The 202,613-nt window shown below is 42.9% G+C and overlaps 7 protein-coding genes and 1 pseudogene across 19 annotated transcripts; 7 read left to right on the forward strand and 1 right to left on the reverse strand.

Annotated features, from left to right (window-relative positions):
- Positions 1-8,100: 8,100 nt before the first annotated feature.
- Positions 8,101-21,640, forward strand: LOC111980036 (WD repeat-containing protein 36-like; annotated as a pseudogene).
- A 332-nt stretch (positions 21,641-21,972) lies between these two features.
- On the forward strand, positions 21,973-56,850 carry LOC111981716 (calcium/calmodulin-dependent protein kinase type IV-like). Its single transcript, XM_024013117.2, has 11 exons — positions 21,973-22,343; positions 45,948-46,026; positions 46,132-46,194; positions 46,301-46,383; positions 46,485-46,557; positions 49,872-49,962; positions 50,236-50,310; positions 50,677-50,752; positions 51,601-51,727; positions 53,169-53,321; positions 55,044-56,850. The coding sequence occupies exons 1-11, from the start codon at positions 22,222-22,224 to the stop codon at positions 55,212-55,214; spliced, it is 1,113 nt and encodes a 370-aa protein (XP_023868885.1). The 5' UTR covers positions 21,973-22,221; the 3' UTR covers positions 55,215-56,850.
- A 3,953-nt stretch (positions 56,851-60,803) lies between these two features.
- LOC111981175 (E3 ubiquitin-protein ligase KCMF1) lies at positions 60,804-71,241 on the forward strand. 3 transcript variants are annotated; one of them, XM_024012340.2, is made up of 7 exons: positions 60,804-61,032; positions 63,586-63,753; positions 64,192-64,331; positions 64,641-64,742; positions 65,113-65,290; positions 65,650-65,938; positions 69,593-71,241. In XM_024012340.2, exons 1-7 carry the CDS (start codon positions 61,017-61,019, stop codon positions 69,870-69,872), a joined length of 1,173 nt encoding a protein of 390 aa, XP_023868108.1. In that variant the 5' UTR covers positions 60,804-61,016; the 3' UTR covers positions 69,873-71,241. The 3 variants fall into 3 exon arrangements, with proteins under 3 accessions (XP_023868108.1, XP_070305645.1, XP_070305646.1); XM_070449544.1 differs by lacking the exon at positions 60,804-61,032 and adding an exon at positions 61,108-61,249; XM_070449545.1 differs by lacking the exon at positions 60,804-61,032 and adding an exon at positions 61,273-62,881.
- A 3,513-nt stretch (positions 71,242-74,754) lies between these two features.
- On the reverse strand, positions 74,755-119,487 carry LOC111981917 (BDNF/NT-3 growth factors receptor). Its single transcript, XM_024013406.1, has 19 exons — positions 119,239-119,487; positions 116,096-116,170; positions 114,324-114,395; positions 111,472-111,540; positions 111,181-111,341; positions 105,836-105,972; positions 105,297-105,429; positions 104,583-104,897; positions 104,175-104,192; positions 103,946-103,954; positions 103,710-103,744; positions 103,497-103,596; positions 103,064-103,255; positions 102,061-102,191; positions 101,604-101,776; positions 86,236-86,476; positions 84,419-84,577; positions 82,328-82,513; positions 74,755-75,217 (listed from the first exon to the last, which is right to left on the reverse strand). Exons 1-18 carry the CDS (start codon positions 119,442-119,444, stop codon positions 82,328-82,330), a joined length of 2,412 nt encoding a protein of 803 aa, XP_023869174.1. The 5' UTR covers positions 119,445-119,487; the 3' UTR covers positions 74,755-75,217.
- Positions 119,488-126,240: 6,753 nt separating this feature from the next.
- LOC111980754 (heterogeneous nuclear ribonucleoprotein K) lies at positions 126,241-143,283 on the forward strand. 7 transcript variants are annotated; one of them, XM_024011700.2, is made up of 16 exons: positions 126,241-126,463; positions 127,831-127,940; positions 128,652-128,749; positions 128,990-129,046; positions 130,412-130,455; positions 131,580-131,652; positions 131,771-131,884; positions 132,164-132,292; positions 133,821-134,125; positions 134,328-134,381; positions 134,832-134,874; positions 141,805-141,820; positions 142,015-142,047; positions 142,162-142,229; positions 142,374-142,543; positions 142,738-143,283. In XM_024011700.2, exons 2-16 carry the CDS (start codon positions 127,880-127,882, stop codon positions 142,766-142,768), a joined length of 1,296 nt encoding a protein of 431 aa, XP_023867468.1. In that variant the 5' UTR covers positions 126,241-126,463; positions 127,831-127,879; the 3' UTR covers positions 142,769-143,283. The 7 variants fall into 7 exon arrangements, with proteins under 7 accessions (XP_023867468.1, XP_023867473.1, XP_023867467.1 ...); XM_024011705.2 differs by having other exon boundaries at positions 134,835-134,874; positions 142,738-143,210; XM_024011699.2 differs by having other exon boundaries at positions 142,374-142,621; positions 142,738-143,158.
- Positions 143,284-145,757: 2,474 nt separating this feature from the next.
- LOC111980819 (guanine nucleotide-binding protein G(q) subunit alpha) lies at positions 145,758-168,788 on the forward strand. 3 transcript variants are annotated; one of them, XM_024011823.2, is made up of 8 exons: positions 145,758-146,231; positions 146,582-146,760; positions 147,748-147,932; positions 148,662-148,816; positions 149,140-149,268; positions 149,521-149,650; positions 162,373-162,526; positions 166,746-168,788. In XM_024011823.2, the coding sequence occupies exons 2-8, from the start codon at positions 146,625-146,627 to the stop codon at positions 166,931-166,933; spliced, it is 1,077 nt and encodes a 358-aa protein (XP_023867591.1). In that variant the 5' UTR covers positions 145,758-146,231; positions 146,582-146,624; the 3' UTR covers positions 166,934-168,788. The 3 variants fall into 3 exon arrangements, with proteins under 3 accessions (XP_023867591.1, XP_070305649.1, XP_070305648.1); XM_070449548.1 differs by lacking the exons at positions 162,373-162,526; positions 166,746-168,788 and adding exons at positions 161,951-162,002; positions 162,157-162,360; XM_070449547.1 differs by lacking the exons at positions 162,373-162,526; positions 166,746-168,788 and adding an exon at positions 161,951-162,362.
- Positions 168,789-170,191: 1,403 nt separating this feature from the next.
- LOC111981837 (guanine nucleotide-binding protein subunit alpha-14) lies at positions 170,192-183,686 on the forward strand. The gene is made up of 7 exons (XM_024013299.3): positions 170,192-170,433; positions 179,756-179,940; positions 180,079-180,233; positions 180,453-180,581; positions 180,940-181,069; positions 181,324-181,477; positions 181,805-183,686. The coding sequence occupies exons 1-7, from the start codon at positions 170,313-170,315 to the stop codon at positions 181,996-181,998; spliced, it is 1,068 nt and encodes a 355-aa protein (XP_023869067.1). The 5' UTR covers positions 170,192-170,312; the 3' UTR covers positions 181,999-183,686.
- Positions 183,687-184,398: 712 nt separating this feature from the next.
- LOC111981363 (protein prune homolog 2) lies at positions 184,399-200,458 on the forward strand. Of its 3 annotated transcripts, none has more exons than XM_024012592.1 (11): positions 184,399-184,500; positions 187,629-187,704; positions 188,047-188,256; positions 188,497-188,673; positions 189,050-189,152; positions 189,827-189,958; positions 191,356-191,442; positions 197,959-198,057; positions 198,152-198,190; positions 198,669-198,720; positions 198,945-200,458. In XM_024012592.1, exons 2-11 carry the CDS (start codon positions 187,650-187,652, stop codon positions 198,951-198,953), a joined length of 963 nt encoding a protein of 320 aa, XP_023868360.1. In that variant the 5' UTR covers positions 184,399-184,500; positions 187,629-187,649; the 3' UTR covers positions 198,954-200,458. The 3 variants fall into 3 exon arrangements, with proteins under 3 accessions (XP_023868360.1, XP_023868357.1, XP_023868359.1); XM_024012589.1 differs by having other exon boundaries at positions 198,669-198,716; XM_024012591.2 differs by lacking the exon at positions 184,399-184,500 and adding an exon at positions 185,208-185,502 and having other exon boundaries at positions 198,669-198,716.
- Positions 200,459-202,613: the final 2,155 nt, after the last annotated feature.

Raw genomic sequence — 202,613 nt, forward strand, 5'->3', positions numbered from 1 at the left:
AAACAGCTTGGGAAATTCCAGAAAATGATGTCATGGCTTTAGAAGCTTCTGATTTGAGTCAATGGAGGTGTACCTGTGGATGTATTTCAAGGCCTACCTTCAAACTCAGTGCCTCTTTGCTTGACATCATGGGAAAATCAAAAGAAATCAGCCAAGACTTCAGAAAAAAATGTTAGACCTCCACAAGTCTGGTTCATCCTTGGGAGCAATTTCCTAACGCCTGCAGATACCGCGTTCGTCTGTACAAACAATAGTACACAAGTATAAACACCATGGGACCACGCAGCCGTCATACCGCTCAGGAAAAAGATACATTCTGTCAGTGTACGAGTACAACACTGAAACAGGAGCAGCTGAACAGCAAAGATATGCCTTCATTCAGATTACTTGTTTGTTGTTTAGAAAAGCTTGAAGGTTTATTTGAGTTTCATTCAATCGGTATAACTTCTACAGTTGTAGTTACATAGTCATATGTTGAGTAGCATTAATAATATTAATCTCTTTTGGGGGTTTAGGCCCTGTTTGCTGTAATGCACTTTACGACAAATTAGTTTGTTCAAGCTCTACATGAGTTAAATTCAAATAAATATGATTGAAAAAGAACCAGTCGTTTTTTAAATTGACGTTAATTTGTTATTTCATTCATGCTGTGTAAAGCCACATGACAGGCACTAATCCTGTACATTCCTGGTGAGGACGACAACCATCAGTTGTGTAAAAGATTAATGAGACATTTATTTGAAACAATGGGCATCTGAAATAAGGTTGTCGATATCTTAAGTTGTGAGTGACATTTGCAGTCATCATATTCCACTTGTCCGACATTTGTCTCACTTCATAATGGTGATATAAATGGAGTGGATTCTGCATGTCACTTATTAATTGAAGAGGGTGAGGTCAGTGTGGTTTCAGGGGGATCGTATTATGCCATTCAGATTGCAGATGCTTTATTATTATATCCTAATGCGTAGGTAACTAAAGTTAAATAAAATAAATAAATAACAATCCTCTTGTCTGTGTCATCCTCTTCATAGACAGTTCTTATCTTAACTCATATAATTTGTACCATATTAAGATTTTTGTAGAGAATTAATGAAGATGCCTTAAAATAAAGGAGTATGACAAACGTTCACATTTCAAACAATTGTGCCCACTTTATTTTAGTCTCCCTGGCATACTTGTTGCCTCCACAATGTATCAATGTCACTGCTTTTGCTAGGGTCAGGTTTCTTTTATTCACTCCTAAATGCAATATGTCCACCTAAAGTACTGTTGCATTTTGAGTTCATGGGATAGCAATTGAAGCTTGTTGATGGGATTAGCTATATAAACTTGTTATGGGATTAGCTATATGACTTTGTTTATGGGATTAGCTATATGACTTTGTTTATGGATTAGCTATTTGAGCTTTTTATGGATTTGCTATATACATTTGTTTATGGGATTAGCATTTGAGCTTGTTTATGGGATTTGCTATATAAATTTGTTGATGGGATTAGCTATTTGAGCTTGTTTATGGGATATGCTATATACATTTGTTTATGGGATTAGGTATTTGAGCTTGTTTCGGAGATGTACCACGTACATCTGTACAAACTATAGTACGCAAGTGTAAACACCATGGGACCACGCAGCCGTTATACCGCTCAGGAAGGAGACGCGTTCTGTCTCCTAGATATGAACGTACTTTGGTGCGAAAAGTGCAAATCAATCCCAGAACAACAGCAAAGGACCTTGTGAAGATGCTGGAGGAAACAGGTACAAAAGTATCTATATCCACAGTAAAACGAGTCCTATATCGTCATAACCTGAAAGGCCGCTCAGCAAGAAAGAAGCCACTGCTCCAAAACCGGCATAAAAAAAGCCAGACTACGGTTTGCAACTGCACATGGGGACAAAGATCGCACTTTTTGGAGAAATGTCCTCTAGTCTGATGAAACAAAAATAGAACTGTTTGGCCATAATGACCATCGTCATGTTTGGAGGAAAAAGGTGGAGGCTTGCAAGCCGAAGAACACCATCCCAACTGTGAAGCACGGGGGGGGGGGCAGCATCATGTTGTGGGGGTGCTTTGCTGCAGGAGGGACTGGTGCACGTCACAAAATAGATGGCATCATGAGGGAGGAAAATTATGTAGACATATTGGAGCAACATCTCAAGGCATCAGTGAGGAAGTTAAAGCTTGGTTGCAAATGGGTTTTCCAAAGTTGTGGCAAAATGGCTTAAGGACGACAAAGACAAGGTATTGGAGTGGCCATCACAAGGCCCTGACCTCAATCCTGTAGAAAATGTGTGGGCAGAACTGAAAAGGCGTGTGCGAGCAAGGAGGCCTACAAACCTGACTCAGTTACACCAGCTCTGTCAGGGGGAATGGGCCAACATTCACCCAACTTATTGTGGGAAGCTTGTGGAAGGCTACCCAAAATGTTTGACCCAAGTTAAACAATTTAAAGGCAATGCTACCAAATACTAATTGAGTGTATGTAAACTTCTAACCCACTGGGAATGTGATGAAATAAATACAAGCTGAAATAAATCATTCTCTCTACTATTATTCTGACATTTTACATTCTTAAAATAAAGTGGTGATCCTAACTGACTTAAGACAGGGAATTTTTACTAGGATTAAATGTCAGGAATTGTGAAAACTGAGTTTAAATGTATTTGGCTATGGTGTATGTAAACTTCCGACTTGAACTGTAATTAGGACACACACATGACTAGATGCAGTCTGACCGCAATTGATTTGATTGTGGCAGCCTCAGACTTGCTGTGTTTAAAATGAAATAAAATAATAATAATTGACAGTGAGTCACTCTGACTAGCACCCGTTGTCTTTCTCTCCTCCGTGCTGCAGCGACCACCACAGAACATTAAGTGTTTTATGCGCTGTCCGTGATGCTGATGCTGCAACATAAAATATATAAAAAAGTGGTCAGATGGTCAGTTGAAGCAGATGCTAAACTACAGGACTGTTTTGCTATCACAGACTTGAACATGTTCCGGGATTCTTCCGATGGCATTGAGGAGTACACCACATCAGTCACTGGCTTTATCAATAAGTGCATCGAGGATGTCATCCCCACAGTGACTGTACGTACATACCCCAACCAGAAGCCATGGATTACAGGCAACATTTGCACTGAGCTAAATGGCAGAGCTGCCGCTTTCAAGGTGCGGGACTCTAACCCGGAAGCTTCCAAGAAATCCTGCTATACCCTGCGATGAACCATCAAACAGGCAAAGCGCCAATACAGGGCTAAGATTCAATCATACTACACTGGCTCCGACACTCGTCTTATGTGGCAGGGCTTGCAAACTATTACAGACTACAAAGGGAAGCACAGCCACGAGGTGCCCAGTGACACAAGCCTACCAGACGAGCTAAATCACTTCTATGCTCGCTTTGAGGCAAGCAACACTGAGGCATGCATGAGAGCATCAGCTGTTCCGGATGACTGTGTGATCACGCTCTCCGTAGCCGACGTGAGTAAGACCTTTAAACAGGTCAACATACACAAGGCTGCAGGGCCAGACAGATTACCAGGACATGTGCTCCGGGCATGTGATGACCAACTGTCAGGTGTCTTCACTGACATTTTCAACATGTCCCTAATTGAGTCTGTAATACCAACATGTTTCAAGCAGACCACCATAGTCCCTGTGCCCAAGAACACAAAGGCAACCTGCCTAAATGACTACAGACCCGTAGCACTCACGTCCGTAGCCATGAAGTGCATTGAAAGGCTGGTAATGGCTCACATCAACACCATTATCCCAGAAACCCTAGACCCACTCCAATTTGCATACCGCCCAAACAGATCCACAGATGATGCAATCTCTATTGCGCTCCACACTGCCCTTTCCCACCTGGACAAAAGGAAGACTTATGTGAGAATGCTGTTCATTGACTACAGCTCAGCGTTCAGACACCATAGAACCCTCAAAGCTCATCACTAAGCTAAGGATCCTGGGACTAAACACCTCCCTCCACAACTGGATGCTGGACTTCTTGACGGGCCGCCCCCAGGTGGTGAGGGTAGGTAGCAACACATCTGCCACGCTGATCCTCAACACTGGAGCCCCCCAGGGGTGCGTGCTCAGTCCCCTCCTGTACTCCCTGTTCACCTACAACTGCATGGCCAGGCACGACTCCAACACCATCATTAAGTTTGCAGACGACACAACAGTGGTAGGCCTGATCACAGACAACGACGAGACAGCCTATAGGGAGGAGGTCAGAGAGCTGGCCGGGTGGTGCCAGAACAACAACCTATCCCCCAACGTAACCAAGATTAAGCAGATGATTGTGGACTACAGGAAAAGGAGGACCGAGCACGCCCCCATTCTCATCGACGGGGCTGTAGTAGAGCAGGTTGAGAGCTTCAAGTTACTTGGTGTCCACATCACCAACAAACTAGAATGGTCCAAACACACCAAGACAGTTGTGAAGAGGGCACGACAAAGCCTATTCCCCCTCAGGAAACTAAAAATATTTGGCATGGGTCTTGAGATCCTCAAACGGTTCTACAGCTGCAACATCGAGAACATCCTGACTGGTTGCATCCCTGCCTGGTACGGCAATTGCTCGTCCTCCGACCACAAGGCACTACAGAGGGTAGTGCGTACGGCCCAGTACATCACTGGGGCTAAGCTGCCTGCCATCCAGGACCTCTACACCATGAGGTGTCAGAGGAAGGCACTAAAAATTGTCAAAGACCCCAGCCACCCCAGTCATAGACTGTTCTCTCTACTACCACATGGCAAGCGGTACCGGAGATCCAAGTTTAGGACAAAAAGGCTTCTCAACAGTTTTTATCCCCAAGCCATAAGACTCCTGAACAGGTAATCAAATGGCTACCCGGGCTATTTGCATTCTGTGCCTCCCCCAACTCCTCTTTTTACGCTGCTGCTACTCTCTGTGTATCATATATGCACAGTCACTTTAACTATTGATTTGACATAATTACAGCCATTTCTGTCTGAAAAGTTCTGTTTCCGAAATCCCTCATTTGTTTAGGGACAATATTCCCTCAACCCTTGCTCTCTTTACGTGACACATGTATGCATTGCATGCGCGTGACCAATAGGGCCAGACCTATATCATATCATAATGTTTACTGGATGCTCAGGAGGTGAAGGGGCAATTTTGAATAAATTTGACAAGTTGTGGAAAATACTGGAGATCCAGAAAAAGAAGGTAAGGAGCAATGCATGCATATTATGTGTGCCAAACAGGTACTGTTAGATTACAACAGGGGTGCAACTTTGGTTTTAGAAGTGGGGGACAATTATTATTATTTTTAATATTCAGTTGGATAACAGCCTACCCGATAGCTCGGAGGCGTCCGCATGGTCCTAAAGCACACCTCTGACAAGCCAAATTTGTGAAATTGTTTATCCGACATGTTGTGGTTGTGTGAGGCTTGGTGCTCACGGAATCAGTAGGCTATTAAACAAACACTCAAACAGACATCAGAAGCAGGATCTGAATTGCAATTTGTACAATATGTTACAAATTGCAATTAGTACAATATGTTACAAATTGCAATTAGTACAATATGTTACAAATTACAATTTGTTGTAGCTAATGTTAGGAACTAAGGGGTTAGGGATTAAGGTTAGGGGATGGGAATGGGTTTGCTAACGTGCTAAGTAGTTGCAAAGTAGCTAAAAAGTACTAAGTAGTTGCTATAATGCTAAAGTTGTATGTAATGAGATTTGAAAATGCATCCTTTGGGTTGCTAGAAGTTTTTTTTGTATTTTGCCTTATTATATGTAACCATACCAAACTTAACATATCATATTAATTTGAGTGTCCCGGATTTACTTTTACTATGTCAGGTCTGAGACCAGTCTGCTAATTCTAATCTCTAAATAAAAGTGGTTATTTAGTGGTCCTAGTGGTGATCATCATTGTGCCTTGTTATCAGTAACCATAGCAATGACTAAAAAGAGTAAGTTATCAGTTCACCTTTTTGCACAATACATTGGCCATTGTTTTGTTTGGTGACGTCCATTGTTTTGTTTGGTGATGTCCATTCAATTGTTTTGTTTAGTGATGTTGTCAACTATTTGTCATATTGCAAGTCAAGAAACTTGGAATCGTTGCTGTCAGTAAGTAGGACACACGCACATTTCGTGATTTGACATTACCATTCACAGCAGGACTTCCTGCCTACAGAAATCTACAACATAATACATAGCTATCTCTCAAATCTGCCACTGTTTGCTCTTCCCAATGTGGACATGTGTCAAGGAAGGGCATACATCAGAAAGATTTGATTCGGTTGATGTATGTCAGAAGGTTTCCCCACTGTGTATGATGTCATGTCACTGAGTCAAGCTACCTTTTTATTAATTTCTAATATATAGCTATCAATGTTACCATTTGACAATAGATTTACGGAATGTGTGATATTTTCTAAAGGTAATGCACTTCCAGAGGACATATCATACCTAGCAGCTGATCGCATACTGGTCTATGTTGCAAATGGGAGAAAAGTAACAGCATTTGCTAGGAACAATGAGATAAAGTAGCCATTCCTTCACTTATGATGAATAAACACTACATGTCCAAAAGTTTGTGGACACCTGCTCGTCAAACATCTCATTACAAAATCATGGGCATTAATATGGACGGTGCCATGTTGAAAGTCACTGAGCTCTTTAGTAAGGCCATTCTACTGCCAATGTTTGTCTATGGAGATTGCATGGCGGTGTGCTCGACATTATACACCTTTCAGCAACGGGTGTGGCTGAAATAGCCGAATCCACTAATTTGAGGGGGTGTTCACATACCTTTGTGTGTATAAATATTATATTGAATAGTTTATTTTACTGAAAATGATATTTGAAACTGGTCACTTTTTGCCCTGCTGGAGGTCATTTTGCAGGGCTCTGGCAGTGCTACTCCTTGCACAAAGGCGGAGGTAGCGGTCCTGCTGCTGGGTTGTTGCCCTCCTACGGCCTCCTCCACGTCTCCTGATGTACTGGCCTGTCTCCTGGTAGCGCCTCCATGCTCTGGACACTACGCTGACAGACACAGCAAACCTTCTTGCCACAGCTTGCATTGATGTGCCATCCTGGATGAGCTGCACTACCTGAGCCACTTGTGTGGGTTGTAGACTCCGTCTCATGCTACCACTAGNCATGCTCTGGACACTACGCTGACAGACACAGCAAACCTTCTTGCCACAGCTCGCATTGATGTGCCATCCTGGATGAGCTTCCATTGTATATCTAAGGGGGGCATACAGTGCATTCAGACCCCTTCACTTTTTCCACATTTTGTTACGTTTCAGCCTTATTCTAAAATGGATTAAAAAAAATAAAAATCTTGTCAATCTACACACAATACCCCATAATGACAAAGTAAAAGCAGTTTAAAAATGTTTTTTTTGCAAATGTATAAAATTTAAAAAAAGGAAATATCACATTTACGTAAGTATTCAGACCCTTTAATCAGTACTTTGTTGAAGCACCTTTGGCAGCGATTACAGCCTCGAGTCTTCTTTGGTATGACGCTTTATTTAATTTAAACTTTATTTAACTAGGCAAGTCAGTTAAGAACAAATTCTTATTTACAATGACGGCCTAGGAACAGTGGGTTAACTGCCTTGTTCAGGGGCAGAACAACAGATGTTTACCTTGTCAGCTAGGGGATTCGATCTAGCAAACTTTTGGTTACTGGTCCAACGCTCTAACCACTAGGCTACCTGCCGCCCCAAAAGTGCTAAGCTTGGCACACCTGTATATGGGGAGTTTCTCCCATTCTTTGCAGATCCTCTCAAGCTCTGTCAGGTTGGATGGTGAGCGTCGCTGCACAGCTATTTTCAGGTCTCTTCCGAGATGTTTGATCAGGTTCAAGTCCGGGCTCTGGCTGGGCCAATCAAGGACATTCAGAGACTTGTCCCGAAGCCACCCCTGCATTGTCTTGGCTGTGTGCTTAGGGTTGTTGTCCTGTTGGAAGGTGAACCTTTGCCCCAGTCTGAGGTCCTAAGGTTTTCATCAAGGATCTCTCTGTACTTTGCGCCCTTCATCTTTCCCTCGATCCTGACTAGTCTCCCTGTCCCTGCCGCTGAAAAACATCCCCACAGCATGATGCTGCCACCACCATGCTTCGCTGTAGGTATGGTATTGGCCTGGTGATGAGCGGAGCCTGGTTTCTTCCCTACCTGACGCGTGGCATTCAGGCCAAAGAGTTCGATCTTTGTTTCATCCTACAAGAGAATCTTGTTTCTCATGGTCTTTGAGTCCTTTAGGTGCCTTTTGACAAGCTCCAAGTGGCCTGTTATGGGCATTTTACTGAGGAGTGGCTTCCGTCTGGCCACTCTACCATATAGGCCTTATTGGTGGTGCTGCAGAGATGGTTTCCTTCTGGAAGGTTCTCCCATCTCCACGGAGGAACTCTGGAGTTCAGTCAGTGGCCATCGGGTTCTTGGTCACCTCCCTGACCAAGGCCCAATTGCTCCAAACTTCTTCCATTTAAGAGTGATGTGTTGTTGGGACCTTCAATGCTGCAGAAAGTTTTTGGTACCCTTCGGCAGATCTGTGCCTCAACACAATCTTGTCTCGGAGCTCTACGGACAATTCCTGCAACTCCAATATTAGGAAGGTGTTCATAATGTTTTGTACACAGTGTAATATTTATGTTCAATCAGAAATGCCCAGCTCATCTCTCTTTAGCGGTCACAACTAGTTACCACAGCCACAAAGTCATATACCCCGAATATTTCCCCAAATTCTCTTCTTAAAATCTGATTTTAACCCTAACCACACTGCTAACCTTATGCCTAACCGTAACCATAAATTAAGACAAAAAAGCAAATGTAGTTTTTTAAATGCGTTTTTTTATGATATAGCCAATTTCTACTTTGTGTTTGTGGTAACTAGTGGAAACCCTTTACCACTCTTTTCCTCAAACTTTCTCGTCAGACCCCAGCTGTGGATGTTGTGGGCATTGGCCTATCATCGGGTCAGATCATCATCCACAACATCAAGTTTGATGAGTCACTGATGAAGTTCCAGCAAGACTGGGGCCCAGTCACTTCATTGTCCTTCAGAACAGGTGACATTACCAGGTGAACGTAGTGTTGTATTTATTATGGTTATAATGATGTGATAACTAGATTGTGTGGCCTCATTTGTGTAAGTGATGTGTAACTGCTTTGCGTCAAATTATTTAAAAAATCGGTCTTGATATGCTTTAAAAAATGTTTACTTACCTTGTCACACTGATGTGATTATTTTATAGATGGCCATCTGGTAATGGCGGCTGGTAGTCCTGTCGGACATATTGGACTGTGGGATCTAGAGGAGAAAAAGCTTGTGTGTCAGATGAGAGATGCCCACAACACAGCTATCGCTGGACTAACATTCCTCCATGGCGAGCCTCTTCTCATCACCAATGGGGCTGATAACGGCATTTGGGTTAGTGGTACTTAGAGGGCATCAGTGTTAAATTGCTGTAAACAATTGTCCTTTTTTCAGTCATGTCTCAATACACAGTTTTTACCTACATAGCTTAAAGCTTTTATTAGGACATCACTAGTTGCAAATTCAGCACTGCTAACACAATCCAGTACCAACATACCATAGGGTTATGAAGAATTAATATATTTGACCGTTGAGTTTTGAATGATCAAAGTCCAATTCCGCAGGTGTGGATCTTTGACACGGCGGGCGGAGGAGGCCGTCTACTCAGGAGTTGTCTGGGACACAGCGCCCCGCACCACGGCCTGAACYGACATCACATTCTCAGTGCTGGTATGTGTGACTTGCTGTCTCATGTTGGTAGAGCATGGTGCTTGCAACGTCAGGGTTGTGGGTTTGATTTCCACTGGGGACCAGTACAGAAAAAAGTATGAAAATATGTGCACTCGCTACTTACTGTAAGTCGCTCTGGATAAGAGCGTCTGCTAAATGACTAAAATGTAAATGTATCAGGCATCTATGAGTTTCTAGTAAAATTATTAGATTTCTCCCTAATCCGCTGTACTCTTTCTTTTTCTAAGGTCAAGATGGTACTCTGTAGTCGTTCTCCACTGTTCATGAGAGATTCAACAGGAGTTTAGGACATGGTACGATTTATTTTCTCTTTCGCGGAAAGATGGCTGTTATGGACAACGAGATGTTAATTTCAATACTGTTTGTTTACATGCATAAATCCTTGTTTCTTGTATTCTTCATGAAAATAAACCAATTGGTAACTAGGTTCCATCAACAAGAAGAAATCCAAAAAGAAAAGCTTGGACGAACTGAAGCTTCCCCCCATCACCATTTTCGCCTCAGGTATGTTAAGCAACAACAACAAAAAAGTTTAGCAACTTGAATATTTCAAAACTGCGATTACCTTCATGAGATAAAAATACTCAACTAGTCTGTATTTATGTGGAACCTTTTATCATTGAATGTGGTTAATTCTTTGAAAACGTTGACATTTTCTCTGATTCTATGTGTGATGTAGAGTGTGCCCGTCAGAGTGATTGGGACAGTATAGTAGCATGTCACAGAGGGTACCTCATGACGACCACCTGGAACTATCAGAAGGGCAGCATGGGAGCACACAGGCTGGAACCCCAACGCTTCAATAAGAACCGTGCTCTCAACGTCCACGCTACGGTAGCTAAATACATTACTGGTCATGTACAGTTTGTTTTGGTGTAAAATGAACCCAAATCATTTGGTAAAGATCGTTTGTTACACAGAAACAAACATAATATACATGCTAGTTATGTTGTTAAAAGCTGTGTTTTCTCCCCTCAGGCAGTAGGTATCACATCATATGGTAACTTTGTAGTGGTAGGACTCTCATCTGGACACATTGACATTTACAACATGCAGTCCGGCATGCATAGAGGTCAATATGGAGAGGACAAGGGTAAGTACCCCCGTAAAGACAATTGCTTGTGTATATTTAGCTCATGATTTCTGATATAGATTCAGCTTAATTTGTCCTATCTCTGACTCTGTAGCTCACAAGGGGCCGGTGCGCGGCGTTTCCGTGGATGGACTTAATCAGCTGATCATCAGTGCCGGAGCTGACAAACTGGTCAAGATCTGGAAGTTCAAATCTAGGAAGCTGGTCCACTCCATTGACCTTGGCACCTCGCCCGCCTCCACACACCTGCACCGGGACAGGTAATGGTCAGATAACACCACAGGAGAAAAATAGCACTTATTTGACTGCATTGCTTCCAACTTCAAGGGATAGTGTAGGATTTGGCAGTCAAGCCCATTTTCTAATTTCCCAGAGTCATATGAACCCATGGAGACCTTCTTTAACCTGGTAACCTACCTAAATGATTACCGCCCCGTGGCACTCACGTCGGTAGCCATGAAGTGCTTTGAAATGCTGCTCATGGCTCACATCAACAGCATCCTCCCGGACACCCTAGATCCACTCCAATTCGCATACTGCCCCAACAGATTCACAGATGACGCCATCTCAATCGCACTCCACACTGCCCTTTCTCACCTGGACAAAAGGAACACCTTTGTGAGAATACAGCTCAGCGTTCAACACCATAGCTTAGTGATGAGCTTCGAGGACACTAAGGACTCTGGGACTAAACACCTCCCTCTGCAACTGGATCCTGGACCTTCTGACGGGCTGCCCCCAGGTGGTAAGAGAAGGCAACAACACGTCTGCCACGCTGATCCTTAACACTGGGGCCCCTCAGGGGTGTGTACTTAAGTCCCCTCCTGTACTCCCTGTTCACCCACGACTGAGTGGCCAAACACGACTCCAACACAATCATTAAGTTTGCTGACGACACAACAGTGGTAGGCCTGATCACTGACAACGATGAGACGGCCTATAGGGAGGAGGTCAGAGAACTGTCAGTGTGGTGCCAGGACAACAACCTCTCCCTCAATGTGAGCAAGACTAAGGAACTGATCGTGGACTACAGGAAAAGGTGGGCCGAACAGGCCCCCATTAACATCTACGGGGCTGTAGTGGAGCGTGTCGAGAGTTTCAAGTTCCTTGGTGTCCACATCACCAACGAACTATCATGGTCCAAACATACCAAGACAGTCGTGAAGAGGGCACGACAAAACCTTTTCCCCCTCAGGAGACTGAAAAGATTTGGCATGGCGCATGTGACATTTTTTATTTGATTTATGTCTGTGTGTCCAGTATGAAGGAAGCTAGCGGTAGTTTTGCAAGCCTTTGCTAACTAGTGTTAGCGCATGACTTCTGGTTAGCGTTGGCTCACGAAACTACATCGAACTTCCTTCATAATGGACTCAGAGACAGAAAAATGGTATTAATCTGTTGCTGGGGAAGGAGATAAAGGGATTAATTGACAGCACTATTCCTTTAACTTTATACACTGATTTGTTTCACTTGGTTATCACATAGCAGTAGACTAGTGTCTGATTGCAGTCTTTCCTTGCCCTGGTATAGTGGTATGCTGGCCATCGCTCTGGATGACTTCACGCTGAATGTTCTGGACGTGGAGACCAAGAGGATTGTTCGCAAGCACCCTGGCCATCGAGGACAGGTCAATGACATGGTGAGTCCTTATCTCCATCTCTTTCCCTCTCCCTTTCTCTGTTTAGCACATCTCTCTCGATTTGATCTCGCACTCACTCTTTCCCTCAAATATTTGTTATTCTTGTCTGATGATACTCCTCAGACTTTCAGCCCAGACGGGTGCTGGTTGATAACGGCAGCCATGGACTGTACCATCAGGACATGGGATCTCCCCTCCGGCTGGTAAGACCATCCCTGTCACTTCTGGAGTAGTTTAGCATGTCCCTAACTGGGGGTAGGGGGTTGAGGGTAGCGGGTTAAGGGTAGGGAATAGGGTTTGTTTCTGGACCGGGCCCTTACACTTTACTGATGTAAAGTGATGTCACCAGCCCTGCTTTGTCATTTCCTCTCCCCACAAACTGAGATCGATGAGATGACCTTTGTCCAAAGATTTCTCAGGCCATCTTTGTTTCACTTTATCATAAATTGAGTGTATCAATTAATGTAATCGCTTTCAAGTGCTTTCCAGTGGAAACTCCCTCTCAGCCTTCAGTCATTGACTTGATTTCTCTTCTTTTTCTTAGCCTGGTGGACTGCTTCTTGGTAGACTCGGCTGCAGTCAGTCTCACCATGTCACCAACTGGGGACTTTCTGGCCTCCTCCCATGTCGACAGCTTGGGGATATACTTATGGTAAGAGTCACCACCACATCAAGGAAAGATGGGGTGTGGGAGTCAAAATCATTCTCAGGTTATGTCATTATTAGGGAACCGGCAGATTTAATGTTCACACTCATATAGGCACTCATCTTATCACATCTCGACTTATTTAAACTGCAAACAAGAATTAGCTGATAAAGGAAACATCTTGATTAGCAAAGTCTTTTGAACAAATGTGACTCAGCAAATTAGTGTTAATATTGTCAATTTGATATCTCAAAAGATATGTGTTGGAGTATGAGAAGTATGAGAAGTTATTGGTAGTATTCGGTAGTACAATTCAGTGTTATTAAAATCAAGTAGGTTAGTAATATTTACTATTATTCTTGAGTATTCTATGTTGTGTGTTTCCAGGTCCAACAACACGCTGTGCAGTATGGTATCACTGCGCCCTCTGCCTTCAGACTGCGAGCCCACTGTGATCATGCTGCCAGGAACCTGTCCCAACCAAGGTAACTACTGAACAGCCACAGTGAGCCCATGGAGCACTTACTCTGTACCCAGCACAGGGGCCAGAAAGCCCCCACACCATCTGGACTGGCACATGTAACAGTGGTATCAGCCAATTATTCAAGCATTGATAATGAAAGATATTCAATATGGAGGAAGTGTGTCCTTGATTTTATAGGTACTTGTAACGGTCCTTTTGACTAGATATTGTGGTAGCAGTATTACAAGAGGATGTTATATTTACGCACCAAATGGTTGTTTTATTTAATAGAGTAAGGATCTTAGGACTCTCTTCTTTCTGAGCTAACTGAGAGAAGTCTTTATGGAGCTTGGGTTGGCAACTGATTAAGCGATGGCTTGGTGATAAAAAAAAACTACAGCTGGCGTTCCATAGATCAGATGTGGTGGGTGTCACCGAGATAGCATGGAGGAACAGAACAAAGGCCACAGTATTCCTAATTATCCTGTCATCTGGGAGACAACAGCAGAGGCAGATGACCAGAGGATGAACCCAAAGTGGCTTATTGTGCCCCCAATCTATATGGGTCGGGGGGTTGAACCAGCTATGACTGAGCAATCTTGGTATCAGGTATATAAGGAACAGTATGGTCTGTAAAAGGGTAGGCTCTCGGCCCAACAGTCAAGACAGTTGAATCGATATTGAATAAAGATGATTGTTTGAAGAAATGACCAAGTCTCTCTCACTTGAATAGAATGTTCCACCACAATATTTATGGAGGAAAACAATACTGTGCCATAATCAGTGTGCCAAAGTACATTCAAACACAATTTTTGAAATGAATTATCATAGGTACACTTCAACTGTGAGAGACGGAATCTAAAACAAAAATCCAGAAAATCAAATTGTATGATTTTTAAGTAATTAATTTGCATTTTATTGCATGACATAAGTATTTGATACATCCGAAAAGCAGAACTTAATATTTGGTACAGAAACCTTTGTTTGCAATTACAGAGATCATACGTTTCCTGTAGTTTTTGACCAGGTTTGCACACACTGCAGCAGGGATTTTGGCCCACTCCTCCATACAGACCTTCTCCAGATCCTTCAGGTTTCGGGGCTGTCGCTGGGTAATACGGACTTTCAGCTCCCTCCAAAGATTTTCTATTGGGTTCAGGTCTGGAGACTGGCTAGGCCACTCCAGGACCTTGACATGCTTCTTACGGAGCCACTCCTTAGTTGCCCTGGCTGTGTGTGGTTTCGGGTCGTTGTCATGCTGGAAGACCCAGCCACGACCATCTTCAATGCTCTTACTGAGGGAAGGAGGTTGTTGGCCAAGATCTCGCGATACATGCCCCATCCATCCTCCCCTCAATACGGTGCAGTCGTCCTGTCCCCTTTGCAGAAAAGCATCCCCAAGAGATTGTTTCCACCTCCATGCTTCACGGTTGGGATGGTGTTCTTGGGGTTGTACTCATCCTCTTCTTCCTCCAAACACGGCGAGTGGAGTTTAGACCAAAAAGCTCTATTTTTGTCTCATCAGACCACATGACCTTCTCCCATTCCTCCTCTGGATCATCCAGATGGTCATTGGCAAACTTCAGACAGGCCTGGTCATGCGCTGGCTTGAGCAGGGGACCTTGCGTGCGCTGCAGGATTTTAATCCATTGACGGCGTGTAGTGTGTTACTAATGGTTTTCTTTGAGAGTGTGGTCCCAGCTCTCTTCAGGTCATTGACCAGGTCCTCTCCGTGTAGTTCTGGGCTGATCCCTCACCTTCCTCATGATCATTTATGCCCACGAGGTGAGATCTTGCATGGAGCCCCAGACGAGGGTGATTGACCGTCATCTTGAACTTCTTCCATTTTCTAATAATTGCGCCAACAGTTGTTGCCTTCTCACCAAGCTGCTTGCCTATTGTCCTGTAGCCCATCCCAGCCTGTGCAGGTCTACAATTTTATCTGATGTCCTTACACAGCTCTCTGGTCTTGGCCATTGTGGAGAGGTTGGAGTCTGTTTGATTGAGTGTGTGGACAGTGTCTTTTATACAGGTAACGAGTTCAAACAGGTGCAGTTAATACAGGTAATGAGTGGAGAACAGGAGGGCTTCTAAAAGAAAAACTAACAGGTCTGTGGAGAGCCGGAATTCTTACTGGTTGGTAGGTGATCAAATACTTATGTCATGCAATAAAATGCTAATTAATTACTTAAAAATTATACAATGTGATTTTCTGGATTTTTAGATTCCGTCTCTCACAGTTGAAGTGTACCTATGATAAAAATTACAGACCTCGACATGCTTTGTAAGTAGGAAAACCTGCAAAATCGGCAGTGTATCAAATACTTGTTCTCCCCACTGTACCTCTACTGGTATGCCATCAAACCTTGGGGTTTTTCCAGACTGAAAGGATTTAATAGCCTTAAAAAGTTCTTCCTCTGTAATTTAGCCTTCGCACTGATCTTTCTGTACATTTGTTAATTTTACATTTTTTTTTATATTATTTGGAAAGAATTCCTTATCATAATCTTCATTCAGTGGGAATGAATGAGACGGAAAAGAGAACAACTGCCTAAAATAATTAGCTTCCTCTTTTAAAATATAATTTGGAGAATCATAGATGACTCCGTCTTCAGTAACGAGTTTCTGCAAATTATTTTTGTTAGCGTTCCTATATTGGAGATTCAGGAAGAATTTTTGTGCATTTTTCTCCATATTCCATCCAGTTTGCTTTATTTTTGTAATAGATTACATTAGATTGTTCTTGAATAAGTTCCTCAAGTTCTTTTTGTTTTTCCTCTAACTTATTTTGTATCTCTGTAGTATCGATTTTATTGCTATCTACCTGTACTATTAGTTCATGGATTTCCCTTGTTAGTCTTCTCTTTAGCCAGAAACTGCTTTTTWATTATTGATGAATATTGAATTGAATGACCACTGAAGGTACATTTAAAGGTATCCCAAACAGTAAGGGGATTTGCTGAACCTATATTATACTGGAAAAATTCAGTTATAAATTATTTTGTCTTAGTTAAAAAATAAGTTGTCCTCCAGTAAACTTTGATTAAATTTCCAATATCCCCGTCCACGTGGAAAATCTATAAAAGAGTTATGTGAAAGCCAATTAGATGATGATCCGATCGCATTCTGTCTCCTATTAAAACTTTTTTAACCTTTGATGCAAGAGAGAAGGAGACAAGAAAGTAGTCAAGATGACTAGCTTGATTAAGTCTCCATGTATATCTCACTAGGTGCTTCTACACCTGCATTGCTTGCTGTTTGGGGTTTTAGGCTGGGTTTCTGTACAGCACTTCGAGATATTAGCTGATGTACGAAGGGCTATATAAAATAAACTTGATTTGATTTAGGTTGGGGTATTTTGGTCTCGAAATATCCACTATTTCTAATGTGTCCATAATATTTGTGATTTCCTTAAGGGCATGGTGATGATAGTTTGTAGAGTGATTACCTTTATGGCCCATTGAGGTACTTAACACTGTGTTGTAGTCTCCTACCATAGTGATTAGATCATGTGTTGCCTGTAAGTTCAATAAATTGGTATAAATGTTTTCGAAGAAGTGTGGATCAGCCTGATTTGGACCATATGGATTAATGAGCCAAATCTCTTTTTCGTCCGCTTTCATATTCAAAAAGATCCACCTTCCTTGCGAATCATTCCTGACTATTTGCACATTCAGATTGACATTTTTGTTAATTAATATCATCACACCTTTTGAGTTCCTTTGTCCATGACAGAATATTATTTCACCACCCCATTCCTTTTTCCACACAACTTCCTCTAAGGATGTAGAGTGAGATTCCTGTAAACAGTATATGTTATTCCTTTTCTTTTAGCCATGTTAAGACTGGTCTTCTTTTTTTATAATCTGCTAAACCGTTACAATTATAAGTGGCTGTACTTATTTCACCCCTTACCATAACTAGATACTATTCTCAGTCTAAATTGACCATAATTAGTGCTTGTAAAGTTACTGACATCAGAGCTATTATGACGGTCAAAATTAGAGCTTTCAAATGTCTGATATTTAGAATTCAAGAAATAGGTTCTAGCGATATTTGTTTTATTCCCTTGCCTGTTTGCCTGTGAGCCAATGTCACAGATGTTAGAAAATTGAGACAAGATATTATGTGTGTAGCAAATCTGAGTACTGTATGTTATTTGGGTTCAATAATGTGTATTTTGTTTACTTTTTCCACAGTCAAAGATTGTGAATTTTGGAGTCCTGGCACAGAAGTCCGCTTTCTACCAACAGCTAGAATCTGCCACACTCTGCAACAAATGTATGTTTGAATCTCACTTAGCTAGCAATTACTCACAGTAGTTGTATATGTATTTATGTAAAAAAAAAAATAGGGACCACAATGGAAATAAGTCCCCGACTTTATTGTGCAATCCTGGTCACGTTTTAGAAAATCTTTATTCAGTGTCTATATATGTATTTATTTATTTTGTGATGACAAAATCAATCAAACGTCTTGCAAGTCTGAATATCACTTTGCGATCAATTATTCACAGCACCTCTTGCAAGCATAGAAATTCCTCTCACCCCAAATCACTTCTAAGGCCATAAAAACTGAAGAATGTCTTTTAGAATCTCAATACTTGAACCTACTGCTAAATCCGATGTCAAGTTATTAGCATGTGTAGTAACTAGAGGATGTTTTGGCACACTTTTACTCTGCTGATACCTCAGGTCAATACAAATACAACGAGTCATAATCCATCCTCATTGTTTCGTCCAGATGATGGCCCTGTGGGGATGCTGAAAGAGATGGGTCCGTCTGGTATTGATGCTGAGCTCCGAGGTCTGGACCCTGATGAAGTCGGATGTCTCCAACTTTCTGAAGATGGTGGCCAGCATGCTGAACTCCAAGAGGGACTTTGATCTGGCACAGGCCTACCTGGCACTCTTCCTGAAGGTAACCATATCAATATTCTAGTCACCAACACTGTAGCTATGTTAATAAGCTGCTGTTATCTGTGTTATAACACTGTTATTATTGATTTAATTGACATGTTGAGCTTTTATTGTTACACATGAGTTCAATGATGTTATTACTCCAGTAAGTATAGCGTCACTACACAGGAATAATAGCAGCTTAATGTTAAATGATATCAACGATGTCAGGAAGAGGAAGAGGGAAATCTATTTTCTGTTGCATTGACTGTCACCCACTTACATCTGCAACCAGCAGATGGAGTCAGAACATTGGAAATAAATTAAATAAAAAAATTGTGATACACAATTCAATCAAAACCAATGACCACATTTCTAGAAGTCAAATAAAAAGTAAATGTTTTATTAAGAAAACATGTTTGACTTGATATGTAGTTCTGTTGTTTCACTCTTAAACTAAGCTCAGTTTTGTTGAGTACCTGAATTCAAATTGTATCTTTACAGAACATGAACAATGTGTTTTTGACTTCACAGCACCACAGACACACTTTGTTTCAAAGGTTCATAACGTGTGTATTTCCTGTATGGTTTGTCTTACTTCTGACTCTCGCTCTCTCTCTAGCTGCATCTCAGACTGATCACCCAGGAACCAGAGCTCATGGAGGAGGCATCTAGAGTATCTGAGAAACTGGAGGAGATGTGGACATCCATGCAGACACTTTTCAATCAGAGCCTGTGTTTGCTGTCATACACCAAGAGTGCACTGCTTTGAAGTGTGCCTCTCCCAACCAACCCTCTTTCATTTTTCTTTTATTTATGTAGTTTTTCACACCGATCTATGTATACATCTCTATACAGCATTGTGGACTATAGTTTCACTCTTGATGCAAGAGAAGTTGGCCACATTTTATATGATATATTATGTGCTCTAATGCTTTTGTAATGGTCTAAAATATGATGTTCAATGAAATCGTGATTGACCAAAACCTGATGTAACTACCTTTTTTAAAATAGACATGATTGTTATCATTGTATTACTCCAGATTGTTTTCACTTTACGTTATTACCCTAATACAATTTGATGTTCATTGGTTCAGCATGAGTTACCACATTTTAAGATGTCCCCTGCTGTCTCGATGGTACACAGCATAGTAATGAGGATTATACAGAGGACAAAATAGATGTGTACATGTACTGTACTCCATAGACAAATCGGATACATCAATATATTTTCACAGTCCTGTTGGGGATTATAGTTTTTATCTCACAACGACAGAGCAGGTAGTGGATCAGATGGTGTCTGCGAGTCCCCCTCTGTAGCTAGGCTTTGCTGGAGTCCTAGAGGATGACCAGCTATGCCGGGTTTGGGCTTGGGACAGAGGGTTAGACAAGCCCTTCATTTGAATGTGTTTCGATGGTAAGGAAGATAAAACAGTTAACTATTTTATGTATTACATTACATTTTCCACATTTTGTTTTGTTACAGCCTGAACATTGTGTCACTGCCCTACACACAATACCCCATAATGTGGAATTATGTTTTTAGACATTTTTACAAATTAATAAAAAAATGAAAAGCTGAAATGTCTTGAGTCAATAAGTGTTCAACCCCTTTGTTATGGCAAGCCTAAATATGTTCAGGAGTAAAAATGTGATTAACAAGTCACAAGTTGCATGGATTTCTCTGTGTGCAATAATGGTACTTTTTGAATCACTACCTAATTTCTATACCACACACACAATTATCTGAAAGGTCCCTCAGTTGAGCAGTGAATTTTAAACACCGGTTCAACCACAAAGACCAGCAAGGTTTTCCAATGCTTTGCAAGGAAGGGCACCTATTGGCAGATGGGTAAAAATGAAGAAAGCATTCATTAATAATGGCCGGAACAGAGCAAATGGAATGTCATCAAACACCTGGGAACTGTGTTTGATGTATTTGATACCATTCCGCTCCACTCATTACCACGAGCCCATTCTCCCCAATTAAGGTACCACCAACCTCCTGTGGTATCAATACACCCATTCACTACAAAGATGGGTGTCCTTCCTAACTCAGTTCCCGAAGAGGAAGGAAACAGCTCAGAAATTTCACGAAGACGCCAATGATGACTTTAAAACAGTTAGAGTTGAATTGCTGTGATATGAGAAAACAGGATGGATCAGCAACTTTGTAGTTACTCCACAATACTAACCAAAATGACAGAGTGAAAATAAGTAAGCCTGTACAAAATATCAATATTCCAAAACATGCATCCTGTTTGCAGTTAGGCACTAAGTAAAACTGCAAAGAAATTGGCAAAGAAATGTACTTTATGTCCTTGAATACAAAACCTTCTATTTGTGGCAAATCCAACATCACTGATTACCAGTCTTAATTTTTTTCAAGTGTGGTGGTGGCTGCATCATGTTATGGGTATGCTTGCTATCGGCAAGGACTACAGAGTTTTTTTAGGATAAAAATAAACAATGGAGCTAAGCACAGGCAAAATCCTAGAAAACTTGGTTCTGTTTGCTTTCCAAAAGACAGACAAATTCACCTTTCAGCAGGACAATAACCTAAAACACAAGGCGAAATAGTAGCTTGCCAAGACTACATTAAATGTTCCTGAGTGGCCTAGTTACAGTTTGGACTTAAATCAGCTTGAAAATCTATGGCAAGACTCGAAAATGGCTATCTAGCAACGATCAACAACCAACTTGACAGAGATTGAAGAATTGTAGAAGAATAATGTGAACATGTTGTACAAACCAGATGTGCAAAGCTCTTAGAGACTTACCCAGAAAGACTCACAGTTGTAGGTGATTCTAACATGTATTGACTCGGGTGTGAATACTTATGTAAATTAGATATATTTAATTTTCAATAAATGTGCAAACATTTCAAAAACATGTTTTCACTTTGCCATTATGGGGTATTGTGTGTAGATGGGTGAGATGTTTTTATTTGTATTAATCTATTTTAAATTCAGGCTGTAACATGTGGAATAAGTCTAGGTGTATGAATACTTTCTGAAGGCACTGTACCTACATCTTACTCAGATGTCTTGCATCTTCGGCAAATATGAAAGTGTTATCATTGAAAGATAAGATTACTGAGCATCAATTGCATTCCTGTTATTTGTCAGTATTAATTCTTTTAAAAAGACAAATGAAAATATTTCCTGTTTATTGTAGGGCTGGAAAATCTGTATTTGATTTTTTTATTTGGCCCTCAATATACACATTTTTGTGGAAATAATTACGCTATAATTACATAGTTCAAATGGTATTTATGTGTCATAAAAAGCACCACAATGATTATGGTAACAAACATTACGTACTTGATTGTGACCTCAGGTAAAGATAACTACAATGCTTTCGGATGTTAACACTGCGGCAGTAAGACCCGGTGGAAACTTCAAACGCAGACTCCTCTGTATACTTGCCTTTCCAGTACACTTGCATTATGGTAGCGAAGCGGGCTGGCGGCTGTGAATAATATGCATTTAGGACCAATTTCATTCACTACGTTACCCAGTCCTTCAAATAGTATTGTAACTGATGTTTATATTCTTCCATGTTTATATTCTTCCGTTCGTTTGGAAGGTTTCAAACTCGCTTTTCTTCACACCACTGTAACTGAGTCAAGCCTTGAATCGCAGCAGGGGAGAAGAGCTGTCAAGATACTTGAATCCGTCTGGCTAGCTGGTGATGCGTAAAGTCACTATACCCTCGTCCAGAGCAGGGGCATCCCCAGCTCCAGACTACTGGATAGATGGATCGAAGAAGGAGACCCTGGCTGACTACTATGAGTTGGAGTCCGAATTGGGACGGTGAGCATATCTCTGAACGGGTACTGTACTCAGGGTTCTCATGTTTTGACTGCTAGTGTTTTATGGTCTAATCTATAGTTCTAAAAATGTATTTAGCTACTTAGTAAACGTGATGGAAGGATACAGTAAATGGTATTGCATCGAATGAATTACCTCTATTTTGTTGTTTTCAATGGAAATATCATCTACACACTGACTCTCTCTCCCTCTCTCTCACACACACACACACACATAGACATACGCACCGGAGAACGAGAGTGCAGTGGGTTACCACAATTTCCTGCTTATCCCCTGATGCTTTGGCTAAATGAAACTATTATTCTACAGCAACAATCTAGCAATGCATGCAATTGTCATCTAAATAACGGATTGACAAATAGTTGTCAAAGTTATTAAAGGTACAGTTGAAGTTGGAAGTTTACATACACCTTAGCCAAATACATTTAAACTCAGTTTTTCACAATTTCTGGCATTTAATCCTAGTAAAAATTCTGTCTTAGGTCAGTTAGGATCACCACTTTATTTTAAGAATGTGAAATGTCAGAATAATAGTAGATAGAATGATTTATTTCAGCTTTGATTTCTTTCATCACTTTCCCAGTGGGTCAGAAGTTTACATACACTCAATTAGTATTTGGTAGCATTGCCTTTAAATTGTTTAACTTGGGTCAAACGTTTCGGGTAGCTCTCCACAAGCTTCCCACAATAAGTTGGGTGAATTTTGGCCCATTCCTCCTGACAGCTGGTGTAACTGAGTCAGGTTTGTAGGCCTCCTTGCTCACACAGGCTTTTTCAGTTCGGCCCACACATTTTCTACAGGATTGAGGTCAGGACCTTGTGATGGCCACTCCAATACCTTGACTTTGTTGTCCTTAAGCCATTTTGCCACAACTTTGGAAGACCCATTTGCGACCAAGCTTTAACTTCCTGACTGATGTCTTGAGATGTTGCTTCAATATATCTACATCATTTTCCATCCTCATGATGCCATCTATTTTGTGAAGTGCACCAGTCCCTCCTGCAGCAAAGCACCCCCACAACATGATGCTTCCACCCCCGTGCTTCACGGTTGGGATGATGTTCTTAGGCTTGCAAGCCTCCACCCTTTTCCTCCAAACATAACGATGGTCATTATGGCATAACAGTTATATTTTTGTTTCATTAGACCAGAGGACATTTCTCCAGAAAGTACGATCTTTGTCCCCATGTGCAGTTGCAAACCGTAGTCTGGCTTTTTTATGGTGTTTTGGAGCAGTGTCTTCTTCCATGCTGAGCGGCCTTTCAGGTTCTGTCGATATTGGACGTTTTACTGTGGATATAGATACTTTTGTACCTGTTTCCTCCAGCATCTTCACAAGGTCCTTTGCTGTTGTTGTGGGATTGATTTGCACTTTTCGCACCAAAGTACGTTAATCTCTAGGAGACAGAACGCGTCTCCTTCCTGAGCAGTATGACGGCTGCGTGGTCCCATGGTGTTTATACTTGCATACTTTTGTTTGTACAGATGAACGTGGTTTCTTCAGGCATTTGGAAATTGCTCCCAATGATGAACCAACTTGTGGAGGTCTGCAATTTTTTTCTGAGGTCTTGGCTGATTTGTTTAGATTTTCCCATGATGTCAAGCAAAGAGGCACTGAGTTTGAAGGTAGGCCTTGAAATACATCCACAGGTACACCTCCAATTGACTCAAATGATGTCAATTAGCCTATCAGAAGCTTCTAAAGCCATGCCATTATTTTCTGGAATTTTCCAAGCTGTTTAAAGCCACACTCAACTTAATGTATGTACACCTCTGACCCACTGGAATTGTGATACAGTGAATTATAAGTGAAATAATCTGTCTGTAAACAACAGTTGAAAAAAGTACTTGTGTCATGCCAAAACTAGACTTGCCAAAACTATAACAAGAAATTTGTGGAGTGGTTGAAGAACTAGTTTTAATGACTCCAACCTAAGTGTATGTAAACTTCCGACTTCAACTGTATGTAATGTTTATACAGTGTCTTCAGAAAGTATGCACACCCCTTGACTTTTTCCAGATGTTATTGTGTTAGTGGGAATTTAAAATGTATTACCCCATAATGTCAACGTGGAATTATGATTTTAGACATTTGTACAAATTAATAAAAAATTAGAAGAGAGTGAATAAGTATTCAACCCCTTTGTTATAGCAAGCCTAAATCCGTTCAGGAGTAAAAATGTGCTTAACAAGTCATATAAGTTGCATGGACTCACTCTGTGTGCAATAATAGTGTTTAAATATATTTTTTAATGACCACCTCGTCTCTGTACACCACACATACAATGATCTGTAAGGTCCCTCAGTCGAGCAGTGAATTTCAAACACAGATTTAACCACAATGACATGGGAGGTTTTCCAATGCCTCACAAAGAAGGGCACCTACTGGTAGATGATTTTAAAAAGCAGACATTGACTATCCCTTTGAGCTTGGTAAAGTTATTAATTACACTATGGATGGTGTATCAATACACCCAGTCACTACAAAGACACAGGCGTCCTTCCTATCTCCGTTGCCAGAGAGGAAGGAAACCGGTCAGGGATTTCACCATTAGGCCGCTGGTGACAGAGTGAAAAGAATGAAGCCTGTACAGAATAACAATATTCCAAAACTTGCATCCTGTTTGCAATAAGGCACTAAAGTAAAAATATGCAAAATATGGCAAAGAAATTTACTTTATGTCCTGATTACAAATAGTTATGTTTGAGGCAAATCCAACACATCAGTAAGTACCACTCTTCATATTTTCAAGCATAGTGGTGGCTGCATCATGTTATGGGTATTATTGTCATTTGCGGGGACTCGGGTGTTCTTTAGGATAAAAATAAATGGAAAAGAGCTATGCACAGGCAAAATCCTAGAGGAAAATTTGGTTCTGTCTGCTTTCCAACAGACACTGTGAGACAATAACCAAATTCACCTTTCAGCAGGATGAGGGAGAGCTCGGTTTGTTGTTTTGAAAGTTTCTTGAAAAGTTTCTTAGTTGCTAGTTACCTTTTGAGTTTGGATCCCGCGATGCGCTTGGCATCAGTTTCTGGGACTGCTACTATCTGTCCAGTGATCCTGCCAACCAAGGCCGGGTCTGAGGAGTTGTTTGGCGTAGCAGCTAGCCTAGCTGCTAGCTAGCAGCCTATCAAGCTAGCAGGGTTTTCTTCAGGGCTTGAACGCAGCCTGCGAACAGGTTAGCCTTTMTAGCTGGGACCGCGGATTGTCCCGGGCTTGTGGCTGTCTCGACCCCTGCTGTTTGTTGTTGTATGGAACTGCGAAGGGTAACAGAGTAACCTACATTGCTAACATGACAAAGACAAAAGCCGGTGGGAGTACCGTTGAGGACAGTGTTGTCTGTTGTCGTGTCTTTGGCTATGCCGGATTAAGTGATATGACATGCTATTCTATAAAATCCTTTCTCTGTAATTAATATTACCTGATTGAGCTAATCATGTAAATGTAATTAACTAGGAAGTCGGGGCACCACAAAATAATATTTATAGAGCAGTTATCTTCCGAATAAACTCTTAAAGACCTAGTAATATTTTACATCAATAGCAGTCAATATTAATCGTCACCTTATTTCAGTCTCATCTGAAAGTTGTAAATTCTTGGTTATCTTCACGAACCCTGGTTAACAAGTATTATCAGCAATACAAAATTGGGTTTAATTATTTATTTACTAAGTACCTAACTAATCACACAGAATTACATATACACAGAATGAATCATACCTTGATTACAAATTATGGCATAAAGGAAAACGTCCCTAGAGGACGGAACAGATATGACAGCTGGTTACACAAAGAAAAGGGGTTGGGTTTGAGTGAAAGAGCGGGAAGACTGAAGAACAAAGGGAGAAGCTATGTCTCTTTCGGGCTGTAGGCAGCTACTCTATCGTAAATACAGAATCTTATGCATTCTAAATTACCGCCCATTTGGAAAAGGAAAATGCAATAAATATTTACTCTGAGCTGCGCTTCAATAGGTTGGTGGTAGATGGAAGGCCGTGTTGCCCAACAGAGTCCTTTGTCCTTTGAAGAGTGTCTCTGGTGGTGAACGGGAAACATTGTAGTGTCGTCGTTGTGTGGTAGAGTCTCCACATGAGACCTGGATGGAGTCTGAGGACAAAGTGAGGGAAATGATCTCGGAGAAACTGAAGATGGACCACAGGAAGATTGGTATGGAGTGTGCCCTCAGAACTGGAAAACCCACCACCGGCCCAGGTGACAGGCCCAGGTGACAGGCCCAGGTGACAGGCCCAGGTGACAGGCCCAGGTGATAGGCCCAGGTGACAGGCCCAGGCCGATAGTGGTCAAGTTCCTGAAGTTCAAGGACAAGGTAGCTGTTCTGGAAAGAGCAAAGAACTGGAGAGGAATGTATATCTTCCTCAACGAGGACTATCCTGAAGCTGTGCGCCAGAACAGGAAATAACTTATCCCAGCCATGAACGCTGCCAGAGCGTGTTGGGACATTGCTTACATCCACTATGACAGGCTCATTGTCCACCCTCCCTCCCAAAAGCCTGGAAGGGATGAGAGAGCCAAGCTTATGGGTTTGTAGCTTCAACCCCGCAGCACACACACACACCAACTGATTAATGGACTTCTGAATGTATATATTTTTTTCTTGCTTTGTTTTCTCTTTCCCATATTATGTCTATCTCTGATAAGCCACCCAGGAACGGGTAGCCCATATTAATATATGTAGCCTTAAAAATAAGGTTCACACAGTCAATAACTTACTAACATCAGATAACATTCATGTATGATCAATTTCTGAGACTCACTTAAATAATTCATTTGATCTGACTGGCTGACTTACTGCAAATGGAGAAATGATGTGATTAAACTCAACAAAAAGAAGAATAAACTGTATTATGAAGCCAAGATCAATGATATTTCTGTGCAGTCTTTGATATTATTGACCATAACCTGTTGTTGAGAAAACGTATGTGTTATAGCTTTTCAACCTCTGCCATATTGTGGATTCAGGCTATCTATCTAATAGAACGTAGAGGGTTTTCTTTAATGGAAGCTTCTCTAATGTCAAACATGTAAATTGTGGTGTACCGCAGGGCAGCTCTCTAGGCCCACTACTCTTGTCTATTTTTACCAATGACCTGCCATTGGCATTAAACAAAGCATGTGTGTCCATGTATGCTAATGATTCAACCATATACACATCAGCAACCACAGCTAATGAAGTCACTGAAACCCTTAACAAAGAGTAGCAGTCTGTTTTGGAATGGGTGGCCAGTAATAAACTAAAACTAAGAGCATTGTATTTGGTACAAACCATTCCCTAAGTTCTAGACCTCAGATGAATCTGGTAATGAATGGTGTTGCTGTTGAACAAGTTGAGGAGACTAAATTACTTGGTGTTACCTTAGATTGTAAATTGTCATGGTCGAAACATATAGATTCAATGGTTTTAAAGATAGGGAGAGGTCTGTCCGTAATAAAGAGATGCTCTGCTTTTTTGACATCACATTCCAAAAAGCAAGTCCTGCAGGCTATAGTTTTGTCTTATCTTGATTATTGTCCAGTCGTGTGGTCGAGTGCTGCAAGGAAAGACCTAGTTAAGCTGCAGCTGGCCCAGAACAGAGCGACACGTCTTGCTCTTCATTGTAATTAGAGGGCTGATATAAATACTATGCATGGCAGTCTCTCTTGGCTAAGAGGTGAGGAGAGACTGACTGCATCACTTCTTTTTATAAGAAACATTAATGTGTTGAAAATCCCAATTTCTTTGCATAGTCAACTTACACACAGCTCTGACACACACACCCACCAGACATGCCACCAGGGGTCTTTTCACAGTCCCCAAATCCAGAACAAATTCAAGAAAGTGTACAGTATTATATAGAGCCATTATTGCATGAAACTCCCTTCCATCTCATATTGCTCAAATTAACAGCAAAGCTGGTTAAAAAAAAGCACATAAAGCAACACCTCACGGCACAACGCCTCTCCCCTATTTGACCAAGATAGTTTGTGTGTATGCATTGATATGTAGGCTACGTGTGCCTTTTTTAAATTGACGTAGAGCTGTCCTTGAGCTGTTCTTGTCTATACATGTTCTGTATTATGTCATATTTAATGTTTTGTGTGGAGCCCAAGAAGAGTAGCTTCTGCTTTCGCAACAGCTAATGGGGATCCTAATAAAATACCAAATACCAAACCTAAAACACAAGGCCAAATACACACTGGAGTTGCTTACCAAGACGACATTAAATGTTCCTGGGCCTAGTGTCAGCTTTGACTTAAATCGGCTTGGCAAACGATGGAAAGACTTGCAAATGGCTGTCTAGCAATGATCAATAACTGACAGAGCTTGAAGAATTTTTWAAAGAATAATGTGGAAATATTGTACAATCCAGGTGTGTAAAACGCTTTGAGATTTACCCTGAAAGACTCCCAGCTGTAATAGCTGCCAAAGGTGATTCTAACACATATTGACTCAGGGGGTTGAATACTTATGTAATCAAGATATGTTTTATTTTTCTTAAATGTTTTACAAATGTTATAATTTTCCTTCCACTTTGACATTAGAGTATTTTGTGTAGATCGTTGACAAAAAAATGTATTTTTATCCCACTTTGTAATGTAGAAAAAGTCAAGGTGTGTGAAGGCACTGTATATATACTGTCCATTTCCATTTTTATTATACCGATAATTGTTATTTATGACCGTGGTCCATTTGGAAAATGTTTAACTTCATAGCACTTTGCTGTAGAACTGTCAACACTTTCAAAGCAATAGAACAATAGATACAAATAATTCCCTCATCACTTTTGCTCGTGAGTCATAGCGGCAAAATTAACATATTGTCCTCATTTGAGATACTCTGTGGATTTCATAAGAGCAATGTGGATGTCACCTACTACCGAAACAGTCTCTAGACTATGACACTGTGAGACACCAGCAGCAGCACATGTTTATGTTTTCTTAGCAGATTATAACAGATACATTTTGGTGGTCTGGTGACAGCATATATTGAGAGTATGTGGATTGGTGCATGTGTTATTTTATAGGCTGTGTTTCAATGAAGTATATTCAATATTATCATATAGTATCGTAATATGAGGTGTGCTGCTTGAGGTTTAGGACTACAGTCTAAACCAAAGGTGCATTATTGATCGTTCACTTGCACTGCATTATATGTCTCAGTCTCTGCTGCAGGATCTATAAGAGCCCCATTCCGTATTCATAATGAATTGTAATATACAAGGCAGTCTGATAGCATCGGGATAACAGCTGTGCTTAAGGATCTGCCACTGAGCCCTAATCAGGGATTTGGAATAGAGAGAGAGGGAATCTAATGCATAGGATCAGGGGAAATTAGAGCCATCTACAGAAGACCCATATGGAGCTGCTGCTGCTTCCCATGCTGTCGAAATGGGATGAAGCCGTCTGCTGTCTGTTGTGAGCAGAGAGATGGTGCCCTGTGGAGTTAGAATTCATTAAAGTTGGTAATTAATTTAGCTGACAGGAAATAMGGGATATAGGGCTATATTTTAACAAAACTAACGCAATGGTAAATTTAAGAGCTGGCAGTAGCGCTATAGATTCGGGGAGTGTCAGAAATATTTTTTGCTATTTTCACAATCAGAATTATCGGCGCAGTTGCTGGCAGCGCGAAAGGGCTGAGCTTTGACGAATAAACAAGTTGTAGGTGTGTTGAGGCTTGGCCCCTCACTGGCCAATCAGAAAGTGCTCCATGGCTAAATATGTGGTTCCTTTACGGTCTTTTATGTATGGCCTTGGAATCAACTCCATTTCCAATGTTAGTCCTTTATAGTTTGTTAAACAGCTTACAGAAACAAAATAACACAATGTAGACTATCTTTGCTAAATATGTTAATTTGAACCATCTGCAGTCCACATTGTGGCTTCAATAGCATTCACACTGATATAGGGGCTAGGTCTACTGTAAATTACATTATGGCTGAGCATGGACATGACAAACGTTGTCAATAAGCAAGATTTCATTCATTATTGATAAGGCCTAAAAAGAGAGCAAATAATTTGAATCAAATTCTTAACAAAACAACTTATTTTAAATAGGCTGTCTAAATACACTTTCAGGCACCATCATTTCTCCCTGTGGGCATATACAATTAAATATGTTTTACAGACATCCAAACTTTTCACAGTAGCTGAACAAAGATCCAATATAAAGAGAAAGGGAGAATGTCCACTCACCGTTATACTCAAATATGAATATATGTGGAACCGTCTTACAGATCGTATTCACACTTCTCCAGAAGTTGCATTGCATGCGTGCCACAGACATTCTCACCATAAAACCAGGACAATGAAAGATTATAATAAGTTTGGTTTTAATCAAATTAAACAAAAAACAAGCTGTTTGTTTTTTCAACAACAATAAATACATGTAAAAGGTAATGACAAAATCGGCAGCATAAAAAAAGACACATGCATTGCTGTTGAACCAGCCTTCGGTATTGTAGGCCTAGGGTAAGGGTAGCCTACGGAGGGCTTGGTTTAAAAAAATATGGAAAACTGTTACAGGAAAATAACTTCTAAATACAAGGTTAACCAATATTCACCGAGGTTCTCATCTTTCCTTTCATGGTGGCATTAACACATGTAGGGGGTTTTAAGCACCTCCAACGCATTGTAATGAACACCAGGGGAGACAGAGAGCTGGTTTCAAGCGCAGGGTGCAGCAGGTGTTTAATTGCAAAGGACCACAGGGGCAGGCAGAAGGTCATACACAGGGGTCCAAAAGGGCAACAGTACAGGCAGGGAAAAGGCTAGTAACGTAGTCCGGGAGAACAGGCAATAGTTAGAAAACAGGAAACCGATAGGCCAAAGTACAGGCAGGGAATAGACAAAAGGCGTCGTTAGTGAGGCAAGCAAAAACTATCATACACGGGAGGAGTAATTCACGGGAAACCCAGCGCTCTGAAAGCCATGTGTCACAAAACAAACAATACCTCACAGTGATGGGGTGCAAAAAACTCAAAAAACCCTCTACGTGATAATGACATACAGGTGTGTGAACAGGTGATTAGAATTCAGATGATTGGGATCTGGAGAGTGAGCTGCATTCAGTGGATCTACATGTTTGAGGGTGTGAGTTGGAAGCAGATGTTACAAGCATMGCTAAAATAGTGTAGGCCTGCCTACAATACATAGAGTAGWTAAAAATGGAATGTCAGCTCACGATTTTAATCCTCTCAAATTTGATATTTTAATAATGCTTTGGTGATTAAGATTTATTTCCAAGTGGTCTCAGGAGCCAAACCCTTTATTGACGGTCTTGACTAGCCTACTTGATTATATTGGGCAGGACAAAAAGAAAACAGACTTAATTGAGAGTAGGGGAGGCTATGCTTGGTTTTTAATCAAATAAAATGAAATGGGGAAGAAGCATGAGTGTTTGATGTTTATAAATACGAAGTATACAGGCCCCATATCACATATTGTTCCATGCGCATATGGGCAGTGTGCGTCACGGCTGAATAGGCTGTGTTTCCACTGTCAAAATTCATGCCATAACCAACTATGTTACCGCTAAAACTAGCTTTTGGTTGGTCTTAAATATCCCTACAAGCGCTGCCTGAAAATAGCACTTTGGATCATGTTTTTAAGGGCACGCCTCAAATATTTCCACACCCCTGTAAATTGCCAGTTTTTTATTTTAATTTTATTTTATTTAACCTTTATTTAACTAGGTAAGTCAGTTAAGAACAAATTCTTATTTACAATGACGGCCTACCAAAAGGCAAAAGGCCTCCGGCGGGGACAGAGGCTGGGATTAAAAATAAAAATAAATAAAAATATAGGACAAAACACACATCACGACAAGAGAGACAACACTATATAAAGAGAGACCTAAGACCACAACATAGCATGGCAGCAACAACACAGCATGGTAGCAACACAAAATGGCAGCAGCACAACATGGTAGCAGCATAAAACAGGGTGCAAACATTATTGGGCACAGACAACAGCACAAAGGGCAAGAAGGTAGAGACAACAATACATCACGCAAAGCAGCCACAACTGTCACTAACAGTGTTCATGATTGAGTCTTTGAATGAAGAGATTGAGATAAAACTGTCCAGTTTGAATGTTTGTTGCAGCTTGTTCCAGTCGCTAGATGCAGCGAACTGAAAATATGAGCGACCCAGGGATGTGTGTGCTTTGGGGACCTTTAACAGAATGTGACTGGCAGAACGGGTGTTGTATGTGGAGGATGAGGCCTGCAGCTATCTCAGATAGAGGGTAGTGAGGCCTAAGAGGGTTTTATAAATAATCATCAACCAGTGGGTCTTGCAACGGGTATACAGAGATGACCAGTTTACAGCAGAGTATAGAGTGCAGTGATGTGTCCTATAAGGAGCATTGGTGGAAAATCTGATGGCCGAATGGTAAAGAACATCTAGCTGCTCGAGAGCACCCTTACCTGCCGATCTATAAATTACGTCTCCGTAATCTTTCATGGGTAGGATGGTCATCTGAATCAGGGTTAGTTTGGCTGCTGGAGTGAAAGAGGAGCGATTACGATAGAGGAAACCAAGTCTAGATTTAACTTTAGCCTGCAGCTTTGCTATGTGTTGAGAGACGGACGGTGTACCGTCTTGCCATACTCCCAAGTACTTGTATGAGGTGACTACCTCAAGCTCTAAACCATCAGAGGTAGTAATCACACCTGTGGGAAGAGGGGCATTCTTCTTACCAAACCACATGACCTTTGTTTTGGAGGTCAATTGGTTTGGTAGGAAGAATGCCCCTCTCCCCACAGGTGAGACGAAATTTCAAAGTAACGTGCGTGTGACACTAGTGCCTCCTTAACGCCAGCCGAAAAAAGTTGAATATAGGCTATCCATGTTGGCTCAGATGGGTTTAGCCTACAGGAGTTAACAGTACCAAAAACCGGATTGTTACTATAGGGGGTCTTACACTTTGTAAGGTGAGGCCGATGTGTTAATGTCTGGTGTATGATCAGACTAACTATATGCCTGCAAGCTTGACAAGTGACAAAATATCTCTTAGCGCTGGCGAGTTCAATGTTGAACATATACAGTTGAAGTCAGAAGTTTACATACACTTAGGTTGGAGTCATTAAAACTAGTTTTTCAACCACTCCACAAATTTCTTGTTAACAAACTATAGTTTTGGCAAGTCGGTTAGGACATCTACTTTGTGCATGACACAAGTAATTTTCCAACAATTGTTTACAGACAGATTATTTCACTTATAATTCACTGTATCACAATTCCAGTGGGTCAGAAGTTTGCATACACTAAGTTGTCTGTGCCTTTAAACAGCTTGGGAAATTCCAGAAAATGATGTCATGGCTTTAGAAGCTTCTGATAGGCTAATTTACATCCTTTGAGTCAATTGGAGGTGTACCTGTGGATGTATTTCAAGGCCTACCTTCAACTCAGTGCCTCTTTGCTTGACATCATGGGAAAATCAAAAGAAATCAGCCAAGACCTCAGAAAAAAATGTGTAGACCTCCACAAGTCTGGTTTATCCTTGGGAGCAATGCCTGAAGGTACCACGTTCATCTGTACAAACTATAGCACGCAAGCATAAACACCATGGGACCACGCAGCCATCATACTGCTAAGGAAGGAGACGCGTTCTGTCTCCTAGAGATTAATGTACTTTGGTGTGAAAAGTGCAAATTAATCCCAGAACAACAGCAAAGGACCTTGTGAAGCTGTTGGAGGAAACAGGTACGAAAGTATCTATATCAACAGTAAAACGAATCCTATATCGACATAACCTGAAAGGCCGCTCAGCTCCAAAACCGGCATAAAAAAGCCAGACTACGGTTTGTAATTGCATATGGGGACAAAGATCGTACTTTTTGAAGAAATGTCCTCTGGTCTAATGAAACAAAAATAGAACTGTTTGGCCATAATGACCACCGTTATGTTTGGAGGAAAAAGGGGGAGGCTTGCAAGCCTAAGAACATCATCCCAACCGTGAAGCACGGGGGTGGCAGCATCATGTTGTGGGGGTGCTTTGCTGCAGGAGAGACTGGTTCACTTAACAAAATAGATTGCATCATGAGGATGGATTTTTTTTTTAGATATATTGAAGAAACATCTCAAGACATCAGTCAGGAAGTTAAAGCTTGGTGGCAAATGGGTCTTCCAAATGGACAATGACCCCAAGCATACTTCCAAAGTCGTGGCAAAATGGCTTAAGGATAACAAAGTCAAATTATTGGAGTGGCCATTGTATGTAAACTTCCGACTTCAATTGTAGCTTGACATGTCTCTGGGTAGAGCACTTATACCATCACTAGGGCCAGGTGTTTACTCTGATCAGGAATCATTATGGGCTACCTACCTAGGGCTCGAGTTTTTCCATGCGCAAATCACGTGGTCTGGAATAATTCCTAGCCCCAGTTATACCATCACACACAGTTAAAGTTTTGGACTTTGAGCATTCTGAATCGGAGTCCAGAGGGAAGCTATTTGGCTCTGTGTCTGAGCAGACAGGCAGTGGCCCCAGCTGAATGCATGAATGTAGCTCGTCTTGCTCCTGAGAGGAGCAGCAGCATCTCTGCTGGGATTACATAATGCTGTGTGAGTACAACACTGAAACAGGAGCAGCTTGTGTTATTTAAAGGCAGACAGCAATGAGCTGCAACAGCAAAGATATGCCTTCATTCAGATTARTTGTTTTGTTGGTTTAGAAAAGCTTGAGGGTTTATTTGAGTTTCATTCAATCGGTATAACTTCTACAGTTGTAGTTACATAGTCATATTGTTGAGTAGCATTAATAATATAAATCTATTTTTTGGGGGTTTAGGCCCTGTTTGCTGTAATGCACTTTACGACAAATTAATTTTATTAAAGCTCTACATGTGTTAAATTCAAATAACTATGATTGAAAAGAACCAGTCGTTTTTTAAATTGAKGTTAATTTGTTATTTTCATTCATGCTGTGTAAAGCCACATGACAGGCACTAATCCTGTACAMTCCTGGTGAGGACGACAACCATCAGTTGTGTAAAAGATTAATGAGACATTTATTTGGAACAATGGGCATTCTGAAATAAGGTTGTCGATATCTTAAGTTYTGAGTGACATTTGCAGTCATCATATTCCACTTGTCCGACATTTGTCTCACTTCATAATGGTGATATAAATGGGAGTGGATTCTGCATGTCACTTATTAATTGAAGAGGGTGAGGTCAGTGTGGTTTTCAGGGGGATCGTATTATGCCATTCAGATTGCAGATGCTTTATTATTATTATCCTAATGCGTAGGTAACTAAAGGTTAAATAAAATAAATAAATGACAATCCTCTTGTCTGTGTCATCCTCTTCATAGACAMTTCTTATCTTAACTCATATAATTTGTACCATATTAAGATTTTTGTAGAGAATTAAATGAAGATGCRTTAAAATAAAGGAGTATGACAAACATTCACATTTCAAACAATTGTGCCCACTTTTATTTAGTCTCCCTTGGCATACTTGTTGCCTCCCACAATGTATCAATGTCACTGCTTTTGCCTTAGGTCAGGTTTTTCTTTTATTCCCTCCTAAATGCAATATTGTCCCACCTAAAGTACTGTTGCATTTTGAGTTCATGGGATTAGCAATTGGAGCTTGTTGATGGGATTAGCTATATAAACTTGTTTATGGGATTAGCTATATTACTTTTTTTTATGGGATTAGCTTTATGACCTTGTTTATGGGATTTGCTATATAAATTTGTTTATGTGATTAGCTATATGAGTTTGTCTTGTTCATTGCTACTAAATGTTCTACTTTCAGTGTGACTTACTTTTGCAGATTTCCCCCCAATAAACCCATTCTGATGTTATCTTGGTGCTTAGATGGATATGGCCATTCCAGATGATGAATATGATCCATTAGTCGATTACTGGAACTCATCATGATGATCTGGGATGGAGCGCTCTGGCCTTGATGTAGAAGAACAATCTGATAGTTTACAGTTGAAGTCGGAAGTTTACATACACTTAGGTTGGAGTCATTAAAAATTGTTTTTCAACCACTCCACAAATTTCTTGTTAAACAAACTATGTTTGGCAGATCGTTAGGACATCTACTTTGTGCATGACACAAGTAATTTTTCCAACTGTTGTTTACAGACAGATTATTTCACGTATAAGTCACTGTATATCAATTCCAGTGGGTCAGAAGTTATCATACACTGAGTGACTTTGCCTTTAAACAGCTTGGAAATTCCAGAAAATAATGTCATGGCTTTAGAAGCTTTGATAGGCTAATTGACATATTTGAGTCAATTGGAGGTGTACCTGTGGATGTATTTCAAGGCCTACCTTCAAACTCAGTGCCTCTTTGCTTGACATCATGGGAAAATCAAAACAAATCAGCCAAACCTCAGAAAAAAATTGTAGACCTCCACAACTCTGGTTCATCCTTGGGACAATTTCCAAATGCCTGAAGAACCACGTTCATCTGTACAAACAATAGTACACAAGTATAAACACCATGGGACCACGCAGCCGTCATACGCTCAGGAAAAGATACATTCTGTCTCCTAGAGATGAACGTACTTTGGTGCGAAAAGTGCAAATCAATCCAGAACAACAAGCAAAGGACCTTGTGAAGATGCTGGAGGAAACAGGTACAAATGTATCTATATCCACAGTAAAACGAGTCTTATATCGACAAACCTGAGCAAGGAAGAAGCCACCGCTCCAAAACCGCATAAAAAAAACCGACTACGGTTTGCAACTGCACATGGGGACAAAGATCGTCTTTTGAAGAAATGTCCTCTGGTCTAATGAAACAAAAATAGAACTGTCTGGCCATAATGACCACGTTATGTTTGGAGGAAAAAGGGGGATGCTTGCAAGCCGAAGAACACACATCCCAACCGTGAAGCACGGGCGGCAGCATCATGTTGTGGGGGTGCTTTGCTGCAGGAGAGACTGGTCACTTAACTAACAAAATAGTGGCATCATGAGGATGGAAAATTATGTAGATATATTGAAGCAACATCTCAAGACATCAGTCAGGAAGTTAAAGCTTGGTCACAAATGGGTCTTCTAAATGGACAATGACCCCAAGCATACTTCCAAAGTTGTGGAAAATGCTTAAGGACAACAAAGTCAAGGTATTGGAGTGGCCATCACAAAGCCCTGACCTCAATCCCAGTAGAAAACTGCTGGCAGAACTGAAAAAGCATGTGCGAGCAAGGAGGCCTACAAACCTGACTCAGTTACACCAGCTCTGTCAGGAGGAATGGGCTACAATTCACCCAACTTATTGTGGGAAGCTTGTGGAAGGCTAATCAAAACGTTTGACCAAAGTTAAACAATTTAAAAGGCAATGCTACCAAACTAATGAGTGTATGTAAAATTCTGACCCACTTGAATGTGATGAAAGAAATACAAGCTGGAATAATCATTCTCTCTTACTATTAATCTTACATTTCACGTTCTTAAAATAAAGTGGTGATCCTAGCTAAACTAAGAAAGGGAATTTTTACTAGGATTAAATGTCAGGAATTGTGAAAAACTGAGTTTAAATGTATTTGGCTAAGGTGTATGTAAATTCCGACTTCAACTGTATTTTTTTTATTTTTTTATTATTTCACCTTTATTTAACCAGGTAGGCAAATGAGAACACGTTCTTATTACAATTGCGACCTGGCCAATAAAGCAAAGCAGTTCGATACATACAACAACACATAGTTACACATGGAGTGTAAACAAACATACAGTCATATATACAGTGAAAAAATAAGTCTATATACAATGTGAGCAAGTGAGGTGAGATAAGGGAGGTGGAGGCAAACAAATAATATATAAAAATATAAAAATATAAAAAGGCCATGGTGGCGAAGTAAATACAATATCGAAGTAAAAAAAACACTGGAATGGTTGTGTTTGCAGTGGAAGAAAGTGCAAAGTAGAGATAGAGATAATGGGGTGCAAAGGAGCAAAAAATAAATAAATTAATCAGTAGTAAAGATAGTGTTGTTTGGGCTAAATTATAGATGGGCTATGTACAGGTGCAGTAATCTATGAGCTGCTCTGACAGCTGGTGCTTAAAGCTAGTGAGGGAGATAAGTGTTTCCAGTTTCAGAGATTTTTGTAGTTTGTTCCAGTCATTGGCAGCAGAGAACTGGAAGGAGAGGCGACAATTGAATCCCTTATCAGATAAAAGCATTTCTGAATCTGATGATAGCAGAAGCTAATTTCTCTGTGTGAGTGTGCGTGTTCCTGCATGATGTGTAGATCTCTGTTCAGTTTAGTGGATAGTGTAGAACTCTGGTCAGTTTATGTGTTTGTAGATCTCTGTTCAGTTTAGTGGATTGTAGTCTCTGTTCAGTTTAGTGGATATGTAGATCTCTGTTCAGTTAGTGTGATGATATGTAGATTTCGTCCAGTTTAGGTGATATGTAGATCTCTGTTCAGTTTAGTGGATAATGTATGATCTCTGTTCAGTTTAGTGGATATGTAGATCTCTGTTCAGTTTAGTGGATATGATGATCTCTGTTCAGTTTAGTGGATATTAGATCTCTGTCCGTACGATTGGATATGTAGATCTCTGTTCAGTTTAGTGGATATGTAGATCTCTGTTCAGTTTATGGATATGTAGATCTCTGTTCAGTTTAGTGGATATGTAGATCTCTGTCAGGTTTAGTGATTTGTAGATCTCTGTTCAGTTTAGTGGATATGTAGTCTCTGTTCAGTTTAGTGGATATGTAGATCTCTGTCCAGTTTAGTGGATATGTAGATCTCTGTTCAGTTTAGTGGATATGTAGATCTCTGTTCAGTTTAGTGGATATGTAGACTCTGTTTCAGTTTAGTGGGGTATGTAGATCTCGTCCAGTTTAGTGGATATGTAGATCTCTGTTCAGTTTAGTGGATATGTAAGATCTCTGTTCAGTTAGTGGTTATGTAGATGTTCAGTTAGTGGATATGTAGACTCTGTCCAAGTGTATTGATAGAGATCTCTGTTCAGTTTAGTGGATATGTAGATCTCTGTCCAGGTTATTTTATTTTATTTTATTTTTTTTATTTTTTTCACCTTTATTTAACCAGGTAGGCTAGTTGAGAACAAGTTCTCATTTGCAACTGCGACCTGGCCAAGATAAAGCATAGCAGTGTGAACAGACAAAACACAGAGTTACACATGGAGTAAACAATAAACAGTCAATAACATGGTTGAAAAAAAGAGAATCTATATACAATGTGTGCAAACGCATGAGGTAGGCAATAAATCGAATAATTACAATTTAGCAGATAACGCTGGAGTGATAAATCATCAGATGATCATGTGCAAGAAGAAGATACTGGTGTGCAAAAGAGCCGAAAAGTAATAAATTAAAGCAGTATGGGGGTGAGGTAGGTAAATTGGGTGGGGTTTACAGATGGACTATGTACAGCTGCAGCGATCGGTTAGCTGCTCGGATAGCAGATTTTTAAAGTTGTTGGGAGATAAAAGTCTCCAACTTCAGAGATTTTTGCAATTCGTTCCAGTCGCAGGCAGCAGAGAACTGGAAGGAAAGGCGTCAAATGAGGGTTTTGGCTTTAGGGATGATCAGTGAAGATACACTGCTGGAGCGCGTGCTGCGGGGGGGTGTAGCCATCGTGCCAGTGAACTGAGATAAGGCGGCACTTTACCTAGCATAGCCTTGTATGATGACCTGGAGCCAGTGGGTCTGACGACGAACATGTAGCGAGGGCCAGCCGACTAGGGCATACAGGTCGCAGTGTGGGTCGTGTATAAGGTGCTTTAGTTAACAAAACGAATGGACTGTGATAAACTGCATCCAGTTTGCTGAGTAAGGTATGAAGCTATTTTGTTAGATGACATCGCGAAGTCGAGGATCGTAGGTATAGTCAGTTTTTACTAGGTAAGTTTGGCGGCGTGAGTGAAGGAGGCTTTGTTGCGGAATAGAAAGCCGATTCTTGATTGATTTTTGATTGGAGATTTGTATTGTATGAGTCTGGAAGGAGAGTTGCAGTCTAGCCAGACACCTAGTACTTATAGATGTCCACATATTCTAGGTCGGAACCGTCCAGGGGTGATGCTAGTCGGGCGTGCGGGTGCAGGCAGCGAACGGTTGAAAGACGAGCATTTTTTTTACTAGCGTTTAAAGCAGTTGGAGGCCACGGAAGGAGTGTTGTATGGCATTGAAGCTCGTTTGGAGGTTAGATAGGCACAGTGTCCAAGGAGCAGGGCCGGAAGTATATAGAATGGTGTCGTCTGCGTAGAGGTGGATCAGGGAATACGCCCGCAGCAAGAGCAACATCATTGATGTATACAGAAAAAGAGTCGGCCGAGAATTGAACCCTGTGGTACCCCCATAGAGACTGCCAGAGGACCGGACAACATGCCCTCCGATTTGACACACTGAACTCTGTCTGCAAAGTAGTTGGTGAACCAGGCAAGGCAGTCATTAGAAAAACCGAGGCTACTGAGTCTGCCGATAAGAATATGGTGATTGACAGAGTCGAAAGCCTTGGCCAGTCGATGAAGACGGCTGCACAGTAATGTCTTTTATCGATGGCGGTTATGATATCGTTTAGTACCTGAGCGTGGCTGAGGTGCACCCGTGACCGGCTCGGAAACCGGATTGCTCAGCGGAGAAGGTACGGTGGGATTCGAGATGGTCAGTGATCTGTTTGTTGGACTTGGCTTTCGAAGACCTTAGATAGGCAGGGCAGGATGGATATAGGTCTGTAACAGTTTGGGTCCAGGTGTCTCCCCCTTTGAAGAGGGGGATGACCGCGCGCAGCTTTCCAATCCTTGGGGATCTCAGATGATACGAAGAAGAGGTGAACAGGCTGTAGTATGGGTGCGACAATGTGCGGCGGACAGTTTTCAGAAATAGGGGGTCCAGATTGTCAAGCCCAGCTGATTTGTATGGGTCCAGGTTTTCCAGCTCTTTCAGAACATCTGCTATCTGGAATATGGGTAAAGGAGAAGCTGGGGAGGCTTGGTGCGAGTAGCAGCGGGGGGGCGGGGCTGTTGGCCAAGTTGGAGTCGCCAGGAGGAAGGCATGGCCAGCCATTGAGAAATGTTGTTGAAGTTTTCGATTATCACGGACTTATCAGTGGTGACCGTTGTACCTAGCCTTCAGCTGCGAGTGGGCAGCTGTTAGTGGATATGTAGATATCTTGTTCCGAGTTGTGGATATGTGATCCCTGTTCCAGTTAGTGGATATGTAGATCTCTGTTCAGTTTAGTGATATGTAGATCTCTGTTCCGTTTAGTGGATATGTAGATCTTGTCTTCCAGTTTAGTGGATATGTAGATCTCTTGTCCAGTTTTAGTGGATATGTAGATCTGTCTGTTCAGTTTAGTGGATATGTAGATCTCTGTTCAGTTTAGTGGATATGTAGATCTCTGTCCAGTTTAGTGGATATGTAGATCTCTGTCCAGTTTAGTGGATATGTAGATCTCTGTTCAGTTTAGTGGATATGTAGATCTCTGTTCAGTTTAGTGGATATGTAGATCTCTGTTCAGTTTAGTGGATATGTAGATCTCTGTTGCCAGTCTGTACAGCTTAGCACTAGAACTGACAGCAACAATAAGCTTCATTCTCAGGGTGTCATCTTTCCAAGCGAAATGAACCAGCATCTTCACTCATCTGCTGTCTGTACAATGACTTCAGGATGAAATAATGCTTATCTCTGCTAAGGTTGAGAGGTTCAACACAATGTTAAATAATTCATGAAAATCATGGAATAAGGATGACAGAAACAATCCTTGAAGAAGTTGAATTAGGAGGTGGATTTATAAAGTGGATTAAGGCATGCATCGATTAAAACGAATGAGTAAATGAATGGAATATATGGGTTGTTTATTCAAGAACTGACTCAGACATTTAGACATATTTTGTCGGACGATAACATAAGGAAAATGGAGGATATGATAATACAAGACGTCCCTTTGTTCAGGTCAAATCAGCTTTCAATGTTCTTTTTTTTGGAAGGAGTCTGTACACAGGCCTAGACTGCACTAAGTGTTGATTGATATTACCTCTTCACTTCTTCATTGTTTATTTCAAACTCTTACTCCTTTGCCAATGAAGGGTCTTTTCAACGTTGTGCAGTAAAGTGGTCTCATACAAGCAGGGCAAAACCATGAATATAGATCCCTCTGTTCTGTACGACATTAACATTTAATGATTTAACAAAATGAGGCATTGTAGACGTTACAGGGAGGGATCCTAGGAGGGAGGAGGGTGCGCTAGGATGAGGTCATCTAGTCAGCCTGATGACAATTTGATGATATTTTGCAATGATTGTTTATTTGATTTGCGTCATCTGCTCAGACAGGCCTAGCTTTTGCCCCTGAGCTCCATTACACAATGATAGAGTACAGTCCAAGTCTAGCTTTCCTCCTCAGACTCTTGGATGTTGTTGTGCTTGGATTGAAGCTGTGATCTGGCTGTCATGCCTGCCTTATGTCTGTTCACATGGACCAGCCGTGATGGTATTCCCCACTGGCCGAGAGAGAGAAGAGAAGAGAAGAGAAGAGAAGAGAAGAGAAGAGAAGAGAGAGAGCGAGAGAGAGAGAGAGACAGAGAGAGAGAGAAGGTGTGGAACAATACCCCATAATGACAGAGCAAAAGCTGTTTTTTCGAAAATGTAGCAAATTTATTTTAAATTAAAAATATATATATATCACATTTACATAAGTATTCAGATCCTACACTCAGTACTTTGTTGAAGCASCTTTGGCAGCGATTACAGCCTTGAGTCTTCTTGGGTATGACGCTACAAACTTGGCACAACTGTATTTGGGGAGTTTCTGTCACGTTCTGACCATAGTTCTTGTGTGTTTTGCTTGTTTTAGTGTTGGTCAGGACGTGAGCTGGGTGGGCATTCTATGTTGTGTGTCTTGTTTGTCCGTTTCTATGTTTGGCCTAATATGGTTCTCAATCAGAGGCAGATGTTTTGTGTTGTCTCTGATTGGGAATCATATATAGGTGGCTTGTTTTGTGTTGGGGATTGTGGGTGGTTGTTTCCTGTCTCTGTGTTTTCTCTGCACCAGATAGGGCTGTTTCGGTTTGCCACATTTTGTAATTGTTGTAAGTGTTCACAGTTTTGTTTGTAATTAAACATGTTGAACACGAGCTACGCTGCGTCTTGGTCCGATCCCTGTTACACCTCCTCTTCAGACGAAGAGGAGGAAGGCTGCCGTTACAGTTTCTTCCATTCTTCTCTGCAGAGCCTCTCAAGCTCTGTCAGGTGGGATGGGGAGCGTTGCTGCACAGCTATTTTCAGGTCTCTCAGAGATGTTCGATCGGGTTCAAGTCCGAGCTCTGGCTGGGCCACTCAAGGACATTCAGAAACTTGTCGTGAAGCCACTCCTGCGTTGTCTTGGCTGTGTGCTTAGGGTTGTTGTCCTGTTGGAAGGTGAACCTTCACCCCAGTCTGAGGTCCTGAGTGCTATGGAGCAGGTTTTCATAAAGGATCTCTCTGTACTTTGCTCCGTTCATCTTTTCCTCGATCCTGACTCGTCTCCCAGTCCCTGCCACTAAATAACATCCCCACAGCATGATTCTGCCACCACCATGCTTCACTGTAGGGATGGTTGCAGGTTTCCTCCAGATGTGACGCTTGGCATTTAGGCCAAACAGTTCAATCTTGGTTTCATCTGACCAGAGAATCTTGTTTCTCATGGTCTGAGAGTCCTTTAGGTGCCTTTTGGCAAACTCCATGCGGGCTGTCATGTGCCGTTTACTGAGGAGTGCCTTCCGTCTGGCCACACTACCATAAAGGCCTGATTGGTGGAGTGCTGCAGAGATGGTTGTCCTTCTGGAAGGAAGGACAACCATTTAAGAATGATGGAGGCTTCTTCCATTTAAGAATGATGGAGGCCACTGTGTTCTTGGGGACGTTCAATGCTGCAGAAATGTTTTGGTACCCTTTCCCAGATCTGTACCTCGACACAATCCTGTCTCGGGGCTCTACAGACAATTCCTTCGACCTCATGGCTTGGTTTTTGCTCTGACATGCACTGTCAACTGTGGGACCTTATATAGACAGGTGTGTGCCTTTCCAAATCATGTCTAATCAATTGAATTTACTATAGGTGGACACCAATCAAGTTGTAGAAACATCTCAAGGATGATCAATGGAAACAGGATGTATCTGAGCTCAATTTCCATTCTCATAGCAAAGGATCTGAATTCTTATGTAAATAAGGTATTTCAGTTTTTTATTTTGAATACTTTTTAAAACATTTCCAAAAACCTGTTTTCGCTTTGTCATTATGGTGTGTAGATTTTCTTTAATCTATTTTAGAATAAGGCTGTAACGTAACAAAATGTGGAAAAAGGGCAGAGGTCTGAATACTTTCCGAATGCACTGTATATTGAAATAGAGAGAGAATGTGTGGGAGAGAGGAAGGAGAGAGAGTGAATGTGTGGGAGAGGGAGAGAAAGAGGCAGAGTGGAGGTGTGTGGGAGTAAGAGAGGGGGTAGAGAGAAAGAGAGGGGGAGAGAGATAAAGAGAGGGGGAGAGAGAGTGTTCTGTAGTAATGGTGAATATTAGGGTCTGGACACCTGAGAGCCCAGATGCTTTCCTCTGAACACAAAAGCTGCCTATCTCTCACTTTCTCGCTTTCTGCCTCTTCCCTCTCCCTGCTAATTGTAAGCTGTGCAGCCAAATTAGATGTATTTGCACATTGGAATTTAGCCTACCTTTTTATATACATCCATACTGCAGCACAGTGTGTATTCCTCTTGCATTCTTGGACCCATTAAAGGAATCTTCTCTTTAAACTCTCATTATCAACTCCTCTGACACTAGCAGGGTCAGGTTGTACCTGTAAAAGATGATATGTGCAAAGTGGAATTATATTCAGAATTAACAGTACTACTTGTTATGTTTGAATACATTTAAAGTAGATCTTAGTTAGCTTTGTCTTAGGGTAGGAGTGCTGATATAGGATCAAGTCCTCCCTGTCCATATAATCATATTCATTATGATCTAAAAGGCCAAACAGATCCTAGATCAGCACTCCTACTCTGAGAGGCCCAGGGATTTTCATTTCCCAGAGCTAGTGGCTCAGGTGAATGAACTGCTGACTCATTTCAACTGAACACATGGCAATGTTTAAACCTGAAGGAATATAGGCCTAATCTCCATGTCTGCCTACTACTGTTGTACTGCATAGGTCTATGGATTGTGTTGGAATATGCCTAGTTTATTTTGGAGAATTGTACTAACCAGCCATCATGGAAGTACAATTCAAACAACCTAAAAGTTTTTTGGGGCTGTCCATAGGATAACCCTTTGAATAACTCTTTTTGGTTCCAGGTACAACCCTTTTCAGTTCCACGTGGAACCATTTCCACAGAGAGTTCTACATGGAACCCAAAAGGGTTCTACCTTGAACCTAAAAGGGTTCTCCTATGGGGACAGCCAAAGAACCCTTTTGGAACTCTTTTTTTTCTAAGATTGTAGCCACTGTAGGCTACCCAGCCATAATGGAAGTACAGAAGAACTACATCAAAGCCTATTCACCATTTCCCAGGAGTTAGTATCTTGGGTGTTGTGCACAATGTGTTGCTACTCCCTACCCACTTGACAGTTGTTCTTGTAGCTTAACTGTGTATTCCCTCTGCATTTAGGGGAGCGACGTCGGTGGTGTGCAGATGTCGACAGAAGGGAACACTGAAGCCGTACGCAGTGAAAACACTGAAGAAAACAGTGAGTTCTCACTGGATGTTCATCATATTCTTAGTGTAATATTTTTACCCAGAGTACAACAGGTACATGTTTCTTCCTTAACCCAGTTCTGTTTTGTTTCTGCAGGTGGATAAGAAGATAGTAAGGACAGAGATAGGTGTTCTACTTCGACTCTCTCACCCAAACATTGTAAGGGTTCTACACACTTTTGTGCTGTCCTTGCATAGAATTAACGATTGTTATTATGTTTTTTATTGATACTGAATTTATGTTTGTTTTGTTTTATTTKTTTCAGATCAAACTAAAAGAGATCTTCGAGACCCCTTCAGAGATCAGTCTGGTCTTGGAGCTTGTGACTGGAGGAGAGCTATTTGAAAGGTTAGTTAACTGCCTTAATGGTCACACGCACACGCACCCACACACCCACACACACTGTACCATTCCTTTGTTACAACAATCACAACATGTTTTTCTCTCAGGGTTGTGGAGAAGGGCTTCTACACTGAGCGGGATGCTGCTGATGCTGTCATACAAGTATTAGAAGCTGTTGCAGTAAGTTGACTTCCTTCCTCTGACACCTGTCAGAAAGTAGGCTAATAAATGTCTAGCAAACTCTTGACATACTGTAATGCTTTTGACCTGCATAGCTGGGGGACACCATCACACATTCACTCAGCCTGTCCCCTTATCTATACATTGTAAAGAACAAAATGGCACCAATAGAAAACTTTTTCCATAATCAAATCCTAAATGTACTATCATTTGAACCAGCATTGTTGGACCAACAGTGTAAATGGATCAAGTATGCTGGATTTCATTGAGTCATCACATAACCATGTGTCTGTCTCTCACTGAGCTATCTTTGACATCTCATCAACATGGACCAAGGCATATGTCTGTCTTCCTCATGTTAGGAGTCCTGTTGAACAGGCATTCCCATGTTAGTGTATTCCATGATCCTTTGTTAGATTGCTGTTGCTAAGGAGATTAAATAGTTAAACAACGTTTTTTTAACACATAGACCCTTTTCCTTTGGGCGTTAGGTAGACTAGTGGTTAGAGAGTTGGGCTAGTAACCAAAAGGTTGCCAGATTGAATCCCTGAGCTGACAAGGTAAAAATCTGTCGTTCTGCCACTGAACAAGGCAGTTAACCCACTGTTCCCCGGAAGGCTGTCATTGTAAATAAGAATTTGTTCTTAACCTACTTGTCTAGTTAAATAAAGGTACAATTTTCCAGTACACGACACAATGATGTCACGCACACATGCGCGCGGCAGTAAGAAAGCCATCGCCAACTGCGCCCATTCCAACATAGCCTAGATGTATTTTTATTACTTCTAAACAGAATACATGTTTTGGGTTCTCATAGGCTTACAATTATGTTTTGATTCTTGCTTGAACAGTCGCTAAGATTATATTTGGTTGTGATCTTTTCAAAATAACTTTTGGATGCAGCAGTTGTTAGCTAGAATGCTAACGCTCATTGATATAGGCTAGCCAAAGAGCCATTTTACTGGTTGAAGTTGAAGTGTTTTTTAAGTATAATGCAGTTGATTTGCGATGATGACACAAACATTATATTAAGCAGGACATTCATACGAGCCTTAAAATCCAATTATAATCCAAAAGTAGTGTGAAATGCACTTATAAGCAACATGTAAACAAATGATTTCTATAAGAACTCCCCCTTGTTCAGTCACCAACAAAAAAACGGGATTTCTGAAGCCTCCAGATATTTTTTAAGTTTCCTTGTGTTGTCGAGGAAGTCTCTGTTCCATGTTGATTGGGAGTGATGTATTTACAGTGTACACGGCCACTTCGGAAACGGCGGAGAGGTTCTGCAGTCTGTCTGTTACATSATCAAAGCCATCTGGATATCTAGCTAACGTCCCAGTGGAGCATCTTGGTAGCCTCATGTGCGGCCAATCTCACTGGCACGTCTACACTCAAATCCCCACTCTGTTAGTGACAGATTTGAGTCCTTTATTATAGGCATCTCATTTGGTGTTATCTTAGTATCCCAATGTGTTTATTATTTTGGACACGGAGAATCTGGAACCACGTTTTAGATCCGTTAAGTTGTTTACTGTAAAAGGTGATATTAGGCTAGGTAAGGTTCTTGATGTTGAGACTTAAGATTGAGAGGTAATATTTTCCTCATTGGCCAAATACATCGCCTCGCCCACCTCTCATGTACTTTACTTTCTCTGGCAGAAGAGAACTACTGTCAATGAGAACACCGAGCTGTGTCGTTGGCCTATTGACCAGAAAATCTTATTTTGAGTGGTGCTATGGCAGCCGTGGGAGACCTGAGATATCTGTGGTGGTATGTGTGTGTGTGGTGGGGGCTACTGTATTCCCTCCTGCCTTCTCTTCATCCCTCCATCCCACACTATACTTGTCAGATGAGAGAGGACACCTTATCTGTGTCAGCTCCATAGAGCTTTGTGCAGGAGAGGAGAATTCCCCTCTGACATCGCAGAGCCATTACACCGAGGGGTTGTCACAATACATAGTGTGGGGAGAAAATGATGCCTTCATTCACTGTGAACGAGGTCTATTCAACCTAGCCATTCCCAATGAGAAAATATTACTGTTTTGTTGCATAATAAGGATAGCTCATTCAGTACTAACCTTGATGCTTAGCATTTTCATTCCAGTGGAATGGAATGTGGTTCTTTAACAGCTTAATGTTACATAAGAAACTAGGGATTTGCATAACCACTAACCCACCCACAGTGTGCAGAAGATAAGTTATACAATAGGTTGCTTTACAAACAGATGTCATTATCAAGACAGTGAGCTGTAGAGTAGGTCTATACTCTATACCTTATCCATGACACTACAAAGTCTTTGAACATATTGCTTTCCCTCACTTGATTCCCACCTCGTCTTTTCAATGGCCAGCTTATCAAGGTAGCAGRTTATCAAGGTAGCAGCTTATCAAGGTAGCAGCTTATCAAGGTAGCAGCTTATCAAGGTAGCTGCTTATCAAGGTAGKAGCTTATCAAGGTAGAAGCTTATCAAGGTAGAAGCTTATCAAGGTAGCAGCTTATCAAGGTAGCAGCTTATCAAGGTAGCTGCCTTGTGCTGCTGTTTTCTGTAACTGGGTAGACTTCTATGTCCCACATTGCCTTGTTTGATGAGTTACTGTGTTAACACTGGTGAAAGTACTCGCTAAACATAAGAATAGTTTAAAACATACTTTAAATCATGCGTACGTCCAGTACACAGTATCATAGCACAGTGTACAGGAAACTGCCAAAATATAAAGTGTGTTAATAGGGRGTTGAGCTGCCAGAACAGCTTCAATGCCCCTTGGTATAGATTCTACAAGTCTCTGGAACTCTATTGGAGGGATGCGACTTTATTCTTCCACTAAAACAAATTGTTGGTGGTGGAAAACGCTTACTCAGGTGTATCTCCAGCAGTGTTCAATTGGGTTGGCATCTGGTGACTGATACACACACACACACACACACACACACACACACACACACACACACACACACACACACACACACACACACACACACACACACACACACACACACACACACACACACACACACACACAGTGTAATACACAGCTCAGAATAGGCAATGATAAGATAATTCAACTTTGCATTTTGTTTATCCGTAGACCGTTTTCAACAGTGCACTATAAAGCAGGAATGCTATGGTTCTCTGTAGAAAATGAATTGTGGGAGCGGGCACCGATTCATTCGGCGGTGCTGAATCCCAAAATCCCCAAACAGTCCAGCTCCATACACACCAGCAGACAAATCAATAGCACAAGACGTGTGTAGGAGTCATACAGCCACCTGGGTGCTATGGTGTTGCCTTGTGTCTTTGTCTTTATCCAGTACCTGCATGAGAACGGCGTGGTGCACCGGGACCTGAAACCTGAGAACCTCCTATACGCTACCGCAGCACCAGATGCTCCCCTCAAAATAGGTTGGTGGGGTTACTCAATACACTGTGGGATTCACTACGATTATCAAAGACACAAGAACATCCATTGACTGTTGTGCTATCAGAGACAGAACTGACTTGATCAGACATAATTAGGAAATCAATGCCAWCAATTATATTCTATTGGAATGATCTATTACTATTTTCTATTCTACCGGTATTCTATTCTACTATTTTATTCTAAATACCAGATATTAGGACTTCCAGAAAGAGGCATAATTTTTAATATAGCTCTGTCTCTCTTTCATTTTGCAGCTGATTTTGGTTTGTCGAAAGTCATCGATGATCACGTCACAATGAAGACTGTTTGTGGTACACCAGGATACTGTGGTAAGTTGTAACCCATTATTGTGATGCTTTTTCATTCACTTGGAACATAATATTTGCTAGCTACAGGACTAGAGATTGCCATTTCAGACCAAGCAGATTTTTCTTGTTTTGGTTGCATGCTTAACTTGCCAAGATTTGAGGAGAGAAGGTTACCATGAGGACAGGGTGTATATTGTAATGTTTATCCACATACTACATAGTACATTTTTCCTTGGATAAATAATTACTGAGTAAGATTTCCCTACTCTGTTTTCACCACTGTCTCTCTCCTTCCCCCTTGTGCTGCCTCTCCCTCCCGCCCTCCATCCTGCTCTTCTCTTTTTCATCTCCCCCTCCCCCCATCTATCCTTCCTCCCCTCCCTCCAGCCCCAGAGATTCTGCGAGGAAGTGCTTATGGACCTGAGGTTGACGTGTGGTCGGTGGGAGTTATCACGTATATCTTGTAAGGGATACCAGCCCCTCAAAAGTTTACTTGAACCCTGAATCACATCATTCAAAGACATTGGTTATTTTGACACTCAACAGTTTTGTTAATTTGTTAGCAGCAAAACAAAATACATCAAGAATTTGTGTGTTCTTTCTTTGAGGAATTACATTTACATTACATTTAAGTCATTTAGCAGACGCTCTTATCCAGAGCGACTTACAAATTGGTGCATTCACCTTATGATATCCAGTGGAACAACCACTTTACAATAGTGCATCTAACTCTTTTAAGGGGGGGGTTTAGAAGGATTACTTTATCCTATCCTAGGTATTCCTTAAAGAGGTGGGGTTTCAGGTGTCTCCGGAAGGTGGTGATTGACTCCGCTGACCTGGCGTCGTTACAGACCCTTTTTAGTTGTATTTTTCGGCCATTTTGGTTTCTGAACCAAGGGTGTTGGTGCATTCCTGTTGTATACCTTCTGAGTGATTTTGTTTCTTTCACATACTGATTGGTATACATATTTGATTTGATTCAGTATGTGGTTGTGAGTTCCCCATTATACAGCAAGCCAGGAAACAGTAGTGCAACTGCTAGCAACAGCATTCAGAAGAATCGCTGGTATACAGACTCACTACTAGTTAATGAATATTCAACTGTAAAAATAACATATTTTGAAGGCACATCAATCTGGGAGAATAAGAGTGACTAGAAAGCCTTAGTGCAAGGAGGATTGCACCTCTAATAGAGTTGTAGCTTAGGCCCCTGCGGCTATCAGATCCTGTCAGACTGTAGCCAGCTATTGAATCAATAGACAGGAGCTGTCTGTGGTTGATGTATGCCTCGTATTTCATCCTCCCTGAAAGGCTATGTGGCTTTGAACCGTTCTTCGATGAAAGAGGGGACCAGTACATGTTCAAGAGGATCCTCAACTGTGAATATGAGTTTGTCTCCCCCTGGTGGGACAATGTGTCTTTCAATGCCAAGGACCTGGTGAGTTTTATTGACTTTTACCAGGCGTGTATTCATGATGCCAATTCAGTCGCACAACGTTTTGTCTGTTGCATAATGTTATTCAATGAAAACTAGAGTTTCTATTGGACAAATTCAGGCTGGTCCCATCCCGTTTTGTTCCGCTTACTTCCGTTTGTTTCTGTTTGGTTCTTAGTTAAGACACCCCTGGGGTCCTGAGGTTACCCTGGGGTTACCACAGTCACGCTGGCAAAAATGTTCCCCTGGTACTTAGGCGTAATTGATAAATCCGTAATTGGTGGAGAATGAAAACCTAGTTCCGTGGGAGACCTGCTGGCTGCATTGTAGAAGAGAGGAAGTGGCAAGCGAGAGGCATAACTGGACCCACAATCTGTCTTCTCCAGCAAGTGGTGCTTTTCGTCTTTTTTTGCTCACCAAGAGATGAGTTTTGTATGGAGGTTGAATTTAAATGTATTTGTTTTTTAAAATGTTACCTTTATTTAACTAGGCAAGTCAAAGTCTTATTTACAATGACTGCCTAGCCCGGCCAAACCCTAACCCGGACGACCCTGGGCCAATTGTGCGCCACCCTATGGGACTCCCAATCACTGCCGGTTGTGATACAGCCTGGATTCGAACCAGGGTGTCTGTAGTGACGCCTCAAGCACTGAGATGCAGTGCCTTNCTATGGGACTCCCAATCACTGCCGGTTGTGATACAGCCTGGATTCGAACCAGGGTGTCTGTAGTGACGCCTCAAGCACTGAGATGCAGTGCCTTATTTGATTGAATAGAAGTTTCGTAATGCTTAGGTTTTTACGAGTTTACTGATATAAATAGGACATGTGACATCCCGGCAACTTTGGGGGAAAAAAACACTTTTTTGTGCCATTGGCTAGAATGGTCCCACCTGATCTTGCCTCCTCCTGACTGCCTTCCATTTTTGCAGACGTTTCTTTTCATTGTTAGAGCGGTCAATATAATGGATCATCTGTGATTGTACCATTGGGTCAGGTGAAATGTTTCCCAGGTGAAATGTCAGTGTGAGTGTGTCCATGTTGGGGGCGGTAGGTAGACTAGTAGTTAGAGCGTTGGACTAGTAAACGAAAGGTTGCAAGATCGAATCCCCGAGCTGACAAGGTAAAAATATGTCGTTCTGCTCCTGAACAAGGCAGTTAACCCACTGTTCCTAGAATTTGTGCTTAACTGACTTGCCTAGTTAAATAAAATAAATATTGGTGTGTCTGATTATCAAATAATGTAAAAAAGGAGGGTAACTAGAAATGCAGGGCAAACAGACTACATCCATCTCTTACTGTACATTCTGAATTTTATCTCCACATTATGAACTGGGCCGACTTGTTATGTGGACAGAAACCTGCATAAACAGCATCCAAGAAAATAATAAATTCAGTCTCAGTGACCCAGTTACTAACCATATATTATGTACTGCTGTCCTGTAGGTGAGAAAGCTAATTGTCCAGGATCCAAATAAACGGCTGACGACCTTGCAAGCACTGGAACACCCCTGGGTGACTGGGAAGGCAGTTAACTCAGCCCATATGGACACTGCTCAGAAGAAACTGCAGGAGTTCAATGCACGCCGAAAACTCAAGGTAGATGCAAAACAACGTTTCTCAATAGGATTTTGTACAGTGATTGAGGGCAAGTAGTACCTCTAATTTATTGATGTCAGGACATTTTAAAGTCATGATTGTGTAGTTGTGTCAAGATCCTTTGAATGTATTTTGAATGCAAGCATAGACAAACATAAACTCAGCAAAAAAAGAACCGTCCTGTCACTGTCAACTGGGTTTATTTTCAGCAAACTTAACATGTGTAAATATTTGTATGAACATAACATGTTTCAACAACTGAGACATAAACTGAACAAGTCCCACAGATATGTGACTAACAGAAATGGAATAACGCGTCCCTGAACAAAAGGGGGGGGGGGTCAAAATCAAAAGTAACAGTCAGTATCTGGTGTGGCCACCAGCTGCATTAAGTACTGCAGTGCATTTCCTCCTCATGGACTTCACCAGATTTGCCAGTTCTTGCTGTGAGATGTTACCCCACTCTTCCACCAAGGCACCTGCAAGTTCCCGGACATTTCTGGGGGGAATGGCCCTAGCCCTCGCCCTCCGATCCAACAGGTCCCAGACGTGCTCAATGGAATTGAGATCCGGGCTCTTCGTTGGCCATGGCAGAACACTGACATTCCTGTCTTGCAGGAAATCACGCACAGAACGAGCAGTATGGCTGGTGGCATTGTCATGCTGGAGGGTCATGTCAGGATGAGCTTGCAGGAAGGGTACCACATGAGGGAGGAGGATGTCTTCCCTGTAACGCACAGCGTTGAGATTGCCTGCAATGACAACAAGCTCAGTCCGATGATGCTGTGACACACCACCCCAGACCATGACGGACCCTACACCTCCAAATCGATCTTGCTCCAGAGTACCGGCCTCGGTGTAACGCTCACTCCTTCGACGATAAACGCGAATCCAACCATCACCCCTGGTGAGACYAAACCGCYACTCYTCAGTAAAGAGCACTTTTTGCCAGTCTGGTCCAGCGACGGTGGGTTTGTGCCCATAGGCGATGTTGTTGCCGGTGATGTCTGGTGAGGACCTGCCTTACAACAGGCCTAAATTTACAAGCCCTCAGTCCAGCCTCTCTGTGCAGCCTATTGTGGACAGTCTGAGCACTGTTGGAGGGATTGTGCGTTCCTGGTGTAACTCGGGCAGTTGTTGTTGCCATCCTGTATCTATCCCGCAGGTGTGATGTTCGGATGTACCGATCCTGGGCAGGTGTTGTTACACGTGGTCTGCCACTGCGAGGACGATCAGCTGTCCGCTCCCTGTAGCGCTGTCTTAAGCGTCTCACAGTATGGACATTGCAATTTATTGCCCTGGCCACATCTGCAGTCCTCATGCCTCCTTGCAGCATGCCTAAGGCACGTTCACGCAGATGAGCAGGGACCCTGGACATCTTTCTTTTGGTGTTTTCCAGACTCAGTAGAAAGGCCTCATTAGTGTCCTAGGTTTTCATAACTATGACCTTAATTGCCTACAATCAGTAAACTGTTAGTGTCTTAGCGACCGTTCCACAGGTGCAGTGTTTAAACCCTTTACAATGAAGATCTGTGAAGTTATTTGGATTTTTACGAATTATCTTTGAAAGACAGGGTCCTGAAAAAGGGACYTTTCTTTTTTTGCTGAGTTTACATGATCGTTATAATACCTAGATTCATCAGCATAGTCAGAGTGGGCCTACACATGAATCCTAAACTGTGTCAATGAATGATATACTGTGTACTGTGTGTTCGTTGACAGGCTGCAGTAAAGGCCGTGGTGGCTTCGTCACGATTGGGCAGRGCTGGCAGTCACGGCAATGCTGACAACAGCAAGAACAGCAACTGCAACAACTCCGCCAATCAGAAAGAGGCACAAGAGGAGCAGCCACGGAACGACCAATCACAGTCAAAGATCCAGGAAGGATCCTAACTGTGGATCTCCTCTGTCGTTGTGACCCTGTGCAGGCATTCTACCCTCCTGTTGGACTGTGAAATTGCTGAGAGGAGCTATGTGGTCTCACCTTCTGTACTGGAGATACTCTGCCTGGCTTTATTGCATGTGACTGATTTATTAAACGATGTACAACCATATTGACTCGGTACATTGGAACAACATGCCTACAAGTATTTAAAGTACATGTGAAATCAGAGTTTACTACTGCACATTCCCATTTCATAACTCACACAAGTAGCTTCATTGGATGGTTCATCTCTTCCATTATACCATGTTATAACTGCAAAATGGCCTCCAAGTGTTCCCAGTATTAATTTGCCAGTTTGTAAATGAATTCATAACAATTGGCTGATTAAGGATAGTAGGTCATTATGTGTTCTGGTAATCATCATGCTGCTTTGGTGGCAGAATATAGACTGAAGAATTGATCTAGGTTGATTTTCAATACTGGTTGAGTAAGTCTACAGTATCTGGAGAACGGGTTGGACACATTTTCCAGGCGGTCATAAATTTAACCTTTATTATAACTTCTAAGGAGAATGCCTTATTATTGTATCTTATTAACTGGATTTTACACTCCCTTTGTAAGAAATATTTCATATCTTGTTAAGAAATAGATTAGAAACATGTTAAAATCAATCAATTGCACAATGATTGTATTCAAATTGACTTTCAAGGAACATAAGGTTATTTCATAGTGTAGAGTTGTTTTAGCATTAAGAACTTTTCACTTTTGTATACCAAAATATGTTGTGTACAACTGAAAAGGCACCCCAGTTTTTTATTGCCAAATACACCATTTGCAGGGAAATGGATAAGTAGATAACATTTGATTTGATTTGATTTAGCTATTCAGTGCCAAAATTGGTGGAGGCTGTTGCTTTATTTGATAATATCCCACCTCTGTCATATACAATTGAAGAGGCTGTAATCTTAGTGCAAATATTTATCTCTCATTATAAACTGGGTGGTTCGAGCCCTGAATGCTGATTGGCTGACATCAGTGGTATATCAGACCGTATACCACGGGTATGACAAAACATTATTTTTACTGCTCTAATTACATTGGTAACCAGTTTATAACAGCAATAAGGAACATTGGGGGTTTGTGGTATATGGCCAATATACCACGGCTAAGGGCTGTATCCAGGCACTGCGCGTTGTGTCGTCATAAGAACAGCCCTCAGACGTGGTATATTGGCCATATACCACACCCCCTCGTGCCTTATTGCTTAATTAACCCATTAACTGACATGCCGTGTTATGGAATGATTTTTTAAATCTACAAAGAAAAAGCTGTATATTGAATTTTAGCATGCTTTTGCCTTCAGTATAAAGGAAAGATGTGGATAATAATGCATGTAGGAATGTGGAATTGAACTGCTGCGGTTGTCTAGAAATGCACTATAGTTGGCTGACATCACATGACGGACGTAATCTGTGTTAAACAATGAAGTATTAGAGGCCTCTTAAGGCTCTAAGACATTAACTTGATATTCCTTTTATATCCTCAAGGAAACATTAAATAATTCAATGTTGTCTTAAAATGGTTACCATTAACATTGATTTGGTAAGGACTGCAGGATTTAAAAAAATAAACAATATGAAGTTACATATGTTTGGGCAGTTTTGTATATCAGACGGCTTATGTACTTTTTGAACTTGTATACAAATGTTTTTAATTATTTTAGTGACCTACCATTTCCAGTGTTTCCGCTACATTGTAGATGAATTAGGTGGGGTGGTCTCCATCGCACCACGTATATCCCTCTGTGGCGCGACTACCACTTATAGCGGTCACTTAATTGATAACAGGTGTCAGCGTGGAAGAGAGTGTAAATGTAAGGTGCATCTATGGATCCTGTGGTGCAAAGGTGAAGAGCACTACCCTGGGCATAGGCAGTAGTATTCCACATACACTATGTTAAGGAATTACCCCTCTCTCTCAAAACTATATACACTCTCAAAAAAATAAAGGGAACACTTAAACAACACAATGTAACTCCAAGTCAATTCACACTTCTGTCTGTAAATCAAAACTGTCCACTTAGGAAGCCAACACTGATTGACAATACATTTCACCATGCTGTTGTGCAAATGGAATAGACAAAAGGTGGAAATTATAGGCAATTAGCAAGACACCCCCAATAAAGGAGTGGTTCGCAGGGGTGACCACAGACCACTTCTCAGTTCCTATGCTTCCTGGCTGATGTTTTGGTCACTTTTGAATGCTGGCGGTGCTTTCACTCTAGTGGTAGCATGAGGACGGAGTCTACAACCCACACAAGTGGCTCAGGTAGTGCAGCTCATCCAGGATGGCACATCAATGCGAGCTGCGTGGCAAGAAGGTTTGCTGTGTCTGTCAGCGTAGTGTCCAGAGCATGGAGGCGCTACCAGGAGACAGCCAGTACATCAGGAGACGTGGAGGAGGCCGTAGGAGGGCAACAACCCAGCACAGGACCGCTACCTCCCCTTGCAAGGAGGAGCACTGCCAGAGCCCTGCAAAATGACCTCCAGCAGGCCACAAATGTGCATGTGTCTGCTCAAACGGTAGAGAAATTAACATTACATTTTTTGGCAACAACTCTGGTGGATTTTCCTGCTTTCAGCATGCCAATTGCACGCTCCTTCAAAACGTGAAGCATCTGTGGTATTGTGTTGTGTGACAAAACTGTACATTTTAGAGTGGCCTTTTGTTGTCTCCAGCATGAAGTGCACTTGTGTAATGATCATGCTGTTTAATCAACTGTCAGGTGGATGGATTATCTTGGCAAAGGAGAAATGCTCACTAACAGGGATGTCCATGCCTTTGTAAAATATGTTAGTGTAACGGATGTGAAATGGCTAGCTAGTTAGCGGTGGTGCGCGCTAGCAGCCTTTCAGTCGGTTACGTCACTTGCTCTGAAACCTAGAAGTAGTGGTTCCCCTTGCTCTGCAAGGGCCGTGGCTTTTGTGGAGCGATGGGTAACGACGCTTCGTGGGTGACTGTTGTTGATGTGTGCAGAGGGTCCCTGGTTCACTGGTTGCTGCGGAAAAGGAGGAGGTCGAAAGGGGYGTGAGTGTAACGGATGTGAAATGGCTAGCTAGTTAGCGGTGGTGCGCGCTAGAGCCTTTCAGTCGGTTACGTCACTTGCTCTGAAACCTAGAAGTAGTGGTTCCCCTTGCTCTGCAAGAGCCGCGGTCTTTGTGGAGCGATGGGTAACGACGCTTCGTGGGTGACTGTTGTTGATGTGTGCAGAGGGTCCCTGGTTTGCGCCCGAGGTCGGGGCGAGGGGACGGTCTAAAGTTATACTGTTACATTAGGTTACAGCCTTATTCTAAAATTGATTAAATCTTTTTTCCCTCYTCAATCTATACCCAATACCCCATAATGACAAAGCAAAAACAGGTTTTTAGAAAAAACTGAAATATCACATTTACATAAGTATTCAGACCCTGCACTCAGTACTTTGTTGAAGAACATTTTACAGCGATTACAGCCTCGAGTCTTCTTGGGTATGACGCTACAAGCTTGGCACAACTGTATTTGGGGAGTTTCTCCCATTCTTCTCTGCAGATCCTCTCAAGTTCTGTCAGGTTGGATGGGGAGCGTTGCTGCACAGCTATTTTCAGGTCTCTCCAGAGATGTTCGATGGGGTTCAAGTCATGGCTCTGGCTGGGCCACTCAAGGACATTCAGAGACTGYTCCCAAAGCCACTCCTGAGTTGTCTTGGCTGTGTGCTTAGGGTCGTTGTTCTGTTGGAAGGTGAACCTTTGCCCCAGTCAGGTCTACATTGTAGAATAATAGTGAAGACATCAAAACTATGTAATAACACATATGGAATCATGTAGTAGCCAAAAAAGTGTTTATTTGAGATTCTTCAAAGTAGCCACCCTTTGCCTTGATGACAGCTTTGCGCACTCTTGGCATTCTCTCAACCAGATTCATGAGGTTGTCACCTGGAATGCATTTCAATTACCAGGTGTGCCTTGTTAAAAGTTAATTTGTGGAATTTCTTTACTTCTTAATGCGTTTGAGCCAATCAGTTGTGTTGTGACAAAGTAGGGGTGGTATACAGAAGATGGTTCTATTTGGTATAAGGTAGCTGTTGTGAATTTGTTAGAATACTTGTTAGATTTTACTGCAGGAACTAGAAGCACAAGCATTTCGCTACACTCGCATTAACATCTGCTAACCATGCGTATGTGACCATTACAATTTGTTTTGATTTGAAATAAGCAAAGAGAAACGACAGTCTGTCATTACTTTAAGACATGAAGGTCAGTCAATCCGGAACGTTTCAAGAACTTTGAAAGTTTCTTCAAGTGCAGTCGCAAAAACCATCAAGCGCTATGATGAAACTGGCTCCCATGAGGACCGCCACAGGAAAGGAAGACCCAGAGTTACCTCTGCTGCACAGGATAAGTTCATTAGAGTTAACTGCACCTCAGATTCCAGCCRAAATACATTTTTTACAGAGTTCAAGTAACAGACAGATCTCAATATCAACTGTTCAGAGGAGACTGCGTGAATCAGACCTTTTTTTAATTTAACCTTTATTTAACTAGGCAAGTCAGTTAAGAACAAATTCTTATTTACAATAACGGCCTACCCCCCAATTGTGCGCCGCCCTATGGGACTCCCAATCATTTCCTCATGGTCGAATTGCTGCAAAGAACCACTACTAAAGGACACCAATAAGAAGAAGAGACTTGCTTGGGCCAAGAAACACGACCAATGGTCATTAGACCGGTGGAAATCTGTCCTTTGGTCTGATGCGTCCAAATTTGACCGGCGTGTCTTTGTGAGACGCAGAGTAGGAGTAAGGATGATCTACGCACCCGTGGTTCCCACCTTGAACTATGTAGGAGGAGATGTCAGATGTGATGGTGTGGGGATGCTGTGCTCGTGACATTGTCTGTAATTTATTTACAATTCAAGGCACACTTCACCAGTATGGCTACCACAGCATTCTGCAGCGATATGCCATCCCATCTGGTTTGCYCCTAGTGGGACTATCATTTGTTTTTCAACAGGATAATGACCCAAAACACACCTCCAGGCTGTGTAAGGGCTATTTGACCAAGAAGGAGAGTGATGGAGTGCTGCCTCAGATGACCTGGCCTCTACAATCACCTGACCTCAACCCAATTGAGATGGTTTGGGATGAGTTGTACAGCAGATTGAGGGAAAAGCAGCCAACAAGTGCTCAGTATATGTGGGAACTCCTTCAAGACTGTTGGAWAAGCATTCCAGGCGAAGCTGGTTGAGAGAATGCCAAGATTGTGCAATGCTGTCATCAAGGCAAAGGGTGGCTACTTTGATGTCTTCACTATTATTCTACAATGTAGAAAATAGTAAAAATAGAGAAAATCCCTTGAATGAGTAGGTGTGTCCAAACTTTTGACTGGTACTGTATGTATTATTATTTTTTACATCAAACTAGTCAGGGATTGCATCGGGAAAATAGCTTTCTTGTCTCACATTCAGTGGCTGAATCATAAAATGGATTCTATTTCTATAGGCTGATATATATTTTTTACCCTCTTCAGTTGAACAACCACATTATTGTGAAGGGCACCCCCTAGTGTTTCTTCAGCAGACTGCGAATTCTCTGTCTCAGTACTTCTTCGTGACAGCCAGGGAGGGGGAAGCACAGAACTGTAAGCTCAGGATCCATCTTAAAGAGAAAATACGAAATAGAAATCGCGTCCCAGGTTTATCTCTTCAAAGCTGTATATTTTCCGCGTGATCCGTGCTAGGGAGGCCGAGGAGGGGGCTGTGTCATCGTCTGTAGGATGTCCCGACATGAGGGTAAGTGAAAAATAGACGTCCATAGCTAACATTAGCTTCCTGGGGTTGGTCCAGTGGGTTGCCATGTTTTGTATTGCAATGCATTGGACAGGGCTCATGATGGCGGCCACCATGAATTTTCTCAACCTCCTGATTGCTGAGTAGAACCAGGCTGATTCTTGATAACGACAGTCTCCGTATTTATGAACAGTCATGTTTCAAAGAAGTAATACTTCTAGTGAGCGGCCGTTTCTTATTCAAGSGAATTAGCTAATGCTAGGTAGCTTGCTAACTAACGTAGCTAAAGTGATGGTCCGACAGTCAGTTGCTATAGCTAGGACGTTGGCTAGCTAGCTTTCTTCAATGACAACGTCGTTAGCCAAGTAGTTAAGTTTCCAGACTGGCCTTTTTTAGGAAGGGTGAATGCGTGGTGTGTGTTGGTATGGCCACATTGTTTTCGTAGGTAGTTTGACTAAGTGCTGAAATACTCCATGCCACCCAAGAAGGGTTTGGTCACTGAATGCACTGTCATCAAGGTAGTTTGAGGCCTCAATCGCAGTGGCCCAAACCTAACCAGGCAGCTAGCTAGCTGCTACCTAGTTTACAAACTAGTTCGCCTGTCTTCTACCTTCACTTAATTAACGTTATCTAGCTACCGGTGTTATGGTTAAATTCTTTAGCTAATTAGTTAACTTATTGGATCAGTAGAGTATGCTAGCTAACTGCAAACAGAGTGAATAGACTAACTAATATAAGTTAGCTAGCTAAGTTGACCCTGTTAGAGCACGGTTTTGGAGAACACCCGGCCTCAACCTACTTGATAGCTACTTAGACATCTGTCTGGCTTGCTACACTTGTTGGACTACGTCATATTAGGTCTGGATGAATAGCCAGGTCTGGATTTTTTTCTCTCCTATAACGTTAGCCAACTAAGGATCTGTGCACTTATGAAGGAAGGCCTGTCAGTGTATGGTGAAAGTGTTCTCAGTCTCTGTCAGTTCATAGCTATATCAAAATGACATACAGTTCCAAATAGGATGTTTTCCTAAGCAGCACACCTTTATCCAGAGTCCAGACAAGCATTGCATAGACACCCATAGGTGTGACAGACACCAGGCCTCTGAAAACCATTTGAGTAGTGTAGCAAGGGGTGTAACTAATTGATTTGGTGTCATTTTTTTCCATGAGTGCTTTATTGTCATCAAGGATGGGAAGTCAAGGGCTGTTATCATCAGAGCAAGGGCAAATTCTCTATTTGGAGAATCCAGACAATTTAATGATAGATCAGTACAGAAGTTCTCTGAAATGTCTGCGTTCGTTAATTAATTCTGGCTATCTTTTATTTTATTTAACCTTTATTTAACAAGGCAAGTCAGTTAAGAACAAATTCTTAGTTACATTGACGGGAGTCCCAATCACGGCCGGTTGTGATACAACCTGGAATCGAACCAGGGTCTGTAGTAACGCCTCTAGCACTGAGATGCAGTGCCTTAGACCGCTGCGCCACTCGGGATCCCTACTCCGATTTCAGAGCGCTCTCGTCTGGAGGAACCCTTGCTCTAGATGACATGAAAACAGCCTAACTGGGGCGAGTAAAATTGTCAGTGAGGTGTTCTCTCATTTGTGTCTGGAAGTAGCTGGCAAGCTAGCCAACTTTAGCAAGTTAGCTTTGGTGCTTGACTGCCGTTGTTAGGTCAGAACACTCGGATCAACCCTATTCCTCAGCCAGAGCATCCAGTGTGCTCCAAGAGCGACCCGCTCTGAATTTACAAACTGGACAATATGACAACTCTCTGAATTTACGAACGCCCAGAGCGCACTCTGAGTTTACTCTGGCACTCCAGAGTGAATTTACAAACGTACCCTAAATGTGAGCAATGAACAGCAGCATAGCCTAACCTTTTTCAGTTTCAGCACTTTGATTCTTGCTTTGTCAGAAGGAGGGACGTGTCAAATGCCTTGGCTTTATGACAGCGGTGAAATGGTCTCATTTCAGCAGCAGTAACAAAGTGGAGGTGGTGGTTATAGCAGTTTACATAGTGCCTGTTGGAAGGAGGAAACTACAGTATGTGTATCAGTACAGTATCACAGCAATCACCATGGGATATGATAGAGAAAAACCACAAAGGGACAGCTAGATGACAGTTTGGTGTCTTGTGTTTCTTTTAATTTTCACTCTGTCTATACACTCTGTTTCTTTTCTCCTGATCATCTCTTGTCTGTCCATCTGCAGTTTAGGCCTGCTTAATTTACTGCATTGTGATATAAAGGCCTGTTTTGCATTTGCAACAACAAATGCAAAATAATACGTACAAATGCATGAGAACCGGACAAGACGCGTCCCTATTATTCTGTTCTAGCCAGGTACACACACACACTGGCATTCATTAATGACCTGCTATTGATGTTCTGTGGATTAGAAAAATTCCTCTCCATTCACATTTGAGGGTTAGTGCCAGTGCCAATGTCATCCAGCCTCTCTTTCTGACTGTCTGCACACAGTGTCCTACTGCACCACGTTAATGGGCTATTAGCCTGTACATTTTGACATTGAATCCCTCCCTTGTTTTGCAGGTGTGAGCTGTGACGCGTGTTTAAAAGGGAACTTCAGAGGGCGCCGGTACAAGTGTTTAATTTGCTACGACTACGACCTGTGCGCATCGTGCTACGAGAGCGGAGCTACAACAACGAGACACACGTCGGAGCACGCCATGCAGTGTATATTAACCAGGGTAGACTTTGGTAAGGACATCTGCAGTGTAGATTAAACATGTTACATTATGAGAAGGGACAGGAGTTTTTTTTTCTGCCCACGTGACCCAGCAGGACTATCTTGTAGTTCTTCCTGGTCAGGTGGCCCAGCAGGGCTATCTTGTAGTTCTTCCTGGTCAGGTGGCCCAGCAGGGCTATCTTGTAGTTCTTCCTGGTCAGGTCATGTGGTCCGGAAAACTCTTCGCCCTTAATGTTATTATTAATTAGATTTTTGTTGATACTTCTGCTTTCAGTGTATTTGCATGGTGAATTTTAAATGTATTTTTGTCTTTGTTTTCTACCTTATGCGCGTTGAGCATGTGAAATGTGCACAAGAAATTCAATATGATTATTATTTGATATGAGGTTTGTTGTATTATGGTGATTATTATTAATGTGACTCTAAAGATGGATGGTTTTGCTTTTTAGACCTGTATTACGGCGGRGAGGCGTTCTCAGTAGAGCAGCCCCAGAGCTTTTCCTGTCCTTACTGTGGTAAAATGGGCTACACAGAGACATCCCTACAGGAGCATGTCACCTCAGACCATGCAGAGACTTCCACAGAGGTGGTAAGTGGGGGATATCATCCTAGTGTATCATCTAGCATCACTAAGACAGGACAGACTGGTCCCTCAGTCTAGCTCTGTTGCTCTTCTGCCTGAAAAAATGTGGCCTCCATTTCTTTCAATAGAATGTTTTGGTGTTTACCACCTCTAAAAATCTAGGGGACACATTGTATCCAATGACATCTCATACATCCAAATTGGATTCCAGGGCTCATGGAAGCATTAACACAATTCTCAAATAATTATTTGACAACTGATGCTTGTGAATGGTCAGTTGAATATATCCAGAGGGTGCTTAATGCTTCATTTCAGATCTGTCCAATATGTGCTGCGTTGCCGGGCGGGGACCCCAATCACGTGACTGACGACTTTGCTGCTCATCTCACACTTGAACACAGAGCACCTAGAGACTTAATATCCTTTTACGCAGCTCGACTCTGTCTGTGTGTGTCGGTCTGTCTGCACGTGTGTATGTGTGTGTGTGCACGGTCTGCTTGTGTGTGCCTACCTACCTTTATGGATGTGACTACTATACACGTCTGTGGATGTGACTACTATACACGTCTGTGGATGTGACTACTATACACGTCTGTGGATGTGACTACTATACACGTCTGTGGATGTGACTAACTAACACGTTCTGTGGATGTGACTACTATACACGTCTGTGGATGTGACTACTATACACGTCTGTGGATGTGACTACTATACACGTCTGTGGATGTGACTATTCCAGTTACTTGCGAGCCCCTTGTACTGTACTCCTTAACCCACTGTGTTTTACGATGAGTCCAGTGGTGTCCGGCACGTGCGTCGGATGTTCCACCACGGTCGTGGGCTGGGCGGTCCTAGGGCACGCAGGACCAACATGCACTTTACTAGCAGCTCCACTGGAGGGCTCTCTTCCTCACAGAGTTCCTCTTACTCCCCCAGTAACAGGGAAGCCATGGACCCTATAGCAGGTGAGCAGTGCACCTAGTCTGACCAGTCTGTCTGTCAGTATAACTGCAAACAAGGTCTTCCTCATAGAAATGGATAGAGATGCTATAGTTTCTCCCCTCTTGTGGCTCCTATGTACTTGGTTACTCATGGAGTCATTTGACATAAAATAAGTAAAATTATCTTTCCATGAGACTGAATGGCTCCTGTCTCCAATGAAGTATAACCAGTACAACCACAGTGTAATGTCTCTTGTCCAAAGCACTGTGACACCCCTACAGTAGCGTGGTGTCTCCCAACAACGTGTCTATACTGGAGAATGTTCATTTGACTGTCACCAAAATGAACTCAAAATAAATCTCTTCATCTCCTCTCCCCACAGAGCTATTGTCTCAGCTGTCGGGCGTGCGGCGCTCGGCGGGAGGCCAGCTCAACTCGTCGGGCCCATCTGCGTCTCAGCTGCAGCAGCTACAGATGCAGCTGCAGCTGGAGCGCCAGCAGGCCCAGGCGGCCCGCCAGCAGCTGGAGACGGCCAGGAACGCCACACGACGCTCTAACCCCGGCGGCAACATCAGTGCCACCATCCCACCTCCCAGCGCCGTCGCCAACTCGGCCGGGGTGGCCGAGAGCAATCTCATGGCCTCCCACAGCTCCCAGTTCTTGCTCACACGGTGAGTTGTCTACTCGTGGACAGAGCCTTCTACTTAGTGTTTTAAAAACTGGATCAATGCTCTGCAGACTTGACATCTGAGGCCCTTCTGGACTTCTACCACATTGTTACAGCTCCCAGGACCCTAGTTGTTCCTATCAACTCCCTGTGGCATGGTCTCCCTTATCCTCCTGTTTGTCCCCCTACGCAGTGTCGTAGGGGGTCATCCCCCCCTACGCAGTGTCGTAGGGGGTCATCCCCCCCTCGCGGTGTCGTGGGTCGACATCTACGCAGTGTCGTGTCTTTGTTATGCCAGATTAAGTGATAAGTGATATGACATGATATTTTATAAAATAATTTCTCTGTAATTAATATTACCTGATTAAACTAATCATGCAAATGTAATTAACTAGGAAGTCGGGGCACCACGGAATAATGTTTATAGAGCTGTTGTCTTCCGAATAAACTCTTAAAGACCTGATCATCTTTTATATCAATAGCAGTCACATCTGAACGTCGTAAAATTCTTGGTTATCTTCATAAACCCTGGCTAACAAGTTGAATCAGCAGTACAACATTTTGTTTAATTATTTATTTACTAAATACCTAAATAATCACACAGAATTACATATACACAGGATGGATCATACATTGATASCTAATTATGTCATACAAGAAAACGTCCCTGGCGGATGGAACCGATATGACGGCTGGTTACACAAAGAAAAGGGGGTTGGGTTTGAATGAAAGCGCGGGAAGACTGAGGAACCAATGGATTGGGTCTATCGGACCTCATGAAGCTATGCTATCGTAAATACAGAATCTAATGCATTCTAAATATCCGCCCATTTGCAAAAGGAAAATGGAAGAAATATTTACTCTGAGCTGCGCTTCGATAGATTGGTTGTAGTTGGAAGGCTGGGTTGCCCAGCAGAGATCTCGCTTGTCCTTTGAAGAATATSTATTGTGGTAGAACGGATACGTTGTAGTACCCTGTCTTTCTGAAGAGATTGTCTGTCCTTCCCTAGCCCACGTTTACAGCTGCTGCTGCTAACTCAACGTCTAGGATGTATCACGTCTTTAGTGAATAAGAGTTCAAAGTTCAAACCAAGTTGCCATACTATAAGTTCATGCTATATTCTGGCTGGTATAGTCACATTCATCCTTCCAGCGTGTCGATCGTAACCTCCACATCTAAATTCACTCTTCTAAACTTATGGACATCAGTCTTCACGTCATCGGGAACACAATGTTAATTTCGTTAGGTTGTAGTCGTTCAACCATTCGCAACCAGAGCTCACGCTGAGGTTGGCTTAGTTCTGTAGTTGATATTAGCCTTTTTAAATGTATGGACAGCAGTCCTCACGTCATCGGGAACACCAGGTTGACTTTCGTCAATGGGCTTTTGTAGTGGTGGAGAGAAGGGCGTGTTTCATAGTTCACAACCAATGTCTGTTCAATTGGGCGTGGCCACTGAGTGAGCAGAGTTTACTTATGAAAACAATTCTCTAATTTAGAAGCTAAGATTGCATTTAATATTTTCACAAATAGTTTCATATTTAAACATTTAAATTGCACAACAATTCCATGTGACTCCGATAACTAGAATGTGTAGACTTTCCAAGATACAGTTTATGTCGTCCTATKATCAGTAATAATGTCTCAGACAACAACTGATCTGACATCATATTCTTTGGATTACTGAAATATGGTTCCGTTCACAATCTTTTGATGTTACCAGACTTTCTCTCTATGTTAACAAAGGGCTTTCCAAGAGTCAAATCTGTGGAGAGAGAAAAGGGGGAAAGGTATTTATGGGGGTCATAAACCTCACCAACAGGACGTCATGACAGCGGTGTCGTCTCCCAACCCCCTTACCTCAACTAGAGGTCGACTGATTATGATTTTTCAATGCCGATCCTGATTTATTAGAGGACCAAAAATACCAATTAATCGGACTGTGTGTGTGTGTGTGTGTGTGTGTAATAATGACAATTACAACAATACATCAATGAACACTTATTTTAACTTAATATAATACATAAATAAAATCTATTTAGTCTCAAATAAATAATAAAACATGCTCAATTTGGTTTAAATAATGCAAAAACACAATGTTGGAGAAGAAAGTAGAAGTGCAATATGTGCCATGTAAAAAAGCTAACGTTTAAGTTCCTTGCTCAGAACATGAGAACATATGAAAGCTGGTGGTTCAATATTCCCAGTTAAGAAGTTTTAGGTTGTAGTTATTATGACGCGTCGACTATTTCTCTCTATACCATTTGTATTTCATATACCTTTGACTTTTGGATGTTCTAATAGGCACTTTAGTATTGCCAGCCTAATCTCAGGAGTTGATAGACTTGAAGTCATAAACAGCGCTGTGAAGCAAGCATTGCTAAGAGCTGCTGGCAAATGCAGTAAAGTTTGAATGAATGCTTACGAGCCTGCTGCCGCCTACCACCACAGTCAGACTGCTCTATCAAATCATAGACTTAATTATAATAACCACAGAAATACGAGCCGTTGGTCATTAATATAGTCAAATCCGGAAACTATCATTTAGAAAACAAAACGTTTATTCTTTCAGTGAAATACGGAAACGTTACGTATTTTATCGAACGGGCTGCAACCCTAAGTCGAAATTATTGCTGTTATATTGCACAACCTTTAATGTTATGTCATAATTATGTAAAATTCTGGCAAATTAGTTCCAATGAGCCAGGCGGCCCAAACTGTTGCATATACCCTGACTCTGCGTGCAATGAACGCAAGAGAAGTGACACAATTCCCCTAGTTAATATTGCCTGCTAACATGAATTTCTTTTAACTAAATATGCAGGTTAAAAAAAATATACTTGTGTGTATTGATTTTAAGGAAGGCGTTGATGTTTATGGTTAGGTACATTTGTGCAACGATAGTGATTTTTTTTCTCGAATGCGCTTTCGTTAAATCATCCCCCGTTTGGCAAAATGGGCTGTGATTCGATAATAAAGTAACAGGCACCGCATTGATTATATGCAACGCAGGACAAGCTAGTTAACCTGGTAATATCATCAACCATGTGTAGTTAACTAYTGATTATGTGAAGATTGATTGTTTTTTATAAGATAAGTTTAATGCTAGCTAGCAACTTACCATGGCTCATTGCTGCACTCGCGTAACAGGTGGTCAGCCTGCCATGCAGTTTCCTCGTGGAATGCAATGTAATCGGCATCCAAAAATACCGATTACCGATTTATGAAAACTTGATATCGCCTCTACTCCCAACCCCCTTACATGGTGTCTCCCACAACCCCTTTACATGGTGTCTCCCACAACCCCTTTACATGGTGTCTCCCACAACCCCTTTACATGGTGTCTCCCACAACCCCTTTACATGGTGTCTCCCACACCCCTTACATGGGTGTCTTCCACAACCCTTACATGGTGTCTCACCCACAACCCCATTACATGGTGTCTCCCACAACCCCTTTACATGGTGTCTCCCACAACCCCTTTACATGGTGTCTCCCACAACCCCTTTACATGGTGTCTCCCACCTCAGTCTGTTCTCAGCATCCACAGGCCTACCCAGGTCTTTTCTCCCACTACCTTGAACCGTCTCTCCCATTTCCTTCACGTAGTCCCTTTGGTTTGTGTTAACCAGGTATCCTCCTCTCTGTCCTCCTACAGTTTGAATGAGCCCAAGATGTCGGAGGCGGAGCGGCAGGCGCTGGAGGGTGAGCGCGCCGACCGCAGCCTGTTTGTCCAGGAGCTGCTGTTGAGCACGCTGATGCGCGAGGAGAGCTCCTCTTCGGACGAGGACGAGCGGCGAGACTTTGCCAGCTTTGGGGCCATGGGCTGCGTGGATATCATGCCTTTAGACGTGGCCCTGGAGAACCTCAACCTCAGGGAGAGCGGTTACAACAGCAGCTCTAGGAGCTCTAAGGAACCTCCACCGCCTCCTCTTTGATGATATCCCAGCACCACGCAGACTTTGTCCTCTGTGCTGCCACTGCCAGTGACGGGCATGCAGCAGGATCTTTTGGGGTTTGTTTTTTGGTGATTGTAATTTCAGGTCTGTCACCTTTGTTACATTTGTGTACAACCATAAAAAAGGAGAGCGGGAGCGATTGGGGAAAGTGCAAGTGGATGAGTGCGCAGGGCTGAGCGAGCGAGAGATTGAGAGAATATATATATATATCTCAAATGTTGATAATCAGTTCTACACAACTAATTTTTTCCTTTAGCAGGTAAGCATTAGGTAGATGTGGCCGATCTCTCTTCCTGTTCTCATGCAAAATGATCTCCTTATAAATACTCCACATTCAGAACCTGAAGAGGAACCAGACACCCTATGGTGAAGCTGCTGTGTATTTATGACTTAACAAATAAAAAGTGCTTGGATGGTTAACCATAAACTACTGCATGAGGTTCTTTGCATCGTGCATGACTTTTAATGACCTCATCATTAAAAAGGGAGAGAGAAAATATTCCGACGCTTTCTCTTGCCAACCATTTTAAACGGTTACTTGAAACATGATTGAGTTTTTCCGCAAAATGTGATATCGCAAAAAAAACTGACATGCTGAATAATTTAGGAACTTTTTCAAACTTTTTTGTTTGAAATAGAAAAACACAACATATTGGAATCTGCAGTAGCTTTAAAAAGAAAACAATGCAATGTGTTTATCTCTCAGCTCCGGTTGGTCCTTCCCTCCTTTGTGACATCTTCTGAATATAACAACAACTTGCTGCACTAACAGCAAAACTCAAGAGAAACTCGAGACGTCTGCATTCACTTAGCAGATAAAATAATACAATACTAGGAGCAGAAGAACAGATCTTGTCTCTGACATTTTTCCTAGCTGTTGATTGTTTTAGTGATAAGCTGTGTGTAACCACCAGATGTAGTTTCTAATTTATGCACCTGTACAGAAGAACTAGTCTCACATTCTTATCGATCGCACTCTACTCTTCTCCATCTCTCTGCTTCTGTAGGCCCAGACTCCCTAAGTTAATTTGTATTACTTTCTTTGAGGAAGGGGAGTGCGAGACTTTCCACATTGCAGGCATTGTTTTTGTTCGACTGAAGACTTTTATTTTTTTCTCAGCTAAGGATAGCACCTTCTATTTATTATTTTAGTTTCTCTGATTCTGTTAAGCCTTGTAATGAATCATACCACCTCCATGCCTATACTCTTATCCTCTGTAAAATACAATGAGATGTATATTGAATTTGTGCGTTAACTTTCATAATGGTTCTAGGATATGGGCAGACTTTTTTTTTTAAATGTAAATTTAGAATACAATAAACTGCGCACAGCTTTTGATGAAACCAAGCCCCTCCCTCTTGATCTTTGTGGTGTCTTATTCGGCTACTGTTATAGGGCTCTTCACACTACTGAGCTGAGCTGGCCTGGTTACTCATCCACCATAGTTGCTGGACAGGACAATGTGAGAAGAAAATATACAACCCTTATCCAGTACAGTTTTGGTTTGGATCTGCTAGTGTGAAAAGGGTATATGTGTCACCATGTGCTAGGCTATAAAGGGATACTGTGAGATTCTGGGAATAAAGCCATTTTCTAGTTCCCCCGTGTCAGGTGAACTTGTGGATACCATTTTTGTCTTTGCGTACAGTATGAAGAAAGTTAGAGGTAGTTTTGTGAGCCAATGCTAACTAGAGTTAAGCAATGACGATGTCTTCAGGTACAGTAGCATACTCAACAGGCCCTACGATTGTATTTACGATTTCATCTGACTCTGGGTAAGTAGAACAATTTCTTAATTGCCAGAATCTCGCAGTATCCCTTTAAGGAGTTATTCTATTTAACTGGGTGTGTACCAAACAAGGTTACAAAAGCAAGGCTCAACAAAATACTATTGTGCAGCACCAACTTCCCTGGTTGTAAAGACCAATGGACCCTGTGTACTTTGACCTCTCACTACCTATGCACATCAATGCCTGCACCTTTTTACTACTAGTATGACTAGGCAGTGAGCAACACACTGCACTCACTATGGAAACAAGTAGGACCTAGTGCCTATAAACACAGCCTCACCCTTGTCCTACCTTGTCCTACAAACAATGCTGTGCCTGTAGACAGCCGTTTCCCTGGACCTGCAAACTACACTGAGATTTTTTTCAAACACAGTAGCTAGCTACATACTAACCATACTCAACTCTACCTGCATGACAGAGTGGATTTGGAAAGTATTCAGACCTCTTGACTTTTCCCACATTTTGTTACGTTAGTCTTATTCTAAAATTGATGAAATAAAAACTCATCAATCTACACAAAATACCCCATAATGACAAAGCAAAAACTTTTTTTGGGGGGGGGTGCAAATTTATTAAACAGAAATACCTTATTTACATAAGTATTCAGACACTTTGCTATGAGAATTGAAATTGAGCTCAGGTGCATCCTGTTTCCATTGATCACCCGTGAGACGTTTCTACAACTTGATTGGAGTCCACCTGTGGTAAATTCAATCGTTTGGACATGATTTGGAAAGGCACACACCTGTCTATATAAAGGTGCCACAGTTGACAGTGCATGTCAGAGCAAAAACCAAGCCATGAGGTCGAAGGAATTAGCTGTAGAACACCAAGACAGGATTGTGCACAGTTCTGGGGAAGGGTACCAAAACATGTCTGCAGCATTGAAGGTCCCCAAGAACACAGTGGCCTCCATCCTTATGGAATGAAGTTTGGAACCACCAATAAGCTTTTTCTGCGGGGTTGTGTTGGTGGTGTAACCGTGTTAGAGCTGTCAAATCTGTGAGCTCTTGTGGTCATTGTCACAAACCACAGAAGTTCAGAACGAGAAATTGTAAGCTATATGGAAATGACACATTGTAATTCATTTTAAAGAAATAATAGGTTAAAATCAGTGTACGAACTTGTCACACAGCTGCATGGGATTTCTACTCGTGCATCCAATGCAGGAGCCGCTTGTTGATTTGACAGCTCTATCACAGTTCACCCTCCTACACGCTTTAAACATTTTTTWAAAAAGCAATGAAAAACTATTTGTCAGCTTATGCAGGTTACCGCTGATCTGATTGAATCCTGGCCTAAATAACTGCAACAAAGGTTATGCTCATTAGGGCACACTGTAGCAAAATGTTTTGCAACGGAAAATGAGTTTCAKATTTTTTAATTGGGTAAGTTCAGATAGAGAACCACTCCGTTTTGTGCCTAATGAAATCGACCAAGCACTAGGAGAAGAATTTGCTGTCCCCAAATCTTAACCTAGTTAAGCTGCAGCTGGCCCAGAACAAAGCGGCACGTCTTGCTCTTCATTGTAATCAGAGGGCTGATATAAATACTATGCATGGCAGTCTCTCTTGGCTAAGAGTTGAGGAGAGACTGACTGCATCACTTCTTCTTTTTATAAGAAACAATGTGTTGAAAATCCCAAATTGTTTACATAGTCAATTTACACACAGCTCTGACACACACACTTATGCCACCAGGGGTCTTTTCATAGTCCCCAAATTCAGAACAAATTCAAGAAAATGTACAGTATTATATAGAGCCCTTATTGCATGGCGCTTCCTTCCATCTCATATTGCTCAAATGATAAAGCAAACCGGCACAACGACGCTCCCCTATTTGACCTAGATAGTTTGTGTGTATGCATTGATATGTAGGCTACATGTGCCTTTTTTTAAATGTATGTAGTTCTATTCTTGTCTAATGATGTTCTGTATTATGTCATTCTGTATTATGTTTCATGTTTTGTGTGGACCCCAGGAATCCTAATAAAATACCAAATAACCAGTTGGGGAGGAAATGTAAGAACTGTCCTAGGGACCACTTCATCCTGCGCAGCGAACACTGCTAGTTTTGATTTGACTGTGTATCAGGACCTTTGCTACGGGCCAGCTGCCGTTGTCACTTAACTGGGTTTGTTAGATCCCAACTTTGACCTTGGAATTCCTTTCATAAAACTGCGAGGGCTGGTTCTTTTAAAATAGCCACCAGATGCAATGGCGGGTGCACGTATCAAGTATCAATCAACACTGCTTAGATACTCTGCCTGTCTATCAGACAGAATAGAGAGTTGGGTCGTATTCAGTAGGCACAAAATGTAAGAAAGTACCTCCCTGGAAAGAACAGCTATCTGAACAAGTAACTCCTTTTCGTTTTCTGTTGCTATGGTGTGCCCTGATGGTGGAGCAGGAGCAGTAAATCAATGTGATTTATGAGATGCATGGATCTGGTGAGGCTACTGGGGTACAATGACTGAAATGACCTCTGCCAGCAATTCCATGATAGATTGGGAGCGTGCTATGGAATTCTGCTGCAGGTCGGTAGCCTACTTGCAATATATCATGTGAATTGATTTGATGAGTTATTATTGGCATATCCGGTTTACAATTTCACATAACTTGCTAACAATTGAACAGTTGCACAAAGATACCCATATCTCAGATAATTCAATCAGCTTTGTGTTCTATAAATTATTTAGATGTACACAACCTCACAGAACATAATGCATGAGATTGGTATTGTAAATTATAACTGACATTCTGAAAGGAGACAACTTATTGTAAGACATACCACCTTTATTAAATGCACAGTGTTACAAGGAACAATTCCATTAACTGCAGAGAAGTTACTCGCATGATGCACAAAGATTTGATTGATAGAATTGAATGTTACGTAAGCAGTGACACTGAATCTGCTGGGGAAAAACACACACACCGCAGCTCAGGGGCATCGTACTCACAAACGTATGAACGCATACACTGACTCTCACTCGACATCATTCAGCCAGCAAGACACTGACTCTCACTCGACATCATTCAGCCAGCAAGACACTGACTCTCACTCNCAGCAAGACACTGACTCTCACTCAACATCATTCAGCCAGCAAGACACTGACTCTCACTCGACATCATTCAGCCAGCAAGACACTGACTCTCACTCGACATCATTCAGCCAGCAAGTAAAACATATCTGCACAGGGATAAGAAAAACAATTAAATGATGCTTTTTCATATTTACAAAATAACCAGTGGCAATCCCCCCCATCCCAAGAGATTACATTCAAAAAAAGGTCCCATCCCGAGAGATTACATTCAAAATAACATACTATTATTCATGATGCAAAGTCACAGTTATTCATCTGAAAGAAGACCAATAGGCCAGAAATAGACGAGTGGTTGGGTGGAGAAATGATGGCCTCTGTCCCCATTGGTTCACCTGGTCGCTGGATTTGGTCGTTCGACGTTCCGGGTGACCAAGACGTTATGGCCTTCTCACAGACAGACGGCACTCAGTCAGTCATAACCTCTATGGTCCTTCCACCAGATAGGAAAGAAGGGTGAGCTGGGATATAGCACTGAATCAGTTCCTTCTTCATAGAGAAAATACAATTTTAAAGGACTCTCTTCTCGAGTTCCAAAGTTCCACCAAAAAATGTGATAGTATTCTCACTGATATGAACAAGCACAAATAAATTATATTTGTTTTTTTAGCACTAATATATTTGTATTTACATATTGCCAGTGGCCCATAACACATTTTTGTCACACGTTTTTTGATAAAGTACCTGTTTGAAACAGAATATACTATAGAACATACTATTAATTTAGACAAATATACGAACTGTACAGAATGGAATGCAGATTACAGGCGATTCAGAATATTCAGAGCAGACACACATGACTATAATAGAGAATGGCCTAAAATGTTGGAACTGGTCAAGAAAGAACCAACCATTGACGGATCATGGTCGCCAAACAAATATGTACGCTTTTTCAGTGTTATGTTGCAGACAGTCCAACATAGCTGAGGGCAGGTTTTTGTGGTGTTTAGCAAAGAATGCAACAGGGATGATGGTGATAATACAACAATTGAATTGACAGTGGCTCAAAGCATAGGAGTTTGGGTGTGCATTTCTGACTCACTAAAGAGCATTATGAAGTTAATCTATTGCCACAGCAAACATTAATGCACTGGATAATCTCCATATCAAAAGCCAAAGGTTATGGGAACTGGGATCTTATGTAGTATCACTGATAAAACAGTAGTGTAGAGATCACGTTTATGAGTAAGAGTTCGGCCAAGATTCTATCCGTTAGCCCCTTTTCGGCTATGCATGTTAGCGTCGCCGTGGAGATCGTGTTCAAAGTAAACACTGCAATTTACCTACCTCACCCCCCATACTGCTTTTATTTATTTACTTTTCTGCTCTTTTGCACACCAGTATCTCTTCTTGCACATGATCATCTGATGATTTATCACTCCAGTGTTAATCTGCTAAATTGTAATTATTCGATTTATTGCCTACCTCATGCCTTTTGCACACATTGTATATAGATTCTCTTTTTTTTCTACCATGTTATTGACTTGTTTATTGTTTACTCCATGTGTAACTCTGTGTTGTCTGTTCACACTGCTATGCTTTATCTTGGCCAGGTCGCAGTTGCAAATGAGAACTTGTTCTCAACTAGCCTACCTGGTTAAATAAAGGTGAAATAAAAAAATAAAAAAATAAAATGTCGGCTCAATTGGAAATGACCGTTAAATGCAAACTGCGCTACAACGTGGATCTTTCGCAGTCCGGATTGAATCCTGGCTTAGCCTACTCCAGTAAAGACAGCATAGAGATAGAGAATGTGGAAAGATTTTACATTGATATCACTGCAGAAACAATCCGATTTGAAATGCCTTACATACAGACACTTAGCAGATCCCTGTGACATGAATGGTCCTTTTCATATTGACCAGTCATATAGGGAATGCTGATCACATGAAGATTCAGTCAAAAAGCGGGGAGATGGTGGTTGATAGGAAGTTGTTTAGGTAATCATATAGTGGTACAATACTGCCTCAACTCTGTCAGAGTTACCTAGTCATCACATCCTTGATTAGGACCTGTTCAGCAGGCCTCACAGCTCTACTGTACAACATGGGGGATCAGACTTAAGGTACTCTCACAACTGATCCTAACCACTGCAATAGCTTATAGGTCAAAGATCATCAACTACACTGAACAAAAATATAAACGCAACATGTAAAATGTTGGTCCCATGTTTCATGAGCTGAAATAAAAGATCCCAGAAATTGTCCATACACACAAAAAGCTCATTTTGCTCAAATTTTGTGCAKAAATTTCTTTACATCCCTGTTAGTGAGCATTTATCCTTTGCCAAGATAATCTATCCACCTGGCAGGTGTGGCATGATCATTACACAGATTAACCTTGTGCTGAGGACAACAAAAGGCCACTCTAAAATGTGCAGTTTTGTCACAACACAATGTCACAGATGTCTCAAGTTTTGAGGGAGTGTGCAATTGGTATGCTGACTGCAGGAATGTCCACCAGAGTTGTTGCCAGATAATTTAATATTKATTTCTACCGTAAGCCACCTCCTGCCAAATTCTCTAAAATGATGTTGTACATCCAACCGGCCTCACAACCGCACACCACGTGTAACCACGCCAGCCCAGAACCTCCACATCCGGCTTCTTCACCTGTGGGATCGTCTGAGACCAGCCACCCAGACAGCTGCTGAAACTGAGGAGTATTTCTGTTGGTAATAAAGCCCTTTTGTGGAGAACTCAGATGGCTGATTCAGATATAGCTGGCTTTAGATACTTACAATAGTCTATCCACTCAGAAATCGACTGTTTGGAATGATGAATTTAAGATTTATTTTTGTTGTTATTTTTGTTGGCTGGGCCTGGCTCCCCAATGGGTGGGCCTGGCTCCCAAATTGGTGGGCCCATCATGTGAAATTCATAGATTAGGTCCTAATTCATTTATTTAAATTGACTGATTTCCTTATATAAACTGTAACTCAATAAAATCATTGAAATTGTTGCATGTTTCGTTTATATTTTTGTTCAGTATAGATTCAGCTGTGGGCCGATGTCTTCATTGAGCGGATGCTCAGGGGGCCGGAATATAGTTATAAATCATTTGTAGACTACAAATAGACCGCATGAAGTCCAGACCTTGCTTACGTTTGTATACGGTCACATACAGTTGAAGTCGGAAGTTTACATACACGTATATGCATAGTCACTTTAACTATACATTCATGTACATACTACCTTATTGGGCCGACCAACCAGTGCTCCCGCACATTGGCTAACCGGGCTATCTGCATTGTGTCCCACCCACCACCCGCCAACCCCTCTTTTACGCTACTGCTACTCTCTGTTCATCATATARGCATTGTCACTTTAACCATATCTACATGTACATACTACCTCAATCAGCCTGACTAACTGGTGTCTGTATGTAGCCACGCTACTGTATATAGCCTGTCTTTTTACTGTTGTTTTATTTCTTTACCTACCTATTGTTCACCTAATACCTTTTTTGCACTATTGGTTAGAGCCTGTAAGTAAGCATTTCACTGTAAGGTCTACACCTGTTTGTATTTGGCGCATGTAACAAATAAACTTTGATTGATTTGACTTAGGTTGGAGTCATTCAAAATCATTTTCATCCATCCCACAAATTTCTTGTTAACAAACTATAGTTTTGGCAAGTTGTTTAGAACATCTACTTTGTGCATGATTTTAATAATAATTTTTCCAACAATTGTTTACAAACAGATTATTTCACTATATCACAATTCCAGTGGGTCAGAAGTTTACATACTGTACACTAAGTTGACTGTGCCTTTAAACAGCTTGGAAAATTCCAGAAAATGATGTCATGGCTTTAGAAGCTTCCTATAGGCTAATTGACATCATTTGAGTCAATTGGAGGTGTACCTGTGGATGTATTTCAAGGCCTACCTTCAAACTCAGTCCCTCTTTGCTCATGGGAAAATCAAAAGAAATCAGCCAAGACCTCKGAAAATAATTGTAGACCTCCACAAGTCTGGTTCATCCTTGGGAGCAATTTCCAAACGCCTGAAGGTACCACGTTCATCTGTACAAACAATAGTACGCAAGTATAAACACCATGGGACCACGCCGTTATACCGCTCAGGAAGGAGACGCGTTCTGTCTCCTAGAGATTAACTTACTTTGGTGCGAAAAGTGCAAATCAATCCCAGAAACACAGCAAAGGACCTTGTGAAGATGCTGGAGGAACAGGTACAAAAATATCTATTGCCACAGTAAAACGAGTCCTATATCAACATAACCTGAAAGGCCACTCAGCAAGGAAGAAGCCACTGCTCAAAACCGCCATAAAAATACAGTTTGCAACTGCACATGGGGACAAAGATCGTACTTTTTGGAGAAATGTCCTCGGGTCTGATGAAACAAAAATATAACTGACCAAAATGACCATAGTTATGTTTGGAGGAAAAAGGGGGAGGCTTGCAAGCCGAAGAACAGCATCCCAACCGTGAAGCACYGGGGTGGCAGCATCATGTTGTGGGGGTGCTTTGCTGCAGGAGGGACTGGTGCACTTCACAAAATAGATGGCATCATGAGAAAGGAAAGTTATGTGGATATATTGAGGCAACATCAGTCATGAAGTTAAAGCTTGGTCACAAATGGGTCTTCCAAATGGACAATGACCCCAAGCATATTTCCAAACTTATGGCAAAATGGCTTAAGGACAACAAAGTCAAGGTATTGGAGTGGCCATCACAAAGCCCTGACCTCAATCCTATAGACAATTGTGGGCAGAACTGAAAAGGCATGTGCGAGCAAGGAGGCCTACAAACCTGACTCAGTTACACCAGCTCTGTCAGGAGGAATTGGCCAAAATTCACCCAACTTATTGTGGGAAGCTTTTGGAAGGCTACCTGAGATGTTTGACCCAAGTTAAACAATTTAATGGCAATGCTACCAAATACTAATTGAGTGTATGTAAACTTCTGACCCACTGGGAATGTGATGAAAGAAATCAAAGCTGAAATAAACTATTCTCTCTACTATTATTCTGACATTTCACATTCTTAAAATAAAGTGGTGATACTAACTGACCTAAGGCAGGGCATTTTACTAGGATTAAATGTCAGGAATTGTGAAAAACTGAGTTTAAATGTATTTGGCTAAGGTGTATGTAAACTTCCGACTTCAACTGTATATCTCTATTATGCGTGGTAATACTTTGGAACATATTTTCAAAATTAAAATCAATTGGGGCTGCTTTTGTGGTGTTTTTACATTCTTATGTCCAAAAATAAAAATATATAATTATTTTTTGATCAGAAAACTTGGGGGGCAAATAAAATCACCCAGGGGCCGAATTTGGCCGCCAGGTGGGGAATCCTGTTATAGGATATGATATATACTGTATATCAATCAATGTAAGATCACAGAATCACACCCTGGTTGCAATAATATGCTATACAAAATGGAAACATGTAAATTAGTAATTTAAGTGCATAAATAGCTGAATAGGGGCATTCTACCAGAAAACCTTTTCTAACTCAAGGCTCATACTAAGAGCAGTGCCCATACTCTGTCGATTCCCCACAAGTACAGCTGAAATAAATCAAATATCCTCAAAGGCAAAATCCATAATTTCCTAATCAGCTTCAATATACTGTAACATTTTATCAATGTCGACAACAACCTCAACAACATTTGTAAAGCTGCCTTTGAAAATGCAAAACAAACAGTGTAGTAGAGTTATGGGCCACCAAAAGAATCATACGCTGGAGGATAAAGGGGATTCTCTATCTAAAGGGGATGCTCTATCTAAAGGGGATGCTCTATCTAAAGGGGATGCTCTATCTAAAGGGGATGCTCTATCTAAGGGGATTGCTCTATCTAAAGGGGATTCTCTATCTAAAGGGGATTCTTCTATCTAAGGGGATGGGGGCCTTCTATTTCTAAAAAAAAAAAGGGGGGATGTTTGCCCCTTTTTCTTATTTTTTTTTTTTTTTCTTTTTTTTCTTAAAAGGGGGATTCTCTTTCTAATCACCAAGCCATTGCTGGTGAATGTGCTCTTCACAAACGACAAAACAAAAAGGACAATGTTTTGCTATGCTCAACTTCCATACTGCTGTGATTTGAGTTGAGGCAACTCAAAGTTCCTCCCTGTTCCAACTTTATACTAGGATATTTTTCACTGTGCTTTAGTTATGCAGTTAAGACTGACATGTGTAGTGCATTCTAACCACATTCAAAACACCAACACCTTCTACATGGACAATGGACAATGTCAGTAGCTAGCAAAATATATTCAGATAGAAAATACCACTGATAATGAACCACAACCAGAAAACATCCATAAAAAAAATATTWAAAAAAAATAAAGAATTATAAATATGGCATAGAGATGCCATTGTCTTTTAAAAGGTAAACGCTTATTTGAATAAGATTAAAGTGTTTTGGTAATATGCACATATGGATATTAACACTCAGGGGATTAACGGTGTTGGTTGTGTGGCTCTCATTCTCTCTGGACTGAGGGTACCTACATAGAGACTTAACATAACATTCATAACCCTACATACTGCAGTACATTAGCATTTCATAAATACACGGGGAAAAACATTCGTGACATGCTTACATACTGCTTATGAATGTGTTATGAAGTCATTATAAGTTCTAAGAGGTACRCTTCAAGTGCCAACATATCAACTCCACAGCTCTGGTTGGCCATGACGACAACAGAGTCCAGTCACAAATCAAAATGTAAAGACATGACTTAACATGAAAACAACAGAGTCAAGAGCCCTTGACATCAATTAGAAAGTTCTCACATCATAAAAATAGTCCATGACATCTATATAAGCGGTAAGCCTTACTTCATTGCAATGGGTTTAGTTTTCTTTGCACGTCTCGACTTTATATGTTGCTCCACACGAGATATTCCTCCTCATGTTAGGAGGAACAAGGAAATGCTGTATCCATGTTGGCACGTGTCCATGATGATTTTGACACGCAGTCATTTTCCCTTGGTTTATCACCAGCAAACACAGTACAATAAAAAAAAAAGTACATTAAGGATCTGTTTCGCTGACCCAGATTTAGCCTACTCCTTGACTAAATTACAATTTAATAAAGATTACTGATCATTTGGTTTCATGGACATTATTAAGTTATTCTTTGACTATTATTTAAAAAGTCCCCGTCAAAGTCCAGGAGTATGTAATTCAAGGTTAACTGATGTTTATGAAATCCTATTTTTTGCTCTTGATTAACTAAACCAGAATTGGGCCTACTCCGGGATTCTTTTAATCTGGGTTTGAGAAAAGGGTCCTAAGAGTATTTTCAAATGGACAAGGAAAGGAAATTGCAATCAAATGTAAGGTTTTTGTCTATGTGATGAGGAGGCAGAAGCACAGTCAGCACACAGAAACACATACAGTATGCTCACACACACCTCCACCCTCATCCTACCCATAAACACACATACAGTATGCTCACACGCACAAACTCCACCCTTATTCACATCCATACAAACAGTATGCTCGCTCGCACGCACACAACTCCACACTCATTCCCACCCATACACAAACCCAGCCGACCAGACTCACTCAGCCCAGAATATCCAGGTAGACAGGCGAGGCCTTGGACAGATTCTGGAGCAGGCTGTGGATCTCTTTGATGTTCAGTCTCATGTAGGGTTCTCTCTGCCAGCAGCCCAGCATCAGGTCGTACACCTCCTTTGGACAAGAACGCGGCCGCTGCAGCACGCGCCCCTGGGTGATGCACTCAATCACCTGTAGGGGGAGCACCACGGGTCACTACCACTGCTCAGTACTTTTTCAATTTAATTCAAATGAAATGCATTTATCCCCACAGGGTCAATCAAGGAAGCCATTGCTCACATGATAACAGCATCTAAACAAATGTGAGGTTCACCAAGGTGATATGTTTTATAGACTGGTTTATTTAATAGATTGCTGGGAAATGTACAGTAGTTCATTTTATTGTTATTATTTAACCTTTATTTAACTAGGCAAGTCAGTTAAGAACAAATTATTATATACAATGACAGGCTACCCCAGTCAAAACCTACACAGCCTGGAGGTGTGTTTTGGGTCATTGTCCTGTTGAAAAACTAATCATAGTCCCACTAGACGCAAACCAGATGGGATGGCGTATCGCTGCAGAATGCTGTGGTAGCCATGCTGGTTAAGTGTGCCTTGAATTCTAAATAAATCACAGACAGTGTCACCAGCAAAGCACACCCACACCATCACACCTCCTCCTCCATGCTTCATGGTGAGAACTACACATGCGCAGATCATCGGTTCACCTACTCTGTGTCTCACAAAGAGACGGTGGTTGGAACTAAAAATCTCAAATTCAGACCAAATGACAGATTTACAATGGTCTAATGTCCATTGGTCATGTTTCTTGGCCTAAGCAAGTCTCTTCTTATTGGTGTCCTTTAGTAGTGGTTTCTTTGAAGCAATTTGACCATGAAGGCCTGATTCACGCAGTCTTCTCTGAACAGTTGATGTTGAGATGTGTCTGTTACTTGAACTCTGTGAAGCATTTATTTGGGTTGCAATTTCAGAGGCTATTAACTAATGAACTTATCCTCTGCAGCAGAGATAACTCTGGGTCTTCCTTTCCTGTGGCGGTCCTCATAAGCCAGTTTCATCATAGCGCTTGGTGGTTTTTGAGACTGCGCTTGAAGAAATGTTCAAAGTTCTTGAAATGTTCCGGATTTACTGACCTTCATGTCTTAAAGTAATGATGGACTGTCATTTCTCTTTGCTTATTTGAGCTGTTCTTGCCATAATATGGACTTGGTCTTCTATCAAATAGGGCTATCTTCTGTATACCACCCCTACCTTGTCACAACACAACTGAATGGCTCAAACGCATTAAGAACTTCCACAAATGAACTTTTAACAAGGCACACCTGTTAATTGAAATACATTCCAGGTGACTACCTAATGAAGATGGTTGAGAGAATGCTAAGAGTGTGCAAAGCTGTCATCAAGGCAAAGGGTGGCTACTTTGAAGAATCTCAAATATAAAATATATTTTGATTTGTTTAACAATTTTTGGGTTACTACATGATTCCATAAATATTATTTTATAGTTTTGATGTCTTCGTTATTATTCTACAATGTAGAACATAGTATAAGACAAACCCAGGAATGAGTAGGTGTGTCCAAACTTTTGACTGGTACTGTATATTCATAATACATTTCAAATCTATGTGGACAATACGAATGTGACCTACTGTAACTAAGATTAGAAAAAGAGACAACAGCAGAGTGATGTATTGGAGATAAATCTCATCATTGGAGGTCAGGTGCTATGGTTAGGGACCTGTGTTTTGGGCTATCATGTCACATGACCTCAATTTGAACCTTTATTTTAAGTATTTTCCAAAATTACACCACAAATTAAAGCAATTGTCTGAGGATGGTGCCGGACTATCTGACATAAAAATAAAAGGGGACAGTTTGTTGAAAAAGCTTTAAATAAGAGTTTAAAATCCAGGTCATGTGACATGACTGTCCAAAACACAAGGCCCTAACTATGCTACCAGTGTAGTCAATCTACTTTAGGAAAGGTTTGAGCTTCCGTCTCTGACCTTGTCATCTCAGAACCCAGAACCAAATCCCATTGAGTGCTGCTGTCTGTCATAAGAGACTACTGACCTCATTGTTGGAGAGCTGGTACCAGGGCTGCTTCCCATAGGTGAAGATCTCCCAGAGGACCACGCCCAGACTCCAGACGTCGCTCTCCGTGGTGAACCGCCGGTACATGATGCTCTCAGGAGGCATCCAGCGGATGGGCAGCATGGTGTGACCCCCCACCTGGAAACAGACAAAGGATCCATCAGGAACAATCCAGGTAAACCACAGAGAAGGTCAAATGAAGGAGATGAAGGTTGGAACAAACTGTAGTGAAGAAAAGAAGCTACCCCCCGAAAAGGGGTTAAATGGATAGGTGTTGAGTCACTTTGCTCCACAAGCAGCTGAAAGGACTAAGTCAGTCAGGTCAGTAACCAACCTAAACGATAAGGCCTTTGGTTAACATGACATGTACACAAATGTATATTGTGTGTGAGCCTAGAGTTCTCGTGGAATGCAATGTCATGATGTGATATATTTAAAAAAAAATGTATTTAAACCCAACTTGCACAATTCATTTTTTGCCTGTAACGGTATTAACAATCTTCTGCCATGGCTAATATTGACATCACAATTGTCGGTTTACAATAACTGGCTAATTATTCCATGTGTTGAGCCAAGTGCTGTTCAGCTGCATTCTTGGTCTTCCTATCTGTGTATTAGTGAGTGGGCCTATTCATATGCTGCTATCTGATTGGGGCATGATGGGTCTCAGTTACATTCATCTGTTTTGTATTGATTCTCCCCAGGGAGGGCCAGTCAGCAGCAGAGGGTACTGTTGTCTACATAGACCCTAGGACGGTGGCTGACTGGGAGACAACACATGTTTGGAACTAACAAATCATATTACTGGCTTAAGATTACTATCTGTAATGACTGTAATGACTGACGCCTGTAGCGTTGTCTATACTATTATTTTTTATTATACATTTTTTTGTGTTACTTTTACCCATTTTTCTCCACAATTTCGTGGTATTCAATTGATAGTTACAGTCGTGTCTCATCGCTGCAACTCCAGTACGGACTCAGGAGAGGCGAAGGTCGAGAGCCATGCGTCCTCCGAACCACAACCCAACCAAGCCACACTGCTTCTTGACACAATGCCCACTTAACCCGATAGCCAGCCGCACCAATGTGTCGGAGGAAACACCGTGCACCTTCTGGCCGTGTCAGCGTGCACTGCGCCCGGCCCGCCACAGGAGTCGCTAGTGCGCGATGGGACAAGGACAACCCTGCCGGCCAAACACTCCCCTAACCCGGACGACGCTGGGCCAATTGTGCGCCGCCCCATGGCATGGGTCTTCCGGTCGCGACAGATTCTGGACTCGAACCCAGAATCTCTAGTGCCTGTTTATACTATTCTAGTGTAGACTAGATAGTAACAGCTAGCCTGGTCACTCAATCGGTTTGTGCTTTAACTAGCCAATCCCAGTGCAGCATTACAACAACAATAAAGTTGGATAAAGCAGAAACAGATTGGGCTAGCCGCTACGGTAGATTATTTTTCCCTCACATTATGTGAAATGGGTTAGATACTGGAGAGGAGTTTATGAAATCTTGGTATTTTAAGAACATGGAAATAGCATGTATATGCAGATTATAGAATTTGCATTTAAATGGCATTAAAAATAGATTTCTTTTTAAATTGTTAAAATAACTATTGCTGTAACTGCATGGCTGTTACAAAACAAAACCAGACAAAATTAAAATGATACATTTGAGAGTATTCCTGTCCTGCTTGTATGTATGTATGTATGTATGTATGTATGTATGTATGTATGTATGTATGTATGTATGTATGTATGTATGTATGTATGTATGTATGTATGTATGTGACTCACTCTGTAGTAGTCGGTGCTGTACACGTCCCTGGACATGCCAAAGTCCCCAATCTTGACCAGCAGGTTCTCTCCCACCAGACAGTTGCGTGTGGCCAGGTCTCTGTGGACAAAGTGCTGGGAGGCCAGGTAGACCATGCCTGCAGCGATCTGCTGGGCGATGAGCAGCATCTGGGACTGGGTCAGCTCCACCATCAGGCTGTGCTGCCCATCAGCCATCAGCACCATGTCAGGACCATGGGACCTGCACCACAACACAGGTGGGTCAGACACAATGCAAACTATAGTTACCTACAGCTGACTACAGCAAAGGATAAGTGCAAACTCATACGCTTGCATTGCAATGCAGTTATACAGTTTTAATTCAAATACAGTATCACCATCAAACTAACATGCAGTACCAGTCAAAGGTTTAGACACACCTACTCATTCAAGGATATTTCTTTATTTTTTTACTATTTTCTACATTGTAAAATAACAGTGAAGACATGAAAGTATGAAATAACACATATGGAATCATGTAGTAACCAAAAAAAGTGTTAAACAAATGGTATACAGAAGATAGCCCTATTTGGGCTTTCAAGAACTTTGAAAGTTTATTTAAGTGCAGTCGCAAAAACCATCAAGAGCTATGATGAAATTGGCTCTCATGAGGACCGCCACGGGAAAGAAAGACCCAGAATTACCTCTGCTGCAGAGGACAAGTTAATTACAGTTACTAGCCTCAGAAATGTCAGCCCAAATAAATGCTTCAGAGTTCAAGTAACAAACACATCTCAACATCAACTATTCAGAGGAGACTGCGTGAATCAGGCCTTCATGGTTGTATTGCTGCAAAGAAACTACTACTAAACTGCTACAGAGCTATATCTATCCTACCCTGCCTTTCTAAGGTCTTCGAAAGCCAAGTTAACAAATAGATCACCGACCATTTCGAATCCCACTGTACCTTCTCCGCTATGCAATCTGGTTTCCGAGCTGGTCATGGGTGCACCTCAGCCACGCTCACGGTCCTAACTGTCATGACGTGGCCCTCTTTGGATATAGCAAGCACCAACTCTCTCTCACCACCTCTCTCTTCCCCTTACACCCAGGCTCTGTTATCTCAGGTCGTAAATTCCTGGAGGTGTAACGGTGCTCTAGCTCTTCCTCCTCCTCGGACGAGGAGAGGAGAGAAGGATCGGAGGACCAATACGCAGCGAGGTATGATGACATAATGAATTTATTAAATTAAAGACGAAACACGAAGAACACTTGAATAACTTACAAAATAAGAAAACGACGTAGACGAAACCTGAACATGGAACTTACATAAAGACACGAAAGAACTCACGAACAGGAACAGACTACATAAAACGAACAAACCGAAAACAGTCCCGTGTGGTGCACAGACACAGACACGGAAGACAATCACCCACAAACAAACAGTGTGAAACGCCTACCTTTATATGGTTCTCAATCAGAGGAAAACGTCAAACACCTGTCCCTGATTGAGAACCATATTAAGTGCTTCAATACCAAAATATCAGTAAACATAGAAATACACATACATATGAATGCCCACACCAAACTCACGCCCTGATCTCTAATAAACACTATCACCAAAAATAACATAAAACGAGTACAGGAACGTTGACAGAAACTCAATGGTGGCGAACTTCCGGACGCAGACAAAAGTATTAAGGGAGAGTGGTATGGGTGGGACATACCGTACCCACGGTTGAGGCTGGCTCCAAGGCCTCTGGCGAGTCGTGTTCCCACCTGCCACCATAGCTCACTACCACGCTTTCCGTAGCTCCTCTCAAATGGCCCCTGCCAAATTTGAACCCACTGAGATTAAGGGGCGAGTCACGGACTAAGGGGCAGCAGGAACTAAGGGCGCACCAGGACTTAACGGAGCAGGCACCGGACTAGAGGGCGGCAGTCACCAGGATATAGGTGCATCTCCACCGGACTGAGGGAGCGGCAGTCTCCGGACTGAGGGACGCGAAAAAAAATAGCTCCTGACGGAGGACGGCAGCTCCGGACTCGAGGGACGGCAAGCATCCGGCGAGGACGGCAGTCCTCCGACTGAGGGACAGGCAGTCTCCGAGACTGATGTGGACGGCAGCTCCGGACTGAGGGACCGGCAGCTTCCGTGATCTGAGTGGACGGCGGATCCTTGGCTGGCTGGCTCTGGCGGAGCACTGGCTGGCTGGCTCTGGCGGATCCCTGGTGGCGTGGCTCTGGCGGTATCCTGGCCTGTGCCTGGCACTGGCGGATCCTGGCTGGCTGCTTCTGAGCGGATCCTGCTAGGATCGACAAGGCTCTGGCGGATCCCTGTGAATGGACTGAATGCTCTGGCCATGGATGCATGGCTTGGATGATCGATGCTCTGGCTGGTTCATGGCTGATGACGGCTCGAGAGCTTGGGCATGGCTGGATGACGGGCTTCTGGCTGTCATCGCTGGAGATTACGGCTCTGGCTGGTCTGCGGATCGGCTGGATGACGCCGACCGATGGTCTGCTCGGCTGGTCATAGGCTGGATGACAGGGCTTCTGGCTGTCATGGCATGGATGACGGCCTTCTGGCGGTCATGGCTGGGATGACGGCTCTGCGGCTGTCGAATGCTTGGATGACGGCGGTTGGCTGGTCATGGCTGGAGTGACGGCTTCGGCTGGTCATGGCTGGATGACGTTGTCTGTCTGGCTGGTCATGAACGCTCTGGTCTGGCGATCTGGCTCTGCTGTGTGAGATGACGGCTCGCTGGCCTGGGGGATGTCGGCTGAGCAGGATGACGGTCTGCAGGCTGGAGCTCGGCGCCGTCTGGCGGAAGGCTCTGGCTTGATCGGTCTGGCGGAAGGCTCTGGCTGATCCGGTCTGCGGAGCCTGCGATCGGCTGGGAAGCTCTGGCTGATCCGGTCTTGCGGAGGCTTCTGCGCTGATTCGGTCTGGCGAAGGCTCTGGCTGACCGGTCTGGCGGAAGGCTCGGCTGATCCGTCTGGCGAGGCTCAGCGGCTCCTGTCTGGCGGACGGCTCTGACAGCGTTGGGCAACGGGCATTCAGGCGCGGTGGCAGACGCGGCAGTTCAGCGCGCCAGTGCAACTTGCAGTTTAGACGGCCAGCTATCGGCAGACGCATTCAGGCAGCGGTTCGGCCTTGCAGACTCGGGCAGTGTCAGTGCGGCCGGCATTGTGCAGACTGGCAGTTCAGGCGCGGCTTGGCCAGACGGGCAGTTCAGGCGCCGTTGGCAGACGGCAGACTCTCTGGCGACGAGACGCACTATAGCGTGGTATCCGTTGAGCGCCGGAACTGCGAGGAGTACCTGGGTAGGAGCACGCTACCTTTAGGCTAGTGCGGGGAACAACAACCAGGCAACCTGGACTTTCTCGATTGCGCACTATAGGCCTGGTGCGTGGGTACCGGAACTTGGAGCGTACGTGGCTGAGGGGCACACACTCAGGGCGATGTTGCGGGGAGAAGGAACAGTGCGATACATGGGCTCTGGGATGACGCACAAGGTGGCTTAGTGCGCTGGGCCGAACTGGTAGGCACCGGCGGAAGAACCACCACATGGAAGAGAATGCGTGGGAGAGAGGAACGAGGCTCTGGAGAGCGCACAGGAGCCTGCGACGTGGCTGTAGGGCATCGACGTGGTACTGGGCTGCGAGCGGGAGTGGGCGCGGAAATTACCGGACCGTGCAGCGCGACTTGGCTCCCTTGAGCATTGGAGCCTGACCCAACCTTACCGGTTGAAACATCACCCGTCGGCCCGACGCGAGTGCGGGGAGGGTTGAATAACCGCGGCACGGTCTATGTCGGCAAAACGGGGACACCATGCGTAAGGCTGGTGCCATGTATTAACCGGGGCCCGAGGAGCACGCACTGGTGGCCAGATATGTAGAAGCCGGTCTTCACCTGGCACTATGGCCTCAATGCTGCAATCTAGCCCTGACCAGTGCGGGAGGTGGAATACCGCGCACCGGAGCTATGCATACGTACAGGAGACACCTGCTGGCGCTCTCACTCTGCAGACGGTGTCTGCCCGTACTCTCGCTCTCCACGGTAAGTACAGGGAGTAGTGCACGCAGGTTTCCACCTGACTTTGCACTCTCCCTTGTAAGTCCACCCTTCCCAAAGAAATTTTGTGGTTACCTCACTAGGCTTTCGGGTTTCCATGCCACGTCTCCTTGTGCCTCCTCAAACCACCGCTCCTGGGTCTTTAGCTTGCCTCTCCTCTCGTTCAATAGAGCAGCAATATCGCCCTGCTGAGCCCAGGGTCCTTTTGCCTTGGTCTACATATTCTCTCTCCCATCGCACGAGTCCTCGGTTTCCTCTAGTCTGGCTCCCGTCGCGTATGGTCTAGGTTGCGGGGTGATTCTGTAACGGTGCTCTAGCTCTTCCTCCTCCTCGAGACGAGAGGAGAGAGAGGATCGGAGGACCAATACGCAGCGAGTATGATGACATAATGAATTTATTAAATTAAAGACGAAACACGAAGAACACTTGAATAACTTACAAATAAGAAAGACGTAGACGAAACCTGAACATGGACTTACATTAAAGACACGAAAGAACTCACGAACAGGCAGACTACATAAAACGAACAAACCGAAACGTCCGTGTGGTGCACAGACACAGACACGGAAACAATCACCCCAACAAACATGTGTGAAACCCTACCTTTTTATGGTTCTCAATCAGAGAGAAAACGTCAAACCACCGTTCCTGATTGAGAACCATAATAGGCTAATTACCACAACCTAAACACTTAGAAACACAAAACATAGAGAATGCCCACCCAAACTACACACCCGACCAACTAAACCAATACAAAAAATAACATAAACAGGTCAGGAACGTGCACAGAACCCCCCTCAAGGTGCGACCTCCGGACGCACCACAAAGTCTAGGGGAGGGTCTGGGTTGGGCATCCGTCCACGGTGGCGCTCAGGCGCTGGGCGTGGTTCCCACCCCACCATAGTCACTACCCGCTTTCGTAGCCTCTCCAATAGGCCACCCTCCAAATTAACCCCATGGATTAAGGGCGCACCGGACTAGGGGCAGACTCGGACTAGGAGGGGCAGCACCGGACTAAGGGGCAGCAACCGGACTAAGGGGCAGCCACCAGGATAAGGGGCAGCTCCGATGAGGGAGCGAGCTGCCGACTGAGGACGGAGCTCCGACTGAGGGACGGCAGCTCCGACTGAGGGACGGCAGCTCCGACTGAGGACGGCAGCTCCGACTGAGGAGGACGCCTCGACTGAGGACGGCGCGCTCCGGACTGAGGGGACGGCAGCTCCGGACTGAGGGACGGCAGCTCCGACTGAGGACGGCTGGACTGGCTGGCTCTGTGGCGGATCCGGCGGCTGGTCTGGGCGCACTCCTGGCTTGGCTTGGCTCTGGCGGATCCGGGCTGGCTGGCTCTGGCGGATCCCTGGCTGCTGCTGGCTTCTGGCGGATCCACTGTGTGCTGGATGACGGCTCCTCTGGAGCGATCCTGGATGGTGATGACGGCTCTGTGTGGTCATGGCTGGATCGAGCGTTCTGGCTGGTCATGGCTGGATGACGGCTCTGGCTGGTCATGGCTGGATGACGGCTCTGGCTGGTCATGGCTGGATGACGCTCTGGGGCGTCATAGCGTTGGATGACGGCTCTGCGCTGGTGCATGCGCTGGATTGACGGCTGCTGGCTGGTCATGGCTGGATGAGGCTCTGCCTGGTACTGGCTCGCTGAACGGCTCTGGTGATCCGTGGCAGGAAGGCCTCTGATGGCTGGGAATCGCGGTCTGGCGGAAGGCTCTGTGCCGTGGTCGGTGGCGCGATACGGCTCTGGCTGATCGGTCTGGCGAGAGCTCTTGGCGTGATCCAGGTCTGGCGGAGCTGGCGAAGGCTCTGGCGATCCCGGTTCTGGCGGCGAAGGCTCTGCGCTGAGTCCGGTCACTTGGCAGGAGAGGCGCGCTGTTCGGTCGCGGAGCGAGCTACGCGCCGCTGTCTGGCGGACGGCTCTGACAGCAGCGTTGGGCAGACGGTGCAGTTCAGCGCGTCTGGAGACGGGCAGTTAGGCGCCGCATTGGCAGACGGGCAGTTCAGGCGCCGCTTGGCAACGGGCAGTTCCAGGCGCGCGCTTGGCAGACGGGGAGTTCAGGCGCCGCTTGGCAGACGGGCAGTTTCAGGCGCCGTTGGGCAGACGGCAGACTCTGGCCGACTGAGACGCATATATAGGCCTCGGTAGTGGCGCCTGAACGGAGGTACGCGGCTAGGAGACACGCACTTTAGGCTAGTGGCGGGAAGCAACAACAGGGCACACCTGGACTCTCGATGCGCCTATAGGCCTGGTGCGTGGTACCGGAACTGGAGGTACCGGGCTGAGGGCACGCACCTCAGGTGAGGCGAGTGCGGGGAGAAGGAACAGTGCATACAGGGCTCTGGAAGACGCACAGGGTGGTTAGTGGTGGTGCCGGAGAACTGGAGGCACCGGGCCGGAGACACACACCCACAGGAAGCGTGCGTGGAGGAGGAACTGGGCTCTGGAGACGCACAGGAAGCCTGGGCGTGGTGTAGCATGGTGGTACTGGGCTGGAGCGGGAGGTTGGCGCCGGAAATACCGGACCGTGCAGGCGTACTGGCTCCCTTGAGCATTGAGCCTGCCAACCTTACCTGGTTGAATACTCCCGTCGCCCGACCAGTGCGGGGAGGTGGAATAACCCGCACCGGCTATGTAGGCAAACCGGGGACACCATGCGTAAGGCTGGTGCCATGTAGCCGGCCCGAGGAGACGCACTGGTGGCGCAGAATATGTAGAGCCGGCTTCATGGCACTTGGCTCAAATGCTCAATCTAGCCCTACAAGTGCGGGGAGGTGGAATAAACCGCCACCGGGCTATGCACCCGTACAGGAGACACCGTGCCGCTCTACTGCGTAACACGGTGTCTGCCCGTACTCTCGCTCTCCACGGTAAGTAACGGGAGTAGGCGCAGGTTCTACCTGACTTTGCCACTCTCCTTTAAGCCACCCCCAAGAATTTTTGGGGTTTACTCACAGGCTTTCGGGTTTTCCAGCCACGTCTCCTTGCTGCCTCCTCAAACCACCGCTCCTGGCTTTAGCTGCCTCCCTCTCTTCAATAGAGCGGCAATATGCCCCTGTCTGAGCCCAGGGTCCTTTTCCGTTCAATATTTCTCCCATGTCCACGAGTCCTGGTTTCCTTGTTGCGCTCCCCCCGTCGCTTGGTCCTAGGTTGGTGGTGATTCTGTAACGGTGCTCTAGCTCTTCCTCCTCCTCGGACGAGGAGAGGAGAGAAGGATCGGAGGACCATACGCAGCGAGGTATGATGACATAATGAATTTATTAAATTAAAGACGAAACACGAAGAACACTTGAATAACTTACAAAATAAGAAAACGACGTAGACGAAACCTGAACATGGAACTTACATAAAGACACGAAAGAACTCACGAACAGGAACAGACTACATAAAACGAACAAACCGAAAACAGTCCCGTGTGGTGCACAGACACAGACACGGAAGACAATCACCCACAACAAACAGTGTGAAACGCCTACCTTTATATGGTTCTCAATCAGAGGAAAACGTCAAACACCTGTCCCTGATTGAGAACCATATAAGGCTAATTACCAACAACCTAAACATAGAAACACAAAACATAGAATGCCCCACCCAACTCACGCCCTGACCAACTAAACACATACAAAAATAACATAAAACAGGTCAGGAACGTGACAGAACCCCCCCTCAAGGTGCGAACTCCGGACGCACCACCAAAAGTCTAGGGGAGGGTCTGGGTGGGCATCCGTCCACGGTGGCGGCTCAGGCTCTGGCGTGGTTCCCACCCCACCATAGTCACTACCCGCTTTCGTAGCCTCCTCCAAATGGCCACCCTCCAAATTAACCCCACTGGATTAAGGGGCAGCACCGGACTAAGGGGCAGCACCGGACTAAGGGGCAGCACCGGACTAAGGGGCAGCACCGGACTAAGGGGCAAGCACCAGGATAAGGGGCAGCTCCGGACACTGAGGGACGGCAGCTCCGGACTGAGGGACGGCAGCTCCGGACTGAGGGACGGCAGCTCCGGACTGAGGGACGGCAGCTCCGGACTGAGGGACGGCAGCTCCGGACTGAGGGACGGCGGCTCCGACTGAGGAGCGGCGGCTCCGGACTGAGGGACGGCGGATCCTGGCTGGCTGGCTCTGGCGGATCCTGGCTGGCTGGCTCTGGCGGATCCTGGCTGGCTGGCTCGGCGATCCTGGCTGGCTGGCTTGGCGGATCCTGGCTGGCTGGCTCTGGCGGATCCTGGCTGGATGACGGCTCTGGCGGATCCTGGATGGATGACGGCTCTGGCTGGTCATGGCTGGATGACGGCTCTGGCTGGTCATGGCTGATGACGGCTCTGGCTGGTCATGGCTGGATGACGGCTCTGGCTGGTCATGGCTGGATGACGGCTCTGGCTGGTCATGGCTGGATGACGGCTCTGGCTGGTCATGGCTGGATGACGGCTCTGGCTGGTCATGGCTGGATGACGGCTCTGCTGGTCATGGCTGGATGACGGCTCTGGCTGGTCATGGCTCGCTGACGGCTCTGGCTGATCCGGTCTGGCGGAAGGCTCTGGCTGATCCGGTCTGGCGGAAGGCTCTGGCTGATCCGGTCTGGCGGAAGGCTCTGGCTGATCCGGTCTGGCGGAAGGCTCTGGCTGATCCGGTCTGGCGAAGGCTCTGGCTGATCCGGTCTGGCGGAAGGCTCTGGCTGATCCGGTCTGGCGAAGGCTCTGGCTGATCCGGTCTGGCGACGGCTCTAGCGGCTCCTGTCTGGCGGACGGCTCTGACAGCGTTGGGCAGACGGGCAGTTCAGGCGCCGTTGGCAGACGGGCAGTTCAGGCGCCGCTTGGCAGACGGGCAGTTCAGGCGCCGCTTGGCAGCGGCAGAGGCGCGTTGCAGCGCAGTTCGCGCGCTTGGAGACGGCAGTTCAGGCGCCGCTTGGCAGACGGGCAGTTCAGGCGCCGTTGGGCAGACGGCAGACTCTGGCCGACTGAGACGCACTATAGGCCTGGTACGTGGCGCCGGAACTGGAGGTACCGGGCTAAGACACGCACCTTTAGGCTAGTGGGGGAACAACAACAGGCACACTGGACTCTCGATGCGCACTATAGGCCTGGTGCGTGGTACCGGAACTGGAGGTACCGGGCTGAGGGCACGCACCTCAGGGCGAGTGCGGGGAGAAGGAACAGTGCATACAGGGCTCTGGAGACGCACAGGTGGCTTAGTGCGTGGTGCCGGAACTGGAGGCACCGGGCCGGAGACACACACCACAGGAAGAGTGCGTGGAGGAGGAACTGGGCTCTGGAGACGCACAGGAAGCCTGGTGCGTGGTGTAGGCACTGGTGGTACTGGGCTGGAGCGGGGAGGTGGCGCCGGAAATACCGGACCGTGCAGGCGTACTGGCTCCCTTGAGCATTGAGCCTGCCCAACCTTACCTGGTTGAATACTCCCCGTCGCCCGACCAGTGCGGGGAGGTGGAATAACCCGCACCGGGCTATGTAGGCAACCGGGGACACCATGCGTAAGGCTGGTGCCATGTAAGCCGGCCCGAGGAGACGCACTGGTGGCCAGATATGTAGAGCCGGCTTCATGGCACTTGGCTCAATGCTCAATCTAGCCCTACCAGTGCGGGGAGGTGGAATAACCCGCACCGGGCTATGCACACGTACAGGAGACACCGTGCGCTCTACTGCGTAACACGGTGTCTGCCCGTACTCTCGCTCTCCACGGTAAGTACAGGGAGTAGGCGCAGGTTTCCTACCTGACTTTGCCACTCTCCCTTTAAGCCCCCCCCCAAGAAATTTTTGGGGTTTACTCACAGGCTTTCGGGTTTCCAGCCACGTCTCCTTGCTGCTCCTCAAACCACCGCTCCTGGGCTTTAGCTGCCTCCCTCTCTTCAATAGAGCGGCAATATGCCCCTGTCTGAGCCCAGGGTCCTTTTCCGTTCATATTTCCTCCCATGTCCACGAGTCCTGGTTTCCTTTGTGCGCTCTCCCCCGTCGCTTGGTCCTAGGTTGGTGGGTGATTCTGTAACGGTGCTCTAGCTCTTCCTCCTCCTCGGACGAGGAGAGGAGAGAAGGATCGGAGGACCATACGCAGCGAGGTATGATGACATAATGAATTTATTAAATTAAAGACGAACACGAAGAACACTTGAATAACTTACAAAATAAGAAAACGACGTAGACGAAACCTGAACATGGAACTTACATAAAGCACGAAAGAACTCACGAACAGGAACAGACTACATAAAACGAACAAACCGAAAACAGTCCCGTGTGGTGCACAGACACAGACACGGAAGACAATCACCCACAAACAAACAGTGTGAAACGCCTACCTTTATATGGTTCTCAATCAGAGGAAAACGTCAAACACCTGTCCCTGATTGAGAACCATATAAGGCTAATTACCAAACACCTAAACATAGAAACACAAAACATAGAATGCCCACCCCAACTCACGCCCTGACCAACTAAACACATACAAAAATAACATAAAACAGGTCAGGAACGTGACAGGAGGAGACACTCTCCCCCCCCCCCCCCGGCCATGCAGTATAGAGAGGGTTCATAGTAGAACAAAGGAACTTCTACTCACAGAACTTGAGAACTGAACAATATCCATGTTTTGGAGAATGTGTAAACGGTCGGTGGAGAATCCAGCTACGACCGGTCCATTTTGTCTAATGTTTATGACCTCATGAGAGACAATACAGCCACATTACCATAACTCTGTTTATACAATAGTCTCTGTTATGACATTTGCATCTAATTATTGTATAAAATGAATGAGTAAAGATGAAACTATTTGTGAAATTATGTAATGTGATTTTAAACTGTTTAATGAAAGAGAACCCAATTCCCTTTAAAATTTCTAAGTCATTGGCCCGCCCCATGAGCACAGACATTGATCTGGCGTCACGGGACAGCCCTCTTCTGCTGTTCCGTATATAAACCCCACCTGGAGAAGCCTACTTCAGACCAAGCGTACCTCGATTACAGAGAGGGCTAAGGTTTGAGTAGAGACCATGCATTCCTCGGTTGTTGAATTCCTAACCAAACCACGTGGAGCATTGGCTACACTGGTGGAAATGGTTAAACTCTGAGACTATCGATACCGACAGAAGAGCAAATCTTCGATACTAATTACTAGTCTGCAGTTAGAATTTATGTCGACTGAACGCGAAGACCGACAACTGCCGAAACATCTATTCTATAAGAAGATTTCTGAATGGGACTCTGAAGTATCCATTCTAACCACGAAAAGACTCCAGGGACGCAAAGAGAAGTTCAGATAAACTTTCCAACAGAAAGACGGACGATTCCTACAGAGATCATGATGACACACTGAGCGTAAATATATAAATTGATTGCAATTATTCCCGAATAAGTGAGCATTCATGTGCAAAGGATTAGCATTTCAATTATCAACTGTGTAGTGTCACTTGTCTTTCCCGGCCTTCTCAGTCCATACCCACTTCCCTTATCATTTCCTTGTAACCATATATATTGTTGTTTGTTATGCATCTCTGTGATTTAGTTAGTTAGTAAATAAATGATGAAGACAATTGATGTATGGATGATTCATATTGAAGGCTGGGTTCGTGCAGATAACCAACAACTTACGACCTTTGGAATGAGACTAACGTGAAGTAAAGAATAATTCATTAATTAGAAGACTAATTGATCAGATATTAAAATATCTGAAAAGTTATATTAGGAAAATTATAACTTTGTAATCTGAAGATATTCCTTGGTGCCCCGACTTCCTAGTTAACAGTGTCCAAAGAAGGGCCAGAAGTATACAGAATGGTGTCGTCTGCGTAGAGGTGGGTCAGAGAATCACCAGCAGCAAGAGCGACATCATTGAGGTATACAGAGAAAAGTGTCGGCCCGAGGCTTGAACCCTGTGGAACCCCCATAGAGACTGCAAGAGGCCCGGACAACAGGCCCTCCGATTTGACACACTGAGCTCTGTCTGAGAAGTAGTTGGTGAACCAGGCGAGGCAGTCATTTGAGAAACCAAGGCTGTTGAGTCTGCCAATAAGAATGTGGTGATTGACAGAGTCGAAAGCCTTGGCCAGGACGATGAATACAGCTGCACAGTAATGTCTCTTATTGATGGCGGTTATGATATCGTATATGTCGTGTCTTTGGCATCATTAAAGTGAAGACTGTTATTTTATCAAATCAATTCTCTGTAATTATTATGACGTGTGGTTAAACTGATCATGTAAATGTAATTAAAACTTCTTAAGGCTAGGGGGCAGTATTTTGACGTCCGGATAGAAAGCGTGCCCAAAGTAAACTGCCTGTTACTTAGGCCCAGAAGCTAGGATATGCATATAATTGGTAGATTTAGATAGAAAACACTCTAAAGTTTCTAAAACTGTTAAAATAATGTCTGAGTATAACAGAACTGATTTGGCAGGCAAAACCCCAAGGACAAACCATCCAGGGGTAAAAAAAATTGAGGTCATAGAATTTCCCAATCGTTTTCTATGGGAAGCCCTATTTATGAGGAACCTGGTTGCAGTTCCTATGGCTTCCACTAGATGTCAACAGTCTTTAGAAATTGTTCGTTGTTTTTCTTTTGAGAAATGAAGAAGTAGGGCTATTCATTCCATGTGTCACTCTGAAGGTCCCTACTATTTTGGTGCGCGTGAACAGGAACGCGCTTCATGTTGTTTTTATCCGGTATTAGAAACAGTTTATTCCATCTTAAATTTGATCGATTATTTACATTTTAGGATACCAGAGGTTGGATTAGGAACGTTGTTTGAAATGTTTGGACCAAGTATACAGGTAACTTATTAGATACTTTGTAGTCATGTTGGGGGAGTTGGAACCGGTGTATTTCTGAATCAAACGCGCCAAATAAATTGACATTTTGGGGATATAAAGAAGGAATTTATCGAACAAAACGACCATTCATTGTGTCACTGAGACATTTGGGATTGCAAAAAGAAGATCTTCAAAGGTAAGGCATTTATAATATGTCTATTTCTGACTTTTGTGTCGCACCTGCCTGTGTTGAAAAATGATTTTCATGTGTTTGTATGCGGGGCGCTGTCCTCAGATAATCGCATGGTCTGCTTTCGCCGTAAAGCCTTTTTGAAATCTGACACAGCGGCTGGATTAACAAGAAGTTAAGCTTTATTTTGATGTATTACACATATATTTTCGTGAATGTTGAATATTGATATTCCTGTAGTTTGAATTTGGCGCTCTACAATTTCACTGGATGTTGTCAAATCAATCCCGCTAAAGGGATTGGCGCGTGAAGGGATCACTAAGAGGTTAACTAACCTCCAGACGAGCTTCAAAGCCATACAACTCTCCTTCCGTGGCCTCCAACTGCTCTTAAATGCAAGTAAAACTAAATGCATGCTCTTCAACCGATCGCTGGCCACACCTGCCCGCCCGTTCAGCATCACTACTCTGGACGGTTCTGACTTAGAATATGTGGACAACTACAAATACCTAGGTGTATGGTTAGACTGTAAACTCTCCTTCCAGACTCACATTAAGCATCTCCAATCCAAAATGAAATCTAGAATCGGCTACCTATTTCGCAACAAAGCATCCTTCACTCCTGCTGCCAAACATACCCTCGTAAAACTGACCATCCTACCGATCCTTGACTTTGGCGATGTAATTTACAAAATAGCCTCCAACACTCTACTCAGCAAATTGGATGCAGTCTATCACAGTGCCATCAGTTTTGTCACCAAAGCCCCATATCTCGTTGGCTGGCCCTCGCTTCATATTCATCGCCAAACCCACTGGCTCCAGGTCATCTATAAGTCTCTGCTAGGTAAAGCCCGGCCTTATCTCAGCTCACTGGTCACCATAGCAGCACCCACCTGTAGCACGCGCTCCACCAAGTATATTTCACTGGTCCCCCCAAAGCGAATTCCTCCTTCGGCCGCCTTTCCTTCCAGTTCTCTGCTGCCAATGACTGGAATGAACTGCAAAATCACTGAAGCTGGAGACTCATATCTCCCTCACTAGCTTTAAGCACTAGCTGTCAGAGCAGCTCACAGATCACTGTGCCTGTACATAGCCCATCTGTAAATAGACCATCCAACTACCTCATCCTCATACTGTTATTTATTTATTTTGCTCCTTTGCACCCCAGTATCTCTACTTGCACACTCATCTTCTGCACATCTATCACTTCAGTGTTTAATTGCGATATTGTAATTATTTTGCCACTATGGCCTATTTATTGCCTTACCTCCCTTATGCTACCTCATTTGCACACACTGTATATATACTTTTTTTCTATTGTATTATTGACTGTACGTTTGTTTATTCCATGTGTAACTCTGTGTTGTTGTTTGTGTCGTACTGCTTTGCTTTATCTTGGCCAGGTCGCAGTTGTAAATGAGAACTTGTTCTCAACAAGCCTACCTGGTTAAATAAAGGTGAAAAATAAAAATAAAAAATAAAATAAAGGACACCAATAATAAGAAGAGACTTGCTTGGGCCAAGAAACACAAGCATTGGACATTAGACCGTTGGAAATCTGTCCTTTGGTCTGATGATTCCAAATTTGAGATTTTTGGTTCCAACCGCCGTGACTTTGTGAGATGCAGAGTATGTGAACGGATGATCTCCGCATGTGTAGTTCCCACCGTGAAGCATGGAGGAGGATGTGTGATGGTGCTTTGCTGGTGACGCTGTCAATTATTTATTTAGAATTCAATACACATTTAACCAGCATGGCTACCACAGCATTCTGCAGCGATACGCCATCCCATTTGGTTTGCTCTTAGTGGGACTATCATTTGTTTTTCAACAGAACAATGACCCAACACACCTCCAGGCTGTGTAAGGGCTATTTGACCAAGAAGGTGAGTGATGGAGTGCTGCATCAGATGACCTGGCCTCCACAATCACCCAACCTCTACCCAATTGAGATGGTTTGGGATGAGTTGGACCGCAGAGTGAAGGAAAAGCAGCCAACAAGTGCTCAGCATATGTAGGAAAAGCATTCCAGGTGGAGCTGGTTGAGAGAATGCCAAGAGTGTGCAAAACTGTCATCAAGCCAAAGGGTGGCTACTTTGAAAAATCTCAAATATATTTTGATTTGTTTAACTCTTTTTTTGGTTACTACCTGATTCCGTATGTGTTATTTAATAGTTTTGATGTCTTCACCATTATTCTACAATGTAGAATATAGTCCAAATAAAGAAAAACCCTTGAATGAGTAGGTGTGTCCAAACTTTTGACTGGTACACTTTGTGCCAAAATTCCACGTCTTATTTCTTTCTATTCAATACAGACACAGGAAGAATGGACAAAGGTAGACATCGGGACACAGGACGGTACCTGAGGAAGTTGTTGAGGTCGCCGTGCTTCATGTACTCGAACACCATGATGAGCGGGTCGCTGTCCACACATACGCCGTAGAAGGTGACGATGTGCTCGTGCTGCAGGTTGGTCAGTAGCTCCGCCTCCCGGTGGAAGTCAGCACGGCCGCTCTCGCTGGCCTCTTTCAACGTCTGAGGAGGACAGGGATGTGCGTGCATGGGTACGCATGCACACATAATTATCATAATTGATTGCTGGGATTGTTGATTTTTTCAAAGTCTCCTTCCTACAAAGTTCAATTAAATCCAAAGAGATATTAGTTTGTGGTGCTATTATCCAAAACAATGCACAATGAAAAGCACAAACACAATTTTTTATATCAAAGCCAAAACAAAAGACCCATTGTTCCATTATTTGACCTTTGTAAAGTGTATGTTGATAGTTTGAAATAACTGCGTGGAGGGCCGTACTTTACCTTGACAGCCACCAGGATCTTGTCCTGATCTGGGGTCAGGTTGTAGCACTCAGCCAGGAACACCTTCCCAAAGGCCCCCTCTCCCAGCTCACGCTTCAGCACAATGTTGTGTCTCTTGATGTGCTGGACAACTGGGATGTAAAGAGAGACACAGAATGATGTTTTGTCACATACACCGGATAGGTGCAGTGAAATGTTTTGTTTTACAGGGTAAGCCATAGTATTTCGMCGCCCCTGGAGCAAATAAGGGTTAAGTGCCTTGCTCAAGAGCACATTTTAATATTTTTCTTCTTGTCGGCTCGGTTACTGGCCCAATGCTCTAGGCTACCTGCCGCCCAAGGCCCATTACTAAAGGTGAACTGACCAGGAAAACCTCTGGGCCCTAGTTATAATTAGTCAGGTCAAGAGGTCAGGAAAACCTCCTGGCCCTACTCATTACATACACTGAAGCTATAGCAACAGCCCTAGTCTACTGCTGTATAGAGGATATCCACAGACGAAAATAGAATGATGTACTGTTCGCTTGTCAGACCAGTTTGGGAGCCATTATGGTAGGCGTTATGGTAGTCATTAACAGAACTGCATTTCTCACAGGGCAACAAGTGCAAAAGTCAGATGTGTTTGTCTGGGTTTACCAAAGCTATCTATGGTCAGAATGTCTGTCCAGTGATAGCAGGGGAGGCTCATAATAATGGCTGGAATGGAGTCAATGGAATGGTATCACATGTGGTTGATGGCATTCCATTGACTCCATTCCAGCCATTGTTATGAGCCGTCCTCCCCTCAGCAGKCTCCACTGAGTGACAGCCTCTCTACCGTACAGTCTGATACTACAGCATTAACTGCAGGTCACACGGCAAGAGGTCAACCAAAGTCATCGCCATGGTAACATCAGACAGGAAGTGGATGGAGAAGACAGTCCAGTCGCAGTGTCCCTGTCATGGATTTATCAGAAAAAGACGAGGTTACGCCACCAGCAGACCTTGGCGCCACGGTAACTCACATGTGTCCGATTTCAGCATGCTGCCAGATTGGCGGAAATACTGCGGGTTCTCGATGACAGGGATCTTTGTCATTCCAATGATCACCGCATCGTGGCTCATCTCCGAGGACGACGGGGTGTTGTTGCCGTTGGAGACGTGATGAAGAGGACTGGCGGAGTCATCGTCGTTACTGATGACCGAGGAGGAGGAGCCTGAGGAGGAGGCGGAGGAGCCCAGTGGGAGGAAATATAATTATGACTGGAGTGAGAGGTCTTTTCATGTTTGACTTCTGTATGTTGTTATGTGGCAAAACTTAAGCTGGAATGTGGTGGGACTAAATATACTGTAGAAATGTGCACAATGTTCATTATCATTTAAAATGGGAATCCAACGGAGTCCTGCAAGTCTTAATACAGGTCTGGAAAACGACTGAGATTAAAGAGAAAAGCGTACCCTTCATCCCAAACTTAGAGTTTCTTCCGTATTTCAGAATGATCACCATCAGAACACATACAATGAATGCCACGCCAGCGATTCCCACCACTACGTACACCTGGGAAAACACCATTCCACAACATAAAACACCTGCCAATATCAGTGCACTACATTATAGTACTGTATATAAATAACCATGCATGACAAATMATGGTGTGTATGTTAACTTACTGCAACACTGTCGTCTATTGGGGGTAGTGGTGAGTCTGAGAGAAAAAGACAAGTCATATTTAATACAGAATGAAAACAGCAGTAAGCATACAAACATTTACATTGAAGTACATAATCTAATCTAATTTCCTCTCAAACGCTGAAAATACTGTCTGGTTGGGATATGTACAGTATTAAAGATGTGTTAGCTATGTCATGTAATGTTGACCACAGGATTTCAAAGTTCAAGCACTTACCAGTGGTGTCTAAGGACCAGCATGGTGACGATATCCCACAGCACAGGACGAGCAGTGGACAGAGGACATTGAAATGATGACAAGGTAGGAATCGTCAATCTGTCATTATCCCTAAACTCTTAAACTTAATGTCATGTCAAGAGAAAAACGCATACATACATGTCTCTGTAACAGCAAATTTTAGAATGATAATTCTTAGCAAAATTGCAACGTCTTAAGAAATACTTACAAGGGTAATATGGCTGTTCTGAAAAAAGTGAAAAGGGGAGTTGACGTGTTATTCATACACATCCGTTACATATACTATGCTATACAGAAAACAGTATATTCTCAGAAAAAAAGAGTGCCATGCAGAACCATTTGTCCCCGTAGGAGACTTCAGTTCATATAGAACCATTTTGGTTCCACATAGAATATCAGGTTCCAAATAAAACCCTTGAAAGGATGCTATTTGTAACCAAAAAGGGTTTTATCTGACCTGAAAGGGTTCTATCTGGAAATGTTTTTCAGGTCCTACGGGGACAGATCGTTCTACATAGCACTCTTTTCTTCTGAGAGTGTATAAAACAGCTTATATATCGATTATATAACATCTTATACAGAATTGCAGTAACTATAAATGAAACAGGAGTGAGACCTGAGGGATAGTCGCCCTCGTCTGGCGGGAGCAGGAAGTGGGCGTCAATTACTTTCTGGTCCTCCCCAAACTCGTTCCTGGCCACCAGTGTATACTGCCCGTTGTGGATGTGAGTCGGGTTGGCAAGCTGKAGGCAGCCGTGGTGAACGCTTCCAAGGCTCTTGTGTATCTCAGTCTTGATATACTCTTGTTCGTGGAGCTCCTGGTCCTGGTGGTACCACTGCAGCTTGGGCTTGGGGTTCCCGGTCACACTGAAAGGGATACACCAGTGGTGGAGTCTCAATGGCTCCAGCAGCTCCAGGATAGTGGGGCAAACTGACAGAGACAACAGGAACAGGAAAGGAAGAATAGTCACAGGATACTGGGAGTGGGTGCTAGACACGAGAAAGGAGGTATGGTAAGGCATTGAGGGCAACCAGGAGCTGAACAGGAGAAGAGTATGGCAAGGTGACAGGAAGACATGTCAATCAGATTGTTGAGGGATAGTGGACAGTAATAAAGGAGAAGTGAGAAACATTATTTTCAGTAAGGACACAGAGTCACCAGAGGAAGTCTTTCAGAATGTAGACCACAAATATAAGGATGCTATAGATCCAGGAATAAACACTGTAGAATCATCCGTGAAAATGACATTTTACATTTTGCAACCACAGTGCCAGAATAAAATGTAAATAAAAAGAGACATGTACTCAACACAACAGAACACGTCCTTACAGAGGATGTTGAGTTGGAGGTAAGCCTCAGTTTGGCCAACTACGTTCTCCACATTGCAAGTGATCACTCTGCCGTTGTCCGAAGGCGAGAGACCTGACAGTGTCAGATTGCTTTCCAGCCCCAAGACATTGACCTGTAAATACATTTATCATTATTAGCACAAGAATTAGTGGTATTATTAATAGTTACATATAATACATGGTAGATACAGTTAATAACATATCATTGTGATCATAGTGAAAAATCTGGAGTTAAAATCTTAAATGCTGTAAGTTCTAAAACACCTTATAAAAGTATGGAATAATGCACTGTTATTATTATAATACAATTAGATATTGCTTTTCATAATATATGTATTGAAATGTAAAAACTTGTGACAAGTTTCATGTAAAATAAGGAATAAAATGTCGTGTTATGTGGTTCAGTTACATATAAAGCCAGGAGTTATTCCATGCCAACATGGCCTCATCATCCTAGCTCTAGTAATAGTCAGAGGGTAGTGCCTTCATAATATACTAAAACAAACAACATCATCTCACCTCATGGCTGGTGAAGAGGGTGTCCAAATTCCACGAGATCTCAGGGGCAGGAGACCCTGTTGCACTGCACACTGCTGTGACATCACTTCCCTCCGTCTTTGTGACGATAGAGGGACTGACCTCCACTGCGGGAGCCTCTGTGAGACAAATGTAAACAGAACTTTTAACAACGTTGTTTTACTGTACAAATCAAATTTTATTAGTCACATGCCCGAATACAACAGGTGTACAACAGTGAAATGCTTACTTACAAGCCCCTAACCAATGCAGTTTTAAAAAATACAGATAAGAATAAGAAATAAAAGTAACAAGTAATTAAATTAAATTAAAGGGAGAGGTGGGCCGACAGTGGTTGAGTAGCCACAAGCACCTGTTGCTGAGGAACAAGTTATCCGTGTTGAGGGCACGGAGTTGCAACTTGTATTAGAGGGAAATGTTATGCAGCAGAAAAATATTGTTGTAGAAGGTAAGGATGGATCTGAAGAGCCAGTTCCTCAGACTGGTGAGGAGATACCCACTATGAGTAATGGGGTACAGGAGGGGGTTCATGTGGAGCTAGGGTCCCAGGTAGTGGAGGAGATGCCCACTATGAGTAATGGGGTACAGGAGGGGGTTCATGTGGAGCTAGGGTCCCAGGTAGTGGAGGAGATGCCCACTACGAGTAATGGGGTACAGGAGGAGGTTCATGCGGTGGAGTGGAGCTAGGGTCCGCCAGGTAGTGGAGGAGAATGCCACTACGAGTAATGGGGTACAGGAGGGGGTTCATGTGGAGCTAGGCTCCCAGGTAGTGGAGGAGATGCCCACTACGAGTAATGGGGTTCAGGTGGGGCTAGTCTCCCAGGTAGTGAAGGAAATGCCTGGTACGAGTGATGGGGTGCAAGTGGGGAGTGTTGAAAGGGATGTGGTAGAGGGGAGTCAGTGGTCTGTGGCCTCAGCTGAGGAGGATCAGGAGAAGGATATGGATATTTCTTTTGATATGATAGCAGCTGGTGAGGACTCAATTTACGATCTAGAGGAGGTAAATGGGTTTCTGGATCAGACTTTTGGGAAATCTGTCAAATTGGCAGATTATTTTGATGCTGATAAGTTTGTGAGGTCAGCTGTGATGTTACAGAAGACAGTGGGGTTAGACCAGTTGAGTGAGAAGAAGCGGTTTCGCTTGAGGAAATTTGTTACTGCTGTTGCAGCAGCAAAAGGTGGTGGGAAACGTGGTCAGGTTAATAAGAGAAAGTTTAAATAATGATGATGACCATGCTTCATATGGTGTCTTTTTTCTCTTTGGTTTCTCTGTGGTATCTTCTGCTTTTCTTTTCTCTTTTCTATATGGGGGGACTAAGGGTAGGTTCTCTCAATATTAATGGAGGAAGGGACAGGAATAAGAGGGCTTTGGTATTAGAAGTAATAAAACAGAAAAGGCTTAATGTAGTTTTCCTACAGGAGACACATAGTGATGAGGAAATGAGGTTGACTGGGGTATGTGGTGGGAGGAGCAGCATWTACTCAGTCATGGTACTAATTTCAGTGCTGTGGTGGCAATCTTGTTTTCCTCGGGCTTAGGGGTGACTGTGGTATCTACAACAGAGATTGTTAAGGGTCGGGTTTTATTGGTCAATGTGGATGTTATGTTTTTATTTTTTTTATTTTTTTTATGTTTATGCTCCTAATGAGGGTACAGAGCGTATTGTTGTGTTTGATCAAATAAAGGAAACCTGAAGACAGTGTGACCAAGAGGGGTGTGTGGTTTTAGAGGGGGACTGGAACTGTACAGTGGATTTTACTGTTGATCGCACCGCTGAAGGACCTCACCTGCGGTCAGCCACTTGCCTGTCTGGTCTATTAACTGAGTTTAAGCTTTCTGATGTGTGGAGAGTAAGGAATGCAAAAGTTAGGCAGTACACATGGCTAAAAGTTAATGAAGGTGGTGTCAGTGCAGCAAGGTTAGACAGGTTGTATGTATTTGAGCAATACTGTAGTAGGGTTGGAAGGTGTGACATTACTCCTGTGGGTTTCTCTGATCATCATATCATATTGTTACTGTTGATATTCACTTGTCCTGTCCACGAAGGTCATCACCTTATTGGTATTTTAATGTTAAATTGTTACATGATGTCATGTTTTGTGAAAGGTTTTTGTTGTTTTGGGAAAAATGGAGGGTTACAAAAGAGAATTTTGAGTCCTTGAGACAATGGTGGGAGGTTGGGAAGGCCCAAATACGATTATTTTGTCAACAGTATACTGCTCTGTCTCAAATTGAAGTTAAAGTGACTATCAAGGCCCTTGAACAGGACATAAAATCTATTGAATTGAAGCTGCTCACTCAGAACGACCCTGGCCTAGTCATGAACTTACAGAACAAGAGAGATGAACTGAGGTCGTTTCTGCATGAAAGAGTGAAGGGTGCCTTGATTAGGTCTCGTTTCGCTTCCCTCAAGGATATGGATGCTCCTAGCGCTTAAAAAAAAAACCTAGGACAGTCGACATTGCAACGTAAACAGATGGTCTGCCTTCGTCTCCCTGATGGGAAGGTGACCACGGATGACAGTGAAATGCGTCAACATGCCGTGGATTTCTACTCTGCCCTCTATAAGGCGGAGGATTGTGACTCTCTGTGTACTGAACAGTTGTTACACGGTCTTCCTCAATTGGGACCTGAGCAGAGAGTCGCATTGGACCCTGACATTACACTGCAAGAGCTGTCTACAGCAGTTATGCAGCTCTCAACAGGCCGAGCCCCTGGCATTGATGGTTTACCATCTGAGTTTTATAAGCACTTTTGGGGGTCTATTGAGGAGGATTTTTATGAAGTGGTGTGTGAATCTTTTCATGAGGGTTCTCTTCCTGTATCCTGTCAACGTGCGGTGCGTTCACTGTTGCCAAAAAAGGGGTTCAAAAGGGGTTCACTGTTGCCAAAAAAGTTGCCAAAATTTGGCTCTCATAAAAAATTTGAGACCTATTGCTTTGCTGTGCGCAGAATACAAAATTCTTTCTAAATGTCTCTCAAATAGGTTGAAAGAGTATCTGGGATTGTTGGTCCACAAGGACCAGTCCTACTGTGTACCTGATCGCTCTATTGTTGACAACTTGTTTATAATAAGAGATGTTTTAGACATTTGTAAACTGTCTGATGTAAATGTGGGTTTACTTTCTTTGGATCAGGAGAAGGSTTTTGATCGTGTGGACCACCAGTACTTGTTTAAAACAATGAAAGCCTTTGGGTTTGGGGATGTTTTTTGTCTTGGATGAATTTACTGTATGCTGGGGCCTCGTGTATGGTGAAGGTGGGGGGTGGTTTGAGTTGCCCCATCCCTGTCCAAAGGGGCATCAGGCAGGGATGCCCAATTTCAGGGCAGTTATATAGTCAAACCAATGCTTTGTTTTTTAAGAGTGAAGCTTACTGGTTTCTCTGTACCAGGTGTAATGAAGGGTCCCACGATAGCACTGTCTGCGTATGCAGATGACCTGACAGTTTTTATTACAGGGGGTGAAGATGTTAAGGTTCTCTCAAACGTTTTAAAGGTGTATGAGGGGGCCTCCTCAGCTAGAGTCAATTGGGGAAAGAGTGAAGCGCTGTGGGCAGGTCAGCTTCAGATGGGGTCCACTCCACGGTTACCAGGGGTGCTTCAGTGGGGCAGAGATGGGATGAAGACTTTGGGGTGTTTTCTAGGCTCTGATGTCTTTCAGAAAAAGAACTGGGAGGGTGTAGTGGAGAAAGTGTGTGCCAGACTGTCAAGATGGAAATGGGTGCTGCCCCAGCTGTCTTATAGGGGAAGGGTACTGGTAYRTAATAATCTTGCTGCCTCTACCCTGTGGCACAGACTAATGATTTTGCAGCCACCAAAGGGTCTGATACAAGAGCTTCAGAGGACCCTTGTCAATTTKTTCTGGTCTGGACAACACTSMATRAAAGCTGCAGCRRTGTACCTGCCACTGCACGAGGGGGGGCAAGGCCTGGTGGACATTTCCTCTAGGATCATGGCTTTCCGGCTTCAAGCAGCCCAGAGACTGTTGTACAGTGACGGTTATAGCTGGGTCGACACAGCCTACACATTGATGAGGAGAGTGGGCTGTTTGGGCTTAGACAAGCACCTTTTCCTCTTAAAGCTGGAGGGGTGTGAGTTGCCTGGCCTGACTCCATTTTATGAGTCTGTTATGCAGGCTTGGAGAGGTCTTGTGAATTCCCTTAAGGCCTGCACGCCACTAGGGATGTGGCTTTTTGAAGAGCCTCTTTTTTACAACACTGCCATCCAGTCCCGTGCTCTGGGTTCAGCCAGCCTACGTTCATGCCTGTTAGGCGTGGGGTGRACCAAGCTGGGTCATCTGATYCGGAGCAGGAGCAGATCGTTGGAGGAGCTYGGAGAAAGAGCAGGGATCCGATKATCTCGCCTACTGAGGAAGGTCYTCGCTGAGGTCTGTGASTCCTTGCCAGTGCTTCATCTGCAGTATGTGACTGACACTTCCAATTCTGATCGGTGGAAGGAGGGTCTGGATTATATGTTCCCTGCACTGATTGTTAGTGCTGCAGTGGGGACATTCAAGGAGGTGGGAAAGAAGGCCATGTACAGAATATGTGTAAAGGTGTCCCATGCCTCTTCCCTGGAAGGGGTAAAATCAACGAGGTGGGCGTGTGTTCTTGGTCCAGGTGCCTCCCCAAAAGGCTGTTGGCGATCATTATACAAGCTGCCTATTGATAAGAGGACAGCTGACCTCCAATGGAGGATAATACATGGAGCCATAGCCACCAACATGCATCTGGTACACCTGGATCCTACTGTTGGGGAAGGGTGTCCATTCTGTGCTGAGTCTGAAACTCTGGCACATCTGTTTTTACAGTGTCCCAGGTTGGTCGGGATGATTGACCTGATCACTAATTGGTTCTCAGCGTTGGGAGAGGTTCTCTCTTCCCAACTGTATATATTTGGGCCAAAGTACAGGTTTTGTCAAAAGGGTGTAGTTGTGTTGCTTAATTTTGTGTTAGGGGCAGCAAAATTAGCAATATGGAAGACCCGAAAGAATAGTATTTGGGAACAGGGGTCTGTGGATGTGGTGGGAATGCTGGAGGGAATGTTGGCAGCGAGACTAAGGGTTAAGTTTGCCTATTATAAACTTGTCAACAATATTGATCTGTTTATGAGTATATGGGGTATTCAGAGGCTGTTGTGTTTAGTTACTGTGGAGGAGGAATTGGAGTTGTGTTTTTAATTTATGTATAACTATGGTTTTGTATGAGTATTTATTGTGTGGTGGGCTCCCAGACCCAATAAATATTATTTAAAACTCTCTCTCTCTCTCTCTCTCACTCTCTCTCTCTCTCTCGCGCTCTCGCTCTCTCTCTCGCTCTCTCTCACCACAATCAGGGAAGATTAATCTGGTGATGGCCCTCCTCACTCCAAGGTCATCTATGCATTTCAGTTCTTGACTCTCTGAACTGTCAATGTCCTCTTGCAACCTCAGTTTGATCCACATGTTCTCACATACACACTCCAGAGGGTTACCAGACAGGAGAGGACTAGAGGGGGAAAAAACTGAGCATTAACACACACACACACAGTACGCTCAAATACTTCCTATCACATATTTATTGGCATTTTATCTATAACATAAGTCCCATAACATAGTAAATAGAGATAGGTACTTACAAAGATGTCATGTTTAAGTTTATGAATGTCCTCCAGGACAGTGTTGACAAGTTATTGTCTCTCAGATTCCTACAAGTCAAAGTAATACATCATAAAGGTTACAATGAAGCAACTCATGTAGGACAGACATAAATAATACAATCAATGTATATAACCAGTGTGTCGTTACAACAAAACAGTATGTGATGTTGGAACGCTTGCTCTATTTGCTCTATCACCTTTCAAATGTTGCACCTTGTACAGTTTAACTATGCATTGAAAAAAGTACGGTTTCGATAGATGACTCCAGCCATTATCTTTGCAGTGTGCGGACAGGACTACTTCCTCTCTTACGCCTCTCCTACTGATTAGAATCATTCCCTTGTGTGGCAGTAACATAGATTTAGGAATTAGAATACTAGAATGGGCTTGAACCTTCTTTRATGGGATAAAGGTCAGCCATTTTGGTCAGGGAGTTGGTCAACCGTGGTTTGCCAGTGATTTGATAAGATATTGTGTAAGGGGTTGTAACCAAAACTATTTTCCAATCGTTTCGTTCTGAACAGAACCATTCTTTTTTTGTTCCATTCCACTGTTCCAGGGGGGTGGGGGGCTTTAAGTGCTGGGCATCTTGGTATGACATGCATTATCTGAATTTAGGGCCACAGTATTATACCTACGAAGGAGTGACTTCTTTAGAGGAACATTGAATGTCTTTGAACCTCTGAGAGTTGGACCAGTGCTAGCTAGCTCGCGAACATGCTTGTGTGTGCAGAGCGGCACCAGAATTAAAAACAAGTCTTACCTTTTTGTAGTTAATAAATCCAATGTGAAATGTAAATACTATAGTATACGTAACTAGCACTGAAAAGGTTTATCCATTCTTCTCCAATTAAAAATCCCTCTCTAATTTCTTAATCACGCTTGTAACGTCATCAGTAGGCTACAGTAGCCTATACTTCAGAGGGAGAGGGGCACGTTGCCTACACACACACATATAGGCAAAGATTTACAGCTGGCAGGCAGACACTGGAATAAGTTTGTGTGACGGAGTGAGGGCTTCGGCATAGGTGCCTTGTTGCATTATTTGTTGGACTGAAAAAAAAAATGCCCGGAACATAAAATAAAGTTATTAACTGGTTCCCATGCTTTTCATATGACGGTTCTGTTCCGGAACAGTATAGAGCACTTTCGTTCCCTTTTCTGATTCTGTTCCTTCCTTTATTTTCAGGTTTTTGCTTCTGTTCCCTGAACCAGTTCCAACCCCTGTGTAAAATAATGAATTTGAAGAATTTATCCACACTGTAGCTAGCTAGCCAGATAGTTTTAGAGGAATTAAAAAATATACATATATTTAACCAGGCAAGTCAGTTAAAAACAAATTCTTATTTACAATGACGGCCTACCCCGGTCAAACCCGGAAAACGCTGYGCAAATTGTGTGCCGCTGTCACGTTCGTCTTCCTCCTCGTCTGAGGAGGAGTAGTTGGAAGGATCGGAGGACCAAAATGCAGCGTGGTATGTGTTCATCATGAATTTAATAAACAGAGAACACTGAACAAACTATACAAAACAATAAACGAACAACGAACGTGAAGCTATATAAGAAATGTGCTGACACAAGCAACTAACATAGACAATCACCCACAATCCACAATGACAAAACAGGCTATCTAAATATGGTTCCCAATCAGAGACAACGACCAACACCTGCCTCTGATTGAGAACCATATCAGGCCAAACACAGAAACAGACAAACTAGACATACAACATAGAATGCCCACTCAGATCACACCCTGACCAAACAAAACATAGAAACATACAAAGCAAACTATGGTCAGGGCGTGACAGCCGCCCTATGGGACTCCCAATCACGGCCTGATGTGATACAGCCTGGATTCGAACCAAGGACTGTAGTGATGCCTCTTACACTGAGATGCAGTGCCTTAGACCGCTGCACCACTCGGGAGCCCAATGACTCCATACATTTTAAAGAATTAACTGCCAATACGCCAACATTCCAATCAAACAATGCAGTCAATCCACAGTCATACACGGGCTGAAATCAGTTGATGGTAGGATTTAGACAAGTTGTAAATGCAACAAGTACTGATATTGCATCATATAATAGCACTCAGCTTTCCAAGAAAACAAAAATGTAGACATTTATGGTCTGTTTACATCTTTTTTTAGAGGCTATCTATACAGAAAATTGGTATATAACCCATATAAACTGCATTTATAATTAAATCCTTAAATAATTACATTTAATTTATAATTAAAAACTTTTAGGTTGACAATAATTATATTACACCATTTCTTATAATATCATTATTATTATTTTCCTTTCCTGCATAAGTAAAATCAGGATTATGCCTCTACTGCCATTCATTCCAAATAGACTGGTTTGGATTTCTTCCTGACAAATATGGCTGCCATTTTCACCCTATTCTGGAACTCTTTTGGTTTTATGACATAGCTCCTCTAGTAATTTAATAGGATCTCTATTGGCAGTGATCACACTGCTCAATTAAACACAATGTTCCTCACTGTTTGCTGAGCGTGTCGTCCTGTTACCCAGCCATGAGCCTTACCATGCCCTGGTCCCAGATCATTATGTGCTTGAGCCAACTCCATCATCATGCCAATCCATGCAGATTTGGACCAGAATTACCACACAACTAGAAGTCATGACTTCAGTGTGAGGTAAAGAGTAAAAATCTACTTCCCTATAATATGAACTTGGCTTAATTGTTTTTGACTGGCTTGTGGCCCCTAGATTTGCTCTTTGAGAGTACATTAACTAAATCTGTGAGGAGAAGGATGAGAAGAAAAACACCAAACAGAGGATCAATCAAAGACTACAGTACTTACAGATATTGAAGTCCTGTATTGTTTAAAAAGGCTTCTGATGAGATAGAAGTCAGTCCCGTATTTGTCACAGTTCTGGTTCAGAGGGGGAGATTTAGAAAGAGAGAACTTTTTTAAAGTCACAGTTACATATTAACAAAGTTCAGCATAACCTACTCTACAGTCGTGGCCAAAAGTTTTGAGAATGACACAAATATTAATTTTCAAAGTCTGCTGCCTCCATTTGTATGATGGCAATTTGCATATACTCCAGAATGTTATGAAGAGTGATCAGATGAATTGCAATTAATTGCAAAGTCCCTCTTTGCCATGCAAATGAACTGAATCCCSKAAAAACATTTCCACTGCATTTCAGCCCTGCCACAAAAGGACCAGCTGACATCATGTCAGTGATTCTCTCGTTAACACAGGCGTGAGTGTTGACGGGGACAAGGCTGGAGATCACTCTGTCATGCTGATTGAATTCGAATAACAGACTGGAAGCTTCAAAGGGAGGGTGGTGCTTGGAATCATTGTTCTTCCTCTGTCAGCCATGGTTACCTGCAAGGAAACACGTGACGTCATCATTGCTTTGCACAAAAAGGGCTTCACGGGCAAGGATATTGTAAGATTGCACCTAAATCAACCATTTATCGGATCATCAAGAACTTCAAGGAGAGCGGTTCAATTGTTGTGAAGAAGGCTTCAGGGCGCCCAAGAAAGTCCAGCAAGTGCCAGGACCGCCTCCTAAAGTTGATTCAGCTGTGGGATCGGGGCACCACCAGTACAGAGCTTGCTCAGGAATGGCAGCAGGCAGGTGTGAGTGCATCTGCACGCACAGTGAGGCGAAGACTTTTGGAGGATGGCCTGGTGTCAAGAAGGGCAGCAAAGAAGCCACTTCTCTCCAGGAAAAACATCAGGGACAGACTGATATTCTGCAAAAGGTACAGGTATTGGACTGCTGAGAACTGGGGTAAAGTCATTTCCTCTGATGAATCTCCTTTCCGATTGTTTGGGGCATCAGGAAAAAAGCTTGTCCGGAGAAGACAAGGTGAGCACTACCATCAGTCCTGTGTCATGCCAACAGTAAAGCATCCTGAGACCATTCATGTGTGGGGTTGCTTCTCAGCCAAGGGGGTGGGCTCACTCACAATTTTGCGTAAGAACACAGCCATGAATAAAGAATGGTACCAACACATCCTTCGAGAGCAACTTCTCCCAACCATGGTGACGAACAATGCCTTTTCCAGCATGATGGAGCACCTTGCCATCAGGCAAAAGTGATAACTAAGTGGCTCGGGGAACAAAACATCGATATTTTGGGTCCATGGCCAGGAAACTCCCCAGACCTTAATCCCATTGAGAACTTGTGGTCAATCCTCAAGACGCAGGTGGACAAACAAAAACCCACAAATTCTGACAAACTCCAAGCATTGATTATGCAAGAATGGGCTGCCATCAGTCAGGATGTGGCCCAGAAGTTAATTGACAGCATGCCAGGGCAGATTGCAGAGTTCTTGAAAAAGAAGGGTCAACACTGCAATACTGACTCTTTGCATCAACTTAATGTAATTGTCAATAAAAGCCTTTGACACTCATGAAATGCTTGTAATTATACTTCAGTATTGCATAGTAAAATCTGACAAAAATATCTAAAGACACTGAAGCAGCAAACTTTGTGGAAATTAATATTTGTGTCATTCTCAAAACTTTTGGCCACGACTGTATACATATTCCATAACATGCTACAATAGTCTGGGTAATGACCTTAACATTTGAGTAGTACTAATACTTACAGATTTCTGAGATTCGAGTAGTACTTCAAGCTGTTATCATTGATGTCAAATAGTCGATTTTGATTTGCAATGTATCTGTAAAATTTAAATACAACATTTACAAATTATTATTATTACAAATAAAGTACATTCACATGTTCTTGTCCCTAAATTAGTAATTTAAATAGCACTCCCTTTCAAAATTATTCATAAAAAAACACACTGACATTCTTGTATGGTCCACAATGTATCGTAAACCAACGTGTTGGTCAATAGACCTTCACCAAGGTTTAAAAAGTACTTCTCAAGCCATGTTTAGGCATTTAGTGTCTGATGATATACAGGGACAATAGATGGATAGTATTTTCAAACATATGGAAATATCTGAGTATTTGGCCATCATGCCCATGTTGGGCAGCTTTATAGGATTCTGAACTGTTTTGATAGTGGTAGAAACTGGTGTCTCTTCAGACACTCCCCCAAATACTTTATCTACTGACTAGAACATCTAAGATGATAGATACATCTTTATGCTAGAGTACACAACTCCTGGATGGGTGATGGTGGTTTAGAATTGACTAAATGTTAAATATTCAATATTTAATGAAAATGCCTTGTATGCCAAGGTGACATGCCAGTAGACCATCATCAATGAAGGTTTACCTGATTAAAGTAAGGAAGGTGGACAAGGTCTCGGACAAGACACAGTTAAATACAACACCAGCCCGTCTAGATGTTTGGCACCTGCACGCTGGTGCTGATAGTTTGCTCACCATCTGGATTTGTTTAGGAGCCATGTACGTGACAGGCACACTAATCTACAGTACTCTACACTAGGCTACATCTTACTCTGAGAATGATCTGAGCATGAATATACATGTATTGTTTAGACATACTGTACTGAAATATGGTAAATCTACATGCTGCAATAACAAGCCTGATACAATTCACTATCACCAACAACTTTCAGTGGTAAGGCCTATAGACTCTCTTCTCAACACAGACCTCACCCCGTGCACCTCTGGCAATTCAAAAATGGTGGCCTAAGCCTAATAAATGGCAAGCAAACTGTCTTATACACATACCACTGTGACCTTGAGCTACATACACTGCCATTGGTAAGTATTCAGACCCCTTGACATTTTTCCTCGTCAATCTACACACAACACCCCATAATGAAAACGCAAAAACAGGTTTTTATAAATGTTTCCTAATTTATCAAAAATAAAAAAACTGACATATCACAATTACTTAAGTATTCAGACCATTTACTCTGTACTTTGTTGAAGCACTGTTGCCAGCAATTACAGCCTTGAGTCTTCTTGGGTATGACGCTACAAGCATGGCACACCTGTATTTGGGGAGTTTCTCCCATTCTTCTCTGCAGATCCTCTCAAGCTGTGTCAGGTTGGATGGGGAGTCTTGCTGCACAGCTATTTTCAGGGCTCTCCAGAGATGTTCGATCGGGTTCAATGCCGGTCTATGGCTGGGCCACTCTAGGACATTCAGAGACTTGTCCCGAAGCCCGTCCTGCGTTGTCTTGGCTGTGTGCATTGGGTCGTTGTCCTGTTGGAAGGGGAATCTTTGCCCCAGTTGGAGGTCCTGAGCACTCTGGAGCAGGTCTCTCTGTACTTTGCTCCGTTCATCTTTGCTTCGATCCTGACTAATCTCCCAGTTCCTGCCCCTGAAAAACATCCCACAGCATGATGCTGCCACCATCATGCTTCACGTAGGGATGGTGCTAGGTTTCCTCCAGACATGACGCTTGGCATTCAGGCCAAAGAGTTCAATCTTGGTTTCATAAGAGCTGAGAATCTTGTTTCTCATGGTCTGAGAGTCTTTAGGTGCCTTTTGGCAAACTGTATGCAGGCTGTCATGTGCCTTTTACTGATGAGTGGCTTCTGTCTGGCCACTACCATAAAGGCCTGATTGGTGGAGTGCTGCAGAGATGGTTGACCTTCTGGAAGGTTCTCCCATCTCCACAGAGGAACTCTAGAGCTCTGTCAGAGTGACCATTGGGTTCTTGGTCACCTCCCTGTTTGGCCAGACAGCCAGCTCTAGGAAGAGTCTTGGTGGTTCCAAATTTCTTCCATTTGAGAATGATGAGGCCACTGTTCTTGGGGACCTTCAATGCTGCAGACATTGTTAGGTACCCTTCCCCAGATCTGTGCCTCGACACAATCCTGTCTCAGCGCTCTGTGGACAATTCCTTCGACCTCATGGCTTGGTTTTTTGCTCTGACATGCACTGTCAAATGTGGGACCTTATATAGACAGGTGTGTGCCTTTCCAAATCACGTCCAATCAATTGCATTTACTACAGGTGGACTCCAATCAAGTTTCATAGCAAAGGGTCGGAATACTTAAGGTATTTCTTTCTATTTTCATTTTTAATAAATGTGTAAACATTTCTAAAAACCTGTTTTTTCTTTGTCATTATGAGTTATTGTGTGTAGATTGCTGAGGAAAAACATGTATTTAATTAATTTTCAAATAAGGCTGTAACGTAACAAAATGTGGAAAAGGTCAAGGGGTCTGAATACTTTCTGAAGGCACTGTACCTGTTTGATATTGGCTAGAACCACTCCATAGTCCATTGCTACGTTGGGTATTTTGTTGGGGCGACATAGATTCGAGTCCATAATATTATCTGACATTTTTCCGTCGTGTTTTTTTCGTGCTTCCCACAGTCCCTGTATTTTGGGGCCACGGCAGACATCGTGCCATWATATAATTTCCACTATCACTGCATGGGCCTGGTTTCTAGAGGAAGATGCCTTAATACTATCACTGCATGGCCCTGATTTCTAGAGGAAAATACCCGAATTCAAATATTCCAAACAGCGCGCACCCACACCACCCGACACGCAAGCTCACACACACAGTCACACACACTCAGTCACAAGCACAAAACTCTCCTTAGCATGATAATTATCCCACACTATTATCTTTGCTTGTTGTTGCTTGTTGTCTCCATACAAAACTGAGAAACATGAGTTTAACAGCCTGCATTGTAGTCTATGGCATAGTAGACACCCCTTTTTGTATGTATTTGTTTTAGCAATCTGACATTTGTGTGCTTAAAAACATGAACCTTTATACAATTGTGCTGTTGGTTGTAGGCTTTACCATGTCTACAATGGTGTAGCCATTCATTTTACTTACATATCGGTGATGTTGATGTCCATTTCCATGTCATCTAACGTAAGGATAGGGAAATCCTCGATCCCTGGGTCAGGATCGATACAAACAAGCCTTGAGATGCTGCAAGTGCAGGATGCAGGGCAAGCAGAGCTAAACCTCCACAACCCCATCAACACGATAAAGATTCCCGAGCGAGCCATTCCATATCCCCCTACGTTGGAGCCCATCGCAGGTCCAACGATATCCCACAGTACGGTAGGCTATTGATCAAATCTGGATATTATGAATCCCCCGCCCCCCACCCCCCACCCCCACCCCTATAGCCAAATTAATCAGTTTGGCACCACGAATGAGACTACAGTTGATCACGAATGCGCAATCCCTGTCTCCGCAGAATTGGTATCACACTACTGCATATCGATGCCGTGAAGCAAGGTGTCAAGTGCTCGGTCCTGGTGCTGCCTCTCTCGTCTCTTTCTTAGGGGCAGAACGACTGTCTCTGCATGGTCAAACGTTGTGCTCCAGATGTTTTGAGGAGCAAACCGTTGTCGTGGTGATTCTTCTTCATATGTAGTACTGATGGAGATCGAAATAAGAGAGACAGCACCGTGGAGTCAGAATGCGTGGCGATGTAGCGACACAGCCTGTTCTCATAGACTAGACGTAACATAGTGAACGTAAATCCGGGACTCTCGAATAAATATGATGTTATGTTTTGTGTGGTTAAATAAGACATTTACTTAAAACGAAAGGAGGGTAGTTGGTTGGGGTGGCTGGGTGGTCATATAATGCAAACGTCTAGCAACCCAAAGGATACGCCTTCGAATCTCATCATGAACAACTGAATATTTTTTAGCAATTTTGCAACTACTTACTACTTGTTTGCTACTTTGCAACTACTTAGCATGTTAGTTAATCCTTCCCATAACCGTAACCCTTTAACCTTACTCCTAACCCGAACCTTAAGCTAACCCTACCCCCTAGCCTAGCTAACATTAGCCACAACAAATTGAAATTCACAACATAACATACGTATTGCAAATTCGTAACATATCAGACGAATTTCAATTCGTAACATACCATACGAATTTTAATTCTTAACCTATACGAAATGGATGGTGGACATCCACAAATGAATAAACCTCGGATTTACGTACAGAATAATACTAAATGCTCTGAGACCAGGTTGAGTGACAGAGTGCTTGTGCATGGAGGCAGGGTACCTGCATTCGTCTATTGATTATGGCTGTGTACGAGCGCATCTCTGCCAGCCATCACTGGAATTGCTTTTAAAGGGAGATGGTTAAGACGCTCGAGACAGTGATATGTATTGCTGACAGTTTATCAACATTTATCATTTTTAGGACTATTTAATTCAACAGCTTTCAATTTGCATGCTTATCATGTACACATATTCTGAAAAGTAGGTGGGAATAGGCTACTCACTATAGCCCTACATCACCCTCATATTTAAGTTATAATAGGGTGTTGAATTTTTGAATAAAATGTAATTACATTACCTATATTTGTAATATTTGATGTGCCAATATTATTCTGAATACCCACAAACTCGTTCCATAGGCCTAGACAGTGCTTCTTCCACAACAATACCACAGCTCCATGGATGGCCATTACCAGTGTGACGTGCAGTTTGACGCACAAGTAGGGCTGCATCTATGAAAAATAATTACTAAACAAAATATGACTGTGTGTGCTTCAAATGAGTCTTCCATCCCAGTCGAGGAAGACAGACAGTGGAGGAATAGCTACTATCGAAATATTCATTGTAATTGGTCAAAGCAAAAATAGCCTAACCTAGCATATGGTTTTAAAATGAAATGTTTGTGGACACATGTTATTTGGGGGTCATGAGATGAAATATGTCAGCTATCTATTCATTTAAAAAAGAGTGATTGTGAAGTTAGCATATTGAAGCATATTGAATAGCCAGTGAAATACAACAGAGTGATACAGATTATTAAAAAATATGTAATATGCTCAGTTCAACTTTTTAAATCTGGGAACTTTTCCACTTGAGCAAAAGTAAATCAACTACCCCTGGTAGTGTCACTTGACACAGTTCTTCTCATTCTGGGTGGTCAACAACACACACAGCTGCTGTGATGTTGTGTGACCATTGTATCTCTGTGGGATAATGGCTATCATTTTGACAAGGTATTTTAGTGATCACAGAAATAGCACAATGTGCAAGTGAAGGACATTTCAGACATCAATGGTTATTGAACTGAGATCAACAATAAAGTCAGCTGGATAAAACATTGCAACCATGTGCATACGTTTTCTGACCCTGTACCTTAGCTTAATCACATGGCACTTATGAAGAATAGAAATAGAAACAGGTATTCAGTTGTGATTTACCCAATGTATAAGATAGAACAGAGTAGTGTGGGATTGGTACTATAGAGTGATTCTATGAGGTCATGTTTTGTTCACATTTGTTCATTAGGATCAGATTAGTTTGAATGGATTACTCACTGAACAATCAGTAGAGGACCCAGAGTCATGTATGGGGGGGGGGGGCGTGATGGAATGAGTGAATGTGAGGTGCCTTAGTGCTTAACCTCTTGACCAGACACTATTGGACATGATCTGAGGTATTCTGTGCCTAAACTCATCACTCTGATCCACACACACACACACACATACACACACACACCCTGGATGGATAGTGTCGCTATGGATACTTAGGGCTTTCCAAATAGCATGGACAATGTCAAGTGTCGCTATGGATGCAGATGAAAATATGTAAGCAGGCTTTTCTATGAGAAATGTCAAGTACGGAATGATATCTGTCTCCATGGTAACCGGCTCAGACTTTGAGAGAAGGATGAGAGCTCTTTATTTTGCTTATAGTTGACACTTGCCTATCTCAATAGGCCTGGCAAATCAGGGAGAAATGGCATTTTGCATAACCAAGATAAAGGACATCATATTTTACTGATGAGTGGCTTCCGTCTGGCCACTACCATAAAGGCCATGATTGGTGGAGTGCTGCAGAGATGGTTGACCTTCTGGAAGGTTCTCCCATTTCCACAGGGGAACTCTGTAGCTCTGTCAGAGTGACCATCAGGTTCTTGGTCACCTCCCTGACCAAGGCCCTTCTCCCCCGATTCCTCAGTTTGGCTGGGCGACAAGCTCTAGGATGAGTCATGGTGGTTCCAAACTTCTGCCATTTAAGAATGATGGAGGCCACTGTGTTCTTTGGGACCCTCAATGCTGCAGAACTTTATATGTACCCTTCCCCAGATCTGTGCCTCGACATAATCCTGTCTCTGTGCTCTACGGACAATTCCTTCGACATCATGACTTGGTTTTTGCTCTGATATGCACTGTCAACTGGGGAACCTTATACAGACAGGTGTGTGCCTTTCCAAATCATGTCCAATCAATTGAATTTACCACAGGTGGACTCCAATCAAGTTGCAGAAACATCTAAAGGATGATCAATGGAAACAGAACATACCTGAGCTCAATTTCAAGCCTCATAGCAAAGAGTCTGAATACTTATGTAAATAAGGTATTTCTGTTTTTTATTTTTAATACATTTGCCCAATTTTTTATTTATTTTTAATCCATTTTAGAATAAGGCTGTAGCGTAGCAAATGTGGAAAAAGTAAAGTGGTCTGAATACTTTCCGATTGCACTGTAAGAGAACGGAGTTCATCAGCTACTTCTRATCAAGTCATTTCTAAGATTGGTGCCCCACCGCCTTTCAATTCTGCAGGGGCCCCAACTGTCTCTACAAGGAGGTCCAGAGGGCATTCCTATTCGGATTAATGAAAAGACTCATGGTTGAGCAGTGTATCCAATAGTAATTGTTACATTGTAATAAAACCAATGTATATCGATGCATGACTGAACAATTAGTTTGGGCTACATTTTGAAAACAGATGTTAGGCTACTTAGTTTTTTATGAATCATTGCAATGATGACCACTTACTATAACGTAGGAAACTTGGTAACATGTAAACCTTTTCATCCGTTCACGACGTAACATATCTTACCCGTGTCAACCTCATTCCCCTTTACACATTTCATGTTTTGTCAATAGTTCAGTCACGCACTCCATGCACAGATGTATTGCAAAATATACTGAACAAAAATATAAACGCAAAATGCAACAATTTCAAAGATTTTACTGAGTTACAGTTCATATAAGGAAATTAGTCAACTGAAATAAATCGATTAGGCCCTAATCTATGGATTTCACATGACTGGGAATCCAGATATGCATCTGTTGGTCACAGATACCTTAAAGAAAATGGGCCTCACAATGGGCCTCAGGATCTCGTCATGGTATTTCTGTGCATTCAAATAGCCATTGATAAAATGCAATTGTGTTCATTGTCTTTAGCTTATGCCTGTCCATACCATAACCCCACCGCCATAATGGGGCATTCTGTTCACAACGTTAACATCAGCAAATCACTCYCCCACAGGACGCCATACACGTACATGGTCTGCGGTTGTGAGACCGGTTGGACATACTGTCAAATTCTCTAAAACATTGTTGGAGGTGGCTTATGGAAGAGAAATTAACACTAATTTCTCTGGCAACTGGTCTGGTGGACATTCCTGTAGTCAGCATGCCAATTGTAAGCTCCCTAAAAACTTGAGACATCTGTGGTATTGTGTTGTGTGACCAAACGGCACATTTTAGATTGGCATTTTATTGTCCCCGGCACAAGGTGCACCTGTGTAATGATCATGCTGTTTAATCCATTTCTTGATATGCCACATTTGTCAGGTGGATGGATTATTTTGACAAAGGAGAAATGCTCACTAACAGGGATGTATACAAATTTGAGAGAAATATGTTTCTTGTGCGTATGGAACATTTCTGGGATCTTTTATTTCAGCTCATGAAACACTTTACATGTTTCATTTTTATTTTTGTTCAGTGTACACAGTAGCGATTTTATCATGTAAATCTTGGTGGAGCAAAAAAATAAATGTGGGGTGCATGCCAGTGAAGTCACTACATAACACAACACTAAACAATACATGAATTGCACTATAATGGTGACAAACGGTGCCCACAAACTGTTAGGGCATACATAAAGCTGTCCCAACAGCAGAGTCCCAACAGCAGTCCCAACACCTTACCACTGCTACACCTGGCTTTCAGCTGAGCCTTGTCTGGCAGCGAAACAGTTCATTCAGCCTCATTTACTGCCTTTTAAAAAACATAGCTGATATGGCTGACTTGCTTAAACAAATGTGGTTTCTACTGACAATTGAGATGTACAAAACTATGGCATAAGAGGATGACAAGCGGATAAGAGGCAATCCCTAATTTCGATTAAGACATTAATGAGCGAGCGACGACGGACGTAGTCAACATAACTATTTGTTCAGCACTTTTTGTACAGTGACAGAATTGAGAACATGGGCCATTCTTACAGTGTACTCCCTGTACAACAAGTCAGAACCGTAGGATAAATAAAAGTGGCGTATAAACAGACAATGAAAGTTCTTACAATATTCGATTATTACATTTCTCTAAAACAGGTTATAGGCTATATGTGCACCACCAAGTTAGAACAGTAGGCGAATGAAGAGGTGAAAATATACCAAATTATTAGCGTGAGGCACATTGAACGCGTTTGTGTCTTTGCTTGTCAAAAAGATACACGTCATATAACACTATTTGACACATTAAATAAGCTTTTAATTTGACACGTCAAATAACACAATTCTATTATACAATGTTGTGTGTGCTGAATTTGCACGTGCAAGCCAAGCGCCACCACTACTATCAGTAGCACTGTCAAAGCTGTACAAAACAAGCACACATCGGCCACGAACGATGTGTGTACAATATCGCGTTGGTGAAAATAGACCAAATTATTAGGGTGGGCACATGGGCTACTAACAGCTTACTACACAACATACACTTAGTATTACTTTCTTAGCTACAGTATACACATCTCCCTTGCATATTACATAATTTATACAGCAGCATACAATACATTTTTGGACTCACCTTGTGCAGTCCTTTGTGGGCACATTTTGTCATCAAACTTTGTCATCAAAGTCTGGCATTCTCTGGATTTATGTTGGGTACTCAGAAGAAAAAACACAGCCACTCCATTGAATAGCAGGCTAACGTTCGTGGATGCTTTGCAATGGTTGCAGTTTGCCACTGATTCCTTCCAAACCACTCATTGTTGAATTTGCGATTTCCACCTTGTTGTGTAATCTTTGTCCAATGGCCGATGAGCACCGATACGTTTTATCTATAATTTCTCTTCATTATTTCACTTCATATGATAAGGATTAAAAAGGATTTGCCAGTAGATTGTTGACTAGATTCATGATGATGACTGCTAGCTTACTTTGAAAGTAAGATGTTGACATGATCAGTCCAATCAAAGCTACTGTACGTATAACGTGATTTGACGTCATTTTATCTGTGGCCAGTGACCTTGAACCTTATTGGAAAGGCACTTGTAATATAATTCTATGACAGGATCCAAAGGGCTGAAATGTTGGATGTCTACTCTTACTAAGGACTTAAACTTGGCGGTGACGTACTGTCTCCATGAGTGACGGAACACTGAGCCAATCACGGCGCAATGCTCCCATTTTCTGCTGGTTCGCCCAATCACCACAGAAAGCACTGGGCTAGGCTGAAACACCTGCATTTTGGAGCTGCTTTACTCAAGAAAACAAAAAAGAGACCATGTGTGTATGCAGCTTTATTAACTGAATTATATATATATATTTTTTTTTTACATTGTTTGCAAACTGATTTGTGACACGTATTAATGTCAAAATAACATGCAAACAGGCAAGCCCCCCCCATTAATTTAGTTTTTTACATTTGTTTGGTTGTTTTTTTTGTTGCTAAAAATGTGGAGCCTCACTTGTCCTGAATGAAGGGTCGCCACTGAGTGGTAGGTACTGATAGGCACGGTCTCTGGGGCTCGGGACTTGTAAGTCCCGCCCAGTTGCAAAAACGACTCCCACATAGCTCTGCATGATTGGTAAATCAAAGGTTCGTGCCTGGCGTCAGCTAATTTGTCGACCTCTTACATGTCTTTGAAGACGTGTTGACTTTGAGAGACAACGGATATACCCAATCTCGAACCTGACCTCTCAAATCAGTGAAAGAAGACAGTAGACTGACTCCCTATTTTGCTGTTTCACTGTATTCGGAAGGTTTTGGTTGCTGACAATTTCAGGACAAGAAATTGCTGTGGAGAACGCGGTTTGGCTGGAGGTTTGTTAAATATTTTGTTTACATTTTTTAGGTTTGTGGTTAAAGTTAAATTATAAAGAGGTTGTTTGTTAGTTCATTTGCATTGTAATCGGTCAATGAGAATTACATCACTTTTAGGCTCAGTTGGGGATAAGCCTCGTGAACTCTATCGCTAATATTAGCTACGCTAACTAACGGTAGRTAGCTATGTAGCTAACGTTAGCAATCTAGCCTAGCTAATTTAGCTAGCTAACGGCATCTAGCTAGCTAGATACCATCTAGTTTGTTTTCCCCTTTTGAGAAAACTAATGTTAACTGACGTTAAGTATTACAATTATTTGGACTCTATGTGCTGCAAGTTAACTTATTCAGCCAATCGTTAAACGACACTAGGCCGTTTACATACACTAACGTTACACTATAATCTACAGCGCATGTATGTTAACTAACAACTCATATGTACAAGTAGCTATCTAGCTAACGTTAGCTGCTGGTGGCAGGTTGTTAGCCAATGTGATAATAACTAACGTTACCTGGCTAACGTTTCGCGTTAGTTAATACAGGTCAAGACGGCTCGTTAACGTTAGTCAGACAACTAACGTTAAACCAACATAGCTAACAGCTGACTAAAACATATATAGTTAACGTTAGCCGGTAACTAACGTTAATCTATATGCGTTTGTGCAGAAGTAAGTTAACGTTAACTAGTTAAGCCTTCAATGTAGCAACACCGGAAATAATATAGCTACTCTATGTAGCAAACGTTAATTTGGCTAGATTACTTAGTGTTTCCATGTATAACATTAGCATGTTGTCTACTTCACTAGTTAACAGCTGCTAGTAGTAACATCTGCGTCAGTAGTCAACGAACGTTAGCTAAGTATCTAACTAATGTCATCATCCAGTTCTTTGTTAATGGACCTCATTGGCTTGCAGGCATCCAGAAAGAGTTTTTCATTTACATTTACATTTAAGTCATTTAGCAGACGATATTTGAAGCAGAGCATACTACACCCACATCATAACTACCTAGCTAGCGGTTCACAATGACTCAAACTACCTCCTACAATTTGTTGGGGGGGGGGGGTACTATTTTCATTTTAGCCCAGTTATCATGATTATGTCAAGTGGTAACCACTCATATCAAGGGCAGTGATTTGGGATACATTCCATTGTATTATAGTAGAGAACACTTTTGTGTATCCTGTGGCCAAGAATTAATAGGAATTAAAATTGTAAATAGGGGCACGGCAACAACAGGTTTGATTAGTGACAAGATTGGATTGGTGAGGCTTTTATCATGAGGTAAGTTTCCCTCGGTCTTGTCTGATGCAGCCTCAGTGTCCTCAAAAGGCATAGCCTAATTTTACGTTGCTGCCTTCACACAGCAGATCCACAGTGAGGAGCCTGTTCGCATTTCACCGCTGGTGCAAGACAATGGAGACAGAAATCGAGCAGCAGGAAGAAGAGACCACTTTCAGCAACACTGACACTAACGGTAGGCTATTTTGGCAGTGCCTCATCAAAGCTGTGTGTAAGCCATGTATTTGCCTTGACTAGACATATAACACTGCTTTTCTCTAATAGCTGATATCAGTCAGAAGGGACTACAGGGATTGACATTAAGGGATGCCCGATTTTCCTTGGGCAAGTGAACCAAACAATCAAACATTTTTAAAGAATTCCAGTAGCCTAAAACTGATCGTTCTGGTTCCTACCCATTATTTATGTAAAATACAGACAATTTATGGCACAGGCAAGTGAAGCTTTTTTTTTRTTTTTTTTTTAAATAACAACCAAATTACTAAATTCCATTTACTGCTTTTTCTGGTTCCTCCCCTATGTGTAGGTGAAAGGCTGGCAATATATTGCACTTCTGGGTGTAAATGGCTAATTAAAATTTTTGGTCAAGTGATCCTAAGGGCAAACAAAAAATACTGCTGACCTGCCTGATGGGCAGGTACTTTTCAGACTTTAATGTAAATCCCTGGACTACTGGTATAGCTACATGCTGGCACCATTTGTGCATGTCAGATGGCCATGTGTTTCTCTTGTCCAGGTCACTGCTGTTTCGGGAGCAGTTCCGCCTAATTTTAATCCAGGAAGTGGACTGGTAAGGGTTGGGTGGATGCTGTCGCCTGGCTTTTGGCTGGAACCCGTATTGGGAAGAACATAGCATTAGGCTAACTTTCCAGGTTTCTCCCTCCAGGTAAACGCCCTGCCGAGGACATGGAGGAGGAGCAGGCCTTCAAGCGCTCTCGCAACACTGATGAGATGGTGGAGCTGCGGGTACTGCTGCAGAGCAAAGTAAGCCTTGCAACAGAAATGGGATTTTAGGCCTATTGCTTTTAAATCAGGAATTCCCTAGATTGTTTGTTTGTGTAAAATCCGCAACGCTTTTTCTTACATCTGTATGTCTTCCTGGATAGGTAGGTGTTTTTCTGGTGTTTTGAGTTTTGCTAATCCCATCTTCCAAGTTTCATATCATTCAGCGGACTCTCAGACCCATTACTCTGTTCCTAAGGAAACACTCTTGTTTCTCCTCAGAATGCTGGAGCTGTTATCGGAAAGGGTGGCAAGAATATAAAAGCCTTACGCACAGACGTGAGTACAGTTGGCATTTTCAAATTCTTTCCTCCACTGGGGGAATTTGCTGTAAAGCTATATTTATGTCCTTATAAACCTGACATTTTCATAGACATTATGGTATCTAATTACCCCATTCTAATGACAACCCTTATGCGTCTTATTAAAGAAATGTAACCCCTGTACTAAATAGTTTCCCTCTTATATATACACACGCACATCTATTTATCTCCCATCTATAGACAGTCATTCTGTTATCTGAATGTGTTGTTTGACTTGATTGGGTCAATTCCACATTAACAGAATGATGCAGAGACTTAGATGTTTTACTTTAAAATGTATGTCAAACAAAAACCAATGATTTGGAAAGTTAAACAAACCATAGAACGCTATGCACATGGACTACTTTCAACAATTTCCACTGAACATTTAACAAAAAAACACATTTACTTGAACAGTGCAGCTGCAAAGTTTAACAGAATGAAGGTTTGTGCCATCATTCTGTTACCAAATTTTGCAGTTGCAAATTGTTGGACAAGTTGTATGTTTTTTGTTGCATTCATTGTTTTTTTTGTTGGTTTACATTTTAAAATTAGAAATCGGAGTCTCTGCATCATTCTGTTACTGTGGAATTGGTCAAATGTTGCATGTCTGAACACTTGGAGGGATATTTGCGGTGTTTTTGTACAGTAGTCAGATTCTCTTTCCCAAATGACACATCTATAGGTTGGCTCATGTGAACAGACATGGTTTGGCTTGATTGGATCAGATTTGGGGTAGAGTGTGGGTGGGGGCATTTTTCTTGTGTTTCCAATAAAAGGGAACTATCCTTTACTAGGCTCTGAACGTGATTTCTAATGCCCCTTACATCCCTGAAGCAATACCGGACTGTGGCAATGCCATAAAACCCCCTTTAAACAGGTGTCTCAAAGCCTGAGTGGACCTATAGTATATTACAGCCTCTGTAGTATCTATGCAGTCCATTTAGCTAAGTGTCTTTGTTAGAGCTGGCTTAGTCCAGCTGCCCTTTTTCTTGTGCACTCAACATCTTTCTTTTTTTTGTGTGTTTTTTMGGGGGGAAGCTATATAGTGATGGAGTATAGCGTGTATTCAATTAAAATGTATTCCTTCTCCCCCTCTTCCCTCTCCTTTACTTTGTTATTTTTGGCCACCTTCCTCCGTTGCCCATGTACTGGATCGACATGCCCCTCCTGCGTTGCCCATCTTGACGTTGGCCCAACCTTCGCCCCTGAACGCCCGCCCACCTGACACCCCGGTTGGCCCTGCCCCGCCCACAAARGTGCCCCTCCCTAAACGGGCACCTTACTTGACATCTTGTGATTGAATGCCCTTGCCCAATGCCAACCTCCACGGCCAATGCAGTACAATGCCAGTGTATCTGTCCCTGACAGCAGTGGCCCAGAGCGGTATGTCCCACCAGTTATTGCCTCACTGCCTGATTAGAACAGAGAAAAACACATGTCTTTGATAGCGTGCCTTCTGTTTCATTTGAACATTTTCTACATATAGAACCCCCCTCCCTCTCCCTTTATCAAGAGACGTGTATTGTTCCATTTGAATTGTTCTGTCTTCTCCCCCCCTCTACCCTTCTTCCCCCACATTCAAGTATTTCCATTTAATTTGGACCTTTTTGTCACTAGAAATGAAATCAATGAACCCACTTTCAGTAGATCATATTAAATGGGAGGAGCCCAGTTGTTGGCTGCTGTTACCTTTCTGTGGTATTTTTAATTGTGATTTGTGGAAAGGCAATGATCTTTCCCGCTCTGTCCTTGTGGCCCACCTTGCTACTCCCTGCCCCGCCCCTCCCACACCCCACTGCTCTCAACATCACTGTTCATGATCTGAGTGCTCAAGCTCCGCCCACTCTGTAACTCATCACTGTTCTCTTTTTTTCCCCCTTGTGCTACATCTCCCCGTTGGGTTTCTCTATCCTCCGTTAGGTTTCTCCCCTCTTGTTTTTCTCTCAGTCCCCCCCATCAGTCCAGACTGCCTGCCAAACCTTTCATTCCACCCTCTATCCTGTCTACCACCTAGTGGTTACCACTCACATCCCCCCCTGCTTTCTTTATTTTGTTTCTCTTCTACCTTCCGACTCCCTGGCACTGAGAGTGTGCTGGTGGCACGATTGTGATGGCAGTTTTTTTTAAGTAACTTTTTTTCTTTCTTCCCCTTCAAGTGCTGGTGGTGATGGTTAAAAGGCCCCCCTCCCTCCAGACAGAGCCCCCCCCCCCCCCTCCAGACAGAGCCCCCCCCCCTCCCTCCAGACAGTGGTCAGCCTTGTGCTTCATGTTGTAATCCTAAAGCCTCTCTCTCTTTTTGGATGTGAGACAAACGAGCGCACGTCAAGTTGCTCACATTTCAGTCCAGTGTTGGAAAGTCTTCGTTTTTTGTTTTTAAACATTTTTGTTTTTATAGCTCTGTGGTTCATAGGAGTGTTAATCTTGAAGTAAGTTTTTCTTTATTTTTTGCTTTTTGTCCTCCCTCTGTTTTGCCTTGTTGCCTTTGGCCGCATGCTGTTCCTTACCAGGATCCTGAGTGTGAGTGCAGATATTGAGACTATCGGAGAGATTCTGCTGAAGATTATCCCTACTCTGGAAGAGGTGAGTGCCCCGCGGCCTCCAGAGATATACACGTATAGGTTTATCTTTTTCCTAATCCTCAAAGTCAAGAGCTAAAGGCTTTCTTTCACCTGACTGATCTGTACCTGTTTTTTCCTAGTACCAGCATTATAACGGGATTGATTTTGACTGCGAGCTGCGTTTGCTGATCCATCAGAGTTTGGCTGGAGGCATCATTGGGGTGAAGGGTACCAAGATAAAGGAGTTAAGAGAGGTCAGATGGGATCCCACTGATTTCAAATGCTGACTTGACTCAGTCCATACTCATTTACAAGAATAAGCTGAAGTGCATAGATTGCATGTGCTTGATCTGCCCTAACAGGTTTTCTTTGTTTCCCACTTGTCCACAAATGGTTATAGGGAATGTATTGAAGATCTCATTTAATGCTCAAAGCTTAAGACTGGTCAAACCCATTTTGAACATATGGCATTGTGCTGCATCTTCCTGTTGTGTTATGGGTCTATTTCATGCTGGGCTTCCTGTCTCCATCAGAACACCCAGACTACCATCAAGCTATTCCAGGAGTGCTGTCCTCACTCCACTGACCGAGTGGTTCTGGTTGGAGGAAAGCCAGACCGTGTCGTCGATTGCATCAAAGTTATCCTGGAGTTGGTATCTGAGGTGGGTGAGTTAGGTCTGTGATGGTCACGGAATTTTGGATGACTTATTGGTCAGCTAAATAACACAGTCTCCTTTTATAGTAGTTTTAATAGCGTGCGGATACATTTTAACACGCACATTTTCTCCTCTTTTCCTGACTCCATGTGCTGTGCTTCTGTAGACAGAGGGCTGTTGCCTAGGCCAGTGTTTCCCAAACGCTGACCTGGGGACCCCCCTGTGTGCATGTTTTGGTGTTTGCCCTAGCACTACACAGCTGATTCAAATGGCCAACTCATCAAGCAAGCAAAGACTAATTTGCTACAACACCGTGCTTGTTTCAGCAAGGAGCAACAAAGTTTCATTGTGTTGTAAAGGGTCCTTGTTACCGTGGAAACTGACTCAACTGCACAAATGCCTGACCACCCAGTGTTTAGTCAACTGTTCGTTCCACAATTTATTTGATTTTTAAACCCCCTACTGTAAGTCTTCTATAATTGTCGGTGAAAGGATTATACGGTAATTGTGAGTTCAGTTCTGAGCCAGTGACCGTGACACACTTCATCACCAGTGTCTAAACATGGAAACTCAATGAGTCAGTCAAACTAGAATTGTACTTGTTTAATAACAGCAGATGCTTTTTGTTTGTTTTTTTATATTCCATTTACAACAGTTGTTGACATTGTAGTCGTTCCAGAGCAAAACTAATTTATATAGGTAACTTGCAAAATAAAGAAAACACCACGAGAAATTACATCATTTGGTGGTGGAAAACTCTCAGGTGCTGCTCCAGAATCTCCCATAATTGTTCAATTGATTTGAAATCTGGTGACTGACAACACACACACCCTTTAGACCCCTATGCTCCTMTGAGACCCCTCTTTCAAACTCACTGAGATCTAMTCTAGCCATGGTAGCAAAAATAATGGGCAACTGGACATTTTTATACATGACCCTAAGCATGATGGTATGTTCATTTCTTAATTAACTCAGGAACTACACCTGTGTGGAAGCACCTGCTTTCAATATACTTTGTAGCCTCATTTCCTTTTATTTTGGCAGTTATATGTAGCATCTCAACAATGGTCTCATGGGCCTCCCGGGTGGCGAAGTGGTCTACACCAGAGACTGGGTTCGAGCCCAGMCTCTGTCGCAGCCGGCCGCGACCGGGAGGTCCATGGGGCGACGCACAATTGGCCTAGCGTCGTCCGGGTTAGGGGGGGTTGGCCGGTAGGGATATCCTTGTCTCATCGCGCACTAGCGACTCCTGTGGCGGGCCGGGCGCAGTGCATGCTGACCAGGTCGCTAGGTGTACGGTGTTTCCTCCGACACATTGGTGCGGCTGGCTTCCGGGTTGGATGTGCGCTGTGTTAAGAAGCAGTTGGGTTGTGTTTCGGATGACGCGTGGCTCTCGACCTTCGTCTCTCCCGAGCCCGTACGGGAGTTGTAGTGAGACAAGACAGTAACTACTAACAATTGGATACCACGAAATTGGGGAGAAAAAGGGGTAAAAAATTAAATAAAATTGTCTCATAGTATTATCTATCTTCAGGCTCCTATCAAAGGGCGCGCCCAGCCTTACGACCCCAACTTCTACGACGAGACATACGACTACGGCGGCTTCACCATGATGTTCGAGGAGCGGGGCCGGCGGCCTATGGGGGGGTTCTCCGTACGGGGCCGGGGTGGCTTTGAGCGCATGCCCCCCGGCCGCGGCGGCCGACCCATGCCCCCCTCCAGACGGGACTATGACGACTTGAGCCCTCGCCGGGGACCGCCCCCTCCCCTGCCAACCAGAGGGCGTGGAGGGAGCCGAGCTCGAAACCTGCCCCTCCCCCTACCACCACCCCCAAGAGGGTAAGGAGCTTCACTTCCTTTCAATTGTTGTTTATGGCTACCTCTTATCACCTCATCAGTCACTCAGTGATGTTTATAACCATGTGCCTTCGCTGTACATAGAACTAGAATGAACATGAACCTACTTTGTTGGACTAATCCTAAAGGAATCTTTTCTGACACATTTCCACTGAGTCATGTTGACCCTGTCGTGTGGTTGCAGAGGGGACCGGTTCTCTCATCAGAGCTATCACGGCAACATGGACGACAGACCAAAGTAAGTCATTTGTGTAAAACAAAGGCAGCACCTGCAGAGTGGTTAGGGTGGAACTCCTTCACCTCTCCAAATCGAGTTAGTCATTTGGAGAATGGCTCGCTCAGATGTGGAGATTACTATCTCTGTCAAATGTTGGGTTGAATCCTTTTCTGTTGATTTAATGACCGTCAATACGGTTCTACCCATGACACAGTAGTTATTTTGTAAACATGACCACTCATCCCATGAGTAGATGACTATAAGAACACAATGTCAGTGTCTTCTTATCAACACTGATAAAAATAAAAATAAACTTAGCTCTTTACACTTTCAGGAGGACTGGTATCGCACTTGTATAGTACAGACTTAGCAGCCCCCAACCAATGGGCTGACATCAGTCKATCAGAGGTGGTGAACTGATCCCTTTCTTGTCATGTTAACCCCGACACCCTCCCTGCCCTCTTATCTAAGCAGCGACAGGAGAGGAAGACCAGGAGACCGCTACGACAGCATGGTGAGTGACCTGAGCATTTTAAGTGTTTTAGATGAGGGTTTAGCATGGAAGAGTGACAGAGCTTCAGTCTGTTGCCTGGTGTTTTAATAGTAGGCAAGTCGAACACGCATTTTAATGGTTTTAGTTACAGTGCATTCAGAAAGTATTCAGACCCTTTGACTTCTTCCACATTTTATGTTACAGCCGTATTCTAAAATGGATTAAATCGTTTTTTCCCCCCATCAATCTAAACACACTACCTCATAATGACATTGCAAACAAAGGTTTTTATAAATGTTTGTGTATTTATGGAAGAAAAAAAAACATTTACATAGGTATTCAAACGCTTTACTCAGTACTTTGTTGAAGCAGGGATTACAGCCTCAAATCTTCTTGGGTATGACGCTACATGCTTGGGACACCTGTATTTGGGGAGTTTCTCCCATTCTTATCTGCAGATCCTCATCGGGTTCAAGTCCGGGCTCTGCCTGGGCCACTCAAGGACATTCAGAGACTTGTCCCGAAGCCACTCCTGCGTTGTCTTGGCTGTGTGCCTAGGGTTGTTGTCCTGTTGGAAGGTGAACCTTCGCCCCAGTTTGAGGTCCTGAGTGCACAGGAGCAGGTTTTAATCAAGGATCTCTCTGTACTTTGCTTCGTTCATATTTTCCTCGATCCTGGCAAGTCTCCCATTCCCTGCCGCTGAAAAACATTTCCACCGCATGCTGCCATCCATGCTTCACCGTAGGGATGGTATTGGCCAGGTGATGAGCGGTGCCTGATTTCCTCCAGACGTGACGCTTGGCATTCAGGACAAAGAGTTCAATCTTGTTTTCATCAGACCAGAGAATTTTGTTTCTCATGGTCTGAGAGTATTTTAGGTGCCTTTTGGCAAACTGTATGCAGGCTGTCATGTGTCTTTTACTGAGGAGTGGCTTCTGTCTGGCCACTACCATAAAGTCCTGATTGGTGGAGTGCTGTAGAGATGGTTGTCCTTATTGGAAGGTTATTCCATCTCCACAGAGGAACTCTAGAGCTCTGTGACCATCGGGTTCTTGTTCACCTCCCTGACCAAGGCTCTTCTCCCCCGAATGCTCCGTTTGGCCGGGAGGCCAGCTCTAGGAAGAGTCTTGATGTTTCCAAACTTCCAATACAAGAATGACGAAGGGCACTGTGTTCTTGGGGACCTTCAATGCGGCAGAAATGTTTTTGTACCCTTCCCCAGATCTGTGCCTCGGCACAATCCTTCGACCTCATGGCTTGGATTTTGCTCTGACATGCACATGCACCTTATATAGACAGGTGTGTTTTTCCAAATCATGTCCAATCAATTGAATTTACTACAGGTGGACTCCCAAGTTGTAGAAACATCTCAAGGATGATCAAGGAGACAGGATGCACCTGAGCTCAATTGAGTCTCATAGCAAAGGATCTGAATACTTATGTAAATAAGGTATTTCAGTTTTATTTTTAATACATTTGCAACAATTTCTAAACCTGTTTTTGCTTTGTCATTGTGGGGTATTGTGTGTAGATTGCAAAATCCAAGATGGCGTAGCAGTCGGACGTGTGTTGTCTTGTCTTGTCCCGTGTAAATAGTCTTCGTATTTTTCGTATACATTTCGTATATATTTTAATTTCACTTTCCATCTAGGAACTGAATATACATTCCTACATTCCGCCTCACCCAATGTGGTACGGACCTGCTATTTTTTATACTTTAGAACCGTAACCCCAATCAGAAGCTAGCCAGATAACTAGCTAGTAGTCAGTTAGCCACTGCTGCGGTCTTCACAGCCAGCTTCAATACCGGGCCAATACCTGCCAGTCTGCGCAAGCGCGATATCACCCAGAGCATATAGGACTGCTTTTCTCTACTCACATCACCGGATTCCTGACGCAAGCTCTGGACAATTACACCGTATCATCACAGCTAGCTAGCTCCCCGAGTGGCTACTACTGGCTAACACCTCTGTCCCGAAGCAAGCACCAGTTAGCCTTGAGCTAGCCTCGAGCTAGCCCATCTGCCGGCTAGCCGAAGAGGTCTACCAGCGAATTCTTGGGCTACAATACCTCTTTTGCCAATTGGACTGGACCTTTTTTTGCCCACACAGAGCCTTGCCAATCCATCACAACTGGTCTAAATCAGCTACAAGCTAATTTAGCCATTTTTTTGCCGCTGCTAGTAGCTTTTACCTTCTGCACAGACACCAGCCCTGTTATTAGCCTGGATATTACTCACCTATTTACCGCATCGGACTGTCTCTCGACAACAACGCCGGATTCCTGCCGTAATCCCTGAGCCACTACTTCTGATCCTCACAGCTAGCTTGCAGCTAGCGCAGCTAGCGCCACTGCCACGAAGCTAGCACCAGTTAGCAAACACAATTCTACAATTCACAACCTCTCTTTCGCCATCCGGCTTGGATTCTCTGTCGACACGACCACGTTCGAGCAGACCCCCTCCGTCTGAGCAGACCACCCCCCGGGCTACTAACTTTAAACGCCGCGTGTAGCTTAGTGGAGGCCTCCCTGCTCCATCTACGGCTGCCCCCTGGACACTATGATCACTTGGCTACATAGCTGATTCATGCTTGACTGTCCATTAATTCACGGTACTCCATTCTGTTTATTTGTGTTTTATCTGTCGGCTCTGTGCTTTAACTCAGGATCTGTGTGTAGTTAATCCGACCCTCTCTGCCTAGTCGTCGCCATTTTTACCTGTTGTTGCTGTGTTAGACTAGCACCCTGTTATTGCTGCTGTTATCTTACCTGTTGTTTTTAGCTAGCTCTCCCAATCAAGACCTGCAATCACTTTATGCCTTATTGTATGTCTCTCTCAAATATCAATATGCCTTGCATTACTGTTGTTCAGGCTAGTTATCATTATCATTGTTTTGGTTTGCAATGGACCCTGTAGTTCCACTCTCCGTACCTCTGATACCTCCTTTGTCCACCCCCCACACATGCGGTGACCTCACCCATTGAGACCAGCATGTCCAGAGATACAACCTCTCTTATCATCACCCAGTGCCTGGGCTTGCCTCCGCTGTACCCGCGCCCCACCATACCCCTGTCTGCACATTATGCCCAGAATCTATTCTACCACGCCCATAAATCTGCTCCTTTTATTCTTTGTCCCCAACGCTCTAGGCGACCAGTTTGATAGCCTTTAGCCGCACCCTCATCCTACTACTCCTCTGTTCCTCGGTGATGTGGAGGTAAACCCAGGCCCTGCATGTACCCAGTCACCCTCATTTGTTGACTTCTGTGATCGAAAAAGCCTTGGCCTTCATTGTCAACATCAGAAGCCTCCTCCCTAAGTTTGCCTTACTCACGCTTTAGCACACTCTTCCAACCCTGATGTCCTTGCCGTGTCCGAATCCTGGCTTAGGAAGGCCACCAAAAATCTTGAGATTTCCATACCCAACTATAACACTTTCCGTCAAGATAGAACTGCCAAAGGGGAGGAGTTGCAATCTACTGCAGAGATAGCCTGCAAAGTTCTGTCATACTTTCCAGGTCTATGCCCAAACAGTTCGAACTTCTAATTTTAAAAATTAATCTCTCCAGAAATAAGTCTCTCACTGTTGCCGCCTGCTACCGACCCCCCTCAGCTCCCAGCTGTGCCCTGGACACCATCTGTGAATTGATCGCTCCCATCTAGCTTCAGAGTTTGTTCTGTTAGGTGACCTAAACTGGGATATGCTTAACACCCCGGCAGTCCTACAATCCAAGCTTGATGCCCTCAATCTCACACAAATCATCAAGGAACCCACCAGGTACAACCCTAAATCCGTAAACATGGGCACCCTAATAGACATTATCCTGACCAACCTGCCCTCCAAATCACCTCTGCTGTCTTCAATCAAGATCTCAGCGATCACTGCCTCATTGCCTGTATCCGCCACGGGTCCGCGGTCAAACGACCACCCCTCATCACTGTCAAACGCTCCCTAAAACACTTCTGCGAGCAGGCCTTTCTAATCGACCTGGCCCGGGTACCCTGGAGGAATTGACCTCATCCCGTCAGTTGAGGATGCCTGGTCATTCTTTAAAATGTTACTTCCTCACCATATTAGACAAGCATGCTCCGTTCAGGAAATGCAGAACCAGAACAGATACAGCCCTTGGTTCACTCCAGACCTGACTGCCCTCGACCAGCACAAAAACATCCTGTGGCGAACTGCCATAGCATCGAAGAGCCCCCGCGATATGCAACTGTTCGGAAGTCAGGAACCAATACACGCAGTCAGTCAGGAAAGCAAAGGCCAGCTTTTTCAAGCAGAAATTTGCATCCTGTAGCTCTAACTCCAAAAAGTTCTGGATACTGTAAAGTCCATGGAGAACAAGAGCACCTCCTCCCAGCTGCCCACTGCACTGAGGCTAGGTAACACGGTCACCACCGATAAATCCGTGATAATCGAAGACTTCAACAAGCATTTCTCAATGGCTGGCCATGCCTTCCTCCTGGCGACTCCAACCTTGGCCAACGCCCCGCCCCCCCCGCTGCTACTCGCCCAAGCCTCCCCAGCTTCTCCTTTACCCAAATCCAGAAGCAGATGTTCTGAAAGAGCTGGAAAACCTGGACCCATACAAATCAGCTGGGCTTGACAATCTGGACCCCCTATTTCTGAAACTGTCCGCCGCCATTGTCGCACCCCCTATTACCAGCCTGTTCAACCTCTCCTTCGTATCATCTGAGATCCCCAAGGATTGGAAAGCTGCCACGGTCATCCCCCTCTTCAAAGGGGGAGACACCCTGACCCAAATTGTTACAGACCTATATCCATCCTGCCCTGCCTATCTAAGGTCTTCGAAAGCCAAGTCAACAAACAGATCACTGACCATCTCGAATCCCACCGTACCTTCTCCGCTGTGCAATCAGGTTTCCGAGCCGGTCACGGGTGCACCTCAGCCACCCTCAAGGTACTAAACGATATCATAACCGCCATCGATTAAAGACATTACTGTGCAGCCGTCTTCATCGACCTGGCCAAGGCTTTCGACTCTGTCAATCACCTATCTCTTATCGGCAGACTCAGTAGCCTCGGTTTTTCTAATGACTGCCTTGCCTGGTTCACCAACTACTTTGCAGACAGAGTTCAGTGTGTCAAATCGGAGGGCATGTTGTCCGGTCCTCTGGCAGTCTCTATGGGGGTACCACAGGGTTCAATTCTCGGGCCGACTCTTTTCTCTGTATACATCAATGATGTTGCTTTTGCTGCGGGCGATTCCCTGATCCACCTCTACGCAGACGACACCATTCTATATACTTCCGGCCCTTCTTGGACACTGTGCTATCTAACCTCCAAACAAGCTTCAATGCCATACAACACTCCTTCCGTGGCCTCCAACTGCTCTTAAACGCTAGTAAAACCAAATGCATGCTTTTCAACCGTTCGCTGCCTGCACCCGCGACGCCCGACTAGCATCACCACCCTGGACGGTTCCGACCTAGAATATGTGGACATCTATAAGTACCTAGGTGTCTGGCTAGACTGCAAACTTCCTTCCAGACTCATATCAAACATCTCCAATCCAAAATCAAATCAAGAATCGGCTTTCTATTCCGCAACAAAGCCTCCTTCACTCACGCCGCCAAACTTACCCTAGTAAAACTGACTATCCTACCGATCCTCGACTTCGGCGATGTCATCTACAAAATAGCTTCCAATACTCTACTCAGCAAACTGGATGCAGTTTATCACAGTGCCATTCGTTTTGTTACTAAAGCACCTTATACGACCCACCACTGCGACCTTATGCCCTAGTCGGCTGGCCCTCGCTACATGTTCGTCGTCAGACCCACTGGCTCCAGGTCATCTACAAGGCTATGCTAGGTAAAGTGCCGCCTTATCTCAGTTCACTGGTCACGATGGCTACACCCACCCGCAGCACGCGCTCCAGCAGGTGTATCTCACTGATCATCCCTAAAGCCAAAACCTCATTTGGACGCCTTTCCTTCCAGTTCTCTGCTGCCTGCGACTGGAACGAATTGCAAAAATCTCTGAAGTTGGAGACTTTTATCTCCCTCAACAACTTTAAAAATCTGCTATCCGAGCAGCTAACCGATCGCTGCAGCTGTACATAGTCCATCTGTAAACTACCCACCCCCAACTTACCTACCTCACCCCCCATACTGCTTTTAATTTACTTTTCTTGCTCTTTTGCACACCAGTATCTCTTCTTGCACATGATTTCATTCTGAATTTATATCAGTTTAATCTGCTAAATTGTAATTATTCGATTTATTGCCTACCTCATGCCTTTTGCACACATTGTATATAGATTCTCTTTTTTTTCTACCATGTTATTGACTTGTTTATTGTTTACTCCATGTGTAACTCTGTGTTGTCTGTTCACACTGCTATGCTTTATCTTGGCCAGGTCGCAGTTGCAAATGAGAACTTGTTCTCAACTAGCCTACCTGGTTAAATAAAGGTGAAATAAAAATAAATAAATAAAAGATTGAGGAAGAAAAGTAATTTCATAAATTTTATAGTAAGGCTGTAACATAACAAAATGTTGCAAAGGGGAAGGGATCTGAATACTTTCCAAATGCACTGTACGTGTGTAAATGGATTGGGATTATTATCCTGCCCTTGTGAAATATGGTGGTTTGGACACTGGCGCTGCTCTTCACCAAGCGAACACACTGGTTAGGCCTCTTGTAGCCTGGCAACAGTTGTCTCCTTGGTTACCAAGGAGCAGCTGAATAGTAATCTGGAGCCGCCAAACTAACAAATGAACTTCAGGTGAAACCATTGCGATTCGCGGACTGGTTTGGTCGGGTCGTACCAATAACATGCATAGTAGAAAATGAGTAAAGCAGCTAAGATTCATATGCTCAATATCAAACACATTTAAACCAGTATTTTACTTAATGAATGTTTCAGTCTTGTAATAAGTCTCTCAATTTGTCTTTCTCTCRCTATGTTCTGTTGAATACAGAGTGGTGGATACGGTGGTGAGTCTAAGTTTCTTCTTTTCATGGTTGTCTACACTCTTGTTTGAATGTCTCTTTGGTCAGAGTATAGTTCTTTCTGTCTAGTAAGCACCACCAGCTCTCCCCACTGTCCTTTGTTGGTCTGTCTATGTGGTCTGCCAGCCACGGTGTGATGTATTGTTATCCTTCCTTTTCCTCCCTTCATATTTTCAAAGACAACACTTCCTCGTGGGAGCCCTTTCAGTCTGGTGAGTGCAAATGAATCACATTTGTATCAATGWCTCATTTTGTTGCTTCTGTATTTGTTTTCGTGTCGTTTTGAGGACTTTCCACACGAGGATAAATTCTGAGTCTCTCTCCAGGTGGCCGAGGGTCATACAGTGACATCGGGGGTCCCGTCATTACGACACAAGTTACCATCCCCAAGGATGTGAGTAAAGGTTTAATCCGCACAGTCCCAAGCGTAATAACACCCCTTACCACAGATCGACACAGACATCCCTGTAATATATTCATGAGAAGAACCGAGATGAGATTCTTCCCAATTGATCAAAAAATTCCTCACTTGTCGTAGCTGGCCGGCTCCATCATTGGGAAGGGCGGACAGCGGATTAAGCAGATCCGTCATGAGTCGGGAGCGTCCATCAAGATCGACGAGCCACTAGAGGGCTCCGAGGACCGCATCATCACCATCAATGGAACACAGGACCAGATCCAGAACGCCCAGTATCTACTGCAGAACAGGCACGTGCTAGCACCCTTTCCTCGTCTCCGCTGAAAGCAGTATGGTGGAAACCTATTCATCCCTGTCCCCTATCCGTGGTAATCAAGGAAGGAAATGAGTTGTTCATGACTAACAAATGAAATTGAAGATAAAGTAGTTCTAGAAATGACTCCTGGGGTCCCTTTATTCACTTGTCCACTGTGTTTTGTTGCAGTGTGAAGCAGTACTCTGGCCGGTTCTTCTAAAGAGGGAAGAAGAGCAAATCTGCCATGCCCGTTCGCTCCCTCTATTCAGAGCCAACATTCCTCTGCTTTGGGTAGTTATGTGCCCCCCACCCGTCATCTAACACCTTTTAATAAGAAGTTTGGAAGTTCTCTCAAAGCTGTCGGATGAGTGTATCCCAGTATTTTTTATTTTTTTTGCCTTGCTTGTTTTTTGGGGGTTTTCTTTCTGGATTATTTTGCTGTTCTGTACTTGGAGTAAACTAACCTGTCTGTGTTCACTCTTGGCCTCCCCTGAGACGCTCCTCCTCCCAGTCAGTACAGCATGCAGAATGTAATCTTGTTTTGTAAGAAACATTTTATGATTTAAAAAAAAAAATACATTTCGTTTATTTTTGCTTATTTTTTCCCCCCGCTGAAAGATAAGGGGCTGTATAAAAATGTACAGTTATCGTGTCATAGGATGAATAAGAGTGCTAGGATTGTTTCATTTTGTTGGGAGACTGATAGGGCTAAAAATAAAGTATTGTTAATTTTAAGTTTTCTACATGATTTCAGCTGGTTAACGGGGAGGGACTTGATATAATTCCTTTAATACATAATCATTGACATTTGGATCCATTTAGACTGGCTAAAGCCTGTTTTTTTTAAATGTCGGTTTGTAAGCATTTTTAACATTTTAGATGGGATCTTTGTAGACACCAGTCAGTTTGGGATGGGAATGCAGCCTTTCTTTCCATATGAGTGGCATGTCACCCCTGTTAATCTCTACCTGTCTGTGGGGTGTAGTATCTGCTGCAAGTCTGAGTAATAAAGTCTGTGCCACCTTTTACTAAACATGTGGGGGGAGGTTTTGTGTTATTTTTCCATATTTCCTAGGTGAGATAAATAAAATGGCATTTTCTACAAGTAATGCATCATGAGTATTACATAGTTGACTAGTAAGGCTATGATTCATGTGACATCTGAGTTCTGTATTAACATACGCCGAGTATACAAAACATTAAGCACACCTGTTCTTTCCATGACAGACTGATCAGATGAATCCAGGTGAATGCTATGATCCCTTATTGATGTCACCTGTTAAATCCATTTCAATCAGTGTAGATCAAGACTGTCAAACTTATTCCATGGAGGGCCTAGTGTCTGCTGGTTTTTCCTTTCCAGTGGAGTAAAAAATGCATAAGTAGWTTTTTGGGGTATCTGTGCTTTACTGAACTAAAATATATGCAACAATTTCAAAGATTTTACTGAGTTCGTATAAGGAAATCAGTCAATTGAAATACATTCATTAGGCCCTAGTCTATGAATTTCACATGATGGTTGGGGCACAGCCATGGGTGGGCCTGGGAGCGCATAAGTCCATCCACTTGGGAGCCAGGCCCAGCCAATCAGAATGAGTTTGGACGATCCCGCAGCTGTAGAAGCCAGATGTGTAGGTTCTTGGCTGGCATGTTGTGTGCGGTTGTGTGGCTGTTTGGAGTTACTGCCAAATTCTCAAACAATGTTGGAGGGGGCTTCTGGTAGAGAAATGAACATTAAATTATCTGGCAACAGGGCTCCAGAGTGGCGCAGCGGTCTAAGGCACTGCATCTCCGTGCTATAGCTGTCACTACGGACCCTGGTTTGATTCCAGGCTGTATCACCACCGGCTGTGATTGGGAGTGCTATAGGGCGATTGTCCCAGCGTCGTTAGGGTTTGGCCGGGGTAGGCCGTCATTGTAAATAAGAATTTGTTCTTAACTGACTTGCCTTGTTAAATAAATATAAACAGCTCTGGTGGACATTCCTGCAGTCAGCCTGTCACATGCACGCTCCCTCAACTTGAGACATCTGTGACATCGTGTTGTGTGACAAAACTGCACATTTTAGTGTCCTTTTATTGTCCCTAGCACAAGGTGCACCTGTGTAATGATCATGCTATTTAATCAGTTTCTTGATATGCCACACCTGTCAGGTGGATGGAATATCTTGGTAAAGGAGAAATTCTTACTAACAGGGATGTAAACAAATTTGTGCACAAAATTGGAGAGAAATAAGCTTTTTGTGCTTATGGATAATTTCAGAGACCTTTTATTTCAGCTAATGAAACATGGGACCAACACTTTACATGTCGCGTTTATATCTTTGACAACATTTACTCTACTACATTCCCAACGAAAATAAGTACTTTTTACACCCAAACATTTTCCTGACACCCAAAAGTGCTTGCTACATTTCAAATGCTTAGCAGGACAGGAAAATGTCAGATTCAGTCACTTATCAAGAGGTGATCTGAGGACTCACTAAAGAAAAATGCTTTGTTTGTAAATTATGTGTTGGAGTGTGTGCCCCTAGCTAACTAAAGTGTTATTTTATATCATGCTGTCTGGTTTCATATAAGGAATTTTAAATTATGTATTGCATTTCCTTTTACTTTTGATACTTAAGTATATTTAAAACCAAATAATTGTTTTGACTGAAGTAGTGTTTTACTGTGTTACTTTAAGTTTTGAGTAATTTTCTATTAAGGTATATTTACTTTTACTCAAGTATGACAATTGTGTACTTTCTCCACCACTGTTCCTTTAAATTAAGACCGAGACAATCAGGTTAGTGGAGTTCCTTACTAATTAGTGACCTTAATTTATCAATGAAGTACAGGGGAGGAGCGAAAACCTGCAGACACTCGGCCCTCCGTGGTGTTCCTAATTTTTGGTATACTGTAGTCAATAACATGTAATAACACATTTAAAATTTGTTAAATTAGCCTCTATATTCTTCAATTCAAGATATGTTAAGTGTTTATTTAAGTAGTGAACTGCCCACCCTTTTTATGTGCCACCGGACAGTTGTTTCATTACAATGTAACATATTGAGCGACATGCCTTCATGATCCTTTCCCATCTAAACACACCCTCTCCTAACGTCACATGGTTCGGGGCTTGAGTTACGCCAGCACAACACGACAGCAGCTGGCAGCAATAATGGCTAGAATTGTGTGAAAATAAGAGTCCTCTACATCGAGAGAAACTGTCCGACACACCCCATTCATGGGCCCACACTTTTTATGTTGGTGAAAATTATTAAGATGTAGAATAATGATGAAGAGAAAAACGTAAATAAAGGCAAGGATGAGTGATGTTGAAGAAGCATGACAAAAGGGTGGATGAATATGAAGAAAATGTTTTACTGTGTAGAGCACTTTTATTTTTATGGCTCCTTGCCTTTTTGCTGCTAGGGTAACATAGGGTCCAGTCAGAGTACACTGTATTCTGTACCTAATGAAATTACAGATGGGACAAGCAAAGGGGACAATAGAAAAAATATAACAACGTTAAGCAATGCATCTTCAATGAAGACAAATTCAAAAGGAACATATTGTGGTATGGGATTATTTTTTGTAACTCCTGTGGAATAATGGAATTTCGTTTTTTATAAATTTATGGTGATATGGAGTAAAAGTCCGCCATATTCACTCACCACACCCGGAGTTCAACTATTGGAGGTAAAGATTTGCTTTTCTGTTTACATGTTGGTATTTCATTATTCATTCTCCCAACGGATTGGCTCCTATTGCATTTCGTAATGGAACCGTAGTTTACATAAATATAAAATAACAAGTGGTCTATTTATGTTTCTGCCAAAGGTTCAATCAGTTGTATTCGCATTATTACGCTTGGCTTTTACTGTGGACTCTAGAGTGTAGGCTATGCATTGCACTGTAGATAGAGAATTCAGTCAGTGCTGAGGGAGGACATTTATTTTAGTTAAATATAACCATTTATTTAACAAAGTGACAATGTTTTTCACCATAACAATTTTTTWWTTTTTTTTTTATTTCACTTTGGAATATAGGCCTACCTCCTCGACCCAAAAAGTAAGTTTTATCAAGAGAGTCATGACTTTGGGCTCCGTAGGGGCCTGTTGCCTCAGCGAAGAGGGAAAGGAGGCTCGACGGATCAACGACGAGATCGAAAGACAGCTTCGCCGGGACAAGAAAGACTCGCGTCGCGAGTTTAAGCTGTTGCTTCTCGGTAAACCAACGATCACAGTTCTAATTACCACTCAAAGCACTAATATGACATTGTATCATTATTTGAAACATGTTCATTATAATACTGACTCTATCAGTGTACATTGTATCTGTTATTTCAATGCACATGCCTATTAAAAAAAACATATTGCCTGGCAATTTGAATTTATTTGAGATATTGCCAAGAAAACAATGTTTCAGAGGCTTGTGGGAGGAGCTGTAGGAGGAGGGGTTCATTGTAATGGCTGGAATGGAATATTTGGAAAGTTATCAAACACATCAGACATATGGAAACCACATGTTTGACTCATTTCCATCTATTCCATTCCAGCCATTACAACGAGCCTGTCCTCATGTAGCTCCTCCCACCAGGCTAATCTGTTTTGTTTATTGTAGTGTAATGTCTTTGGTACTCTGTGATGTTTATATAACTTAAATATGTAGAATCATTTATTAAGTTCACACATCCAGCTCACAACTGTCACCCTGCTGGGAGCAAAATAAGTTATAACTCAAGGAAAGAATGTTGACAGCAATCAGACTCGTGTAGTTTGTTAGGTGACTAAGGAAGGGTTACCATTGCTACTATAAACGTTAGGTTGTTTAATTGCATAGGGGCCACATTTCTTAGAAATCAATCAATTCTTGTCATGGATCACTGTCCATTTAGGTTCGGAGATCAGAAATATTTTCCTGTGACAGATACAACACACAATAGACCACACCCTGAAACTGCTGTATCAACATTCCATGGCCAAAACAAAGTGCTACTCTTCAGTAGCAGGTGAAAAATTGTATTTCAATCAAAATGTTTGGGTAACTCAGCAATAGTTTAATCTACATTTCATGTGTTCATCAAATTGACAATATAAAAATGACACTCTATTATAAGCCTAAAATGTGCATTGGCTTTCATCAGCAGTGGCAGGCTACTGTGTGGGTAATTTAAAAGTCAAACGGAGTTAATCTCTGAGCTTTTTCTCCCCAGGGACTGGTGAGAGTGGGAAGAGTACCTTCATCAAGCAGATGAGGATCATCCATGGGACGGGCTACTCCGAGGAGGACAAGCGAGGCTTCACCAAGCTGGTGTACCAGAACATCTTCACTGCCATGCAGTCCATGATCCACGCTATGGAGACCCTTCAGATCCCTTATAAGTGTGAAGACAACCAGGTGACCCTTCTGTTGTTCCATTTATACCAACTTTGCCTGTTTTTTTGCCAATATTTTGTGTTGGCACACACACATTTCTTTTTTTTGCACCATAATTTGTTTTATATACTTGAGTTTTTCCAGGCCTTGACACCACTCTGGAAAAACTCTGGGCTTTAGTTATAGCCTCTAGGCTAGAAGCTTTTCATTGTCAGAAAAACCTCCGGACCTGGCTACGCCCATGTTTGTACAGATCTTTTATTTGTTTCTACAGTCTCTGAGGCTCAGTGAGGATTGTAGTAAAGGATCAGGTGATGTCGTTATGATATCTGTAACTTTGTTTACTTTCTGCCTATTTGATGATGACATTAGTTACTGAGCAGGATGACAGACTGAAGGTCTTGTAAAAGGTACACATGTGGTTGACTGTTGGCACACATGTAAAGTAGGGCAACTCCTGGGACCAATATGCCACAAGAGAGACAAAATGACGTTGCTTAATCACATAGCTCTCTATCCCTTACCTTAAAGCCACCATATGGGGCCTAGTAATCATACAAATTCACTACCTCACAGCTATGTGCTAACTGCCACGCACTAACACACATTTAAATTCTAGATAGGTCTGAGGCCAAGCTAACACAATCCTTTGGCTTCCATTTACAATAAACATGATCGCTCAGACAAATGCCTCTATAGGTCTCTTATGTAATGATCTCTTTCCCCTTCTCTTTCTCTCTCCTATTTCAGGGCCATGCAAATATTGTCATTGAAGTGGACGTAGAGAAGGTCACAATGTTTACAAATCCGTACGTTGACGCCATTAAGAGTCTATGGAATGACTCAGGGATCCAGGAATGCTACGATAGGAAGAGGGAATACCAGCTCTCAGACTCTGCCAAATAGTGAGTAAACCAATACCAAAACTCTAGTTTAGACTGCCAAATAGTGAGTGGACACAGACCAGTGACTACTCCCCACACTCTTCCCAAATAGTTTCCACTGTGTCCAATGCCAGTTACATCTCAGGCATAAAAGGCTGTGCAGATTCAGGTACAATAACGCGATCCAATGGCCAAATTGATTGCTATTGTTATGGTCGGGGGAAAGATCTGTATCTTATGACTTCTGTGTTTTTCTGAGAAGTGATCTAATGAGTAACAGAACTGTTAACACGATGATAATAATAATAATAATAAATAACCCCATTTCTCTCATGCCCTTTCAGCTACTTGAATGCACTGGACCGTATAGCTGAGTCATCTTATGTGCCGACCCAGCAAGATGTGCTCAGGGTCAGGGTCCCTACCACAGGCATCATAGAGTACCCCTTTGACCTCCAGAGTGTGGTCTTCAGGTAAACATCCACATAGCCTACTATTCCATCCCTGTCTGCTGAACACAATTGATCAGATGATCCTAGAAAAGTAACTGGTATTAAAAGACTATTTAAATACAAATTGATGTTTCTCCATCTCCATGCTTTTCGGTACAGTACATATTGATGTTAATGTAATAACTCATCATAACCCATTAGAACTCTGTGTTCTCTATACCTGCCTGTTGAGAGTTGCCCTCAAACCTCATGGTGCTGTGCTGGTGTTCTCAGGATGGTGGATGTAGGTGGCCAGAGGTCCGAGAGGCGGAAATGGATCCACTGCTTTGAGAATGTCACCTCCATCATGTTCCTGGTGGCTCTCAGTGAATATGACCAGGTCCTGGTAGAATCTGACAATGAGGTGAGTTTGGTCATTGCGCTTTCAACAGTCCAAAGCATGATGGTGCTCTTAGAGGACATGGTGCTCTTAAAATCCACGGCAGCCATGTTGGCGCCTCCTGGACAATACTGACCAATGACAATCCGCTGAATATTGACAATTCTAAACCGAGCTACCTAACTGAGCTGCTTGAACTTATGAATGGATTGATTGAATGCTAGAGGCAGAGATACATGGCATTGTACTAGAAAGTTGGCCAAACTCTCTCCCTGTTGCTATCTCTGTATGACTGGATCTCTGCTAGTGGAGTAGAGGATCCACGAGAGAGATAATCACCTAGTCAATCCCAACACAGAGGCACATTGTTCCAGCGCTAAATGTTGAATCAGCCCAAACCAGTTATGTGAAGATGACCCAGATTTTCCCGGAGCCCAACGCCTGTCTGCCTCAGCTGATATCCATTCACACTCCGTCATAGGGTTGGAGTTAGACTTCGCCTGCGCCCAGATCTGTACTTTAGCCAAACCCTCTGATTATTGTTGTATGACAACTCCTATAGTCGTAGGAGTTGGCTAAATGCACGTACAGATCTGGGACCAGGCTACGTGTTCTCAGAGAAAAAGAAGGAGAATACCCCACACACTGTTTGAATGCTCCCAAAGTTTTAATAGGAACACTCACATTTGTTTTGTAACGCACATGCTACATTTGAACTGGACTTTGACCAGCTCAGGGGTTGTGCTTAGTGTTCACCTGCAGGGGGAGCCCTTCAGTCACTGTAATGATTCTTGGAACAAACACAAGGGCTGTTTTTTCTACAGTATTTGCATCATGCACAATCACTGCAAAGTAATCGTCCACACTGACTGTGTAGAACACTGGGTCCAGCAGCACAGCGACAGTCACCAACACTCTGGGTAACATGAAAACAGCCTAACCAGCTCTGCTAGGGCGAGTAAATGGTCAGAGTGAGGTGTTCTCTCATTTGTGTCTGGAAGTAGCTAGTAAGCTAGCCAACATTACCCAGTTAGCTTGGATGCTTGACTGCTGTTGTGAGGTCAGAATATGGAGCCAGATACCTGCCAAAAGGTTGAACGTATGTATCGTTAGGATCATAAGAAAAGCCATGCGTGAAAAAGGAAACGTAAACGTTAAAATAGATCTGTAAACGTGTTACGACTGTGATTTAACATTTACACGTTCAAATTTTACTTTACGTCTCCCTTTACTCAGTTACAAATATTTTTTATGGGTACAAACTTTTGTCAGTAATGTGGCATCTGCAAAGGACATGAACCGAATGTAGCTAGTCAATCAAGCAACTTTAGCCCAGACGTTAGGGTTTGCAGCTTCCGGTTTCATTTCCAAAATAAAAGTCTAGAGTTTGTTTTAGAACTGCATTCAATAACAACGTTATATCAGTAGATGGCGTAGTATAGGCTTGGGCCTTCAGCAAATGACTTGTGATAAAGACACAGAAGAGCCTTGTCTAGAATAACCGCCTGAGATGCAAAATAAAGAGTATATATGATTTATGCTAGGCCTATTCCACTATATAAATATGCCATGCTGTTGTGTGTTATTTAATAGCCATATAATTGCATAATTTATTTGTATAGCCTCGTGGGGATATTGTGGTGATCATGTAACCTAATGAATCACACTTTTTCCAGTATTTGGGAGCACGGACTGTAGGCCTTATATTAGGCATTTTGAGTGTTGTATTTGTGAATTCCACTCTGCATGTAGGCTTGTTATAGCCATTTGCATTGCACAACCCCATCACACAGAGGTTATATCCATATCAATAAATAAAGTTTTTGCTATAACCTGTCCAGAGCGAAATAGCCAAGGAGTCCCAAATGGTCAAGACTATCTATAGCCTATTCGTGCTTCTTCAACTATTTTGTTGAAAATGTATTTAGAGGTTATATTTAGAGGCCTGTGAGCTAGGGTCTCTTTTTAAGGGGAGCCTTATAATATAAACAGTTATAAAACACAAATAGAGTTCTAACATTATTCTGCAAGACACCAGTACCCAAAATGGTAGCCTAAATTGCAATGCCTACAAGTTGAATGCCTATTTTTATAGGCCTAAATTAAACATTTAATTATTAAAGTGATAGGGTAAAGAACTTTGGAGAATTGAGATAATTTTGAATACACATGGATTTTAATAAACAAACGGAAAAGACTGTTCTATTCTCTTTGATTTAGTTCCTATTGCAACTCAGACAAATTACTGAATGGATGACATACTGACTGACTGAAATGAATGAAGGATGAATTAAATGTTCAAATATGTTGGAATGACGAGTGCTACCCATCATGCATGCTCTGTAATTTATTTGGCTAGTAGGCATATAGGCCTACATTAGGGTATAATGACTCTATGGCTGAATGCCTCCAGAAGGGCATCTTCTGAGGCTTAGCGGTGCTTTTCTGAAGGTGCGTGGTGCTGCATGGAGATCACAAGCTCTTCAACTGGGCAGCAGTGTTGTGATGGAGGGAATAGACTATAAGGAGACTACCTAAAACCATTGCAACAGAGTTATTGTAAAGTGTAGGAATAAGCTTATGCCAGACTTAGCCTACGTTTAACCTCTCCCATGTTCATTTCAAAGTACATACAGTGCAGTCGGGAAGTATTCAGACCCCTTCACTTTTTCCACATTTTGTTACGTTACAGCCTTATTCTAAAATGGCCAATACCATCCCTACGTAAAGCATGGTGCTGGCAGCATCATGCTGTGGGGATGTTTTTCAGTGGCAGGGACTGGGAGACTAGTCAGGATCGAGGGAAAGAAGAACGGAGCAAAGTACAGAGAGATCCTTGATGAAAACCAGCTCCAGAGTGCTCAGGACCTCAGACTGGGGTGAAGGTTCACCTTCCAACAGGACAATGACCCTAAGCACATAGCCAAGACAACGCATGAGTGGCTTTGGGACAAGTCTCTGAATGTCCTTGAGTGGCCCAGCCAGAGCCCGGACTTGAACTCGATCGAACATCTCTGGAGAGACCTGAAAATAGCTGTGCAACGACGCTCCCCATCCAACCTGACAGAGCTTGAGAGGATCTGCAGAGAAGAATGGGAGAAACTCCCCAAATAAAGGCATATGCCAAGCTTGTAGCGTCATACCCAAGAAGACTTGAGGCTGTAATCGCTGACAAAGATGTTTCAACAAAGTACTAGTTAAAAGGGTCTGAATACTTATGTAAATGTGATATTTCATTTTTATGGCGTTGCAAAAATGTCTAAAAACCTGATTCTGCTTTGTCTTCATAGTGTATTGTGTTGAGATTGATGAGGGAGGAAAACGAGTTAATCCATTTTAGAATAAGGCTGTAACGTGGAAAAAATTAAGGGGTCTGAATACTTTCCGAGTGAACTGTATGTTCATGACCCGATTCATATAAATCATGTCCAATTATTTTAAATGTATATTAACCCCTTCTACAGAATATGCTTTAGCAAGATTTTGAGTGGCAAAAACTCCAGTGGTCATACATAATTCATAGATTCACCAAGCATCTATTCTTGTTCTACGTTTCATTATTCCTGGTAGATACTACTGGTTATGATTGCAGACAGAGTCCAGAAAATGGGATGGTGCAATATTGAATTAGTCATACTTTGATACGGTGTATGCATGGGGATGTCCACGTCACCCAGAGATATGCCCATGCTGTAGAGATACACCTAGCGGACTGAAACTTTACTGTTGTAGGCATAATACAGCTAGTATTATCTAGACTCACGCTGGCAAACAAATCCATTACATTATCTACGTAAATGTGAAGTAAACTCAACTGAGGTGTAATAGAGAATGGAGACTTTTAACTTGAAGACGTGCAGGATACGTCTTTCCGGTCTCCCTGACTGCCGTTGTTTTTATACTGTGTTATGCTTGTTTGGGTAGCACTCCTTACAGGCTGTTTGGTGTACGTTTTTTTMGGGGGTGAGATGAAATTGCCAAAACTCTGAAAGGTATTATTGTATGTCAGAATTGCAAAACAAGATCTGTTCAAAAAATGTTTTTTAGAGGGTAGATCAGCTTCAATATTTGTATTTGTATTTATTATGGATCCCCATTAGCTGCTGCCAAGGCAGCTCTTCCTTGGGTCCAGCAAAATGAAGGCAGTTTATACGATTTTATAAACATTACAATACATTCACAGACTGTGTGCTCTCAGTCCCCTACTTCACCACTACCACATATATACAGTACCAAATCCATGTGTCCGTGTGTGTATAGTAAGTATGTTATCGTGTGTGTGTGTGTGTGTGCATGTGCATGTTCCATCAGGTGTTTTTTTTATCAGTTTTTTAAATCTAATTTTACTGCTTGAATGAGTTACTTGATATGGAATAGAGTTCCATGTAGTCAGCTTAATGTGGTACTGTGCGCCTTCCATAGTCTGTTCTGGACTTGGGGACTGTGAAGAGACCTCTTGTGGCATGTATTGTGGGATATGCATGGGTGTCTGAGCTGTGCCCAAGTAGTTCAAAAAGACAGTTCGTGCATTCAACGTGTCAACACCTCTCATAAATACAAGCAGTGATGAAGTCAATCTCTCCTCCACTTTGAGCCAGGAGAGATTGACATGCATATTATTAATATTAGCTCTCTGTGTATATCCAAGGGCCAGCCGTGCTGCCCTGTTCTGAACCAATTGTAATTTTCCTTTTTTGTGGCACCTGACCACATGACTGAACAGTAGTCCAGGCGCAACAAAACTAGGGCCTGTAGGACCTGCCTTGTTGATAGTGCTGTCAAGAAGGTAGAGCAGCGCCTTATCATGGACATACTTCTCCCCATTGATACTGTTGTATCAATATGTTTTCACCATGATAGTTTACAATCCAGGGTAACTCCAAGCAGTTTAGTCACTTCAACTTGCTCAATTGCCACATTATTTATTACAAGATTTAGTTAAGGTTTAGGGTTTAGTGAATGATTTTGTTCCAAATACAATGCTTTTAGTTCATAAATATTTAGGACTAACTTATTCCTTGCCACCCACTCTGAAACTAACTGCAACACTTTGTTAAGTGTAGCAGTAATTTCAGTCGCAGTAGTAGCTGACATGTATAGTGTTGAGTCATCCGCATACATAGACACTCTGGCTTTCCTCAAAGGTTTTCCTCAAAGCCAGTGGCAATTCATTAGTAAAGATTGAAAAAAAGTAATGGGCCTAGACAGCTGCCTTGGTGAATTCCTGATTCTACCTGGATTATGTCGGAGAGGCTTCCATTAAAGAACACCGTCTGTGTTCTGTTAGACAGGTCATTCTTTATCCACAATGTAGCATGGGGTGTAAAGCCATAACACAAGTCTTGCCAGCAGCAGACTATGTGTCACGTTCCTGACCTGTTTTCTGTTGTTTTGTATGTGTGTGATGGTCAGGGCGTGAGTTTTGGGTGGGCAGTCTATGTTTGCTGTTTCTATGTTGGTTTTGGGTTGCCTGGTATGGCTCTTAATTAGAGGCAGGTGTTTTGCGTTTTCCTCTAATTGAGAGTCATATTAAGGTAGGTTGTTCTCACTGTTTGTTTGTGGGTGATTGTCTCCTGTGTCAGTGTCTGTATGTTACGCCACACGGGACTGTTKCGGTTTTTGTTAGTTKGTTCGTTTTATGTAGTCTGTTTTCCTGGTTCATGCGTTCTTCACGTTGTATGTAAGTTCGTGTCCAGGTCTGTCTACATTCGTTTATTTGTTTTGTAATTATTCAAGTGTTTGTCGTGTTTTTCCGTTTTGTCTATTAAATCAATATGTATTCACAACCCGCTGCATTTTGGTCAAATCCCTGCTACTCCTCTTCGGATGAGGAGAAGGAGGAAGCCCGTTACACTATGATTGATAATGTCAAAATCCGCAGTGAAGTCTAACAAAACAGCCCCCACAATGTTTTTATCATAAATGTCTCTCAGCCAATCATAAGTCATTTGTGTAAGTGCTGTGCTTGTTGAATGTCCTTCTCTAAAAGCATGCTGAAAGTTTGTTGTCAATTTGTTTACTGTAAAATAGCATTGTATCTAGTCAAACACAATTTTTTCCAAAAGTTTACTACGGGTTGGTAACAGGCTGATTGGTCGACTATTTGAGCCAGTAAAGGGGGCTTTAATGTTCTTAAGTAGCGGAATGACTTTTGCTTCCCTCCAAGCCTGGGGGTACACACATTCTAGTAGGCTTAAATTGAAAATATAGCAAATAGGAGTGGAAATATCGTCCGCTATTATCCTCAGTAATTTTCCATCCAAGTTGTCAGATCCCGGTGGCTTGTCATTGTTGATAGACAACAATAATTTTTTCACCTCTTCCACACTAACTTTACGGAATTTAAAATTACAATGCTTGTCTTTCATTATTTGGTCAGAAATACTTGGATGTGTAGTGTCAGCATTTGTTGTTGGCATGTCATGCTAATCTTGCCAATCTTGCCAATGAAAAAATAATTAAAGTAGTTGGCAATATCAGTGAGTTTTGTTATGAATGAGCCATCTGATTCAATGAATGATGGAGCAGAGTTTGCCTTGTTTCCCAGATTTTAATTTAAGGCGCTCCAAAGCTTTTTACTATCATTCATCTTTGTTTTATAGTGTAGTTTCTTCTTCTTTTTATTCAGTTTAGTCACATGATTTCTCAATTTGGAATAAGTTTACCAATCGGTTGTGCAGCCAGACTTATTTGCCATTCCTTTTGCCTCATCCCTCTCAGCCATAACTTTTTAAATTCCTCATCAATCCACCGGGATTTAACAGTTTTTACAATCATTTTCTTAAWMGGTGCATGCTTATTAGCAACTGGAATAAGCAATTTCATAAATGTGTCAAGTGCAGTGTCTGTTTGCTCCTCATTACACACCACAGACCAACATATATTCTTTACATCAATAACATAGGAATCACTACAAAACTTATTGTATGACCTCTTATACACTATATTAGGCCCATCCTTTGGAACTTTGGTTTTCCTAGATATGGCTACTATATTGTAATCACCACATCTGARGGATCTGGATACTGCTTTCAAGCTAATTCCTGCAGCATTAGTAAAGATCTGATCAGTACATGTTGATTATTTCATTCCTATGCTGTTTTTAACTACCCTGGTAGGTTGACTGATAACCTAAATCAGTTTTAAGCTTTTTCTTGAGTGGGCAGCTTGATGAAAGCTGGTCAATATATGAATCACCCAGAAAATATACCTCTCTGTTGATTTCACATACAGTGGCAAGAAAAGGTATGTGAACCCTTAGGAATTACCTGGATTTCTGCATAAGTTGGTCATGAACAATAGACAAACACAGTCTGCTTAAAGTAATAACACACAAACAAGTATACGTTTCCTATCTTTATTGAACACACCGTGTAAACATTCACAGTACAGGGTGGAAAAACTGTGAACCCTTGGATTTAATAACTGGTTGACCCTCCTTTGGCTGCAATAACCTCAACCAAACGTTTTCTGTAGTTGCGGATCAGACCTGTACAACAGTCAGGAGGAATTTTGGACCATTCCTCTTTTACAAAACTGTTTCAGTTCAGCAATATTCTTGGGATGTCTGGTGTGAACCGCTCTCAAGGTCATGCCACAGCATCTCAATCGGGTTGAGATCAGGACTCTGACTGGGCTGCTCTAACCAACATCTCGAATCTCGTCTCATTGATTGGACTCCAGGTTAGCTGACATCTGACTTCAATTATCTTTTGGAGAAGTCATTAGCCTAGGGGTTCACATACTTTTTCCAACCTACACTGTGAGTGTTTAAATTATGTATTCAATATAGACAGGGAAAATACAATAATTTGTGTGTTATTAGTTAAAGCACACTGTGTTTGTCTATTGTTGTGACTTAGAGGAAGATCAGTTCACATGTTTTTACCAATTTATGTGGAAATCCAAGTAATTCCAAAGGGTTCACATACTTTTTCTTGCAACTGTACATTATCAAGCATTTCACACATGCTATCCAGATACTGACTGTTAGCACTTGGTGGTTTATAGCAGCGTCCCACAAGAATGGGCTTTAGGTGAGGCAGATGAACCTGTAGCCATATTACTTCCAATGGTATTTTACATGATATCCTCTTTAAGCTTTACAGGAATGTGGTTCTGAATAAAACCGCATCACTTCCACCACTGGCATTTGTCTTTTCTGTAAATATTATAATCTTGTATTGCTTCCACTGTATCAAAGGTATTATCTACAGTTGAAGTCAGAAGTTTACATATACCTTAGCCAAATACATTTAAGCTTAGTTCTTCACAATTCCTGACATTTAATCCCAGTAAAAATTCCCTGTCTTAGGTCACCACTTTATTTTAAGAATGTGAAATATCAGAGTAATAGTAGAGAGAATGATTTATTTAAGCTTTTATTTCTTTCATCACATTCCCAGTGGGTCAGAAGTTTACATACACTCAATTAGTATTTGGTAGCATTGCCTTTAAATTGTTTAACTTGGGTCAAATGTTTCGGGTAGCCTTCCACAAGCTTCCCACAATAAGTTGGGTGAATTTTGGCCCATTCCTCCTGAACAGAGCTGGTGTAACTGAGTCAGGTTTGTAGGCCTCCTTGCTCGGACACACTTTTTCAGTTCTGCCCACACATTTTCTATGGGATTGAAGTCAGGGCTTTGTGATGGCCACTCCAATACCTTGACTTTGTTGTCCTTAAGCCATTTTGCCACAACTTTGGAAGTATGCTTGTGGTCATTGTCCATTTGGAAGAACCATTTGTGACCAAGCTTTAACTTCCTGACTGATGTCTTGAGATGTTGCTTCAATATATCCACATAATTTTCCTTTCTTATGATGCCATCTATTTTGAAGTGCACCAGTCCCTCCTGCAGCAAAGCACCCCCCAAACATGATGCTGCCACCCCCGTGCTTCGATTGGGATGGTGTTCTTCGGCTTGCAAGCGTCCCCCTTTTTCCTCCAAACATAACGATAGTCATTTTGGCCAAACAGTTATATTTTTGTTTGATCAGACCAGAGGACATTTCTCCAAAAAGTACGATCTTTGTCCCCATGTGCAGTTGCAAACCGTAGTCTGGCTTTTTTATGGCGGTTTTGGAGCAGTGGCTTCTTCCTTGCTGAGCGGCCTTTCAGGTTATGTTTTGTACCTGTTTCCTCCAGCATCTTCACAAGGTCCTTTGCTGTTCTGGGATTGATTTCCACTTTTCGCACCAAAGTACGTTCCACAGGTACACCTCCAATTGACTCAAATGATGTGAATTAGCCTATCAGAAGCTTCTAAAGCCATGACATCATTTTCTGGATTTTCCAAGCTGTTTAAAAGCACAGTCAATTTAGTGTATGTAAACTTCTGACTCACTGGAATTGTGATACAGTGAATTATAAGTGAAATAATCTGTCTGTAAACAATTGTTGGAAATATTACTTGTGTCATGCACAAAGTAGCTGTCCTAACCGACTTGCCAAAACTATAGTATGTTAACAAGAAATTTGTGGAGTGGTTGAAAAACGTGTTTTAATGACTCCACACTAAGTCTATATATATATACAGTGGGGAGAACAAGTATTTGATACACTGCCGATTTTGCAGGTTTTCCTACTACAAAGCATGTAGAGGTCTGTAATTTTTATCATAGGTACACTTCAACTATGAGAGACGGAATCTAAAACAAAAATCCAGAAAATCACATTGTATGATTTTAAGTAATTAATTTGCATTTTATTGCATGACATAAGTATTTGATACATCAGAAAAGCAGAACTTAATATTTGGTACAGAAACCTTTGTTTGCAATTACAGGATCATACGTTTCCTGTAGTTCTTGACTAGGTTTGCACCACTGCAGCAGGGATTTGGCCCACTCCTCCCTACAGATCTTCTCCAGATCCTCAGGTTTCGGGGCTGTCGCTGGGCAATACGGACTTTCAGCTCCCTCCAAAGATTTTCTATTGGGTTCAGGTCTGGAGACTGGCTAGGCCACTCCAGGACCTTGAGATGCTTTCTACGGAGCCACTCCTTAGTTGCCATGGCTGTGTGCTTCGTGTCGTTGTCATGCTGGAAGACCCAGCCACGACCCATCTTCAATGCTCTTACTGAGGGAAGGAGTTGTTGGCCAAGATCTCGCGATACATGGCCCCATCCATCCTCCCCTCAATACGGTGCAGTCGTCCTGTCCCCTTTGCAGAAAAGCATCCCCAAAGAATGATGTTTCCACCTCCATGCTTCACGGTTGGGATGGTGTTCTTGGGGTTGTACTCATACTTCTTCTTCCTCCAACACGGTGAGTGGAGTTAGACCAAAAAGCTCTATTTTTGTCTCATCAGACCACATGATCTTCTCCCATTCCTCCTCTGGATCATCCAGATGGTCATTGGCAAACTTCAGACAGGCCTGGACATGCACTGGCTTAAGCAGGGGGACCTTTCGTGCGCTGCAGGATTTTAATCCATGACGGCGTAGTGTGTTACAATGGTTTTCTTTGAGACTGTGGTCCCAGCTCTCTTCAGGTCATTGACCAGGTCCTGCCGTGTAGTTCTGGGCTGATCCCTCACCTTTCTCATGATCATTGATGCCCCACGAGGTGAAATCTTGCATGGAGCCCCAGACCGAGGGTGATTGACCGTCATCTTGAACTTCTTCCATTTTCTAATAATTCGCCAACAGTTGTTTCCTTCTCACCAAGCTGCTTGCCTATTGTCCTGTAGCCCATCCCACTTGTGCAGGTCTACAATTTTATCCCTGATGTCCTTACACAGCTCTCTGGTCTTGGCCATTGTGGAGAGGTTGGAATCTGTTTGATTGAGTGTGTGGACAGGTGTCTTTTATACAGGTAACGAGTTCAAACAGGTGCAGTTAATACAGGTAATGAGTGGAGAACAGGAGGGCTTCTTAAAGAAAAACTAACAGGTCTGTGAGAGCCGGAATCTTACTGGTTGGTAGGTGAATAAATACTTATGTATGCAATAAAATGCAAATTAATTATTTAAAAATCATACAATGTGATTTTCTGGATTTTTGTTTTAGATTCCATCTCTCACAGTTGAAGTGTACCTATGATAAAAATTACAGACCTCTACATGCTTTGTAAGTAGGAAAACCTGCAAAATCGGCAGTGTATCAAATACTTGTTCTCCCCACTGTATAATTGGAAGTGATGCAGACAATTACATTGATGGAAGCTACAATCCATATGCAATATTAAAACTGATCTACCCCTAAAAATAAATACAACATTTACCTCTGTCCAGTGTCTGTGTTCAAACTAGACACTCTAATATATTATATTACACTTGATCTTTGTTGAATAAGATCCTCCATATCTTTTTGTTTTTCCTCTAACTTATTCTGAGCCTCTATGGTACAGTTTTTATTGCTATCTGTTCTGTTAGATCTTCTATTTCCTTTGTTAGTATGGACACCTTTGACCAAAATTGCTTTTTAGAGATGAATACTGAATTGCGTGGCCTCTAAAGGAAAATCATATTTGCTGTACCTATGTTATGTCAAAAAAATGCAGTTATAAATTCCTCTGTCCTATTTAAAAACAAGTTATCATCCAATAGGCTTTGATTAAATTTCCAATATCCTCGCCTACGTGGAAATTCAGTAAGAGTAATGTATAAGCCAATTATCTGATGGTCCGACTGCATTCTATCCCCTTTCAACACTTTTCTTATGTCTCCACTCAACCCCTCCCTTATATTTCTTTACTATTTGCCATATATTTTTAAACTGTGCTGTTTCACAAAAGTTTTCCATAGTTTCTACAGATTGTAAATGAAATATTTTTTTTGCTGCTAAAAGTATTATTATATTATTGATCGATTGACTATGACTTTTCAGATCACCCAGTAGTGCACCCAGTAGTGCTAAAATAGTGCAGTAGTGCAAAACCTAAAATGTTAGTCCGTAATCGTAACATGGTTTTTGAATGTTCACAGTGTTGGATTCGGGCTAAACTTTGACCATTGAGATATTAAAGACATGATAGATCAGACGCATAGTATATAAAGGAGTGAGATCTGGAGAAAGACAGTGGCTGTGGAATGTGCTGGGTGGACGGGAGAGAGTCACGGGAGTGCAATAGGTGATACAAGAGGACATCTGTGGATTAGGCGAAGGAGGGGTTGAGGTCAGGATGTCAGGTCAGATCCCCTGAAGGGAGAAATAATGGTTTTAGTATCCTGTTACCCTCTTCCTGTCGAACCATAAGATGTAAGGATTGGAGAGAAAGAGGGGTGTCTAAAGTGGAGTATATATACGAGTGTGTATATATATATATATATATATATATATATATAAATGTGATGGTGAGAAATGTTTTTTTGTCTGAATACAGCTGTGTCGACCCTTTGGGAAGAATTAAACTTGGTCAAGCTTCTCAAGTGTCTGTGAGTTATTTACTCTGAAAAATAAGAACCTAACAACAGATTCAATTTCACGCTTACGTTCATGTTTCAAGCATAGCTTTTCTTACGATCCTAACAATTTACGTATTGGATTTTCTTAGGATACTAACGATACGTACGTTTAACCTTTTGGTAGGAATCTGGATCCATATCAGAGCGGTTGGATCAACCCTACTCCTCAGCCAGAGCGGACTCCCCAAGAGCGAAACTCTGTGAATTTACGAACGCCCAGAGCGCATTCTGAGCGCACTCTGGCACTCCAGATTGAATTTACGAACATGGAGTTAGAAAAAAAAGAAGGGCAAATACAGGTTGTCTCTTTAACATTGTGTGTTTTTTTTACTTTCCACAGAATCGAATGGAGGAAAGCAAAGCATTGTTCAGGACAATAATAACCTACCCGTGGTTTAAAGATTCCTCAATCATTCTATTCTTGAATAAGATTGACTTAATGCAAGAGAAAATTTTGTTCTCACATCTGGTGGATTACTTCCCTGAATATGATGGTAAGAACTCCTTTTTTTCATGGATTTAATGAAAAAAAGACGAGCTCAATTTACACGGACCAGCTAAATGTGATCATAAACTACCCATGCAAAATGGATTAGCATTCAGTTATCGTGTCAGAGCCGGCATTATGGGCAGGCCTTAGTGGGCCTGGTCCGCCATACCGTACCTCATTGCCAGTCCAAATAACATATTGATATACTGATCATTTATTTGGCCGAGATGCACGCCGAAAGACGCATCAATCTCAGCAAAAAAAAATTACAGTTTTGTTTTAATTTCACCTTTATTTAACCAGGTAGGCTAGTTGAGAACAAGTTCTCATTTACAACTGCGACCTGGCCAAGATAAAGCACAGCAGTTCGACACATACAACAACACAGTTACACATGGAATAAACAAACATACAGTCAATAATACAGTAGAAAAAAGAAAAATCTATATACACTGAGTGCAAATGAGGTAAGGTAAGGCAATAAATAGGCCATGGTAGCGAAGTAATTACAATATAGCAATTAGACACTGGAATGGTAGATGTGCAGAAGATTAATGTGCAAGTAGAGATACTGGGGTGCAAAGGAGCAAGATAAATAAATAAATACAGTATGGGGATGAGGTAGTTGGATGGGCTGTTTACAGATGGGCTATGTACAGGTGCAGTGATCTGTGAGCTGCTCTAACACGGCTAAAGCTGTGAAGGAAATGGTCTCCAGCTTCAGTGATTTTTGCAGTTCGTTCCAGTCATGACAGCAGAGAACTGGAAGGAAAGGCGGCCAAATAGCACCCCTGTCTCAGTATGTGAAGCCTAGTGGTAAGAGCGTTGGCCAGAAACCAAAATGTTGCTGGTTCAAATCCCTGAACTGACTAAGTGAAAATCTGCCGATGTGCCCTTGACAAGGACTAACCCTAATTGCAATATTACAGAAGGGGCTTTTCTGCTACGATACAATGTGGCACACTGACAGGGACATAGGCTATAGGATATGTGAGTGTCAGCTGCAGCGTATACTATTGCACAAAAAAGACCAGGGTGGTGCTATCAATGACACTTTCCTGTAGACTTCATAGGTCAGAATCACTAGGCTAGGCTAGCTACCCTTTATGAGACATTAGATAAAAAAGTACAATTTTTATACAGTGGGAGAACAAGTATTTGATACACTGACATTTTGCAGGTTTTCCTACTTACAAAGCATGTAGGGTTCGTAATTTTTATCATAGGTACACTTCAACTGTGAGAGAAGGAATCTAAACAAAAATCCAGAAAATCACATTGTATGATTTTAAATAATATTGCATTTTATTGCATGACATAAGTATTAATCACCTACCAACAGTAAGAATTCCGGCTCTCACAGACCTGTTATTTCTTTAAGAAGCCCTCCTGTTCTCCACTCATTACCTGTATTAACTGCACCTGTTTGAACTCGTTACCTGTATAAAGACACCTGTCCACACACTCAATAAAAAGACTCAACCTCTCCACAATGCAAGACCAGAGAGCTGTGTAAGGACATCAGGGCAAAAATTGTAGACCTGCACACGGCTGGAATGGCTACAGGACAATAGGCAAGCAGCTTGGTGAGAAGGCAACAACTTTTGGCGCAATTATTAGAAAAGGGAAGCATTAGATGACGGTCAATCACCCTGTCTGGGGCCCATGCAAGATCTCACCGTGGGGCATCAATGATCATGAGGAAGGGAGGGATCAGCCCAGAACTACCGCGCAGACCTGGTCAATGACCTGAAGAGAGCTGGACCACAGTCTCAAAGAAAACCATTAGTAACACACTACGCCGTCATGGATTAAATCCTGCAGCGCACGCAAGGTCCCCCCTCTCAAGCCAGCGCATGTCCAGCCCGTCTGAAGTTTGCCAATGACCATCTGGATGATCCAGAGGAGGAATCGGAGAAGTCATGTGGTCTGATGAGACAAAAATAGAGCTTTTTGGTCTAAATCCACTCGCCGGTGGAGGAAGAAGAAGGAGAGTACAACCCAAGAACACCAAACGTGAAGCATGGAGGTGGAAACATCATCTTTGGGGATGCTTTCTGCAAAGGGGACAGGACGACTGCACCGATTAAGGGAGGATGGATGGGGCATGTATCGCGAGAATCTTGGCCAACACCCTCTCCCTCAGTAAGAGCATTGAAGATGGGTCGTGGCTGGTCTTCCGCATGACAACGACCGAAACACAGCCAGGGCAACTAAGGAGTGGCTCCGTAAGAAGCACTCAAGGTCCTGGTGTCCTACCCAGTCTCCAGACCTGAACCCAATAGAAAAACTTTGGAGGGAGCTGAAAGTCGCGATGCCCGACGACAGCCCTGAAACCTGAAGGATCTGGAGAAGGTCTGTATGGAGGAGTGGGCCAAAATCCCTGCTGCAGTGTGTGCAAACCTGGTCAAGAATTACAGGAAACGTATGATCTCTGTAATTGCAAACAAGGGTTTCTGTACCAAATATTAAGTTCTGCTTTTCTGACGTATCAAATACTTATGTCATGCAATAAAATGAAAATTAATTACTTAAAAATCATACAATGTGATTTTCTGGATTTTGAGAGATTCCGTCTCTCACAGTTGAAGTGTACCTATGATAAAAATTACAGACCTCTACATGCTTTGTAAGTAGGAAAACCTGCAAAATCGGCAGTGTATCAAATACTTGTTCTCCCCACTGTATATACAGTGCATTCGGAAAGTATTCAGACCCCTTGATTTTTTCCACATTTTGTTACATTACAGCCTTCTTCTAAGCTGTATTAAATAAACATTTTCCCTCGTCAATCTACACACAATAACACGCTATAATGACAAAGAGAAAACAGGTTTTCTGAATTTTTTGAAAATGTATTAGAAATAAAAAACAGAAATACCTTATTTACTTAAGTATTCAGACCCTTTGCTATGAGGCTCGAAAATTGAGCTCAGGTGCATTCTGTTTCCATTGATCATCCTTGAGATGTTTCTAAAAATGTATTGGAGTCCACCTGTGGTAAATTCAATTGATTGGACATGATTTGGGGACTCCCGAGTGACGCAGCGGTCTAAGGCACTGCATCTCAGTGCTAGAGGCGTCACTACAGACACCCTGGTTTGAATCTAGGCTGTATCACAACCGGCCGTTATTGGGAGTCCCATAGGGCTGCGCACAATTGGCCCAGCATCGTCCGGGTTTGGCCGGTGTAGGCCGTCATTGTAAATAAGAGTTTGTTCTCAATTGACTTGCCTAGTTACATTTTTTTAAATCAGACTCGTTATTTTGTTACTTTTTATAATTTTTTACTTTCGTTTATTTGGTAAATATTTTCTTAACTCTTTCTTGAACTGCATTGTTGATCAAGGGGTCTGTGTACTTTCTGAATGCACGGTAACAAATGAACCAGCACTTGCACTTGACTCCCCCCATGAAGGAGTAGCATGTCATACTTTATTGGGGGTCAGACAGCGCCAGATACAGTACATTGGCTACATCTAGTAAGACAGAGGTGGGCTGTTTCGCTTAGATGCTGTTTCGCTCGCTCAGATGCTTTCTCCAGTGAGAGAGTTTCAGCCACTTGAGAAAGTTGGCGGGTGAACTGTTCAGATGCACTGTTCAGATGCTGGAATTATTTTGGACAAAAGTGTGAAGGTTACCTACTTTTTTAAAGTGATTTGTTTGGCAATCAGATGAAAACATCATGACTGGTTGTGTTCATGCCACATTACACGTTAATATATTTTTACAGTTAAATTACATGTCTTTACTATAAAACCCATTTAAAAACTGTGCTTGCGCTGGCCCTGTATCATATTACCAGTATACTTTATAGATAAAAACACCCTAAATAAACCATATAAATACAATGCACATCATAAATAAACTATTGTATGTATATGATGCAGCCGTCTAACACCATTTACAAGACCTTGACCCTTATGGCCTGTAATCGATCCTTGGCGGTGCAATTTGTAACCTCTTGGTTCCTGTGGCCACCGAAGGCGATTCACAAACAATCAATGTTCAAACCACAAAGACACACAGTTCCAGTTAAGACAATCGGTGGGCAGTACACTTTCAAACACCCTCCCTCTCAGTCCTGCTGGGTCAATACCTTGTTCATTTAACCAGAAATGAAACAATATTTAATATATTGGTTTAAATTGATATAAGAGTTAAATTAACTGATGTGCCATTATTTCATGAATCATATAACTAATCATATCTCCTCCTCGCAGGGCCCCAGCGGGACCCACAGGCAGGAAGAGAATTCATCTTGAAGATGTTTGTGGACCTGAATCCAGATTGCGATAAAATCTACTCGCACTTCACCTGTGCCACTGACACGGAGAACATTCGATTTGTCTTTGCCGCCGTCAAGGACTTCATTCTACAACTGAATCTGAAGGAGTACAACCTGGTTTAAAGGCTCCAGCTGAATCTGAAGTAGTACAACCTGGTTTAAAGGCTCCAGCTGAATCTGAAGTAGTACAACCTGGATTAAAGAATCCAGCTGAATTTTACGGAGTACAACCTGGTTTAAAGACTCCAGCCGACCGCAGTTACAGACTCTTTAATGCAATGTGAAGGAGTACAACCTGGTTTAAAGACTCCAGCCGACCGCAGTTACAGACTCTTTAATGCAATCTGCTCCAAAAGCTGCAGCCAGAGACCAGGGCCTGGAGCCATAGTACAGATAGACTACTTCAGTATGTCTGGTTGTCTTTCACTACGGTGAAACCCTACAGAGAATTTACATAAATGACTGTATTATTTCAACTGTTCACCACTGCATTATTTTTTTGTTTATGGGTATCTTTGATTTTGTTCACGAGGTGCATCGTGATGATGAATATTACTGTGCCTTTTTGAGGAGAGAGGATTCTGGTGTACATTGAGAGTTATTGATAACTCTTTGTAAACCGTTTAAAACACATTATAACAGTGTAAACACACATTTCATCAGATGAGAGTTAAAAAGTGCTTTGATGTGCCTGGTGTCTCTCTGAGGACTGTTGACTGACGGCTCTCTTGTCAAAGAAAGTCTGGTGGACATTTAGATAACTGCTATGAATCACCTCACCTTACATCCTCCAGTGGGTCATAGTCACACTAGTGTTTGCCCTATATGCATTTAGCAGGGGTGCACCGCCACTACAAAAAAACAAAAAATGTAGATGTATAGATGTAGAATAGATGTATGCCCTCCCCACCTCCCGCAGAAGGACCCCATGAAGGCCCCAAACACTGCACAGTCTATAATGTGTTTTTTGTATTGAGACGTGGTTTAAATACATTGTTTACGTATTTAAAATGAGTAGTCATTCTCTGGGTCAGAGGATAGAAGAAACAGTCATAATCATCACCTAGAACACGTAAACTAGCAAACAGGTATTATTTGCACAATTGACACATTTTGTTGTTTTTTCTATTGGTGTATAGCTAAGTGTTGCCAAATTAATATTACCTCTATTGACTGAACACCCTCTACAGAAGGGTGAAATCTGACGCTGTACCATCAAATTTCAGCCAAAACGCATTTGACTATCAACACTTTTCAGTTGTGATACTGTACATGTCAACTACCAGTGTTATAAAATAAGCATATTAGCTCCCACTAAACGGTGCATCTTGATACTGTTCCTCATCCAATGAGGGAATGTTATCACATTTACACAAGGTCTATCATTGAACCATAACATCTGCCTTTTGACAGTCCTTTGTATTCTCAGTGGAGATGTACTGTATTGCTTTGGCACAGTTTCAGTTTAGGGAATTTAAACTTTAATGAGTATTATCGAATCAATCTCTGGTTTCAAGATTATTTGTGATAAGGGCTGAAAATGATTCCCCATATGTAGTATATGCCTCCTTGCACTTTGTAAATACAAACTGATACAGTGATTTTCTGTTTTAAGGTCCTGTAAAATGAAAAGTGTTGCAATTGTTACCTGCTGAATGAGAATGTTGGGTCCAATGACCTGCTTTGAACACAGGCATTCATTTCTTGAACTAATTTTTTGAATCATAAATATATGTAATTTGAGAGTCAAAATAAGTACTTACATTTTTATATAAATTAAAGAACTAATCAGAAGGTTTTCTGCACAAGGTTTTCGATTTGTGTCAATCTTCACAAACCCTGACGTTATGTGCCATTTTAAAGTCTTGATTGAAAATAAAGCATATATATTTCACATTTATGTCAAATTATCTTCAGAGCAATTTTGTCCATGCTTTCAAATTAGGAGTGACGGAATAAATCATTCCAATTTATGCAACATCCTTCTCCGCACTTTTTTCAGCTACTGTGTATATTTGTGTGCCGATTACCATTACAATCTAAGGCATAGAGTACACCGTAGATGGTGTTGGAAGATTACGCTGCCACTCATTGTTTGTCATGGCATTTAATGTCTGTCTGTCTTTTCCTAGCTGTGAGAGTTTAGCCTCTCAAATCATTTCAGTGATATCCATCTGGTCAAAGACAGACAGCATTGCTGCAGGGATGGATGTCCTGCTGCTGATTTAGAGATTTTTTTTACAGAAGGGGCTTTTCTGTCATGGATACAATGTGATGCACACTGACAGGGACATAGGCCTATAGGATYTGTGAGTGTCAGCTGCAGCTGGATACTATTGGCACCAAAAGAGACCAAGGTGGGTGCTATCATAGTGACACTTTCCTGTAGACTTCATAGGGCAAGAATCATACTAGGCTAGGCTACTCCTTTATGAGGACATTTAGATAAAAATATCTACTTTATTGAGGAAAAATATACATTCTATACCTGTAATATGTGATTGTCCCACCTAGCTATCTTAAGATGAATGCACTAACTGAGTCACCCTGGATAAGAGTGTGCTAAATGACTAAAATGTAAAATGTAATGAGGTCATTGTTGCATTGTTCAACTGGCAGGCACACTCCTATAAACCCAGTGGGTTTACAATATCAACAGAACAGCCCAGTTTGTATGGTGAAAAGCCTAACCGACTTGGTGACAGTTACCTTACCTGTAAAATGGAAAATAATTACAACCCAACTTGTGTATGTGTGTGGGGGGGGGTTCGTTTACACAATACCCCAGGTTTCAGATGTTTCCAAACCCAAACTATATAATAGAGAAGAGAACTACAGTAGTTTACATCAGGGTTTCCCCCAAACACGGTCCTGCCCCCCTCCCTGGGTAGAGATGTTGGTTTTTGCCCTAACAATGCATGGCCGATTCAAATCAAAATCAGACCTTACCGTGAAATGCTTACTTACCAACAATGTAGTTTAAGATAATATTTACTAAATAAACTAAAGTAAAAAATGTAATAAAAAGTCACACAAAATAACAATAAAGAGGCTATATACAGGGGGTACCGAGTCAATCTGTGGTGTATAGGTTAGTCAAGGTAATTTGTACATGTAGGTAGGGGTAAAGTGACTATGCATAGATAATAAACAGTGAGTAGCAGCAATGTAAATAGTTCAGGTGGCCATTTGATTAATAATTCAAAACAATTCAAATAATCGAAGCTTGATGATGACTTGGTTATTTGAATCAGCTAGGGCAAAAAACAACACGTGCACCCAGGGGGTCCCCAGGACCGAGTTTGGGAAACCCTGGTTTACATCACCTGCTTCTGGTTTAAATGCATGTTAGGAATGCGACCCGGTTCCTACACGTAAGCATGACTTATGAATTCCGACAGGGAGGGAGGACGTTATCTTGACCCGCATCCCCCTGGTTGGAATATAAATCATTAACCATCTACCTCACCTTACCTACGGACGGCTACAACACGACACCAATATGGGTGAATGCTGTATGTCGGCTGAAGAATTGGAGAGAAATAAGATACATCAGGAGATTGAAAGACAGCTTCGCCGGGACAAGAGAGAATCTCACCGGGAGATAAAGTTGTTGCTTTTAGGTGAGTCATGGCGTATGCTATGTATAATTGTTTATTCGGCAACTTTATGCGCGAGGTATAGTTAACTACGCTACTCCAAGTTGATTTTATGTCATTAAAAAATTGTTAGAGGAATAGGCATAGTCTAGATAGCGTTTCGACAATTATTTTAATCTTGCAAATGAACATTTGACTTTCCTCAAATGGTTCCCATCCTCTGCGGTTTAGTTTAAACTCGTAACTCGACTTGTCTTTACTCTGCTATAGATCAGTGCCATTTAAAGACCCAGTGCAGTCAAAAACTAGATTCCCTGGGTTTTAAATATATGTCCACACTATGAGGTTGGAATAATACTGTGGAATGAGGTTGGAATAATAGTGTGGAATGGTGAAAACAATGATAATCCCTTTTTAGTGTAAACTGTTTGAAAAGACTGCCTGATATGTCAGCCTGTTTTGGTGGTATGGAGTTTTGGCGGTAAATTAGTTAATAGACCAATAAGAAATAGGTGACCGACTGGCTCAAATCCGTATTAGGTAGCAAAATTTGAAATTGTGTTTTTTGCATTGCATACAAGTAGAGACTCAGAGCTACAAAATTGTATATCATGCACTGCGTTTGAGGAACAATGGGAAAGTAATTCTGCTTTGAAAGTTGACAAACTTGTAAACTCACTTTCTCTCCTACTGGAGAGCTCTCCGTTGTCTACACCCATTCAGCATTGTTCACACCCTCTTAAACCAGCCCCACCCATCTCTTTAAGGATTCACACGGGAGGTCATGTGAAAAACAGTGAGTAGTGTAGTAAAGATTAAGACTAACAGTGGCAAACAGAAAGTGTCCAGATAAAAATATTTTATAAATATTAGATGACGCTTACCCAGACAGACTAAATTGCTGGGTCATGTGAAAGAAATGCTATAAATCAAATCAAAACAAATCAATTGTATTAGTCACTTGCGGCGAATACAACAGGTGTAGACCTTACAGTGAAATGCTTACTTACAAGCCCCTAACCAACAATGCATTAAAAAAAATATGAATAAGAAATAAAAGGAACAAGTAATTAAAGAGCAGCAGTAAAATAACAAGAGCGAGACTATATACAGGGGTTACTGGTACAGAGTCAATGTGCGGGGGCACCGGTTAGTCGAGGTAATTGAGGTAATATGTACATGTAAGTAGAGTTATTAAAGTGACTATGTATAGATAATAACAGAGAGTAGCAGCGGTGTAAATGAGGGGATGGGTGGGCAATGCAAATAGTCTGGGTTGCCATTTGATTAGATGTTCAGGAGTGTTACGGCTTGGGGGTAGAAGCTGTTTAGAAGCCTCTTGGACCTAGACTTGGAGCTCCGGTACCGCTTGCCGAGCGGTAGTAGAGAAACAGTCCATGACTAAGGTGGCTGGAGTCTTTGACAATTTTTAGGGCCTTCCTCTGACACCGCCTGGTATAGAGGTCCTGGATGGCAGGAAGCTTGGCCCCAGTAATGTACTGGGCCTTACGCACTACCCTCTGTCGTGCCTTGAAGTCGGAGGCCGAGCTGTTGCCATACCAGGCAGTAATGCAACCACTCAGGATGTTCTCGATGGTGTAGCTTTAGAACATTTTGACGATCTGGGGACCCATGCCAAATCTTTTCAGTCTCCTGAGGGGGAATAGGTTTTGTCGTACCCTCTTCACGACTGTCTTGGTGTGCTTGGACCATGTTAGTTTGTTGGTGATGTGGACACCAAGGAACTTGAAGCTCTCAACCTGCTCCACTACAGCCCCGTCGATGAGAATGGAGGCATGTTTGGTCCTCTTTTTCCTGTAGTTCACAACCATCTCCTTTGTCTTGATCACATTGAGGGAGAGGTTGTTGTCCTGGCACCACATGGCCAGGTCTCTGACCTCCTCCCCATAGGCTGTCTCGTCACACTACCACTGTTGTGTCATCGGCAAACTTAATGATGGTGTTGGAGTCGTGCCTGGCCGTGCAGTCATGAGTGAACAGGGAGTACAGGAGGGGACTGAGCACGCACCCCTGAGGGGCCCCTGTGTTGAGGATCAGCGTGGCGCATGTGTTGCTACCTACCTTTACCACCTTGGGGCGGCCCGTCAGTAAGTCCAGGATCCAGTTGCAGAGGGAGGTGTTTGGTCCCAGGGTCTTTAGCTTATTGATGAGCTTTGAGGGCACTATGGTGTTGAACGCTGAGCTGTAGTCAATTAATAGCATTCTCACATAGGTGTTCCTTTTGTCCAGGTGGGAAAGGGCAGTGTGGAGTGCAACAGAGATTCCATTATCTGTTGATCTGTTGGTGCGGTATGCAAATTGTAGTGGGTCTAGGGTTTCTGGGATAATGGTGTTGATGTGAGCCATGACCAGCCTTTCAAATCACTTCATGGCTACAGACGTGAGTGCTACGGGTCGGTAGTAATTTAGGCAGGTTACCTTAGTGTTCTTGGGCACAGGGACTACGGTGGTCTGCTTAAAACATGTTGGTATTTCAGACTCAGACAGGGAGAGGTTGAAAATGTCAGTGAAGACATTTGCCAGTTGGTCAGCGCATGCTCGCAGTACACATCCTGGTAATCCGTCTGGCCCTGCGGCCTTGTGAATGTTGACCTGATTAAAGGTCTTACTCAAAATCGGCTGCGGAGAGCGTGATCATACAGTCGTCRGGAACAGTTGGTGCTCTCATGCATGTTTCAGTGTTATTTGCCTCGAAGCGAGCATAGAAGTAGTTAGTGTGGTCTACAGTTTATCATGAGATACTCTACCTCAGGTGAGCAAAACCTTGAGATTTCCTTAGATATCGTGCACCAGCTGTTGTTTACAAATATACACAGTCCGACCCCCCTTGTCTTACCAGACGCCGCTGTTCTATCCTGCCGATACAGCGTATAACCAGCAACTGTATGTTGATAATGTCGTTGTTCAGCCAGGTCTCCGTGAAGCATAAGATATTACAATTTTTAATGTCCCGTTGGTAGTTTAATGTTCCTCGTAGGTCGCCGATTTTGAATGTTAGCTAGTAGAACGGAAGGAAGTGGGGGTTTATTTGATCGCCTACGAATTCTCAGAAGGCAGCCCGACCTCCGTCCTCTTTTTCTCCGTCTTCTCTTCACGCAAATGATGGGGATTTGGGCCTGTTCCCGGGAAAGCAGTATGTCCTTCACTTCGGGTTTGTCGGACTCGTTAAAGGAAAAAAAAGCTTTTGCCAGTTCGTGGTGAGTAATCACTGTTCTGATGTCCAGAAGTTATTTTCGGTCTCATTAGAGACGGTAGCAGCAACATTATGTACAGAATAACTTTTTTTTTTWAAGTTACAAACAACGCAAAAAAACCTAGCAAAAAAACTATTGGTTAGGAGCATGTAAAATGTCAGCCATCTTCTCCGGCACCATGATACATGATACCACCAGCCACATATTTCGAAGTGGATGGGTGTCTACAGAAGGTGTAAACGGTACAGCCAAATGGTTACTTGCATAGTACCAATATCAGAAATAGATAGTGTCAATATAAATAAAATAATYTACAAGAACAATATCAGTGATAGATGGGGTAGTTATAGGCATACAATCAGGGATAAAGTGACTGAGCAGCAGGATAAAAAATTATAATTGTAGCATCAACATATGGCGTGTGTGTTAGGAGAGAGTCATTAGAATAGAGGCACTGTAGATAGTGCTGATGACTGGGCCGTCCGAACCACGCATGAACAAGGGGATCTGAGAGCCTGTTTCTCTCCTGCTCTTGACTTTTGTGTAGCTGGACACAGCTAGGTTTGTCTAGCTGTGTCCAGTCCAGGTTGTGCTTGTACAGGCAGACCATCTATCGGAGGAAGGGTGTTAGCGTTGCGCAGCAGCTGAAACCTGGTCCTGACTGAGTCCGAACAATCCTTGGTGACAACAACACCAGGCTCCAGAGCATCGAAACTCTAAAACAGGAAATAACAACAAAAAATTAAGAAATTACAACCTTGCACAACATCAATTCACCTTCCAAGTTTAGATAAGAAGAATAATATTCACCTGAAGTGCTGGTAATGCTTGAACTGTGGCAGTGGAGTACAGAGTCACGTGTTGTTGCCAGCCATACAGTATTTTTCCACCAGCACCGTACCATCCTCCAGTCCAACCAGCTGTGGGATGTTGACCCCTGTCACAGTGCTGTCCTTCACAACACCAGCAATCTCAGACAAAGTGTTCACTCTGGTCTTTCTGAAGCGCTGCTTTGGTGAGGCCGAAGCACCAGTCGAGGGCAAACTTGGTGTGGCCTGTGATCAGGAAGTGAAGGTCCAGACTGTGGTGGAGCTTGTGCATGGTCCGCCAGGCACAATACCAGAGCACAAACTTGTTCTTGTTTTGGCCACTGCAGTTATCACAAATTAGGTACATGTGTTTTTCCCCAACTCCGTAGTTGGTGAAGAAATGAGGCTTGTAGTTGACTGCGCTGATGCCTTTGCTGGATGTTATGCCTTCATCAACCAAGTAGTTGACTTGTTGTGGTCTCCTTCACAGCAGACACCAAACAAGCCACACTTGCGAGGAGTTAAAAAGTAGATGGTACCTGGCTGCGTAGGGTCCAGAATGATAGTGCACCTGCAAACAACAAAAGAACATTAAGTTAATGAAAAGAAAATGTAACGTAAAACGAAAGATAATGTTTAAATGCATCATTATGAGGTAAGTCTCACTTACCTACAAATGTGCAGAGCAGCAGCACTGTATACAGAAACATAATCTTGGAAACTGGAAATTAAAATGATAACACACAGCCCGACTACACGTACCTCTAGAAAATACAGAAATAATGTGAGATCAATAAAAGTAGTGCCAATCTTGTTTGAGGTCAATTAAATAATCCAAACGTTTTGCTTATGCTTTACATACCAAGTGTTGTCATCAATTCCTTGTAGAGACTCCACACTGCTGCTTTTGTCACATGGGATGGCAGCAGCTTTCCACCAAAGTGTTTGTGTCCTGGGTGGCGTCCTGGTAACACTATTGCATTATCCTCTGTGTAGTTGTTGATGAAGTTCACCACTCACTGCAAGTCCTCATGCTTCAGGTGTCACCTGTGCTTGCTTGGGCCAGCTCTTATTTTGATGGGAGGCATTAGACCATTCTCCTTGTATGACTGGTGGAGGAGAGTCAGGCATGTTCTACTGATGCTGAAAGACAAATTCCAGATACAAATATTTTGGCATTATTATACAATAGATAGCTGTAATCACCGTCAGACATACCTGGCTAACTTGATGGGTCAAGTAATCATCTGGCAAAGTGMAGTCTTTTGTTTAGACATACTAGCTAAACATTGAACCATAATCCTAATCCATAGATTACTAGCAATACAAACCGATTGTCATAACTAGCTAAAGTTAACCAAATAGGTTCAATGTTAGCTAGTTAGCTAGCTAACATTAGGCTATAACAATGCGAAATGGCATTCTGAGATAACATTACTACACACAGATCATAAACGTAATGTTAGCAAGCAAGCCAATGTTAGCAAGCAAGCCTAGCTAGCTAACAGTATGCTTTAGCAACTTTCTGACAAAATTAGAAATGTATAATATCTGAAACTGTTGCTAGACTCTTACCCGTATACATGGATGAATGTATAAGACGTCCTGTGTCGTTTCCATTGCTTGGCCCGTTGTTGTGTCAAGTCACTCTGGTTCACACTGACCGTGTGCAATGCTATAAGAATCATCTTAAGCTTTAGCCCCCACCCAAACTCTGACCATTTTACTCACCCTAGCAGAGCTGGCTAGGCTGTTTTCATGTTAACCAGAGTGTTGGTAACTGTAACTGTGCTCCTGGCAACAATTTAACTACGCTTTTTTCCCGACTTACTGACACCGGCCATATTCAACCAGTGTTGAGCGTTCGTAAATTCATCAGTTATTCGCACACTCAGACGAGAGTAATCTGAACAGTAGTTGCAGTGAAGTTCTAATAAAATGGATACTTGCATAGTTGACTCTTTTGTTAAGTTTTAATACGCAATTCTTTAAAAAAAAGCTGCTTTTGACAGGATTACCTACTAACCAGCTCAAATAGACAGAAGCGCGCTATATGGCAGACCAATCCAAATTCATCTCTCAGCACTCATTATCTCTGCCAATCATGGCTAGCGAGAAGGTTGCTCACTTTTTCTGTGGCCTAACCAACTAGGCTTATAATTCAAATGTTTTATTCGTATTTACATACAAGTTTGTTATTAAGGCACATGAAAGTTAATGTGTTCGAGAAGGCATTTCTGCCCCAAAAACTATTTTGATTAAAAAAAAGGTTTAAGTTCAAACGGCTCTCCTGTGAAGTAGTGACCCACAACATACGCCTAGTTTCCTGAAACGGGTCACATTTAGAGTTTCAAACCTCTCTGCCAACATCTAAACCTGTCCAGTGTCCACTTTATCAGTTAATTGTATAATATTCACATGAAAATCTGCCGCAAAATTGGATGGAAACCTAGCCATTGTCATAAAATCTGTTTTTTACTTTTATGTTGTTCTTGGACTGCAAAAGGCCCATTATCAATGACTACATTTTTAGATTTGATATGATTAAAATGGGCCTAATCAGAATTACAATAGATTTTGAAGCAATTTTATAGATGTTGAAATACAGAATGTAAATAAATGCAAACATCAGTAAGGCAAGGAGAAGACCTGTGAAAAGCCATGTTTGTTTCTGCTGTCTCAACCAATAAATCAAATGTTTGTTTCCCCAATATGTTTGTTTCCCCTACCCACTCAGACCACTCCCAGACACTCCTAGCAAGATTCTTGCTTGAGAATTTGCTCTTTGCTAAGAAGCTATTTTAGTTTATTTTTCACCATTTGAATTGAAAACAACCACACTAAGGTACTTTATTATTACCTAGACATGATTTGATACTGAGATATAATGGCTGCATTGGACCTTTAAATCTGCAGGGGTATTCAGGGTGCTAGGTACGATTTGATTTTGCGGCCCACATAGGCCTACCATTTAGTCTGTCCAATAATAGGCTATTAACTTGAAATCATGGAAGAACATAACAATTTTGTAGTTTTGCGAGGGGGGGGGGGGGGGGGGGGGGTAGGCTTTCAGTTAGAAGTAAATTGAAGCTGTGGAAGTTCAGAATAATCCACCATATACATGTTTAATAATTAAAATAAGATAGCCTTATATTTATTTTAAAACAATGTAGCCTATAAACTTGCTTTCTTTAGACATCAAATCATCAAATCAAATCACATCAAATTTTATTTGTCACATGCGCTGAATACAACCTTACTGTGAAATGCTTACTTACAAGCCCTTAACCAACAATGCAGTTTTAAGAAAATAAGAGTTAAGAAAATATTTACAAAAAAATGTATAATGAAAGTAACACAATAACAAGGCTATATCACAGGAGGTTGGTGGCACCTTAATTAGGGAGGACGGGCTCGTGGTAATGGCTGGAGCGGAATCTGTGGAATGATATCAAATACATCAAACACATGGTTTGATGCTATTCCATTTGCTCCTTTCCAGCCTTTATTATGAGCCATCCTCCCCTCAGCAGCCGCTGGGCTATATACAGGGGGTCTGATATCCAGAAGCTATTTTCAGTCATAAGAGAAATTAGAAGAATCATTATGTACAAAATTTGTTACAAATCATGCAAAAAAAGATTATAATAGCACAATTGGTTAGGACCCGTAAAACAGCAGCCATCCCCTCCTGCACCATGAGATGAACATCTAGTCTATATATCACTTCTATGGAATAGTAGGCTGCATCGTCCCTGACAGGACAAGTTTTCTTTTCATAGTTGTTCTCCAGAGAAGCCCTGGGCAGTTGAGTAGGTATGAGTCACTCCAAACCTCATTCTCCACATAGAAACCTGTTAAACCAGGAGATAGTTGAGCAGACACTCACTTTTTGTCTTGGTGATTTTCAGCCCTGAAAAAGGTTAGTATTACTGGCAGAGTAATTACAGTCAGGTCGAATAACAGTAGGCTACATTTTTTAAATGACTGTCTGTACCTCTGCATGACATCGTTTAAATGTACTGTACAAAGTGTGACTGAATGTGTAGTCTAGGGGCGACAGATGGTGAGTGGGCATTATCATTCATAGAACAGTCCTTCAAAACTACTTGGAGAGGGACCAAGAAGCACTTGCTGAAAGCCTCTATCCTACCGTCACACTTATCTAAATAAACGGAGTTACCTGCATCTCTCTTCTGTCCAAACTGTCATCTAGCACATTTTAACTCTCTGATCAGCAGTTATGGCTATGTGTGGTATGTGGACAAGTGGCAGTAGTTGATCCTGGCTTGCATTTTAATGCAACAGTCATGTGAGGCCAACTACAATGCAATTTAATGTCAGAATTTCTCATAGTGAAATGATTACTAGCCACACCGTACTATTGTAATAGCTACATGAAGGCCTACTGCACTATTGCAAAATTTTCACACGGTGCATTTTACTACTTACTATCAAAACATGGATTGTTCTTAGGTTATTTTAGGAATGCGTTAAGCATTACAGGACATTGAAGAAAGGTCAAACCAATCTTATCCTTCAGAATTAGTTAACAAACTTCTCAATGTATTCCTGCTGTAAAGGTCATATTATTGGCCAATAAGCCAAAGTATGCAATACGTGTGAATGAAGTGGTGCCTTTATGTAACACACACCCACATGTAACACACACATCCTCGTACACACACACAAGTTTGTTTTACTATCCTTGTCTGGACCAAACAATTGACCCCCATTCAAAAATCAAAAATAAGCATAAATACCCTTTTTCCTTGTGGGGACCGGCAAAATATTTTCCTTGTTTTACTATACTTGTGAGGACTTCTGGTCCCCACAAGGATAGTAAAACGAAACACACATACACTCAGGGTTGTGCTCAATTCACAATTTTGGAATTGACTCCAATAGACCTCAACAGTTTGTAGTCCCAAAAACAGGAAATTAGTAGAATATTTGCATAAATGTTTGTTTTCGTTGATCATTCCTTCTAAGATTGTCCTGAAAATCTTTTGTCCTGTCTTTTGTCCTGTCCTGAAAATATTTGATATGCATGTGTAAACAACATGTTTGATGTTTTATGTACAATATGTTTATTTGTATAGACTACACCTAATTTAGAAGAGGCATTTTGAGTTTCATAGGAAATAGAATTMAATTTTGTGAAATTCTTTAATTCAAATTTGAATTGAAATTCTTTATCCTGTTTACTACTTAAATTCAAGAATTGAATTGGGATTTGTGAGGCACTCTCAATTCAATTCTAAATTGAGCCCAATCCTGACACACACTGACATTCACAGACTCATGTCTCTCCTTTCCCAGGGACTGGTGAGAGTGGGAAGAGCACCTTCATCAAACAGATGAGGATCATCCATGGGACGGGCTACTCCGAGGAGGACAAGCGAGGCTTCACCAAGCTGGTGTACCAGAACATCGTCATTGCTGTTCAGAAAATGATCCAAGCCATGAAGACCCTACGGATTGATTTCAAAGATCACCAGAACATTGCAAGCAGCTTGTCAGAAGATTCAATATCATATGATTGTGTTTTTCTAAAGGGGCTTGCTGGTTCATAAGTTTAAGTATCAATCTCTAGCAACATCTACTACTTGCCATATCTAAAACGACATCTCTGTGTGTTCCAGAGCCATGCAGACAAGCTGAGCAGGGTGGAGGCAGACATATTGACCAACCTGGAACCATGGCAGGTGGATGGCATCAGAAGATTGTGGAGTGACCAGGGCATGCAGAAGTGCTATGAGCGCAGGAGGGAGTACCAGCTCTCTGACTCTACCAAATAGTGAGATTTGTCTTTTACCCACTCACTCAGTCCAAGCTAAGGTATACATGCATGTACACTCAACAAGTCCCAGCTCCTTGATTCTGCCAAATTTGTGATCTTTATCCATAGATAGATAGATATGACTATGCACTCCATAATAAGTCAGGTATCTAGTGTTAGGGTATTTAGCAAAGTATGTGCCACTGCCAATGCATTTTCTTGTTATTTTCATGACAGTTACCTGAGTGACCTGGACAGAATTGCTGCGCCCTCATACCTCCCCACTCTGCAGGATATCCTCAGGGTCAGGGTCCCTACCACTGGCATCATAGAGTACCCCTTTGACCTCAAGACTGTCATCTTCAGGTCAGTGACCTCTCTATTGGAGTAATGGTGTCAGAGCCTTGTTGTCCACTGAGGCTATGGTTCTGTTTATATACTTCTACTATACTTTTTTCCACCTATCCTTCCTTCCTTCATTCCTTCTTTCCTTGCAGTAATCTCTGATATAACTTGTTTGGATCTTTGAAAGCTATGTACTGTAGTTGAGTTCTTACCTCCACTTATTTAGTAATGTTAGACCAGTGATTACTTCAAGGAAGAGTGGAGGGAATGAGGGAAGGAAGTATTCCCCAAGTCAGCATTTTAAATGACACCCTAAAGGTAATGCCCTATAGCTGGAATAGAGTGTGATTTGAGATGTGTTCCGTGTTGTTTTTACCAGGATGGTGGATGTTGGAGGTCAAAGGTCAGAGAGGAGGAAGTGGATCCACTGTTTTGAGAGGGTCACCTCCATCATCTTCCTGGTGGCTCTCAGCGAGTACGACCAGGTCCTCTATGAGAGCGCCAATGTGGTGAGTTGTTTCTCCCGTGGTCACATAAAGTCAAATAAATGATTTGGGGTACTGTAAAATGTACTACCACTACCAACCAGGTAGACTCCCTTCATTGTGTATGTGCGCAGTAGTGTATAATCAAAGATTATGGAGGGTTCAATGTGGAGGGTTCAATTTAATTCCAAGCCTAAGTGTTTTTAGACGTATATTATTCTACCAATAACAAATTTGAACATGATCTGAATCTTCCTATGTGTTTATGTTCCTTGCAGAATCGATTAGAGGAGAGCAAAGCCTTGTTTACAACCATCGTCACCTATCCCTGGTTCCAGGAGTCCTCCATCATCCTCTTCCTCAACAAAACAGACCTCCTAGCGGACAAGATCTTACACTCCAACCTAGCAGACTACTTCTCAGCGTTCACTGGTTAGTACTCTAGACTAGTACACTGGTAGTCATGCATTTAGTTGTATATTCATGCTATACTCCAACCTTGCTGAGTACTTTACTAAGTACACTGGATAGTTATGCCTTGATATGTGTGTGTCAATATATTTTACATATCCATGGTTGGGGTCAATTCCACCTAAATTCCAGTGAATTAGAGTTCATTCCTATATATAAAAAAACAGAGTCCATATCCAATTCAAGTGACAGGAACTGGAATTGACCCCAACTCTGACCGTATTATGCACGAAGCGATTCCCAGTAAATTTTACGTACATTCTTTTTCATAAATGTATTTTTTTAAAGGTCCACAGAGAGATGCAGAGTCTGCTAAGATGTTCATCCTGAATATGTACAAAGAGCAGCACATAGGGCGTCACAAATCTCTGTACAACCACTTCACCTGTGCTACCGATACAGAGAACATCAGAGTTGTCTCCAAAGCTGTCAGGGACACAGTCTTCCAAGAAAATCTGGATCGGTTCGGGTTAGGGGTTTAGGACTAGCGTGGTCACGGATCTGTATATGCTACAAACGTGTTATTTTAGTTTGGGGTTACAGTTTTGCTACAGAGTAACTGTGGTCTTGAATAACACACTTTCTTACTATAGCAGGACTTCAGAAACATTTTGATTTACACTGCCGTTCAAAAGTTTAGGGTCACTTAGAAATGTCCTTGTTTTTTAAAGAAAAGCACATTTTTTGTCCATTAAAATAACATCAAATTATTGTGAATCTAATGTACTTGTCCTCTTGCTCAGAGTTGACGTTGAGAACTCTCCATAGAGACTGGTGTTTTGCGGGTCAACAGTGAAGCAGCGACTCTGGGATGCTGGCCTTCTAGGCAGAGTTGCAAAGAAAAAGCCATATCTCAGACTGGCCAATAAAAATTTAAAATTAAGATGGGCAAAAGAACACAGACACTGGACAGAGGAAGTCTGTCTAGAAGGCCCGCTTCCCGGAGTCGCCTCTTCACTGTTGACGTTGAGACTGGTGTTTTGCGGGTACTATCTAATGAAGCTGCCAGTTGAGGACTTGTCAGGCGTCTGTTTCTCAAACTAGACATTGTAATGTACTTGTCCTCTTGCTCAGTTGTGCACCGGGGCCTCCCACTCCTCTTTCTATTCTGGTTAGAGCCAGTTTGCGCTCTTCTGTGAAGGGAGTAGTACACTGCGTTGCACGAGATCTTCAGTTTCTTGGCAATTTCTCGCATGGAATAGCCTTKATTTCTCAGAACAAGAATAGACTGACGAGTTTCAGAAGAAAGTTATTTGTTTCTGGCCATTTTGAGCCTGTAATCGAACCCACAAATGCTCCAGATACTCAACTAGTCTAAAGAAGGCCAGTTGTATTGCTTCTTTAATCAGCATAACAGTTTTCAGCTGTGCTAACATAATTGCAAAAGGGTTTTCTAATGATCAATTAGCTTTTTAAAATGATAAACTTGGATTAGCTAACACAACGTGCCATTGAAACACAGGAGTGATGGTTGCTGATAATGGGCCTCTGTACGCCTATGTAGATATTCCATAAAGAAATCTGCCGTTTACAACATTATCAATCTCTACACTGTATTTCTGATCAATTTGATGTTATTTTAATGGACAAAACATTTGCTTTTCTTTCTTTTGAACGGTTGTGTGTATTAATATATATATATATATTTTTTTTTACATCAGCAGTTGTCGCGGTGCTATACAGATACCCAGCCTAAAACCCCAAAGAACAACCATGGAGTTTTTCCTGGACACTGTGCTTCTGCATTGCTTGCTCTTTTGTGTTTTAGGCTGGGTATCTGTAAAGCACTTTGTGACAACTGCTGATGTAAAAGGGCTTAATAAAATACATTTGATTGAATTTGATTGTAAAAAGTATGAATTGTAAGAACTAACAGACAGTCTCCTGAACATCTACCATATTATGAGATGGGGTATCAGTAGGCTATTCCATCTGTATGACATGGTTGATGAGAAAAATACCCTGGGAAGAATGTTGCCGATCCTGCCTGCACAGTACTGCAAGTTAAGAGGAAGTAAAGGGAAAATATGCCTACAGAGTCAAAGTTCCTRAGTTTACATTTGTGTTGTAATAGGTGCGTTTCACATTGTGTATGTTTTATAATTTACACTTTCCTCCTTTTTTGTATCTATAAAACTTCAAATAAATGATCAACACAATTATCAACACATTCAAAGGGTTCTGGAATGGTCACTGGTTTGTTAATTGTTAATTGCTAAGAATTACCCTTCAGTGCATGTCTGTGGTGCTGCTTGTGTGCCAGTGCGAGTGGGAGGTTGCCCGAGGAGTGAGAGAGAACCACATTTCAGCAGCAGGTATAAAATAATGACAGACTAACTAGATAGCCAATTCAAAACATACCTATAGCTAACTAAGCATTACTTTCGTTGTTGCCAGCACTGCATAGCCTAAATAAATCTTCACTGTTAGAAAACTGGGATTCCCCTCTATTAAACAGAAGCAATATAACTGCGAACATCATTACAAATATTCTAAGAATAGCCTAATTGACAAATAACTTTCTGTGCATAGATCTCCACGAAACATGAATCATTTTATAAAGACAAATGTATTTAGTTGTAATGTTGAAAAAGCCAAGCCTGCACACCCAGGAGCTCTCCAGATGGAGGGTTGACCACATGTTGACAACGTGACTAACAGTGCAGTTCTGTGGGGGGCTAAGTGCCTTGATCAAGGGCACAATGGCAGGAGGTGGTAGGTCTACATGGGATTGGACACAGTTTTCCAGTGTCAATAATGCTTACCTTTTCTTGTAAGCTATATATAATATTAATGAAAATGTAGTTAAATGTCATGGAGAAGTCAAGGAACACACACACACACACACACACACACACAGGTATGACGGTGGCAGGACATCGTGGCACCGACCTTTGTACCAAACAGGCAGCAGTCATGTGTGCTGTACTTTCAGGCTCCTATCTCTTCCTGTTTAACTGGTGAGACCGAGACCAAGAACAGAGGTGAGTGACTAAACAAACAAACATGCGCCCGTCCAAAGAGGATCTCCTCAGAGGAAAGGTCTTCCAACTATGTAGAATTAAGTTTTGTGGTTTAACAACCAGCGTTTGCAACTATTTACTGTATACTTGAAATCCCTGCTCATAATTTAAAGTTCCACATCTCTATTGTGTAGTAGGAGACACTGGCTATTGTTCGATCTTCCTGTTTTAATTTTTTTTWAATTCTTGATTGCATTAGGTGAGGAGATGCTGTATTCCTTTTCTATTGTTTGATTGAAATATCAAGTGCTTGTTATCCTTAGGTAGTGCATTATATTTTATATATGTATATATATTATAATGAAGACAATAAGGCAGATACTGTACATGGAGAAATATGGGAGATGAATGAGACTGGAGGTAGGTGTGTTTATTTAGGAGACACTGAAGCAATTTAAGGTGAAGAGGACATGATGTAGTTATAACTGAACATGTATAGTGGGTGGAACTAGAAAATGGTCGTAAAATTAGAACATTAGTAAAGGTGGTAGTCATACAGTTTAATGCTCATCATAAAGCACTGCTCCGTATTTACAATATTTTCTGATTGATTTATTTCGATTAATCAAAGAACATGGAATGGCTTCTAAAATACATCGATTGTCTTAGACAGTGAAAGCAAGGGATTCATTTTAATTCTACTGCTTCCTTTCAACTCATTGTTTCTCTTTTAGCCCTGAGGGATAATAAAAACCTCTTTTAGCTGCGCAGTCAGGCTTACAACTCCTCTCAGTTGGCCTCTAATAATAACACACACGCACGCACAACTGGAGAAGCAGGGGACTGCCCTTATTTGGTGCCAGCCTGTGTCATGTGACCACAAAATGGTGGAAGCTGTGAGCAGTTTGTAAGCTGAGCATCTCTACCAAGAGCCTGGGAGGAAAATAAAGACAAAAAGGGAGATACAGCTGAAATCCATGCTCTGAGACAGAGAAGGACAGAGATTCCCGTGCCCCAGTAGTGGTGAGTGGTTGGGTTAAATGTGATGCAGAATAAAGAAAAAGGGAGAAGAGAGAGAGATGTATTTATTTTCTAGAGACAGGAGAGAGGGAGAGAGAGGGAGGGCTGCTGTCATCAGCACTGGTTGCTGTGCTGCGCGGTGTGTGTATTAGGCGGTTCATCGCCGTCCATGGAGCAAAGCAGCTGATGCTGGTCTTGCTATACCGACCATATGTGTGTCTGTGTGTATGTGTGTGTGTGAATCAGCAGTATGTAATTCATCTTTGCTGTTCGGAATTCAGCTATTCTAATCAGCATGTTTTTTGTTTGTTGCATTGCCAATGCAATCAGATTTTTCTTCTCCCGTCTGGAAGAGAAACTAGGATCAGTTCAGTATTTTCATGTGCGTGAGTGCACGTGAAGGTTGGTTCATTTGCATCTGTGCCCAATCTGTGCTCGAGTGAGCGATGTGGACATTTGAATCAGGAGAGAGACTGAAAAGAGGAGAGAGGGAAGAAGAGAACGGAGGAGAGAGGGAGGAGATGGGCTGCTGATGATGTAACAGCTTTACCCTCCTCCCCATCCTCTCTCCGCCTCCTCCTGCAAGAAATGGATGGATAATTCACAGAGAAGGAGAGATCTACGACCTTTTACCCCAACCCTCCTCCCACTTTCCCTCCCTCTTCTCCCTCTCCCCTCTTCCTCTTCTCCTCTTCTCCCTCTCATTCTCCTCTCCCCTCATTCTCCCTCTCTTCCTCCACTCCCCTCCCTTGCCTCTCCCCCTCTTCCTCCCACTCCTCTAACTTCTCAAAACCCCCAAAAATCATCGCGTCTTCCCCCCACTCCCCTCCCTCATCTCCTTCTCTCCCTCTTCTTCCACTTCCATTCCTCTTTTCTACTCCCCCGTCACTACGGCCCTCCGACCCCCACCCAACCCCGCCCTCACCGCACCGCTCGCTTCCTGGCTCCATCCGTGTCCCAGCATCTACTACCGGGCACATAGCCATGTCCCTCTTCGACACGTCACGCACATATATGCCGTCGGCTTCCCAAGACCACGGCCGTACGGTCCCTATACGTCCCTGCGCCTGCCATGCACCTACCAGTTTCCATGGCGCTTCCCTCCCTCCCTTAACTCGCCTCTCGAGTAGTGCGCTACTTAGATCCCTTCCTCACTCCCTACCTTGTTCCCTCCCTCCCCCACTCCCTCATGCCTTATATCTCGAATTTTGGTATTGATGTATGGAAGTGGATAGGATCGTTCTACCTGTTTCCTCCTCCCTCCTCATCTCCCCCTCTTCCTCCACTCCCTTCCTCTTTTTCTACTCCCTCCCACCCCTCCCTCTCCCCGTTTCCCTCCACTCCCATCCCTGTTATCCTCCCCTCCCTCAGCTCGTCACTGGTACGCAGTATCAATAGTCTTAGTATAGGGACTATTATGGATGATGTCCTAGTATAGGGGACTATTGTGGATGATGTCTTAGTAATAGGCACATTGTGGATGATGTCTAGGATAGGGACTATTGTGGATGATGTCTTAGTATTTGTATTGTATTTATTATGGGATCCCATTAGCTGCTGCCAAGGCAGTCCCACATACATTCACAGATTTTACAACACTAATGGTGCCTCAGGCCCACTCCACCATACCTACAATATTAGCATCAGAATCCATGTGTACGTGTGTGGTATAGTGGCAATGAAAGTTATTGGTGTTGTGTATGCCTGTGTTTGTGCCTATGTTTTGGAAGTCTTAGTATAGGGATATTTGGATGATTCGTAGTATAGGGAATATTTTGGATGATGATGATGATCGCGCCCAGCAATGTAGAGGTTTGAAGAACCACAGTAGAGGGTTTGGTGGACCCTGTCTGCTGAAGTGAAAATGTATTCTCTTGTGGTGCAAGAAATGAAAAGCCTGTGGTTTAGATGGGACAACACACACACACACACACACACACACACACACACACACACACACACACACACACACACACACACACACACACACACAGTTGCACCAGAGGAGCTAGCTCCTCCTACCAGCCTTCTCTGACATGGACAAACTCACACATGCGCACGCACACACACACACACACTCTTTATTGAGTCTGTATTCAGTATGTCATTGGTCTCTGTATTCTCTTCAGGTCCCGCTGGGTGATGAGGGCATGGACCTGGCATCTCAGAGTAAGATGAGCTCAGAGGTGGCCGAGGGCAGACCAGGTGAGCCTCAGTTAGACACCGGCAACTCTGTGTGTGATAGGTTATTATTCCATCATTACTCTTTGGCTACCTGCAGGACTGAGCTGTCAGTTTACTTAATTAGGCACACTCTCACAGTTACATACAGCAGCATGATGAGGCTAGTTACTCATACAGACACATTAACTCATTCCTAATGCACATTTACTGCTATATCATTTAAAAGTCCAAATGTTCTTTAGCACAGAAGACAACCAGACAAAATGCCATAACCCACCACTCCACAAGAGATAAGGAGTGATGAAGAGAGATAGATGGATCATTCTAACATTTACAGTGACTCTTCCCCCTCTCTCCCTGTAGCCCCTCCCAACTCACTGCCCCTGCAGGGCACGCCGGGTGGCCCCTCCCAAAGGAAGAAGCTCTCCGCCCCGCGTATCAGCCTTTCGCTGGACCAGAGTGAAGACGACGCCCTAGAGACACCCGATGACCTGGACATTAACGTGGACGACCTGGATACGCCTGACGACACAGACTATCTGGACTACACCGACAATGAGCTGGACTGGGAGGGTGAGTCAGTCTAGGAGTACGGCCAAATGGCACTCCTAAGTACACTTTACAGTATAGGTCCATTTCAGACACAGACTAATATACCAAACAAGATATTTCACCACTTGGGAAGCTGTATCAATGAAAATGAACATTTAATTCCGTATACCTAATTTCCCTCGTAATAAAATGTTTGTTGTTGAATTTATAGTATGTCTGTGTTTTCTACTAGCTGTGTTTCTGTTTTTTTCCTCAAACCAGAACCCCCGACAGCCAATCGTAACACATCAAAAGAGCCGTGCGAGCCGATTCCTACGTGCAGTGCAGCGGAGGAGCGTCAGGATGCGAAGCTGTGGAGGGCCGTGGTCATCGGAGAGCAGGAACACCGCATCAACATGAAGATCATCGAGCCCTACCAGAGAGTTATATCCCATGGAGGTACAGGAAAGTTCTGATTGTTGTTTGGTGTTTTTATACCTTCTTTTTTTATATACCTTATTTTACCTCCTTTCTCTTGGTGGGGTCTCCCGTACAAAACAGATTTTCATCTCATGGAATGTAATGGGACTTAATTACAGGTAAAAAATGTAATATTCAGACATACACTGACATACCGATGGCAGATGACAGAGAGAAATACAAACAAACTGAGAAACGAAACAGCCAAACACCCCACCCAACAACACCCTAACCTACCCCACCCAGCCCAGACCCAACCCACGATCTAGCCTCTGAGACAGGGTACTCTTGTAAACTGTTGTAGTGTGGGTAATATTTTAATATTTCTTTTGAAGTGTTGTTTTTCCTTCATCAGGGTACTATGGAAACGGAGTGAACGCCATCATAGTGTTTGCAGCGTGTTTCCTCCCAGACAGTGACAGTGAGGACTACCATGAAGTCATGGAGAACCTCTTCCTGTAAGTTGCACCTATCCTCACTCTCATTAGTACTGACTTAGGCACCTTTTAAAGGTGATGTACGCGGAGATCACATTCACTATAATTGCTGAATATTTTGGCTCAATCTGAAATTACCTTTAAATGTCAAGCAAGCTATTACTCAGATCTTGTGTGGATCGGAATGATTCCCGACCTTACTCCCCTATCCCTGGTTCGAAACGTAGACCTGTGACCTAACAAATACACACATTATTTGTAGATTATTTGATGCATATACTGATAACTAATTGCGTTTTATGGTTAAGTTCTTGTCTGTCTTTATTACGAAGAAAAATAACTTGAAGAGCAATGTTGTAACTATTCTACATGTACCTTCCAATTGTTCACTGTCATACTCCTCGCTTGTTCTTCATTTCAGTGATATTTCAGATGTTTCTCTACTCTTTGGACATGTTTTAATTCATACACTAGAATCTAGTGACTAGATTGATTTACATTTGACGTTTTTGTCATTTAGCAGATGCTCTTATCCACAGCGACTTACAATTAGTGCATTCATTTTAAGATAGCTAGGTGAGGCAACCTCATATCACAGTGGTAGTAAGTACATTCTCCCTCAATAAAGTAGTTATCAGCGAAGTCAGTGATAGTAGTTTGATGTGTACTTGCCCTGCTGTATGTCCTGCTGGCAGATATGTGATCAGCACGTTGGAGCTGATGGTGGCAGAGGACTATATGATTGTCTATTTGAACGGAGCCACGCCCCACAGGAGGATGCCTGGAATGGGCTGGCTCAAGAAGTGCTACCAGATGATTGACAGGAGGTAGGTTGCTTTTTACAATGTTTGATTCATGGATGAGTAGATTGATGGATTAATTATATTTGTAGTATGAAAAAGTGCAAGGGGATAGAGTCAGGACCACGGGATAAAATGTGATAGGATTAACATGTATTTACAGTTGAAGTCGGAAGTTTACAGACACTTAGGTTGGAGTCATTAAAACTCGTTTTTCAACCACTCCACAAATTTCTTGTTAATAAACAATAGTTTTGGCAAGTCGGTTACAACATCTACTTTGTGCATAAAGTGCAAATCAATCCCAGAACAACAGCAAAGGACCTTGTGAAGATGCTGGAAGAAACAGGTACAAAAGTATCTATATCCACAGTAAAACGTGTCCTATTTCGACATAACCTGAAAGGCCGCTCAGCATGGAAGAGCCACTGCTCCAAAACCGCCATAAAAAAGCCAGACTACGGTTTGCAACTGCACATGGGGACAAAGATCGTACTTTTTGGAGAAATGTCCTCTGGTGTGATCAAACAAAAATAGAACTGTTTGGCCATAATGACCATCGTTATGTTTGGAGGGAAAAGGGGGATGCTTGCAAGCCGAAGAACACCATCCCAACCGTGAAGCACGGGGGTGGCAGCATCATGTTGTGGGGGTGCTTTGCTGCAGGAGGGACTGTGCACTTCCACAAAATAGATGGCATCATGAGGAAGAAAATTATGTGGACATATTGAAGCAACATCTAAAGACATCAGTCAGAAGTTAAAGCTTGGTCGCAAATGGGTTTTCCAAATGGAAGATGACCCCAAGCATACTTCAAAGTTGTGGCAAAATGGCTTAAGGACAAAGTCAAGGTATTGGAGTGGCCATCCACAAGCCCTGACCTCAATCCTATAGAAAATTTGTGGGCAGAACTGAAAAAGCGTGTGCGAGCAAGGAGGCCTACAAACCTAACTCAGTTACCCAGCTCTTTTCGGAGGAATGGGCCAAAATTCACCAACATATTGTGGAAGCTTGTGGAAGGCTACCCGAAACGTTTGAGACTCCAAGTTAAACAATTTAAAGGCAATGCTATCAAATACTAATTGAGTGTATGTAAACTTCTGACCCACTGGGAATGTGATGAAAGAAATCAAAGGTGAAATAAATAATTATCTCTACTATTATTCTGACATTTCACATTCTTAAAATAAAGTGGTGATCGTAACTGACCTAAGACAGGGAATTATTACTAGGATTAAATGTCAGGAATTGTGAAAAACTGTATTTTTCACAATTCCTGACTGAGTTTAAATGTATTTGGCTAAGGTGTATGTAAACTTCCGACTTCAACTGTATTTCCCCATGTGTTCAACTGTAATAACATTGTATCATGCCACCACACACAAACACTCAATATGATAATTTTTATGAATGTTTGGTTACAGGCTCAGGAAGAATTTGAAATCCTTCATCATTGTCCACCCGTCCTGGTTTATAAGGACCATCCTAGCCATCACCAGGCCCTTCATAAGGTAAACACATGTAGACAGTGCCTTCAGAAATTATTCACATCCCATGACGTTTTGTTGTTACAAAGTGGGATTAAAATTGATGTGTCATTTTTTTTGGTCAACGAGCTACACAAAATACTCTCATGTCAAAGTGCAAGAAAAGTATAACATTTGTAAAAATAAAAAAAAGACAAGAAAAGGAAAGGAAAACTAGTATATCTTGATATATTAAATCACTTTGGGCAATGATTACAGTTGTGAGTCTTTCAGGATGTCTCTAAGAGCTTTCCACACATGGATTGTGCAACATTTGCCCATTATTATTATTTTTTATTATTCAAGCTCTGTCAAATTGGTTGTTGATCATTGCTAGATAACCATTTTCAGGTCTTACCATAGATTTTCAATCAGTTTTAAGTCAAAACTGTAACCAGGACACTCAGGAACATCCACTGTCTTCTAGGTAAACACCTCCAGTGTAGATTTGGCCTTGTGTTTTAGGTATTGACCTGCTGAAAGGTGAATTCATCTCCCAGTGTCTGGTGGAAGGCAGACTGAATCAGGTTTTCCTCTAGGATTTTGCCTGTGCCTCGCTCCATTACGTTTATTTTTATCCTGAACAATCACAAGCATCCATGTCTTTGTCTTGTTCCCGTGTCTTATCCCGTGTAAATAACCGGTCTTTTTCGTATATATCTTAATCTCACTTTCTATCTACGAACTAAATATACTTTCCTGCAACCCACCTCACCCAATGTAGTACGGATCTGCTATTTTTATTCCTTATAACTGGAACTTCCATCAGGAGTTAACCAGCTAACTAGCTACTAGTCTTTGTTAGCCACGGCTAGCAGTCTTCACCTTTTTCCCGGTCATCAGCCAGCTTTAGCTCGGACAACACCTGCCAGTCTGCACAGCGCGATATCAACCAAGAGCATATCGGACTGTTTCTCTCTACCATATCACCTGATTCCTGCCGCTCTGGATCATTACACCGGATCATCGCAGCTAGCTAGCTGCAAACGAGTGGCTATTGTTAGCTAACGCCTCTGTCCTGAAGCAAGCAGCAGCTAGCCTTGAGCTAGCCTGGAGCTAGGCCCATATACCAGCTAATTCTAGGGCTACAATACTTCCTTTGCCAATTGGCCTGAACCCTTTATTGTCGACACGGTGCCCCGCCGATCCATCACGAATGGACTGCCGATGTGATCGCCTGATGTGGTCTCAACAGGCTATTCTGTTACGATGTCGCCGAAGAACCATCTACTAGCCCCGGCCCACTAGCTTTTCTGAACGTTGTGTCCCCTGCTTGCCTAGCGTAGTAGTGACTAGCGAACAGCACCCTGACTCACCTATTGCTGCTCTTTTGACCCTATGATCACTCGGCTACACGGCTGATGCCCCCTGGACTGTTTCAATAACACGGTACCTCATTTTGTTTACCTGTCGGCCCCAGCCTCGAACTCAGGTCCTGTATGTACCTAACTGACCTGCTCTGCCCATTCATCACCATTTACCCGTTGTTGTCTTAGCTCTCCTGATCAACACCTGTGATTGCTTTATGCCGCTCTCTAATGTCAATATGTCTTGTCTCACTGCTGTCTTGGCTAGTTCCTATTGTTTTATTTCACAGTAGAGCCCTCAGTCCCGCTCAAAATGCCTTAAATAGCTCTTTTGTCCCACCCCACACACATGCYGAGACCTCACCTGGCTTAACTGGTGCCTCAAGAGACTAAACCTCTCTCATCGTCACTCAATGCCTAGGTTTACCTCCACTGTACTCACATCCTACCATACCCTTGTCTGTACATTATGCCTTGAATCTATTCTTCCACGTCCAGAAATCTGCTCCTTTTATTCTCTGTCCCTAACGCACTAGACGACCAGTTCTTATAGTCTTTAGCCGTACCCTTATCCTACTCCTCCTCTGTTCCTCTGGTGATGTAGAGGTTAACCCAGGCCCCGTAGCCCCCAGTTCCACTCCTATTCCCCAGGCGCTATCATTTGTTGACTTCTGTAAACGTAAAAGCCTTGGTTTCATGCATGTTAACATCAGAAGCCTCCTCCCTAAGTTTGTTTTATTCACTGCTTTAGCACACACCGCCAACCCTGATGTCCTAGCCATGTCTGCATCCTGGCTTAGGAAGGCCACCAAAAATTCTGAAATTTCCATCCCCAACTACAACATTTTCTGCCAAGATAGAACTGCCAAAGGGGGTGGAGTTGCAATCTACTGTAGAGAGAGCCTGCAGAGTTCTGGCATGCTATCCAGGTCTGTGCCCAAACAGTTCGAGCTTCTACTTTTAAAAATCCACCTTTCCAGAAATAAGTCTCTCACTGTTGCCGCTTGTTATAGAACCCCCTCAGCCCCCAGCTGTGCCCTGGACACCATATGTGAATTAATTGCCCCCCATTTATCTTCAGAGTTTGTACTATTAGGTGACCTAAACTGGGATATGCTTAACACCCCGGCCGTCCTACAATCTATCAATGCCCTCAATCTCACACAAACTATCATGGAACCTACCAGGTGCAACCCTAAATCCGTAAACACGGGCACCCTCATAGATATCATCCTGACCAACCTTCCCTCTAAATACACCTCTGCTGTCTTCAACCAGGATCTCAGCGACCACTGCCTCATTGCCTGCGTCCGTAATGGTTCCGTGGTCAAAAGACCACCCCTCATCACTGTCAAATGCTCTCTATAACACTTCAGCGAGCAGGCCTTTCTAATCGACCTGGCCCGGGTATCCTGGAAGAAAATTGACCTCATTCCGTCAGTAGAGGATGCCTGGTTATTCTTTAAAAGTGCTTTCCTCACCATCTTAAATAAGCATGCCCCATTCAAAAATGTTGAACTAAGAACAGATATAGCCCTTGGTTTGCTCCAGACTTGACTGCCCTTGACCAGCACAAAAACATCCAGTGGCGTACTGCATTAGCATCGAATAGCCCCCGTGATATGCAACTTTTCAGGGAAGTTAGGAACCAATATACACAGGCAGTTAGGAAAGCAAGGGCTAGCTTTTTCAAATAGAAATTTGCATCCTGTAGCACAAAGTTTTTGGACACTGTAAAGTACATGGAGAATAAGAGCACCTCCTCCCATCTGCCCACTGCACTGAGGCTAGGAAACACTGTCACCACCGATAAATCTATGATAATCGAGAATTTCAATAAGCATTTTTCTACGGCTAGCCATGCTTTCCATCTGGCTACCCTTACCCCGGTCAACAGCTCTGCACCCCCCACAGAAACTTGCCCAAGCCTCCCCCATTTCTCCTTCACCCAAATCCAGATAGCTGAGGTTCTGAAAGAGCTGCAAAATCTGGACCCCTACAAATCAGCTGGGCTAGTCAATCTGGACCATCTCTTTCTTAAATTATCCGCCGCAATTGTTGTAACCCTATTACTAGCCTGTTCAACCTCTATTTCGTATCGTCTGAGATCCCTAAAGATTGGAAAGCGGCTGCGGTGGGGATGATCTATCCTACCCTGCCTTGCTAAAGTCTTCGAAAGCCAAGTAAACAAACAGATTACCGACCATTTCGAATCCCACCGTACCTTCTCCGCTATGCAATCTGGTTTCCGAGCTGGTCACGGGTGCACCTCAGCCACGCTCAAGGTCCTAAACGATATCATAACCGCCATTGATAAAAGACAATACTGTGCAGCCGTCTTCATCGACCTGGCCAAGGCTTTCGACGCCGTCAATCACCGTAGTCTTATCGGCAGACTCAACAGCCTTGGTTTCTCAAATGACTGCCTCGCCTGGTTCACCAACTACTTCTCAGATAGAGTTCAGTGCGTCAAATCGGAGGGCCTGTTGTCCGACCTCTTGCAGTCTCTATGGGGGTGCCACAAGGTTCAATTCTTGGGCTGATCTTTTCTCTGTATACATCAGTGATGTCGCGCTTGCTGCTGGTGATTCTCTGATCCACCTCTACGCAGACGAGACCATTCTGTATACTTCTGGCCCTTCTTTGGACACTGTGTTAACAAACCTCCAGACAAGCTTCAATGCCATACAACACTCCTTCCGTGGCCTCCAACTGCTCTTAAATGCAAGTAAAACTAAATGCATGCTCTTCAACCGATCACTGCCCGCACCCTCCCGCCCGTCCGAGCAGCATCACTACTCTGGACGGTTCTGACTTAGAATTGTGGACAACTACAAATACCTAGGTGTCTGGTTAGACTGTAAACTTTCCTTCCAGACTCACATTAAGCATCTCCAATCCAAAATGAAATCTAAGATTGGCTTCCTATTTTGCAACAAAGCATCCTTCACTCATGCTGCCAAACATACCCTCGTAAAACTGACTATCCTACCGATCCTTGGCTTTGACGATGTCACTTACAAAATAGCCTCCAACACTCTACTCAGCAAATTGGATGTAGTCTATCACAGTGCCATCCGTTTTGTTTCCAAAGCCCATATACGACCTGTATGCTCTTGTTGGCTGGCCCTCGCTTCAATATTCGTTGCCAAACCTACAGGCTCCAGGTCATCTATAAGTCTTTGCTAGGTATACCCCGCCTTATCTCAGCTCACTGGTCACCATAGCAGCACCACCCGTAGCACGCCGCTCCAGCAGGTATATTTCACAGGTCATCCCCAAAGCTACTCCTGCTTTGGCCGCCTTTCCTTCCAGTTCTCTGCTGCCAATGACTGGAACGAATTTGAAAAAATCACTGAAGCTGGAGTATTATATCTCCCTCACTAGCTTTAAGCATCAGCTGTCAGAGCAGCTTACCGATCATTGCACCTGTACACAGCCCATCTGTAAATAGCCCACCCAACTACCTCATCCTAATATTGTTATTTATTTTTTGCTCTTTTGCACCCCAGTATCTCTACTTGCACATTCATCTTCTGCACATCTATCACTCCAGTGTTTAATTGCTAAATTGTAATTATTTCGCCGCTATGGCCTATTTATTGCCTTACCTCCCAAATCTTACTACATTTGCACACACTGTATATAGACTTTGCTATTGTGTTATTGGCTGTACGTTTGTTTATCCCATGTGTAACTCTGTGTTGTTTGTGTCGCACTGCTTTGCTTTATTTTGGCCAGGTCACAGTTGTAAATGAGAACTTGTTCTCAACTGGCCTACCTGGTTAAATAAAGGTGAAATAAGAAAATAATTTTAAAAAGCATACCCATAACATGATGCAACCACCACTGTGCTTGAAAATATGGATAGTAGTACTCAGTAATGTGTTGTATTGGATTTGCTCCAAACATAGCACTTTGTATTCAGGGCAAAAAGTGAATTGCTTTGCCAAATCTTTTGCAGTATTACTTTAGTGGTTTCCTTCCTCTCCGGCAACTGAGTTAGGAAGGATGTCTGTATCTTTGTATTGACTGGGTGTATTGATACATCAACCAAATTGTAATTAATAACTTCACCATGCTCAAAGGGATATTCAATGTCTGCTTTTTTTACCCATCTACCAATAGGTGCCTTCTTTGCAGCGAGACATTGGAAAACCTAACTGGCCTTTGTGGTTGAATCTGTGTTTGAAATTCAATGCTCAACTAAGGGACCTTACAGTTAATTGTATGTGTGGGGTACAGAGATGAGGAAGTCATTCAAAAATCATGTTAAAAACTATTATTGTACACAAAGTGAGTCTATGCAAACTATTATGTGACTTGTCAAGCAAATGTTTACTCCTGAACTTATTCAGGCTTGCCATAACAAAGGGGTTGAATACTTGACTCAAGACATTTCAGCTTTTCATATTTAATTAATTTGTTTAAAAAAATTCAAACAACATAATTCCACTTTGACATTATGGGGTATTTTGTGTAGGCCAGTGACAAAATATCTCAATTTAATCAATTTAAAAATTCTGGCTGTAACACAACAAAATGTGGAGAAAGTCAAGGGGTGTGAATACTTCATGAAAGCATGGTATACACTGAGTGTACAAAACACCTACTCTTACATGACATAGACTGAACAGGTGAATGCTATGATCTCTTGTTGATGTCACTTTAAATCAGTGTAGATGAAGGGGAGGAAGACAGGTTAAAGAAGGATTTTTATGCCTTGAGACAATTGAGACATGGATTGTGTATGTGTGCCAGTCAGAGGGTGAATGGGCAAGACAAAAGATGTTAGTGCCTTTGAACGCGGTATGGTAGTAGGTGCCAGGCGCACTGGCTTGTGTCAAGAACTGCAACGCTGCTGTTTTTTTTCACCCTTAACAGTTTCCTGTGTGTATCAATGGTCCGCCACCCAAAGGACATCCAGCCAACTTGACACAACTGTGGGAAGCATTGGTTTCAACATGGGCCAGCATCCCTGTGGAACGCTTTTGACATCTTGTAGAGTCCATGACCAGATGAATTGAGGCTGTTCTGAGGGCAAAGGGGGGTGCAACTCAATATTAGTAAGGTGTTCCTAATGTTTTGTACACTCAGTGTACATTTCTCTGTTCAAATAAAATAATCTGGCAGATAAAGATAGCAGGAGTGTGCACATCCACTTACATATGTGTGTTTGTGTGTTTTGTCACAGCACCAAGTTCAGCAATAAGATAAAGTATGTGAACAGCCTGGCTGAGCTGCAGGAACTCATCCCCATAGAGTACGTCCACATCCCAGAGTGCATCATTAGGTGAGCCCAGTCTACACATCCCTCTCTCCCTTCTTCTCCTCTCCTCCTCTTCACTGTAACTGACTATCTTCCGTTGTCAACTCTCACCCCTTAGCCTTGACGAGGAGCTGAAGGAAGCGGCGCTGAGCTCGACGTAAGCATCGACTCCCTTCCCTTATTATTACGGCTGTAGAAACAGAAACTATATACCCCCCATGTCTGTTCTCTATTAACTAGACTCCCATCTATCACATGATCCTGTTTAAGATCAGAAAGGCTTGTAGGTTGGATCAGCCTTCTCACCTGTGTGTTTGTTCTGACTACTTTCATACTCTGTAATAATATGTAAACGTGATAAATGTATCCCGCAAGGCATTTGTCTTCCATGTATTACCATAATCTATGGTTTATTGATGATTAATTATGGTGATATATCACAGATGGTGAATAAGATGAGTCTGAGAAAGAGATGTAGAATTCCAATTTGAAACATACTCGTTTGACTATATTTGGTTCGGCCTTCCCCACAAGGAATACCATTGATTCAATATGGTCCACAGAATGTAGCCCTTGATATATTTACCACTGCACCCCAGATTCCCTTCTGACTTGTTTTCCTTTTTCTTCTGTAGCGTGAGCAGCTTCCTCCAGGGACCTGAGCCGACGTCTGGGAGACCAGAGTCAGTAAGACCACTAAAGCTACTTGTTTAAGTGCAGTCTGAAGAGAGATGGCCTTGTCTGGCTTGTCTGTCTTTCATATAAACACTGAGGCTGCGTCCCAAAATGGCACCCTATTCCCTATAGGGCCCTGGTCAAAAGCATTGCACTATATTAGGGAATAGTTTGCTATTTGGGATGCTGCCTCTAACATTACTGCCTCTGTTTCATTGGCTTCTCTTCCTCTGCAGAGCCGATAAAACCAACACGAACAGCTCCTAGACAAAGTTGTGTTCAACACCACTGGAAATGGATGGTTGTGGCTTCGCTTCAAAATGGAATTTCACATTGTTTTAAAACTCCTGAATGTTTCGTACACTAGAAACAGTAAGACCGATGTACTATTCCTGTGTGTTTGTCAGACACAGAGACGACTATAAAACACTCCATAATCCCTGTTAGCACTCAGACGCAGTATTCTATAACACCACCATAACATTCATCTACAACACCATTGACAGACTTTAGATTAGCACCAGGGGTTTCTTAATCCTGGTCTTTGGGGTGAACTGTTTTGTTTCTTCCCAGCACTAACACACCTGATAGCACACCAAGGTCTTGATGATTAGCTGATTAGTTGAATAATCAGGTGTTTGTGCTGGGTTGTAACAGAATTTGCACACAAGTGGGTTGCCCAGGACCAGTATTAAGATGCTTGACACTGTAAATCCACATACATGATAGTTTGTTAAGGACAGAATAACAAATGGTCTCTCACAGTACAGTACATACTTCCATTCTTAGCATCGAAGTTAATGTTGTACTTTGGTAATAATGCATGAGCAGCAGTGAAGCAATAATATCTCATCCTTTAAAGGTAGACTCAGTGGACTGACGTTGCCACGAGCAGCACCGCATATATCGAAATGAGCGAGATGCAAGACTTCTCTCACAGTATCTGTGCAGGTGCACGCTTCACGGTGTCCACAGCATGGTGGCCACAGCCACAGGACCAAAACAGCGGGGAAGTTTGAGTTTCACGCTTCATTGCTCTTAGTTCTTGTGGAAATTGACCTACTATGCTGTTGACTTTCTGCATCTACATCATATCGCTGAGTCTACCTTTAATGTTAATCCATCTGGGATTTAGACAAGTCATTATGTCCTTGAGACAACAGCACATCAATGATGGTATGTCAAAATCAATCTGACATATCGATGGCATGATAAAACCTAGTCCCCTTAGGAAATGACCAAGTTACACGTCTCAATCTTTTTTGTTGTTGTTGATCTTATTACTCTGGATCTTGATGAAAGTGTTTTACCACTAAAATCTCTAGATGTTTTCACGTTGAATTAATCTGAAATAGAGAGGATGCCGTGTGTAACCATAGAAATATATTTCTGTGTGTAACCAAGTGATAATGTGTGAAAACAAGCTGTCAGTAAATTGTGAGAGCATGTCCTTTCAGATACCTGTCCTATAAGTCGAGCGTGCCGTGTGTGTTGTGTGTCTGTGTGTCCTGTCAGTGTGTGTTTCCGTCAGACTTTCTACATATTCACCGTCTAGGGCTCTTGCTGCACCAAACAGGATATGACCTCAGAGTGGGACAGAGAGAGCAGCGTGGGTCTCTGTAAAGCACAATTTCGCATCCCATGTGTGGGTGTATGTGTGTGTGTCAATGCATGTTTCCTCAGATTGATGGCCTTCAACATTGTGTGTAATATGATGGAACACTAAAATCAATAAATTGTTTTACGCTGAGCAATTCTCCTGTGTTTTTCCTCACGTGCCATCTATGCCAATGTCAGTTGCATTCATTTGTGAATTAAATGATGAATTTGCATCCTTATTAGCCATACTTGAAGGTCATTTACCTTCCTATCACACCACCAGGGTGATATTCTTTAAGGTTTAGGGCTGGATTTAATGTGTATCGCAGAAGTATTGCGGGAAAATTTGCGATGGAAATTTAAAAGGCAATGTTCCTGCGTTTGCGGAGACTGCATTCACAGTAAACGCTGAATATGTCGGCTCAATCTAAAATTACCTTTACATTTTAACACAGATCTTCCACGAAACAGATTGAATCCAGCCCTTAGCATTTCTTATTGGATAAGTCCAGGTAGCTCCTCCCTGATTGTCTATTCTTCCATTTGGTGCCAAATGTATACAGGTTGGCAGGTTTTTTCAAGTCTCTCTAGAGATGTTTGATCGGGTTCAAGTCCAGGCTCTGGTTGGGCCACTCAAGGACATTGAGACTAGTGTCGAAACTATTCCTGCATTGTCTTGGATGTGTGCTTAGGGTCATTGTCCTGTTGGAAGGTGAACCTTCGCCCCAGTCCGAGGTCCTGTGTGTAACCGATGTGAAATGGCTAGCTAGTTAGCGGTGGTGCGCGCTAATAGCGTTTCAATCGGTGATGTCACTCGCCTTGAGACCTTGAAGTAGTGGTTCCACTTGCTCTGCAAGGGCCGCGGCTTTTGTGGAGCGATGGGTAACGATGCTTCATGGCTGACTGTTGTTGATGTGTGCAGAGGGTCCCTGGTTCGCGCCCGGGGCGGGGCGAGGGGACGGACTAAAGTTAAACTGTTACATGTGCGCTCCAGAGCAGGTTTTCATCAAGGATCTCTATACTTTGCCCCGTTCATCTTTCCCCTCGATCTTGACGAGTCTCCCAGTATCTGGCACTGAAAAACATCCCCATAGCATGATGCTGCCAACACCATGCTTCACTGTCGGCATGGTGCCAGGTTTCCTCCTGACATGATGCTTGGCATTCAGCCCAAAGAGTTCAATCTTTGTTTCATCAGACCAGAGAATCTTGTTTCTCATGATCAGAGTCCTTTGGATGCATTTTTGCAAACTCCAAGCAGGCTGTTATGTGCCTTTTACTGAGGAGTGGCTTCCGTCTGGCCACTCTACCATGAAGGCCTGATTTGGTGGAGTGCTGCAGAGATGGTTGTCCTTCTGGAAGGTACTCCCATCTCCACGAGGAACTCGAGCTCTGTCAGAGTGGCCATCGGGTTCTTGGTTACCTCCCTGACCAATGCCCTTCTCCCCCGATTGCTCAATTTGGCCCCTAGCGGCCAGCTCTAGGAATTGTCTTGGTGGTTCCAAACTTCAAATTTAAGAATGATGGAGGGCACTGTATTCTTGGGGACCTTCAAAAATGTTTTGGTACACCTTAATGCCTACTTTAAATTAAGTAATGTGAGCTAAACATACAAATATAACATGCCATTCTTTAGAATACTAATGTTACGGTCCCCACTACAATGAAAAATACATGTTGATGAGTTTAAGAACCAGACATTGAAATGGGTTTAGAATATGTATGAGGAAATGGAATGATGTCAGGAATGAGCATGGACCAGATAAACGAAGCCAAGGGCAGCAGATGAAGTTTGGCTTGGAGTCTCAAGTAGAGGGAATGGTGAGCCAGAGGGCGGTGCTGGGGCCAGCAGTGAAAACATCAAAGCAGCCAATAACTCACTGAACTGAGAAGAAGCCAAGAGGGTGTGGGGGGGGTGCAGGAGCCACGGGAGAGGGGGGCAGGAGCCAAGCCACAGGAGAGGGGGGGGGGCAGGAGCCAAGCCACAGAGGGGGTAGGGGCAGGAGCCAAGCCACAGGAGGGGGGGGGGGGGGGGCAGGAGCCAAGCCACGGAGAGGAGGGGGGGCAGGAGCCAAGCCACACGGGGGGGGGGGGTGCAGGAGCCACAGGAGGGGGGGGGCAGGAGCCAAGGAAGGAGGGGGGGCAGGAGCCAATCACAGGAGGGAGGGGGGGGCAGGAGCCAAGCACATGAGGAGGGGGGGGCAGGAGCCAAGCCACAGGAGGGGGGCAGGAGCCAAGCACCAGGGGGGGCAGGAGCAAGCCACAGCAGGGGGGGGTGCAGAAGCCATGGGAGGGGGGGGTCAGGA

The sequence above is a fragment of the Salvelinus sp. IW2-2015 genome, linkage group LG20, assembly GCF_002910315.2.
Source record: "Salvelinus sp. IW2-2015 linkage group LG20, ASM291031v2, whole genome shotgun sequence".
Taxonomy (NCBI): Eukaryota; Metazoa; Chordata; class Actinopteri; order Salmoniformes; family Salmonidae; genus Salvelinus; species Salvelinus sp. IW2-2015.

Bases quoted from the DNA above. Each gene is read 5' to 3' on its own strand.
- LOC111981363 (XM_024012589.1), top strand. From the start codon at position 187,650: ATGGACCTGGCATCTCAGAGTAAGATGAGCTCAGAGGTGGCCGAGGGC. The intron at 189,153-189,826 runs GTAAGTTGCACC...TCCTGCTGGCAG, and splicing joins GTCATGGAGAACCTCTTCCT to ATATGTGATCAGCACGTTGG. The intron at 198,717-198,944 runs GTCAGTAAGACC...CTTCCTCTGCAG, and splicing joins CCGACGTCTGGGAGACCAGA to AGCCGATAAAACCAACACGA.
- LOC111981837 (XM_024013299.3), top strand. From the start codon at position 170,313: ATGGGTGAATGCTGTATGTCGGCTGAAGAATTGGAGAGAAATAAGATA. The intron at 180,234-180,452 runs GTGAGATTTGTC...TTTTCATGACAG, and splicing joins CTCTCTGACTCTACCAAATA to TTACCTGAGTGACCTGGACA. The intron at 181,070-181,323 runs GTGAGTTGTTTC...TGTTCCTTGCAG, and splicing joins TCTATGAGAGCGCCAATGTG to AATCGATTAGAGGAGAGCAA.
- LOC111980819 (XM_024011823.2), top strand. From the start codon at position 146,625: ATGACTTTGGGCTCCGTAGGGGCCTGTTGCCTCAGCGAAGAGGGAAAG. The intron at 149,269-149,520 runs GTAAACATCCAC...TGGTGTTCTCAG, and splicing joins CTCCAGAGTGTGGTCTTCAG to GATGGTGGATGTAGGTGGCC. The intron at 162,527-166,745 runs GTAAGAACTCCT...TCCTCCTCGCAG, and splicing joins TTACTTCCCTGAATATGATG to GGCCCCAGCGGGACCCACAG.
- LOC111980754 (XM_024011699.2), top strand. From the start codon at position 127,880: ATGGAGACAGAAATCGAGCAGCAGGAAGAAGAGACCACTTTCAGCAAC. The intron at 142,048-142,161 runs GTGAGTGCAAAT...GTCTCTCTCCAG, and splicing joins GTGGGAGCCCTTTCAGTCTG to GTGGCCGAGGGTCATACAGT. The intron at 142,230-142,373 runs GTGAGTAAAGGT...CACTTGTCGTAG, and splicing joins AAGTTACCATCCCCAAGGAT to CTGGCCGGCTCCATCATTGG.